General features: G+C 36.7%; 2 protein-coding genes across 3 annotated transcripts; one reads left to right on the forward strand and one right to left on the reverse strand.

The window, feature by feature from the left end:
* Window positions 1-11,331: 11,331 nt before the first annotated feature.
* Window positions 11,332-146,870, reverse strand: ADAM10 (ADAM metallopeptidase domain 10). 2 transcript variants are annotated; one of them, XM_090270668.1, is made up of 16 exons: window positions 146,552-146,870; window positions 116,579-116,729; window positions 93,002-93,120; window positions 91,487-91,645; window positions 67,792-67,892; window positions 53,845-53,994; window positions 51,320-51,412; window positions 49,524-49,707; window positions 42,395-42,558; window positions 38,610-38,793; window positions 33,671-33,821; window positions 30,920-31,103; window positions 29,229-29,337; window positions 28,536-28,756; window positions 15,333-15,459; window positions 11,332-13,611 (listed from the first exon to the last, which is right to left on the reverse strand). In XM_090270668.1, exons 1-16 carry the CDS (start codon window positions 146,604-146,606, stop codon window positions 13,517-13,519), a joined length of 2,247 nt encoding a protein of 748 aa, XP_090126794.1. In that variant the 5' UTR covers window positions 146,607-146,870; the 3' UTR covers window positions 11,332-13,516. The 2 variants fall into 2 exon arrangements, with proteins under 2 accessions (XP_090126794.1, XP_090126795.1); XM_090270669.1 differs by lacking the exon at window positions 91,487-91,645 and having other exon boundaries at window positions 146,552-146,869.
* Window positions 146,871-170,269: 23,399 nt separating this feature from the next.
* Window positions 170,270-235,783, forward strand: MINDY2 (MINDY lysine 48 deubiquitinase 2). Its single transcript, XM_090270667.1, has 9 exons — window positions 170,270-171,274; window positions 184,715-184,772; window positions 193,630-193,694; window positions 198,726-198,884; window positions 207,581-207,683; window positions 216,007-216,149; window positions 230,686-230,859; window positions 233,500-233,700; window positions 235,187-235,783. Exons 1-9 carry the CDS (start codon window positions 170,432-170,434, stop codon window positions 235,313-235,315), a joined length of 1,875 nt encoding a protein of 624 aa, XP_090126793.1. The 5' UTR covers window positions 170,270-170,431; the 3' UTR covers window positions 235,316-235,783.
* Window positions 235,784-243,796: the final 8,013 nt, after the last annotated feature.

Genomic DNA, 243,796 nt, shown 5'->3' on the forward strand with positions numbered 1-243,796 from the left:
TTGAAAAAGAAATCAATAAATGGAAATAAAAGCAAAAACCTCTTGATTTTAACTCAGCATTTCTATTTGACTCAGGAATCCATACGTACTCCCAACTTTCTTTCCTGAATATTTGTTTAAAACCTATGGTACTAGAATTTTGTGGGGAAACTTTAGAGAGAAATGTTGATCCGGAAGTTTCCTGCAGGAAAATACAATCTACAAAATGTTTAACTTCCACTTTCCACTATAAAACAAACGCCATAGATAATTTAGCTAAACGCTTGTCCACATGCATAAAGAACGAGGCCCCACATTTAATTTCTAATTCAAGCTTTCTGAATCCACTTCTGCCAGGAGTTACAATTTGTAATTTACACGCTCCACAGCTAAGCTGTGCTTTTCCCATTTGTGCAAACGTGGTGGGTACATTTTATATTCTATAAATACAAGTGCATATTAGATTAGGAAAGGAAATTTCTCCCCGGGGAAGAGGGGAGGAGGTTGTTCTGCCAAGAGGATTTAGAATCAGAGATGTTAAAAGTATGGTTATGTGTTATAATGAGACTAACTTTTGTGCTTATTTTGTGAAATTAGCTTCATTGCCTATTTACAAAACACAGTTTATTAAAACACAAATGTTTATTGAGCACTTACTATAACCGAGGAAGCAGAGATTAATAAAGCACAGTTACTGTAGAAGGACCAAGAGGGGAGAGGCAATCCTGGCAGAAGGAAGAACATATCCACTGGCACGACAGTATGAAAGTCAAGGAACTGCCCAGCAATTACATCATTTCTAAAAGCTTGTGACAGAAAGTCTGGACTAGAGCAAGACTTCTGTTAGAGCAAGTTTGTTAAAGCAAACTTCTATAGAAACTCTAAAACTCAGCTCAAGCGTATCTCCTTTGGGAAGTCTTGGCTCACATACATCTCCTCTGAGCTCATAGGTACCCTGTATTTATATATTTTACAGTGTGAATCCCTCTGCATTTTAATTGTTGGGCTCTATCTTCCCCTTAAACTATGAGATCCCCGAGGGCATGAACTGTGTTCCCTGGGGGCTGGGAGGACAAAACACTGTTAAGTTGGTAAGTGAAAAAAAACTGAAGTAGCCACTGAGAATAGATGGTTCTTTAAAGAGCTTGGTTTAGACTAGGCAGGATTACATTGCAGGGTGCTATGTGCTATGAGAGAAAGATGTGCAGAATGCCAGAGAGCAGGACCTAAGAGGGACACTTCACTCACATGGCAGGAGGTTCCATGTCCTAATTCTGAGTATATACTTGTCACGAAGGCTGGAAAAACTAAGGGCCTATCACAACTCCCAAACTGTTGGGCCAACATTCTTAAGAACAATAAACAAGAATAACATCCGCCAAAGTAGAAGCCAGCTCTTCAGTAAATGAACACAATGCTAAGCATAACTAGAAAAAAAGAAGTCATAAAAAAATACACAAAGAAATCTGAAGGCTAGGTTTATATATAATAAAATAAGGAGCAAATATTGGGTTGGCCAAAAAGTCCATTTAGTTTTTTCCATAAAAGACATTTTCATTTTCACCAATAACTTTACTGATTTGGATATTTTGAGTATGTCAACTGTCTCCCATATGGTGTAACTCTGATTGTTCTCAATTAATATCTCAATTTGATCGCTATCAACTTCAACTGGTCTACCTGACTGAGGAGCATCATCCAGTGAGAAATCTCCGGCATGAAATGTCGCAAACCACTTCTGACATGTTCGATCACACACAGCACCTTCTCCATATACTGCACAAATCCTTTCGTGCATTTCAGTTGCATATTTTCTTCCATCTTCAATGTTAAAATGTCTACATAAGAATTCACCAAGTTTGAGGGGTTTTTTAATTTTAATAATATATTTTATCAACTCAAGATGTCAACATGAAGTCAAAATCAACAATTATCAAAAAGATACTTTGTTATTTTTCTCATACTGGGTCTTAAAATCCAGTGTGTATTATATATTTACAGCTTATCACTACTTGGGTGCTAATTTTCCCTGGAAACACTTGATCTTTATTTATACTTTATAAAATTTTACAGTGGAAACATAGAATGCTTCCAAGAATGCTTAATCATTTTTCCAAAACTGAACATATCAGATTTTTCCATTTCCATTTAAATTATTTTAAAATTTTAAAGTTAAAGATTCAATTCTGTAATGGCCACATTTCAAATGCTCTGTAGCCAAGCTAGCCAGTAGTTACCACATTGGATAGTGCAAGTATAGAATGTGTCTATTGTAGGAAATTCTGTTGGACAAAGAAGATCCAGGGCAGTTCCGGGCACAGACTAAGAGATCAATAAATGTCGAATGAAGAAACTTCTGAACTATCTGCCCTGCCAGACTAGGTCTGATTTATCTCTTTCCTCAGGCCCAGTACCAGACTTAATAAACATGTCTAATATTTACTGCTCCTCACCCCAAACCAAAATTACCAACATTCCAGCTAAAATGTGACATGCAGAATGAAACAAAATGACTTAGATGCACTACACTTAAAAAAATTCTGATGGTGATGAAAAAGTATAAAAATCCATACTTCTCCCTTTCATTTCAGACAAAACTTGATGCACACCCAAGGAGCAAAAGAAAGTGAGAAAATTTTATCAATTAGAATTTCACCTCTGCCATCTTTTTTTTTTTAAATATGCTTAGTTGTCATTTCTTTTCCATTTGTTCCCCTCCACCCAGTGACCCCCCTCCCTCCAGTTGTCCCCCCACTTAGTCTATGCCCATTATTTGTGCATAGTTCTACTCAACATCCTCCTGTCTACTCCACTCCCTCCTATTATGCTTCTTAATTCCTGTACTATCTCCCTCCTTTTCCTCTCTTTCCCCTCCCTGCTGACCTCCTCCCATAATGTTCCCCATACCTATAATTCTTTTCCCACTCTCATTGCCTACTTAGTTTGCCTTTGTTTCAATTCCCTAGCTTCTGTTGTTGGTTGTTGTGGTAGTTTTCATTTTAATGTTCATAGTTTCGATCTTCTTTCTCCTAAACAAGTCCCTTTAACATCTCATATAACAGTGGTTTGGATCTGATGAACTCCTTCAGTTTTACTTTGTCCTGGAAGCACTTTCTCTGCCCTTCTATTCTGAATGACAGCTTCGCTGGATAGAGTAATTGTGGTTGTAGGTTTTTGCTTTTCATTAGTTTGAATATTTCTTGCCAGTCCCTTCTTGCCTGCAGAGTTTCGTTTGAGAAATCAGCTGACAGTCTTATTGGGACCCCTTTGTATGTAATTCTCTTCTCTTGCTGCTTTTAAGATTCTCTATCATTAATTTTTGACATTTTGATTATAAAGTGTCTTGGTGTGGTTCTCCCTGGGTCCAGTTTTTTTGGAATTCTCTGTGGTTCCTGGACCTGTAAGTCTATTTCCTTCCCCAAGTTCAGTAAGCTCTGCTTCATTATTTTTTCACAGAATTGTTCAATTTCTAGTTCTTCTTCTTCACCTCTGGCAACGCTATGATTCAAATGTTTGCCCACTTATAGCTGTCCGATAAGTTTCTGAGCCTCTCCTCATTTTCCTAACTTCTCATTTCCTCTTTCTGCAATGGTCGACTGTTTGTTCCTTCCCTATATTCTGATTTGTTGATTTGATCCCTGGTTTTCTTGCCCCCACCACTAGTTTCGTATGTATTTTCGTTCATTTCAGTAGGACTAGCCTTCATTCCTTCCCCGTCTTAAGATCTGCTGTTAGGTCTGTAAGCATTTTTATAACCAAAACTCTGAACTAAGCCTTAGAAAGATTTCCTATCTGCTGCTTCGTTAGGTTAGATATTTGCTGTCTGGTTAGATTAGATATTTGCTGTCTGGTCACCGGGATCTCTATCATGATCTGTGCCATCCTGACAGTTTTGTGTTTACCTTTGCTTCCTGGGCAGGGCTGTCACACCTCCTACACTATAGGGGGCAGAGCCCCGTGCACTCGTCACAGCCAGGCAACGCGTTTTCTGCGGGAGTGGGGGTCCAAGATGTATTCCTGCCGTTCACTCCGCTGAGAGACTGGGAGCCTCCTTCTCCGTCCCACCCCTTCCGGGCCTCACAGTCCTAAGCAATGGAGGTCTGCCTTTCCTGGCTTTGAAATTGCAAGCTGACGGGTCTGGTCTCCAGGCGGGGGTGCTCCCCAGGTGCTTCTTGCCTCCCTTTAAGTACGGGTGTCTGTGCTTACTGTGGTCCCGCCGCCTTCGCCGCAGCTGCCGCTGCCAACACAGCTTGACCTCTCTGCCCTGGCTTCGCCCCTCCTCCCTGTCCAGACAAGCAACACTTTTTTATAACTTCATATGTTGGACTTCTATGTAGCTTTATTTTCTGGAACTTCTAGTTATTTCTGATTTTGCAGTAGTTGTAGTCCTTCTTAGTTGTGGAGGGAGACAGAGCATGTCAGTCTAAGCCTCCCTCTTGGCCGGAAGTCCTGAGGGTTTTTTTTTTTCTTAATATCCGCTGGTATGACAGCTATCTCAATAGACTCTAACAAAATTGTTTCAAATGAAGTTAAAGACAACTAAGTCTTACTAGAGCCACCTTACAAAAAACAAACATTTTGGCCAACCCAATATAACCTTTAAACATTATTAAAAGCCCTATTTAACCTCTTTCATCAGGCAAATTTGGGCTCAAGCATGACTTTCCTGGGGAAGCATTCCTTGACTTGCCTAAGTCCCACCTCCTCCTTCAGTCCCATCCCTGCATGATCTGTCTGCATGGATCAACAAAGGCCTCCCCATCACAGCACTTATCGTGGTTGGAACTATACATGTATTCATGATTCTTTGATTAATATCTGTCTCACCTACCAGACATAAGCTTCCCAAGGGCAGGGACACTTCAGTTCACTGTTGTATTCCTATCATGTAGCAAAGGTGTTGGCACAGCCAAGTGTTTAAGAAATAACTGTCCAATGAATAACTGAAGTAACCAGTCTATACAAATCAGCACATGCACACCATAGGAGCGAAAGAATACCAAACATCCTATGATAAGATTTCAAGGGAGAAGGGAAAAAAAAAAAAGACAATTCACTTAATCAGAAGTGCCACTAATAGGGACTTAAGAAAAGTGAAAATTACAATTACAAAACTAAATAATAAAAAATTAACACAACATTCTGACTCCTTAATTTTATAAAGGTAGCCTTTTGTGCCCAAAAATGAAATATTTTTCTTATATATATATATATTTTTTCATTAGAATGAAACATAATGGCTTCATTTATTCAGTATTACCAAATAGCCTCTACTTTTCCAAAATGTTTTCTGAAACTTATGCAATGGAAGCGCTTTTTATATAAGACAACCTACACTATCAAATTATTCTAATTTCTTTACACTGAGAACAAGCATGTCTTTTTAAAGATACATTTCCACCTCTGGGCATCATTATCATTTCAACAAGAATAGACTCTAGTTTACAGTACTTAGCTGTTTAACATTTATTCTAATATGGAACATGCAGGTTAAATGTGGATAACCTGATCACCCTCTCCGACATGTTTTAGCAGAAAATAAACATTTTCTTTACATAGCTAGCAAGTCCCACAAAAAACCAGTGGAATAATCTAATGGCCTGCTTGCTAAGATTGCTGAAATAACTGATAGCTTCTAACATTCACCCTAGCAGTTAAAATCACTTAATCATTCATTGTAACTGGAGCAGAATATAATTAATTATGTTAGCTTGGCTGGTTCAAGTTTAATTCCACTAAAAAAATCATTATGAATATAGGCCATTACCATGAATTATTGCTAAAACAAAAACAGTAATGAATGTGTTTCTATATGAATTTCACATTTTTGAAAAACCTTTGTGGAAATTTTCTAATATAAACACAGGAGAGAAAATAGTACAACGAATCCCCCAGTATTCATCATCCAGCTTTAATAATTATCAATTCATGTCAATCTTGTTTCGACTATATTCCCCACACTACCCAACCCCAATTCCTTAATTTTTAAAATATATTTTATTAATTATACTCCTAGTTCTCCCAATTTTCCTCCCCTTTTCCCCCTCCACCCAGCAGCCCCATTACCTCCAGTAATCCTCCTCCCCTTAGTTCATGTTCATGGGTCATGCATGTTAAGTTCTTCAGCTTCTCCATTTCCTGTACTGTTCTTAACATAGCCCTGCCTATTCTATACTTACCAATTTGTTCTTCTTAATGCCTGCATCTTTTCCCCCATCTTCCTCCTTCCCCGTCCCGACTGATAACCATCTAAATGATCTCCACATCTATGATTCTATTTCTGTTCTGCTTGTTTGCTTAGTTTGTTTATACTCAATTGTTGATAGTTGTAAATTTATTGCCATTTTAATGTTCATAGTTTCTATCTTTTTCTTAAATAACTCCCTTTAACATTTCATATAATAATGGCTTGGTGATGATGAACTCCTTTAGCATTACCTTGTCTGGGAAGCACTTCCATCAGCCCTTCCATTCTAAATGATAGCTTTGCTGTGTAGAGCAATCTTGGATGTAGGTCCCTGCTTTTCATTTTGAATACTTCTTGCCAGTCCCTTCCAACCTGCAGTTTCTTTTGAGAAATCAGCCAACAGTCTACGGGAACTCCTTTGTAGGTAACTAACTGCTTTTCTCTTGCTGCTTTTCAGATTCTCTCTTTATCTTTAACCTTTGGCATTTTAATTATGTTGTCCCGAAGTAAGCTTCCTTGCATCCATGTTATTTGGGACTCTCTATTTCCTTTACCAAATTAGGAAAGTTTTCTTTTATTACTTTTTCAAACAAGTTTTCAATTTCTTGTTCTTTCTCTTCTCCTTCTGGCACCTGTATGATTCAAATGTTGGTACGTTTGAAGTTGTCCCCCAGCCTCCTTACCCTATTTGCATTTTTCTGAATTATTTTTTCTTTTTGATGTTCTGATTGTTTTCTTCTTTCTTATGTCCCAAACCATTAATTTGATTCTCAGCTTCATTCACTCCACTGTTGATTCCCTGTAAATTTTTCTTTATTTCACTTCGTATAGCCTTCATTTCTGCCTCTGTCTTTTCCTTGAGCATCCTAAAAACCAGAGTTTTGAACTCTGCATCTGATGGATTGCTTATCTGTTTCATTTACTCCTTTCTCTGGAGTTTTGTCTCATTTGGGCCATACTTGTCTCCTCATTTTGGCAGTCTCCTTGTGTTTGTTTCTATGTATTATGTAGCGCTGCTTTTACTCCTTGTCTTAGTAAAATGGCCTAATATAGGTGGAGCCTTAGGTAATTACCTGGGTGGGGCAACCCGTGTGAACCAGGTTGTTGGAGTCTCAATTATGAAGCCACCACTCTGTGGCTCTGTGTGGGGCAGGGCTCAGAAAAGGAACAATGGCCTCTGCCTGACTTCTGGAGTTTTGTCCAGGAGGAAGCTGTCCCCCAGTACTCATTTGCCACACTTCAGTTTCTCCCCATGTGCCACTGGTGCCCTCCAAGCTGCCACGCCAGGGCTGGAGCCCAGAGAGAGTGAGCTGCTTAAGTTCTAAGTCCATTGCAGGCCCTTTAAGAGGAGATGCCTGAGAATCCCACAGTTTCGTCCACCACCCAAACCCCCACTGGTTCTTTCAGCCAGAAGTTACAGGGACTTATCTTCCTGGCACTGGAACCCTGAGCTAGGTGACCTGGTGTGAGACCAGGATCCCTGTTTCTGAGATCTCTGATTTTTATCCACCACACATCAGTGTGGGACCACCCCTTTCCACATCTCTGTCCGTCCTACCTGTCCGAATGTGATCTCTTTAATTCCTCGGTTGTCAGACTTCTATACAGTTCAATTTGCTGACAGTTCTGGGTGATAACTGTTTTTGTAGTTTAGTTGTAATTTTTGCTGTGGTTGTACAAGGAGGCGAGCCATGTTTACCTACGCCTCCCTCTTGACTGGAAGTTCTCTCTCCAATTCCTCATTTTTAAACAAATCCCAAATACTGTATCATTTCAAACATTTTAATTTGCATCTGTAAAAGGTCTACTTTAAAAAATATAAACACTATACCATCATCACACTGAAAAAATAATTGTAAAACACCTTAAAATCATCAAACGTCTAGTTAGTTTTCCTATTTCCACGATGGTCTCATTTTTTTGCTTGTTCAAATCAGGACCCAAATAAGTCCATAAATTGTTTTGGTAGATACATCTCTTAAGTCTCTTTGAATCTTATTCTTTTTCTTTGCAATTCCATTATCCTGTAGTTTTCCAGTCTGGATTTTGCTGTTTAAATCCCTCATTTAATGTGTTTCTTCATTTCCTGTATCTCTAGTAAAGAGGTGGTTAGATTCAGAGGCTTGGTCAGAATCAGATTTGACTTTTGGCAGGACTTCCTCCTAAGTGGCATGTGTATGTCCATTAGGAGGCACAAAACATTTAGCTGCGATCTCTTTTTGATGTTAGCAGTCACTGGTGATCATTGTCTAGATCCATTAATCTTTGGAGGGTAAAATGGTGATAGTCTAACATTCTTCAACTTACCAGCTAGAATATTTCTTTAAGAGCATACTCCAAAATAACTGTGATTTTATAAACTATCATTATTAACTCATGAGAGTAAAATATGAGCTTCAATCTCTTGTAGATACTATCCTTACTCATGCTAAAATTATCTCAGTTTTGGCCAGTGGGAACTTCTTCAAGATGGCTCCTAAATCTTTCTGACAGACCTCTAACAGCCTCCTTGCTTTCTGGGATGACAGTGTTTTCTAGGTTCCTCTTGGGCATTTCTTTCCCTAGGTCTAGAACTAGCCATTTATCCAAGAGTGTCCTAATAAAGCTAATTAAGTCAATTAAGGAGAAGCCTTCTACTTCTGTTTCTAATAAATTCATGTGGTTGCACACCTGTAAATTTTTAAGCATGGAGCTCTCAGATTTAAAAGAAAATTTTTCTCTATATATTACACATGCTAAAAATAGTGGAAATATTCTTACATAGAATGGAAGGAGTATAACTTGATACATCCATCTGCAAGACAAGGTCACAATTTTTATTAATGATCTTTTAAAAACTTTTAACCTGTTCTCATGTTTCCACTGCTTTTTTAGAATTTGGCATCACTTGGGTCTGTCTGCCAAGTCAGATACTATTCTATCTGCTTTCCAGTTCCAACATTTTGTTCTTATCTTTTCTCAAATATTCCTTGTGCTTGTTGGATTATGCTCTTTTCTTTCCACAATCACTGTGATCTTAGCAGAGATTTTAGGAAAGAACAGAAGCTAATAATAAACATTTTGCTCAACCCTCTGTTTTTACCTACCATCTTGTTTTTTATAGGAGAACAGAGACTCTGAAGAGCTTATCAATTATAAAATATATAAATTTCTATTGAAAAGTGCATACATGTATATAAGACACACAAGCAATATAACAATATAGAACACAAGGGCTCCCCTGTATCCTAATAATACAGAGAGTGGGATACAGAAATAATAATGGCAAAAATTAAACTGGTAATAAATGGAAAAAGAGATTCAAATGGAAGTTGTTTTTAATCAAGAACATAAAACCAGAAATGGTGAATATGAGCTCTGTGGGGCAAACCGATCATCTGTTTTGTTACTTAGAAGTCACAAATGCTTTTCAGAAAACTATAATTTCTTACAATTTTAGTGATTTTTCTACAGATGAACTGTCTCTGGTAGCTACTTAAAACTACACCCAACTTACTCTCTAGTTTTGTAAGACCATGACCCTTTAAATCTTGATAATGAACATTTCCTCTTATACTCCTGAAGATGGGATGTCCAGTTTTATAATCCATTTACTAGTGACTTTCCATTAAAGAGATTACACAGAAAACATATATACATAACACATAGACACAGACAACAGCGTGGTGACAGCCAGAGGGCAAGGGGGGTGGGAGGTTAGGAGGAGGGGGGTGAGGTGTGTAAAATAGAGCTGGAAAGAGGCCTTGTTTGGGGTGATGGGCACATAATGCAGTGTGCAGATGAGGTTTTATTGAGTTGTACCCTTGAAACCTGTAGTTTTACAAATCAATTCACCCCAATAAAGTCAATATAAAAAAAGAAAAAAGAAATAATGAGAAATTTAAAGCCTTCTCGAGCACAAGCACCCAAAATTGCACAGCTGCCAAAGACATTAAGTCCTCTTCGGAGAAGTAATAATCATTGGGTCTTGAAATGTACGGACCATAGGAACAGATGTAAGGACTTAAGGAGTAGTTTGTTCAACTTGGAGAAATTTTCAGTTTTCATGAATCTGTGAATATAACAAAAATAAAGTACCCATGCACAAAGTATTGAAGACAACTCAGAAAACAAAAGTGATCAGATAAAGTTGTCTTTTCCCTTAAAGAAGTCCTCCAATCTGTATGATATTGCCTGGTACTATGAAAATCAGCAAGTCTAAAAACTGTAATAATTTATTTCACTGCTGATTTTGAGTTGTTAATGAAATTTAGAAACTGGAAAATATTTTAAACAAAATCTAAGCATTCAATTTTAAGTAAAAAGTAACAAATTTTCAACCATCTGAATTAATCAATATTAATGGTCTCATGAACAAAATTAAACATTATACATTGTAATGTTTCTAAATAAAAGTAACTAAAAAGTATGGCATGTTTACACATTTAACAAACACTACTTATTTACAGCTGGCTTCAATTTTAAAAAAAGAAAGAGAATTAGGGGAGATTATATTCTAGGCAGGGCACCATTCTGGACTTATAATTCTTCTTCTAGATAAGACTTAAATGTCAAATCTCTTTTTATTTGCTATGAATTTGATAATGCAGGAAAATGAGGCTTATATTTTAAAATGTACTTATTAAAGTAGACTTTTAAAATAAATGAGGCACTTAGCATTCAAAACTTCGCAAAACAGGTATGTAGTAGGTCCCCGAATAACTTTCATTCAACATACAGCTATAACTTTGATGAGATGGTGTAGAAATTAGAGTCTTGTTTTTATCAATTAGCCTACGGTAAAACTGGTTGCATTATACATTGTTTCACTTAAAGTCACAGAATTATGAACCAGGTTAAGTGAGGACCTACTGTCAGTAAGGCCAGTTTCCAAAGTGTCAGCTCTTCCACCAAGACAAACACTTTTAAACACATTGACTAGTGATTGGGAATAATGTAAAGTAGTTGAGATAAGTGTTTTTAAAATGTTCAATGTGTATATATAGATATCCAATCATAATTTTTTTACATGGATTCCTAACTAGGAATAAAGATATCTACACTTGTATGGAAAGAGACAACCCTCTTTCTACTTAACAATCTCTTTCATTTAGGAAGGAAAAGTTGCCTTGTGGGAAGCTTCTTTTGTTAGTTCTCAGAGTTCAAAGAGAATGAAACCTTTAAAGTGATTTCATCAAGTCTATTTATTAATGCATTTCAAGTTTCAAAAAACCTTACATCTTTGCACAATACTTAATTTTTCGTAATTTTTAGTAAAAATTTCCAAAGTGAACAAAAAGATACTGTATAAAACACAGTGGACATTAAACTGACAGTAGTATTAGATTTCATTTGTCTTGATCCTTTTGTTTTACCACATCTTGATTTGCCATGGATAGTTCAGTGCACGTATCTCTTTTCAGAAAACATTTAACTTAGACTCAAAATAAAATAGGGCAGTGTGTACCTGCCAAAACCTTACCACAGGATAACATTACAAGCAAGGAGGAAAAAGAAAAAGAAAAAAAAAGTACATGTTCCAAAGTCTACCACACTCAAAAAGTTACTAAGAACTCTTGCAGAGTAAAAGTCACCATTTTAGAAATGCAAACCCACTTTCAACCTTTGCACAGTCCAAAAAACAAAGGCATTTAAATGATTTAAAAGCAATTACATACATATCTACCTACTTGTTTGTTTAGAATTATTTATAGTCTATCTGGGGTTTCATGTACAAAATTTGTCTCTAAATCATGTACAAAAAGCTGCATTTTGAAAAAAGTCACCACATACTGTACAAGTTTACAAGGAAGAGATCCCATTATTTTCTCTAGCATTTTTGGCCTTGCTGGCTTGCGTCACATTATGAGAATGATTGTGTAAACCTTATACTCTTAAGAAAAAAAAAAAGGAAAAAAGAAGTCAAAACACAAATTTTTTCAACTTTCCCTAAATTTGCCTCCTATATGAAGCCAGGAAAATCATAGCCGTTGAATCTAATTTAAGTAATGTAGCTGGAAAACAGAAGCAATAAACATGTCACAAGCTTAAAATATTCTTGTAATGCCCCTTTCCATTCCTGCATAGCAATAAGCCTATTAATACATTAAATGTTTTTGCTTTCTTTCTTTAAAAAGCCAATTATTTACATCTCTTTAAAAAATAATTTGGAATGGGACATTGTGCTGTTTCACCTCCATTGTTCTTAAAATATTTTAGGGAAAAAAATGTCCAAAGGCCTACCTATAATTTTAACTACTAGTTGAGCAAATCACTCTTCTTTAGTGGTTACCAATCACCAGTGATGATATGCTAAAAAAAAGTTCAAATATTTTGATAAAATAAAGACACAGCTTTTCTTCTCCATATCAGACAAAAAAAAAAAAAAAACATAATTAGCATACTTTAGATATATGGAAAATACAAAATAAGAGGTTACAAATAAAAAGAATCATTTCATTGACATAATTTCTACTGACGCATGAATAAAATGTCACCTATCGATTTAAAAATGGAATTGAATTAGAAAGTTTAAAATAAGTAAGCAGAAATCAGACACTTACATCAAGAACTCTGAAGTAGTATGCTGCATATGTCCAGTTTGCACAACACTTAACTGTGTTCTTCAGCATAGTCACTCATGTGCTCTTAGCAGCCATTTGATAAAGACAAAATGAACATAGAACCAACTCCATCTCATAAAAAAGGTAAATTGATTCTCATTTCAAAACTGCCTGTGTAAAGCATTACAGAATCCTGGACCATTGAATACCACCATTCTCTGTTATCCTGAGTATGTCAATTAAACAGTAATTTTTCATTAAGAGCGGAAAAATTTTATAATACAAACATCCATATTGCAATTTCTGTTTACAATTGCACACAGAAGTACAGTGTACGTAAGAAATACATGTCTGCATATAACAAGGTATGTACATTGGCAAGTGATGTCTCCAATGTTGAGGTGGTCGAGCCTCCTAGCCTTGACTGGCAGTTGAAAAAAATATATATATACTTCAATTTGTGATAAAAGTTTATAGAGAGCCAAGTTTGCCTGCAAGTAAAGAAAATGCAGCAACGAAGAACAGGGAACACAGGGCACATAATAATATTCTAAGACTTTGTGCCATTAGGTTAAAAATATCTGTCCATAAGAAAATTGGGTTTCTTTTCCACCCCCCACCCCCAAATTTGAATTTTCAGGCTTTAAAATTTAAGTAATTCCACCTGGTCTGAGGACATGATCTCTTGCCATTTTTTTCTTCAACTCTTATTTGTGAGGGTTTAGTTTGGGGATGATTTAATAGGTGTCTCTTTGGAGTGAAGTTTTCCCATTGTAGGCACTAGGAAGAACCAAGGCAAAAGCTGCAGTTAACGTCTCATGTGTCCCATCTGATAACTCTCCCGTGGCCTCTGGCGCTGGGGTTGCTGAATGGGCTGTGGAGGTCTCCTCCTCTTTAAAGTGCCTGTGAGTCACAAACAAAAGATTTACCCTGAGCTTTATAACCTCTAAAAACAAAGCTGCCATATCAATAAGAGAGGTTCTAGATTGGTACTGTCCAACAGAAATATAAGTCATATGTCATTTTAAATTTTCAGTAGCCATAATGGAAAAAAGTAAAAAATAAAATAATGTTAATATTTTTTATTTCACTTTATCCAATATAGCCCAAATATTATCATTTCAAGATGTGATAAAATAAATTAATGAAATATTTCATTTGTTTTTGTATACTAAATCGTCAAAGTCTGATACATATTTTATATTTAGAACATATCTCAATTGAGACCAGACACTCTCAAGTGTTCAACAACCACAATTTATTAGACTAACATGGATTCTGAGGACAAGATCCATGACAAAGAAATTAGTGTCTTTGAGCAAACAGTTTAATCACTTGGCAACTAAAATGCCTTGTCTATAAAACAGGGATAATAACTAACTCACATAGCCTATTGTGAGGGTGATATGATAATTCATGTAAAAGTATTGAACGCAATTTGTGAGGGTTCAATAAGTGGTGGCTAAGGACTTTTTTTTTTAAGTCTTAAAGGTGGAATTTGCTTAAAGTGAAATCAAGTAGAAGAACTGTTTCATTGAAAGAGACCGTAATTGGTAACACATCTAAAAAGTGTCATGGGGCCCTTGGAAATCCCTAAGAAATGAACATAAATTCCAGAGGGGTAAACATTGTAAATTTATGAAAAGCAATGACATAAAAATCAAATTTCCTCTGATTCCCACAATACTCTCCCAGCATGAATACTGAGCTCTCTTGCCTCAGGACAGGTAAATAAAAGGGAAACAACTGAGGGAAAGTGGAGAAAACTGTAAGAAACCCTCAGTTTTAACCTGCTTTCTATGGGGTAGTAAATGTGGCCTGAGGCAAGAGGCTTCAGGAGAAGTCTGGGAGGTAAAAGAAGGCACTGCTGTCTCCTCTCCTCTGCCACTGCCTTGGGACAATGTCTGCCCCAAACCTACAAGTGAACCCAGTGCTGGTCCAGGAGTCCTGAGGGTGGCACAGAAGCCACAAATATTCTGGGGAAGGTGAGGGAGAAATAGATGGGGACTAAATAATCTGGAGGAGTCGCTCCTTACCCCTTTTCTCCTGTAAATCCCTGGAGCGCATCTGAATCCTCCTAACGCTGTGTGTCCCCAAGAGGTAAAAGGTGAAGACCAAACCTTAGAAGTTGTTTTCAGAGATGAAGACTAAAAGCCTGCACCTTAAGACTCTACCAGGGACTGTATTTCCCTGTAAGCATCATCCCTAGGAAAAATAAGCTTATGTACCAGAAAATATCTGATGAGCATGGACATTAAAAACAATAACAGAAGCACTGGTCCATTAGAATAAAAAGACCAATTATTTAAAACAAAAATTAAAGATTTTACAATATGAAAACAAGAAAGTAAGTATCAAGCAAAAATAAAACTTTCTAGGTCAAAAAGTTTTTAGACACTCAGGATATATTAGCATTAAATTGGTAACCATTAGCTAGATGGACTGATTTAAAAAAAAAAAAAAAAAAAAAAAAACACTTAAAAATCAATTAATTCTTCCAGTAATCCCATTCTCAAGGAGAAAATACTATAAAATCAGTTACTAAAGACTCATTTACAATTCATTTCTACCTGCTGAATGAATTCTGTGTTATAAAAATACATACCTTGCTCAAATTGTCTTACCTGGAAGAGGTTTAGGAGGAGGCAACTTTGGATTACTACTTGGAGTGTGAACACTGCATATCTTAATAAATCCAGCCATTAACATGATCAGCGCAATTCCCATAAGCAATACTGCCCACCAATTATCCTAGAAATAAACAAGATTTTTCTACTGAAAATACTACAAATTATTTTAGAATATTTTATATTATATAAAATACAGAATAGAATATATTACACTTTAGTTTTTAAAGAACATTTGGTTGGGAGTTGTACAGATATCATATGTAAGCACATACATATTAAGTATAAAAAGTATAAAGGAGAAAACAAAAATTACCCATTCTTCACTTCCTAGAGGAAACCACTCAATCTTATTTTCCTTTCAGTCTCTTTTTTATATAATTATGCCATGCACACGGATAAACACAAAACTAGGGTCATCCTGCATATTTATAATGTATTTTCCCATGTTATTAAATATTTCATAATTTAAATATTTCCCTTTTGGCCTATTACTCATACAGACTATGTTTTGTTTGCTTTTAAACCCTCCATTGACTTGAAGGTATATTATTGGGTCAGCCAAAAAGTCCACATGATTTTTTTCTGTAAAATAAAAGACACATTTTTCATTTTCACAAAAACATTATTGATTTGAATACTCTGAGTATGTCATCTATCTCCCACATGGTATAACGTTGATTGTTCTCAAATAATGTCTCGATTTCATTGCTATCAACCTCAACTGGTCTACCTGACCATAGAGCATCATCCAGAGAGAAATCTCTGGCACAAAATTTCACAAACCACTTTTAACATGTTTGATAAGTCACAGCACCTTCTCCATGCACTGCACAAATTTTTGTGTGTGTTTCAGTTGCAGTTTTTACCTTTCTTGAAATAATAAAACATGACAAAAATGTTGCATATTTTCTTCCATCTTTAATATTAAAATAGCTACACAAAAATTCACCAATTTTGATGTTTTTTAAAAAAATGCACGCTGATATGACAGCTGTCACATACAATCTAACAAAACTGTTTCAAATGAAGTTAAAGACAAGTTAAGTGCTACTACAGAAAAATCCAAATGAACATTTTGGCCAACTCAATACCTTAAATTCTACCACTGAAATTTATACTCTATTTTCTCTACTCATTAAAGACTAAAATTCTACCTTTTGTTGAGGCCCCTTTTCCTGTTATTCTCCTTCATTTGCCATTTGAGACCCAGACTACTGTTGTAAAATTATTTTTATACATCTTAATTTTTATTATCTTATACATATGTCATAGTATCTATTATATACATTCATAATGTATTTAAAGATTTATGGTCTTTTTAATATGAAAAGTGAAATGATATGCAAGTTCTAGAAGCAGGCAAATTTTACCCAATCTAAGAAGGGACTAAAAATTTTACTTCTAAATTAAATCAGGTTAAACAAATCAATTAGGTAAACAAACAAAAAAAAAAACTTTCAAAAATTTGTATAATTTTATAGAAAAATTACTGTTGCTATTCTTAATATGTCTATTTTGCAATTCAAAATATTCAAATTTTATTACAGCATGTACAAAACAGTCACTAGTTTAAAACTATGAACCTTCACATTGGCTTAATGCAGATTGTTATAATACATATATAGCTACTGCTAATTAATGAAAAATCTAATTTAAGATTTTCTACCATCTGGGGCCTTATAACAATAGTCTACAACTTCTATACTGTTTCTTTTTTTTTAATCCAGCAGTGACAATGTAATTAAAGTAACAGAAACTAATAAAAAATCCATGTTGTAGCAAAATACCCCTGTGCACTTTTCCATATGTGCATAAAGCCTTTCCTATATATACATATTGTTAATTTAATTTTAAAGGGATCTCAAACTTATAAAGAAGTTACAAGTATAATACAAAGAACTTTTTAAAAACTGGAACCAACTGAGAGTACTTGCTAGCATAATGCCGTTACACCTGAACATTTTAGCACATGGTTTCTGTACCATTAGGGTGTTTTTCTAGATAACCACAACACAATCATCAATCAAGAAATGAGCACTGATACATTACTACCATTTAATCCTTAGACCCCACTCAAGTTTTGCCATTTGTCCCAATGCCATCCAATTTAGAATTATGTGTTATATTTACCTGTCACGTTTCTTTAGTCTCCTGAAATATGGAAAACTGTCAGCCTTTCCTTGGTTTATATAACCTTTGGAAGACTAGCGGCCAATTATTTTTTATCAAAATGTCCCTCAATTTGGATTTCTCAGATGTTTCCTTACCATTATTATTCAGCTCATATATCGTTGGTAAGCATATCACAGAAGTGACACTGTGTCCTTCTCATTGCATCTATTAGGTGACACAGGATTTTTATCTCATTATTAGTGATGTTATCTTGATCACTTGATTAAGGTGTTATCTGCCAAACTTTATCATAAAGATACTCTTTTTTTTTGTAGTCAATGAATATTTTGTAGGAACATACTTTGGGACTATGGAAATATCCTGTTCTTCATCAAACTTTTAATTTATTCATTTATTTATTTATTCCCTCATGGTTTCCTATTTTACTCAATGGGTTATAATACACTACTATCATTATTTTGTCCTTTGGACATGCCCCACAATTCTTTGAGCACTTTACTTTCTGACACAAAGTATAAGTTCTAGGTTCATCTTGTTCTTCCCCTGACACAGCCATTTCTCCATGGAGTCCTGGTTCTTTTTAGAACTGCCCTCCTGCGCAGACACCCTCCTCACAGCATTTATACTCTGACATCCCAAGCCAGCTGCCCCTGAACGGGGCACCTTTCTCACCCTGCTTGTGCTTTAAAATTTAAAAGCTCATAGTGGGCTTCTTCCCTTTCCATCCCTGCCCCACTCAGGTCAGGCTCCAAAACCCTGCTTTGTGCCACTATAGCTCTTCTACCACCCAAGCATGAATGCCTACCTGGCATGGTCTCACCTAATGGCTTAAGAAATAAACTGTTCAAGAAGAGAGTAAGGCCTAATGCAATTCAGCCTTATTGCTGAAAGATGTGCTTTTTAAGAGAACCTACAAATCTATAATTTTTATGTGAAATCTATTCTTAAGTGCTGGCAACTCATCCAAATTTTCTAAAAACAATATATAGACCATACAAGACATGTTTACCCAGCTGAATCTGGCTTGGAAACCATACATTTACAATCTACTTTTCAGAGGCATTTCTTGTATCATCCTACTGAGATTGCCAGATAGCTTTCTAAAATTTCCTTTGGGTTTCTAAAGAAAATGATTTTCAGAGAACAGTTCTCCCTGTGAGTCTTTAGGATAATATTCCCATTCCCTTATTGTATAAATTTTCTATAGTCTCCTGTTGTTGTTGTTTTTTAATTCATCCTCAAATAATAAACCCATTATTTATCAAAAGGCAAGATATAAGGCCTGTCCTCAGTCTGTCAAGTGCTGGTTGACTTCTCTCTTCATTTCTGCCTACTGTCACATGAAGAACTATAAGCACAGCTTCTGTCCTGTTCCTGGCATCCAGACCTTTTAAATATGGCATTTGAAGCGGGATTTTCTTCTACCTCCACTGTCTGGATTTCTGACACTCTGACCTAGCCAAATACATAAAGAACCTACATCACCAGCTTTTACTACTGTATGTGCTCTTCCGTCTCTATACCGGGGATTCTCAACCTTGGTTGCACATTAGAATCACCTGGAAAGTTTTTAAAACTCATATACTTAGACCAAACCCCAGACCTAAATGGGGCAGGGATGAGATCCTAACATCAGTAATTATGTTAAAGCTGCCCAGATGACTTTATTATGCATCCCAAACTGAGAGCTACTGGTCTTTACCAAGGGTCAAAAGCTTTTTTTTATAAAGGGCCAAATAAATATTTTAGGCTTTGTAAGCCATATGGTCTCAGTCACAACTACTCATTTCTGTCACTGTAGTGCAAAAGTAGTCATAAGTAATAGGCAAACAATGAGTAGGGCTGTATATTGCAGTCAGTCCTCCTTATCCACGGGTTTCCCATCTTGGATTCAATCAACTGCAGGTTGAAAACAGTACTATTTTCAATCCACAGATGCAGGGGGCCAACTATATGTGTCCTTCTTTGCCATTTTAAATAAGGAACTTGAGCATCCACAAATTTTGGTACTGTGGGGGGGGGGGGGGGGTCCTGGAACCAATTCCCCATGCATACTGAGGGATGACTGTATTTACAAAAACAGGGAGCATACCAGATTTGACATAGTTTGTCAACCCCTGTTATATATCCACATACAGTATACTCATAGAATGGATACCATTCAACACTCGCTCCTTAGTCCTCTCTATCTTACCACTTGCCTGAGAGTTTCAGGGGAAGCCAAGAGCATCTGACTGGCTGTAGAAAGAGGAGTCCTATAACTGGGAAGAGCTGCTCAGGTAATCAGCACTCACACGGTAAAAAGGAATGGTTTCTGTCTCTGAGTAGATCTAAGAATTATTTCGTGTACTTATTAAAATACAAGATTCTCGGGCCACAACCCTGTAGATTACGATTCAGTTGTTTTGGTTGGTGGAGGGTCTGACCAACTACATTTTAAACAAGCACACCACTAATTAGGATGCAGATCAGTGCTTCATACTCAGTGTAGACATAGTGGCACTGTGGTAAGAGACCATTCTGAGCAACGCAAGAAGTTGAGTGTCCCCAGTCCTCATTCATCAAATGCTAGTAGAACGACTCAGTTACTCTGACATCTACTGTACATTTCCAAACACCCTTTGGGAGGCAGTATGATCTCTAATGTGATCTAATCCATAGGCATAAAGGGTCAAGGGTCTTCTTACTACTTTCAGGCTGATGGCTATTTCTGTTATGGGAGATGCACTTCTATTCCTAATGTCCATTATATTCTCTAACACATTTCCTTCCTTCTAGTCTTCCCTGCTCAAAACCATCTTCCACCTGGTCATCAGTATTACAACTACCTAAAAAGCAGAATTGACTCTGTCACTCCTCTACCTAAAACCCTTCTTCATAATCTTCCCACCAAAGATCTCCAAAATAGACCAGGAAGTGGGAGAAAAGGAAAAAAAGAACTTGAGCACACAATAAGGTGCTTCAAAGTATATATATGATTCCACTTATTTTTTTTTTTTTAAATATACATTCTTACAATAGTATGAACAGTTTCTGAAGACTATACACAAGACATGCATCTTGAGGAGACTGGGCTCCAAAGTAAAAAGAAGCCATACTTTTTAATATATTATTTTGTCAATTAAAAAAAGCAGACAATCACACTTTTCTAAAGGAAAAAAGAAAATTTTTAATTAAAAAAATTTCAGACTATCAGAGGACTTCGGCCAAGATGGAGGCCTAGACAGACACACTGCGTCTCCCTCCACAACTAAGAAGGAATACAACTACACAAAACTAGAGAAGTTCCAGAAAATCAAGCTTCGTGGAAATCCAACACACAAAGATCTAAAGAAGAAATGCTCATCCAGACAGGTAGGAGGGGAGGAGCTGGGGCAGAGAGGACATGGTGTGGTGGTGGCAGGAGTGGCGGCAGCACGAGGTCAGTGGAAAGCGCAGCCACATGTTTTAAAAAGTAGGGAAGGACACCTGGGGAGTACTCCCAGCACCAGCACCAGAACCTGACCAGACCAGACCAGGCAGCTCATGGTCCCAGCGCCAGGGAAAATAAAGCCTCATTGCTTTTGACTGTGCAAACCAGTGGAGGTTGGGGCAGAGGAAGAAACTGCCAGTCTCTCAGCAGAGTCCGCTTGTTTAAAGGACCCTCACAGTCCTAGAACGTCCACAGATCCACCCACTATGGGAACGACGACCAGGGCAACACCTAGAGAGGTGCCAGGCCCATAGAGAAGTGGGAGAAGTGCCTGGAAAAGAAGCGAGTACTGAGCAAACAGCATTGTTCCCTCTCAGCCCCTCCCTCACACACAGTGCCACAACGTGGTGAAACGGGTCGCCCTGCACTGACGAATACCTAAGGCCCCGCCCCTTACAACATAACAGGAGCAACAGCTCCACATAAGACACAGAGGCAAACACAGGAGCCCCTCAAGATGAGGAGATAGAGAAGTATGGCCCAAAAAGGGAAACCTATCGAGGTTCCAATGGGAGAACTAAGTGATGAGGAGATATCCAACCAAACAGACAAGGAGATAGCCAACCTAACAGACGCAGAGTCAAAACACTGGTGATAAAGATGCTCACAGGCTTGACAGATATGCTTAAGTATGGCAAACGCATAAGGGAAGAAGTGAAGGCTATGCTAAAGGAAATGAGGGAAAAATCCACACAAAACCAATGGTGAAGGGAATGAAACTGGGGTTTAAATCAATGATTTGGAATATAAGCAAGAAAAAAACAGTCAACCAGTACAGAATGAGGAAACAAGAATTGAAAAAAATAAGGAGAGGCTTAGGAACCTCTGGGACAATTGTAAACATGCCAACATCCAAACCATAGGGGTGCCAGAAGAAGAAAAGGAAGAGCAAGAAATTGAAAACTTATGTGAGAAAATAATGGAGGAAAACTCCCCAAATTTGGTGAAGGAAATAGACATACAAGTCCAAGAAGCACAGAGAGTTCCAAACAAGCTAGACTGGAAAAGGACCACACCAAGACACAACATGACTAAAATGCCAAAGGTTAAAGATAAAGATAGAATCTTAAAAGCAGCAAGAAAAAAGCAGAGAGTTTCCTACAAAGGTGTGCCTATAAGACTATCAACTAATTTCTCAAAAACTTTGCAGGCAAGAAGAGACCGGCCAGAAGTATTCAATGTGATAGGAGGCAAGGACCTACAACCAAGATTACTCTATCCAGCAAAGTTATCATTTAGAATGGAAGGGCAGATGAATGCTTCCCAGACAAGGTAAAGCTAAAGGAGCTCATCATCACCAAGCCATTATTATATGAAATGTCAAAGGGACTTACTTAAGAAAAAGATCGTCAAAATTATGAACATTAAAATGACAACAGATATAATATATAATATTTCACCTATCACTGCATTTTACATCACATTAATATTTATTAATTTCAAACCATTGTTATATTTTAGGAATAAACTTATATTAAGGTGCAATAAACTCTCATTTGCATATAAAAAAATGACAACAAACTCACAACTATCAACAACTGATTCTAAAAAATAAAAACAAAATCCAAGTAAGCAAACCAGAATAGGAACAGAATCATAGGCATGGGCATCATCTGTAGGGTTGTCAGCTGGGACAGGGAAGGGGGAGAAATGGAGAAATGGTGCGGGGATTAAGAAGCATAATCAGTTGGTACAAAACAGACAGGGGTAAGTTAAGAATAATATAGGAAAGAGTGAAGTGAAAGAACTTATATGCACGACCCATGGACATGAACTGGGGGGGCGGGGGGATTGCTGGAGGGAAGAGGGGTACTGGGCAGAGGGGAGCAAAGGGGAAAAAATTGGAACTACTGTAACAACATAATCAATAAAATGTACTTAAAAAAAAAAAAATATATATATATATATATATACACACACACACATAGTCAGTTATATGGCCAAAAGAACACAAAGTAGAAAAAAGTAAAAATGACAAAAAAAAAAGGGCAAAACTTACTAGTCTAATTTGTTATGTACTAATTACAAGTTTTTTATTTTAACAATCTAAACAATGAAAAAGAGACCTATAGGATAATAAAATGGTAAAACAGGTTATCACAAAAAAACTGTGAGGGAAAAGGAGCAAGACAAGTACTCAAGTCTCTTCAGACATAAAATAATCTACTGTTTTTAAAGATCCCCAGAAAAAGTCAACTATATGATCCTTTCAGTGAATGTTCCAGTGTTTAACTTTCCCTCTCAGCAAATGCACTCTAGACTTCCCATGGATCACAAAACCATGTGGGGCTCAGTTCCTTATGGTGGTGATATTGATTATGCCACCCTGCAAGGACAGAGATCTTCCTTTCTATCCTTCAGAATATACTATAGTCTGGACCAGGACTAAATGTTCTTCTATTCTTCAACACCTCATGTGCCACCCCTTACACCAATCTGCCAAGCGTACAGAAACTAGGTACTAACTGTTTAGTTAAGTTCTGCCTGGAATAGCATGATAAAATACCACTAAGAGAAACTTAAAAACACTATAGCCTCAAAGTGAATACATATGCACAATTTTTGTTCTTTTCCATATAAATAATAGCATTTAAGAAATCTGCTTTATTCATCTAACAAATGTATACTGAGTCCTTACCATATGCTAAGTTCTGAGACATTATTACATCTTTGTTGTTCAAGTTTCATTAAGTGACAGCTATGTGGCCTATTCCCTTAGGCAATGAAGGCCTTTAGAGAACCACAGACATCTTCCATTTTCAACATATTAGAATGACAAAGCAGAAATTTTCTGTTACAGGTCTTTTAGAAAGAAATCATTACATAGCACAGATTGAAAAAAATGGTTCCCAAACTTGAGCATGCACCATCACCTACTGACTTAGTGGGTCCAGGGTGGGGCCTGATAACTTGCATCTCTATTAAGTTCCCAGTTGATGCTGATGCTGCTTGTAAGGGGACTATCTAAACTTTGGATCCACTGCTCTAGGTCAGGAGTTGACAAACATTTCCTATAAAAGGCCAGATAAATATTTTAGGCTTTGTGGGGCCATACAGTCTCCGTTGCAACTACTCAAAGTGCAAAAGCAGCCATAGACAATATGTAAGCAAATGGGTGTGGCAACGTTCCAATAAACCAGTATTTGTGGACACTGAAATCTAAATTTCATATATTTTCAAAAGCATGTCATTTTGATAATATCTTTCGATATTTTTTTATAGCTACTTAAAATGTGAAACCATTCTTACTTGTGAGCCATACAAAAACAGGCAATGGGCTGAACTTGGCTCATAAGCCATAGATTGCCAGCTCCTGTTCTAGATAAATGGTTGGCTCTCAAGCCTGGCTCCTCATCAGAAATACGTAAGCCCCATCCCAAGCAATTCTGAATTTAATGCGCCTAAGCCTTGAGGTAATTCTCACATATAACCAGGAATGAGGACTATTGCTCTTAATGCCTCCTCCCCCAAGTGACCTCTAAGGATATTTAGGGTTTAATAAGACTTGAATGTAGAAAGATTTCTGGAGTCAATTAAGTTTCAAAATAAAGTTAAAAAGGGTTTTTTATTGCAGGTTTTCCATAATATTCTCACAAATCTCTAAGAAAGGACTATAGTAGGTGATGTTTTCCAGATTTATTTGACCACTAAACCCACGGAACTAGTATTCTATGAGACATTTGGAAAATATTGCTCTAAATCTTTCATAAAGAATACCAGAGCCCTGGCCAGGTGGCTCAGTGGCTGGAACTCCGACCCATATGCCAAAATGTTGCAGGTTCAATTCCTGGTCAGGATGCGTACAGAGGCAACTCAATGACCCGAAAGATGTTTCTCTCTCATATTGATGTCTGTCTCTCTCTCTCTTCCCCTGCCCTTCCTCTCTCTTAAATCAATAAACATATCCTCAGGTGAGGGTTAAAAAGAATAGCAGATACTTAAAACCTAAGTTCATAAAATGACAGCAAAATATGAAAGCAGAAATTAATTGAAAAATGAGAAATACAGTTGGTTATAATCCAAACAAAAAGTTTAAAAGTCCAACTCCTGTAAACCTGAACAAATTAAAAATTCAGAAAGCCTCAAAATAACAGGCAATTATTTTAAAAGAGAGGGAAAAATACAATAATAAATTTGAAAAAAAAATCAAGGTCAAAGATGGTTTCTACAATGTCAAACCTAATAAAAAAATGTAGAAAATCTAAACACCTAACTCTGGAAGAAACTGAAAAGGAATTACCAATGTTCTCAGACTCCCATTTAAAGAAAAGGAGATAATGACACCAGGTCTTAATAGATTTACTGGTGAATGCCCTCAAACTTTTCAAGAGCTTGATAACTCCTTGAAAGATGCGACGGATTTTAGGATTATCTACTGGCCAGACAGACACATATAGGCACTCAACAAATATAGTAAATATATATTTGAAAAGTATGGTCAAAATATTGCCAAAAAAAACTTTACTCCAGAAAAGAAAGTAAAAGTCTTGATCACTTCATTACCATGGTACCAGCAGTGGTAACTCATGCTATTAAGCATTAAACTGCTAAGGTTCTTCCTCTTTACCCTACACGTGAAGAAAAAATACAATGGCATACAACAAAAAGGAGACAAAAAGTTACGGCGGGACCACTGAAAAGGAAAGTCAGTGAAACTAGTCTGTCATTTCTTTTATAGCTTCTTACACCACAGCATCCTAATAACCTATATTACTAACTAAAAGAACACTTTCCTGACATGATAAAAGACCAAAACGTGAGCTATTAATGTAGCAAAATAAACTCTACTATGCAAGTGAACTCTGCAGGTAACACAAACAAGACAAATAACTTATGGAGACTGGATGTTTGTTATCATATTGTTTATGTCCATAAATGCAACAACAGTGGTATTTTCAGGCGCTGTGAACCATACTACCCAAAAGAGTGGCATGTGAATATCAACAAGGATATAAAATAAAAGTATTCTACACCCGAGGCAAACTTATATAAACCTAAAAGTGCCTGATTAATGAATTCCAAAGCACGAGAAAAGACTTCATATTGCTAATTCACTGTAAGAAGCATTTCACTAAATCCTCAAATCTAAAGTATGAAAAAGGTTTTAAAAATACTTTATATAAAGATCATTTCTATTAAATATTTTAATAGGAATAAATAAGTTTTTGAACTTATAATTAAATTGAGTCAAGATTACATATAATGAAAAAAAGTGAAAGAAAAATACTATTTTTAGACGATATGATCATCTATCTAGAAAACCTAAAATACCTGCTACAACATATACTCAGTAGAACATAATTCAGAGATCCCCATTATCAGATTTCTTTTTGGAACACATTGACCTCTACAGTAGACAAGTATACCAGATCTCACCTTATTCTTAATGAGATAATCTGAAAAAAGAAAAAAAAGAACTGGATCTGAGTTGAAATAGGAAAGAAAAGGGCCAAGAAAGGTAAGCTACATAAAGTCATAGAACTGACAAAGGCCAGAAGGATGACCTGAATCCTTGTGTAATTCCTAAGCCTGTACTCGTTCCACTTTACCAGTGTCACAAGGCTCCTTCAGTTTAACAGATATTTTATCAAACACCTATTATCCACCAATCACAGCAGACAAAAATAGTAACATATCATGTTCTAAAGAGACATACGCTAATTGCCCCATTATTTGGTTTAAACCTTCGTCTCCTAAATCCAACTTCAATAATCCTTCCACTACGTAGTCATTACACATCTAAAAACCACATATTCTAACACTCAAACTATTATTCTTCCTTTATATAATAAATGTGCTTAACCCTTTGAGAGCCAATGTCACTGTGAGCAACACTGACAAATTTTCACTAAAGTGCCAGCGTCACTCCCAGTGACTCTTTTTTCGATGGCTATAAATGTAAATAACAATGGAATAATTCGTATTTTATGTTTTGTTCTCTTTTTTGTACCTCAGGTTATATATTGATATAACTTTTTCTCATGTTGATCCAAATTTCAAATTTTTTGCTTGTTCAAACACTGACATATTAATTCTGTTATAATTTTTACTTATATTTTAAACGATCCTTTTAATTTCATTTCTCTTTGCAATAATCGTCAAAACTCTATGCAGTGTGCATGATAAGGAAGCTTTTGCTAATGGCCATTTTCACTGCTTCACAGTATAGTGTTAGTATTTTGTTTATAAACTGCTTTTCACTGTTAATATCTATTGATATATGTCTCTAGTGTGAATGCTGTTTGTGTTCTTTTTTTGGTACATTATGAAGTTTTCTTTTTTCAAAAATTTAAGCAATATTGGGCATACCTCTTGCTTATTATCCATGTTGCTATGTGTTTTTCCAAATTATAATCATAGGTTTTATATTATGCCATATATTACACTTCAAAAGCCATATTGAAGGAAAGAATTTATTTTTTCTAAAATAACTTATAATAATTTTAATGCAATAAATTTTTTGCTAAGTTGTGTCAAAGAACACTGCTTACAAAAAAGAGTGTATTTACTTTGTCATGAAATTTCAGCAAATTATTACGAATAATAATGTTTTTATAGACATTTTTCGTAAACTATGCATTTCTCACACAAATTTTAGCAATCACACATGGCACTCAAATGGTTAATGTTGCAGATAATTTCAAAATTTTTATTATACAAGTTTATTCTAAGAGTATCAAAGAGTGACAATCCACACAAATGACTTTATATGCTTCTGAGGTATCCTCAGTCCTGAACACAGGAAAAAAGGTGAGAAAAAATTGGAGAAACAGGTAAAAGGGAAGAGCTAAATTCTAAGTCAATTGCCAAAGCAAACTCATTCAGTTCAGGTATAGAACATTCTCAATTACTTCACTTGCAAGCTTCCTAGTTATATATTTTAATGTAATCACTTAGAAACATGAATATTTAAGTGAGTTAAGGTAGCCATTCTCAACAATCTTCTAAGAAAATATCAGGTAATTTAACATCTGAACAACTTGGAGGAATGTGGACTAAAAATAATACAGTTCAGTGGATTTATGTTGGAATGAATATCCATAATCGTTAACAAATCTGATCTAACCCTGTTCAACATTCCTATCACCAACAAGATGAAGACCCAGAAATTATACTGAAACATCAGAAAAAACCTGCAGAAAATCACCAATTTCTCTTTCATCTCTCCTGTTCAGCAAAGCAGAACCCGCAGCTGGCTATCTGTCATATTGAGACAAGGGAGAAGTATAAAAAGCAAGCAGGGCTTTCTAAATCAACTCTAGGAAAAACTTCCATGAAAATGCCCTATTCATGGGTTCCAAAGGAGGAAGTAACCCATTCAGGACATGAACTAGGGAACAGAGTAAAACAGAATGACTCTCATCATCTACCAACCAATCTATGAACTATACACCTGCAGAGATTCTGATCTCTTTAAAAGAAAATAATACCTAGGAATATCTGAACTTTAAAAATCACTCTTGAAATAAAGTATTTCCAGTATAAAAAGAAAAGAAGTGTTTTTCTCATAACACTAGTAACCTCTGGCCAAATAAAATTATGATCAAAACATTTTAAGATCAAGTTTCTTTATAAATAAAAACTATACTTACCACAATCCATTCAGCAATGTTTTCATAGAGCTCTGGACTAAAAATTGCTTTTTTGAGCCTAGCTAAAGGACCATCAGCATCTACTAATCTGCACCGCATGAAAACATCACAGTAGCCTCTGAAATCATTGCAAGGGGATCCAGGTTGCAAGGTGATGGTTCGACCCATGAAATGCTTGCTCCACTGCACAGACCCTGTGCTGGCACAAGTTGATAGGTCCACTGGAAAAGAAGTGCCAAATATAAATTGAAGATCAGATTTTCCAGTGGGCTAGTTGGGGAATGAGGGAGATAAGGAAGAAACTGCCTAAAATCATTATCATGACATGTATAGACTTTCATTAGTTAGGTTAGGTAACAGCACTGGTAATTCACCTGAAATGTTACAATATAAGTAAACAACCAGCAACTCTTGATTTAGTGCCTACAATGGCTTTAAAATCTTCTAACAGTATTTATATTAATTACTGCCATAAAGCTGGAATGTTTTTGTCTCATTTATCATTTTAAAAATACTGTAGTGATCTAACAGTAAAAACACAACGCTATGCTACATTTAAAATTGCTCTCAAGAGGATCCATTTTGCTGGAAATTATCTGTGCAAGTGTATATCCAAGTTTAACAACTAAAATATAGGAGAAAGTAAGGTTTTGAAACAAATTTTATACTCTTCTTGTATTTTAAAAGCCTTACTCTTCTTCATACAGCAGACGTGGCATAATTCCTTATCATCTTTGCTATCAGAACTGGCACAGGTACACTCCTCCAAGCCATATTTGTCACAGATAGAACCTGCACATTGCTGAAAGAGAAACAGAAGATCAATTATTTAATCCCTATATAGTCAAGTCTGTTGTTTGTTCACAGTAATAGGCACATATAAGCCTCCAATGCTAAAATAAGTAGAAATACAAGCTGGGGAAAAAAGCACAGATTAGTATCAGAAATGGATCATTATAAACTCATTTGGAAAAGTCTAAGTACAAATAGGATAGTAAATCTTTTAAGGAAATGGCAACTTAAAATCTTTACAAAGTAAAAACAGAGAGTAGACGAGCATCAATTTTATGTTAGTTATTATGGCTCCTTTATAAAAAGAGAAAAATGAGGTTTTCCTCATGTAGAAGAAAGTGATCATTTAGCCAAGAAAGCTTCAAAGGCTTCACATTCCTTTATTTAGGCTATTAAAAAGATATTAATTAATAAAAGTTAAAAACAGTACAAAGTCACATGACTAGCTGTATAACTATTTTTCTCTAGAGAATATCAAGTACACAGTGGAAAGATAAAAGGTAAGTCAGTAACTAATCGAATGCCACAGCAATATAATACATTATGGCTTTATGGGAAAATAAGAATATTATTGAAACAGGGACTGAGATTAATTACTTCATGCAACTTAAAGTGTCAACAACTATTCTGAAAAAGGTTTTATAAAACTAAATTAAAAACACAGTATTCCCTCACTTATAATGGGTATTACGTTCTAGACACCCCCACCCCTGCAATCAGTGAAAATCTGCGAAGTAGGAACCTTACATTTATTTTAGTATTTATATATATTTTCCCCCTGGCTGGTTTGGCTCAGTGGATTGAGCGTCGGCCTGCGAGCTAAGTGTCGCTGGTTCGATCTTCCAGTCAGGGCACATCAGAGAAGGAAAACTCTGACTCCAAAAAACCTCCGCTGCCTTGCGGCATACCTCTTCAGGGGAAAAGCTAAGGGTGTAAACCCCGACAGAAAATCCGGAGCCGGAGTCCCTAAGGCGGTTTGACGTTGTAGTCAACACCGGCAACTCCTGCGGCGCACCTGAAGCCAAGCTGTATTGACTCCGTCTTTCCCTTGGACCCTTCAGCTGCGAAGAGAGGGGGGGTCTGCTGCATGGGCAACAGCAGACCCTCCATATCACCCTGCCCAGGCTCTGTAGCTTCAGCTTCACTGGAGAGGACACTTCAGCGTCATCGCAAGATGTCGATTCAACACAGGAGGAGACAGATACCGTGTCACTCCCGAGTCGGACTGCACAGCCATTCTCGGCGGTGCAGATAGACTCTTAAGAAGCTACACCATCATCTCTCGAGACGGACGGCTGCCGACGATATATATTTTAAGGCTTTATAAACCCTTCCCACACACCTATAAACTGTTCCTACTCTCTTATTAACCTTTCCCACTCCCTTATTAACCTTTTCCACACTTTTATAAACACTACTTATGTTCTTAAACATATGCTATACTCTTAAACCTACGTAACTTTAAGAACATAGTGAAAAATCCGCGATAAATAATTACATATAATATTTTTTAAAACCCCGTGATACAGTGAGGCTGCGATAAGTGAACCGCGATATTGAGAGGGACTACTGTATATAAATCAAATGCTTACCCCATTAATGCATACTTGTGTATGCCTATTACAGTCTGTAAAGTTTGGTTTAGGGTCAGATGCTGGGCAGAGCGCTGTAATGCCATTACATATTCCTTCTTTTGCACAGTCTGAATCATCCCGACACTTTTCAGTTTTTGACTTGAATGCACACTGTGCTGTACAACAGGGACCTTGGCTTGGACTAGAAAAAACATTAAATGAGTCAGGAAAACCACTAGGATATTTCATAGATAGATAGATAGATAGATAGATAGATAGATAGATATGTAGATATAGATCGATATAGATAGATGGTTAGATGTGGTCCTAATTTTTAAATAAATCTCATCTTTTAAATGGTATAATACTGACATACAACTTCAAATATTGGAATAAGAAGCTACTAAGTTTCAACATTCTAATAAGGATAGAAAAATGATTTTTCATAAGCAAGGCATTCTTACTATTTTGCCTTTAGTGAAAGGCTATAATAGAAAATGGATATAGTACAAGGCAAACTGTCAGTGCTTTTCAGTTACATCATCTATTAGTCAATTTATCAATTTTTCTAACATGTATATGCTAAAATCAAACTAGGATAGACAGACCAACCATTTAAAAAGTATTGCGACTTCCGGCCAAGATGGAGGCTTAGACGGACACGCTAGGTCTCCCTCTACAACTAGAGAGGAATACAACTATTCAAAACAAAGGATAACTAGAAATTCCAGAAAATAAAACTACACGGAAGCCCAACATATGAAGTTATAAACCAGCGGTGCCATTTGGGCAGGTAAGAGTTAAAGAGGGCAGCGCTGTTTGCGGTCGCACCTGGGACAGCGGCGGGGCGGCGAAAAATCCCGGCTGCAGTCAAGCCCCTGGCAGTGCGCGACCCCAGCGCACGGGAGAGCAGCCACCGCATCGCCTTGAACAGTGAGGCCCAGGGGGGTGGGAGGACGGATCCCGGTCTCCTAGCTGAATAACTGTGTGAATCCATCTTGGACCCCCGCCCCCAAAGAAAGCACCACAGCGCTGCGAAATAGGTCGCGGACAGGCGCCGGTCGCTGAATTGTGAGGCGTACACAGGCACTGCCCCCTACAGCCGGCCCAAGAAAACAAAACGCATCTGTCAAAATGAGGCAGACAACTATAGAAATCCCGGTGGCACAGCTCGCCAGGCAACAGATAGAGAACCTGACAGACGAACAGATAAGAAACCTGTCAGAGGCTCAGTTCTGGGCCATTGTTAACAGGTGGCTTACAGAATTCACAAAAGAGCAGGAAAAAGATAAGAAAGAAGCGAAAAACATTCATAACGAAAGGAACAAAACCGCATACGAAACAGATGGTGAGGAAAAAAAATCCAGAGTTCATTTCAACAAACTGGAATATGGAGAAGGAACAAGCAGTCAACCAATGCAGAGAAAGGAAATGGGAAGCAACAATCAGAGGATCAGAAACCTCTGGGACAGCTATAAAAGGCCCAACATAAGAATCATTGGTTTGCCAGAGAGTGAGGAAGATGAACTAGAACTTGAAAAATTGAGTGAAAATATAATAAAGGAGAACTTCCCAGACTTGGGGAAGGGAATAGACTTGCAGGTCCAGGAAGCAAGGAGAGTTCCCAAGAGACTGGACCCAGGGAGAACCGCTCCAAGACACATTATAATCAAAATGTCAAAAATTAAAGATAAAGAGAGAATCTTAAAAGCAGCAAGAGAGAAGAAAAGAATTATGTACAAAGGGGTCCCAATTAGACTATCAGCTGACTTCTCAAGGGAGACCCTACAGGCAAGAAGGGACTGGCAAGAAATATTCAAAGTAATGAAAATCCAAAACCTACAACCACGAATACTCTATCCAGCGAAATTGTCATTCAGAATAGGACAGAGAAAGTGTTTCCAGGACAAAATAAAACTGAAAGAGTTCATTAGATCCAAACCACTGTTATATGAGATGTTAAAGGGACTGGTTTAAAAAACAGAAGCTAGGGAGATGAAACAAAGGCAAACTAAACAGGCAACGAGAGTGGAAAAGGAACTGTGGGTACGGGAAGCATATTGGGGGGAGGTCAACAGGGAGGGGGAGTGGGGAGAGGGAGGGAGATGATATAGGAATTGGGGATCATGGTAGGAGGGAATGGAATAGACGGAGAGAGGTTGGGAGGAACTGTATGCACAACTAATGGACATAATCTAAAAGGGGGGGACAACTGGAGGGAGGGGGGCCACCGGGTGGAGGGGAGCAGAGGGAAGGGAAATTGGCACAAATGTAATATTTTAATCAATAAAACACATTAAATCTGAAAAAAAAATAAAAAAAAATAAAAAGTATTGCATTAACAATATTCTATTGTTTATATCAATTACTATCAAAGTAATTTGACAAGTAAAATAATTATATGATATTAAGTTATAAGTGTATGAAATTTGTATTATTTAAATATTTAAAATTAAGATTCTAAAAATATAGACAAGTCATATTTTTAAAGTTAAGAATTAAATAAAATGTTTTTCACTGAGCATTCTTTGCATGTCTTTTTTAATACCCACCAAATTACAATTACAAGTAGTTTAATCTGCCAACAGCAGTGCACTAACCAATGCTATGAAGTAGAAATAAAATATATTGGGGGGAAAAAAATAAAACAAAACAACAAATAAAGATGGTTTCAAAACCATATGCATCTCTTAATTTGTTTTTACTTTGTCTTAACTGCCTTCAAGTGACTTTATAGGAACATAAACACGACTGGAGTTATCAAGGTACCTGCACTGTTTCCCAGGTTTGAGCTTGCATTTTCTCCCTTCTGGCTGGTTTGCGTCATAGCAGCACTCATCTTTACACTGGTCGCTATAGCCACAATCACATTCTTCACCCTGCTCTACCATCCCATTTCCGCAGATAGGTTGGCCAGATTCTGAGGATAAACAAGGCAGAGTAAGCACTGTATGAACCCATTAATTTCATTTAAAATTCACAAAGTCTTTGGAGATTCATGCAAAAGGAGAAAGGGAAACTTTGATGAATAAGAAAGGTAGAACAATTTAGAAATCTAGAAATTAGAAGACCTAATTCCAACATTGGCTCAGTCACTAATTTAGCAATGTGGTGTGGGCAATTTACTTCCATTTTTCGGGGTCTCAGTTCCCTCACCTGTATAGTGAAGGGATTTGACCTGATGATCTCCTCCTCTAAGGTCCATTCTAGAAGTGATAACATTCTACTTAGGCCACGCCACATTGAGCTTTACTGAACAATGACAACACTGTTTATATTACACAAATACAAATTAAGTTAGTGATTTGTCAACCAGAAAATATTAAACCTTTTTTTGGTAAACGAAAGATGTCAAACCTATATAGAAGTAGTAATACAGCAAGTACAATGACCTCCACGTACCAATCACTCAGCTTTAACAATTATCAACAACATACTGTAAACAACTCCACCTAATATATTCCTTTGTTCTTATAAATAATCCAGAATGAATCTTAGAAGCTTTTTGCTTTTTAAAAATCTAACCATATACTACTATCACATCTGACAAAATTAACCATATGCTTAATAGCATCTAATTGTCAAACCATGTTCAGTTTTACTCAACTATATTTTTACAACTAGTTTATCTGAACAAAGTTCTACAAAGGGTTCCCCCAAACCCTCTTTCCATGATTGCTTTCAGTTGATGTGTCTTAAGTTCTTTTAATATATAGCAGATTCAGTCCTCTCTTTTTATGTTTATTTACATGCTTTATTTGTTAAAGAGTTGGTCATTCTGTCCTGTGGAATTTCCCACATTCTATTATATTTGGCTGATTGTATCTTAGTCCATAAGTAATTTTTTTTAAGTTAAATTAGTTTTGCTCCTTAGCTAGACCAAGCTCCTTAAGGGAAGAACCAGGTATCGTTTACATTTTTTGTATTCCCACAGAGCCTATCAGTACGGGGTCAAGTCTTGGTTCATTAAGGTTAGGCTGCCTGGCCTAAGCATAGTGAATAATTTTAGAGAAAATTTTAGGCTCTCTTTTAAAGTTCTTTGATTTTATCAATGAAGTTTAAAATTAGAACAAGAATGCTACTCTTTGTAAGATCATAAAATCACAGAACTTCAACATCTGCAGGGAAATTATAAAAATCAAATGTCTTCATTTTATAGAAAAGAAAACTTTCAGAGAGTTGTGACTTGCAGGAAACCATATGCCACAGTACAGGTACAAGACTAAATGCAGGTGTCCTCAATCTAAAATCTGGTGATCTTTTCCTATACCAAATCAATCTGGAAAACAGTTGTAGTACAGGCTTCAATAAATAGAAGGGAATACATCGCAAATGTTAACTCAACACAAGGGATATCTTAATCAAAAATATTCTAGAAAGTCTAGCTCTATATTCAGAAAGTTCATTCTTATCTTTAACCACATCAAATATTAAGGATAATCTTAGCAATAATCAAAGTTCTATCTTTCTTTCATTTTATACCATCTCTTCTGTTTTATAAAACTAGATGTATACACACATACATACGTAACTAAATAATGATTTTTCTAAAGCCTAGTAATAATCTATGTGACATGTAATTAAGGAGAAAAGGGAAAATAATAACGTCAGAAAATCTTTATGGAATATTAACTACACATTAATTTACATCTTATATAGGACTATTACATCAATCAATTCATTGCTACAGCTTAAACACAGAAAAAGTGCTGTTTAAATGCAAAAATAGGTACATACTTCATTATAAAAACAAATTTCCTTACCATAATACCTACAAAGCAATATGCTCATTTTAAAAGTCACCTTCAACCAGAAATTTTATTTGTGAAAATACAGTTTACAAATGAAGAAATCATGCAGCATTAAGAAGCTTTAGAGAAACTACATTGATAATAAAAACAAAAATGACATCAGTGTAATTTTAATCTATACTTTTAAAAGAAAAATATGGCTTCAAAAGAGAAAGCCAGTCAATGAAAGTAAAAATAGATAATTTGAACCTTATCAAAATTTAACTTTTGCTCTGGAAAAGACTCTGTGAAAAAGAATTTTTTAAAAAAGGAAGAAAAAACAAGCTACAGACTGGGAGAAAATATTTGCAGATCAGTATCTGACAAATACCTAGTATCTAAACCATATAATGAACCCTCAAAACTCAACAGAAAAATATATATAATTAGAAATGGCCAAATACACACATGAAAAGATGTTCAACATCATTCATTAGCTATCAGAAAATTATCAATTAAAATCACAATGAGATATCACTATATGCTTATTAGAATGGATAAAATAAAAATGCTAAAAATGTCCAAAGTGGGCAAGGATGCTGAAAAGTTAGATCACTCATACTACTGCTGATGGGAATGTAAAATAGTACAATCACTCTAGAAAGTTTGTCAGTTTTCACATAAATAAAAACAAATAATCACTATATGACCCACCAATTGGATTTGAGGGCATTTATCCCAGAAAAATAAAAACTTATATTCACATAAAAAACCTGTATATGAATGTTTCTAGCTGCTTTATTCATAATAGTCAAAAAAATGAAAATAGCCCAGATGTGCTTTAACAAGTAGATGGTTAAACAAACTGTGGTATAAACATTTCACAAAATACTACTTAGCAATAAAATGAAAGAAACTATTGATACAGGCAACAATTTGGATGAATCTCCAGAGAATTATGCTAATGAAAAAGCCAGTACCCAAAGGTTACATATGATGTATGATTCCAATTATGTAACATTTCTGGAGTAACAAAACTTTAGAAATGCGGAACAGTTTCCTGGGGAAAGTGAGGGAACAGTAGGAGAGAGGTGAGTGTGGTTATTAAAGAAAACACTGAAGGTTCCTTGTGGTGATAGAACTGTTCTGTATCTTGACTGTTGTGCTGGATACTTATACCTACCAACTCACGTGACCAAACTGTAGAACTGAGAACAAGAAAAACTGGGGAAATCTGTATAAGATCTGTGGATTGTACCAGTGTCAATATCCTGGTTATGATATTCTACAGTTTTGCAAGATAGTTACCACTGGGTGAAGGGTACATAGAATCTGTTATTTCTGCATGTGAATCTAAATTATAAAATTACAGTTAAAAACAGAAGGTCATAATCTCCTGTCAATTATACCTCAATTTTTAAAATCCAGCTTAAAATAAAAAGGCTATGCTTCTCTGCAGATCTTCCTCCATTCTTTCTCCTTTGCTGTCATATGTTTAAACCCATTTTTGAGTGGAATTTATGTGCAAGGTGAGCAGCCTCAATTTTGCGTTCAAGTAGCTTATAATTTTGTGAAATAGAACAAGAACCCCCCCCAAAAAACATAATACGAGCTAGATTATTTAGAATATTAAGTGTCATGAGAGAGACATAACAGATGAATAAATAAATGTGTCATATCCATACGGTGGAACATTATCCAGACATAAAAAAGTCTGGCAATCCGACACATGCTACAACTTGAATACTGAAAGTATTATGCTAAGTGAAATAAGGCAGAATCACACAAGTACAAATACTGTATAATCCCACTTATATGAGGTACCTAGAACAGGCAAATTTGTAGAGGCAGAAAATAGATGAGAGGTTATCAGGGACTGAGGAGAGGAAAAACAGGAGTTATTATTTAATGATTACAGAATTTCTATTTGGATTGATAAAAAAGTGTGGAAATGGATAGTGGTAATGGTTGAACAACACTATGAATATACTTAATGCCACTGAACTATACACTTAAAATTAGTTTAAATACATATTTTATATTATATATACCTTACTACAATATGGGAAAAAAGAATTTCATAGCAGGTTAATTCATATTAGCCTAAAACCAAAAAAGCCAGGTGCTAATCAGTAAGACAGTGGATGAGCAAACTGTGGTGCTTTGCAATACCACTCAGCAATAACATGAAAGAAAATACTAATGATAAATCTCAAAATATTGTGCTGAGTAAAAGCAGCTGTCCACAAAAGGGTACAAAGTGTATGATTCCATTTATAAGAAGTAAAACAAGCAAAATTTATCTACGGCAAAATAAATCTGAGTAGTGGTTACTGCTCTCTCTTTTTTTAAAGATTTTATTTATTTTTAGAGAGAGGGGAATGGAGGGAGAAAGAGAGGGAGAGAAACATCATCGATTACGGTAAACGCCTCTCACATGCGCTCCAACCAGAGATTGAGCCCCGCAACCCAGGCATGTGCCCTGGACAGGAATCAAACTGGTGACCTTTTGCTTTGCGGGATGACGCCCAACCAATGGAGCCACACTGGTCAGGACAGAATAGTGGTTACTTTTATGTGTGTTCTGGGAGCAGAGATTGATTGGGAAGGGAAGTGAAAGAACTTTCTGGGTGAGAGAAATGTTTTATATCTTGACAGGTTGAACAGGGAAATGCATTTGTCAAAGCTCATCAAATTGTGGACTTAGGATTTATGCATTTCATTTATGTAAAAAAAAATCGCAAACAAAAATTATCTCTAATAATATATATGCTGAATTGTTTAAAGGTAAAGTATACTGACATAATCCACTTTAAATTGCAACAAAAATATGGACTAAGGGATGGATAGATTAATATGTAATAAAGCAAATACAGCAAAGTGTTAACAGTCAAAATATAGGTGAACATCTATGCACACTGTACAATTCTTTCAAGTTTGAAAATATTCATAATAAAATATTGGGAAAATATACATACCAACAAAACAGTTGTTTCTCTTCTTCTCAAGAACTTGGCTTATGTTTCTAATGCTACAGAGTGAGAATTTATTGTTGTTAAGTTTGTCCCCAGATGTGGCTCTTGCATACATGATGTAATTACCGTTTTCTTTCTGTCCTAAATTCTTAGATTCTCCTGGAGTGCACTCTGTTCCAGAATCATGCTGTCAAACAGAATATAGACTTACATAAACAGGGAAATAAAATAAGGTTTTCAGGTCATTTGAGTAAATGTAATTTTCTCATCAGAAGAACAATAGAAGTCTGGTGAACTCTCCTTTATAAAAGATCTTACTACTGTTTTAGATTGTGTGATAGAAAAAAAATCTGCTCTTTTAAGGCTGCTGTCTTAGAAGGGAAGGAAAAATCAGTAAAGTTCTAACTACAATTTATAGCTTTGTAAGTAGGGAGTAGAATGGAGGACAACTATCATAAAACTGTATTAAAAATAAGTTCACTTACTTTTAAAAGTAGTAACAGGAATATAAACTACTCACAACTACTAAATATTCTTTAAAATACATTTTAAATTACATGTTATTACAATTCAGAGAAGACAGAGGTGGGAAAAAACAGGCAACAAAAGTGAACAATATGGAGCTAAGTACATACAGGATAGACATCTAGAGTGTTGAGAACTTACTATTATATAAGAAAAGATAAGTAAATGCTGAATAGGGATAGAAACAAAATGCTCTGTTTTTAAATGAAAATAAAGAAAAGCCAAGAGGCGAAACCAAAACACTGCTTTGTGGAATAAAAGAAAAGATATACGTATGTACATCCATGTGAGAGATACATCAATTGGCTGCCTCTCCCACATGCTGCAACTGGGGATCAAACCGCAACCCAGGTCTGAACCCTGTCCAGGAATTGAACCTGCAACTCTTTGGTGCATGGTATGATGCTCTAACCAACTGAGCCACCCAGCCAAAAACTATTTTGAAATGATAGCAGAGCATTCCATGATACCTTCCTAGCATGGGGACAGTAAGCTGTTTAAAATTGTTTGTTATCGTAAATAAAATGGCAATGGGTACCTTTTTATTTTATTGTTGAAATGTACACATCTTTGACAGATTCTGCATTTATTTCTTTTAGCTGGATTACCAGAGATAGAGTCAGTCAATAAAAAGGTCAAACATTTTAAGGGTCTTGATACACACTACCAAACTGCCTGACAAAAGGGTCATATTAATTTACAATATATAACAGCATGGATCAAGATTTCAACAGGTAGAGATGGGCTTCCTGGCAGAAGGAAAGTTTTAAAGAACTGTTATTACTTAATTTGATGAAAGGTGAGATAAAACTGAAAATAAACTTGACATAAATTATGGAAAACTCTAAATGCTAAGTTAAGAAAATTGTATCAGTAGGTATTAGAAGTAAGTTTTAAATGGAAGTGACATGATCAGAATGATCATAACTATACTTAGACAAAGATTAATCTGGTAAGAGTGGGCACATATTAGAATTTTCATATTGAGACACAGAATCTGTCTCACGTATGATTACAACTTCCCACAACAAAGCTTATAAAGTGGTTAACAGTAGGTGTGCAATAAATATTGGAGATAGCATAAGCAAATATAAGGGATAGTGTGAACCACTCAGAGTAAAGTAACATTGACATAATATACAGATTTATAACAGGAGAGGTAAAGACAGATTTCAGATACAGATGGCAAGGAAGACAGGCTCAGGAGTTTATGGTTCTAGCTGATCTTACTATTAAATTACTTAATAAATACTTACTAAGTACTTACCATGTATATGAATGATAGCACGAATAATATGCACAAAGGAATGGGGTGTGTTTAAGCATGGTAGAACCATTAAAACTAGTCTGGTATTGAGAGAGGGTGTGTGGTAAAAGGGCTGTAACCAATACAGGCTACAAGGGCTATCGTGGAGATAGCAAGACCAACCCCTACAAGGATTTATGGCTTAGAACCAACAGGAGGCCAGCTCATCTAACAGATGACTAATTTCACCTTGCAGTAAACCCTCAGCCTCATTATATGCTCACTGTAATATACTAGCATACTAAATGACCCCCCCCCACCAAGGAAATAGAAAGCCCATATAAGGTCATAATATGGTCAATGGTGCTCTTCCAGGAAGTCTCTACCCCTTTTCCTGGAAAAATCATGAATGTTCCTCCCCGTATTGAATGCCCTACCCCCTGATTAAATGAGCCTCAGTAAAGGAAAAGTAAATCCCACTAGGGCAGGGCTGCTCTGTCTATGGAGTAGCAGCAGCCTCTGTCTGTTCCACTACTAAGCTCTCACTTGAAGCTCTGCTAGCTCACATTCCTTTCCTGCTGGAAGCCCAGAACCCCAGTGGGTCACAGACTTTCAGATCCCTGAACCTCCGGAAAGCCCATATCAGTATGACAGGAAAAGATAGCACGACAGACAAAAAAATGTGAACCAATTTATCCATTAAATAATACGTAATATAACATTAATGTACTAAAAACACCTCTCCAGCAACTGAGCAGGGGACAGATTAGACAGGGAGTGAAGAGAACAGGCTAGATTCTCTACTCCAAGTGTGGTCCACAGACAGCAGCAACAGGGAGTTCCTTAGAAATGTGGAAACTTGTGCCCCACCAAAAACTCACTGAACCTGGATTTGTATTCCAGGTCCTCCATAATTTATGCACATTAAGCTGTGAGAGGACCTAGACTAAAAGATAAAGAATAGTTAGGAGGGTGCTACAATCAATTCCATTGGTGAGGGTTGGAAACAAAGGAACAGGGAGACATGAGAGGACATTTAACTGTCCTGAAAAATGCAAATTAACTGTGAACAACAGTTCTCTGCTCATCTCTAAAATTTCAATTATTCTTTTAACAACAAGTCATAAAAGCAGTCAAGAGGTAGTGAGATTAAATACATTTAAAATGCTTCCTCCAAGAGTACTAATAATAATCTATCAATTTCTGCTTGAGACTTAGAAGAGTAAGGACTTGCAATTTAGTGAGATGGCATTTAATATTTTTCAAACCGGGGAAAACAGAGAAGTACATGTGAGGATTTTAAACTATACTATATATTTTTCTAAACTCATAAAAATTCCCATTTTTACAAATCATAAGGTATAAGTAAAATAAACTTACATATAGTAAACAACAAAGAAAAATATACAACAGAAATGTTATTCCCAAAGCCTAGAATATTCACTAGTTGGCTGTATACAAAAAAGTTTGGTGACCCCCTGTTCTGGATGATGGGTATATGATAGTTGTACTATTTTTCTCTACTTTTATGTATGTTAATTTTTTTTTGTACTAAAAGATTTTAAAATATCAAGTTCATTCACAATAAAGACAAACTAGTGAGCCATAACAATGCTTTAACAGAATTCAGCAAAACTACTACTCCACAATTTGCTAACATTCAAGATGGACTTTAAATAATAAAAAGTGATTCTCATTCAACGACTATTTCAATAAACCATGTGCCAGGTACTGTTCTAGGGCCAAGAGATATAGAAACGAATGGAACAGACAAAATCCCTTGCCTTCATAGAATTCTGGCATTGTTAGGTTGATTTTTCTTACTTTAATCACAAACATTCTATTTTACTCCCTTTCGATATGGTCAAATACACAACTATGTTCTGACATATAAAAACTAAACAGTCATACATACTTGTTTGTTTTCATTGTAAACAAACAAAAACTCAGTGACATAAAAGGTAGGTTAATAACTTTTATTATTTTATTTAAAATCTAGTAATTAGGCAGTACTTACTGGAGACCCAAAATTATGTCCAACTTCATGAGCAAAAGTAATGTGAGAGACTTTGGGGGGTACATGAGACCCATAGTTCTGAACAGTAATAATTCCAGTGTTTAAGGACTTCTTCTTACCATCTGAATAGAGCTTACTTTTTTCACATATTCCTCCAGAGCTTCCTAATTCAGAACAAAAGATGGCTAAATTAGTATCTATTTCCCCTCAAAATAACTTTCTAATATGTGCAATATTAAGACATTTTATATTTTGAGTCCAAAATACAATTGGTACCCACATATATCAAACACTTAAAAGTTTCTTTGGTCCAAGATTAGGAAATCATTTCAAATAAGTTTTAATGAAGGAATTCCCAGGATGGAGTACAAAGCCCCTATAAAATGTTCCTGTTCATAATTAAAATGTCCCCCAATTGTTGCTCCCATTAATTTAGCAAAACAAATATTTACATTTCTGTTAAATTTGAATGTATCAGTATTTATACGAATAAAAGCCCATACCTTTAATCTTTTAAACATAAAACTTTAAGTTAATGAAAGTTGAGTAAAATATTCTCAAGTAGATTATGAGAAAGTCACTTCTACAAATAAAGGCAGTGATGCACAGGAGTATCTATGTGATTAATTATCCTGAGAGGCAACATACAATGTATTTTTTTTAAAGAAAAGAATTAGTGATTGCCGGGGGCTGGGGTTGTGGGTTGGCAGAAATAGGAAGAGGTTGGTAGAAGGTACAAACTTTCACTTACAAGATGTATAAGTTTTCATAATGTGTAAGAACAGCAAATCATCACAATGTACACTTCAAATATCTTACAATTTTATTTGTCAATTATACCTCAATAAAGCTGAAAAAAATAATAATGTTAAAAGGGTAAAAAACAAAGGGAGGCTTGAAGAAAGGAGAACATGTGAAGGAAGGGAGAGAAAATGTGGCATAATGTTAACTATCAGATATTCATTGTACTATGTTTGCAACTTTTTGGCACGTTTGAAATTTTTTTCAAAATAAAACAAAAAATTGAATTATGATTTTCTAATGTGTCTTGAATTTTAAAAGAAAACATGCACCTTTACTTATACATATTAAATCATTTTACAGTTCTTGAATAGTTCCTGAACTTCAGAGCTTAATACCAAAATGAAAGTGCTTTCACATCTTAAGGCAGTTAACATAAGAAATCAGAAAAAGAACAACATGAAAATTAGAAACTGGCTGACCAATCCATGTCTTTATTTACATTGTACTGAGAAAATCATAGTTTTCTTAATAACTCTATTAAAGACTTAGTGAGTTCTTTAGTTCATATTCACATTTAAAAGGTTTCTCTATTTGATTTTTTGTTAAAATACAATCAAATGGATTAGCATATTCTGATAACTGGTCAAATTATTTCAAATTAGCTTTCTCATTAAATCATTTTTTTAACCTAATACTTACAATCCCTGATAAAGCATATAATAAAAAGCAATTAAAAATAGATCTGCAAGAATAGCATGATACTACAATTGCTGTCTTGTTCCTTTTAAAATTACAAAGTATATGGCAACAAAACATAAATTTGAATTACCATTAAGTTACAAATTAGGAAGCTGAAATGATAATGTGCTTCACAAAAAAAATAAAATGAAGAGCCATATGCAGAGTTTTAACCAGCAAAGGATTGAGAACCTTTATGATATTTAAAACTTACTACCTTTTATTCAAGAAACTGAATGAAAAGGAAACAGCCAATAACTTATGAATATTTTATGTGTTTTTTTAAGGTACCTCTACTTTTAAGAGGTGAGTTCTAAGGACTATATCACTATTTCTAGAAAGTAGAAAAGATAGGAATAAGCACTCTGTATTTGATAATAATAGTCTACAAATTACAGTTTTGAACAAATAGTAAATTAGTATCTTGCCTTAGTGAAGATCTGTCATATGCAAATTGGTCCAATGTACTGTCAAACTTGAATTAAGTATAGAAGATTCCACAGTGCAAATTTATCAGTTAAAAGAAAAGTAAATAGCATATATTAGAAACTCTGATAATATACTTTCCTGTATTTTTAAGATCTATCTAGTGTCAGAGAAGTACATACATAAATTTGAGTGTACTTTTCTGAAATAAAGCCTTGGTAATTCATATCATATTTAGTGCCTTAAACAACTGCTTTTGATCTTAATGACTATTACTCATAGGAAAGGTTAGTATTTTGTTACAGGCCAATAGCATATGTTGGAATAACTCAATTATACAGGAAGAGATAAAATACTATATCTAATATTGTAAGTTATGGTTTATTTTTTTAATACTATAGTTTTGATATGCCAGAAACTTGAAGTGCAGAGATATTATATAGACCTATTACTAAACCATAAATGAAGTTCAACAATTGCTTTATCTTAAAAATTTAAGATTTTACTATATATGTCTTGATTGAAAAATACAATTGTAAACAACAATGAGTAAAATGCTTTAAAAATTCAAGTCAAAGCAATTACTCATAGATGAATGACTCAATGACCAACAAAGAAGTATAATAATAGTTTTCTTATCTATAGGATAGCCTGAGAGCTGAAGTCAGTATCAATCATAAACTTTAAAATAGACTCCCTCCCCGCAAATTAGAAAAATTACAAAGATAACATAATACCTTGACGGAGTCCAAAAGTACAGCTTTGATGTGAGCAGATCTAAGTACCTAAAACTTACTAGTAGTATGCTGACCACACAGTATTGATCTGAGTTGTAATTCTGAACCAGAGAGTAGTACCACTCCAAGATAGATGAAGAAATATCTAAGAGCATTTTTTTGTCTTTTCATGTCTGGGGGGACAGTACTCACATGTAATGAGTAGGAACCAGAGATGTTAAACATCTTGCTGGTGACAATCCAGAACTGAAAGAAACGCCAATATTAAGTGTTCTGTTGCAACATGGTAATGATGTAATCCTCTCAACCTCGTAATTAGTTTTAAACAACAGGTTAAGAATTCAATTGGGCTGTGGGTTATCTCATGTTGAGCTCTGTAGGCCCTCAAATACTAATATGTAAAATCAAACTAAAGTTTCTAAAATAAGAAAAACAGAAGAGACTATTTCTACCAAGTGAAATGCCTCAAAAAATGTTCTTCACAAACGGTCAGAGTAATACTGAATGGTTCAGGATTAACTATGGAGAGAAATTCCAGATCTAGTTATTCAGTGACCTGGCTGAAGTAAGTCTACACTCTTTAGGTTAACTAGTAACATCAAGATGAATAATATATGAGCAGAATGTACCTTAAAAAATAAATAAATAAATGGCCACTCAAAAGGCATGTTAGAAGAGTACAGCAAATGAAGCAGAACAAGGGAAATCTTTAATATGAAGAATTTACCCTGTTAAGGAACCAATGTTTCAGGCTCTAAATTAAATAAGAGGCTACCTGCTTAACAAAAAACTTTCCTTATATAAAGTTCACAGTAATCTTTCCAGATTCATATTCAAGACTGACTTTGTCTTGGAGACCAGACTCCCTTTCTTGGGCTCTCTTCAAGGCCCAGTATAATTTTAAATGGGAGCCTCCAAGTCAGCCCAGTTTGTTAGCTGTTTCTACTTATTACAGAGTTAAGGCACAAGGTGCTCTCTTCCTCATTAAGAAAATCCAAGAGAGCACCTAACTACAATATGAAATTAAATACAAACATACAAATAGTGTAAAAAAGGCCTAAAGACAAGAAACTTACTATTCAAATGTTTCAACCTTCATTGTTTTCCCCAGCTTAACTGAGTTGGTGAAGAGGACAACAGCTAATAATTTGTGTAACTGTTCTGTGAAAATTAACACAGTATCACAACAAAATCCTTTCCACTACCATATATTTGAATAGTGAAATATCTACAGAATTAAATAAAATTAGGCAAATACAACAGAATCGACATTAAGTAGGCCAAATAAAAATTTTTACAAAGATTAAGAAACAGTAACAGATCACAAATTGAACAGATCAGTGGGAAATGCTACTTAAAAAACACACACACACACACAAGATAACAGCAAGGATCACTAAGATATATAGGCAGAAACATGAGGTCTCACAGGAAGGGGAAAGATAGAACATATTAAGGTGACAAATAAACAAACTGAACCAAAATGATTTACCTAAATTTATAGAGGCAGACGGGCCAAGAACCCAGTCTCATAGCTCCCAATCTAATGCTCTCCCCACTATGCTAAGTTACCCATAATGATATTAAATATTATAGTGTATTACTATTTTATAACTGCTCTCTCCTAAGAAGGAAATGGATTCCAACAATATAAAACCTCTACTAATATGCAGGAAACATTTCAACTTATTAGAAATGTCTTAGAAAGAGAAAACTAGAATGTTACAGTATATAATGCCTAGTAAAATAACCATCAAATTCACTAAGCCTGGAGTCAGAAGGTCCAGATTCTAGGTTCTGTGTGATACTGGGTTGGTCAGTCTCTGAACTCAAGTTTTCTCATCTGTAGAATGGAGGAAATAACACCTATACCTCATGTGGGTATTGAAATAATAAGACCAAATATAAAGATATAAAAATAGATATAGGTAAATAGACAGATAGATTAGAAATGGATATATGATGGTTTGTTTGTTTGTTTTGCTTAATCCCTTTACCTTCTCTCATCCAGCCTCCCAAAATCCCTTCTCTCTGACAGTTGTCAGTCTGTTCCATGTCTCCATGTCTCTGTTTCTATTTTGTTCGTCAGTTTATTTTGTTCAGTAGATTCCACAAATAAGTGAGATCATATGTTATTTGTCTTTCTTTGACTGGCTTATTTCACTTAGCATTATAATCTCCAGGTCCATCCATGCTGTTAAAAAAAAGGTAAGATCTCCTTTTTTACAGCCAAGTAGTATTCCATTGTATAAATGTACCACAGCTTTTTAATCCACTCATCTACTGATGGACACCTAGGCTGTTTCCAGATGTTGGCTGTTGTAATAATGCTGCAATCAACACAGGGGTGAATATATTCTTTTAAATTAGTGTTTCAGGTTTCTTTGGACATATTCCCAAAAGTGAAATCACTGGGTCATAAAAAATAAAAAATAAAATGTAAGTCAAATATAAAACTCAGTTCAAGTAGTCTGAGGGCAAAGGGAAATGAAGAAGAAAGCTGTCAATGTTATGGCAAGGCAGGTGCCCTACATGTATAAAAGAAAAAAAATGTCAGGTCCAAGGAACAAAGATTCTTTCTCTCTTTCCCATTCTGGTCTCCATTCTCTGTCCTTATCTAGCCCTCCCCAGAAGCTCTTAAAGAAGGATTCTAAAAGTTGAAATTGAGGGTTAACAACAGATTAAAGGAAGAGGGCATCAGATGGAAAAACCCAATGACAAAATTACAGGTAATGTGTTCCACCATTTTCAGTCCAGAACTCTGCCTACTGCTGCCTCAGTAAAATGAGCAGTATCACAAATGATGACCTAAATGCCAAAGCTCCTTCAGGAGCATTATGTTCTTAATGAACAAGTCTGGAGTTTAAAATGCAAAATGGCAGGCAAGTTTTTAGTTTGAGGTCATCCAATCACTTGCCCAGAGACATTTTGTGAGCAAGCTTCTTTGGAAACAAAAATATTAATATGGAATTGTCAAACTTTAGTGTGCATCAGTAACACCTGGAGCGCTTCTTCAAACAAAGAATACTGGGGTCCACACCCAGAGTTTCTGATTTAGTAGACCTGCGTGAGGTCCGTGAATTTACATTTCTAACATGTTCCCAAATGATGCTAATGCTGCTAGTCCATGGAGATACTTTGAAAACCAATATACTAACAATAATAATGTACAAATAAAAATCAAATGAATCCCTGAGTTTTTGCAGTACTTACTAATGAATAAGGAGAAGTAATCATAAGATTTGCGATAAAATCATCTAACTAACTATTCAGAAGAGGAAAAGAAATTTCAGAATATAAAAGTTATAAAATGTGAAACATAGGATAGAATGAGATGTACAATCTGCTGACAATGCAACAAAACCAGCATAGATTATCATAAAGGAAAATTGTCCAAATATATTAACTATGGTAGATGCAGCCCATGACATAAGCTTGTACCTTAATGACATCATAAAATTGAGTATATTTTAAAATGTGGAAAAAAACAAAAGCAGCTTTGGAAATTATAAAAAGGATATTCATTGCTGGCTTAAAAAATTAAGAGTAAGAAATATAAAAGCAAAAATACAGTACAAAAGCTGTTCAAATATGCATAACAAATCAAAGAATAAACTAATTAAGAATAGGAATAGAAAAAAGCCTGTCTTACCCTGGATAAAGCAGAAGTTGATTCGTTTAAAAAGATGAAAATGACGCATCAGAGAATTGCTGTATATACAGCTCAGAAGATGAGACTAGTGACCAAACTATATATGGAAAAATTCATATTCAGCATCTGTGATTCTTTTGACTCATCTTACAGTTAATAAATTTGTATTTCCCTCAACTAGGCTACTGAACTTATTAAACTGTAAATCAGAGGCACTAACCCCCACTCTAACGGGAAGGGGATTAGACTATCCCAGCTTTCTCCATGACAGTAGCTTTCATGGCCCCAGCAGAGCTCTGGCCCAGGTGGTGAGGTCAGTGGAGTTGTGCTGGGGCCTCCTACTTGTATCTTCACGTTTGTTAAAATAATGACTAGAAAAAAATAACAGAAAAGGCAGGCATTCTTCTTTATCTGTTGCTCCTGACCAGGGTTACTCTCCTTTCTATTTCACTCTAGAACAGAAGAACATAGTTTTCCCCTCCTGACTCTGAAACTTTCTTTTAAACATGTTTTTAGGATAACATTAACTTGTTAAAAATTAGTATTTTGCTTTTGATTTCAGAAATGAGTACAACTTTTTCCCACACAATTACTTATTTCAGCTACTGACTGTACCAAGTGTCAGGATATCTCCCTAATGGTACTCTTTGCAAAATAAAAAGCTGTTTCATTTATTTTTCCATTTATATCATGCTAATAAATCTCGCCTCACTCAACTTGTGTAAATTAAGATATTGTACAGGCACCACTTTCTCCTATACTTTGTAAAATTCAGTCTGCCTTGAAAATTGTTTTTTGTTTCAAGTATTAAGTCAAGACATGGTTAAACTACCTGAAGGTGCTCCAACCCAGGCCAGACCAAGAACGCCATCATCAAAATCTCGGTCTGTGAAGACATAGGCCAAACAGTAGTCATCATGATTCTGTTCAGAATTCAATTCCAGAAACTTCTCCACACCAATATTTGGAAAACGGAAGGGATTTGTGGGGTCCTTCTCATCAGCAGTTGTATTGATCTAAAATCCAAAACAATGATTTAAATAAGCAATCAATGTTAGAGCCTTAGCCTAAGTCTCTGTCCACCTCCTGAATCTGTCTGAAAAATAGATTTGGGGCCCCAAGAAAATCAGGCCTCAAGGCTTTTACGGTTGTTGCCACTGCCCCAAATTCCTGAGTTGATTAAAGAAGCCAAAAAGAAAGAAAAAAGAAAGGCAAGATAGAACATGTTACATTTTGAGCAAGTATTTACCAGAGTTCTGAACACTGGACACTGGGGATAGAAGAACAAGTTCTCTCAAAACTTCCAGTAAATTAAGCTCAGTTTCTCAAATTTAATCATCTGAGGAAGTCTCTTTTAGCGTTAATCTCCCTATATGTGGTGACAAGTGTAAGAACATAAAACCCTGTATTTCAGTTAATTACTAGAATATAAAACAAATCTTGAAGCCAAGACTGTCAATTCAGCAGACAAATCCTTTTCTTGGTTCTCCCTGCAAGTTCAAATTTTTTTCCCCTGAATGCAGGAAAAAAAATAAAAAAATCTGCCTATTTGTTCAGGTGGTCCCTACTTTTCACTACTATGCATTTTACTGTTCTGCCTATTACTAAACAGCAATACTTGTATCAGTTATTACTATTACTTGCTCATTTAAAGGTTTATATTGCTCTCAAAGTACATGAAAGTAATTATGACTAGTTCTTATATTTCTATAAATCACATTTCACTTTAAAATAACCCAATTTAATATTTAATACTATTTCTAAAAGGACCATCTTCAGCTATGTTAATTAAATATATTACATGAATATATTAAAATTAAAGTCAATCATATTGCAAGAAATGTAAGAGCACACATAAAAGAAACCCTATGGCAAATATTTTTGTAAATTTTTTTAAACTCAGGTTGTTTATCTAGTTTATAAATCCAGATTTTAAAAGCAATGCACATTGAAAGAATTCATACGTAGAAAAAAATTTTAAACAATTAGCCTACTTTGTTAGAACTGGCTCTGGATCAGCATCTTTGTAATCTCAGTTGAAGTTAATGCAAAAAAAGGTTTTATGGTCAAATATGTTTATAAAAACATGCATTTCTTTCCTGAAGGACTTCTCAAAACCTGAGATATGTTAGTGTGCACTGAATTTTCAAGAAGATAGTATACAGAATGAAGTATTTCTTCATCTTCCAATTTTCTGTAACCACTGGATCTATCCTTCCCTTTGCTGGAACACAATGAAATACACTGCACAAGGCAAATCTCAGGAAACTGGGGAATAATATCAAGGGAAAGAAATGTCAAGTACTCTTATCTGTAGTTATTGAGAGATGGGCTTTCTAACTGGAATGTTAATCAGATAGATAGAAAATATTACTGCCATACCTATTTTGCAGCTCAGATTAAAGTCCAATAGACTTCATTCTTAAATCATAAACCCAGGTATTCCCTCTGTGTGCATATATATGTATATGTATATAAAAGCCAAGAGTAAAGATAAACTGCATCAGTAAATACAATTTAAACTATTTAATGTACAAAAATGAAGTAAAAAAGCAAGTATTTTCCTTTTTGTAAATATGGTCCTTATTTTTCTCTTCTGTAATGTTCTCAACTATTAAAACTCCTTACTCTTATGCGTTTCACCATGAAACTGATGTTACGGATTCCAGAGAAGTCTGTGGTCTGATAAATTGTATCAATCGCTTTAACATGACTGGATATCTAAGGATTTAAAAAAAGAAAAACATTTTAGATACAATGTGAAAATGTGAAAAGGATTGAACTTCTACCTCCCAAATTAGGAATTGTTCATGTTCCACCACATTCAAAATTTAAAATGTGTATACCATATACCAGATGAAAGAATCAAACAGATTAGTAAACTGGAGCTAAAAAGGGAAGATTCTGTGCTTTTTCCAGACTCTTCTCTGGTCCAAAGCAAACATGCACTCTTGCTTCAACCATGTAAAAACTTTGTTTCCTCAATCCATCCTACAATATGTCATCATTATGCCTTTTTACATGCTGTTTCCTTATGCCTACGGTATTCGTCCTTCAGCCTCAGCTCAGCTCAAACACCTCAGAAGTCCCATGATAATATCAGGACACTCAGTCATTCTCTGACTTCGGTCTTTCTATTGCTGCACTAGTACACATTCTGAAGTTTTGCTGACCACTTATTATATACTAGGCACTGTTTTAGATGCTGTAGCTATAATGGTGAACAAGACAGAAAAGGTCCCTATAAATTTACAGAGATTTATTTGGGGGGAGTACTAAAAACATAAATAAGATGTTTAGATTTTGCTAAGTTTTAGGAAAAGAGTCATACGGTTATAGAAAACAAAATGACCCTTTTTACTTAGATGACTAACAATTAAATTCTCTGGCTTCTAAACCCCCTGTATACAATCTTCCCATCTTCATTCACAAAAAGCACTTGCTACCATTAACGTGAAAAGATATATCTATGTATATGTACACACATATATGTATATACATATATAAACTATTTTCAAAGAAATTATATAAACATTAAGATGGTCAAGTAGAAGCATTGTAATAATAATTTCAAAAGTAGCCCAGGTTGCCCAACATTGATAAAGTCATAACAGTGCTGATAGGATCCATTAAAAATTCATGCCGTCTAACCTCAGTTTGGTGGTTCAACCATTTCCCCACAGATGATTACACTTCATATTTTACTGAGTTCATTTTGACTTCCCATCTTTACCTGTTTATATTTTCCTCAAAAGGGTATTTTTTTTTTTCCTTTAAAGGATAACTTTTCTTTATTCCTGACCCTAGTCCTTACTGGATCTTCAAGAACATATTTTCACATCAATCTTTCTTTCACTTGTACATATTTTACATTGATTGCTTCTCTACTGGATCATTTTCCTCTTCCAACCAACTTCTCAGGTAATCCTTATCCTTATCTCCTTTTCACTCCAAAATATGTCATATTATTGTAAGCCACCATATTCTATTTTTTCACATTTCTTAAAACTCTCACTGCTTCTGCCAACCCACTCCTTACTGTTTGCAATGTTTTCACCCAAACACCTCTATTGAGAGCTTGCCTAAAGCTCATCAACAATCTTCTAGTAACCAGAAATCAACTACCTCTTGTACTCATTCTATCTTTTCCAGCATTACTGAGGTATAATTGATAAATAAAACTGTAAGATATTTAAAGTACACATTAGGATGATTTGATATATGTATACATTGTGAAGGATTCTTGCCATCTAACACACATAATCATTCTCTTTGATGTCTCTGTAAAATGACACTGTTGACTATGCATTTTGTTTTGAACCTTTGTTTCTTCCTTGGCTAGTTATTTAATCCTACCTCTTTAACTATGTTTTAGCCCATAGCTTCTCTTCCTCACCCTATTCACTATATATAGACATTACCATCCAGTTTCTTCCCTTTTGATTTCATTCTCTCCCCTTCATTCTCTCTCCTTATTTTTAACTACCTCTTTTATACCCATAAATTCCATGCAGAAAGCTCAAATCTCCCCCAAGTTCCAGTTCTACATTTTCGATATCCTAAGGGAACAACCACCTGGCTTTTAAACATGTCAAAAATTAAGCTCATCACCACTACCAAAATGAGTTAACCATTATACTAGTGGCATATCCATCCTCTCAGTCTCAAATCCTTAGAGTCAAATGCATTCAAAAACTCTCACTGGATACCTTCAACATGAAGAACATACTGAAGGGTACAGCCAGAAATTTTATACTTTAATAAGGGCTGAGAAGACATAAATGCAAATTAATAATATAACTTAGAAAGTGCTTAGTAAAATGGGTACATAGAACAAAAATTAAATACTTCTTGAAGTTATTCCTCTATCCTTCCCTCTTTTAAAACCACAAATGAAAATTCAATTCTCTTTTCAAAGCTAAGCTCCAGTGTAATCTCTTTCACAAAATGATTTTCTTAAAATGACACTAAAATATCCTAACCGGTCTTTTTCAGCTATCTGTGTACTTATCTTACATATTCTATCACACCACAATTGAAAATATTTACTCTTTCTATTTCCAAAATGAGGTATGTGCTAACTTTAATTCTTAGAGGAAAATATTTCTATAATGATATAAGACCCCCTAAAATAGTAAGAAAATTATAAATACCTGGGCAATCACAGCTTCTCGTGTTCCATAATATTTAAAGAACAGATGATCAGTCTGAATATAAAGCTGACAAGTATTTTTTTCAGCTACAGTTGTACGTTTTTTCCTCAAGAGTTCTGGACCATTAAGAGCATGTTCTTCTTTAGGTGTCTATGTCAAAAAGAGTCATTTCTAATCATTAGCATGTTTCACTACTATAATATTATACTTAAGAATAAATGTTGTAAATAATTTCATATTCTGCTATAATATTAACACCACAGGCATTTCCCCATGCCATAAAAAATTCTTCATAAACTTCACATTCAGTCTCACAACATCTACTGCATAGATGATTTATAATTTGTTCAAGCGAGTCTTTTACTTTTAAACATTTTCAAAACATACCTTTTAATACACCATGATTTGAATATAAAGCAAGTCTTATATGTGTTTATAATACCTTTATATCTTCTTCCACCTCACCTCTATAAACCCAATCTACCACCTAGCCCTGTCAAACGTGTCTCCGGAATACCTAAGGAACCTGCCTCATACCTCTGGTTCCATCACATTAGCCCATGCTACCATCACTTATTATCTAAAGTTACTGCAATAAGAACAATATAATCTAGCCATATCCACTACTGACCTTTAATCTATTCTCTATACTGCAATCTTTTAAAATTGCAAACTTGAAAATATTCCCCACCTGCATATATTTCAATAACTTCTATTGCTCTAAGGATAAAGCCTTAAATCCTTTTTGTGCCAACAAATCAGCACTGCAGGCTCTATTTACTGTCCAGTTTCTTCCCATTCCATACTACTTCACAGAGAAGACCCTACTACATTACCCAACTCTAGCACTCTATGTATAACTACGCAGGACTTCTTTCCAATCCTCCAACAAAGTCTCTCCTGCCACAGTCTTTATACAAGCTGACGTTACCTCTCCTGATCTAAATAACTTCCTCATTCAGACTTAGCAAAAGTCAATTCATCCATTATACCATCTCATAGAACCATGTACCTACATCCTTACAGAGTAACCGTACAGTTTACTGTGTGGTTATTTGATTAATTTCTGTCCCCAACCCAACACCTATTACTTCAACCACTAAAACATGAGTTCAAGAAAGAAGACACTATATTCATGTTTGCTTTTCACTATGTTGCTATCATCTAACACAGACTGGGCAAGAATTAGCACTGCAATTGAATCCAAGCACTTAAACATTTGTTAACATCTAGAAGCACCATTTTAGCCCTGACCAGTGTGGCGCAATTGGTTGTACCTCATTTGGCAAAGTGAAAGGTTCCTGCCAGTTCAATTCCCGATCAGGGCACATGCCTGGGTTGTGAGTTTGGTCCTCTATCAGGGCATGCACAAGAGGCAATCAATAGATGTTTCTCTCATATTGATGTTTCTCTCCCTTTTTCTCCCTTCCTTCCCCTCTTTCAAAAAATAAATAAATACTTTAAATTAAATAAAAGCACCGTTTTAAAGAAACTTTGATGACACAGCAATAGAGAATTTGGATTAAAATTTGTCACAATTCCAAATTTACACTTTGAATCTCCCTTGACAACTTCATGTCTGACTTTCTCTTAAGTATTGTCTTCATTTTACTGTTACCTATTTACACTGAGTACATCATTCTACATTGGCAGTTACTGTTTCAAAACGTTCCACTGTCTTCTGGTTTCAACTGTTTCCAATGAGAAATGAGCTGTCATTTTTACTGTTGCTCAGTTGAAGTTTACTGGACTTTTTATTGGTGCTTTTAAGAGTTTATCCTTCGGTGTTTAGATTTTTATAATAATGTGCTAGGGTCTTATTTTCATAATAAAGTATTTATCCTGCTTTAATTACAGGGCTTACTGAATTTGTTGATTGATATTATTATGATATTTGGAAAATTCTCTGCCATTATTGTCCCTATTTCATTCTCAACTTTTCTCTTTCTATCTATTATGCACATTAGAATTTTTTTAATGTATCACCTATATCTCTTATGCTGTTTTCTGTATTCTCTATCCTTCTGTTTATTGACTCGATTCTTTTCTTATGACATGCCATTTAGATCTAAATCCATCAAATTCTTAATTTCTATTCTATTTTTGCAAGTCTAGAATTTCCACTGGGTTCTTTTGTCCATATTTAATTTTCTGCTGAAATTTTAATTATCTTCTAAATAAATTTTTCACTTTTTCCTTTTTACTGAATTTATTGTGGGGACACTGGTTAACAAAATTATACAGGTTTCAGGTGCACACATCATCCATACACTGTACTGTGTGTTCTCCACCCCAAGTCCAGTCTCCTTATATCACTATTTATTACACCATACCCTCCTCCACTTTCCCCCATCCCTCTGCCCCTGGCAATGAGCACACTGTTGTCTGTATCCACATTTTTTTTTCCTTTTTTGCTAAATCCCACCACTACTCCCTGCCAAATACCTTCCACCCTGACAGCTGTCAGTCAGCCTGCTCTCTATCTGCCTGCCTCTATTTTGCTTGTTAGTTCATTCTGTTTATTAGGTTCCACATGCAAGTGAAATCATATGATATTAGTTTTACTCTGATTGGCTTATTTCACTTGGCATAATGCTGCCCAGGTCCATCCATGCTGTCCCAAAGAGTAAGATTTCCTTCTCTTTTACAGTCAAGTACTATTCCATTGTGTAAATGCAACACAGCATTTTATTCACTCATCTACTGATCAAAATCTTGGCTATTGTAAATGATGCCACAATGCATAAACTCAAATTAGAGTGTTTGGGCTATCTTCAGGTAAATTCCCAGAAGTGATATCACTGGGTCATAAAGGCAGTTTCATTTTTAATCTTTGGGGTAGCTTCATACTGCTTTCCACCGTGGCTGCACCAATCTGCATTCCCACCACCAGTGCAAAAGGGTTCCCCTTTCTCCACATCCTCACCAGTACTTGTTTGTTTATTGATGATAGCCATTCTGACAGGTGTGAAGTGATATCTCATTGTTTTAATTTGCTTTTCTCTGACAATCAGTGACATCTATTCTTCTATTGGCCATCTCTATGTTCTCTTTGTAATAGTTCTATTCAGGTCATCCATTTTTTAAAAAAGATTGTATTTATTTATTTTTAGAGAGAAGTGAAGGAAAGGAGACAGAGAGGGAGAGAATCATCAATGTGTGGTTGCCTCTCGCACACCCCCAACCAATGACCTGGCCCGCAACCCAGGCATGTGCCCTGACCAGGAATCAAACTGGCAACCCTTTGTTTCGCAATCCAGCACTAAATCCACTGAGCCACACCAGCCAAGACCCTTTGCCCATTTTTTGATTAGATTGTTTTGTCTTCCTGGTGTTGAGTTGCATAAGTTCTTTATCTCAGATATTGGAAATCAACCCTTATCAGATCTAAAAATTGATGAATGTTCTTCCACTCAGTGTATTATCTTTTCATTTTGTTGATGGTTTCTTTTGCTGTACAAAAACTTTTCAGTTTGATGTAGTCCCATTGTTTATTTTTTAGTTTGTTTTCTTTGTTCAAGCAGATATATCAGAAAAAGATATTGCTATGAGAAATGTCCAAGATGTTACTGCCTATTCTTCTACAATTTTTATAATTTGGGGTCTAACATTTAAGTCTTTAATCTATTTTGAGTTTCTTGTATATGATGTAAGAAGGTGGTCGTTTCTTTTTTTTTTGCATGTATCTGTCCAATAGTTCCAACACCATTTATTGAATAGACTACCTGTACTTGCTTTTATGTTTTTGCCTCCTTTGTCAAATATTAATTGACTATAAAGGTGTGGATTTATTTCTGGGTTCTCTATTCTGTTCCATTGATCTATACATCTTCTTATATGCCAGTACCATGCTGTTTTGATTACTATGGCACTGTAATATAATTAATATAAAGCTGATTCTTCCAACTTTGTTCTTCTTTCTCAAGACTGCCTTTGCTACTCAGGGTCTTTTCTGGTTCCGTATAAATTTTTGGAATATTTGTTCTAGTTGTGTAAAATACTCCATTAGTATCTTGATAGGAATTGCATTGACTTTATAGACAGCCTTGAGTATAACATGAACATTTTAATGATGTTAATTCTTCCTATCCATGAACACAGTACATGCTCCCACTTTTTGGATCTTCTAAATATTTTTCTTCAGTGTCTTATAATTTTCTGAGTATAGATCTTTTACATCCTTGGTTAAATTTATTCCTAGGTATTTTATTCTTTTTGAAGAGATTATGAATAGGATTGTTTCCTTAGTTTCCCTTTCTGATAGTTCATTATTGGTGTATAAAAATGCAAATGATTTCTGGATATTTACTTTATATCCTGCTACTTTACTGAATTCATTGATCAAGTCTAGCAGTTTTTGATCGAATCATTAGGGGTTCTCTATATACAGTATCATATCATCTGCAAATGACAACAGTTTTACTCCTTTCTTTCCAATTTGCATGCCTTTTATTTCTTCTTCTTGTCTGATTGTTTGGCTAGAACTTCCAGTACTATGTTGAATATGAGTGGTAAAAGTGGCCCTGGTTATGGTTCAATTGGTTGGAGCATCATTCCATATACCAAAATGGTTTGATTCCCAGTCAGGGCACATACCTGGGTTGAGGGTTCAATTCCTGGTTGAGGCGTATATGGGAGGCACCAATCAATGTTTCTCTCTCACATCAATGTCTGTCTCTGTCTCTATCTCTATCTCTCTCTCTCTCCATCTCTATCTCTCTCTCTCTCTCCCCAAAATCAATAAACATATCCTCAGGTGAGGATTAAAAAAAAAAAAAAAAGTGATGAAAGCAGACATCCCTGTGAAATACTTCAGTTTTTGCCCACTGAGTATGATAATGGCTGTGAGACTGTTACATATAGCCTTTATCACATTGAGGTATGTTCCTTCTATTCCCACTTTGCTGAGTTTTTATCATAAATTAGTGCCAGATGTTATCAAATGCTTTTTTTGCATGTACTGATATAATCATGTGATTTTATCCTTCACTTTGTTTATGTAGTATATCACATTTATTGATTTGCAGATACTGTATCAACTTTGCATCCCCAGAATAAATCCCACTTGATCATGGTGTAAAATCTTTTTAATGTATTGCTGCATCCAGTTTGCTAATATTTTGTTGAAAATTATACCACCTATGTTCATCAGGGATGTTTGCCTATAATTTTCTTTCTTTGTAGTATCTTTATCTGGTTTTGGAATTAAGATACTGCTGGCCTCATAAAATGAGCTTGGGAGTATTCCCTCCTCTTGAATTTTTTGGTATAATTTGAGAAGAATAGGGGTTAGTTCTTCTTTGAGTGTTTGGTAAAATTCACCTGTGAACATACCATGCCCAGGACTTCTGTTTGTTGTGAGATTTTTTATTCTGCTTCAATTTCTCTAGGTGTAATCTGTCTATTGGGATTCTCTGATTCTTCTTGATTCAGTTTTAGAAGATTGTATGTTTCTAGAAATTTATCCATTTCTTTCAGATTGCCCAATTTGTTGGCATGTAGCTATTCGTAAGTTTATTACAATCCTTTGTATTTCTTTGGTGTCAGTTGTGACATCTTTCATTTCTGATTTTATTTATTTAGGTTCTCTCTCTTTTTTTCTTGCTGAGTCTGGTTAAAGGTCTGTCAATTTTGTTTATCTTTTCAAAGAACCAGCTCTTAGTTTCATTGATCTTTTGTAATTTTTTTTACTCCATTTCATTTATTTATGCTCTGATCTGTATTATTTCCTTCCCTGTACTACTTTGGGCTGTTGTTGTTTTTCAAGTTCCTTTAAGAGTGTAGATAGATTGTTCGAGATTTTTCTTGTTTCTTCAGGTAGGCCTGTAATACTATTAATTTCCTTCTTAGGACTGCTTTCACTGTGCCCCACAAATTTTGGGTGGTTGTGTTCTCATTCTCATTTATCTCACAGTAACTTTTGATTTCTTCCTTGATCTCATTGTTAACCCATTCATTGATTAGTAACACGTTATTTAGCCTCCATGTGTTTGTGTGTTTTTCAGGTGGTTTTAATCCCTTGTGACTGATTTCTAGTTTCATACCATTATGATCAGAGAAGATCCTTGATATGATTTCAATCTTGTTAAATTTATTGAAACTTGTTTTGTGTCCTAACAATTGGTCGCTATCCTAGAAAATATTCCATGTGCACTTGAAAAGAATGTATATTTCCCTGCTTTGGGGTAAATTGCTCTAAAGATAATCAGTTAAACCCATCTGATCTAGTGTGTTAAGGCCACCATTTTCTTGTTTATTTTCTGTCTGGAAGATCTATCCATTGATGTCACTGGGTGTTAAAATCCCCTACTGTGGCCCTGGCTGGTGTGGCTCAGTTGGTTGAAGAATCATCCCATGCACCAAAGGAGTGGGGGGTTCGATTCCCAGTCGGGGCACATGCCTGGGTTGCAGATTCAATCCCTGACAGGGGCGTATACGAGAGGCAACCAATCGACATTTTTCTCATACATTGATGTTTTTCTAAAACCAATAAATAATTTTTTAAATCCCCTATTATTACTGTATTACTGTCGATGTCTCCCTTTATAGCCATTAAGATTTGCTTTACATATTCATGTGCTCCTATGTTGTATGCATAAATGTTTATAAGGTTTATATCCTCTTGTTGGATTTCTCCCTTTATAATTACAATAGGGTTCTTCTTTGTTTCTTACTGAATTCTTTGTTTCAAAGTCTCTTAGTCAGATACAAGTATTGCTACCCAAGTTTCTTTTCCTTTTCATTTGCATGAAATATCTTTTTCCATCTTTTCTAAATAAACTTTTTAAATGAGAAAAAAAGTCCTTTATAATTACTATGTAATGAGAAGCCAGCAGTTATTCTTATATTTGTCCCCCTATATATAAATGTATATTCTTTTCTCTGGTGCTTTTATTTATGGTTTTCTCATTTTCAATGGCTTCCAATAATTTGATTATAAATGCCAAGGTATGGTTTGGTTATTTTGGGGCTTGTTTTTTTTTGTCTGTGTGTGTTTGTTCTACCTAGGTAACATTGAGCTTCTTTGGCAATTAAATTTTTTCTTCATGTTGAAAAATTTGAGACATTAATACTTGAAATATTTTTCTGAATTCTCTGCCCCCAAAGTCCAATAATTTTCTCTCTCTAGTAGATCTAGATAGCTTCTATTGTTTTATTGTCCGTTATATTCATGTTTACCCACATTGTTTTCTGCAGTCATTAATGCGCTCTTAAGCCTATCGATTAAATATTTCAATTCAGAAAACGTAGTTTTCAGTTCTATAAGTTACATTTAGTTCTTTTTTTTAAAGTATATTTTATTGATTATATTGTTACAATAGTTCCAATTTCTTTCACCTTTGCTCCCCTCTGCCCAGTACCCCGCCTCCCTCCAGCAATCCCACCCACCTTAGTTCATGTCTATGGGTCATGCATATAAGTTCTTTGGCTTCACCCTTTCCTATATTATTCTTAACTTCCCCGTCTGTTTTGTATCAACCGATTATGCTTCTTAGTCCCTGCACCATTTCCCCATTTCTCCCCATTCCCCCTCCCAGCTGATAACCCTCCAAATGATCCCCATACCTATGATTCTGTTCCTATTTTGATTTGCTTAGTTGGATTTTGTTTTTATTTTTTAGATTCAGTTGTTGATAGTTGGGAGTTTGTTGTCATTTTAGTGTTCACAGTTTTGATCTTCTTTTTCTTAAGTAAGTCCCTTTGACATTTCAAATAATAATGGCTTGGTGATGATGAACTCTTTTAGCTTTACCTTGTCTGGGAAGCACTTCATCTGCCCTTCCATTCCAAGTGATAACTTTGCTGGACAGAGCAATCTTGGCTGTAGGTCCTTGTCTCCCATCACATTGAATACCTCTTGCCAGCCCTTTCTTGCCTGCAAAGTATCCTCTGAGAAATCAGCTGATAGTCTAACAGGCACCCCCTTGCAGGCAACTCTCCGCTTCTCTCTTGCTGCTTTTAGGGTTCTCTCTTTATCTTTCACCTTTGGCCTTCTGATTATGATGTGTCTTGGTGTGGTCCCCTTTGGATCCAGCTTGCCTGGGACCCTCCATGCTTCCTAGACTTGTATGTCCACTCCCTTTGCAAAATTTGCGAAGTTTTCCTCCATTATTTCTTTACATTAAGTTCCCAATTTCTTGCTCTTCCTCTTCTTCTGGCACCCCTATGATTCGGATGCTGGCACGTTTAGAGTTGTCACAGAGGTTCCCAAGCCTCTCCTCATTTTTTCCAATTCCTATCTCCTCACTCTGCACTGGTTGACTTTTTTTCTTCCTTATATTCCAAATCATCAACTTGAACCCCAGTTTTCTTCCCTTCATCACTGGTTTTGTGTAGCTTTTCCTTCGTTTCACTTAGCATAGCCTTCACTTCTTCTCTTATGCTTTTGCCATACTCAAGCATATCTGTCAAGCCTGTGAGCATCTTTATCACCAGTGTCTGGAATTCTGAGTCTGTTAGGTTGGCTATCTCCTCGTCACTCAATCTCCCACTGAAACCCTGATCTGCTCCCTCCTTTGAGCCATACTTCTCTGTCTCCCCATCCTGACAGGCTCCTGTGTTTGTTTGCCTCTGGGTCCCAGGCAGACTTGTCGCTCCTGTTACATTGTAAAGGGCAGAGCCTTAGGGATTCATCATTACAGGGAGACCTGTTTCACCACATTGTGGCGCTGTATGTGGGGGAGGGGTCCGAGAGGGAACAATGCCTCTTACCCAGCACTTGCCCCTTTTCCAGGCACTTCTCCCACTTTTGTATGGGACTGGTGCCTCTCTAGCTGTTGCCCTGGCTATTGTTCCCAGAGTGGATGGTTCTGTGGACGTTCTAGGACCGTGGGGGCTCTTTAAACAAGCGGACTCTGCTGAGAGACCGGCAGTTTCTGCCTCCGCCCTAACCTCCACTGGTTTGCACAGTCAGAAGCAATGAGGCTTTACATTCCCTGGTGCTGGGACTGTGAGCTGCATGGTCTGGTGAGGAGCTGGGAACGCTCCCCAGGTGTCCATCTTGACTTTTGAAAATGTTTAACTGTGCTTTCCTCTGGCCTGCCGCTGCCACCACTGCTGTCACCACCACACCGCGTACTCTCCGCCCCAGCTCTGCCCCTCCTACCTGTCTGGATGAGTATTTCTTCTTTATATCTTTGTTTGCTGGACTTCCATGCAGTTTGACTTTCTGGAACTTCTGGCTGTTTTTAGTTCTGAGGTAGCTGTATTCCTTCTTAGTTGTAGAGGGAGATGCAGCGTGTCTGTGCCTCCATCTTGGCCAGAAGTTAGTTCTTTCTTATAATTTCTATTCTTTCCTGGGTTTTTTGGTTTTTTTTTTTTTCATGTTTTTCTGTTAGTCTTTGGACATATTTATAATAGCTGTTTTAAAGTCCTTATGTGCTAATAATGCCTGTAATTTATGGTTCTGTTTCTGTCTGGTGGTTTTTCTCCTGATTATGGATCTCATTCTTTAACTTATCATTTAATAATGTTTTGTGAATGCTGAACATTGTGAATGTCATATTATTGAGCATCTGTATTCTGTGTACTTTTTTATCAAGTATTATTGAACATTGTTCTGACAGGCAGCTAATTTACCCGAAATTCACCTTGATCTTTTTGAAGTTTGGCTTTTCAGCTTAAGGTCTCTTGTAGCCTTTAACTCCAGGATGAAGTTAAACTACTCCTAACATGGCTTGGGATCACTACCAAAAGTACTTTCTAATAGTACATTGATTCCACAGTAGTTTTACTCTCCTTGGTAGTTTCCTCACAGAATTTCACTCTGTGCATATATAGCTTAGTATTCATCAAAGAGTCAAGGAAACCCTTGTGCAGATGTCTGGAGCTTTTTCTCAGCGCAGCTATCTACTCTCAAACTCTGCCTCCTTAAACTGTACCTGCTTCTTCAAATCAGTAAGATTATTGTGCACTTCTTGCTCTTCTTGAGATCCCCTTCTTTGTGCAATACCTGAAATTTTGCCTCCAGTCAAAAAGTCATGGAAATCACAGAGATATTTATTTCTCCTCTCTCAAGAATCACATCCTGCATTGCCTGTTTCCAATGTTGGATAACAATTGCTTCATATATTTTGTTTTCTAGTTGATTTCTGCAAGAAAGATAACTGGATACCAGTTACTCAATCACAGCTGGAAAGGGAACTACCTACTTGATAGAGAGATCTGATTAAGATCACTGGGGAGAAGCAGGAGGGGCCATAGGAGTTTGCTGAGGCAATGGAAGGCAGTCCAGGATGGGATTGGCTGAGAAGCTGAATGCCTCCAGAGCCAATGAAAATAAAAAGAGGGCTGGCTCTTTGGCTCATGACCTTTTCTGGCTCCTGAGCTGGCTCTCTCTCGGGCTCTGGCTTGATCTCTCTGGCTCCTGGACTGGCTGGCTCTTGCTCTCAAGCTTCCTCTCAGGCTCTTCTTCCTTGAGGACACCTGGATAACGGTGCTGCAGCTGCCTGCATTTTCAAATGGACAGTATTTTGTATGGGAAGGAACTCCGGACACAGCCTAGGATTGGGCTGGCCTGGCAGAGGGTGACAGGTTTGTTCTTTAGGTGTTCTAGAGGGAACAGGTTCTAAGGCAGAAGTCTGCCATTCTTCTGGAATTGTGTAGTTTTTGTGTATTATGTTGTTTTAGTTTGTAAACTAACCTTATAGAAACTAACAGGAGAAAAGCTAGGAGAACTCAGGTGTTAAGAGTTTAGCCTTAACTGATAGGCTTAAGTAATTAAAGCTGCGACTTGATAGGCTTAAGTGACTGCTTTTGAATAAAGACTCTTCTCCTTTATCACCAAACCTTTGCTTCTGGACTTTTGTCTAGGACAGTGGCGACAGGCAGCAGGACTCCAACTTGCTGTTCAGTAACATACTTACTTTTTCTACTAAGAGTTTCAAAGTTTTCATTTTAGACATTTAATACTTCAATTCATCTGGAGTTTTGTTTTAAATATGGTAAGAAATAGAGATTCAATTTCATCCTTTTCCAAATGGAAAATGGCTCCATTTATTCAATCATCTCTATTTTTCTTAACCAATTTGAGATTCTAACGCTACCATATAACAAAGTTTCATATATGTATGGGTCTCTTTCTGAACACTCAATATTACTCCTCTGGTTAATTTGTTTATTCCCACACTAATATCACACTCACAATAACTATAACACATTTTTGATATCTTCTAAAGCAAATCCCTCTTTCCTGCTCATCACCTTTATTTTTATTTTTTTACAGTGTATAATTTTTATATTTAGAATTAGCCATCTGGACTCAGTTTAGACAATCCCAATTTTGTCTATAACATCCAAAGTATCACAGTCAGGAGCAAGTTGAACATATGCTATCTTCTCTCGATCAGGCCTGATCACAGAGCTTCTCCACAGCTTGATGGATCTGGTCCTTTTGGCCTTGACATCCACAATGATGAACACAAGTGTATTGCTGTCTTCTATCTTCTTCAGGGCTGACTCAGTAGCCAGGGGGAACTTGGTGATGATGGCATAGTGGTCAAACCATGTTTCTCCTGGGGCACTATTCAGAGGATATTTAGACTGCCTTGGGAGCTGCAGTGTCTTCAGCCATCAGAAGGTGCATGAATTACAGATCTTCTTTTTGTGTGTATGACTATGGAAGCCTTTGGCACTGTTTTCTTTGCCTTCAAAGTCTTTACTTTGGCTTCAGCTTTGGGAGGTCAGGGGCTTTCTTCTTCGCCTTTGACGCCATCTTCTATGAAAAGGCTTGCTCATCACCTTTAGATAGGCCCTACTTCTTCCTAATCTTTACTTTTCTGTATAACATTTTAGACCCAACTAAGTGCTGTGAATAACTCTTTTGTAATCTGTACTGAAATTATACTGAATCTATAAATCAATATGGAAAACACTGGTATTTTTATATTATTTTCCATTAACAAGGTATGTCTCTCTGTTTATTCAAAATTAATCTTCTTGCCCTAGCCGGGTGGTTCAGTTGGTTGGAGTGTCTTCCTGTACACCAAAAAGGTTGCAGGTCTCATCCACGGTCAGGGCACATTACCTAGGCTGAGGGTTTGATCCCTGGTCGAGGGGCATATGGAAGGCAACCAATCAATGTTTTTTTCTCACATCTCTCTCTCTCTCTCTCAAATCAATAAGCATATCCTCAATGAGGATTTTTTAAAATAATAAAATTAATCTTCTTTAATATATCTTAGAGTTTTATAATTTTCCTTAAATCTTTTATAATTCTTGTTACATTTATTCTTCAATACATGATATTCTTGATACTATAACTAATGATGTCTTCTCTGTTGTCACATTTCTGGTAGCCTACTGCTGGATATAAAGAAATGTGACCTGTTTTTGTATGTTAATGTTATATCTAGCCACTGGTAAACTCTCCTATATCTAACAGTCTGTAGTCTTGTCCTCTCTACATTGCTGATACCTTAGTACAAACCACTATCGCTTCTCTACTGAATAATTGCAATAACTTCTGATTAGTCTCTCAGTCTCTAATCTTACATCCCACCCGAGTTAAAAATTATCTACTAGTCTTACTAACTCTCTGGCCTCTGTATAGAGGCATACCTCAGAGATATTACAGATTCAGTTCTAGACCATCATCAATAAAGCAAGTATGGCAATAAAGCAAGTCATAATTTTTTTGCTGGTGGGGGTCCTGCCTTCAATAGGTTTAAAAAACAAAAACAAAAAACAAAAAACCTATGAACTGCAATAAAACAAGGTACTCCTGTATACTGTTTCTCCTATCTTTCCATCTATTCCTGGCCAACCTAAGTCTTACTTATTCTTTTAGTTTATCATTATTGTCCTTAATTACTTCCCAAGTAAGGTTAACAATTCCTCCTATGTATAAAGCATCACCCTATGCTTAATCTTCTTCTATCCCTCTCCCTCAGTTGTTTCTCTGTGTCTCCAATGAAACTATAAATTTTTAGAGGATAACCCCCTGTCATAATCTCTACATATTCCTGGAACCTACCAGTCTCTGACATATGGCAGAAGATCAATACATAGTTGTTCAATGGATGCAAGAAAAAAATCTTACTTATAGTTGAAAGACCCAACTGAAATAGAAATGTTTGTACCATGTTGCAGATGCAATACACAAATCTGCATTTATAACTCAGATAGCTCAAAAAATACTATTGTATCCTACAATTTTTTAGAAAGAATGTCTAAACTACATGATAAATGTTTTACTATAAAATTTTTTTTTCCATTTTAAATTTGTGTTTTAAGTAACTATAAACCTACACCTATGACAGGAAAAAGGAAGTCAAAAAATAAAAGAACAATAGTCAAATGGTAAAAAGTCTTATAATTAAGTATCAATAGCACTGGAATTATTATTAGGGTGTCTAACGATCCCAGTTTGCTTCAAGACATATGACTTTCAGCATTAAACTGTAAAGTCCCAGACAAACAAGGGGAAGTTGTCCAGTCTAATTTTTATAATAATACAAATACTTAAATTTATAGAAACACAAATTCAGACTGAATGTTTTTTACATTGTATGATAAAACATGTTAAGACTGGTATGTTTTGGACATGTAATGTTTATTGAGTAACACAGATTTGTATTCAAATCTCAGCACATCTTTATTATAGGCAAGTTAACTGGCCTCTGAGCATTAAAATATATCAGTATTTCTCCACAGTGCTGTAAATCTTTCAGAAGTTCTAGAACATGCTTTTTTTTTAATTTTTTTTTAAATTTTAGGGAGGTGGAGGGGAGAGAGAAACATTGATTTGTTGTTCTACTTATTTATGCACTCATTGGTTGTCTCTTGTACGTGCCCTGACTAAAGATTGAACCTGCAACCTTGGTACATCAGACAACACTCTAACCAACTGAGCTACCTGGTCTGGTTAAAACATACATTTTTAATACCAAAACACATGCCCAAGTTCATTTCCATCTCTTAAATGCAAGCCAGTATTAAAACCCTTACCTGTGTTACTTCCTCTACACCAGTCATCTGATACTTCCTCATCCTTTCAAATACTGAATGATCTGCACAGCCCCCCTGTGGACCATATTTATGGGGATAGTCTAAAATACAAAGAAAAAATATCATCACTGTCACATCTGTAATTATCTTATAAATGAAAATTTAACTGTCACAAGTAATATAGGAAAGGAATTATGCTGGCATTCTAATTCTCAAACGTGGTAGGTTCCTAAATTCTCCCCCAGTAAAACATCACTGGCCTCAAAATCTTTATCATATAAATTATTTGTGAATTCTAAAAAAGAACAATACTCATTATTTATTCTGAGTTTAACTTTCCCAACCTTTCCCACTTTGGACTTACAGAACAACTTAATACTGCAATTTACTTCATTTTGTAATTTATAACTTTCCCTTCAAACACATTAAATTCCTGTACTGCAAAGTACAAAGCCACCTCAATCTGAACTAGTTAGTCTAATATGTTATATTTGGCTTGAATTACTTCAATGAATACCAACTGGCATCAGAAAATTGACCTAGCAACATGCTTCATGGTAAAGTAAAAGCAGACAGTTTAAATTTATTCAATATATAATTCAAGCAAATGCTTTATAAATCAAAAACTATTTTACCACCATTTTTCTTCCTTTATAATTAAACAATGATTAATTTATCCTCAACTGAACTGGTTCTATTTTCAGATAACTGTTCAATTTAGTTTAGTAATTTAAAAGTTTACTCCACTCTCCAAAAGTTCAATACTTCTCCATTGTTAAGGTCTTCCTTAGTTCATGAACATATTTTATAATTCATCTAGTAACCATAATTATGAGAACTGTCAAAATAAAATGCCAAGACATGGGTGAGAGAAGAAGCACTGAAAAATCCTCAAGTAGCTTAGAGGTGTAATCCACAGAATTATAATTATGAACACTGCAGGTACTTTCTTAATAAAAATCTAGAGCCTAAAGTGGACACTAGTAACCTATCACATTGAAAATACAAATTAAATACTACAATACAAATCTAAACTGGCAGGTATCATAGAAGGTGGGAGTTATGGACAATCTACCTACACTGATATAGCAGCTCTGAATTAAACTTTAAATTAGTTTTTATCAGGGGTCAAGATTGCAACAGCTGTAAAATTCTAATCAATACGTGTGAAAGAAATGACAGACTTAAAATATACCATTTTACAGCTCCACATATATTAGTTAATGTAGGCAAGGATCATAAATGGGTGCAACAACCACTGACTGAAAGTTATATAACAGGATATTCACAGTCTCTGAAAGTATCACCCCACAAATTGCTTAATAATTATAAAGAAAAAAGGGAGCTTCAGATCAAAGCAATATAGTGATCACCACTTCATTTAGCAAGTAATCAAATTAAACATTATCTCTAGTAGGACAACTTAATATTATGTGCCTCCTGTTGTGTTAAGAAACACAGCTTCACATATGCTACTATTCTTGCCAAAATAGGTTCACTGAATCTAATCACAAACAAACAATCAGAAACACTGAGAACGTGGGACATTCTATAAACCGCTGACCCATACATGCGAAAGAAAGGCAATGCAATTGTAAAACAGAAAAAGTTGAGAATTGGGAGGGCGGGGGTGGGGGGGGTGGGGGGGGTGGAGGGTCCTGGAAGCTAAGATACTACAAGAGACACGATAAACAAATGCAAAAAAAATTTTTAGAACTGGAGAAATTTTATTATAGACTGTATAGTAAATGCTATTATTAAATTAATGTTCATTTTTTAGGGGTAAAACGCTATTATAGTTATTTAGAAAAATGTATTCTTAGGAGATATGTGCTTAAGTATTTAGTAGTGATTTTTTTCATGATGTCTGCAGCCTACTTTCAAGTGGTTCTCCCAAAAAGTGTTGAGGGAGGTGTAACATGTTAAAAAATCGTAAACCTGGGAGAAGGATGTATGTATGTATTCCTTGTACAATTACTTCAACATTTTTTAACTTTGAAATTTTCAAAATTAAATCAGACCTTAAAGATTGCAGTATCAGTGGAACAAGCTCAAATGACTTTGAAATGGAAAGGTAACAAAGGAAGTGATGAACAAGAAAAAAACTAATACATTTATTACTTTATCAATTCAAAAACTTGCTTTAGCAAAGTGAAAATACAGTACCATCTAACATATATTTAATAAGAATCTACCACAAAGGCTACAAAGTCTTACAGTGTAGTATGCCAAGGTTTTCAATTCTCAACATTTAGTAGATTTGGGGTACTATCACCACAATGCCTTCTTCTGCTACTCTAATTTCAACCTGAAAATGTCCCAAGGAGTCCTGTCCAGATTCTTAATGGAACCTGGCTTGCCTGGACCACCAACTAAAATTCGTCCCTGTCAGGAACACAATGTAAAGGCATACTCATAGACAAGTGTACATATATATTTAAGTTCTTTATTCAGTTCATGAACTTTAGAGCTCTTGGGTTTTCCTACTTGCTTTAATTATCATTCAAAGTCAAGTTCATAGTTTAATATTATTTATACATCCATTATTTTGTGGTATTTACCCAATATTGAGATAGTCCAGTATCTAACAACTAAAAATGTGGCCTGATTCTTTGGCTAGTTTTCCCTAAATTGTGGATAAGAAAATATTTTATCTATTTCTTACAAGATAACAAGGTATATTAGAAAGAATCCTTCTGCTGACTCTGGCAGCAATGAAGCAGATAAGTAAAAACTGTTCTCAGAGTACAAAATATACAAAATATTTTGCCATAGAAAATGGAAAATACTAATATATTTAAAAGCTTATTTTAATTTTTGTTCCAATGTAATAAGCAACTAACTTATGATTCAATTAGTATGTTATGTTCTCTTTGTCCTTTATGGATCAGTTTGTGCTGCCTAAATTTAGATTATTTATTAAGATAATAGTTAAGTTAATAATCTATTTTACCATTTACCTTCAGCTAATTTAAGTTCAATGAAATAAATGTGTATTTAACAACATGTGATGGAATCCTTAAAGAGCTGAAATAGACATCTCCCAACACATTTTTAAAAAGAGCTATTTTAAACTACAGTTCAAATTTATCACAAAGCTTCATAAAAATGTCTAAATAACACCTCCATACCCAAACTGCTGTCTCTCCCACCTGAACATGAGTACAAAAACAAGAGCATGGACACCAATGACGACCCCTTCCAAATAAAAAAAACTATTTAACTTAGTCTTTCAAAGGAAAAGCCCTACGATTTTAAATTATTACAGCCTGTTTTCAAATGACTTTCCCTAAATGTCTACCATACCCACATGCCTCACCCCATCTCAGATGCCTCACTCACCACATCTCACATGCCTCACCACTACCAAATATATATATATATTTTAAAGCATATGGGGCTAGGAAATAATCTGTTTACCAAAATATATAACCCTCCTCAAAACCCCAGTTTATCAATCATGTAACCAGTAAAAAAAGGAGGAAGAGGAGAGGGTGGAGGAAGAGGAGGAGGGAGGAGGAGAAGGGAGGAGGAGGAAGGAAGAAGGTAAGGGGAGGAGGGGGAAAGGGGAGGGGGAGCAGGACGGGGAGGAGGAAGGAGAGGGAGGGGGAGGAGGAGAAGGTGGAGGAGGAGAGGGAAGAGAAAGAGGGGGAAGAGGAGGAGGGGATGAGAAGGAGGGGGAGGGGGAGGAGGAGGAAGAGAAGAAGAAGTTTCTAAATGTTCAGAGATTTTATTTGGAAAAAACGATTTTACTCCTGGCACTGTTTGACAGCCACTGACCAAAAAGGTTCTTCATTATCCTGAGTGCTAATGCAGATTAAATTTCCCAGCCTCCTATCCAGGCTAAGTGTGACATAACCTAGTTCTAGTTGAAGAAATGTGAACAGAAGAGAAGTGAACCAGCCAAGGTCTTACCTGCTCTGAAAGGCTGGTAGGAGACAACTGGAAACATTATATACAGTATAGTACAAAATAAAGTAGCCTGAATTCCTACTAATTGAAGAAAAGCTGCCTGGTAAGGAATACTCACATTAAACTGTTACATCACCAGAAATGAGCTTTTGGCACATTTTGTCACTGAATTTGGGGGCTGTTTGGTACTGCAGTTAGCATTACCTTAATACATGGTGAAAACTTTTATCAAGAACAGAACTTATTCTATATCTGCTTTCCACTAGCTATTTGGCAAATTTTTTATCACACACAATAGCAAGATAAACTTGGTCTAACTTGTCAGAAATTCTTGAGTGTTCATATTTGTTATAGTTTCCTAAATGTTTTCATTTATAACTAGTTTTCACACATTCTAAGATAAAACTTTTGCCAAAAATATCAGTTATATAGTTAAGCTGAAGATGGATACAAGTACAGTAATTAACTCCAATTTTAAACTAAAAATAGAAGCTTGCAGACTCTACAATATCCAGATTAAATATATTGTATGCTTCAAGAAATAAATGCTATTATCATTTTTAACGTTTTTCAAAAAAGGATTTACTCAATTCAAGATTTTCATTTTCAGAAAGCAAAAAGCTGTGAGATTCATTAGCAATCTAGTTTAAGTCCACCATATAAGAGTTGATATACCTGATTTTATTCAAATCTGAGCAATGGCAAAGCTCATAATCTGATCATGACAGAAATCAGGATTTACCTTTATTCAAAGCACATTATATTTTGAATCTGCTCCTACACAGGCACAAAAGACCTGCTGTAGGGGACCGTTCTGTGTGGTTTCAAGAATTGTAGCCCAGAAGCCCCAAGCCGGGCTCCTGCTGGCAGCCTCGTCAGACTTGACCGGAACACAGGAACACCAGGAAGCCAGAGGCAGAAAGACTGAAGGCCACTCAGAAGGGTCCCACGGGAATTGAATTTAAAGAATGCGTATTATGCTTTAGAGCTTGCTCTGTTTTTCTTATCTCTTAGTTAACTATAAACAGTGTATAGCTAAAAATGTATGAAGCCTTGCACCTGATGTCAGCATGGCGTCAGGATGTTTAGCAGACCCTGACTGTTCTTTACATTGATATCTGTAATCAGTAGCTGTCAACTGTAACCCAAGTGTCTGATAGCTTATGGATGATTCATAAGTCTTGACCTTGTATCTCCCGAATACCCTCCTCAATAAAACGGACCAGGAGAAAGCATTCAGCACTCTTTCCACTAGAGATTTGCCACCTCTCATCCCTCCAGACAAAATACAGTGTCCTGGGTAAATTTATTCTCTTTGCCATGATCCTGAAACCTCTGCAGGACAGGGAGTTTCCAACCGAGCCAGGGCATTGGAAGCAGGACAGCCTTAACCTGCTACCAAGTATTTCTGAGAGAATTTTATAGCTTTCAAACCCTGTACACAGCATTTAACTGAACCTCTTACTAAATTAAAGAACAGAATAAAAATATCCCTGTCTTAAACAACTGTAACTTCATTTCCTTTAATGTAATAAGGGAAGTCAAAGAAGAGTATACATGTCTGATTTATATATCATCAGCAATCCCTATTATATAGTATGCCAATAAAATATACTTTACAGATATTAATAATAAACACACTGATACTCTGTGTCATCAATACATTGGCACTGATGCTGGGGATTTGAACATGACAGGAAGGAAATTTTTCTTCTCTACCCTTCTAGGTTCTTCTGGCTGACATAAGAATTAAATTGACATGAGTCAGATTAACAGAAGAAAATTTAATTTAATTTTGTACATACAAGAACTCCCTAAGAATATGAGGCCCAAAGGGCAGCAAGGTAACTGAAGATTATATGACATTCTGAGCTAAGAAGAGAGGGGGAGGGGCCTGGAACCTCAAAGGGTAAGGAGACATTCACAGAGAGGGAAAAGAACAAATATTTGCCATGCCATACAGAGACCAAGGGACACAGAGAACAATGTGAACAAACAGGCCTTGCCCTGACTGGTGTGGCTCAGTTGGTTGCGTGGCAACCCACAAAGCGATGGGTCACCAGTTCGACTTCAGGCCAAGGGCACACGCCTGGGTTGCAGGGTCAGAGGCAACTGATATGTGTTTCTCTCTCACCTCAATGTTTCTCTCCCTTTCTTTCTCCCTCCCTTCCCCTCTCTCTAAAAATAAATAAATAAAATCTTTTTAAAAAAAATAAAAACAGGCCTTGCTTAGTTTTCTGCAATCCACCTAACCTTATTCAAACTCTCTGTAGTTATCTCTGGTGATAGCTCCCTTTCCTGGAATAAAACCCCTATTTAACTTCTTTTAAGCACTTACGGGGGAAGTCAAAAGAAAATTTTCTTAAATTTTTGTTTCTTAAAAATAATCAGCCTAAAATAATCCAAAGAGATGCAGTTGGAGTGACAAATTTTACTCCACTACAAACATTAAGATTAAGGTAATAAAACAAGTAATACTTAATGGGTATCTATCTACTTCATAAGATGAATAAAGTTGATATACAGTAGTCCCTCCCTATATCGCAGTTCACTTATCACGGCTTCACTGTATCGCAGAATTTTTTAAAATATTATATTTAATTATTTATCGCGGATTTTTCGCTATATTGCGGGATTTTGCGGTACTGTATACATATGTTGTTAAAGTTACGTAGGTTTAAAAGTGTAGAATATGTTTAAGAACATAAGTAGTGTTTATAAAAAGTGTGGAAAAGATTAATAAGGGAGTGGGAAGGGTTAATAAGGGACTGAGAATGGTTTATAAGTGTGTGGAAAGAGTTTACAAAGCCTTAAATATATATAAAAATACTAAAATAAATGTAAGGTTCCTACTTCGCGGATTTTCACCTATCGCGGGGGCATCTAGAATGTAATACCCGTGATAAATGAGGGAATACTGTATTTATATACACAAAAGTATACAGCTATACATGCTACATATAACTAATATAAGTATATATAACTGATACATACACAACGTTTGGATTTCTTTCTACCACTCCACACAATCAGAGGGCAAACAAGTACTAGTGTAATATAACACTGCCTACAGGCTAGTATCAGCAGGAATTTAAAGGAAGCCAGCAGAAACTTAAGAACAGAACCACAACCTAGTAGGCCATCACTCCCCGAGGCAAAAAGATGGCCTAGATTCAATAATAAGATTCCCTGCTCCTTTCCCACCCCAATAGGTTGCATTTGGCTAAAATCAATAAGACAGTACCTGTGTTTCAGGAAAACACCTCTTCTGATCCATATTCTGGCTCTTATAAAGAGAATCCTTCTGTAGTACTTTTCACCTCCATCAGGAGGACTCCCTCAGAAACAAAGAGGGAACCCCAGAACGCTTCCTGTTCTTAAGAGACATTCCCATGCTCCTCACTTCACTATACACTTGCAGCTATTTACCACTGTCTGCCTTGGGACTATTAGGACTACTCTCATTGTGACTGGCTTTCAGAGGCATGAGACTATACCAACTTATTATATAGGTGTTTGCTGTCCCCCAAGTCACTACTTCCCTCTGTTTTCTTATTTTTAGCTCCTAACTCATTGTCACTCTGACACTATCCTATCATATTTCTTAGTGATTACAGCATTCACACTGATGATCCTTCCAATACACTCATATCACCTTTTCTCTGACAGTCTTTTCCTACATCAATTTCTCACTTATATGGCTGCACCTTTGAACTAATAACTGAAACCCCTTCATAATCTCAACTTCTAAATCATACTTCCTTTCCACCACTTTTCTTTTTAGAATATTCTCTCTACACACCAACTGTTACAGAGCAGGGCCCCAAAATTCCTCAGCACCTGCCGATTGGGGTGGGGGAAGGGACTCAGTGGAGCACAGCCACTTTTCCTAAGAGATGCTTTTGCATATCTATGGCTAGTAGCTAGGGTCTTAGTTATGCAAATTGCTTTGATTCTTCCAAGGCACCAAGGAGATGGGAGGGACTTTGGCAACAGAATGATGATGAAAGAGATTACTGGCTGTGCAAAGTTGTGTGAATGGTCAGAACTGGTTATCACGCCCACTGCGTCACAGGCTGCAGTCAGAGATTTAAAAATAAGGTAGCAGCCATTTATAGGACAGAACCATGTGGCTTTGAAAGGCAGGGAGAGAGAACCGTGTGGTTTTGAAAGGGTACAGAGCCATGCAGTCTGAAAGAAAGAAAGGGAGGCCATGCAGCCTAGGCTAGTAAGAAAGGGCCTGCTGCTGCTGTTGCTTTAATTGTGCCAACTTCCGAAGACACCAAAGCCTGGACTTTTGAACTTTTGAAACTCGGGACATACTGAGAGGACTCTCTTGGGATTTGTGCCTTTACTGGACTTCATCATGACCCAGTGCAATGCAGCACACACTTTTCTGGACTATTATATGGAGACTGATGACATCGTACCGCAGATCCTGAAGGAGACAGCTGACAGATAAGGAATGGGGAACTTCTGGGCATGATTTTGGTTTATAGCCTTTTGAGACGCAAGGGAAGTGCTGGGTCCCATGGGAGAACAGGATTCTGAGCAGGAGCGCTCACAGCCCTACCCAGGTTGGAATATTGTAAATAAAGACTGGTTTTCCTCAACACTAGTTGTTGGGTTTTACACCATGGTGCCACGCAAAAAGAACCCCCTTTTCACTTGGTAACACAACAATCTTCCAACACCACTAAAACCCTTCAATCTATCAATGCTACCATCTTGTTCACTGTCCATCACTGGATGTTCTCTTTCTTCTTATTATTCACCTTAAATCCCATAGTAAATTATTATTATAATTTTCCCATTGCATTTGCCTTAAAATCCCTTCACACCCACATCCCAACTCTCAACCAAAACGTATTTAAATTCAACTCTCTGCCTATACAACTACAGCTGAATGAGGCTAGAGAAAAACTGTTAACTATGACTACTCTCACTCAAAAATCATAATCTCTAACCTCAAGGAGCTCATTAATGCCACCTGGCAATAGTACTATATTTTTCAGAGTCTATTCTCAATCCTATTTACCTAATTAACCACTAGCAATCCTCACATTGCCACATTAGTGGAGGCTGTAAAATTGACCATGCAAGCTAACACTATGCAAAGTGATCTCAGTAATCAATGGAGAAAATTAAAATTGCTCCATGACCTTTAAATTTTATCAAAAGACTAAAATTCTCTTATATTATTTTTAAATATACAGGGAAATGGAAAATAATAAAACTATATAGTTCAATGTAATTTAAGATGTTAGAACCATCAAGAACTTGAATATTTAAAAAGTGTTTTATTTCTTTGTAAATTGTTATTTTATATATCATAAATTAAAAGACACATATACCTTTTGAAAGCCTGATATTTAGGATTCAAATATTTCCAAAGCAACAAAGGAGTACTTATATATGCATCAAATTCTGTCAGCACAAAATTCTCCCAATTAAAAACAGAAAAGAACATGTATAAAATTTTTCCTATATACTTTAAAAACTCTAAAAGAGTCTATTTTCCTTGGTCACCACATTAACTGTGAAAATGAAAAATGACATTTTCCCTCTAAAAATACTTAAAATATAATCCACATTTCTAGAAAAACCCTTTGTTCAACTAATGAATAAGCCCTCATTGAGCCTCTAAATCATAGGATGCACTGTAGTTCCCCTGAAAAGGCCAAACAGCATATTCTTTCACAAAGAATGAGTCATGGGTGTAGAATAGTCAGCCTATTTACAACAAAGACCAGCTTTAAAGCTACTGCCTTTCTTCCAGTTCCTTTGCATGCCAACCTCTTGCTTTTGTTTTGTTGTAGGAGATGCAAATATAAATAATACTTATATTGTGATACTGGCCTCAAGCAGGAAATAGCTCTAGTTAACTCTCAATTATCAACTCCAGGAAGGGGGAACATTTACAGTTCAGATTCTCTGCCCAACAGAACCATGTATAAAACACACATCTCACTCCATATTAACTAGAGTAGACCTGCATCCTCACTATTCCCAGCAAGGCATCTCCCTCTCTGTGACTGGCAGGTTAAGAATTTGATTCCAAAGTCCAAGGCCTTGCTTATGAGATGAGTCTCTAACAGTCAATTCTTGGTGTAATCACTCCAATAATATGCTATGAGTCACCATATCCAATAAAATAATCTAACTTTTACTATATTAATTGAATTTAAAAGACTGTCTCTACAAATAATGCACACACAAAAAAAAACTGTTTTGTTAATACAGTGATCCTTCACTTATCGCGGATATTACGTTCCAGACCCCCTGTGATAGGTGAAAATCCACGAAGTAGAAACCTTACATTTATTTTAGTATTTACTGTACAGTACCACAAAATCCAGCAATATAGCGAAAAATCCACGATGAATAATTAAATATAATATTTTTTAAAATTCCGCGATAAGTGAACTGCGATATAGATAGGGACTACTGTATCCAGAGGGTAGACGGATCGGGTTCTTGCCCATGAACGTGTCATTTACTCCCCAAATTGCCAAAAATCAGTAATGATTCACTGAAGGACAGTAAAAGAAAGTAGTTTTGTTTTTGTTTGTATGTTTGTTTTAGGAGAAACGATGAGTCTGAAAGTGTTAAAAACAAGACAACAAGTCCAAAATTGAGTTACTTATGCTAGCCCGATGTTACCATATCGAGACCTGACTTAATGGCAGTTTAAGCTTCTCCCAGAACCAGTCTTAAACAAGTCAATCAGGAATCACCTGGTCAGCATAGTGAGGTAATCTGCTTAACAGACCACTGCCATCCCCTAAAGGAAAGTGACTTGCCACAACCAATCACTCTTTGCTAGTGTAACTTTCTTGTTCCTAGTTCCTTTCTGTCTACAAGTGTTTCATTTTGAAACAACTATGCGGAGCTCCTTTCTATCTACTGGATGAGACTGCTGCCTAATGTATGAACTGTTGGGTAAGGCTCTTACGAGTTTAAAAATTTGCTCAGTTGGATTTTGTTTTTTAACAGGGGTAGGAGAATGGGTAGAACGGACCCTCATTATCTTCCTGCTTCGAATTCCAGCAGAAAGGAGTCTCTTTCTCCCTAGTACCCCTTTGCCATCCTCCTTGCCAAGTCTGTTTGGGAAGGATGAAGAGAGAACCTAAGAAGAAGGGCATAGTATGCCTGCCATGGGAAGGAGAAGTTGTTGGCAAGAAGTATTCAAAGTGATGAAAAGCAAGGGCTTATAACCCAGATTACTCTATCCAGCAAAGCTAACGTTTGGAATGGAAGGGCAGATGAAGTGCTTCCCAGACAAGGTGAAGCTAAAGAAGTCCATCATCACCAAGCCATCATTATATGAAATGTCAAAGGGACTTAAGAAAAAGAAGATCAAAACTATGAACACTAAAATGACAACAAACTCACAACTATCAACAACTGAACCTAAAAAATAAAACAAAATCCAAGTAAGCAAACCAGAATAGGAACAGAATCACAGGTATGGGGACCATTTGGAGGGTTATCATCTGGGAGGGGGAAGGGGGAGAAATGGGGAAATGGTGCAGGGACTAAGAAGCATAATTGGTTGGTACAAAATAGACAGGGGGAAGTTAAGAATAATATAGGAAAGGGTCGTCGTCGGCAGCCGTCCGTCTCGAGAGACGATGGTGTAGCTTCTTAAGAGTCTATCTGCACCGCCGAGAATGGCTGTGCAGTCCGACTCGGGAGTGACACGGTATCTGTCTCCTCCCGTGTTGAATCGACATCTTGCGATGTCGCTGGAGTGTCCTCTCCAGTGAAGCTGAAGCTACAGAGCCTGGGCAGGGTGATATGGAGGGTCTGCTGTTGCCCATGCAGCAGACCCCCCCTCTCTTCGCAGCTGAAGGATCCAAGGGAAAGACGGAGTCAATACAGCTTGGCTTCAGGTGCGCCGCAGGAGTTGCCGGTGTTGACTACAACGTCAAACCACCTTAGGGACTCCGGCTCCGGATTTTCTGTCGGGGTTTACTCCCTTAGCCTTTCCCCTGAAGAGGTATGCCGCAAGGCAGCGGAGGTTTTTTGGAGTCAGAGTTTTCCTTCTCTGATGTGCCCTGACTGGAAGATCGAACCAGCGACACTTAGCTCGCAGGCCGACGCTCAATCCACTGAGCCAAACCAGCCAGGGCTACACCTGCAAATAGCATAATGAATAAAATATAGTTTTAAAAAAGTCTTGCACAGATTAGGCACTGAAATAATGTTAATTATTCAATCAATCGATCGTTAAACCTGCATTGTGAAAACTGTAATGAAACTTGTAACACACTGATTCACAGTGACCATTATTTCCATTTATCCAATTTGAAACTACAGTATTCCCTCACTTATCAAGGGTATTACATTCTAGACCCCCCTGTGACAGGTGAAAATCCGTGAAGTAGAAACCTTACATTTATTTTAGTATTTATATATATATATTAAGGCTTTATAAACCCTTCCCACACACTTACAAATCTTTCCCAGTCCCTTATTAACCTTTCCTACTCCCTTAACTTTTCCCACACTTTTATAAACACTCATGTTCTTAAACATATTCTACAGTCTTAAACCTATGTAACTTTAACAACATACGTATACAGTACTGCAAAATAACGAGATATAGCGAAAAATCCGCGATAATTAAATATAATATTTTTAAAAATCCTGCGATGCAGTGAGGCCGCGATAAGTGAACCGCAATATAGAGAGGGACTACTGTATATATACCTACACACAGAAAATGGGTGATTCCTGGCCAAAGAAGATATTAGTTTACTTTGTTTTCTGAAGTTCTCAGCTGATGCAGCCAACATGAAATACTGTTGCAGCCAGAGTAATATTAAGCTATATTTCTCATATCATCACAAATTCTTATCTCCAGCAGTCAAAAGTCTACCCCCAATCTTCAAAGTTCAAGTCAAATGCCAACTCCCTTAGAAAGTCTTCCTAAATATCTCTAAGACTCCCTCAGTGTGTACCACCCTCAGTGTTTTGATGACATTTAGGTTACAGCACCATCACAGTCTTATGTTGACTGAGAAGACCCCTGAAGGGTTTTTTAAAGACTTAATCCTTGCTGTATATTCACAAATCAATAAACACTTGTTGAATTTAATTTTTCAGTCAGCAGCTGATTTCCATGCCTCTTTTCAACAGTTATCCATTAACCAAAGACTTATAAACTTCTGACTCCAATAATCTTTTAGCCTTCATTCTACCTACAATAACTAGGACCTGTCTCCTATTTTAAATTGTTTCTACAGGAAAGTGTGTTCTAAATTCCTAACTACTTTACAAACTTACTATAAAACAGGGCATGCTCAAAATTAGTGCCTGTGTGCACATAAATTTCCTAATTGTATGTCAATGGAATTCTCAATTGCCTTAATTTGTTTACAAAACAAATAATGGGAGGGCAAAACTATTATTTACCAAACATCACTAATACAAGAATAAATGACACAGAGCATACACCCTAAAAGAGTATACAACTTGCTAGGTATTCACTCTCCCTGTAATCATCCACAGTTCATTAAATATTGGTGGAATTTAATTTACTCATCCAACAGCTGGTGTCCTTCCGTGTCTCCTCTCAAAGGTCCATTATATCAGCAATGCTCTGTAAACTGTTGGATTAAAACATAGGGAGGCCTCACCAATACATAAACAGCAGTAAAGAGGGGACACTCAGAACTGAGGGGTTTTAGAAGATACACCTGAATTGATTTTGAAGGATGAGTATGGGTTTAGGGGGACAGAACCTACATAGAACATTCTTTCTGTTCTTTTGCTTCCACAAGGCTCATCTTCAACTTCCAAAATGCCCCTTCACTAGAGCTTAGGTATTAGACCAAGACATTAAAAGTCCTTAGTATGTTTTCATCCCCTTGCCTATTTCCAAAATTTATCTTCTTTAATCAATCAATAGTTATGAATTAATGAAAACTTTATGGGAATTTTGTTTGTATTAACACAAAACTGGGTACAGTCCAAATGTCCATCAATAGGGGGAATGCAAAAACAGATTATTATCCATACAATGGAATATCACTCATCAATAAAGGACTAGACTATTAATTCACAGAATTACATAAATAAATCTCAAAACAATTGTGCTAAATTAAAGAAGCCAGCATTTTTTTAAAGAATACATACTGTATAATTAATTGCATTTACATAAAATTCTAGAAAATGCAAACTAACCTGGAGATTAGTGACTGAGCAAAGAAGGGTTGGAAAGGAGAAAAGGAGTACAATGAGCAGGAAGAAGCTTTGGGGGATGACAGATACACACACTGTCTTGATTATGGTGATAGTTTCACAGCTGTATACACATAAAAAATTATCAAATTGTATATTTACATATGAGCAGTTCACTGTGACAATTCTTTCTCAATAAAGCTGTTGTAACAAAAATACCAACTAGAGACAATCAAACACAATGATTAAATCGTTTTATTCTTAAGGGGACTTTTCTGTAGAGCACCTAAAGAAATATGCCTAAAGATTGTATTTCAGATATTACTGTTCTTTATCATATCTTCTTTTTATTTTTAAATCATTTTTTACTTTTCAATTACAGTTGGCATTCAATAGCACATTAGTTTCAGGTGTACACCCAGCAATTATACATTATATAACTTACTAAGTGATCGTTGTGATAAATCTCGTACCCATCTGACACCATACATTGTTATTCTAATATTATTGACTACAGTCCCTATGCTGTTACTATTCTGTAACTACCAAGTTGTATTTCCCAATCCATTCACCTTTTTCACCCATCCCATCTGGCAATTATCAAAATGTTTTCCTGTCCTGGCTGGTGTGGCTCAGTGGGCTAAGCACCAGCCCACGAAACAAAGGGTCACTGATTTAATTCCCTGTCAGTACATATGCCTGAGTAGTGGGCCGGGTGCCCCAGTTGGGGGCATGCAAGAGGCATCCACACATTGATTTTCTCTCCCTCCCTCTCTCCCTCTCTCTATTCTCCTCTAATAAATATCTTTAAAAAAATGTTTTCTGAATCTATGAGTCTGTTCCTCTTCTGCTTGTTCATTTATTTTGTTTTTTTAGTCAACTAGATATGTATTTACTGCCATTTTATTGTTCATATTTTTTATCTTTTTTTTCTTCTTTTTCTTAAAGAAGACCCTTTAACCTTTCATGACAGTGATTTGGTGGTGATGAACTCGTTTAGTTTTTTCTTCTCTGGGAAACTCTTTATATGTCCTTTGATTCCAAAAGACAGCTTTGCTGGATAGAGTAATCTGGTTGTTGGTCCTTGTTTTTCATCACGGACTATTTCTTGCCAATCCTTCTGGCCTGTTAAGTTTCTGTTGAGAAATTAGCAGACAGGTTTTTGGGTGCTCCCTTATAGGTAACTAACTGCTTTTTCTTGCTGCTTTTAAGATTTTTTATCTTTTACCTTTGGCATTTTAATTATAATGTGTCTTTTGGTAGGCCTCTTTGGGTTCATCTTGTTTTTGGATTCTCTGCACTTCCTGGACTTATATGTCTATTTCCTTCACCAAGTTAGAAATATTTTCTGTCAATATATTTTCAAATAGGTTTTCAATTTCTTGCTCTCTCTCTTCTCCTTCTGGCACCACTATGATGTGAATGTCCCAGAGGCTTCTTACACCATCCTCATTGTTTTAGATTCATTTTTCTTTTTGCTGCTCTGAGTGGATATTTTTTGCTTCTTTATAATCCAAATTGCTAATTTGATTCTCGTCTTCATCTATACTACTGTTGATTTCCTGTAAATTATTCTTCATTTTGATTTGTGTCCTTCATTTCTGACTGGTCCTTTTTTATGCTGTTGAATTTCTTACTAAGATCATTGAGCATCCTTATAATCAGCGTTTTGAACTCTGTCTAGTAGATTGCTTGTCCCCATTTTGTTTTAGTTCTTTTTCTACAGTTTTATTCCATTCTTTCGTTTGAAACATGTTTCTTTGTTTCTTCTTTTTGGCAGCCTCCCTGTGTTTGTTTCTATGTATTAGGAAGAGCTGCTACATCTCCCAAGTTTGGTAGCATGGCCTAATGTAGTAGGTGCCCTATAGGGTCCACTGGCACAGCCTCTCCATTCACCCAAATTGGGCACTCCAGGTATGCCCCCCTTATGGGCTGCGTACACAATCTTGTTGTAGTTGAGGCTTGTCACTGGCACATCAATGGGAGGGATTTAACCCCACGCCAATCAACTGCAAAGACAGGCTGCAACCACCATGGAGGATAAGCATGCAGGGGGCCCACCCATGGAGCAGGACTTATTAAAGCAGGGCTTGGTGCCCACTGAGTCCACCCATTGAGGGTGTCCTTTTAGAGGTGGTTAGGGGGGTAGTTCAACATGGTCTGAAGCTGTCCACTGTGTGTACTGGTTCTGAGGCCTCCCACAAGGTACAGTCGAAGGTCAGCCACACCTGTGTTCTGCCCAGGGCACCCAGCATGAGATACAAGGCAATGTGAAGATGGTTGTTACTTGTGCTGGGCTTGGAGGTGCCAGTAAAGTCAAGCTGGGAACCAAGGCTGATTGCTTACAGAAATTACCTATCTAATCTCCAAATTTACATTTCTATAATCCATGAGATACCACAATACCTCTTTAGAAGCAGCTCTTTGGAGTTCCCAAGTCCTGGACCATCGTCCTTTGACTTTAACCTGCCTTTAAATTAGTCTTTGCTAGCTTAGAATATAAGCAAAAAAGCGCTGTAGCGAAAGCCAGGAGACACAGATCTTTATGATGACCATATGTTACACAAGTTTTTTAACATTCTTCAGGATTCAGATTCCATCATCTTCAAACTTAGGGTTTTGAAGTAATTCTAGTGTTTTTTTGCAATACTAAAATTATAGATTTCACTACATCAATCTGCTGGTTCATTAAAAACAACTCAGTGTTCCATAAAGTTTGCTAACTAAATATGATGAAAGAAACAATTCTCCCTCCTAAAAAAATGCCCTTATTTGCTGACTAGGTCTGATGAAGAAACAATGTCCCCCAAAAGAAACTTGGTATTTTTAAAATGCATATGGGTTGTGAAGTCTTAATTTAAAACTTTCCAAATCATTCTTCTTACTAAAAAATCAAATGCCTACAAAGTTTTTTCCAAACCCTCAAACATCTGACATGACAGTAGATGAAAACTATATTTAAAACTGCATCTTTAATGCAAAATCCAGAGTTGGGGAGAAAAAATAATCTTCCTTCTTCTATCCTTCTAAATTTTTTTGGTTGGACTAATAATCAAATTAATATGAGAGAGATTAGCAGGAGTGCCCTGCTAAGTCAAGCTCTCTGGGCTTTTCTATACCACACACATGATAATAAATTGAAATAAAAAGAATAAACCCAAATACTATTATTCTGCAGCTTCATATATTTACTCAAAATATTTTTTTTTATTCAGAGATGAAATATTTCTATATAAGTACAGCACGGAAAAATTACTGAGACCTTTGCCCTCTGAGAGAAGTAGTACACTAAAGGGTGTAAGGACACACTATCTACAACTAAGGAGTCCAAGCAATCATATGTCAGTCATCCCTAAAAAAGCTGTCCTAAAATTAATTTAGTTAATGTTCCCTATGAATAAGATTAACAGCATAGTTTATGGGGCAATGTTTTTCTCAGTTTCTTTAAATAAATTATGCCAAGGAGCAGAACATTAAGTGGTATTCTTACCTTGTCATTACAGTTCACACTTTTATGTCCAAGGAGAGAGTGCTTTTTACTACCTACATACAGAATTGAACAAGTGGGAATTTTAAGCTAATAACTATGTAGTTATCACCACAGTATCTAACTGGGTATGAAGTGCTTAGAGAAGTTATTAAATACTGTCACTGAAAATTGTCTCTGTTTTCTAGTACAGCCTTAGAAGCCATTCCCTAAGGTTTTCCAGAATAGCAATACCCTTTTCCCATGATGGTTTCACACATTTATGCCTCCAGTTGCAAAAGCAGTATTAAGAGGAGGGTAGCCTAATTCTCATCAGATTTCCTAACCAAGGTTGGTGTGCTCTGCCTCTTTTGAAAATAGCATATATAGAGACACCAAATACACTCAAACATACATACAGTCATCTGAACAATTATGCACTGCTTTAGTTGTGAAAATAAATTATTGGCAACTTAAGGAAATTATATGAAAACAATAACATATGAGGTCTGTCTAGAAAGCATCCATCCATGTAATATGAAAAATAGACATTTACTGAAGACACACAATACAAGAAACACTGTACACAGGACAATGACACCTCAGTCCCCTTCATATTAGGCACCATGGGACCTCACACAGTTCTCCCAATTGCCATCAACTGCCCCATCATATTTTCCTGGATCTCATCAACAATCTGACATCTCTTCCCTTTCAAAGGAGATTTTAGTTTTGGGAAAAGCCAGAAGTCGCAGGGTGCCAAATCTGGGCTGTAGGGGGCTGAGTAACCTGGGTGATTTGATGTTTAGCAAAAAACTCCACATGGGAGGTGATGCATGAACAAGTGAGTTGTGGTGATAAAGCTGCCAATCACCAGCTGCCCATTGCTGCAGCCTCTGAATCATCTGAATAGCTTTCATGGAGGAATGTTCAAGCTTAACGCAAAATTTGATGCAGCTTCACTGCTCTACTCACTCAGTCATTTTGAATGTGACAGCCACATGGTACACATCCTCACCCAACAGCATCTACCACCGCCACTGACTAGTACAGTGAAGTCATCATTGTTCACACATGCACATTCCAGTCCACTCTCCTTGGCTGCCAGATTACATCCATGTCACGTAAACCATTCTCATTATATTAACTACGGCCGGACTTTTTCCGGATAGACCTGGTATATTAAAGAGACAACCTCTACCTTTGAATTAGTTGTAAAATAAAACACCCACTGCTAAATATATTGAAAAAATTTGGCTTAAACAGCAATAGATACAAATGTGTGATTCTAAGGAGGCTTACACATTTCAGAAAAGCCCTATAAATCTTTGGAAAGATGGCAATGTGAATTTATAGCTTTCTATCATAAGTGAAGCATAAGAGCACATGTTAAAAACATGAGAACTACAATCAAATGACATCACTGTTCTAAGCCTCAGTTTTCTCATGTATAAAGCAGGGACAATATGTGTGCCTATACCGCATAGGGTTATTGTGAAGATTAAATTTAAAAACTCAAGTAAAGAACTTTATCTAGTGCCAAGTACACATAAAATAGTAATAACTACTCTTATTACTACTATTACTAATAGAACTTAGATATTATACACAGAGAGGTTGAAGAGCCAACTAAAAGTAACTTTATCTCTCTATCCTCTAGAAGAGGGGAAGGCAAACTACACAGCCTGCTGGACAACTGAGTCCTTTTCTTTAGCGTGCAAGTTAAGGACAGCTTTTAGATTCTTAACTGACTGAAAAAATTAAAGAAATATTTTTTGTCATGTAAAAATTATATGGAATTTTAATTTAAGTATATATAACTAAAATTTTATTGGACCACAACACTCGTTTATTTACATATTTTCTATAGCTGTTTTCACATTACAAAGGCAGAAATGAGTAGTTGCAATTGAGCTCATGTGGCCCCAAAGCCAAAAATATTGACTATCTATCTTGCCCTTTACAAGAAAGGTTTGCCAGCCATTGGTCTAGAATCCAGAAGATAGCAACTATTTAGAAACTAAAAGGTTAATGCATTGGGTGGTTTTTTTTTTAACCATGGGTAGCCTAATCAATTTTCAGATAGTTTCTCAAAAGTAATTGTCTTCATTTATAAGCATTAAACTCTGTTTAAAGCAATTTCTTCCCATACTCTCGCCCTCATATTGTTAATTTCCATTTACCAGAAAATCACTCTAAACATTACTATTTTTAAGCTCTAATACCACAACTGGTATATAATAAAAAGAATGTGAAATGGCCTCCTTACCTTGAATATGTATTTACCTGGACAATAAAAATTAAGAGCTGAAATCAATGGTAAAGTTAAATGCCAAAAGGAATAGAAAACTAAGTCACACCCAATGTCACTGATGTTCCATGCTAACTCATTATCTTTGGGAGGACAAATGGTTGACATAAAGGAAAACATCTGAAAGACTGTAAGATGCAAAGTGGACAAATGCAATTATATGATGAGGAAGAAATAAACATGGGAAAGAAGAGCAGAATATGCTTCAACTACTATACATACAAGAAGATGAGAGGCAAGAAACAAGAGAGATAAGATTCAATAAAAGAAATCATAAAAGGCAGAACAGACATAGTGAAGGGCACTATGGATAGTGTACAGCAAAGGCAGAAGTTTGATTACAATATTATGGGAAGATAAAGGTAAGTTTGAAATCTCTCAAATTACCTCTTCTTCTCCTTCCTTTCCCAAAAGGTCTATTTAATTTTGAGAAAACATTCTAGGAAAAATGTTTCAACCTTACATTAAGTATCTGTGAATGACCTGCTTCAGACATAAATGATATTTGGAATGTTAAAGGAGCAAAGGGAATAGAAACTGCAGCTGGAGAACTGACATACACTGAATAGAGAAGGTAAATCTTCAAAAAGATTAAATCACTAAGAAAACCACAAAGTAACATACAAATCAAATAGATGCTAATTCTATTGTCAGCAAGAAAGGAGGCAAAGGAATTCATATTCCAACTTGTGAAAGAGGACTATAGCTTACATATAGAGGAGAGTCTGAAATACCAAGAAGAGAAGTTGGAAAAAATCAGGATGAATAAAAATGTGGGCAAGTAGCATTAATGAATTTATGATTTAGCAAGTAGCCAAAATCATAAATATACCCCATTTAGAATAATTATGCTATTTTCTGTAGTAATAGAGCATTAGAAAAACAAGCATTTAGACAGACTATCAGAACTGATGGAGCAAAAAGTTTAAATGGTTAAGGTTTTCCAGAACATTACTAGGGATGAGAATATTATTATTGACAATAAATTTCTGGCTGTGGAAAGGAAAGTGAAGCAAGGAGGAAACTACCAAGTTTTAAAAAATAGGCAAAAATTGAGAGACTAGTCTAATCACTCTTAAAAAACAAAATATGAGCTATGGCTTGTGTGGCTCAGTGGACTGAGCGCTGGCCTGTGAACCAAAAGGTCACCAATTCAGTTCCCAATCAGGGCACATGCCTAGGTTGCAGGCCAGGTCCCCAGTAGGGGTGTGCAAGAGGCAACAGATCAATGTTTCTTTTGAGCACTGATATTTCTCTTCATCTCTCCCTCTTTCTCTCTCTCCCTTCCCTCCTCTCCAGGAAGTAAAAAAATAAAATCTTTTATAAAAATAAAGACAAAAATAGAATAAAATATGATAATTGAAGAGGCATATAATTAGAGGAATGAATTTCTGTGGTATTTCATTAAAGTGTTCTTATGATGACTGGACTTACAGACAATGGTAGAAATTAAAAGATAAAGTCTAAATACATTTTCTACTCTTAAAACACAGAAAAATAATTCTCTCAACAAATTGCCATCATGTAAGACCATGGTAGAGAACAAAATCCGTAATGATAGACTTCTGGCCAAGATGGAGGCCTAAACTGACATGCTCTGTCTCCCTCCACAACTAAGAAGGAATACAACTACCGCAAAACCAAAAATAACCAGAAGTTCCAGAAAATAAAGCCACGTGAAGTCCAACGTATGAAGTTATAAAGAAGTAGTGCTCGTCTGGACGGGTAGGAGGGGGGGCAAGGGCGGAGAGGTCAAGCTGTGCTGGCGGCGGCAGGACCGCGGTAAGCACAGACACCCATATTTAAAAAGAGGCAAGAAACACCTGGGGAGCACACCCGGCTACAAACCAGACCCGTCAGCTCGCGATTCCAACGCCGGGGAAGGCAGACCCCCATTGCCTTGGACTGTGAGGGCTGGAGGGGGTGGGGACGCGGGAGGAGGCTCCTGGTCTCTCAGCGGAGAAAGAACAGCAGGAATCCATCTTGGAACCCCACCCCCACACAAAACGCCATAGCATGGTGAGAAGGGTCCTCCGCTAGAGACTAGTGCACAGGGCTCCGCCCCCTGTAGCATAGGAGGTATGACAGCAACACCCAGAAAGCAAAACTAAACACAAAACGGTAAGGATGGCACAGATCATGATAAGAGATCCCGATGACTCAGCTGACCGGAGAGCAAATATATGATCTAACTGACCAGCAGATAGGAAATCTTTCTGAGGCACAGTTCAGAGCTCTGGTTATATAAATGCTTACAGACCTAACATCAGATCATAAACAAAAGGGGAAGAAATGAAGGCTAGTCCTGCTGAAATGAATAAAAACACATACGAAACCAGTGGTGAGGGGAAAGAAGACCAGGGATCAAATCAATAAATCGGAACATAGGTAAGGAACAGTCAACCAGTGCAGAAAGAGGAAACAAAAAGTGAGGGAAATGAGGAGAGGCTCAGAAACCTATGGGACAGCATAAGCGGGCCAACATCCGAATCATAGGGTTGCCAGAAGGTGATGAAAAAGAACTAGAAATTGAAAAATTCTGTGAAAAAATAACAAAGCAGAACTTCCCTAACTTGGGGAAGGAAATAGACTTACAGGTCCAGGACACAGAGAGTTCCAGATAAACTGGACCCAGGAGAACCATGCCAAGACACATTATAATCAAAACGTCAAAAACTAAGGATAAAGAGAGAATCTTAAAAGCAGCAAGAGAGAAGAAGAGAATTACCTACAAAGGGGTCCCAATAAGAATATCAGCTGATTTCTCAAAAGAAACTCTGCAGGCAAGAAATATTCAAAGTAATGAAAATCAAAAACCTACGGCCACGATTACTCTACCCAGCAAAGCTGTCATTCAGAATAGAAGGGCAGAGAAAATGCTTCCAAGACAAAGTAAAACTGAAGGAGTTCATCAGATCCAAACCACTGTTAATGAAATGTTAAAGGGACTTGTTTAGGAGAAAGAGGATCAAAACTATGAACATTAAAATGAAAACTGTATCACAACAACCAACAACAGAAGCTAAGGAATCGAAACAAAGGCAAACTAAGTAGGCAATGAGAATGGGAAAAGAATTATAGGTATGGGGAACATTATGGGGGGAGGTCAGTGGGGAAGGAGAAAGGGGGAAAGGGAGGGAGATGGTACAGGAGTTAAGAAGCACAGTAGGAAGGAGTGGAGCAGATAGGAAGATGTTGAGAAGAACTATATGCACAACCAATGGGCATGGACTAAGTAGGGAGACAACTGGAGGGAGGGGGGTCACTGGGTAGAGAGGAACAAAGGGAAAAGAAATTGGGACAACTGTAACAGCATAATCAATAAAGCATATTAAAAAAAAAATCCACAATGATAAATCTGGAGTCTTAACAAACTAAAGTCATTATTTTAAAATTCCAAAAAGAAATACTCAAAGGACTTAGAAATTAGAAAAATATCTAAAATATCCACATTGATATTTACATTCAAAGATAATAATACTTCAGTAGGACACACACAGGCATTATAGCATTAAACAACTAGCTCATATCACAATAGAGGATTTCCAGCTCAATCACAGTTGGTTAACTTATAGTTCAAATAGAATTGGTTGTATCATGTCAACAAAGTAGGACCAGCATGGATTGATAAGGAAATTGTTTTACTGTACTATAGATCTATTATTCATTAAATTGAGACTTTGGTTGTGAAAATATTTTCTAGTATGATTAATACAGCTCAGGAAAGAAAAAAGTTCAGGCTTCATTTGTCTCCACATAGTTTTAACTTTTTATATGTCTTTTTGCAAAAGGGTGCTTGATAAAAGTTTAGTACTTACTAATATCATCTTCATGATAAATGACAGAGTGAAAAGGCAGAATTCTGTCTTTAATATATCTCTCTGCTGGCTCAACATAAAATGTGCCACCATGAGTCTGGATGAATCCTTCAAATCTCCCATCAATAACAGACCCATGGCTAAAACTTCCTTCTTCACCTATTAATGAAAGCAATAAACTCTTGAAAATTTAATTTGCATGTGCATGTTAAATTCATTTTTCTTCGAAGAGCTATTCTTATATACATTTTTAAGAACCTAAATATAAGTTTACTGAGAAAGTTAATTTTAATATAAAATATATCAACCTGAATTTGAGATGTAAACAGCAACTAGTATGTAGTTAAAATATATACAATTATTAGTAAAACAATGAAATAGCACATCTGTCTTGTTGACAATCACATTCCCAGCATGTAGCAGAGCCTGGTATATATGCAGTAGTTAATAAATAATTGTTAAATTAACTTAAACTTAGAAAGAGGCTAACAGACCCACTGATGAAATAAACTTTCAAAATAAAGATATTAAAGTTTCTTTTGAAATTCTGCTCTAATTGCTATAAGAAAAAGTTCCTTTCCAACCTGACATATTCTTCATGAGCCTATGGCTTCCTTAACACCTTTAGATTTTATAAATATTAATACATTTTTAAAATAAGAGTATCAAAATTTGAAAAGAAATCTGTACAAGGTATACCAATATACTTTTTATGATACTGGACAAAGATCTGGAATATTGTCCCATCAATTATTCTCCTCTAAAAAAAAAAAATTATGCTTCTCTTGTGAAAGAACTTAACAGAAAAAAAAGGTATTTCTGGTTCTTAATACAGTCACAAAGAAAAGCTAAGCATTAAACATCAAACAATTTAAAGGAAGAAGAAAGGGGCTTTAAAAGTTAAATTTACTTAAACTGTTCTCATTAAAACAAAAATCGGGCTTCCCACAATTTCTAAGTTATAGATTAAAAGTAATTGGTTAACTTCCAACTAATCATGGACTGAAGCTAAGAGCCCAAGACACTGTTATTTTAAATTACATGGCTTTTATCTGCAAACTCAGTCTTATACTTTCTTGACCATTGCCTAGCAAAAAAAGGGAAAAACTAAGAGTTGCTTGCCCGGAAAGATAAATAACAAAAAAATAATAGAAAACTATAGTCCAACATTAAAAACACAGCAAGGTTACTGTTAATTTATTCCTCGGATCATCAAAAAATATAGAAGTAATTAAATTTTTTTTTTTAAATCTAAGTTTGGAGCTATTGACAGAGCCAAAAATTCATACCTTTCTGAAGCCAGACACTGCATAATTCAACATTAAACAAACATGTAAAGATAGATCTAAGGATTACTTCACTCTTCAAAGACTATTATACACTTCATGCCCTTCGTGACAGATTCAAATCTCCTCAGACTTTATTCCATCTTTTTTGAAATATTTGTCTATGCTTCAACATGTATATTTCCATGTGTAGAAAAATATTACAGGGTTCTTTTAAGATTCAACTTACCATAAATATGTCCAGTGTAAATATGAGAGGTATCATAATCAAGTACTTTATTTGATGTTTCTACTTTAAATTCATCACTAAAAAGGGAAGTGTCCCTCTTCATTCGTAGGTTGAAATGTCTGTAAAATGGGGTGGGAAAAGGAAAAATGAAATTTAAAGAATCCAAATTTAAACAATTATTTTTTTAGTAAAAAAAGTCTACAAAATGTAGATTGTTTCACACAATATGTCTATTTGGGAAATATACTGACCAACATTTTCTTATAAATATCCTGCTCTAAAATTCAGTCTGGTAGCTGTGACACAATTCTAAATTATATACAATTAAATAGTAACTGTCTAGAATATATTTAAAAATAAATGTCAATGGCTTGATTCCTACATGGTAAAACGAGGTCATTACAACAGCAACTACTTTGCTTGGAGATTAAAAAAAAACAAGCTTCTGGTCCCAATTACTATTACCACTACCTGTCTTCCCTCTCTAGTAATTCTGCAGCTTTGACCTTTCCCCCTACTTTTTACAGTTCAAATAATATGATATATAGGAAAATGGCATCTATATTAGGTACTTAATATCACAGAGATACATGCTCTTTCATTTACACACAGCCACAAAACATTTCAATCCTTTATTTTTCCCCAGAGGCTTCTAACTCTTTTAATTATCTTTGGACCTTTCTCAGTTCAATTTGGGAACCCTAAAACACCATGATATTAACTGAAATCATACTCCTTCTGATGCTATAAAGGAGAGGGAAAGACCAAAACGTTGAAGTGAAATTACATAAAGAATCTAGAAATCTAATCTTAAACCTAAAACTTACTAGTCCAAGACTCCTATCTGTGATTTGAAGACAATACATTTTATGTTATAGAATGGTTTTTAGCATTAGAGATTATAATGTACGTAAAGTTATTAATACAGAATCTGGCATATAGGAGATATACAATAAATGGTACCAAATTAGCTATCATTACTAAACTCTTAAAAGTATATCAAGTCTCTTATAATTTCTATAAACATCTCAACATAACACAATCTCTATCACTGAACCTGACCCAGTTTTCAACTGGCCAACCTCCAAATGTTAACAGGATGTGGAGAACTGGAATTCTCACACATTGCTGGTAGAAATACAAAATGGTACAATCACTCTGGAAAACTGGCAGTTTTTTATAAAGTCAAATATACAAAAATCCTATGACTCATGATCCCACTCCAAAAGAAATGAAAACATAAAACATATGTCCAAACAAACAATTGAACACATATGTCCATAGCGGCTTTATTCATAATAGCCCAAAACTGCAAATAACCTAAATGTCTATCAATGAGTAAAGAGATAAAAAAGATCAATGGCAAACTACCAGCAATTAAAAAAACATCATAGTGAACCTAGCTGCTGTGGCTCAGTGGATTGAGTGTCGCCCTGCGAACCAAATGTCCTGGTTCGATTCCCAGTCAGGGCACATAACTAGGTTGCACATCAGGTCCCCAGTTGGGGGCGCGAGTGAGAGGCAACCATACAGCGATATTTCTCTCCCTCTCTTTATCCTTTCCCTTCTCTCTAAAAATAAATAAATAAATAAACAAACAAACAAAATAAATAATTTTTTAAAAAAATCATGGTACTGTGCTTTTGTGAAGATACTGAATACAAAGGCAGATACAAAGTATAATTCCAAATATATGTAATTCTAGAATAGGCAAAACTTCTCTATAGTGACAGAAAGCATATAGTCCTTGCCTAGTTGAGAGACTACGAACAAAGGGGTATGAAGGAAGAAACTTACTGCTACAATGTAAACATTCTATATACTGAATTGAATGGTGGTTACAAAAGTATGTACTTTTGTCAAACTATACACTTGAAATGAGTGTATTTTATTTCATGTAAATTATACTTCAATAAAGTTGATTTTAACAAAAAAACAAACAAACTGATTTTCAAGTGAATAGGGGTCAACAGGGCATACTCACTAGTTTCAGAACATGTCTATTTCACCTTTTCCCTATTTTCATGTCAATCTTGGCACCCTTTCATTTTGAGGCTGTGCTCATATTCTCCTTGCCCAAAACCCTCACCAATGTGTTGTGACAAGGACTCTAGGCTAGGAAAGGCATCCTCAGCAAGGAATCAAGAAAGTTAAACATATCTTCTAAATGGAAACTTCACAAATTTTAAAATAATCTATCCTAAACAAACAAGAATCTTACCTGAGTTCTTGTTGTATATTCTGTCTTTTCATAAAATTACTTCTGCCAACTATAGGAAGTTCTTGATCATATATACACAAGTGTAAATACAGACATTATTTTTTAAAGGATCACAGTATTCTAAAAAATCATTAATTTATCATTATATATACTTTTAATTTACTAAACAAATATTACCTCTAAAAAAGAATCTCTGTTAAAGAGACTAAACAATAATTGTCCAAGGACTTAATATATTTATCATTCAGGATGTATTATTCTGCAAAATTATTGTACCGTAAAATCATTATAAGCAAGAGCATTAGTATTCTATATGGCAAAAATAAGGAGGGCAGAATGCAAGGGAAGTTTCAGAAAGACATTTAAGTTTAATATAAGAACAATCTATGCTATATTCCCTTCCCTCTCCAAAATAGTTTTACATCACTTAAAGTGTCAAAGCAATTTCCTTAGAGGGAAATTATAACAGAATTTAAGAATACTTGAGGTAGGCCCTTTCAACTCTTATACTGATTTCATAAGAAAATTGTTTCATATATATATAGAACATTATGCTTAGTATTGACTTAAGTTGGATTAAAACCATACATAAAATCAGTTCTCAATGATCCATGCAGAGTCAAGTAGCAATAAAGATAATTTTTTAAAAAATTTAATCATACCCTCAAAATTAAAGTTTTTATTAATTACCGTATTTTTCGATCCATAAGACATACTTTTTTTCCCCAAAAGTTGGGGGGAAATGTCTGTGCATCTTATGGGGCGAACATTACGTCACAGACCATGATGTGTATTACCTGACCTGTCAGCGGTGGCAACAGCTGTTAGAAGAGGAAGTGGTGGGCCCACGCGAACCCCCTGGGGATGCTTAAATGTCCCATTTTACTGCTTAATCTCAGGGCGTCTAGTCAGTATGAAGGTAGCGAAGAAAGTAATATCAGTGATTGTGAGCAACTGAGCTTCATAAATTCTGACACTAGCGTTGATGAGTTCTTGGGGTTCCCAGAAAACTAGAAGAGTACTTGAACCTTAAAGTCTCTCCTCATTTGTTAATGACAGTTATGATGGTTCTTAATACCACTGTTGACTGCTGTTCACTTTACACGGTTGAAATATTATTCTGTTATATTTTATTAAATCTTTTAGTACACCATTTGGTTCAGGATATTTTTTTTCTTGTTTTCCTCCTCTAAACCTAGGTGCATCTATCTTACGGTCAAGTGAGTGTGAAAAATATGGTATATCAAGATTAATTTGCAACTAAAACATACAAAACAGATGAGGGAATAAAAATGGGGTGAGCATGGAAGGCAGGTAAATGGTAGAAAGAAGCCAGACTAAATGAAAGTCTGTCACAATCTATAAAAACAGATAAGAAACACTTCAAATGAATAATCAGAAACTGGACCTAATTTATTCTATTAACTAAGCCACTAGATTCCAATTCCCTAATTTTGATCCTACTACCATCAGTTTGATAGATCATATCTTCATACTATTTTAATATTTATATAAATTATAATTTCTTTGCAATATTGCAATTGGATAACATATTATAAAATAACAAAAATTAGCTGACTAACCACATTCTGCCTTCCCAGTTTCTCAACAAGCCCTAAATTAAAAAATATATAAAACATAACCTGATTCTGTAATTGTTTAAATTTTTGGCTCAAAGGTCAGGAAAAGTGCAGTGAACACTGTGAAAAGTTTGGTGGTTCCTCAAAAAGTTAAACATAGGGATTACCATAGAATCCACTAGGTCTATACCCAAAGAAACTGAAGTCAGGGACAGATACTTGTACACAAATATTTATAGCAGTATTATTCACAATAGCTAATAGATGGAAACAACCCAAATGTCCACAACACGTGGATTTTTTTTTTTTTAAGTAGTAAACACATACATTATTCAGCCTTAAAAAGGAACAAAATTGATACATGCTGCAACACAGATGAACTTAAAAACATCACACCAAGTAAGTCTAACACAAAAGGACAAATATTGTAAGATTCCACTTCTATGAGGTGCTTAGAATAGGCAAATTCATAAATATGGAAAGCAGAATAGAGATTACCAAGGACTGGTGGAAGGGTAGAATGGGGAGTTACTGTTTAATGGGAGTTTCTGTTTGGGATGATAAAAACGCTCTGAAAATAGATAGTGAAGATAATTGCAGAACACTGTAAACGTACTTAACATCACTGAATTATACATTTTAATAGGGTTAAAAATAGTAAGTTACAAGTTATTTTCCCACAACAGAAATAAACAAATAAATTTTTAAATCACTATATTCCAAAAGCTGGAGTATAAAATAAAATTATGTAGTTAGAGATACCTTTCTTAGAGGTAAAAGTTAAGAGAGATTTGGTTAAGATAGCAGTATGTTTTATGATGAGAATGATGAAGTTACATAACAGTCTTCTAAAAGTTCTATAGGTTTATGACTTCTAGCATTTTTATATCTAATACTGCATTTTATCCTCACATAACACTGCAAAAAAGGCATGATGCATATTTTTATCACAGGGTTATAACCCAAGGTCACAAGACTAGAATTAGAACTAGAATCCCAGTATTCCATTGCTGCATATTATTCTTTCTACCTTACTGCAATACCTACCGGCTGCTGTGGCTCAGCGCAATAACCACCTGACAGGGAACCAAAAACCCGCCGGTTCAATTCCCGACAAGGGTGAATGCTGGGCTCACAACTGTGGTCCACCTTTGGGTCTCACAAAGGGGTACTTGCCTCCCTTTCTTTTGAGCCCTGGCTGGTTTGGCTCAGTGGATTGAGGATCGGCCTGCGAGCTAAGTGTCGCTGGTTCGATCTTCCAGTCAGGGCACATCAGAGAAGGAAAACTCTGACTCCAAAAAACCTCCGCTGCCTTGCAGCATACCTCTTCAGGGGAAAGGCTAAGGGAGTAAACCCCGACAGAAAATCCGGAGCCGGAGTCCCTAAGGCGGTTTGACGTTGTAGTCAACACCGGCAACTCCTGCGGCGCACCTGAAGCCAAGCTGTATCGACTCCGTCTTTCCCTTGGACCCTTCAGCTGCGAAGAGAGGGGGAGTCTGCTGCATGGGCAACAGCAGACCCTCCATATCACCCTGCCCAGGCTCTGTAGCTTCAGCTTCACTGGAGAGGACACTCCAGCGTCATCGTAAGATGTCGATTCAACACGGGAGGAGACAGATACCGTGTCACTCCCGAGTCGGACTGCACAGCCATTCTCGGCGGTGCAGATAGACTCTTAAGAAGCTACACCATCGTCTCTCGAGACGGACGGCTGCCGACGACGACTGTAATACCTGCCTCTCAAGAATATAATAAAAAAGCCAAGCTAGTATACGCGGAGTTTTTTAACAGTCTTAATGTAATATTGTGTCCACCAACAAGTCACCTTTTAAAATCTAAACAAATCCAAATAAGATATAGAAATGAAATTTTAACTTTATTTGACTTTCACTGAAAATTGTACTTTGTAACACCATCATAAGAAATCCCCTTTAATTATTAATGCTTTAGCCTCTTTCAAGACTAAGGCTAAACTCTGTCCCCCTTTACTGTTTCTTTCAGCAAGTTTCATTTTTTTATTATCATAATATAATACAGTGTCATTAAACTTAAGATTTCCTTTGAGACAATAAGATGCTCTATATAAAGAACACTATTTTCACTGGGAATGTTTTTCTACCCATAGATTTAATCACCATATTGATTCTATGGATCAATAGTATTTTATCTTTTATCTTGATTATAGTAGTTCTATTAAATTTTTTTGGCTTTCATCCATGGCATTGTAGTAAAGTTATAAAGAATGGAGTGAAATTATAAGACAGAAAATTCAGTTAACAAATGACAGCAATTTAAAAAAACAGACCAGATTCCAATTTTTCAGCCTTAGTGATGTGAAGATGCAGTTGTACCAGGTAGCGAAAAAAGCTGCTTTCCTTTCTCAAGCTTTAGAAAAGCTCTCTACATCTAAAGCAAACAAATAATACAGGTACCAGAACCACCTCTGATAAAGAACAAAATAAGGTGTGTTAAGGTATAATTCTATAAGTTTCTGGAAGGTCATGTACCCTCTACACCTTTATAAAAGAGGGACTTTTCTATAGATTACAACAGGTAGAACAGGAAAATAGAGAGTAAAAAGTTACCTTTTCCTAAATGATTGCTATTTTGGCTAAAGATAGTGTGGCTTTGATTCTCAGAAGAAAATACAGCAATAGATTAAGGGTGCATACCTAAAACTGAATTCATATTAAGACCAAAAGCCTCAACTAATGAAGTACCTTGGTAACAAAGGGAAGAACCCTGAGAGCAAAAACCATGCTCTGTGTCAGTGTAATCCAGCAGTCCCAGAAACCAAGGCTGTCTTCATAAACAGCTCTATCATGTCTCAGTGGAGCAGGTCTATGGTAGGTCTGAGTTAGTGACTCCTAAGGAAAAAAACTGAACTTAATAGAGTAGCCCTAAAGTCTCTAGATGTTCTTTTTTCCTTCACCTTCCTCTTAAAGACACTATAGAGAAATTCGCATCCAAATTATTTTTTAAGATAAGTTGCCAATATTAACATCAAATATCACTGAGTCAAATACCGAGTTTACCTCCACTAGTACACTTTTTGAAACAGAAAGTCTTTTCAAATTATCTCAAAGAAGCCCATATTAAAAGGGGGCAGGGTGTAGAACAGGTTGGTAGAAGGGGAAAGGACAGTCAGTCCATGGGTACCCCAATGGACAGTACCTGAGATACCCTCCACAGAAATTCTGGTGCTCAACAGTTTAAAAAACATTAGTTCCAGGCTTAACTAATGACCCTGAAGTAGACAAATTACCTCAAATAAGCAAAAATAAACAAAAATCCTCAAGGGTCCCGGAAGAAAATAAAACTGAAACTAAAACTTAAGCTAAAATGAGTAACTCTATCCTGTGTAAGAAGACAAGTAGATCATCAGTGTGAATCTTTCCCCTATAAAGTAGAGCAAAGGGGAAGAATCTACAATAAGGGCATGAAAACAGAACACATAATTACAAATATTATCCATGATTACAGAATAAGTAGCTCTATCTTATTGGGAAGGGGAAAAAAAGGTTTCTGTAAATACTTTCTGACCTTATGTAACTAAACAATTGGCAAGCAAAACTACTATATATAAAACACTGAAACAATGATGAGACTTAAGAGTAGAGTGAGATTTTAATTATTCAGATATTTAATGTAAATTAAATGTATAATATCATAAAGATCACCTAAATTTTCTAATTTCACAAATCTGGGAAGGCTGACCTACCAACATCACATGAATAAAATCGGAGCTTAAATCTAAACCAAAGTCTTCATTAGCCAACCAATGATCTTTCCATTTCCACCACACCAAGCTACAGTCCAGTCATTAGAGAGCTCTAAGAGAACAAAATTCAGGACATCTTCTTAGTGAAAGACAAAAGCAAAAGACTGACTTTAAAAGCATAGTCAATGGTACTCTATGTAAAAGAAGAATGTGCAATCAAAGAAGTTAAACTGGTCATGTACATCCAAAGAAAGTAATCAGAACCATGAACTTGGCGGTATGCTATTTCTTCATTCCGTAAATGTTTACTAAGCACTTCCTAGCACAAGCACAGGGATACAGGCATGAGCAACACAATTCACAGAATACACTGTAGCTTACACATGATTAGCGAGCAGAAAAGGGAGGAAGAATGAGAGGAAAGAAGGAAGATGGTCTCATAGCGATGAATGCTACGATGAAAAACAAAGCAGGATAAAGGAGGGAGGAAGGATGCTATTTTACAAAGCATGGTTGGAAAGATTCTCTGAATAGAAGACATTTGAACAGACTTGAATGCAGTGAAGGAGCAAGAGCTTGTTGTGGAAAGGAAGTGGGGAAGAGTTTCAGGCAGAGAGGACTACAAGTGCAAAAGGCATACATTGCGTGTTGGACAAAAATCACTGGGGCTACAGTGGCATACAGAAGAGGGAGGACAGAGGAGATAAGATAGAAGAATACAGTCGGGCACACAGAAAGGACTCTAAAACCTTGCTCAATTAATGAAGATGTGCCTGGGCAACTAGCAGGTTATTCTTTATATGGCAAACTCTCTCTAAAACATCTGTATGATTATATCCCTTCAAACTACAATATTCCTTATTCCCCTTTGGTGGGGAAGGAGAAATGAAAAGGGAACTTGCCCTTCTGCCATACATTTTCATCATTTTTGATGTCTCCTTTTTAAAAATAAAACCTATCATCTCTTCCCTACACTCCTCATTATTCCACTCCCATCTACATTTCCTTGCCCCTACGTCTTTTCCACATCCAAGGAGGTCTGAGGATACCTCCTCCTCCAAGCTCTACTCCCAGGGCCCGCCCATCCAACTGTGGCTAACCAAGTAGCTCTGCTCTCCTTCCCTGTGGATAAGTAGCTATTATATTCACATCTCATCCTCAGTCTCCTTCAACTAAAAATAAAATCTCTGAAGAAGCTGAGGTACTGTTGCTCTGCTATAGGAAAGTGTTTGATAGTTTTTTGATTGGTCTTGTAATAATCTCAACTTCCAGAAGAAAAAGAACACAATGATGGGAACTTCTACTCTAGATTTAATGCTGACAAACTCTAGGTAGTTATGGTTGATAATGAAGTGACAAGAACATAGGAGAAGAAACCACCATCATCATCCTATCACTTTATAGTTTATTAAAACAAGGAAAAAATAAATAAAGAGCAATGGTTTTAGTAAAGCATATTCTTAAATGTCCACAGAAATCAGAGTTAAATAAAATCTCCTACTTGGGGACTTTAAACACATACAAGTAAAGGTGAATGACCAGGTCTCAAAACCATCATTCAGAATTAAGTTGGATAAAGTGGCCCCTAAAGTCTCAATATAAACTATGTGAAAGGCTTACTGAGTTTGACAGGTGAGAGTAAACCATCTGTCAAACTGAAAAATAAAAAAATTTTGGAACTAAAACAAAACAGTTTTGAATGTAAACTGCAACTGAAAAACAAAAACTTTTAAAATAATTTTTAAAGTTTTAAAGTCAGTTTTAAAAAAAGATTATGAGTCATGTATTGGCCAGAACAACTTTACTATGTACTTCACACATTTAAGGAAAAATTAATCAAGTAATACTCAAAAGATAACTGGGTCCTTGCAATAAATCACCACAGAATTAGTAGAGGTGTTTCCTCAAAGATATTAGCCCAATATGCTCTCATAACCAAAATATATTGGCTATTATAATGAATCATTAGAAATTCAAACAAAAAAAAAGTTATTTCTTTACCCTTATACAATATACAAGCAACGTGTCCAAATCGGGATTACTCTGTGTAATTAAATCCAGCAAGATTTAAATCCAGCAAAATCAAACAGAACTAGAGAAATTCAAGGAAGGGCAGCATGGACTAGGAATATCGCTAATGTTCGGTATAACAAGAGCAACAAGCAGCAATTGACCACTACCGCCCCTGAAACACTTTTCTCTTGGCTTCTAGTATACTATGTTCCCAGCTTTTCTTCTACTTTTCTTAACACTCTTAAGTCTTTGCATCCTCTCCTACACCTAAACCCTTAAATGTTGGCATTTAGCAGAGCTCTCTCCTAGGCCCTCTCCACAAACTTCATTCATGTAATATGTCCAAAACTAAACTCCTAACTTACTTTCAAACTTACAGCTGTTCTAGCATTCCCTATCTCAACAGACAGTCCCATTAGCCTCTCAGTTGCGGAAACCAGTAAACAGTCATACCTGACTCCTTCTCTTGATACCTCACTGTATGTCACCTAAATCCAATAAATTCTACCTTCAAAATATTTTTCAAATCTATTCACTCTCTTTCATCACCTCTATTGCCATCTCAATCCAGGCTACCACTTCCATGAGGACCAGTACAACAGCCTCCTAAATAATGTCATGCACTTAAGTCTTCATTCACAGCCAGACTAAACATTTTAAAAGATCATTAAAAACCTTCCACGGCTAGTAAAAACTTGTCACCATGACTTACACCATCAAAGATCTGGCTCCTGCTTACCTGCACAGCCTCGTTTTAAATCTTTTTCCCTCACATTTTAAGCACCAGGCAATTCCATGAGCGTGCCACTTCTCATCTCAGTATCTTTGCACATGCTGTTTCCTCTGCCTGGAACACCTTTCTTCCTCTTCTCACTGCCTAACCAACTCCCTCAATCATTCTTCCAGGATCAGTTTAAATGACATCTCCTTCGTGTGGCCTTCCCTAACCTCCAGAAAAGATGGCATCCCGCTGTGTTCCCAAAGGAATCTTCTAAACATTCCTTTCTTAACATTTATCAACAGTTCTCATTGCTAATCCAATACCTGTCTTTCTCATGAGTCCATAAACTCCACCAACAGCAAGGACCTGTCTTGTTCAGCTATTATATTCCTAGTGACTACCAAATTGCCTAAAATACATTAGATGCTTAATAAATATATAAAGCAATAAAATGGTTGAAATAAATTAAAACATGAAATTGGACTTAGTAAATTATGGTATGTTAAAACTATAGAAACATCTCTTATAGCTCAAATAAACATAAACAAAAGGAGATCCACAATACATTTGTTCATTCCAACCAGAGATCAAAATTCCATTTAAATTAATTTGTGGTTTAGGGTGTTTTTGGTTTCTGTTTGTTTTTTACTTTTTCAATCCTCACTCAAGGACATACTCACTCATTTTACAGATAGGAAAGCAGACAGAGAAAAAGAGAAAAATCAATGTGAGACAGTAATATCAGTTGGCCACTCCCCTTCCCACACCCCAACTCCCACACACTGCCTGGGCCAGGGATCAAATCACAATCTAGTTATGTGCCCTGAACAGGAATCAAACCAAAACCTTTTTTACTTTGGAGTGTGGGATGACATTCCAACCAAATGAGCCACCCAGCCAGGGCTAGGGTTTCTTTAAAAAAAAAAAAAAGAAAGAAAGGGAAGGAAGGAAGAAAGAAAGAAAATGACTACTGCTGCATAGCACAACTACTTGTCCCATACCATAATATCTACGATTTTTGTAATACTAGACTTTGTGTTTATACTTGATTTGTTGGTTCAATATCATTCTTCCAGTAAAGACTGTTTTGGAACCTAACTAGTACAAAGTAATTATAATTTAAGATTTCAGAAAAAAGCACAAATTAACAACTTAATTTTAGCCCTCTGTACCAAATTCATCTGGCAACCCAAAGAAGTACAGAAAAGCTCTAATAAATTGTAGAAAAGGTTATGAGGACTTCCAGTCAAGATGGCAGCATAGGTAAACACAGCTCACCTCTTCGCACAACAACATAAAAATTATAACTAAATGCTAAAGGATAAAGAAAGAATCTTAAAAGTGGCAAGAGAAAAGGAGGGGTTCCTATAAGACTATCAGCTGATTTATCAAAAAAAACTTTGCAGGCAAGAAGGGACTGGCAAGACGTATTCAAAGTGATGAAAAGCAAGGACCTACAACCAAGATTACTCTATCCAGCAAAGCTATCATTTAGAATGGAAGGGCAGGTGAAGTGCTTCCCAGACAAGGTAAAACTAAAGGAGTTCATCATCATCACCAACCCATTATTATATGAAATGTTGAAGGGGCTTATTTAGGAAAAAGAAGATGAAAACTATGAACACTAAAATGACAACAAACTCACAACTATCAACAACAGAATTTAAAAAATAAAAACAAAAACAAAATAAGCAGACAACCAGAGTGGAAACAGAATCATAGGTATGGGGAGCATTTAGCAGGCTGTCAGCTGGGAAGGGGAAGGGGGAGAAAGGGGAAAATGGTGCAGGGATTAAGAAGCATAATAGGAGGGTGCAGAATAGACCGGGGGATGTGAAGAACAGTACAGGAAAGGGTGAAGCCAAAGAACTTATATGCACAACCCATGGACACAAACTAAGGGGAGTGTAATTCTGGAGGGAGGTGGGGTGGTGGGCAGAGGGGAGCAAAGGGAGAAGAAACTGGGACAACTGTAACAGCATAATCAACAAAATATACTTTAAAAAAATTATAACTAAACTACAGAACAACCATCATTCAGAACCACCAGAAATTAAGCTGAATAAAGGTCCTTCAAAAACAAAATTAAGAACAAACAATACTGTAACTGGTAGGAGGGGCAAAGGCAACGAATGGGCTGGTCACACACACGCCCCTGTGTGGCAGATAAAAAGCGGCAGGGATATCTGAGGAGGATAGGGTCTCAGTCCCACAACAGGCCCTCTAGCCCAGGGTTCCATTGCCAGGAAGATAAGTCTTCATAACTTCTGGCGACAAAAACAAGCAGGGATTGAGGCTTTAGAAGACACATTGCTAAAATCCCTGGAAGTTCCTCTTAAAAGGCCCATGCGCTTGAGTTACTCAGACCTACTCTCTGTGAGCTGCAGTGCAGGGGCAGCAGATTGAGAGGCACCAGAGACATACAAAAGGAACTGAACTGTCCAGTGTCAAGGGGAGAGCTGGGGGACTGCTTTCTCCCAGAGAGAAGTGCTAGCAGAGGCCACTGCTCCTTTTCCAAGCCCTACACCAGAACCACAGAGCCAGCGGGCGGGCTCCCTATCAGACTCCACCAACTTGGCTCACACTGTTCAACCTATCCTGATGATTCTGAGGCCCTGCCCCACCCAACTTGTGGGCTAACGCAAACTGTTTCCAGTAGCTTTTCCATACAAATGGCTTGTACTGGTCCATGCCTCAGATTTTCCTAAATTCTCTCAAGCAAGCAGTATCTGATTCAACAAGCCCCTTTCCTCTCACTAAGATACCCAAGGTCCAGCACTAGCAGCAGCCAGCCCTGGTTCACAGCCTGGCCTTGCTTGGGGTACCTCCAAGCCTAGCACAAGTAGCAACCATCTACAGACTGTTTTGTAGTTTATGTTGTATGACCCCTAATAAAACATAAGCAGTGGCTGACCTCGAAAGTGCCAATAGCAATCAAGGCTCAATTACAATAGGAGGGTGTTCCCAGTCCATACAGAGCATGCACCACAAGTACCCAGCTTGGCTAATAGGGAAGGCTATGCCACTGGGCCCTACAAAACACCTACTACATTAGATTATTCTACCAAGCTTGAGAGACATAGCAGCTCTACCTATTACATAAAAACATACACAGGGAGGCTGCCAAAACAAGTAGACAAAGAAACATGGCCCAAATGAAAGAACAGAACAAAACTCCATAAAAAGAACTAAACAAAATGGAGACAAGCAAGTTGCTAGATGCAGAGATCAAAACACTGGTTATAAGGATTCTCTATGAACTTTGGGGAAGAGCAGATGAACTCAGACAGAACTTGAACACCATAAAAAAGGACATGGAAACCATAAAAAAGAACCAGTTAGGAACGAAGGATACACTAACTGAAATGAAAAACAATTTACAGAACATCAACAGTAGAGTGGATGAAGTCAAGAATCAAATTAGAGATTTGTAATACCAGGAATCAAAAAACAAACAGTTAGAACAGCAATAAGAAAAGAGTCCCAAAAAATGAAGATAGTGTAAGGAGCATCTGAGACAAATTCAAGCATACCAACATTGACATCATGTGGGTGGCAGAAGGAGAAGAGAGAGCAAGAAATTGGAAATCTTTTTCAAAAAATAATGAAATAAAAGGGGGCCGGGTTGCTGCCTCCGAGGCGGCGGCGCTCACAGGCAGAGGAGAGCGGCTTGCCTGCAAACGTCGGCAGCCATTGAGAAAAATAATAATAATAATGAAAAAAACCTCTGTAACTTAGTAAAGGAAACAGACATGCAAGTCCAGGAAGCTCAGAGACTCCCAAACACAATGAGTTCAAAGAGGCCCATCCCATGACACACATCATTAAAATGCAAAAGGTTAAAGACAAAGAAAAGCACTTGGTTACCTACAGGGGAGTTCCCATAAGACTGTCAGGTGATTTCTCAAAAGAAACTTTGCAGGTTAGAAGGTTGTAGCAAGAAATATTCAAAGTCATGAAAAGCAAGGACCTACAACCAAGATTACTTTACCCTGCACAGCTATCGTTTAGAATCAAAGGACAGATAAAGAGCTTCCAAATAATAAAAACCTAAAGAAGAACATCACCAAGAAACCAGCATTATAAGAAATGCTACAGAATCTTCTTGAAGAAAATTAAAAATATGAACAAAATAGCAAAAGATACATATCTAGCAACCACTGAATCTAAAAACCAAAATAAACAAACAAGCAGAACAGAAACAGAATCACAGGCACAGAGAATATTTCTGATGATGGCCACATGGGAGAGGGTGGAGGTCTGAGGCAATAAAGGTAAAGGGATAAAAAGTACAAATTAGTAGTTTCAGAACAATCATAGGGATGTAAAGTACAGCCTAAGAAATAGAGCAGCCAAAGAACATCTATGCGTGACCCATGGACATGAACAACAGGGACAGGGTGGGGATTGTCTGAGGGAATGAGATGGGCTGGGTAGAGGAGGGCAAAGGAGTAAAAATTAGGACAACTATAGTAATAGCATAATCTATAAAATATAATTTAAAAAGAAAAGTTATGATACAATCAAGTGAGAAATCAACATTCAGAAGCTATTTCAAAAAGGACCTGTACATGTGATTACCAAAGAAATTTTATTTCTTTATCCTCACCCTAGGACATGTTCACTGATTTTAGAGAGGAAGGGAGAGAGACACGAAGGGGGAGAGAGAGAGACAGACAGACAGAGAGAGACAGAGAGAGAGAGAGAGAGAAAGAGAAAGAGAGAAAAATATCCTTTAGTTGCCTCCCATACGTGCCCTGACCAGGGATCCAACCTGCAACCTAGGTGTGAGGCCTACACACAGAAAATGGGTGGTTCCTACTGGTGCATGGTCAATGCTCCAACCAACTGAGCCACCTGGTCAGAAAACCAAAGAATTTTTTAACACATTTATCAGTTTAAAAATATCACACTAGTGCCCTGACTGGTATGGTTCAGTGGACTGAGTGCTGGCCTGTGAACCAAAGGGTCACCAGTTCAATTCCCAGTGAGAGCATATGCCTGGGTTGCAAGCCAGGTCCTCAGTTGGGGACGCACAAGAAACAACCACACATTGATATTTCTCTCCCTCTTTTTCTCACTCCCTTCTCCTCCCTCTAAAAATAAATAAATGAAATCTTAAAAAAAAAAAAAAAAAAAAGAATCTCACTACTATACAAGATTTCACTAATGTTTAATAGAACAATCCAAACAAGTATAAAACTGACAACACAGGGGAACAATTTTTAACAAAATTCCTGTTGAGTTCAATTTTTCAGCTGTTTTATACTTAAATAGGCATATTGACTTCAAAACTGCAGTTAGTTTTCTTCTATCACGTCAAATTTTCTCTACAGCTTATCTTAATGCGTGACCACTCTAGGCTGGATGAAGCCTGGATCGAGGGAAGGACTAGTGCTCTCCTATTGGCTGAGAGCAAACCTCCCTCGAGTGGGGAGGGGTGGGGGATGACCTTGGAGACCAGCGACAGGGTCATACTTATCTAGGCTATTCAGTTACACATGAGACAGTGTGGTGAGAGGTTGTGTGCCATTCTGTACAGTGAGTCGTATTCTGAAGTGTGGTCCAAGTTCTTGTCTGTATACAAAGAGTTAGCAGAATTTATTTTTTTATTTATATACGTACTTATTTCCTTTCCTTCAGATTATGTCTGCCTCTGCTATTTCTCATTGTAAGTCCCTAAACAATCCTGATTCGTTTTGTTATATCTGTGGCAGTTTTACCATTTCCAAAGGACAAACATCGGTGCATTTGTCAGGCAAGCCTGTTTTGCATATTTTAAAGTAAAACTTGGTGACCAAGATAAGTCTTGGGCCCCTCACAAGGTGTACAAGCAGTGTGTCAAGAGTTTACAGATGTGGACAAAGGGAACACGTGATAAATTGCCATTTGGTATACCTATGGTTTGGCGAGAGCCCAGAGATCATTCGAGTGACTCTTACTTTTATATAGTTAAAATGTCAGGATACAACAAGAAAAATAAATGTAAAATAGTTTCCTAGTCTACTATCAGCTATATGCCCAGTGCCTCATTCAGCTGAAATCCCAGTGCCAGTTTTCATTGAACTACCCTCTTTCGAAAAACAGGAGTATGGTGAAGAACTAAGTGACCTGAATGATGAAAATTTTGAAATTGAAGATGACTTAGTGCGTAAAGGATTTGATCAGCATGAGTTGAATGATTTGGCACAAGATATGGAACTATCCAAAAAGGCTTCAGAACTCCTAGCATCAAGACTGCACAAGAAGAACTTGCTTGAAAAAGGAGTGAAGGCATCCTACTTTCGATCAAGAGAAAGTGCATTTCTGCAGTACTTTCAAAGTGAAGGTGGCTTTGTGTATTGCCATAACATACATGGTTTAATGGAGGAATTGGGAATTCCAATCTGTAACACAACTGAATGGTGACTGTTCATTGATAGCTCAAAGCGGAGCTTCAAGTGTGTCCTCCTCCACAATGGCAATTTATTTGGTGCAGTCCCAATTGGCCATTCAGTTTGTTTTCATGAAGAATATGAAGACATAAAGAGAGTCACTGATCCGTTGCAATATCACAAGCACAACTGGATCATCTGTGTTGACCTTAAAAATGGTCTGCTTCCTTCTTGGTCAGCAACGCGGATACACCAAGTATCCCTGTTTTCTGTGTATGTGGGACAGCAGAGCTCGTGAGAAGCGCTGGGTGGGGTCCAATTGGCCTCCAAGATCTGACTTCAAACCTGGTGATCCAAATATTCTACAGGAGCCACTTGTTGACAGAAAGAACATTATATTCCCACCTCTGCACATAAAACCGGGTCTCATGAAGCAATTAGTTAAAGCTTTGCCAACTGAAGGAGACTGTTTCAAGTATCTCACTTTGGCATTTCCTACCCTGTTGTCTGAAGAGATAAAATACCTTAATATGTATATTTGGTAGCAGAACTTTATTACTTGTCCACAATTTGACTTACAGAAACAATATATAGCCTTTATATGAATAAAATAACTCTAGAAAAAAAACAGTATATTCAGGTAATTTTTTCTTTATTTTCCTTTGTATGTACATTTTGTATGATTTTTTGGGACAAAGGGAGGGTATCCTGCACCTTAAAAAGTTGACGTGAAAGAGAAAAACTGGGGTCATTTTTGGACTCAAATGCCAAAAGTTAATCAAAAACAAGTGTCAGATCTAACACAATGAAAATTATGTTCCCCAGTGTAATCTAAACCTATCCATTCAACAAAGTTACATAAAGAATTTTCAGATATAATGAAATGGAATAAATATTTAAATAACCTAGTCATATAAAATCCTTGCTACACTTTTAAGAAATAGCACAACTTACATGAAGGTTAATCACTTGGAAAACTGAAAAGAACAAGACAGGCTATGAATCCTAATTAAAAAGTGCTTATCTCACAAAAGACCCAACTGCAAATGCAACATTTTAGTATGAAATAGAACATAACTTATAGTTGAGGAAAATGATAGATGGGCTTTTCTACTAGACATATACCCAATTTTTGACATTTTCTGTCTAAGTCACCAACTCTAGAAACTCTGGCATTAAATATTCTACCAGATGCAGCCTTTTTGTTATTAACTTTTAGAGAAAATGATGCACCTAAAGAATTAAATATAGTCAGAAAAACACCCTTCAATTCCCTTTTCAAAATAAGGAGAAAGCTTGGTTTAAGTTTTTCTTAAAACTTATTCAATCTCTTCCACATAAAGCCTAGTTAATGATTAAAAACATGTAAAATAAAAATGATATTTTGTGTTAAAATCGTATTTAAGAAACTAATCTCAGAGCAATCATAAGCTCTTAATTTAGCTTCTTAAATACAAAATTAACATGAGCACAATTCACCTCCAATTCAGTAAGTAATTCAAGTAGCCAGTGTCCTTCCAGATTTTTTAAAAACACACTTCTGGCCTTTTAATTTCTGTGTGAAGAGGAATCAAGCAAAAATTTAAAAAACCACATCATAGAAATATCACAGCTGAAACAAAGAGCAGTGTGAAATATACTTAAACTAATAATATATGCTAACAAGCACTGTATCAGATATAAATTACATACAAAATAAATAGTAATTTCCTTTAGGAAATTTTGCTCATATTTGGTTGGGAATAATTTAAGTACCAAGTCAATATTTTTCAAGATTTTGTTCTACATCTGTAACAATAGCATTTTTGTACAAGTCAAATTTATTCTCCTGCTCTTCTTTATGAGCTGGCATCAATCTGTGCTCCCTGGACTCACCTCTGCTTCTCAAAGTAAGCTGGTCTGTCTACAGAGTTAACAGTGTCCTATGTTTCTTCTACCCCATTCATTATATGACAATATAAAGCCCAAGAAACTTCCAACTAACCCAACTCTAGATAGGATCCATCAAAGAAATATTTATGCCTTTGACAGATTACCTGGGCCACATTCTTGATAATAAATACTAGGGAAAAACGTACCTTAACTCTTCTGAGAAACTAACAATCTGTTTTCCCAATTTCAGAAATTGCTTCATTTTGATAAATTCTGCTATGTGAGATGTCTGAGTGATATGCCCTGAGGGAACTGCTTCTTCCTCTAGGCTCACTTAGCAATAAGTTTGTCAATTACAGTATTTATCAATTTTATTATAACTTTGTTTACACGCATATGTCCATTTTTCCCAGTGAACATGAGTTGTATACTAATTGAGACTCCAAAATAAGATGCTTGAATTTGGATCTATAAAATGTAGTTTAATTAAATAAATTTCTGATCATAGTACCTAAGATGACTACCCATTATACAGCTTAAGATTTCTTGGTTTCCAGGTCCTTTGCCTCAGCCAAAAGCAAGTTTTCCTTCATCTTTGAATATCTATAGCATTTTATCTATGAAGCACCATATCACATTTTCCTCCCACACAAGGTCATACGCACTGCTTGCTATTCTGATTAGATATATGTTTGATTTGTTTTTCTATCACCAACAGCCGAAACTATGTAACTTTTAACTAGCAATCAATATTTCCGGATGACTAAATAACATCATGCACTCACTTGCTCACTCTCTCTCTCATACATACATACATACATACACACACACACACACATACACACACACACACAGAGCTAATAAAAATCTAATGATGTAATAGGAATGTGGTATCCAAGCCAAAGGCAGCTAGAATATCAACTTTTCCTTTTGGCAATCACACTGTATTTGGAATAACATATTAAATTTATTTTGAGGTGGTCACTAAAACCTTAGGGAGATTTAATAATTGTGTATTATTCCATGGTATTAATAAAGAATGGATAATTTAAAAATATCTAAAGTTGCCCTGACTGGTGTGGCTCAGTTGGTTGGAACATCATCCAGCAAAATGAAAGGTCACTGGTTCAATTCCCAGTCACGGCACATAACTGAGTTGCTGTCACTAAAATTTTTATCAAGTAAATAAGACTCTGAATTGAATCTGTTTCTCTACTTCTAATCAAAGTAGGAGATTTTACAACATTTAACTTTTTTCTACGATGATCATTACTTTGTAATATGGAAAATAAGTTAAATAAAGTAATGCCTTTATTTACATACACAGAATACTTTGTTTCATGTTACTTCTGTTTATCTGATTTTTCATCCAGTAAAATATTTCTTAAGTATCTGTACTACAGTAACTGCATATAATGGACACATTAAATAAAAGCCAGGTTCTTGGCATATGAGAGATAAAAACACAGTTATAGAAAAATAAACAAGAAATACATGCATGGAAAGGAATAAAGAATGAATATAATGCCAGTTATAAGTACTTTAAAGATGTAGGTAAAGCTTCAAAAAAGTAGAAAATGAATTGTGCATTACATGATGATGATTAATTGGCCTTGGCCATATAGCTCAGTTGGTTAGAACATCGTCCCAATACACCAAGGTTGTGGGTTCAATCTCTTGTCAGAGAACATACAAGAAGCAACCAATGAATGCATAAATCACTGGAATAACAAATTAATGTCTGCCTCCCTCTCCCTCTCCCTACCTCTTTCTCTCCCTCTCTTCCCACAAATCAATAATTATTTTTTAAATGAGGAGAATTATTAGAAACAAATGACACAGGAAAAAAACTGTATATGCTTTAATCAGCAATCAGAAGATCATTCTGAGTGAAATAGACAATGTTGGGAAGTGGAGTAATTTTAGAATAGACTAGAATTAATTTACATAGAATCTTGAAAGCCAAGTCAAGAAACCTGGAGGACTTTCGGTCAAGATGGCCACACGGGTAAACACAGCTCACCTATCCACACAACCACATCAAAATTACAACTAAAATATAGAACAACCATCACTCAGAACTGTCATAAATCAAGTTGAATGGAAGTCAGACAACTACAGATTAAAGAAACTACATCCACCCAGACTGGACCCTCCCCCCAGAGCTGGTGGACTGGTGCCACATCTGAGACTCCATCAACCAGACTAACACAGTTTGACCTCCCTTGGAGGTCCCCAGAGATTCTGACCTATCCAACTTATAGGACCACCCAAGCTGATTTTCCGTGTGAATGGTTGGCCTGGTCTCATGCTTCACCACTTCCTAAATGCTCTCAAACAAGCAATAGCTAGCCTCAGTGAGCACCAGGCACTAACAGCCGCCAGCCTAGATTCATAGCTTGGCTTCACCTAGGAAATCTCTTAAAAGTAGCAGCCATTTATTGCTCAAGCAGGGTGGCTCCAGGAAAACACAGGTGGGGGCTGACCATGGCCAGCACCACCCAGGAAACCTCAGGGCCAGAATAACCAGTAGACAGCTACAGACCACATCGGAACACCACCACCCTGTCCCTGCACAACTGATCTTCCATGAAGGGCTCAGATTGGTGGTAAGTGGTCAAGCCAATCCTTGCAGCTGACTGGCCTGGGTAAATCCCTCCCATTGACCTGCCAGTAGCAACCAAGGCTCAACCAGAAGAGGAGGATGTACTCCGCCCACATGAAGGGCACACCTTGAGTACCCAGCTTGGGTGATACAGGAGGCTGTGCCACTGTAGCCTACAGGACACTTACTACATTAGGCCACACTACCTAGACACGGAGTCAAAGTAGCTCAACCTAAAACATAATAACAAACATAGGGAGGCTGCCAAAACAAGGACACAAAGAAACATGGCCCAAATGAAAGAACAGATCGAAACTCCAGAAAAAGAGCTAAATGATATGGAGAAAAGCAACCTATCAGATGTAGAGTTCAAAATACTGATTATAACGATGCTCAAGGAACTTAGTGAGGACCTTAGCAGCAAAAAAATGATCCAGTCAGAAATGAAGGACACACAAACTGAAAAAATTTAAGAACAATTCACAGGGAGACAACAGTAGAGTGGAGGAAGCCAAGAATCAAATCAATGATCGGGAACATAAGAAAACAGAAAACAATCAGAACAACAACAAGAAAAAAGAATCCAAAAAAATGAGGGTAGTATAAGCAGCCTCTGAGATAACTTCAGGTGTTCCAACATTCACATTATAGGGGTGCCTGAAGGAGAAGTGAAAGTGCAAGAAATGGGAAATCTATCTGAAAAAATGAAAGAAAACTTCCCTAATTTGGTGAAGGAAATAGATGTGCAAGTCCCTGAAACACAGACAGTTCCAAACAAGATGAATGCAAAGAGGCCCACTCCAAGACACATCATAATTAAAATGCCAAAGGTGAAAGATAAAGAGGGGATCTTAAAAGCAAAAAGAGGAAAGGAGTTAGTTCTCATGAGACTGTCAGCTGATTCCTCAAAAGAAACTTTGCAGGCTAGAAGGGATTGGTAAGAAATAATCAAAGTCATGAAAAGAAGGCACCTATAGCCAACATTGCTCTATTCAGCAGAGCTTCATTTAGAATCTAAGAGCAGAAAAAGAGCTTTCAGGACAAGAAAAAACTAAAGGAACTCACCAAACTATTATATGAAATGTTAAAGGGACCTATCTAAGAAAAAGATCAAAGCTATGAACAATAAAATGGCAATAAATACAAATCTACCAACAATTGAATCTAAAAAACAAACTATACAAACAAGAATAGGGACAGAATTCTGGATATGGAGAGTGTTTTGATGGTTGTCAGATGGCAGGTGTGTGGGGGAGAATGTGAAGAGGTGAGGGGCTTAAGAAGTACAAATAGGTAGGTACAGGATAGCCATACGGATGTAATGTACAGTATAGGAAATGGAGTAGCCAAAGAACTTATAAACATGACCCATGGACATGAACAATGGTGTGGGGAATTTCCTGAGGGAGTGGAGGGTGCTGGGTGGAAGGGGGCAATGGGGGAAAAATCAGGACAACTGTAATAACATAATTAATAAAATATAATTTAAAAAAGAAATCTGGCTAACCACTGAAGACTAGAGAAATAAGCTGGCATGAAAAAGGAAGCATTTAAGGAAGTTATCTCATAGCAGTACATAGGATAGCTTTAATGATAAACGAGTGAAAGCTGGGAAAACTATTAGGAGGTTAATAATAAATTAATTTACACCAGTAAAAAATGTACAAAATAAACATATTTACTAATTATAGCAGGCAAAGTAAGAGACTCTGACAAAGAATACTCAAAGATCTTGAATCTAAGTACTCCTAACAGACAGAAAGAAAAAAATATGGATCTTTCAGTCAGCTAGGTCTGGGCCAATTCTGTGCTGTGTAATTTTAAAGACATTAACTTATTTGAGCCTTAGTTTCCTTAGCTATAAAGCTATTTACTTTGTTTGGGTGTTGAGAGGATTAAATGAGAAATTGCATATAAAGAATCTATGCATCTGGAACACAACAAGCACTAAATAACTGTGACTTTTCCTCTCCCTGCTGGCTCCCTGTTCTTTATCCCATAACAATTCTGTCTTGAGAACTGAGCAGTACAGTAGGCAATCTATCTACAGGTTGTCATTTTAGAGCTGATAAAACTGAGTTCATGAGATATTAAATGACTTATTCAAGAGCATACAACCAGCTATTTTCACTACTGGTACCAGATGACAGATATATTGACCATAAAACACATAAAAAGTAGTGAAAAACTATAAACATAAAGTCTTCTTTAAAGACATATCCTCTAATAACACAATGTTTTTCAAAAACACAACAGAAGATCTAATTCATAAGCTTAAAAATATTTAAGTGACTGTTTCCTTAACAACATGAAAAGGGCAATCCATTTTAAAAGAAAACATTTTTTTCAAACATATACCAATGGCTGAATTTCCAACCTTCCGATTAGAGAAGGTAAATTAAGATTTCTTCTCTTAAATTAGATTGAATACAGGGGAACTTCAAACACAGTTGGCAATAAATTTACTCACCTTCCATGGGCATGGAAATTTAGACGTAAAAACTGCTCCTCATGTGAAACTGCTCTTTTGGCACGCTGGTGTTTTTGGTGTAATGAATCCACATCATAAGATAATCCTTCATAATGTCTAATGTATTTAGTTAAAGGATTTCCATACTGACCTATGAAAAATAAACACTCTGAATTAGTATCATCTTGAAGTTTCATTCTAGTTCTAATATGATTCCTTGATCACTCAAATATCTACAGGTGTGTATGAAATGACTGTCACTATTCCTATTATTTTACTTACACATACGTTTTTTTTTTAAACTTGTTGTAATGGGAATTTCAATCATACACAAAAGTCTGGATGTTAGCCATAGGTTTGTCTTAGATGTATACACATTTCTAAAAAATTTATTGTCAAGAAAATTTCAACCATAGTCAATTTTGGACGTTCAGCACAAGTTTGTTTGCCTTATGTCTTTTACCAACTTTGCTGATAAAAAAAACTGATAAAAACTATCAGGAACAAATGTTAACTTTTGTCACCCATTTCAGCATCAATTAAGATGATTATATTGGTTTTTCTTTTTAGTTTATTAGTATGGCAAATTGACTGATTTTCTAATGTTAAACCAATCCTGCATTACTGCAACAAGCCCCACTTGGTCTTGGTGTATTACCTTTTACAAGATTATTGAATTCTATTCCCTATAATTTTGTTTAGAATTTTTATCTATACTCAGGAGACATTGGTCTGTAGTTTTCTTGTGCTTACTGTCTTTGTCAGGTTTTAATATCAGTCAAAAATGAGTTGGGAAATATTACCTCTTCTTCAATTTTCTAGACAGATTTATGAAGAATTGGTATTATTTCCTTCTTAAATGTTTTGTAGAATTCACCAAGGAAGCCATCTTGGCCTGCAGTTTTCTTGGCCTGAAAAGGCTTTACCTACAATTTCTATTTTAATATAGATATGCTACATATGTGTAATGTGTAATATTAATAATTTCAATTTCAATATACATAGTTACTCAGGTTATCTACTTCCTGAGTGAGCTTTTGTAAGAATCTGTCCATTGCATCCAAGCTGTGGAGAGGATATGGCGGTTTATAACTTCCCTTACAATTTTTTTTTTATCTTCTGAACCTCTCGTTCCTGATATTGGTAATCTATATCTTCTCTTTCGTTCCTAATTAGGATAGTAGATATTTATGGATTTTATTGATCTTCCAAAAGGATCAACTTCCTTTTCCTTTGATTTTCCTTAAATATTTGTTTTCTATTTTGTTGATTTTTACTTTGATCTTTATTATTTCTTCTCTTCTGCCTACTTTGAATTTAGTTGCTCTTCTGTTTTTTTTTTTTTTTAAGTTTCATAAGGTGAGGCCACTGATTTAAGACCTTTCTTTGTTTCTAAGCCAGGATTTTGGTGCTGTAATTGTCCCCTTAATACTGCTTTAGCAGTATCCCACAGACTCTGTTGTGTTGCCACTTCACTCTGTTCAACATACTTTTTTTTTTTCTTTTTCAACACACTTTCTAATTTTCCTTTGATTTATTCTATGGTCCATGTGCTATTTAGAAGTTTGTTATTTAGTTTCCAAATATTGACAATTTTTTTGTTATCTTTGTTAATGACTTCCAATTTAATTCCACTACAGAGAACATACTTCTATGACATCAATTCTTTTAAATACATTGAGACTTATTTTATGACACAGAATACAATTTATCCTTACAAATGTTTCATATGCATCTGAAATTAATGTATTCCACTGTTAATGAATGAGTGTTCTAAAAATGTCAATCTGTTTACTTAGTAGAGAGTTCTAGAAATGTCAACCAGATTAAGCTAGTTGACAGTGTTGTTCAAGTCTTCTTTACCCTTACTGATTTTCTAACTACCTATTCTATTATTGAGAGAGAGGTACTGAAATCTTTGCCTATGATTATGACTCTATTTCTCCTTGCAGTTCTTTGCTTCACTGATTTTCATAGCTCTGTTATTACATGCATGAATGTTCATAATTACTAACTATGCCTCTTGGATTACTTTATTCTCTGTGATAGTCTATATTCTAAAATCCACTGTTATTAACATAGTAATTCCTCCTTTTTTTGTTTCTTTACTAACATGGTATATATGGCATATATCTTTTTCCATCCTTTTAACCTAATTGTGTCTTTATATTTAAAGTGAATTTGTTGTAGACAGCAAATAGCTGGAAATTTATTTTTTATCCAATCCAATAACCTCTGCCTTTTAATTGGGGTGCTTACATCATTTACATTTAAAAATATTTTATTTTTATTTATTCTTAGAGAGAGAGGAAGGGAGGGAGAAAGAGAGGAAGAGAAACATCAATGTGCAATTGATTGGTTGCCTCTCGCAGGTCCCCAACTGGGGGCCTGGCCTGCTTCCCAGGCATGTGCCCTGACTGGGAATTGAACTGGCGACCCTTTGGTTTGCAGGCCAGCGCTCAATCCACTGAGCCACACCAGTCAGGGCTTACATCATTTACATTTAAAGTGATTACAAATGTGGTTAGGTTTAAGTCTATCATCTTGCTATATATTTCTATTTGCCTCATCTGTTCTTTGTTTCCTTTCCTTCCTTTACACTATTTGTTGTAGTTGTTTTATGATTACACTTTATCTCTTCATTGGCTTATTTGCAAAACTTTGATTATTTTACTGGCTGCTTTAAGGCTTAGAGTATATACCTTTAACTTATCCCAGCCTACCTTCAAGTGATATTACAACACTTCAGGTAAAATATTAACAACTTAACATTAGTATATTTCAATATCTCTCCACCTGGCATTTAGGCTATTGGCATCATATGTTTTGTTTATATATATCTTATAAACCATATATTACATTGTTCTTGTTTGTTTAAACTGAGAATTATGTTCAGTTTAAAAAGAAAAAAAATCTTCTCTATCATTTCCACATCTCTTCATTCCTTTGTGTAGATCCTTATTTCCATCAGGTATGATAATCCTTGTACCTGGATGACTTCCTCTATATTTCTTCTGCTGGTGAAAAACTCTTCCAGCTTTCGTATGTCTGAAGATATTTTGTCTTCATTTTTGAAAGGTAGTTTCATTGGGCATAGAATTTCAAGTCGTTAAATCTGTATTTTTTTCCTTTGAATACTTTTAAAATGTTGATCAAATTTATATTTCTATTCCTTCTGAAAAGAAGTTTATCATCCTTATTTAAATCAGTGAACCTTTCATTTTTGACTGGGTCTGTTTTATGCTGTTGAGGTCCTCACTAAGTTCCTTGGGCATCCTTATAACCAGTGTTTTGAACTCTACACCTGATAGATTGCTTATCTCAATTTCATTTAGCTCTTTCTCTGGAGTTTTGATCTGTTCTTTCCACTGGACCATGTTGCTTTATCTCCTTGTTTTGGCAGCCTCCCTGTGCTTGTTTCTATTATTAAGTAGAGCTGCTATGGCTCCCTGTCTTGTAGCATGGCCTAATGTAGCAGGTGTCCTGTAAGGTCCTGCGGCACATCCTCCCCTCCACCCAAGCTGGATGCTTGAGGTGCACCCTTCATGGGAGCTGAGTACACCCTCATCTTGTATTTGGGTCTTGACTGCTGTTGGCTGGTCAATGGGAGGTATTTACCCAGGCCCGTCAGCTGCAAGGACTGGTTATGACCATTGACCAGCAACCTCCGCACTCTGTGGAGGAACAGCCCTGCAGGGGGAGGGTGATAGTGCTCAGACGTGGTCCGTAGCTGTCCACTAGGTGCGCAGGCTCTGAGGTTTCCTGGGTGGTGAAGGCCAGAGTCAGCCACCACCTGTTTTGCCCAGGGACACCCTGTCTGAGCTATAAAGCAATCTGAGATGGCTGCTATTTATGCTGGGCTTAGAGATTCCCTGAAGCCAAGCTGTCAATCTGGCTGGTTGCTGCTAGTGCTAGGTCTGGGGCCACTTAGCAAGAGGTACTAGTGGTGGGAGGCGGAAGGTGGGGGGGCTGGGGGCTCACTGAGATTAGCTGTTGCTTGTTTAGGAAGTTGTGAAGCATGAGCCAAGACCAGTCATTCACATGGAAAATCAGCTTAGGTGGCCCCTAAGTTGGGTGGGACCAAGTCCCTGGCAAATTCCAGGGCAGGGCAAACAATACTAGCCAGGTTGATGGAGTCTCCGACATGGCACCAGCCTTCCAGCTCTGTGACTCAAGGTGGGGGGGAGTTTCCGAAAAGGGACACTGGCCTCTGTCCACCTTTCTGTATGACTGTCTGAGAGAAAGTTGTCCCCCAGCTCTTGCCTTGATGCCAGACACTTCTGTTTCTCCCTGTATACCGCTGATGCTTTTCAAGCTGCTACTGGGTGCTGGAGCTCAGGGGGAGTGAGTTTGATTAAGTCTGTTTGTGGATTCTTTATGTGGAAGTGCTTGGGATTCCAGAAGTTTCTACCACCAACTCAGTCCCCACTGGTTTTTGCAGCCACAAGTTATAGGGACTTCTCTTCCTGGCACTGGAACCCTGGGCTGTGGGGCCAGCTGGGGCTGGGACTCTTCACTCCAGAGATATCCCTCCTGAATTTGTATCCAACACATGTGGATGTGGGATCAGCCAGTTCCGCATCTCTGCCACTCCTACCATTATGGATGGATGTAGTTTCTTCAATTCCATAGTTGTTGGACTTTCATTCATCTCGACTTCTGACTATAAGTGATTGGCAAGAAATATTCAAAGTCATGAAAAGCAAGGACCTATAGCCAAGATTGCTCTCTATCCAGCAAAGCAATCATTTAGAATCAAAGGGCAGATAAAGAGCTTCCCAGACAAGAAAAACTAAAGGAGTTCATCATCACTAAACCATTATTATATGAAATGTTAAAGGGACTTATCTAAGAAAAAAAAATCAAAACTATGAACAATAAAATGGCAATAAATATCTATCAACCATTGAATCTAAAAAACTAAGCAAACAAGAACAGAGACAGAATGATGGATACAGAGAGTGTTTTGATGGTTGCCAGATGGGAGAGAGGTGTGGGAGAATGGGTGAAGAGGTGCGGGGGGGATTGAGAAGTACAAGTAGGTAATTACAGAACAGTCATGGGGATATAACATACAGTATAGGAAATGGAGTAGCCAAAAAACCTATACAAATGACCCATGGACATAAACAATGATATGGGGGTTGCCTGAGGGTGTAGGGGGTGCTAGGTGGAAAGGGGCAAAGGGGGGAAAATTGCGACTACTAGCATAATCAATAAAATATAATTTTTTTTTTAAAAGATGCCTCACCACTTCCATAGGTTGACGGATAAAGTTTTCCTAGCTTCCTTTCCTTGGACTGGAAAACCTTTCAAGTCATTGAGCTGTCATGGGGATTCAATCACAGTTCCATATTGATATATGTTTAAGACCATGCCACATGCCAATACAACCATGAACATACTAATCTCCCCAGGGACCCACAAGCAGGCCTAAAAAAAACTCATAGGCCAATATGATTTTAGCTCCCACTATCCACTCTCTCTGGATTTGAATTTTTTCTTCTCTTCTTTTGTCTAGCTACTGTTTCCATATATGTACAGTAGTCCCTCACTGTATCACAGAATTTTTTAAAATATATTTAATTATTTATCGCGGATTTTTCGCTATATCGCAGGATATTGAGGTACTGTATACACACGTTGTTAAAGTTACATAGGTTTAAGAGTGTAGAATATGTTTAAGAACATAAGTAGTGTTTATAAACATGTGGAAAAGGTTAATAAGGGAGTGGGAAAGGTTAATAAGGGACTGGGGATGGTTTATAAGTGTGTGGGAAGGGTTTATAAAGCCTTAAAACATATATAAATACTAAAATAAATGTAAGGTTCCTACTTCGCAGATTTTCACCTATCGCAAGGAGGTCTAGAACGTAATACCCGCAATAAGTGAGGGATCACTGTATAGATAAAATAAGGGGGGAAGTCTGAGTAAGTGTAAACAGGCTTATTGCTAGAAATTCCAATATATTTTTAAAACATTTTGTTTATTTTTAGAGAGAAGAGAAGAGAGGGAGAGAGGGTGGGAAACACTGATGTGAGAAAGAAACATCAATCGGTTGCCTCTCGCTGCATCCTGACCAGGGACCAAAACCTCAACTCAGGCAAGTGCCCTGAGTGGGAATCAAACTGGTGACCCTTCGCATTGAGGGACGATGCCCAACCGAGTCACACCGGTCAGGGCTTCATTTTTTTTTCCTTAATCATAAAAGAGAGTAGAGTTTTGGAATTCTCAAAAAGGCTGTATGTGATCATGGCCCCATGACTGCAGAAAAGCGGATAAAACACAAAATAGTCCCTCAAACTATGACTAGAAGGGAAAAACATATACTGATCTTGAAGACAAGGAAAAAATCAGTTACCCACATTATACCCCAACAAAAACAACAGGACAGAGAAGAGCCACACAACCATAAGCATAACATTGTCCAAACATACTAGAACAAAAACTATGAAAGAAACAAAATAAGCAAAACATAAAACAAATCCAATTGAGAAGGAAACAGAAAGCATCTGGAAACAATCCTGAACAAACTGGAATCAGTCTTAGATGATATTAAGGAATTCCTACCATCAAGGGAAGAAAGACCTGTAGTATGGAAAATTAGCCACAGAATAAACAAAGGGTGTTCTGGAGCTAACCTAACCAAGCTTAAAGGAAATCTTCCAAAGAACTGAATTGATTCCAAGTAGCTTGTAAACCAAGAGAATTCGACAGTATTTAAAGGAGACAAAAAAATCCAACACACACAAAAAGTAAAAATCAGAATGATCTGCATCCAATTAAAAATTACCATGCAACCCTGACTGGTGTGGCTCAGTTAGTTCAATAATGTCCCACAAAGCGAAAGGACACTGGTTCAAGTCCCAGTCAGGGTACATGTCTGGGCTTCGGGTTGAGTCCCTAGTTTAGGCACACGTCAGAGGCAACTGTTCGATGTTTCTCTCTCACATCAACGTTTCCTTCCCTTTCTTTCTCCCTCCCTTTCCCTCCTTCTAAAAATAAATAAATAAAATCATTTAAAAAAATTACCATGCATATAAAAAAATCAGGAAAATATAAATATATTTTTCAACCGTAACTGAGGAAAAAAATCAGACATTAGAAACAGAAATTATAGAGATAATGAAATTAGCAAAAAAAGAGGTTAAAACAGCTATTATAAATATGTTCCATGTGCTGAGCATACATGAAAAAAAAACATGATGGAGGGGGGATGAAAGATATGACTATAAATCTACAGACTCAAGAACTCAAATCCTAAGCAGAATAAATATTAAAGAAAACCACACAGAGGCAAACCATAAACTAATAGCTGAAACCAACGGACAAAAAAACCTGATTATCAGTTGTGGACACGTTAGGATCAAAGGAGCTAAAGAAAAAGACACATTACAAACAGAGGGACAAAAGTATAAGTGGCAAAATAACTATTATAAAGTCAGAAGATAAAGACAGAAACATGTTTAAAGTACAAGAAAAAAATTCTCAACCCAAGATTCTATACCCAGTAAAAATACATTTCACAAATAAAGGGGGGAAAGGGTGAAATGAGCCATTTTTCAAACATCAAAGCTAACAATTCATTGCTAGATCTGCATTACAAGAAATGTTAAAGGAAGCTTTTTACATAGGATCGATGAAACCAGATGAAAAGAGGGCCAGAAATGATGAATATACAAGAAAAATAAGATGTCTTCTCTCACTTTTCAATCTCTTTAAAAGTTAAGTGACAAGGCCCTGACCAGTGTGTCTCAGTTGGCTGGGTGTCATCTCACAAAGCAAAAGGTCATCAGTTCAAGTCCCAGTCAGAGTACAACCCTGGGTTGCAGGTTCAGTCCCCAAATGAGGCACATATGAGAGGAAACCAATTGATGTTTCTCTCTCACATCGATGTTTTTCTCTTTCTCCCTCCCTTTCCCTCTCTAAAAACAAATAACAAATTTTAAAAAGTAAATAATCTAAAAGCAAGTCAGAAAGCCATTTCATTTTTTTTATAGAAAAATGAAAATATCTGCTGTCTAAAAGTCACTTTAAAAACAAAAATAAAGATGAGTTGAAGTAAAAGTGATGGGAAGTTATACTATCCAAAAACTAATTCAAAGAATGCTGGAGTAGGCTATAATATATTCAAAGTAAACTTCAAACCAAACCAAAAAAATTATGAGGGATAGGAGGAAAGAAGATGACATCCAAGTAGGTGGAAGTTGAGCCCACCTGCTCATGCCCCCAGCACAGATTTTCAGACAAGTGACCTGAAAAACCAACGGAATCTTAACTGATATGAATTTTTGAGGCTGAGGAGTACAGAGGAGGCCTTGCATCATCCAGTAAGAGATTTTATAAGCTGAAGGAGAGGTTACCCTGGGCAAGGTACCTACAGCAGAGGAGAGAGCAGAGAAGACGTAGCTTAGTAGCTCCCACTCCTCCTGGAGTGGGGACCCAGTCCTGCACAGGGAACCCCCAACCCTAACTGAAAGAGACTTGGTAGGATATACGGAGTCTGGGACACTCAGGTGGCACACACAGCAAGCAGCAGGTCCATAGCTGCAACACCAACTGGAAGAGTCCAAGAGAAAATTTCTAGCTCCTAAGACTGTCAGAAGAACTGGCAGGGTCCAGCCAGACGTGACCAAGACAGACGTTTTGCCTCTTGGGGAAATGGAGTGCGCGGAAAGTCAGGCAGTTGCTTGGAGCTGCAGTGTGAGTGCCACATAGGGACTTTTTTTAAAAGAGGTGAGCAGGGGCATGGCTGAGCAGGGAACCGAGATGCACGTGCAGCTGCCCTGCTAGCAAAAAGGCCAGATTCAAACCGTGGTTTGCACCCACTGAACCCAGAAAAGAAAAAGAAATAAAAGGCATCCAAGTTGGGAAGGAGGAAGTAAAACTATAATTATTTGCAGATGACATGATAGTGTACATAGAAAACCCTACAGACTCCACCAAAAAACTATTCGACCTAGTAAGTGAATTTGATGAAGCAGCAGGATACTAAGTCAATATTCAGAAACTGATGGCATTTTTGTGCACCAACAATGAACTACCAAAAAGAGAAACTAGGGAAAAAATCCCATTTACTATAGCAACAAGAAAAATAAAGTACCTAGGAATAAATTTATCCAAGGAAGTAAAAGACCTGTACTCAGAAAACTACAGAACACTGAAGAAAGAAATCGAGGAAGATACAAATAAATGGAAGCATATACTGTGTTCATGGATTGGAAGAATTAACATCATTAAAATGTCCATACTATCCAAAGCAATCAACAGATTCAACACAATCCCTACTAAAATACCAAGAGCATATTTCATTGATCTAGAACAAATACTCCAAAAATTTATATGAAACCAAAAAGACCCCGAACAGCCTCAGCCATCTTGAGAAGGAAGAATAAAGTTGGAGGGATCACAATACCCAATGTCAAACTATACAAGGACACTGTAATCAAAACAGTCTGGTACTGGCATAAGAACAGACATATATAGATCAATGGAACAGAACTGAGAGAGCCCAGAAATAAACCCATGTCTCTATGGTCAATTAATATTTGACAAAGGGGGCATGAGCATACAATGGAGTAAAAATCGTCTCTTCAATAAATGGCGCTGGAAGAACTGTACTGGTACATGCAAAAAAATGAAACTAGACCACCAACCTACACCATACACCAGAATAAACTCAAAATGAATAAAAGACTTAAATATAAGTCGTGACACCACAAAAGACCTAGCAGAAAACATAGGCAGTAAAATTTGAGATATCTCTCGTAGAAGTATTTTTGCCAATATATCTCCTAGGACAAGGAAAATAGGGGAAAAAATTAACAAATGGGACTACATCAAACTAAAAAGCTTCTGCACAGCTAAAGAAACCATCATCAAAATGAAAAGGGAACCAACTGTATAGGAGAACATACTTGTCAATGAAACCTCGGACAAGGGTCTGATCTCTAAAATATATAAGAACTCATATGACTCAACACAGAGAAGACAAAAAATCCAGTTTAAAAATGGGCAAAGGACCTGAACAGTCATTTCTTCAAGGAGGACACACAGATGGCCCATAGACATATGAAAAGATGCTCAACATCACTAGCCATCAGAGAGATGCAAATTAGAACCACAATGAGATATCTCCTCAGACATGCCGAAATGGCTATCTTTAATAAATCAACAAACTACAAGTGCTGACAAGGATGAGGAAAAAAGGGAACCCTAGTACACTGTTGGTGGGAATGCAGACTACTGCAGCCACTATGGAAAACACAAATTCAAAAGAATTCACACACCCTATGTTCATAGCAGCACTATTTATAATAGCCAAGTGCTGGAAACAGCCTAAGTGCCCATCAGTGGATGAGTGGATCAAAAAGCTGTGGTACATTTGCACAATAGAACAGTATGCAGCAGAAAGAAAGAAGGAACTCCTACCTTTTGCAACAGCACGGATGGAACTGGAGAATATTATGCTAAGAGAAATAAGCCAGTCAGTGAAAGACAAATACCATATGATCTCACTTATAAGAGGAATCTAATGAACAAAATAAGCTAATAGCAAAATAGAACCAGAGACATGGAAACATGGAACAGACTGACAGCAGCCAGAGGGGAAGTAAGAGGGTGACAAAGGTGGAAAGAAGGGGAAGGAACTAGGAACATGTATGAATGACTGTGGGAGTGGGGGTTGAGCTTGGTGGAAGAGGGCAAAGGGGGAAAAACTGAGACAACTGTAATAGAATTAACAATAAAAAATTATGAGGAGTAAAGACATTTCATAATTCATCAAAAGGACAATAATCCTAAATGTGTATCACATAAGAGAGTTCTGAAGTTTATGAAGATAAAGTTGACAAACGTAAGAGGCAAATCCATAATTATAGTGGGAAATCATAACAAACCTCACAGAACATGTACACAAGAAAATAAGGGTATAGAAAACTATCAAACAATTTGACCCAATTAACATTCATGAAACCTGCCACCCAATAACAAAATTTATTCTTTTTAAGGGCATATGGAGCATTCACCAAGATCCAGAGCATAATTCTAGGCCACGAAGCACGTGTCCGCAAATTTTTTTTCATTTTTTTTCCATGTTTTATTTTTTAATTCCAGTTTACATTCAATATTATTTTCTATTAGTTTCAGTTATACAGCATAGTGGTTAGACAATCATACTCTACAAAGTGAATCCCCCCCCCAATATGTCAAGTACCCAGCTAGCACCATATATTGACTATATTCCCTATGCTGTACTTTACACTGCCATTACTATTTTGTAAATACCAATCCTTAAATTTTTTTAATGTTTTTAATTTTTTTTAGTATTTTTATTTTTTTATGCTATTATAGTTGTCCCAAGTTTCCCCCTTTGCCCCACCCCCTCACTCCCATAGTCAATCCCTACACTGTTGTCCATGTCCATAGGTCATTCATTTATGTTCTTTGACTAATCCACTCACCTTTCAATCAGTGCCCCACTTCCTCCTCCCCTCTTACAGCTGCCATGTTTCTGTGTCTCTCATTCTGTTCTTCTCAATAACTTATTTTGTTCATTAAGAGTCAACTTATAGACTTTCGGCCAAGATGGAGGCTTAGACTGACAAGCTCCATCTCCCTCCACAACTAAAAAGGACTACAACTACCGCAAAACCAGAAATAACAAGAAGTTCCAAACAATAAAGCTACATGGAAGCCCAACATATGAAGTTATAAAGAAGTGGTGCTCATCAGGAAGGGTAGGAGGGGCGAAGCTGGGGTGGAGAGATCAAGCTGTGCTGGCGGCAGCAGCTGCAGCAATGGGCGGTGGGACGGCCGCAAGCACAGACGCCCGTATTTAAGGGGAGGAGAAAAGCACCTGGAGAGCACCTCTGGCTGCTGACCAAACCCATCAGCTCATGATTGCAACGCCAAGGAAGGCAAACCTCCATTGCCTGGGACTGTGAGGCCCAGAGGGCGTGGGGATGGAGGGGTAGGCTACCAGTCTCTCAGCAGAGTGAACGGCAGGAATCCATCTTGGACCCCCGCCCCCACACAAAGCGCCACAGTGTCGTGAGAAGGGTTGCCTGGTTGTGACGAGTGCACAGGGCTCTGCCCCCGACCGCATAGGAGGTGTGACAGCCCCACCCAAGAAGGAAAGGTAAAACAAAAACTGTCAGGATGGCAGGGATAATGATAGAGATCCCAATCACGCAACTGACCAGAAAGCAAATACATGAATTAACAGACGAACAGAGAGATAACCTTTCTGAGGCTCCGTTCAGAACTACAGTTATGACAGCTTACAGAAATAACAGCAGGACTTAATCAAGACGGGGAAGTAATGAAGACTAGTCCTGCTGAAATGAACGAAAACACATACGAAACAAGTGGTGAAGGAAGGGAAACCAGGGATCAAGTCAACAAATCAGAACATAGGGAAGGAACAAACAGTCAACCAGTGCAGAGAGAGGAAACAAAAAGTGAGGAAAATGAGGAGAAGCTCAGAAACCTCTGGGACAACTATAAGAGAGCAAACATCTGAATTACAAGGTTGCCAGAAGGTGAAGAACAACTAGAAATTGAAATATTATGTGAAAAAATAATGAAGCAGAACTTCCCTAACTTGGGGAAGGAAATAAGACTTACAGGTCCAGGACACAGAGAGTTCCAAATAAACTGGACCCAGGGAGAAACACACTAAGACACATTATAATCAAAATGTCAAAAATTAAAGATAAAGAGAGAATCTTAAAAGCAGCAAGAGAGAAGAGAATTATGTATAAAGGGGTCCCAATTAGACTATCAGCTGATTTCTCAAAGGAGACTCTACAGGCAAGAAGGGACTAGCAAGAAATATTCAAAGTAATGAAAATCAAAAACCTATGGCCACGATTACTCTATCCAGCAAAGCTGTCATTCAGAATAAAAGGGCAGAGAAAGTGCTTCCAGGACAAAGTAAAACTCAAGGAGTTCATTGGATCCAAACCACTGCTATATGAGATGTTAAAGGGACTTGTTTAGAAGGAGGATCAAAACTACGAACATTAAAATGAAAACTGTATCACAACAACCAACAACAGAAGCTAGGGAATCGAAACAAAGGCAAACTAAGTAGGCAACAAGAGTGGAAAAAGAATTATAGGTATGGGGAACATATAGAGGGGAGGTCAGCAGTGAGCAGGGAGGGGATAAGGGAGGGAGATGGTGCAGGAATTAAGAAGCACAGTAGGAGGGAGTGGGGTAGACAGGAAGATGTTGAGAAGAACTATATGCACAACCAATGGGCATAGACTAAGTGGGGGGGGAACATCTGGAGGGCGGGGGGGGTCACTGGGTGGAGGGGAGCAGAGGGAAAAGAAATTGGGACAACTCTAACAGCATAATCAATAAAACATTTTTTTTAAAGAGTCTACTTATAGGAGAGATCATACTTGTCTTTCACCAATTGGCTTTTTCACCTAGCATAATAGTCTCCTATTACAGCCATACTGTCACAAAAGGTATGAGTTCTTCCTTTTTTACTGCTGCATAGTATTCCATTGGGTAAAAGTACCATTTTTTTTTTTTTTTAATCTACTCATCTATTGATGGGCACTTAGGCTGTTTCCATCACTTGGTTATTGTACAGAGCACTACTATGAACATAAGGGTGCATAAGTTCTTTTGAATTGGTGTTTAAGGATTCTTTGTTTTTACTTAATCTTTATTGTTATTCTTGTCCATTACCCTTTATCCCCTTACACCCCCTCCCCCCAACAATCACAACACAGTTGTCCATGTCCATGAGTCCTTTTTCCTTTCTGTGGTGTTTCGGGATTCTTAGGGTATATTCCTAGCAGTGGAATCATTGGGTCAAAAGGCAGTTCCATTTTTAGTTTTCTGAGGAAATCCCATAGTGTTTTCCACAGTGGTTGCACCAGTCTGCATTCCCACCAACAGTGCACTAGGGTTCCCTTTTCTCCACATCCTCACCAGCAATTTTGTTTTGTTGATTTATTAATGACGGTCATTCTGACCAGTGTGAGGTGACATTTCATTGTGGTTTTAATTTGCATTTCTCTGATGGCTAGTGATGTTGAGAATCTTTCCATGGGCCATTTGTGTATCTTTTTAATCCCTTCACCTTTTTCATCCAGCCCACTGAACTCCTCTCCTCTGGTGACCAGTCTGTGTTCTGTTATCTATTTTGTTTGTTAATTTATTTTGGTTTTTGACTCCACATGTAAATGAAATCATGTAGTATCTTATTTTACTTAACATAATACACCTAGACCCACCTATGCAGTCAAATATGGTTATGGCAAGTAATATTCCATTGCATACATGTACAATCATTTTTATTGACTTGTCTATTAATGGGCACTTGGGTTGTTTGTGATCTTTGCTATTTTAAACAACACTGCATAAACATAGCAGTGAATATATTCTTTGGAATTAAGTGTTTTGGATTTCTTCAGATAAATTCCCAGAAGTGGAATTGTTGGGTCAAGGGAGTTTTAATTTTTTGAGGTAGCTTCATATAATTCTTTTTTTTTTTTTAACTTACTACACTAACTAGGACTGCCAAACTATGCTGATTAACAGTAAGTCAGGGCATTTTTACTTTGTTTATGACTTTCATTAAAATATCTTTAGTTTTTGATCATGTAATATATTCATAATATTATGTTGTTTCTTCTCATGCCTATTTTAGAAATCAAGTATTTTTAAATTCACATGAAAATCTGGCTAAAAGACATTTGGTTTTCTTTAAAAGCTTTACATCTTTAATGGAAAAATTAAAATCCATTACTACATATGCCTACTTTTTAAAATATATATATTCCATTTTTTTCAAAATATACACAGACTCAAAAAACTTACTGTTTAAGTATTAAACTATGTTTATAAATTGGATGTAATAATAACTATTTAGCACATTCTATCTGCCAGGCCAAGCATTCCACACTTTTTCATTTAATCAACCCAACAGACCTATATAAAGTAAGAACTATTAGCCCATTTTAAAGATAACTGAGGTTAGCTCAAGGTCACAAAGCAAATAGGAGGCAGTGCCAAGGAGATAAGTTTGATTTTGATGACTTTGTGATTTTTCTACAATAATTCTAGTACCCTCATCAAAGGCAAGATAAGTCATCATTCACATTTCTGATGTGATTACCAAAAAAAAAAAAACAAAAAAGAAAAAAATTATTAATACAGCACATGGCAGGGACATTTCAAAACCTAAACTGACATTTACCTAAGATGTAGAAAAACATGTAATGAAATATCACAGAATGTACTTTGAAGAAACCAAAAATATATAATGTATACCCTTGATTTCCAGAGCTAGTGATTGAAATTGGCAGTTTACTCTACAGGAACCCATGCCAATCTCCAAGGCTTGCACTGCATAGCTCAGTCAGACACCATAAAATTGCCTGTTCTCACATGCAGAGCCTGGACCTACTCAACTGAGATTTATTCTTATACTCTAGCAACCAGTCAAAAGCTCAAAAAATAGGGACAGAATGCAGCTCTATCACCAAATCTCACTGATGCAGTTAAATATTCACCCATCTCCTTAACTCTATCTAAACAGAGATTGGCCTCTGATCTACTCACCTTTGTATCTGATATCCTCTTGTTACAGATCTTTCTGATTCCCTAGCTCTAAGCTGCTTACTTGTCTACTCCAATTCCTAATTGCTTCTATAATACCAAAGTGGTCCAGACACAAATAGGAATCCAAGATTTTGTGTTTCCTGAAAATCAACATGCAAATCCCACAAAGGAAATGTGACCAGAATCCACAGATCTTTTTCCCATAAATACTAAAGCATTCTCCATTATGATCGCATTCAATTCTCATATTTCCCATACAATATTCTCTTACTTAAAGTAACATTCTACTACTTGACAATAATACTGGAACCTTTGCCACTTTTACCTTCCTCAAGATTAGCCATATGTCCTCAGAAGTCAGAAGTATATATCATAATTAACCCCCATAAATTGTGTGAAAAACACTAACACTGCTCTGCCTCTCCAATGTCACTTTTGTACCAGACACACAAAGTTAAAACAACTAGGAAGAAAATCTGCCTAATTGTCTGAAAAATGCATATTACTGACAGAACTTTAGCAAGCAAACATGTCTGCTCAGTTCAAAATTCAGGTCTCCAGTGATGCTTCTGATTAGAAGAGGCTCGTTCAGAACACCAGTTTAATGCCTGTGTCCTAGTTGCAAATGAGGGACATGGAATTCACAAGGCTGAAAATGTGTCAAACACAGAAAGGTTCAAAAGGCTCTGGGAAGTCAAAAACCATGATAAATAACTGCCCTCTTTGCTTCCACTCTTGCCCCCTATAGTCCATTTTTCACACAGTAGCCTGAGTAACATTTTAATATAGCAGTATGTCACTACTTGGCTCAAAACCTTCCAAAGTTTTCTCAACTGCCCAAAGTCCTAACCACAGCTTACAAGGCTGGACATGATCCTTAACAGGGGCGCATTCCCCCACTCCGCTCTCTTATCTTCTACCAGTCTCCCCTTATTCTGTACGCTGCACCCACATCAGTCTCCTTATCGTCCCTCTGCCTAGAGCATCTTCCCTCAAGCAGGGTTGGCTGCCACTTCGTTCAGATACCCAATTTCTTCAGAAGCTTACTCTGATCACCCTATCTAAAAGCATACTGTCCCAGTCAATATCCTGCTTCAATTTTCTTCACATTAATTATTACTGATATATATCCCTCCTCCACTAGAACATGTTTCATGAGAATAAGGATTTTGTTTTGTTCAATGATGTACCCTCAATATCCAGAACAGAATTAAACAGAAAACAGGTGTTCAATAAATGTTTGCTGTAAGAATTAATAAATCCACTCAATGTTTCATGAAAATCTCCATTTTCATTTGTACTTCTAAAGAAAGCAGTCTATACCTTGTTGTTAAGAGAGCCATAAATCAATTATCAGAAAACATGTAATCTGCTCTGACGAGTGTGACTCAGTGGGCTGGACAACAACCCGCAAACCGAGAGGTCACCAGTTCAATTCCTGGTCAGGGTACACGCCTGGGTTGTGGGCCAGATCTCTAGCTGGGGGCGTGCGAGAGGCAGCTGATCAATATTTCTCTCTCACATCAATGTCTCTCTCCTTTTCTCCCTCCCTACCCCTTTCTCTAAAAGTAAATAAATAAAATCTTTTAAAAAAAGAAAATATGTAATCTTATCATACTCACCTAGTAAGTATCAGAATTTCTAACAGGCCAAGCATTTGCAAAATGCAATTGGCTAAAAGAAAATTATTATAGATTTATTCACCAGATACAGTTTTTTAAATCTACTAATGCTATGAGTACATATATTTGTCTTTGCAATTATTCATGCAGCTTCATAACCATTTTCCATGACTTTCTAGACAGTTATAACTCTTATATTCCTGCTGTAATTAAGTTTTTCAATAACCATGTAAGTACATGGTCAACATATCTTAGCTTTATGTTACAACAGTTTAGCAAGCATTACATTTATTTATAAGTAGAATTAAACATCATGGGTTAGAATCCCACTTTTGCCACTTACTAGCTGAATCATCTTGGACAATTTACTTCTCTCTCTGTCCCTCAGTTTTTCCATCTTTAAGATAGGTGAAAGAGCAATACCTGTACCCAGTAATGTTGTTATATAGATTAAATAAATTAATACATATGAGGAGCTTAGAATAGTGCTCAGTAAATTATAGCTAAATTAATGAATATATTATCTCATTTAACCCTCATAACCATATAGCGCAAGTGTAATTAATTTTAAGATGAGGCACAGAGAGGTTAAGTGACCCACACAAGACCACAAAAATTCCTTCTAGTTCTAATATTCTGCAATTCTAAATTTACTCCAAAATGAAATGAGTTTTTTTAAGTTTCATATTAAAACCTAGTAAAGTTTACAAGTTTTATTGGGTATAATCAGAAAACCATGAAGATACTCCACATTTCCCCTTTTAGTCCAATTTTTACAGTGAACGACAACTGCTATGTGCTTTAAAAATAACATTTAAAAAATATATAGGAGCACGTAGTGGTTGAAAAAGTACCTTAGTTTTAATAGAGAAAATTCTAACTCATTCAACCTAACTAATTTTTAAATTCACAGGGCACATAATAATACTCAATACAAATACACTAACAAAAATGATAGTTTCGTTCCATTTTAAAGTTAACTAAATCAAAAGATTTAGAAGTATTTCCAGACACTTAGAACCTCCTAATTCTTATCTAATTTACAAAAAGTGAAAGTATTTAGTTCAGTAATCATCTACTTACTCAACACATATATAATGGCGCCTATTAAATGCTTGGTGCTGTTTTAGGTCCCAGGAATATAGTAGTGGACAAAACAAAGTTACTGACTTCATGAAGCATTATGCTAGAGGAGACACACAAAGTAACAAACAATAAAGAGTGTCCTTGCAGGTTAAGTGGACAGAATGTGCAAGGGAAGGAGTTAGTATTTTTATATAAGGTAATAGAAATACCTCACTAACATTTGAGCAAAGATTTAAAAGAGAGTACCTGATGCTACCGAACAGCACTCTTTAAAAATCATTATAGCCCTGGCTGGTGTGGCTCAGTGGATTGAGCACCAGCCTGTTAACCAAGGAGTCGCTGGTTCAATTCCCAGTTGGGGCACATGCCTGTGTTGTGGGCCAGGGCCCCCCAGTTGAGGGTGCACAAGAAGCAACCACACATTGATGTTTTTCTCCTTCTCTCTCCTTCCCTTCCCCTCTCTCTAAAAATAAAATCTTAAGAATAAAAGATAAAAAAATAAGAGACTTAAAAAAAATTATCATGATGGAAAATTTTATGTTATCTGCATTTTACCACCACTTCAGAAACAAATAAGGGGGAAGAACTGTACAGTCCCTAGGAGGATAAGTAGGGTAAGTGTACATGTATACCATGTAGGGCCACACAAGCTGCTGTAAAAGCTTTGGCTTTTCCTTAAAATAGTAAGCCACTAAATAGGGTTTTATTAATTTGTTTCTTTTGTTATCACGTATTGTGTTGAGGTACAATTCACATTACATAAAACTCACCATTTTAGCTATATTAATATATAAAATTTCCTAGTAGATGTTGTTGACCAAGTAGCTTTTGAATAGATCATACTGACTGCTATGTAAGAAGAGACAGGGAAATCAAGAGAACATGGAGAAGTTAGGATTTACAGTAATTAAGTGAAATGGATGTTGGCTTGTATCAATCGGGGTAGTAGTGGTGGAATCAGTGAGTAGTCAAAATCTGCATACTATAGGAAAAAAAATAAACAAGGGTATCAAGGAAATGCCTATGTGTAAAACTGGTAGAATACCAACAGGACTGTATCTATAAAATGAAGAAACAAGATAAATATTTTCAAAATTTTAGAAGAAAAACTGATGGAGAAAAGTAAAGCAATATTAAGAAAATCACCTACATGCAAGGGTGGAAAATGATCGGCAGGTGTAAAAAGTAGAAAAAAATGTAAGTCTCCTGAGAGAGCTTAGGAGTTCTCTCCCTTTTTCCAATTTGAGAACAGTACAGTTGTCCCTTGGCATCCACAGGGGATTGGTTCCAGGACCCCCGCAAATACCCAAATCCACAGATGTTAAGTTTCTTTTGTAAATGGCACAGTATTTGCATGTAACCTCTTATTGGGTGCATATAGGCTACAGAAAGGAATGCCTGCACATCACTTCATCTGCGTGGATTAAGCGTACCGCAGTGCCTGGCATGTGGCAAATTCAAGTTCTGATTTTGGGCCTGAAGAGATTTTTTCTTTCCTGAATATTTTTAATTTGTGGTTAGTTGAATTTGCAGATGCTAAACCTACAGATACACAGGGCCAACTGTATTTTTATTTTTATTCTTATTTCCTGTAACTTTTCAAAGTCATCATTTACTTCCTTAAAAGAAAATAATTTTTCCTGATTACAAGTGATTACTGTTGAAACATATACTTTACATATCATTACCATTCAGAGATTTAGTATCTATCCCCAACCTTTTAAAAAATGAATACATATATAAATTTACCTATGACAAAACTGAAATAATATTAGGCATAAATGTTCTATAAGGTGTTTCCCTTCCCTTAATTGTAAACATTTCCTGATTTTTTTTTTTTTTTTAAAGCCCTGGCTGTTGTGGCTCAGTGGATTGAGCACCAGCCTGCAAACCGGAAGGTCGTACATTCGATTCGCAGTCAGGGCACATGCCTGGGCTGCAGGTCAGGTCCTCAGCTGGGGGTGTGTGAGAGGCAACCAATTGATGTTTCTCTCACAGTGTTTCTCTCCGTCTCTTTTTCCTTCAGTTCCCCTCTCTTTAGAAATAAATAAAATCTTAAATAAAAATAAAAAATAAAAACACCTTGTCAAGAACTTAACTGACCAAAAGTTAAATGGCTCAAATACTATATGTTTCTAAGAGGCAGTAAAGCATTTAAGAGCATGAATTTGGAGTAGGCTGACTATATTCAAATATTGGCCTCCCTGAACCTGCTGCTCCCTTATTTATAAAATAAGTATAACAGAACCTATCCTATAGAGATGTTGTGAAGATCGAGTTAATAGACAAAATGTCCTAAGAGTAGCTGGTATATAAATTTCCCATAAATGCTATTTACGATTATTTCAATATTCCAAGGGTAAGTAGCATCTTACCACCCAGGAACACTTGCAAACATCTCATGAATCCAACACCTACCATCTTCTGTTCCAATCTAAATTAAAGAATGGGGCAAAAACATAGAATGAAAATTCCATTAACAACCAACAATCAGAGTAGAGCTTCCTGATGAAGGGTCAATGTCATCATCTTTGTGTGGGATACAAAATATTATATAACAGATAAGCTTAATTTGTTCCTGTGTCAAATAAAGTTGATTCTACAATCTTAAGAATGTGAGAAAAAAATCTGTAAAATCTGTTTGATACTACAGATCTTATTTACAGAAAAACTTAATTACAATAAATGAGAGGATGTGTAAGAATAAGCTAAGGCTGGCACATTTCTATTCCTCAGAAAAATTACTTGTAATCAAGTTGTCTTCAACAGACTTTTCACTTGCATTTTTAAGAGAGCACTTCCTAGAACTTGAGTCATCAGCTGTGCCTTAGGCATCACACTGTTGACCAATGCTTATTATATTTGATACATATTCACTATGATATTGAAGCACTGAATACCATTAACAAAACGGTTCTCTCGTAGGACAAAGGTAGGCTTCCAGGAACTATCATGTCCTATATTTCAGTAATCCTTAAATTAGTGCCTTTACTACACTCTTAGAAACATAACTTCTACAATGTAATGTAACTTTGACTTAAGCCACATATCCATTTCTTCACTAGAAACCATTTTCTACAAGTCAAATCATTTTCTACAAGAAAATATCTACACCTAACAGTTACAAGTAAAAGTTCAAGATAAGAAGGTGTGTCTATAATTATGCGCCTATTTCAACACACCCACTTTTCAAGATAAGCTAGACTTTAGGAATTAAAAATAAAGCTAACTGGATCAGAAGTGAAAATGAGCTGTTCTTTTTTAAATTATAAATTAAACCAGTCAGAGAGAACACAAAACATCAATGATTAAAAAACCTACTAAATGTATTAAATTTCTACCACTAACTTACAAAATACAACTTAAAAATCCAAAAATGGAAATGTGTACATAAATTAATTCCTATACTAATTTGAAATGCCTTTACACTATTTCAATGACGTGTAGGCACAAGTACAGACAGCAACCCATGTAAGGGATTGTGACTTTCAACTTACCTAAATAACACACATACACACACAAAATGGATCCAGCCACCACCCTACCTGACCCAGACCCTGTGTTTCATCCTAAACCCACTCTTATTACTTCATCCTCTTTTCTTTATTATATCTCAAACCATCTGCCTTTGCCTCATTCCAGGAAATCTGGATGGGCAAATAAAACAATTATGCAAAAGGCGTTATAGATGATAATAAGGTAAGGGGAGACAAAGTTATGAAAAAGACATGGAAGCTTTTGAGGACTTATGAGTTAAAATTTTGAAGAAAATAAATTGTAAAAGTTGAAACTGGGTAGAACTAATTGTGGAGATAGATTTGCAGAATAAGTTGCTGATTTGAGTACCTCAAAATATCTTTCCCCATAGAAACTAAAATCCTACTAATCCAAAGATATTCTGGGTTAACAAGCAACTGGTTTATTGGGTTTTTAAATAATCCTTATGGACTATTAGTCATCCAATCACTATTACAAATTAACAGAATCAAATTTCTTCCCTACTACAAACTGGATGATGAAGAGAAGAATGAGAAATGCTGGAAGATAAATGGTAAATGTTTCAGAACTGCAGTGTAGAGAACTAGGAGAGGAAGGCTTGAACAGGACAGGAATATGGGAAACATACAAAACTTGAGTAAAGACAGCAGCAAGCTATCATAAATAACAAAAAACAAAAAAGTATGAAGATTCAAATTTCCTCTAGAGCAGAGTTTCTCAACCTCAGCACTACTGACATTTTAGCCAGATATTTCTTTATTGTAGAGGGTCTGTCCTGTACATTGTAAGATGTTTGGTGACATCCCTGACCTCTACCTACTAGATGCCAGTAATACCCATCCAACTGTGACAACCAACACTGTCTCTAGATTACGTATGAATATTTTAGTGTCTGCTTTATGTACATGTTTTAACTACATGTTAATTTCTTAAGAACACAAAACTGCATAAATTCCATGATGTAAATTCATAATAATAGGCATTTTAAAAGACTGAAAGATCAGTATTAAAAGGTGATAAAATTGTATTGGTAAAAGAATAAATTTTCTTAAATTCTATTTTCTAATGTTTGCTAATGATGTTCTAGTACCTCAATTTCATAAAATATATTTTATCCACCTATATTTTGTAACTAATAAATTCCAAACACAAGTAGGCCTGGAAACACCAAAATTTTAATAATGTTTGTATAGCACTTTACAGTCTCTTTAGCATTTTTGCAAAGTTATCTCATTTAATTCTTAGGAACAGAGACAGGACCCTAGCCCAGTGGCTCTGTTGGTTTAAGTGTCATCCCGATGCACCAAGGTTGCAGATTCAATCCCCAGTCAGGGACATACAAGAAGCACTAATGAAAGCATAAATGGCTAGAAAACAAATCAATGTTTCTCTCTCTCCCTCCCCCTCTCTCTCCCTTTTTCTTTCTCTAAAATCAATAAAGTAAAAAAATATATTTTTAGACTTCCAGCCAAGATGGAGACAAGGAAGATGCAGCATGTCTCCCTCCACAACTAAGAAGGAATACAACTACCTCAAAACTAGAGACAACCAGAAGTTCCAGAAAATCAAGTTGCAATGGAAGTCCAACAAACAGCTATAAATAAGAAATACTCATCCAGACAGGTAGGAGGGGTGGAGCCGGGGCAAAGAAGACATGGTGTGGGGGTAACAGCAGTGGCAGCAGCAGTGGAAAGAGCAGTCACACATTAGAAAAGTAGGGAGGGACACCTGGGGAATGCTCCCGCTCTACACCAGACACTGCAGCTCATGGTTCCAACACCAGGAAAGATCAAGTATCATTACTTCTGACTGTGAAAACCAGTGGGGGTTGGAGCAGAGGAAGAAAGTGCTGGTCTCTCAGTAGAGTCTGCTTGTTTAAAGGGCCCACACAGTCCTATAACATCCACAGACCCACTCACTCTGGGAACAACAGCCAGGGTAACAACTAGAGAAGCACCAATCCCATATGGAAGTGGGAGAAGTGTCCGGAAAACGGACAAGTGCTGAGCAAGCAGCATTGTTTCCTCTCAGGCCTCTCCCACACACACAGTGCCACAACCTAAAGCTCTGTCTAACCCTACGTTGTAACAGGTGCAACAGCTCTAAGACACAGATACACTTGTAAAGTAAAAACATACGTATTTGTTAATATATCATTAAATGTAACTTCAAATTAACCAAACTTCTATCTCCCAAATATCTGGAGCAGTGCCTCACAAATGACTAGTCACAGCTTACTGAAGGGATGAGCAAAGTTTTAACCAATCCCCAACAAAAGTATTAGTGTGCAAGTAGGATGAAATCACAGACTCTGACACACATCCCAAGGTTATAGGTTGAAAATGTTAGATATTTTCAGCTTCAAAGATTGAGGTCCTAAAAGTTTTATAAAACCACAACTCCAATGCAACAGTGTTTAAGATCTAAATTCAACAACAGAATGAGCCCTCAATAAATTTTTTCCTCACATTAAACATTTGCCAAGTTTTACCAATCTTTCTTCCATGTCATTTGTTCTATCCTTATATATTTCTATTATCACTACCTAATCCAGGAGTCAATCACCAGTTCATCAAGCACCTAATTTATTCCTACTGTATCATACTCTACCTCACAGTTACTATGACCTACAATATGAATAGAGTCCTAGTTACACTAGCCCAGTTATCATTTCCCCTTATTTCCTGTCACAGAATCTCCATTCCAGGCATGTAAATCTACAAGCATCTTACTAGACCATAAGCTTGTCCCTTCTATCTCAAAAAGCTTTCCCCAACTGGCTGATGTCCCTTCAACTTAATAGACCCTAATTTCAACTGCAATTATAATACATACATAAAACTGTATTTTTATATCTTGGCATTTGTCTACACTGACAGTGATTTTTACTTTCCTTCTCACTCATGACTGTGCCTTCATGACTCCTACTAGCTGCAGACATACAATAAGTTTTGATGATTAAACAGCACGTTCTCACTGCACATATTCTCACATTGTTTAGTTGGAATTGTAGTTCAGAATGAATTCAGAATAAATTCACCCACTATCAAAGGGAATCTACATTCCTGAGAACTGTTTTCAGTACTGTACTGCTGTTTCCTGCAATCTAGCTAGGACAGAACTGTCCTCACTTGTACTAACACAAAGCCTTCACACTGCTGGATAGGAATCTAGCTGGTAGAACTACTACATTAAGTTTTTCCCCTTATCTTTAACATGGCTTCCTTTTCCTAGCATAAAAATTGATGCTAAACTATTCAAAACAAGCAGACTTCAATTTTTTAAGAGTTGCTTGGAAGAACCACTAACAATAATAAATCAATTCCTCCTAAGAAAAAAAAAAAAAAAAAAAAAAAACTGGGGCTCTTTACCCAAGCATGTCACATTGAGTCGCCTACGTGAAAACAGACCAAATGTAAATAAATTCCTACAATTTTGGTTTCTTCCTTGTGACTTAGGGCTCAGATTGGAAATTACTTTGTGTTTCTCTGTCCACAGCCTTTTATATCTACAATTTGTCCCCCCAATTAGTGGCCACATAGGCTCTCATCGAAATTTCATGTCAGCAATTTTGCCTGATGACTCCCCTCTCCCTGCACCCAAACCTTTCCAAACACACAAACTCCATTTCTGGTACTCCACATAGACTATATTTTAAGCTAGGCAATCATAAAAATATATCTTCAACTATGGCAAAATTTTCCTAACTTTTAGAATGTGATACAATTCAAAGACTAGAAATTTAACTTTATGCAAATCAACAAAGTCACAAAAACTGTAACACACAACAGGTACATAGTACAAATTAACAATAAAACACAGCATCCAGAGTCTCTGTCATCTACATTTTACATAATCTTTCCTTTAAATGCAGAGAATAATTTTTCTTAACTTAGAACTTACATTCCTGTAGAGAATATAGTATTACAACTGTACATTTTAGGGTATGCTGAATATCAATAATCTAATATATTAGATTCAGGTCACAGTACTTAAAGATTCAGAATTAGGAAATGATCTACTGGCAACCAAATGATTGCGTATTTTATTTGCTGTGTCTTGCTGGTTATTCATCAGTTTTTTCTCTCCACTCTGCCTCGCCTCGGTTTTAACTAGCAAAACAGTACATCATCATCCCAATTGTTCAGAACGCAGTACCAGGGCAACCTCAACACTAAACTCTATAAAGCCAAAACACACATTAAAAAAAATTATCTAAAGCTCATGTATTTCACTTTACAAGCAAGTGTATAAAGTATGATTATTTAGTTTTTCCATAGAAAATATGTTAGAAACAAAAAATTTTAAAAATGTTATTGTCCTGGTTGGTATGGCTCAGTGGATTGAGCACCAGACTGCAAACCTAAGGATCATCAGTAGAACTGGAGGCATATGCCTGGGTTACAGGCCAGGCCCCCAGTTGCAGGCGTGTGAAAGGCAACCCATCAATGCCTCTCTCACACAATGATGTTTCTCTCCCTCTCTTCCTCCTTTCCTAACTCTCAAGAAATAAATAAAACCTTTAAAAATAAAAATAAAAATAAATGAAGTGATATCCTCAAGCTTTGCAAGAGGCCCAGGACATCTAACCCAAAAGTTGGAAATACTATTAAAACCAGCTACAGCAATGAAAAGCACAATCACCTAGAATAAATTTAGAATGCCCATTCAATTTTTTCTGGAAAAATAAAAAATAAAAACTACAATAAAACACAGAATAATAACAGCTGTTCTTATACTAAGCCTCAATCATTTAAGATTAAATTCAGCCCATTTTAAGGACACAGTAAATGTGTGCATCTTAGAAAATCTTCCATCATAAAACAGTCACACCCTGGTCAGGTAGCTCACTTGGTACTCAGCTGGTTAGAGTGTGGACCAGGCACACCAACGTTGCGGGTTCAGTCTCAGGCCAGGGCACATACAAGAAGCAGTAAATAAATGCATAAGTCTCTTTCTCACTTCCTCTCTCTCTCTCTCTCTCTCTCTCTCTCCCCTCGTTCCCTCCCTCTGTCCTTAACAAATCAATCAATAAATAAAAAAATTTTAAAGGCTACCATTTTAAACCTGGTCCCAGACTTATTATATGAGAATCTTCTCATACCTGAACCTGTCAACTCCCAAAAAAGTTAGAAAAATGTGACTTATTGTTAAATTTATTGTTCAATTTCAATGTTCTTAATTTCAAAAGCAGAGTTTATATTTATAAGCCATTCTTTAAAAAAAAAGCCTAAGTCAGTTTTTATTTTATTGTTATGACCCTCAATCAACTTCCTGAGTCTCGACCCAGCAGAAAAAGAAATGACTATAACCACCATTCTTTAAGACCTTCAAATTGTTGGCATTATGAAAACGGGGTTTTAAATAATATCTAATAACCTAAAGCTAGATAAAAATTCTTATGTATGTCACAGTTTTTATTAACAAATTTTTAAGACTGAAAAAAATAATTACAAAAAACATGTATTAAAAGTTAGATAAGAGGTGGCAGTAAAAAAATTTTTTTGAAAGTTTGGAATCATCTATGCAAAATGAAGTTAAGGCAGAGATGTGAATAACATTTCCACAGGACCCATTTAAAGTGAGACGGCTAACTGGATTTTCAATATCCAGTTAAAAATATAAAGAGCCATAGCTCCTTGACGATAAAGACAAAATGTCTGTCTTTTATTAGTTTCATAGACTCTTCTTACTTGCTGGTAGAAGGGAACGAAATACTTTTAACACTTTGGGCCAAACTTTCAGAAAACTTATTTCTATAGAATGCTTGGTATAAAGCAAAGCATTTACACTACAATTCTAAACATTAAAAAAAATCATACTCTGAAGTTCATTTTATGTATAATTTCATCAAACCATAAACATTATGAGATTGAAATGTAAAAATACCTTTTGACCCCTCAAACACACCAATTAATTTATTAAAAAAGGAAAAATATCAACTATCCAGCATATTTGTGTTAAAAATAATCGCACATACATAAAAACTCTTTGGGCTATATTTAAAAAATAGGTTGAATAAATTTCTAATGTGGTTACAAATAAAGAAAAGCACTTTATGTATATCTTTGACGATGTGTCTACATAGACCCTTATTGAACTCTAGAAATCTTAGGCTATCTTCCTATAAATACAGCATAGGCTGGAACATGTACTAGAAATGGACAGCATTAGGAAAATTTAAATTTTATAATTCTAAACATTTTCTCTTCCAGCTTCCCCATCCAACATATTAAAAGCAAGAAAAAATTAATACAAAACAGTAATTGATAATTCAGAAGGGGGAAGCAACTAAAAGGGTTTATTAAGCACCTAAAAATGATTTACACTTTAAAGTTAAATCCATATTTCCACTACCAATTCTCCTAATCTACTTAAACATATTCATTCTCTCAAACATTAAATATAGAATCTCACTTGAATATATTCTGTTCTACACATCTCATCACTTAAACTTCTTACAAACTTTATAAAATAGCTACAATTACCAGTAATAGATGAAAATAATAGACTATATTGCCACAAAACTACAAATATCTTCATGTACCCAAAAGCTACAATCTTAATGCTAATTTTAAAATCAAATGTTTTTTTAAAAAGTTCTGTTTAAAGCAAGTATCTTAAAGTATGCAACAAGCCTTTTATCTACTGTTTAATGCAAAATGATACTTTATAAAAGACTCCAGAGTTCTGAACTTAGAAACTGTGTATTAAGGGTCTTAACCCACAAAGATTAGTCCGTTACTTTATTTTTTTTCTTCGACCATCAGACTACATGTTTCTTTTCTTACTGTTTCATTCTTTATACACAAAGGGACAGTTCATATACTACATCAGTAGTTTTAAAGTATCTCAGTGTTTGTCTTACCTAGAAATCAGTGTCTAACTCCTTACTATAATCACAAAAAGTTAAAACACAGAGAGAAGTTATCAACAAAGTTGTCAACCTCGAACTAAGACGACAGGACAAAAATATGCTGAGCTCTGCAATCATAAGTCAAAGTGACAAAAGAACAAGCAATATACTACATGAAATAGTCAGGTATTTTCTAAATTATCAAATTGGGTTATACCCATCCAAAGCATTTCTGAAAGTTTTTTCAATCCAATACTTTAAAAAGTGCATTAGGTTTTTTCAGTATACTTTGGGCAGGTCAAAAAGTTTACCTAAAATAAAGCACTTTACACCAACAAAATGATGCGGCTAGTCCTAGGATACAACAGAAACAAAAATCGTCTTCAAAACTCAAGCAATCAAGAAATTATAACTTTTCAGTAAATTTAACTCTACTTTGGGGGGTCGGGGGTAGCTTCTGTTTTGACAACTACCCCGAATATCTACTCCACCTGACAGTTTTAAGAAAACTCTTCTCAAGTTGGGTCACCCAGGGACTGTCGCTCTAAGAGACCCAACCAATCCAGCCTACAGATAAAAGGACATCCCGAAACGGTTTACCTTCTCCCCACTAAACCCCTTCCCCTGGGCAACAGATGTTCTCACGGAACATAAACACACCCTCCAGCGATCTCTATCCAAACACTCGCGCAGAGACAGGGCAGAGCCGAAGCCTTTCCGCTCAGACAAGCAAGAGACCACTGTTTCCCCTCCACCGGCGGACCCTCTGCAGACAGGATGGGTCTGGATCGCCGCCCCTGGTAAAGAACAATTCACCAGCCCGGCCGCTCAAATCGCGCAACTTCCCAAGAGCCTGCAAAGCGGTTCTGCTCCGCGGAGCAGTCTCCGGAATCCGCCACCGGGAAAGGCATGAAGGCGGAAGGATGAGGATGAGCCCCGCGATGCCTGCTGCCCCAGCACCCGCCGAACAGGCTGGAGGAATGGAGCCACTGGCCTGGGCTCACCGGCTCTCGCCTGGCGACCTGGATCTCTCGACTTGGCTTCTCTGGGAAGCGACCCCCACGTTCCCTGCCGCCGGGGCGGTAGGGGGCAGGGAAGGCCTCGCCGGAGGCTCTGAGCCTCCTCGGCCCGACACGGAAGGGAACGCGATCGGGGTACGAGGGACAATGGGGAGCGGGGAGCGCTGCGCGCCTGAGTGGCGCCGCCGGCCGGCGGGGCTGACTGACGCGCCCGCCGCACGGCACGACTGGGGTCTGCTCCGCAGGGCCGCCGCGCGGTCCGCGGGGGTCACGGCGCCCCCGGCGCTCTGGGTCGTGCCTCACCTCCCAGCCCCGCCGCCCAAGAGAGGAGCAGAATTAACACTCTCAGCAACACCATCTTCCGCTGCCGCCGCCTCCTCACGGGTTAATAGCAGCACATCGATCCGGAGGGAGAAGCTGAAGGGGCTTGGTCCAGAGCCTCCAAGGGAAGCTGGGACCTCCCCCGGCAGGAGAAACGGCGAAGGACCGCCCTCTCGCTCCACTTCAGGGGCCAGCAACGCTCCCAGCTCCTCCAAAACAGGGACCTCCCTCCCCTCCGTCCGTTTCCTTCCTCCCTTCCCCGCTTTCCTTGCCTCGCTCCTTTCCTCTTCTCAATCGCCCTCCCCCAAACCCGGGACCTCCGCCTCCTTCCTCACCACGTGATGCCAGAGCGCCCAACGGGCACGCTGAGCCGCACCCCTTCCTCCCACCCCTCCCCCTCCCCCAGGCGTCCCAGGGGCGCGCGCATGCGCGCGGAGTCCAGTTCCCGGGCTACTAGGCCCGCCGCCGCTTCCTGTCCGCCGGCGGGGCGCTGGGATTGGGTTTGGGAGGCGGGGTTCCCTCTGGTCCCGCCCCACCCTCCGGCGGGAGCGCGTCACCGCGGACAGTCCTACGCTAGTTCTTAAAGCTGCTGAGAATTGTGCGTAGGGGGAAAAATGGGAAAGTGGAGGATGTAAGGGGGCCGCTTTCCAATTCTTAACAGGAAAGGGAGATTTTTGTTTGTTTCTTTTTCGGCCGTTAGTGGTGCACGACAGCAAATAAGTAATCAAAAGCAAAGTACCAACAAGTAGTAATTATGCTGGCGACAGCCACCTGTGATCTGAACACAACTGTAAAGACCTTCAAGCATCGGAAAGAAAAGACATGCCTAAGGCATGTTTCTGTGGGCTCTTTACAAATGTGTGTCACAGACCTGGCCTTAGCCATCCTAAAACCCAGCAGCATAAACCGCAAAGGTCCTAAACCTCCAGATGCTCAAAATGTTCTCTTTGCCACTTTCTCTGTCCCGTCTCTGAACACGACGCTCAAATCTTCACCTCAACTTCCTAGCTGCTTTAAAGTTTGTATTTGGTTTCTTAGTAACTCAATTTGGTTCTTTAAACTTGTATTTCATAAACTACAGATTTAAGCAGAATACCTGAAAACATAAAACTTAAAAAATAAACTGGAAAAGCTCCTTGAAGTTGGTCCTGGCAATGTTTTTTAAAGGTTTTATTTATTTATTTTTAGTGAAAGGGGAAGATAGGGGTAAAGAAAGGGAGAGAAACATGGATCAGTTACACCCCCGGCCTTCCACCAGAGACCTGGCCTCCTGCCCTGAGTCTGACCAGTGACCCTTTGCTTTGCAGGAGCATGCCCAACCAACTGAGCCACACTGGTCAGGACAGTCGTAACAATTATTTTTTTTGGATATGACACCAAAAGCACAAACAATAAAAGAAAAAGAAAAAGTGGGACTACATCAAATCAAAAAGCTTCTGCACAGCGAAAGAAACAAGAAAATGAAAAGGCAACCTTTGAAATGAAGAAAAATATTTCCAAATCAGTTATATGATAAAGGATTAGTATCCAAAATACATATGAAGAATTCTTACAACTCAATAGCAAAAAAGCAAACAATCCAACTTAAAAATCTACAGAGAAACTGAATAGACATTTTCCCAAATATATCCAAATGACCAGCAAGTACATGAAAAGATGCTCAACACCACTGATCATCAGGGCAACACAGATCAAAGCCACAATGAGGTTAATCACCTCACTGTTGGAAGGGCTATGACCAACCAAGAAGACAAGTTTGGCAAGGACGTGGAGAAAAGGTGGTGAGAATGTACATTGGTATAGCCACCACAGAAAACAATACAGAGGTTCATCAAAAAATTAAAAATAGAACTATCATGTTTCAGCATCCCCAATTTTCAGTAGACAGTATATTGAAAGGAAATGAAGTCAGGATCTCCAAGAGATATCTGCACTCCCTTGTTCATTACAGCATTATTCACAATACCCATGGTATTGAACAACTGAAGTATTTCTCTATGGATGAATGAATGAAGATATTGTGATGTGTGCACGAGCGCTCACACACACACACACACACACGACTTTTATTCAGCTATGAGAAATTCTGCATTATTCTAAGTGAAAGAAGTCAGATAGAAAAAGACAAATACGATATGATCTCACTTATATGTGGGCTCTAAAAGAGCCGAACTCACAGAAACAGAGTACAATGTTGGTTAGCAGAGGCTGGGGAGTGGAGAAATGGGGAGATGTTGGTCAAAGGGTACAAACTTCCAGTTATAAAATAAGTAGGTTCTGGGGATCTAATGTACAGCATGGAGACTATAGTTAATACTACTGTATTACGTAATAGAAAGTTACTAAGAAAATATATCTTAAATGTTCTTACCATAAAACATAAATGCTAATCATATGAGATGGTGGAGGTGTTAACTAATCCTACTGTGGTAATGATTTTATAATATATAAGCATATCAAATAAGCACACTATAAACCTTAACCATATACATTGTATGTTGATTATATCTCAATAAATCTGAAAAAATTAAAATTAAGTGAATAAAAGTAAACAATTTAGTGGCATTTAGTAAATTCACAATGCTTTGCAACTGGCACCACTAGCTAGTTCCAAAATATATTATTATGGCAAACAAGAAAAAAACACTTGTAGTTCATGAACTAGAACTTTTTGATGACTTTTAATTAGACATTCTTCATCTATTTGGCATTCTGCTTGAAGGTTGAATTAGGGAATATAAATATTGATAGTATGGATATGAATAATATATTAGAAATTCTATATTTTTACTCTGAATATTTTTCAATTTATTACCACTAAGTCAAGAGTATGTTTCTTTAATTTTTAGTTTGAGAAATGAACTACTATAGTTTTGCCCCAACATTAGGGAGCTCAAAAATACAGTCAATTCTAAAATGATCATTAATAGCACCCATTCATAATAAAGTGTATGAAATTATTAAAGGATGGAAGAATCTTATGAACGGATTTTTCCTTTCTTAAAAGATCCAAACTTAGGGAATAGTTACATGCAAACATTACATTGCATATCACCTGTGCTTGTTACTATTCTCTTTTGGTGATACTGTCAACAAATGATGCTTTGATTTCATAACTATTAGACCACCTTGTGTCATGTTTAGTGTTGCAGAATATTTTTTATCATTAATTCCAGTGGTTAGAAGCAAATGGCACTTTCTCTTTAAATTCAACTGGAAAAATCCAAAATCATATTTTGCATTTACCAAGGTGATTACTGAAAATTATGTTTAAGGTTGCATTTATTTTAAAACATGAATACATTCCATACCAACATCATAATGAACGGTATTCCAATGTTACAAATTTGAATCACTATTCTGTTTGAAGTTTTAACTTACTATATTTTTGGTGTTTTGCAAATGTATGGTTAATTGATGAAATGAGGAAGTACAAGGTCTATATTTATACCATCATAGACTGCCTGGGTTTGACTTCCAGCTCTACCATTTATAAGCTGTGTGGATTTGGCCAAGTTATTTTACCTTTCTAATCTCAATATTTCTTTTATAAAATGAGAATAATAAAATATTTGTCTCAGAGTTGTTTTGGTAAATTAACATTTATAAAGTGATTTTAACAGTGACTGACAGATTATAATTGCTATGTAAGTGGTTGTTAAGCAAAAATATATAAATATCAGAGTCCTTCCATGAACACTTAAACATCCATTCAAAAGCAGTAATTAATAGCATTATTTCCTTAGCAACAATACACAGCTTTGATACTACAGTGTAATAAAAGTTATCCTCAAGTTTTTTGTTTTTATTTTTCTATCCTCACCCAAGGACATTTTCTCATTGCTTCTAGAGAGAGAAGACGGCAGAGAGAAACATTGGCTGGTTGCCTAATGGTACCCAGACCAGAATCGTAAATGCCAGACCAGGGATCAAACCTACAACCTAGGCATGTACCCTGACCGGGGTCCCCCACCCCCATCCCCTGTATCAGTCTGTGGCCTGTTAGGAACCAGGCTACATGGCAGGAAGTGCGTGAGGGGCAAGTTTCATCTGTATTTACAGCCACTCCCCATCACTTGCATTACCACCTGAGCTCCGCCTCCTGTCAGATCAGCAGTGGCATTAGATGCTCATAAAGTGCACAATAAATGTAATACACTTGAATCGTCCCAAAACCATCCCCTTCCCCGGTCCATGCAAAAATTGTCTTCCACAAAACCGGTCCCTGATGTCAAAAAAGGTAGGGGACCGCTCGTTAAGAGATGACATTTACCCTGACTGGTGTGGCTCAGTGGATTGAGTGCTAGCCTGCAAACCAAAGCGTTGCCCATTCGATTCCCAGTTAGGGCACATGCCTGGGTTGCGGGCCAGATCCCCAGTTGGGGGCACAGGAGAGGCAACCACACATTGATGTTTCTCTCAATCTTCTTTCTCTTTTACCCTCTCTCTAAAAAGTAAATAATTAATTAAATAAAATAAAATAAAGAGAGATGACACTCCAACCAACTGAGCCACACCAGCCAGGGCGATCCTGAAGTTTTAATAATGAGAAATTCAGGTGGTAAGCACATGGCTGTGTACAGTTTATTATACAAGTAATACTACAGAAAATGCTTGTTGCACAACTTGAAGCCAAGCTGGTAAATGTTTCAACAATCACATTTTAAATTTACCACTCCTAATAAACTAACTGCTTGCTGGCTCTCTCAATGTCATGCTAAACTCCACATGTTTAACTTCTTATCTCTGATAATGGCACCACCACTCTGCCAATAACCAAGGATGGAGAGCAGAATCATCTTAAACTCTTCTTAGGCTCTCCTTGTCTATTCACAGCCAATCATCAAGTATTGATACTTCCCTAAGATTATTTTTGTTGTGCCTCTAATCCTTCCCTTTCTACTACTGTCACTTTGATTTACAGAATTATTTCTTTTGTTTAGACTGCTACAGTCTCTCTCACTGTAGTCTCTCTGGTCCTGCTTTCAAACCTCACCTCAATCCACTGCAATTTGCTTTCATTCTCATCATTCCCAAGAAGTTACTCTTCCTGGGGCCATCAAAGACCTATTAGCCATCAACACCGAGTTACGCCTTCACTTCTTATCTAGTGAGATTTCTTGGTCAATTAACACTCTTTCCTCAAAATTCCATTCTCCAATGTTACCTAAGACCTTGCTCTCTCTTGATTTTCCTCCTTACTTTTTAAAAAATAATTTTTATCCACACCCAAGGACATGCTCATTTATTTATTTACTTACTTAGTTATTTTTATTTATTATTTTTTTTAAGAGAGAGAGATGGGGAAGGGAGGGAAAGAGAGAGCAGGGAAAGAAACATCAATGCGACAGAGAAACATGGATCTGCTTTCTCCCGTATATGCTCTGACTGGGGACTGAACTGGCAACCTAGGCATGTGCCCTGACTGGGAATAGAACTTGCAACCTTTTGGTCCATAGAAGGTTGCTCCAACCAACTGAGCCATACTGACCAGGGCTCCTCCTTAATTTTAACTGTGTTTCTTCCCTGGGGCTTTTTCTTCCCTTTATTCTTTAAATCTTGCTGTCCCGCAGGATTTTATCCTTGGCTTTTTTATCTTCTCATTCTTCACTTGCATGATTATTTTTCTACTACCCCCAAAAGTCTATGATTCATTAAGCTGCAAACTCCATGAAAACAAAGCCTGGCTCGGCCTTGTTCTGAATGCTACCCCATTGCCTAGCAGATAGTCAGCCCTTTTTCTGGACCTGTGCCCCAAGCTCCAGACCTGTACCCTAGTTGCATCATTTTACTAGCTGTGTGACCTTGGGGACATTAAAGCACCTGTGCCACAGTTTCCTAATATTATATATACAGTAAGGAAAATAGTAATACCTATCTCAGGTGGTGGCTGTGAAATTAAATACATTAATAGATGTAAAGCACTTAGAATACTGCATGGCACATAATAAACATTATAAAATGTTTGGTGCTGTTATCATTACATATCCAACGTTTACTACCTAACAGTTCCCTGAAGTTACACAGTCACACCAAATTCAACATGTCCCAAACTGAACAAACTCCAACATCAATCTACCCACACCATTTTTTTCTTCCTAAAGTTCCTATTTTGGTTAGTAGCAACACCACTCATGCACTTCCCTAAACTCCTGTTCCATCCCAGTAAGTCATCAAGTCATCTTTCATCTCCATTACATAAAATTCCCCCCACCTACCTCTACTGCCACAGCCTAACCTCTGGTCTCCTTGTCTTGCTATACACACTCCCTGACTCTTTGCCATCATTGCTGCCACAGTAACATTAAAAAAAATAATTTTATCTTCAGGATAAAATACAAGGCCTTCATGATCAGGTTGTTGCCTTCTTTGTCAGATTCATTTTTCATAACTCTCTTTCTTTATCTTCTAAAAGTAGTAAGGACAAAAATCAGAATAACAATAGTAGCGGACAGTTAGTAAGGAAATGGCAGTTTAAAGAACTTAAATAAGTTGCCCAAAGTCACAAAGCTGGTGTATGGCAGGGTCAACACTCAAAGTTGAATCTACCTCCAAAGCATGTGCTTTACTCACTACACTGTGCTGCTGTCCTACTGTGGCTGTCCTCCTAAACACATGTCACTTCCGCCTGACACCTTTGCACATTTTATTCCCCCCATGAGGAATACCTCTCCCATTGTGCCTATATATTCTACAAAACTGGGCTCAAACAATTCCTTCAGTAATTGTTAGAATTTTGCTTTATGTGTAAAAAGGGGATCACAGAAGAAAAGAACTTAGAAAATCAACTTTTAGGGAAAAGGGAAGAGTTAAAAATGGTATTTATAACCAGTCATTTAGAAGGCATGTAATAAATGTCAATTTCCTTTCAGATGTAAAGGAATAGCTATTGTTAAAGATATGGCTCAGGCTTCTTCTCCTCTGTTAAATCTTCACTAACTTCATTACCAGACAAAATTTAATATCTACCATTTACACACTTCTCATGTAGTTTTATCAAAGTGCATTGTATTTGTTTAACATCTTCCCTAATCCTTAAGAATAGGTATGAATCACATTATAGGGGTTTTCAAAATAGGGCCTCAGAGATTTAGCAAATATATATACAACAAATGTTTGTTGAATCTTAATGCTAGACTAAGATCCATTTCACTAATTTTTTCAAACACTGGGAGTGGGCCCTCACTGACTAACACCATGATTTCTTATGCAGGGTAGTCCACAAAAGAACTCAGCTGTCCAACGTTTTTTCTTTTCTCCTTTAAATGAAACTCCTGCTGCATCCTGTGGAACTAGTCTGCACTTGGGAACCCCAAAGTATCTTAAACTTTTCCCTTCCATCCTTTTGTCAGCCCTATTTCCTTTCTGCTTATACAGTGTGATTAGAAAACAAAAGACAACAGGCCCAAAATGGAGTCACTTATGTTAAAGCTCATGTCAACAAGCTGAGATTTAATTTAGTTTCAGCTCTCCTAGAAATGGAATCTAAAACCGGTCATTAGGAATTGCCCAGTCAACACTTGTTAGGGAATCTGCTTGATAGATTCATGCCATTCCCTAAAGGAAAGTAACTTTGTTATAACCAGCTTGCTTTTTTTGCCAAGTGTAACTTCCTTGTTCCTTCTCCCTTCTGCTTATAAAAAATCTTTCATTTTGTACAGCTCCTGGGAGCTCCTTTCTACCTCCTAGATTGGATGCTGCCTGATTTGAATTCATTTTTACTCAATAAACTCCTAAAATTTTTAATATGCCTCAGTCATCTTTTAATAAATATTACCTAGACTTTAAAACTCTGGTCACAGCCTGGTAGCTCATAAACCAAATTAGATTTGACTTGTAGTCAATTTTTTAAAATTTACGTCAATTTTTAATAATTAGGAGCTTTGTGTTAAAATCTAAATTCCAGATTTTCTGTGAAAATTGAAAGATTAAGCAGATTTAAGTTCTTGCAAAATATCAATTGGCTATAACTGAGTAGAGGCTGCCCTTCTTGGATGAGGCTGCTGGAATGTCAGCCTGAATTATCCTTACCAGTATTCAAGCTTGTTACCTCTGTTTTAAGAACTAGACCAAGCTCCAAATAGTCCTGAAGTGATTTCCTAGATCTCTGGGGCCCCACTAATCTCAATCACAGTTTAGTCCAAAACACCTATTATTTACGTCATCTGCAATTAATGTTACTTTATGGAAACTCTGGCATTATTATCTTGACATTGCAGAGGGCAGAGATAGAGAAGCTTTGGGGCAAACAGAAGGCACCCCAGAAAAACCTTACAGTGTGACAATAATAATTATTGGTCACTCATGCAACAAATATTTGTCCTACTCCTGCTTTAGAGATTTCCAGACTGCTAAGACAATATTTCTGATGTAGTACCAGGTACCATGATAGCACTTTACATACATGATCTCATTTATTCTTCTCAATAATACTGTGAAGTAGACATATCCCATTTTACAAATAAGGAAACAGTGGCAAACCAGGTTTCTAACCCAACTTTGTTTAACACTGAATCTTTTTTTTTTTTTTTTGGTTTAATTGTTCCAGTTAGTTTTATTTATGTAACATGTAAAAAATTAGGTAAGTCAAAAGAGAACTCACACCTATACCCCAATTCCAATCCAACACCACAGCATTCATTCCAGTCTTCCGCTTTTCATAGTGTACCTTTCCTCTCTGCTCCATTCCCTGTATAACCAAGGTCTTGACCACAGGTCATTCTCTTTTGTTTTGCCAACATTTAGGCCAAGTTCTTTCCAGCCTCCAACTGCCTTCTGCTTGAGAATGCTTGGTTGTTGTCTTTTTTTTTTAAGTATATTTTATTGATTATATTGTTACAATAGTTCCAATTTTTTCCCCTTTGCTCCCCTCCACCCAACACCCCCCTCCACCAGCAATCCCCCCCCCCCAAGTCCATGCCCATGGGTCGTACATACAAGCTCTCCCGCTTCACCCTTTCATATATTCTTCTTCTTCTTTTTTTAAATAAATAAATGATTAATTAATTATTTTAACAATAAAAAAATAACAATCCCTCCCTCTCATACTTAAGTCCCTTTATAATCTTATAAAGGACAATGGGCAAAGGTCTCATGCTCCTCTAGCTGCTTCAAGCTGGACATGGTCGTCGTCCTCCTACCTGCCCTTGGGTCCAGAAATCCCTAATAAGAGTGGGGGTGTGAAGGGGAGGGTGGCCTTCCCACATGGGGAAGGATCACGCAGACTCCAGGTCAGTTGGCTGTCCCCGGACAACAGCGTGCTTGGTTTAACAGGCTAGCATCCTTGTTGTGTTCTGGGGGTAACGGATTTAGCAACAGGGTTAAAAGACATCATTCAATCCAAACCACTAGATGACAAAAGGCAGGGATTAATTTTTCAATGTTCCACATTAGGGAAAAGAAGGGCTTCTTTGGAGGAAGGTGTGCCAGGCACATCTCACTTGTCCAAAACCCTTTTGCCCATTATACTTAGTTAGGGCTGAGGGAAATATTTTAGGTTTCCCCCCTCTCAGACCTCTGGGCCCTCTCTGTCCAAACCATTAGGATAGAAAAGAGAAACCAGTTTTAAAGTGAAGCCCACAGACCACCCCATACTTCACCAACCCAGCCACTTAGTTCAGCCAAACCATTGAGTCTCAGAAGGCAGCGCTGCAGACAGGATTAAGTGAGGCCTATATGTACAGACAATCACTCAGGTAATGAGATCATAGGCTTATGCCCTTTGAAAACAGAAAACACATGTTAATTTCTGTAACACAACCCACAAACAAGTCTCTAAATCTGTAAGACTGTCTTATTGGAAAGACATCCAGTTGCAAGGCATTTGACATAGTTTAACTTTCAAATGAAAACATATTTTAAATGAATCTTGTAGTCTTTTGAATTACTGGGTGAATTTATCTTTATTATCATTGCACGGTCCAGAATCTACTTCTTGGCTTTGAAGGTCCAGAAATTGGGACCTGAGTGCATCCTGAGTTGATCAGCCCAAAAGGACTAATTTGTAGGCACCAAACTATCAGGAGACATGTCTTGATCAAAATGTCACCTCATTATTTTACAAGTTAGATACTCATGTTAGCAAGTCAATGCATTCTCTTTTTTATCTTCAATACTTGAGAAGCTAAATTATAATTGAAAGTGGCGTAGGAAGCAAGCTATTGTGCAGAAAAAATTAATTGAAAATTTTACTGGGTAGTTCATACAACTGTTTAACTTATTATGCCATTCTATCAAGACCTTGCCACCCTATCAAGAATCTATCATGGGACCAGACTGATACCAAGCTATTCTTCTCTTCAGGTAACCTCCACCCTAGATGGTGATCAAAACACACTGTGACAAATCATTTTGTTTTGTAATCTTCTCTAGACTCCATGTAGACCACCAACTCCCTTTCTGTTATTATTCATTTTCTTCAGAAATAATATAATTGATTAAGCCACAATTTTTTAACATTTATCCAGACTCTGATTCAATTCCTAGGCCTTACTTTTGCATCTTTTGTTCCTGGAAAAAAAATACTGTTTTCTAAGGGAACTATAAAAAAAAAAAGCTGATCTGATTCATTTTACGCTGATTAATTCTCATCTTCTAGGAAGCTCTTCATAGTAGCCCTTATAAACTGTCTCAATTGTTATATTTCTATTTCACTTGTGATTGCTATGTCTTGTCTTTCTAACCAGATTGTAACCAATTGGAGGGCAGTAACAATAATAATAAACTTAAAGAGCTTTGCTATATGTTCCCATTTTATTCACAAAACCACATAATAAATAATTTATGTAAATATTTTTCTCTGCCTTCTCCCCCTGCCCCCCCCCAAAGATAACAACTGAAGTTAAGAGAATTAAATTGACCTTCCCATGCTTGTAAAATTAGTCAATGACAAGACCAGGTTCTGGTCCCAGATCTTACGGTCACCATTCACCACACCTTCTAATACAGTAGGCTCCTTCTGCGTGACCATGCTTAATATTCTCTTCTGTGCTCCAAAGCACCACATTTTAGAAACTCAATAATTAATTACAGAAGTTCATTATTGTAAGTATAAGCTAAATGAGTCATAACTCTTACTATTTGCATATTAACAATTACAGTCACACTTCTCAACAATGCAAGTGGTTATTTTCTGATATTATATTAGATGAGTGTTTCTCAATGTATGGCCAGTGAATTACCTGCATTAGAGTTGCTTAGGATGCTTGTCAGAACTGCCGGTTCCCGGGCTTTTCTCCAATTCCGTTGAACCAGAATTCCTGGAGATGGAGCCCAGAAACATGCATTTTAACAAGCTTCCCAGATGAGAGTTAATCACAGTGAAATGTGACAATCACTGTTCTAAATAAACATGAGTGAACATAAAAGACCAGCTTCTCTTGGAAAGTCAATATCAATATATAAAATAATAGAGAACAGGATATAATATCTTGATTCAAATATAACCCAATTGTAAGATATACCATTATTAATTTTAAAATAACTTTTGAATAGCACTAAATGTTTAAAAAGTTTAATTCTGAATCTAGAATAATTTAAATATTAATAAGGTAAACCTTAGTCCTGAGGAATTTCAATAATTATATTTTATATGGTGTGAAAACAGAAAAGTTTGAAGGTGAGAAATCAGACATGACTTGAGTGGACTTCAAAAGCTAATCTGGGATTAAGAGGAGAGAAAGGACATTTTAAATTAGGGAGATAAAATGAGCCAATGATTTGGATAGGTATAATTAGTTCAGCAAGTGAACAAAGAAAATCTTATAGAAAGAGGGTTATTATTACATTTTAGTAGTTGATAGAACTGGTTAAATAGAATGAGGACAAATTAAGGGAAGTTCTGAATGCCAGACCAATTCATATTTAATGGCTAAGGAGGTGCCTTTATATGTTTTTCAGCAGTAGATGGAAATAATGAAAGCACTGTGTTATCTGGCAATATAGGCAATGTACTCAAAGGGAAAGAAACTGTAGGGAAATCAGTGAGCAGGTTTACTCCAACATACTCAGTGACCTAGGACAGCACCAGAGAGTATGAAGAGCAAGATTTGGATAAAACATTGAAGAATCCAGTCCTGATTTGACTTGAACTTCTGGAAATGTATCTGAGGAACATAATTTTAAGTACATATATAAAGATTCAGTTACAAGACCATTGAATGTAACAAAGTTCATAGTAGTTAATGGAAACAATCTAAATGTCCAAGAAGCAGGAATTGGTTGTCATTAATGGAATATTATTAATTCACTAGGAATGTTTCAGATGAATATATATTAATACACAAAGATATTCACAATATATTGATAACTGAGAAAATGTGTTCAGAATGTCCCAATTTTTGTTTACAAAAATATCTATGTGTTTAGATGCCTAGAAAAGTTTTGGAAGAATATATGTACAGTCAAGTATCACTTGTGTTATCTCTAATACTTCATTCTACATAGTGTGATGAAGGGTGTTCTCTTTTTAATTTTCTTCTTTTTGCTTATTTATGTTTTCTAATTTTTCTAAAATGAATATATTTTGGTTTTGTATTAAGAAAGCAAATTATTTACATTAATCGTTTTAAATTAAAAAATAAGACATTGTCTATAAGGAAACTAAAACAAAACTACATGAACGTTTTAAGCCTAGGTGACAGAGACTGATATTTACATGGAAAAATGTGGGAAAGGTAAGAACAACAAAGCATTTTTAGATCAGGATGGGAAAATATAGTTTTATACATGACTTTGAACGTGGACACACACACACATACACACACACAACCCTCCAGAGAGTACATTGAAAAAAATAACATTGGGTATAGGAGGTAAATGTGGAATCCTTTTAATCTTTTTTTTTAATTAATTAATTAATTAATTTGTTTATTTATTTATTTGTAGAGAGAGGGGAAAGGAGAAAGAGAGGGAGAGAAACATCACTGTGTGGTTACCTCTCACTTGCGCCCCCAACTGGGGACCTGGCGTGCAACCTAGTCATGTGCCCTGACTGGGAATCGAACCAGCGGCACTTGGCTCACTGGCTGACGCTCAATCCACTGAGCCACAGCAGCCAGGGGCTTAATCTTGCTAAGGTTTATTTATCTGTCACAGAGAAGGGGAGGGGAGGCTTACCGCTAATGCTTGAATAGTAATTCTCAAACTTTTTCATGTATCAGAACAACCAGAGGTCTTACTGAAACAGAGACTTCTGTGATGCTAGGATCCACACAAGAGTTTCTGATTCTGTGGAATCTGGAGTGGGACTAGAGAATTTTCAGTTTTTACAAGTTCCCAGACCACACTTTGAGAACGACTGTACTAGAGTTGAGGGCTATGTGGCAAACTGGTGGGTTGGCAGGGCATAAGTATATTTGAAAGGAGAAGTTCTTAGGGAATGATATATACTTGCTCCAATAACAAAACATTAACCACTTGGTGAAAGACCAGGGAAGTAAGGATTCTGAGTTGAAGGTGATAAAAAATATTCCTTGAATTCATTCCTGGTACAGCCTATTTGGACCCATATTTAGGCCCCACTTTTAAACGACCACATAAGGCCTTGGCTGGTGTGGCTCAGTGGATTGAGCACTGGCCTGCAAACTGAAGGGCTGCTGGTTTGATTCCTGGCCAAGGCACATGCCTGGATTGTGGGCCAGGTCCCCAGTTGGGGGCGTGCAAGAGGCAACCAATCTTAGTTTCACTTGCACATTGATGTTCTCTTTCTCCCTTTTCCTCTCTCTAAAAATAAATAAATAAAATCTTTAAAAAAAAATAAAGGACTACATAAGTAAAATTGAGAGAACTGTTTTACAAATACTCTAGCATATTAGAGCTATAATAAAAGAAAACGACCATTCCCCTGCATTCTCTATCATGTATCTTTAATGCCACCAGGACAGACTAGCATCTGGTGAAGCAGCATGGAGTAGAAGCAGCACCTGGTAGAATATCATAGAATTGGATTTGTTTCTGAACAGGTGTGGGACTCCTCATGGGGGCGCTCAGAAATAATTAAATAGGGTATGTACTTTGCAGGAGGCTGGAGTTTCTGCACTAGCAGTTGAGGGCCAGAGCCAGGGCAATTTGACTTACATGAAACTCCTGAATTTAACTCAGAATTTTCTCATCATATCTCGAGTAGAAAGCTACAAAGTTCAAAGGTATATATGCCCAGTATCTTCTAAGAGCCAACTTTTAATTCAGCTAACAATAAAGAACACCAAATTGTTTTTAGAACCAGCAACAAAATAAAAGCAAGATGTTTGAATTATAACTCCTATAGGTTTAATCAGGGTAAGCTGAGAAACAGAAAACCATAGTCTGAGGAATAATTAGACTGTTGCTACACTCTAGTAGTGAGATAAAAAGCACTCATCAAGGGGGTGGCTGCAGACAAATGAAGTAGAAAAGGGATATATAATATCAGCAAGACTTGATAGATGACATAATATTGAATAAATAAATTAGAGTAGAAGTCAATTAGGCCAAAGATGGCAGCTATAACCCAACTAAGAAAAACAGAGAATTTTAAAAGAATAATCATTTTGAGAGTTAGAGATATATTTTTTTGCTTTCTTAAGACTGTGATTTTAGTGTCTGCCATGATGAAGTAACCACTGGAACTAAACCTAACCCAGTTAGCCTGTGATTTTAATTAGGGAAGTGTAGCTTAATCCTTCCTTTAATTATCTCACTTCGAAAGAATTTTCTTCATCTGAATTTTTATAACAATTATTGCTAGTACCACATATTTAGTATTATTAACTGACATATTCTCAAGAATCAATACATGTGAAAATGTCTTATTCCCAAAACAGATTTTGCCCCGCAAAGAGTAAAACCAATGTTTTACACTTGTATCCCCCATAACTTACTCTCTGGCACTATCAACAACTCTATACTGACAAAATATACTTTTTTATAGCATATGGTTCAGATACCCTTTGAAAAATAAAAATACATTAAAATTATGATCAATTTTCTAAGACATGAAAAGTCAGAATGCCATGAAACAATAAAAAGAAACTACAAAGAACTCTCAGAAATTAAATACAAAATAGCATCAATAATGCATTAAAAAGGACTGAAAGATAAAACTGAGAAAATCTCTTAGAAAGTAAAACAAAAAGATAAATAAAATTAAAGATAAGAATTATTAAAAAATAAAAATAGAAAATTTCCCAAACCTGAAGGACCTAAGTTTCTACATTGAGTGTGATTATTACCAAGTATCCAGCCCAATATATAAAGCATGATCCATCCAAAGATATATCAAATACTGAAATGTCAGGATACCAAGAATAAAGAGAAGATTAAATAAACTTCAGAGAAACAGGTTGCACACAAAGGTTTTGGAGTCTAATATTATCCAACTACACTACAATCACCTGGAAGCTAGAAGATAATTGATGAATGACTTCAAAATGATGAAAAGGCATTTCCAACATTGAATTTTATATCTAACCAAACTATAATATGTAAAGATAGACTAAAGATCTTTTTCAGACATATGTGATCTACAAAAATATGCTTCCTTCCCTGACCCGTGTGGCACACTTGGTTGGGCATCATTCCATAAAGCGAAGGGCTGTGGTTTGATTCCCTGTCAGGGCACATGTTTGGGTTGAATGTTTGGTCCCCAAGGAGCAGATGTGAAAGGCAACCGATTGATGTTTCTCTCCCTCTCTTTTTCCCTCCCTTCCCGTCTCTCTAAGAATAAATACATATAATCTTTAAAAAACAACAAAAATGTGTTTCCTGTGCACTTTTTCTCAAGAATTTAAGAATATATTCAGCCAAATTAAAGAAAGAAGACAGGAAATCCAAGAAAGTGAGGAATTAACATGTAAGAGAGGAGGAAGAAATTTCTAAAACAATAGTGGAGAGAAATCCTTGTATGGCAGCTGTGCAGCAGGCCTATAAACAAGTCTAAATCAGAGCAAGAGGTAACTGTTTCAGGAGGGATGTAGCCAAGATTAAAATGGGTCTGAGAGGTAACTTGTTATGGGTGACAATACTGGTAAGCCTGTGGCTGAGTTAGTGGTAGATGATACCCAACCAACTGAGCTACACCGGTCAGGGTTAAATATGTACTTTTTCACCGCTTTTCATTTTGATTTACATAATTACAGATAACATATAAAAAGAAAATTTGTTTCTATTTCTTTTAGTTCTAAATTCTTAAATCATGCATGTGAGCATTTGAAACATATACTAATAATATACCAGTAAAAACTACCAGAGTTACCAGGGCAAGTACAGGTTTATCTAAGTAGGGATTTTACAAAATGGTGAAAGGCCATTATATGAGACGTGTTCCATGGGTTTTGGCTCTACTATGGTTTCCGGTCTATAAATGATTCATTCATTCAATCTACTCATATTGCACAACTTTACAACTCTTCTTTTTATAATCAAGGCACCATGCTAAATTCTGAATTTCCTGAAATCTATAATATTCTCATTTGCACTTAATGGCCTTACATACTATAAAGTGCTTCATCCAGCAGCATATATCTTAATCTGTTTACATTTGCAACTGTTTTTCAGAGAAAATGCTAATTTTTTTTGTAGTGTTCCTAGCATATTTTAATTACAAGCACCTTCTTGAGAAAACTAACATTTTGACAGTTTCACTGTCTTTCCAGATTAGCATAATATATTTAAGAAAAAGAGCAAAAAGGAAAATGAAAATTAAACATGACAAGTTACTAATGGAAACTGAAGTAAAGATAAAAAGGGTAAAGTGATCGCTGGACATTTGTTTAGAAGAAAACAGATCAACTACAAATTTCACAAATCAAGTTTTTAGATTCAATACACTACAAAACCTTTTGAATGTAAAAAGTTGAAATCAAAAGGTCTATAAACTTTAGGCCTTAAATAGTACCAATTCTTTTCATCAAAGAAGGCCACAACAGTTAAGATTGTATTACTTGATTTTATTTTACAGTAGGTGGTGGACATAAAGCAATCCTCCTTATTGAAGTTGACAATGAACTTCACTCAGAACATTTTTAATAATGAATATTTTTTTAAAAAATTCTTACAAATTGTTCTGTAATCAAAATATACAATAGCTTGGAAAACAACATTTAGAAAACAAAAGCCAATGTTAATAGACATTAAAACAACTAGAACAGTACAAGTTTTTTATGGCTCAGACTTTATCGTTTTCTTTTAAGTATATTTTATTGATTATACTGTTACAGTTGATCCAATTTCATCTCCCTTTGCTCCCCTCCTCCCAGTAACCCCCTTCCATCCAGCAATCCCACCCCCCTTAGTTCATGTTCATGGGTTGTGCATGTAAGTTCTTTGGCTTCACCTTTTCCTATATTATTCTTAACATACCCCTGTCTGTTTTGTACCTACCAACTATGATTTTTAATCCCTGCACCATTTCCCCTTTCTCCTCTTTCCCCCTCCCAGCCGATAACCCTCCAAATGAACCCCATACCTATGATTCTGTTTCTAATCTAGTTGTTTGCTTACTTTGTTTTTGTTCTTATTTTTTAGATTCAGTTGTTGATAGTTGTTTGTTGTCATTTTAATGTTCATAGTTTTGATCTTCTTCTTTTTCTTAAGTCCCTTTAACATTTCATATAATAAGGGCTTGATGATGATGAACTCGTTTAGCTTTACCTTGTCTGGGAAGCGCTTTATCTGCCCTCCCATTTTAAATGATAGCTTTACTGGATAGAGTAGTCTTGTTTGTTGGTCCTTGCTTTTCATCACTTTGAATACAGTAGTCCCTCTCTATATCGCAGTTCACTTATCGGGGCCTCGCCGTATCACAGGATTTTAAAAAATATATTTAATTATTTATAGCGAATTTTTCACTATATCATGGGATTTGGCGGTACTGTATACGTATGTTGTTAAAGTTACATTGGTTTAAGAGTGTAGAATATGTTTAAGAACATAAGTAGTGTTTATAATCGTGTGGAAAAGGTAAATAAGGGAGTGGGAAAGGTTAATGAGGGACTGGGAACGGTTTATAAGTGTGTAGGAAGGGTTTATAAAGCCTTAAAATATATATAAATACTAAAATAAATATAAGGCTCCTACTTCGTGGATTTTCACCTATCGCAGGGGGTGTCTAGAATGTAATACCTGCGATAAGTGAGGAAATACTGTACTTCTTGCCAGTCCCTTCTTGCCTGCAAAGTTTCTTTTGAGAAATCAGCTGAAAAGTCATATAGGAACCCCTTTGTATGTAACCCTCTTCTTTTCTCTTGCTGCTTTTAAGATTCTATCTTTATCTTTAAACTTTGATATTTTAATCATGATGTGTCTTGGTGTGGTCCTCTTTGGATCTAGCTTGTTTGGGACTCTCTGTGCTTCCTGAACTTGTATGTCTATTTCCTTTGCCAATTTTGGGAAGTTTTCCTTTATTATTTTTTCACATGAGCTTTCAATTTCTAGCTCTTCCTCTTCTCCTTCTGGCACCCCTATGATTTGAATGTTGGTATGTTTACAGTTGTCCCAGAGGTTCCTAAGCCTCTCTTCATTTTTTTCAATTCTTGTTTATTCATTCTGTACTGGTTGACTGTTTATTTCTTCCTTATGTTCCAAATTGTTGATTTGAACCTCGGTTTCCTTCCTTCACCGTTGGTTTCATGTGGATTTTTCTTCACTTCACTTGGCATAGCTTTCACTTCTTCCCTTATGCGTTTACGGTACTCAGTCATGTCTGTCAAGTCTGTGAGCATCATTATCACCATTGTTTTGAACTCTGTGTCTCTTATGTTGGCTATCTCCTCGTTACTTAGTCCTCCCACTGGAACCTTGATCTGTTCCCTCTTTTGGGCCATACTTCTCTGTCTCCTCAACTTGACAGGCTCCTATGTGTCTTAGGTAGAGCTGTCATACCTGTTATCTTGTAAGAGACAGAGCCTTGGGTATTTGTCAGTGCAGGGCAACCCATTTCACCACCTTGTGGCACTGTATGTTGAAGAGGGGTCAGGGAGGGAACAATGCCACTTGCTCAGCACTCGTCCATTTCCCAGGCATTTTACCCACTTCCCATATGGGACTGGTGCCTCTCCAGCTGTTGTCCTGGCAGTGGTGCCCAGAAGGGGTAGGCTTGCAGACATTCTAGGACCATGGGGCCTTCTAAACCAGCAGACTCTGCTGAGAGACTGGCAGTTTCTTCCTCTGTCCCAGTCCCCACTGGTTTTCACAGTTAGAAACAAAGTGGCTTTATTTTTTCCAGCGCTGAAACTGTGAGCTGAGTGGTCTGACCTGGGGGTGGGACTGCTCCCCAGATGTCCCTCCCAACTTTTATAATGTGTGACTTCTTTTGTCACTGGCTGGTCTCAGCCACTGCCTCGATGCTGCCACTGCTGCTACACTGTGTCCTCTCAGCCCAGGCTCTGCCCCTCCTACCTGTCTGGATGAGTATTATTTCTTTATATTTTTGTTGGACTTCCATGTAGTTTGATTTTCTGATAGTTCTGGTTGCTTTTAGTTTTGAGGTAGATGTAATCATATTATGATTTTACAGTTTTCTTACTGCATCATCAATGACAGAAATCTATTTCTTCAGATGTTCCACTGCTCAGGATTTAAAGAAATATCTTTCCTTCCTGGTTTCATTTCACCTTCTGGATCCATCCAATATTCTCTAATATCAATTTGGACTTTCCTTTAAAGTCCCAAATGCTGACGTACCTCATTATCCCAATCTGAAGCATGTTATCATCTCTGCTGCTGCTGCTGTTGTTCTGTTTAGAAGATATTTCATGTTAGGGTGACCGTAGCCAGTATCCTTGCCTCCACAAGCATGTATTTTCATTTTCTTAGGTCACCCTTATCTAAAGATAATTTCTTACTGCGTAAGTAATCCACCATCATACAGCTCAGACTGGCCAGGTGTCACCTTTGTTAACTTCGTGTATATATACGAGCCCCTCTGTTCAAGGGGTGCGGATATTGGACCCCAAGTCCTCGCCCACCGCTGCCATAGGACAAGACTAAAGGCGGATGATATTGGCTCCCTAAGTCCTCGCCCACCACCGCAGGATAAGAGTGAAGGCAGATGATCCCTTGGACCCTGTGACTTCCCTGTTCTCACTTGCCATGAGAATTGTAAGGCAAATCCTGTTGTTCCCATCCTCACCTGCAGGAGCAAGATTAAACTGGTATGATTCCCCCTCCAACGCTTCACTGTCGTTTTTCAGTCTCTGCGAATTTAAAGTAAACCTAGCTGAAGTTGAACTCCTGTGCTAATACAAAATGACAGGGCTCTTGAAGTTTCACCAGTGTTTTGCTTCTTTACAGGTCTTGTAACCGAACAAGCTGGGGCCTGTTCATGTGGTGCCTTGGTGTATGACCCAACAATTAGTGTTGAGGAAAACAGGTATTTATTTACAATATTCCAACCTTGGAGGGGCTGGAAGCACTCCTGCTCAGAGCTCTGTTCTCCTCCGAGACCCAGCACTTCCCTTGCTCCCCGAAAGGCTATAAGCCAAAACCAAGCCCAATAGTTCCCTATGCGTTATCTGTGCTTAAGTTGGCTGAGCTAACAGTCCTCTAGTCCCTCTAGAAAGTACACTCATGGGTTTTAAAGTCACTATCCTCTCCCAGCAGCTCTCTCTTCAGCATCTGAGGTACATTGTCCTCAGCCTTCATATTATAGTCCAGAAAAGCATGTGCCGTGTTATACTGGATCATGATGAAGTCCAGGAAAGGCATAAATCCTAACAGAGTGTTGTCTCTGTATATCCCAAGTTCCAAGAGTCCAGATAGAGTTCAGGTCTGCAAGGCAGAGTCCTTGGTGACTTCGGAGTCAGTTGGAGCAGGCATGATCAAAGCAGCAGCATGTTTACTCTCCTACTAGCCCAGGCCCACATAGGCAAATCATCCCTATGAACTGCATAATTGCTCACTGTTACCCACATGGCTGCTATATCATGGCCCCTTCACCCTCATGGCTGCCTGCCCTTCTTCTAAATCCTGATCCAGAACTTCCTATGTGATTTCATCTCTGTTTCCTCTCACAATAAGCTACATTTACGTTTTCCCATATTGTTTACATACTTTCAGCTGCCATTTTTCAGTTGGGTCAAGAGTTCCCATCACAGGGGCTTCCCGGGAGGGCCTTCACCTTTCCTAGCTACCTCAAGAGTCAAGCAACATCCTGAAAGTCACATGCACCTTTTGCCTTGGGGCAGTATCACAGCTATTATGTAGCTACCAGCTTGCCCTAGATATGCAAAGTACCTTAAGCCTATCATCCACTTTCCCCATCCCCCAAACCATGGACTGTGAGGAACATTTGTTTCCAGCACCTCTTACTCCATACTGTTAGTTTTTCTGAAGTAACTTGCTTTTTCCCTCTTTAACTTTTTTTCAACTTCATTGTCATAATCACTGACAGAAGAGCTTAAAGAAACAACTTCCTTGGATTTAGGCATTGCTCCGCTCATGCTCACTCATGACTGATCAAAAAGCTCTAATTTGAACAATAGTATTTGTTGCTTAGGGGAATTACATTACTGAAAACAAAAATACAATACTCCTAAATTTTACATTCTGAATAAGCTTTCCATTACCTTTTCTAATTTTCCTCTCTTCCAAGAGTTTGATGAACACCATATTTTTGTCAATGTAAAAAGGAGGAAGAAGCGCCATCTTCTGCATTTTCAGGAAACCATACTTTCCAGGCAAGTATTACAAATATAGTAATAAGCCTTGGCTGAGTGGCTTAGTTGGTTAGATAACCCTCCCATATACCAAAAGATTGCCGTTTGAGCTGGTCAGAGCACATACCTGGATTGTGGGTTCCATCCCCTGTCAGGGTGATGGGGAGGCTCTTAGGCATAAGACCTGGGTTCTGGGAATTCAGGTCTAATTTAACAAGCCCCAATAAATCTGCTGCCCCCACAGTAACTGCTGACGCCAGTGACTGCCTATGTCCTTCAAAGGTATCTTTGCTAACAAGAATTTAGTAACTTCTCTGTTCTCAGAACCAAATCCCCCATTGGACCGTCTGTAGAGAGTCCCACCAACTTCCCCAGAGCCATCTGCAGAAGGTCCCGCCAACTCCCGCACCCCGTAAACCCCCCTTCATTGCTACTACTCAGGGCTGACACCACTTTGATCTCAGCGCGCCTGTCCGCAACTGGCCAAATAAATCTTATTAACTCATGGCCTGTTCTCCTATCATTTCTCCTCTTACTTTGCTGAACCTACTGTTTTGGTGCCAAAAGCTGGGAGAGTGAGAGGAGCAGTTAAGGAGACAGCACCTGCCTTCCTTTGCCTGACCTAAACTCATTGCCTATTCGCCTGTCATTTCTGCCCTCTGCCAAACCTGACAGAGGCAACCTATCCATGTTTCTCTCTCAGATCCATGCTTCTCTCTCTCTCTCTCTCTCTCTTCTTCTCTCTCTAAAATCAATAAAACCATATCCTCGGGTGAGGATTAAAAAAAATTAAAATATAGCAAGAAAAAAATACACTGGACAGTAAAATCAATGCCCTTTCTCTTATTCACCATGGCACCCCCAGTGCCAAGTACAGTATCCATCACTAATGGTACTGAAATGTGTTAAATGAGTGAATGTAACACTACTTTGCAATTTTGTCTATCATCTCTAACCACAAGATATACAAGGATTACATTCTATTAGGTATCAAGCACTTACATGTTTTACCATGAAGAGCTGTTTTGTCAATTTTTGCATCTCCAGATCCTAGAAAATATTGAAAGATTTTTTTAAAAGCCCTGGCTGGTGTGCCTCAGTGCTCTGAGCGCTGGCCTGTGAACTGAAAGGTTGCTAGTTTGATTCTTCATCAGGACACGTCCCTGGGTCGCGGGCCAGGTCCCCAGTTGGTGGCATGTGAGAGGCAACTGATCTGTTTCTCTTCCTTTCTCCCTCCATTTTCTTCTCTCTAAAAATTAGTAACGAAAATCTTAAAAATAAAAGGGAGGCCCTTGTCTGGAACAGGTTTAAAAAGGACCCAAATCCACTTTGTCACCAATGAAACTTCCAGCTTACTCTGTACTCTCTGATAATCTCATGGCCTTAGAAGGTATCAGTTCAAATTAGAAAAGTCACTTTTTCAGGAACAGGCTCTTCCTACTCAAGCAAACTGAGGCCAAGTTAACAAAACCGCAGAGACTTGGCTGATTCAAGAACACGCTAATTTATTATTATCGGCCAAAATTACCCACAACCACACGGACACCTCATGTAGGGCAAACGTTTTCACCCGTAGCTGCTGGGAACACAGTGCTTCTCAGCCAAAATGGAGGGAGACTGCAATGTGTGCAGTGTAGTAATCCAGACACCTCGAGTTGATCCCAGCCTTTTAAAACTCCGCAGTTCGTAAGAAATTCCTTCAATTTTCCACATAACAAGGTGGGGAAACAAATCTGAACCCTCCCAGAGCGAGCTCTTTTCCAAATACAACCACCGCCAACTCCTAGTCTCCACGCCCAAGGATGGGACACACAAGACCTAGCTCTCCAGGATCTCAGCCAACCAGTGAGCGGGCTGCCTTGCCTTTAAATAAGCGGGTTGTGGTCTAGCTGCCCCAGAGTTCAACTTCCGGTCACTTAGTGAGAGGATGTTTACCTCCCGGCCACGCCCGCCACGCCACGCCTCCCGAGCGCGCGCTCCGGCGGGGCCGCAAGGCTCGCCGTCATCCAGAGGCGCGCAGACACGCCCAGAGTTGGTTGACCGCGGGGCGGCTTGCGCGCGCGCGCGCGCGCGCGCGGGGGCGCAAGCTCCCGGTACCCTCCCCCGTGACGTGCCAAGCCGAGGCTGCGCTAGGGCGCTGTAGCTGCTAGTGTCGCTGTTATGGCGTCGGAGGTGCTGGCTGAGGACAACCCGCCGCGGTCTCTTTAGAGCAAGGGGCGGGCGGCTGGGTATGGAGAGCGGCCCCGAGAGCCTGCAGCCGCTAGAACACAGGCCAGCGCCAGGGACAGCTTCTCCGCAGGAAGGACGACAGGAGACCAGGCTCGCCGCTGGGGATGGTCCCGAAGTATGGGCGGCGGAAAGCAGCGGCGGGAATGGGCAGGGGGCGGCGGCCGCCGGAAGGAGTCTCGCGGACACGGTCTCTCCCACGAGCTCTCCGCAGGTTCCCGGACCGTGCAGCTCCCTCCGGGGTTCGGACTTGCAGGAGAGCGATTTGGAGAGTCCTGCTGCCCAGAAGGTGCCTCTGAGAGGGCAGCACAAGGTGACCGCTTCCCCGGAGACAGCCGAGGCCAGAGCGGGCCGTGGGTTGGGTCCTGCCGGAGACTCGGGCGCCCGGCCTGATCCCGCCGGCCCCTGCCGGCCGGAGTTGGCGGCCACGGGCTCCGAAGAGCCCAGCAGTGCTGGGGGCCTCAGCAGCAGTTGCAGCGACCCGAGCCCTCCCGGGGAATCGCTGAGCCTGGACTCCCTGGAGTCGTTCTCTAACCTGCATTCTTTCCCCAGTAGCTCCGAGTTCAATAGTGAGGAAGGAGCTGAAAGCAGGGTCCCTGAGGAGGAGGAGGAGGAGGAGGGCGGCGCGGCTGTGGTGCCCGGAGCCGTGCCTCTGTGCAGAGGGGAGGAGGAGGGCGGGGAGGCAGCTCAGGTACTCGCGGCCTCCAAGGAACGTTTCCCGGGACAATCTGTCTATCACATCAAGTGGATCCAGTGGAAGGAAGAGAACACACCCATCATCACCCAGAATGAGAACGGACCCTGCCCATTGCTGGCCATCCTCAATGTTTTGCTTCTGGCCTGGAAGGTACATTCTGCAGCTTCCGATTTCCTACCGCTTTGGGGGAGGAGGTAAACGGGGTAGGGGAGCTGCTGCACGTCAGCTGATGGCTTCCTCCTTTCTTTCCTCATTCATCAGTTCCTTTTTTTCTTGTTACATGAAATTCATTCTGGGACTCCCTTGTTGAAAGAATTGCTGGAAACCTCAGGTCTCTCTTGTAGTGTTTAACATTCAGTTGTGGGTGATGTACTTACAAAAAACTAGGACTGAGCATTGTAAACCCTACGATTATTTTTAAACTATAATTTTCTATGTTGTTTCTTCTTACTATCACGTATGCCAAAGAATGAATAATAGAGGAAAATGATTTTCAGAAGTTATCATCAATCCATGATGTTTAGTCTATTTTCCAACTAATGCTTATTCAGTTTGGGTGTGGGTACCTTAAGGAAATGGCGATAGGGAAGTTGTGGCCCCTTAGATAAATTCCATGTAAGGAAAAGGATTGGTCTGAGACCCAATACCCGTAACTTCTTAGTTTTCAAAGATTGTTTTCAATTTATGCATGATTTTTACTTGCCTCATTTCTTTGGCTCTTCTTAAGTAGTTTGGCATTATCACTGGTAACCATGCATCAGAATGTGTTAAGGAAGCTAAAATTGTATCAACTGAAATAAGAAAAGATACATTCAAGATAAAGGAGCATAAAGGGGAAGAGCCTTCAGAAGTAAGTACCTTGAGGACTCAGAGTGAGTTACCTATAAATGGAGCGTCTAATTTGAGGGGGCAATTTTAAGGTGCTGAGAAGATACATCTCATAGCATATTTTATTTTCAAATTGATAATTATGTCTATAGATAAAATGTTACCTAGCAAAAAATAACCTGGAGTATTCTGACCAGTTAGGGAGAAAAATCAAGTTAAGGAAACAGTATTATGTGCTTTTGTTTTCCTGTTACTGCAAAGGCTTGATGCAAAAGAAGTTTAAGAAACCTTACCCAAATCTAGTACATACTGGCACTCAAATGTTTTGAATTAAAACTGTGCCTTCTGAAAGAGCTGTCAGACTATTTGGGGTTGCAGCATTTACTTGAAATTATCAAAGGACAATGCAAAACAATATGCTGTAAATACTAGGAAACAGATTGAAATGCCTTAGGTGCCCCAAAAGGGGAGATTTTCCTTTGATCTGGCCTAGTCCCAGAGAACTTCATGGAATTTCTGGGACTTGAACCGCGCTTTTAAGGAAAAGTCAAACTTAAAATAACAAGGAAATGGAATTCCTGGGAGAGAGAATATAAACAAAAAGGGAAAAAATAGAATGGAGTGTGTGCACGCGTGTTGGATGACAGAAGTGATCAGTTCATATTAGAGAATAATAGAAAATAAAATTGAAATGGTAAAGAAGAGCCACTTGATGCCTGCCCTTGAATGTTAGACTAAGGAATTAGACTTGATCCTGTGGTCCAAAGTTCCCAGTCTCATTGAAGGAAGGTTATAACAGTTTCCCTTAGGCTTGTCTTTCTTCCTAATTTCTGTATAGTACTGCAGAAGTTCAGAGGAAGGAACAAGTACTATGGAATGTTTGGGGATAGATGAGCATTAAACTGATTCTTTGAAAGACATGACTTCAAGAGAATGATCAAATGTGTGTGGTACTAGAAATACCAAGATCAGTATATGTAAGTCTGCCCTCATGTTGTTCACTATTAGTGGGAAGACAGACATGTGAACAGTTATTATGGTGCAATGGTAGAAATTCTAAATGTGCTACGGAGTTACAGAAAAAATGGTAATTGGGGATGTGATGTGTCGAGAGAAAGCTTCAAAGAATTGATAACCTATGAAGTGGGTCTGAAGGATGAGTGAGAGAAGGCCTTCCAGGCAGAGGGAATAGTGTATTCAGAGATGCCGAAGCAGAAAAAGGTTTGTTTTACTTGGGGAATACAGTGGAGGAGGGAAAGAAAATGCAATAGCAGAAAATAAAATTAATAAATGGGGTTACACTGTTAATAAGCAAGCATGCTAATGAATTTGGAGATTACTTTATAAATCTATAGTTCTTAGCTTTCTTATCTCCGGGCTATTGCTGCACATGAAAGTTAATAATCAGTAATCATCGATGATTGGGACAAGGATTAAAAAATAATCAAGGTCAGATAGAGGAGTGTTTTTTTTTTAAGATTTATTTATTTATTTTTAGAGAGAGGGGAAGGGAGGGAGAAAGAGAGGGAGAGAAATATCAATCAGTTGCCTCCCGTACGTACCCCAACCAGGGACAGAACCTGCAACCCAGGCATGTGCCCTGCCCAGGAATCAAACCAGTAGCCTTTCATGCCCAACCAATTGAGCCACACTGGTCATGGCTAGAGGAGTGTCCTTAAATGAGCTGTAGGTTTTAGAGGTCACAACTATTTTCATAATACTAAGATGTTATTTGCCTTTTCACCCTCATTCTCTCAAAAGTGTCAGTGGAGCTTTCCACGCTGCAGGATCTGTGATGACATCATTGCTCTGACATTTAATGGAACATGTGCTTGTGTATTCTTGTGTTTAAAATTTTCTTCAGTTTTCAGTACAGAAAGTATTGATAAATGTAATCTACGTAGACAAAAGCTCTTTAGGGTCCTCAATAATTTTAGGACTGTAAAGGGTCCTGAGACCAAAAAGTTTGAGAAATGCTGTAGTACAGAGAAATAGTAAATATGCTATAAAGGTAGTTGTCAGATTTCAGAGGACCCATCACTAGGGGTATTTATCTTTATATATACCTGATAATAGGGAGCCATTATAAATTACTGGACAGAGGAATGACATGGTGAAAGTGGTCTTTTTGTTCGAAATTAAAGTAAAACTATAGTGAATGTTGTAGAAGAATTGATGAGGTTAGGTCTTGGATGGGGAATTCTGTGCCCTTTTCTTTGATGTCACGGCCTAAATGATGAATTGGTCACTACCTGGATATAGGAAATGAAAAAAATGACACCACTCTTTCTAATCAGTGCAATGGAGATTTTTTTGGGTCATTCAAAAGATAGAGGTGGTGTTTCATTAAAATTTTTTTAAATTTTAATTTAATTCACTTTTTATTCTCACCCAACAACATGCTTATTGATTTTCGAGAGAGGGAAAGGGAGGAAGAAAGAAAAGGAGAGAAACACCAATGTGAGAGAAAAACATTAATTGGTTGCCTCTTACACTTGTGTGCCCCAGCTGGGACCAAACCCACAACCTGGCATGTGCCCTACTTGGGAATCAAACTGGTGACCTTTCAATTTTCAGGACAACACCCAACTAACTGAACCACACCAACCAGAGCTAGAGATGGTGTTTTAGATGGGAAAGTTGATGTCAAAGTTTGATTGTGTCAGGTTGGAAATGTCTGATAGTGGAACATAAAAATATAAATGTTCAATATGCCTCTAGAAACATGGACTGGTATCAGGAAAGAGGTCAAAATTATAGAGAAAGATTGAGTTGGGGAAATATTACATAGATGTAAAGGTGGTAGCAATGAGAATAAATGAAAGTGGTGAGTAATATTTGTCAAATTTTTTCCACCCCAGTATACGTGAGGAACCACAAATTGACAGCATAAACATCTTCCCTATTCTCCCTCTATTTCCTCACTTCTTCCACCCCATTCTTTAGTAGATACAGAGAAAATAAGAATAAATATTAAACTTTGTAGGGAGAGGGGAATGCTAAGCATTCAAGGAGAGAGGGTGTAAAAGAAACCAGTATAAGCACAATCTGAGATGTGAATAAGAACTAGAAATTGAGGAATGTCATATAGTAGTCTGGGAGAGAAACTATAATAAAAAAGTGGTTAGTTATCATTGTCAAATGAGCAACATCAAGGAGCTGGTAGAGTAGGAAAGATTTTGCCAAAAAGGAAAGGAGTGAGGAAAAGGTCCCTGAAAAGTGAGAATACAGACGACTCAGAGTAGGTGGTAAAGTCCTCTTCAGAGGAAAGGAAAAACAATCTCATTTTCTGAAGCAGTGGAAGGAATGGGACAAGGCAGATATATACAAAGACAAGGTTACGTTAAGATAGAGAGGCAGACGGAAATTGAGGCCTCATTTTCCATTTTGGCAGAATAACAATTGACCTCATCAGTAATAACTATCAAACTTGTCAGTAACTAAGAAGGAAAGAGGTTATAAAGCTTGAGGGGTTGGTTTTGTGAGACAAGTACATTGTATTTTAAAGAAATTTTAATTTTATTGGATATTATATATATCTAGGAATTTGAGGCATAACTAGGAAGTAGTGAGTAGCGATGAATAAATTAGAGTATTTAAAAATTTTTTAGTATATCGATTTTGTTTTATTGATTTTTCCCTAGTAGTTCTCTTATACCTGGAAATAGGAGCAGGAAGAATAGCTGGTTAGGGTTATCAGGGGTTGGGCTTTTCAAGGGTTGATTCATAAGAGTCAGTGGAATTAGAGTTAAAAATAAAACAATTGATCATTTCTTTTGGGGGGATGAAGTAATGAGAAAATCAGTAAACTGAACATATTGGGAGAAAGTGAGTGATTCAAAGGAAGTATATGCCATGGTTCTGGGTGAGAGATGACAGTTAAAATAATCAAACAAGGTAAGTACTGAGTTGGAAATGTTGGAGGTTTAATTAAAAGTGTTGGCTTTGGACTGATGGAGAGTAGGTAGGTGATCATAATCTATAAAATAGTTGAGCTGTGATAATCCAGCAAATCAAGAAAGAAGGAAAGCTATTCATTAAATTAATTCAAACTCAAATTTCTAAGTCTTTTATTTTTCCAAAGGTTTTATTTATTTATTTATTTATAGAGAGAGGGGAAGGGAGGGAGAAAAAGAGGGAGAGAAACATCAATGTGCAGTTGCCTTTTGCGTGCCCCCAGCTGGGGACCTGGCCTGCAACCCAGGAATATGCCCTGACTGGGAATCTAGCTGGCAACCCTCTGGTTTACAGGCTGTCACTCAACCCACTGAGCAACACCAGCCAGGGCTCTAAGTCTTTTTAACTGACATCAGGTTGTTTACTCAAATTTATGTCTTGGAATACATTTTCAATTTGCTTTTTTTTTTTTTTTTTTTTGAGATTTTATTTATTTTTAGAGGGAGGGTAAGGGAAAGAGAAAGAAAGGGAATCAAACCAGCGACCTCTTGCTTGCAGGCTGACACTCAGTCCACTCACTGAGCCACACCAGCCAGGGCTCAGTTTGCTTCTTTACATTAGATTGTATTTGGTATTTTGACAGTTTTTCTTCAATCTTTCATTTTATTGATCAAAAACAGTGTCATTTGTAGGCATTTTTGAGGGTTCTGGCTCATTTAATTAGATTAATTAATCACTTACAAAAATCAACAAGTCAGAAGATACATAAAATATAAAATTTAGTTTCCGATGATATTGGCCTTAGGTTATAAATGTTGAAGCTGAGTGAAGTTCATTACACTTTTATTTTTCTACTTTTACATATGATTTAAAATTTACATTATGAAACATTTTTAAGTTTCTGCCTTAATATTTTTATGTTTACGAAAGTATTAATTTAATAATAGAAGGAGTCCCTGCTTTATCGTACTTGTGTTTTCTTATAGAAAGAATATTATAGGTTCTGGGAGCCACTGTACATTGCAATAGAGAACATGTACTATTGTAGTATCTAATTATTATGTAGCATTTTAGTAGAAAAGTGAATGTGCTATTCTGATTTTAGATGCTGGAATCACATCACCTCTCTTCCCTAGCTATTTTGGGTAGGAAATTCTTTTCTCCCTCTCTTTCTTTGCTTAGTAGAAGCTGAGACCATATCCTAGTCCAAATCAAGGGAGGAACACCAGGGTTCTGAAGGAAGATTTTATTTTAAACTGGTTTCTCCAGACATTAAACCTAGAAACTGTAAAATAAGAATTAGTACATTTGATTCTGTAAAAAAAAAAAAAAAAAGCTTAAGGTTAAAGGAAAAAAAGGACAACGAGACCCTCCCCTTCAACCTCCCAAAAAACCACCAGGAACTAAATCAAAACACAGACTACAGACAGAGAACTATTTTCCAAGTTTAGAGCTAATTTCTTAATTTACGAAGAGCTCTTATAAATTAGAAAGAAAAAGATGAGCAACACAATAGCAAAATAAGCAAAAGGCCATTAACAGAAAATTCACATGTTCATATCCTCTGTGTCATTGTCACCTGCAGAGTGAGGAACCATGAGGGTGTGCCTCTTGCCAAAAATGAGTTTTTGCTGTAATTTTTCCTCCTGGATGAGTGTTCTTTTCTCACACTTGGAATCGGAACCCATGGGCTGTTCAGTTATGAGGGGCCCGACTGCCCACAGCCCAAAACATAACTCTTAATACCAGAGTTTGGTGAAAAGGAATTGTTTATTTAAAGGTTATACAGATTTAGATGAATGGCGGATTTCTGCCGTTAAATCTTATTTTCTTTAAAATACCCACAGACACATAGTTCTGCCTCCCCCTGCCAAACCAGGCTAGTTTTAGAAAAGTCAGAGATACCGTTTCCCTACTTCCCAGATACAGTTCAGTTTTACCAGCAGCTCCCAATTATTTAATCCTGATTGGTGAGGTTTTGCCTGTGTCGCATTGCTCTCCAGCTCTTAATGCAGAACCATGTGGAGTTCCCAGCCTCCTTGAAAACCTCACGGAGTTCTCCCTTCCCTTTCAAAGCCGCATGGTTCTCTCTCCCCATTGCCTGCCGCCTCATTTTTAAGTCCCTGACTGTGGCCTGTGGTGCAGCGGGCAGGGTGACTAATTGCAGCCACTTACACAGGCCCTGTAAGCTTTTCGTCATTATTCTGTGGTCAAAGCCCCTCCCATCTCCTTGGGGACCCTGCTCAGGAACAACTTCGCAGACACCTCTTCTTCTGACTAGGTTTTATTTATTTATTTTTTTATTCCCTTGTGGGAACATTGCATTCACACAAATTTTCTCATTTTCCTAAGGTAGGCAGAAAGCACTTTTGAGGATTTCCAAATGTAATTATTACTTGTAAAATGGAAAAACAGTTGGTAAACCAAAGATTCCATTTTAGCCTCTGCCCTCTCTGTTTTTTGATATAGATCCTGTAAGAAGAGATGAAAAACTTCACATAGTGAAGGAATTTTGTTTATACAATAGATGGAAGTAACACTTCAGAGGCTTTTGTTTCCAGTCTCTCCTAAGAATTAGGATTGGTATAGTGTCGCTGGATTTGGGAGATAATGTAGATGAGGGCTGATGATAGTGTGAATACTGCCAGTGAGTGGTTGTCCTATTAGCGACGTGTTCATTCTCTCCTCTCCTCTTGGCTGTGGTGTCATCCTTCAGTGGCAGCTCTTCCCACTACCCATCCCACCTTGACTATGTTGAGTCCCAGGTGAAGGACATTTGTGAACAGGTGGTACCAGCAATCATAAGCTTTGAATAATAATGGTAAGTATTCAATTATTTTTATGTTTAGGTACTATGCTAAATATTTTATATGCATTATATGCATATTCTCTTTTAATTTTTAAACCACATTATGAAATCTTTTGTAGATATTGTTCCTATTTTATATATTGAGGTGCATAAAGTTTAAATAACTTGCCCATGGAAGATTATCAACCATTCCAGAACCTGAGCTCTTACTTGGGATGGTTGGTTGGAAAGTTCAAATTAAAGATAACAGTAAGCCTGTAAACAATCAGTCTAAGACAAAGCATGGTGAAAGACCCAGTGATAAAGTTAGAGAAGTAGAAATAGACTTCATCATTCCTTAGAACAAATCCTGGGGAATCTAGTACCAGCTATTCTTTATACAGACTCCTTCCATTTTTAGCCACCTAGGCTTTATCCCATTACTTCTGAATTATCTGACACTTCCAATTTCAGAGCCTTTCTTTGGGGCTGTGGTGAATGAGCTTGCCTTTCTCATCATAGTTTATTAAATATAGTCTTTGCCATGGCTCGGGTAGCTCAGTTGGTTGTAGCATCGTCCTGATATACCAAGGTTGTGGGTTCGATCTCCGGTCAGGGCACATACAAGAATCAACCAATGAATACATAAATAAGTGGAACAGCAAATTAGTGTTTCTCTCTTCCTCTCTCTATCTCTCAAAATAAATAAATAATCTATTTAAATACATGTTTTACATTTTCAATAATTAGTAACTACCTCTACTACTATCACCCTAGTTCAAGCCACCTTCATCTCTCACCTGTACTACTTCAGTAGCCTTCTGACTTGTCTCTTGCTTACCCTATTTCTGTCTTTTAAGCAATTAATGTAAAAGTTTCATTGTCAGCTTTTATTTGGTGGGGGGGGTGGTTGAGTTTTTAACATTGTAAACTTGCTGAGCTTAAATACAAGTCCAATGAATTTTCAGCTAAAGATGTCTTCTTTTATTAGTAATATTTTATTGGCAAATTTCACTGTAACATTCTTTATCACTCTGAAACCCTTTGAATTGCATATAAAATAGGCCATTCTAACATTTGTGAATATATCTGCAGTTTCTGATGGTTTTAAAGAAGTATCAATATTACTCTGAGGATAGGGTCTAAATTATGATACAGTTGATGGTGAAAATGTTTCAGATTGGCCTTTCTAATTGAGGTTGTACTATAATTACTTTAATAGTAAATGAATACTACATATAAGAAATTAGGATATAAAGCATGATGTATAATAGCTTATATTACGTAGTTTATTTGCTATAGCCAGAATTAAAGGCATGTTGACAGGATCCTTAAGTTTTTTAGTCCTTATTTTGGAAAAAGCTGCATTTCTTCCCTTTAATTTCCATTAATAATATTTTAATTTTTTCAAAAAATAATTTCATTATAATTTCAACTAAAATATTATGAATGATATATAATTCATTGCACATTCAAAAGTAGTAAAATTTGAACTAAGGAGAGGTTGCATTATTTAATTGGTCCATTTTAGCGTAAGTAATGTAGACTGCAACACAGGAATCAAATATTTCATGTACAAATTAAAAGTGGTTGTTTCTTGAGCTCCAACTCAACTTTCTGTTTGAATGCCAAACTGAACTTCACAGTTATGAAGCAAACATCTTTTTCTTCTACAAATTTATCTTCTCTTACCAAATTTCTTATATTTATTGCTTGTATGGATCTTGGTTTTTAAAGTCTTCTGAGTCTTAGAGTCAACTTCAATTATTCTTTCCACATTATCCTTCATTTTTCATTAATCACAAAGTTCTGTCAGTTCTTCATTTAGAATATATTTCAGATGGTTTTTACATAAGATTTTGTTGAAAAAATATTTTGCTGTTTTCAAAAGTCTGCAAATAGTGATACAATGGAAGGGATAATTAGCTTGGAAGTCTGGTCTCAATTCACAACACTGCCACTTCAGTCAAATTAACTTTTTAATGCCTTCATTTATTCTTTGAGTGAAAGTAATGCCTGCTTTATGGGATTATTGTGGATGAAGGGTAACATGAGAGTTGAATGGCAATTAATAAGTTCAATACATTGAGATTTTTTTCCCTAACTTTTGTAAGAGCAGAGACTGACAAATACTTAATTTTTCATCTCCTTAAGTATCTCTGAAACTTTAAAGAGGTGTTCGAATTCAAACGATGATTTTTTTTTTAAAGATTTTATTTATTTATTTTTAGAGAGAGGGGAAGGGAGGGAGAAAGAAAGAGAGAGAAGCACTGATGTGAGAAAGAAACATCGGTTGTCCCTAGCATGCCCCTGGACTGGGACTGGGACCCACCCGGGAATCTAACTGGCAACCTTCGCTTTGTGGGACAATCCCCAACCACCTCTGAGCCACACCGGACAGGGCTCAAACTATGTATTTGTTGAGTACTTATTAATTGGTATTCTAATGAACCTTTTATAATGTTCTTTGGTTGGTTATTTTCATTATTTACTATGACATGTATAAACTGCTTATCTCTTAGTTATTTCTGAGTCCCCTGCATTTTTTCCCCCTTCAGAATCTCAAAGTCATAGGTGTCAAAATCTCAGCATATCACTTTTTGGGGTGTTCTACATTTCATGTTTTAGGATTTTATTAACACTTTAATGCTTTTTTTTTTTTTTTTTATTAAAGAGAGAGAAACATTGCTTCACTGTTCCACCTATTTATCTTTTTTTGGTTGTCTCTTGCATGTCACTGACTGGAGATCAAACCTGCATCCTTGGGGTAGGGAGTCAGTCCTCTAACCAACTAAGCTAGCTGGCCAGAGCCTGTTCATATCTTAAAACAGAGGTTTTGTTGCATTTATTTTTGGTTTTGTTTGGATCTATTCTAAAATACACCACTTTCTAAATAACTGAGAATTACAAAATATTGGGCTAAATTAATGAGGTTTGTCTTATAATTGAATATTTGGAGTTGGACTAGCTATTTCCTTTTCTTAATTTAAGTATTTTTTCTGTGCTATTAATTGCTCAGGAAATCTAGTTAATAAGATAAAATCTTATTTAAAATAGGATAGGACATCATTTATTTTTCTAGAGAATAAAAGCTTCATTTTATTTGGACTCATTAATTTGGAACTATATGTAAATATGTTCTGAGAGGCTTTGCTCAAGTTTTTGGAAGACTATTTAAACTACTTAAGAGAGTACCTTCCAAGTACCCATGTGTACATTAAAGTAAAAAATACTCTCATTTACCCATAAACGTTATAGATTATTACTAAAAGAGGACCACCTGAGAACATAGGTCATAATTCATTCATTTTTAATAGTAAAATTTAAACTGTAGTGTTTCAGACAGAATGCCACAATTGTTAATTCTGTATTTTAGCTAGCTATCCCATAACCTGTTTTTCTCTTTAATAAAATCTAAAGAGACAAAGGAGTGAAAGTCTTAGGATCAGTAAAAAAACCTTTGCACTGGCTTTTAAGGTGATGGTGGTAGAGGAAAGCAAAAAGAGAAGCACGTTTTCAGGAATATCATTTTGTGATTCAAGAATTAAGCTCTGTTGATGGCTCCAAAGTATTAGTGAGAAGCAGACATTTTTCTTCACTATTTTACTCTTGTTTCCAGTGTAAATGAACGTCAGGATATTTTATTGCCTATGTTTCAGGAAATAAACATACCACTGAGTATGCTTGTGAATAAGTGAGTTAAAATATTCATGTATTTGTTGTCCCACTTCTAAAATCAGTATAGAGGTTGTCATTTCCTATTTCAAATATTTGAAGCAATACCTAGTAGGCAGTTATTGTTTGGAAATTCCAAGGCTAAACCCTGAAATTATCTTTTTGCAGAAATTTGTCTGTAAAATGTATTTCCCAAATGCATGTACTTATTAGTGCTTTTGTTTCTTAACTTGATAATTTTATATTAGGGTTACTACATTAACCAAGGCAGAGAATAAGCTTTGTTTATGGAATTTTCTGGTGAATATATTTCAGCAGTGAATATGTCGAGAAATTTAAAAAATATATAGGTCTTATTTTATTTAAGAAACATTGCTAGGTGTAATGGTCTTTCAGATTGGTCTGACAGTTGTTCATAATATAAACATTCAGAATGAAAATAAACTACTGGTTTACATATCAGACCTTCAAAAGAAATATTGAAGCACCTTGATAAAATATTATATAATAACAGTTAAAATCACCTAAAAGAGATCTATAAACTTGTCTTTTAAAGGACTAGCTAGTGAATATTTAAGTCTTTGTGGGCTAATATGGTCCCTATTGCAAAGATTTAATTCTGCTATTGTAGTGCAAAAGCAACCATACATACATAAATTAGGTTTCAATAAAAATTTATTTAGAAAAACAGGCAGGGACCATAATTGCCAATAAGTTTCAATTAAAAAATATAGCCCTGGCTGATGTGGCTTAGTGGGGTGAGTGCCAGCTGGTGAATCTAAAGGTTGTGGCTTCGATTCCTGGTCAGGGCATATACCTGTGTTGTGGGCCAGGTACCAAGTTGAGGGTGTGTGAGAAGCACTCAATTGATGTTTCTCCCACACATCGATGTTTCTCTCACTGTCTCTCTCCTCCCCTTCTCCTCTCTTTAAAAAGTAAAATTTATAAAAGACATATGTACCATATATGGGAACTCATAATCTTTTCTCAATTTTTTTGTATACCTAAAACTGCTAAAAACTTATTATAATTGTTTTTAAAAAACAGAAAATGAAAATAATTAGAATCGAGTAACGATCAAAATCTCCATGGAATCTCTTGGTTTTTACCAAGTGATAAATCCACTGGATGATTATATCATAAGCATTAATTATCGTATATGCTCTCAGAGTGTCTCACACTGTGCTGTGTTACAGGTATCTGTGTAAGACCTGTTTTATTCGTTGATTAAAACAAACAAGCAAAATATTGTGGCATGCTATTACTGCATTTGGTAACAAATACCCAGAGGACCTTTTTCAACACTTGGGGGAATTGTTGGAGAAATTGATAATTTAAATGATTTCCTTGGTTGAACAGAAAATAAGTCCTGAACAGTTTTAAATTATGCTGCTACTCTCCTGTCATTGATATATTAATTATTTTGTTTGAGATTCCATCCTACAGTATTTATTTTTTTCCTATGACTATGCCACAGATTATGCTTTTGAATAAATCAGTTAAAATACTTATAATCATTAGTTGTAATATGTGTGTAACTTATGACAGTACATTTGAAAAATTTATTTAGACTGATGTGTTGCAGCTGAATTAACTTTAGAAACTTAATCTCTTTTTAACTTTATTTATTGTGAAATACAATAAACACATAAAGCAGATGTTCAGTTTAACAAATTAAACATCAATAAAACTACCCTGTAAGTCAAGAAATAGAGCATTGCCAGCACCCCAGAAATGTCATACATGCTCCTTTCCAACTATCACTTCTCTTATCCCTAGGGCTAACCATAATCCACTTCCTTACTTTTCTTTGTAGTTTTATCAACAAGTATGCAGCTCTAAACTATATGGCCTAATTTTGCCTGTTTCAAAACTTTATAAGTGGAATCATATGGTCTAATTTCTTGTCTGTGACTAAATACTTTAATACTGAACTTGTTAGCCAACAATAAAGAAATGGACAAGGTAGACTGAAGTGATGGGACATTGAGCTGTGTTTAAGCCTATCTTTAGTAAAACTGCGTGGTGAGTCACCTGTCACAACATGTTTGGTGCTTCTTCCTGCCCTTTACCTGAATTTTCTGTTATGCGGGACACTATGTATTGCAGGTTTCTAATACCAATCGTGGTGGGTTGTGAAAGGCAGAGCACTAGGCTTTGAGAACAGATTTCTCAATGTCTCTGTGAGACCTTAGATATATCATTCTGTAAATTTTATTGTGATAGGATCAACTGTTATATTTTATAAAGATTCGTTATAAAGATTTTAATAATGGGAATGTTAATGTACATATACAAATAGTAGATACATATACACACACACATACTTGTATTTCTGACAGAAGAAACACTTGAATCACCATAAACATTTGATTTTATAGAAAAAATACTTTGTTTTGCAGGTGAAACTTCCACCGATGATGGAAATCATAACTGCTGAACAGCTGATGGAATATTTAGGTTAGTGTTGAAAAGTGGATAATTTTATATCTTTTAAAATAAAGTTTTCAAAGCTATTATGTTATCAAATCTCACCCTCCTGAAGTGCTATTATATAATCTACTCTAAAATTATAATTTTTAATCTCTTAATTAAAAATTTTTATCAGTATGTTACTGTTTTTGGATCATAAAGTCAGCTTTTGACCAGGATTAAAATTCTGTAATGTAAATAAGAAAACTGAGAACATATAGAAAACAACAAGGTATATATTAATTCCAGTAAATTACAGAATGAGAAGTGGCACAGAAACTCTGGAATTGCATGTAGAAAGTGTTTTTTAAAAAATGCTGATCAGACTTGAATTAAAGACCCAGGAGGTGACTTAGAGCAGTGCTACCCAAAGTATGATTCATGGACCTGTGCCAGTTTGTGAAACGTTAGCTACCAGGATGCAATGAGATAGGGGTTTGTACTAGAATGTAAACATTTACATTAGTGAGCACACTGTTTAGTTCATCTGAAACTTATTTTTTGGTTTTTGTTTTATTATTTATTCAGGCTTTATTTATGTATTTATTTTCCTTTATTTTTATTGTTGACACTATTGCAGATATCCTCATTTCCCCCTACCCTTACTCCCCTCCCCCTTCCCTCTGGCCTTCACCACTGTTATCTGCATCCATGGGTTTATACATATATGTTGTTTGGCTAATTCCTTCACCTTCTTTCCTCCAGTACCCACCTCCACAAAACATTTTCATACCAAAATTTTCTTGATGAACTAAGTAGTGTATTTAATTGCATTCTTATGTAAGCTTCTTATTTCGAAACAGACCATTAATACACAATTTGCAGTCCAGCTGCTTTGTGTAGAACTTGATATATAGAGCAGGAAGTTATATGTCATACTGAGATCTTTTACAATTTAGCATATAAAAGTTTTTATATTTATACTACTACCAAATAGGAAATTTTAATCCATATTTTCACAGTTTTTTAGTAATTCTACTTTTATTTTTAATTTGTCAGATGATTATTTTGTGCCATTCCAGATAATTAGATAAGTGGGTTTTTTTGTGAGATGTAGGCTTACTGAAATAATTGAGAGTTCAGCTTTTGGAAAACCCTTTTCTTTATGTAATTAATATTATTTAATTCTATTTACTGTCTAGGGAACCTCATATATATGGGTAGATTACTTTGAATACCTAGACATCTAGCAATAGAATTTCTGTCTAAACATCTTTTAGTCTAGCTTAGTGATTTTAGACTTTGTGATTTCTAAATTAGATTTCATGGGAAGGTGAAAATATATTTGGCCCTGGCCAGTATGGCTCAGTTGGTTGGAGTGTTGTCCCATGGACTTAAGGGTCATGTGTTCTATTCCTGGTCAAGGCACATACCCATGTTGCGGGTTTAATCCCCGGTGGAGGTGCGTGCAAGAAGAAAACCAATTGATATTTCTCTCTCATATCAATATTGCCTCCCCCCCCAATTTCTTTTTCCCCTTCCTTCCTCCTTATCCTCCCCCCGCCCCCCACACACAAAAGCAATAAAAAAATGTCCTTGGTGAAGATAAAAAATATAAATAAAAAAATAAAATTTGTTTGGTGCCTTTGAGGAACAGTCAGTATGATTGCCAAGGAATGTGTGTAGGGGAGGTAGTAGGAAATGATATTAGAGAAATAATGGGGTCAGATCATACAGGGCTCTAGAGGATATTATAGCAACTTTGACTTTTGCTGGGAATGAGTTGGGAAGCCGTCAGAGACTTTTGAACAGAGAACTGACATGATCTGACTTTGAGTTTATCTAGATTTTGCTGGCTGTGATGTTGAAAATAGAACTTAAGGGTTAAGGACAGAAGCAGGGAGATTGGGAAGCTGTTACAACTGCAAAAGATGGTGGTGGCTTCAAACCAGGTAGTAGAAGTACAGATTGTAAAATGTGGTCAGATTCTGGATAAAGAGCTGACTAAACTTGCTGGTCAGCTGAATATGGAGTGAGATTGAGTGTGGAGTCAAGGGTCACCCCATTGTTTTTGGCTTGAACAAGTGGAAGGATGGAGTTCACATCAACTGAAACAGGAAAAAATGAAAGAAAATATTTAGGGAGAAATATCAGGATTTTGGTTTTGAGATATTTATTGATAGATAAGTAGAGATAATCAGAAAAGTAGTTGGATATAAAAATATAGAGGTCAGAGGAAACATCTAGATCAGTGCATACAATGGAACTTTCTGTGGTGATAGAAATATTCTATATCTATGGTCTCCAATTTGGTAGCCACTAGCTGCTTGTGACTCTGAGCTCTTAAAATATCACTCTGACTGAGTTACTGAATATTTAATTTAATTTTAATTAATTTAAATTAGTATTGCAGTATGTTGATACTGGCTGGTGTATTAGTACAGATCTAACTTGTACTAATACAAGCAGAAAACATATATAGAGTGAGTTAGACTAAGATCATGAAGAGGATGCATGTAGGTAGAGGTGGAAAGAGATCAATAGACTGAGTTGGGGAATAAGGAAGAACAGGCATGCTCAGCCAAGAAGAAAAACAGGAGACTGATTTCATAGAATCCAAATGAAGAAGAGTTTCAATGAAGAGTGAGATATAAACTGAATCAAATGCTACAATAGTTCAAGCAGGAAGAAGACTTAAAAATTGACCATTGTTTGAGCCATCAAGAGTCCATTGGTAACATCAACAAGTGCATGGGATGAAAACCTGCCTGGAGCGACTATACAAGACGAAATTGTAAAGCTCATATGTAGTCAATAGGAATGTAATAAAGAGCTCATTTCGTCTCAGAAGGTATGCAGACAAAGGCAAGTAGAGGGCGGTAATAGCAGCGGGGAGGAGGTTTGGTATATTAAATTCATCTAAACATTAGTTAGCAAAGCCTGAGGAAGCAAGACATAGGGTACAAAATTTTAATAGAAAATAAAAAGAAAAATTGGTGAAGAAATATCTAGAGCTTGGGTAGCAAAAGAGGTTTAAAAGTTTTGGGTGAGGAGACTCAGTGACTAAGGGCAGCACGAAAGTAATATCCTAATGGGAGGTTGGGGAGAAGTGAGCAAGAGTGATATGAGAAGAGAGGTTCTGAGGAATTTGCCTCGCCAAAAGTAAACTTAATTCAGGGCCAGTCCTGCGAGGACAAGTTGTTTAATTTTCTAAACTATTTGAATTTTCTCCTCTTGAGATTACTCCAGTTCTCTGGAGAAACCAGAGATGCTTTTTTTTTTATGATTTTATTTATTTATTTTTAGAGAGAGGGGAAGGGAGAGAGAAAGAGAGGGAGAGACATCAATGTATGGTTGCCTCTCACATGCCTCCAGCTGGGGACCTGGCACGCAATCCAGGCATGTGCCCTGACTGAGAATTGAACTGGCGACCCCCTGGTTTGCAGGTGGGTACTCAATACACTGAGCCACACCAGCCAGGGCTAGTGATGCTTTTGAGTTAATAAGCAAACACTAGTACAAAGATTATAAGAGAAGCCATTAATTGCTTTCCTAGCACCTAGCCAAAGAACCGCAGGGCCTTGGGAATTTTGACTGGCAAAGGTTAGAGGAGGAGTGAATTTTAATTTGGAAATCTGTTACTAGAGTAGTAGAGCAGGGCCATCCGTGGACAAGGCTTGTTGGAGAGCTTTGGCATAAAGAAAGGAGCAACACAAGCTAGGAAACCTAGGAAGTGCTAGGTGGGGGAAGAAGTATAGGTGGAAGTCAGAAAATGGGTAGGAAGATAATGTAAAAAGCATAACATAAATTGGAATTTATATTGACTTTACTCATCTGACATAGTTTGTATGATAATTAGACTAACAGTATTAAAAAATAATGGTTGTTGGGATAGTGGTGTTGTCTGACTTTAGAAAAGATCATTTATTTTATCTTTTGACTATAAATACTATATAGGGAGGTCAATGTTGAGGCCTTTTCATTTTGCTCAGAGTTGACAGTGTCTCCTCTTTTCCACATGCCCACTCGGAATAAGCTTAACTACTGTTAAACCCTTTCTTCCATTTTTTTGCCTAATGAAACTTTCAGATTTTTTGTGTCTTGATTTCTTTTTGTCTGGATTATCACATTAGTAGCAAAGTCTTACAGATTCTTTCTTAAAAATACTTTCTGTTCTCTGTATACGGATATTTCACAACATGATTTATTGCAAACTTTCCTCTCGTCTCCAAAGTACCTTACATACCAGTGTTATCTCTTGAAAGCATCAATTTCATTCTATACTTGTCTACTTAAAAACATAAAGATCCCTTACTATCTTTCACAAGCAGCCATATTATAATATTTATGATTTTTTGTAATCTGATTGAGTTTACTTGTCTGGCCATATTTCCCACCACTCTGCAACATAATCTTATTTTTAAGTATATTTTATTGATTATGTTGTTACAGTAGTTCCAATTTTTTTCCCCTTTGCTCCTCTCTGCCCAATACCCCTCTTCCCTCCAGCAATTCCGCGCCCCTTAGTTCATGTCCATGGGTCGTGCATATAAGTTCTTTGGCTTCACCCTTTCCTATATTATTCTTAACATCCCCCGGTCTATTTTGTACCAAGCAATTATGCTTCTTAGTCCCTGCACCATTTCCCCATTTATCCCCCTACCTCCACCCAGCTGATAACCGTCCAAATGATCCCCATACCTATGATTCTGCTTCTCTTCTGGTTTGCTTAGTTGGATTTTGTTTTTTTTTATTTATTTATTTATTTATTTTTTAAATTTATTTATGTATTTGTTTGTTTTATTTATTTTATTTTATTTTTTTAGAGAGAGGGGAAAGGAGAAAGAGAGCGAGAGAAACATCACTGTGTGGTTGCCTCTCACTCGAGCCCCCATCTGGGGACCTGATGTGCAACCTAGTAATGTGCCCTGACTGGGAATCGAACCAGTGACACTTGGCTCACAGGCCGACGCTCAATCCACTGAGCTACAAGCAGCCAGGGCTGTTTTCATTTTTTAGATTCAGTTGTTGATAGTTGTGAGTTTGTTGTCCTTTTAGTGTTCATAGTTTTCATCTTCTTTTTCTTAAGTAAGTTCCTTTGACATTTCATATAATAATGGCTTGGTGATGATGGACTCCTTTAGCTTCACCTTGTCTGGGAAGCACTTCATCTGCCCTTCCGTTCCAAATGTTAGCTTTGCTGGATAGAGTAATCTTGGTTGTAGGTTGCCTTTGATCACATTGAATACTGCTTGCCAGTCTCTTCCTGCCTGCAAAGTGTCCTCTGAGAAATCAGCTGATAGTCCTATAGGCACCCCCCTGTAGGCAACTCTCTGCCTCTCTCTTGCTGCCCCCAGGACACTCTCTTTATCTTTGACCTTTGGCATCTCAGTCATGATGTATTCTTGTGTGATACCCTGTGGGTTCAGCTCGCCTGAGACCCTCCATGCTTCCCAGACCTGTATGTTCCATCTCCTTCACAAAATTTGGGAAGTTTCCCTCATTTTTTTCAATTCTTGCTTCCTCATTCTGCACTGTTTGACTATTTTTCTTCCTTATGTTCCAAATCATTGATTTGAACCCCAGTTTCCTTCCTTTCACCATTGGTTTTATGTGGCTTTTCCTTCATTTCATTCAGTAGCCTTCACTTCTTCCCTTATGCGTTTGCCGTACTTAAGCTTATCTGTCAACCTATGAGAACCTTTATCACCAGTGTTTTGAACTGTATGTTAGTTTGGCTACCACCTTGTCGCTTAGTTCTCCCACTGGAACCTTGATCCGTTCCCTCTTTGGGGTCATACTTCTCTGTCTCCACATCTTGACAGGTTCCTGGGTTTGTTTTCCTCTGTATCGTAGGCACAGCTGTTGCACCTGTTATGTTGTAAGGGGTGGAGCCTTAGGTGTTTGTCAGTACAGGCAGCCTGTTTCACCACGTTGTGGTGCTGTATGTGGGGGAGGGAACTAAGAGGGAACAGTGCTGCTTGCCCCTTTTCCAGGCACTTCTCCACTTCCCATATGGGACTGGCGCCCCTCTAGCTGCTGCTCTGGCCGTCGTTCCCAGAGTGGGTGGGTCTGAGGACATTCTAGGACCGTGGGGGCCCTTTAAACAAGTGGACTCTGCTGAGACTGGCAGTTTCTGCCTCCACCTCAACCCTCACTGGTCTGCATAGTCAGAAGCAATGAGGCTTGATTTTCCCCAGTGCTGGGACCGTGGGCTGCGAGGTCTGGTGAGCAGCTGGGAATGCTCCCCAGGTGTCCCTTCTGACTTTTTAAGACATGTGACTGTGCTTTCTGCCGGCCTGCTGCTGCCGCTGCCACCACTCCCCGTCCTCTCTGCCCCGGCTCCACCCCTCCTACCCGTCTGGATGAGTATTTCTTCTTTATATTTTTGTTTGCTGGAGTTCCATGCAGTTTGATTTTCTGGAACTTCTGGTTGTTTCTAGTTTTGAGGTAATTGTATTCCTTCTTAGTTGTGGAGGGAGACGCAGCATATCTGTCTACGCCTCCATCTTGGCCGGAAGTTGCAACATAATCTTATGTATAAACCTTCTTATAAGCTGTCCATATGACATGATGTTTCTTAACATGTGCTTTTTCCATTACTCTTTCTCCTCAAAAAATGCTTTTTCCCCTCATTGCCTTGTCAAGCTCTGCCCATTTTGCTGAATCCAAATTAGATACCACCCCCTCCAAAATGTATTTCTAAATGCTACATGCTTTATCAGTATCTCTTTTCAAAATTATTTGATACTTCAGGCATTTATTACATTTTAACTATATTATACTTTATCTTACTGTTTCCTTTATGTTCTTTACTCAACCAAAATATTTTTTAAGAGAACCATTCATTTCCTAATACTTGTTTTAACCCATTACCAAACACACAATAACAGACGCTCAATAAATATTGATTGAAATAATGTTGATTGATTTCAGATAATAAAGGTTAGATAAGCTAGATAAAACAGCACTCTTGAGAGAAGATGTATTTAGGTATCTGAAACTAAAAGATGTTCCCTTAAAAACTCAAATTCTGCCTTTTAATAAAAAAGGTTTTATTTATTTATTTTTAGAGAAAGGGGAATGGAGGGAGAAAGAGAAGGAAAGAAACATCGATGTGTGAGAAAAACATCTGTTGGTTGCCCTTTGCACACCCCACTACTGAGGACCTGGCCCTCAACCCAGGCATGTGCCCTGATGGGGAATTGAACCAGCAACCTGCCAGTTTGCTGGATGACACCTTACCTACTGAGCCTCACCAGTACAGTGCTCAAACTCTGCCTTTTAAAAATATCTGGTTTTTCTATAAACTGAAATATAGGATACAAGTACAGCAATTATGTTCTCAGTTATTGGAATAAATGACATATAGAATATACTCAAAGCACAGTTTTTAGTTAAATGTTGTATCTACACACACACACACATATTATATAAGGTGGCGCACACACAGATGTGCCATATGTAGTAAGGACTCAAAAGTATTTGTCAAATAGACCTGCTTATATATCTCTGAAAATGAATTAATTTAGTGCTTTGGGGTTCTTGTGGCCATGCAGAATAAAATCTTTACTAGTTAGATTTTGCTATCTTAAAGTTCTAATTAGAAGTACAAATAATAATATGTTAATGTTCATAGCAGATCTTTTAGTAGAGTTGGAAAGCTTAAGAGAATACTTGATGCAGTTTTCATAAGTTTATTTTGAATTAGGAAATAATGGCTGTATTATAAAGTTTCATCAACTTGTTAATGATTTGGGAGGCTGGGTAAGAAGTTTGTTTCATATGTAACTATTAATATCAAAATAAATTCCAGGTAAATTAAAGATGTAAACATTGAAAAAGACACATAAATTACATGAAGACAATATATATGAATGCTTGTATACTTTTAAGAGGTGAAGATCTTTCTAAATGTGATATCCAGCTCAGAAGCAGTAATAGAATAATTTGACCATATTAAAATTAAATATCTCTGTATCACACACACACACAAAATAGACAAGAAAGCATCACTATAAAGTCAGAAGCCAGTGTGGGGAAAAATATTTACCGCACATGTAACAGTAAATATTTTAATTCCTGTAATTGAAAAGAGGTTTTACAGTTCAGTAAAAGGAAATACTACTTGTTTAGGCCGAAATTCCAAGAAAAGGAGTATATATAGTTAATACATAATTAAAAAGGCAAAACATAGATAAAAAGACACTGCACATATTAGAATAGAGCTATATATATTTAAAAGGTGCCACAGTTGGTTAGAGCATTGTCCCGATAGGCCAAGGTTGTGGTTTCGATCCCCAGTCAGGGCACATTCAAGTATCAACCAATGAATGCGTAAATAAGTGGAACAGTAGATCAATATCTCTCTGTCTCTGTCTCTGTCTCTCTCTCTCTCTCTCTATCCTTCCTTTCTAAAATCAGTAAATTAAAATAAAACTGTCCACATATACTTAAAGTCATACATATATAAAAAAGGTGATACCAAATAAAAATACATATAAAAAGATACCAATTTTTTTAATGCAAAAAATTTTGTTTACTTCTCAGAATGGCAAACATTTAGAACATTGATAACACCCATTCTTGGAAAGGTAATGAAGTAATAGTTATGTTGTTAATAACAGTGAAACTTGGTACAACCTTTTAGAGCTGTATTGTAGTGATATGGAAAGATGCTTATATCTCTTGTAAAACGGAAGAGAAAGCTCAAAAGTGTTAGAATATGTACACTGAAAAATATATGTGAGGCTAGCAAACAGTTTATATCAATTTACTACTATTAGAATTGGGGAGGTTAATTTTATAGGTCACCTGTTGCTATAGTTTAGAGTTATTACTGTATTGGCAATCAGAAAAAAGTAATATTTTTAAAAGGTGAGTCACATTTTTTTTTTTTTTACAGGAGATTACATGCTTGATGCAAAGCCAAAAGAAATCTCAGAAATTCAACGTTTAAACTATGAACAGGTAATAGAAAAAATTTTTATTATAATAAAATAAGTAATTTTTAACTTAAGGATGTACTCATTAGCCTCTATCAGTGGCCAGTCTCTGTTTTATATGAATATACTCATATATGCTGTATAAAATAGAACATAGATACTATTCTACAGGCACATGTAGAGTGATAACCTGGTGTTGGCGGCAGTGGTGGTGTTTCCAAAATTGATTTTCAAGTGATTTTTGTCATTGATTCATCTTTCCTCATTTAAAAAAAAAATTATTTGTTTGTTTATTTATATTTTATAATTAAGTTATGTTTAGGAGAAAATTGGGTAAATGATGTCTAAGGTGGGTTGTTAGGATAATTAGGACCCTGCTGTTTCATATTTTCAGTGTGTCTATATTTCTTAGCATGTTCTTTATTCTATTCTGTAATTATAGGAGGGTTCACTAGGTTCAAAATTATTGGAGCTGGAAGAAAGCAAGCAGAGCTCCTTTTCTTCAGTATTCTTCCTTTGTTTGACAGTTAGAAGCCCAGAAGGAATTAGTTTCACAGTGGAAGAAGGAAATATCAGCCAAGGAAAAAATAGACATCATTGGAACCTTTATATTTACTTTTGAAGTTTTTTAATGTACTTTCAGAAGTATCAGATTGGCAAACAGGAAGCAAAATTCATTTCATTATCTCAGAATTTCTTGAATTTGGATGTTCAGATAATCTAGTTCTAAAAGAATCAAAAAGCTAACATGTTGCATTGCATCATTGTGTAAGGCAGGAAATCTGTAGCTAAAGCCAAATATGCTAAGTCATTTAAATCCTATGGAAATTTGTAGCTTAAAACAATGATTTCTAAATTTTTTTTGCAATATAAGCCTCTTTTGAAATGAAATCTTATGCTAAATTTCAATATATGAAACCAGTAAATGATATTTTATAAGTATAAAGTGATGTGGTTCAATTTATATTATCTGTATCAAATTCATATAATTTCTTACTAAAACCGGTGAGGCTACTTTAATACAAGAAATTGAAATCAGGAATTATGGATGATAGCTACAGTTTCCATTCAACCTCAGAATTCATTTTACTTCTCTTGTATAGTCTTGAGAAAATCTCAATTGATGAACATTTGCAAAATGATATCAGCATTTTGTTTGTTTCAAGTCCATTTTTCAGTCTCAGGATACACTTCCATTAAGGTGATGGACTCTTGGAAGAAGATTGGAAGTAAAGTTTTGTTTCAAAATGGAAACAAACTAACAGCTGCTTGCATTTCTTATAAACATGCAAAACAAAAAATATCCTGCATTTAAAATAAGCTCTAAAACTATAAGATATTTTGATTATATTATCATTAGCTTTGAGAGTAGTATATATCATGTTGATATGACTGAGTATAATAAGCTGGTGTTTAATGTTCAACAGGTACAATGCAATACTATTCTTTTTTGTATAATTTTATGTGATCAGAAATGTTCAAGTTGAAATTTTAGCAAGACCTATGCAGAGTCATAATCTTCCTAATTAAAACCTCTACCAGAAATTGTAATACAAAGAACGTATTTTTCCCAGTTTTGCTTAATGATGCATACCATGACAACATAGGAAAACATTGCAATTTTGTGTGTGTTTATGATAGGTTTTTATTTATTATTATTTTTATCCTTTTTATAGAATTTGTTGGAGTGATACTGGTTAACAAAATTACACAGGTTTCAGGTGCACAATTCCATAACGCGTCATCTGTACACTGTGTTCACTGACCCAAGCCAAGTCTCCATCCATCACCATTTATCCCCTTGGACCCATCTCCACCTACGCCCACCCCTCTCCCTGCCGACAGTCACCACACGGTTGTCCATGTCCATGAGTTTTTTGGTTTTTTTTTTTAGCACAATCCCTCCACCACCACCACATCCAGCTTTCCCCACCCCATAGCTCTCAGCCTGCTCTCTTATCTATGAGACTGTCCCTATATGACAGGTTTTTAAATGACTGCAAATATATTTTATATATAATTTTAAAAATATTTTGCTATGTTATAAGTACCTTTGGGAAAAATTCTAAGAAACAGTTTAACCAATGGCTTAAAGGAGCTAAGAGTAATTTTTGTGATGTAAGCAACCATTCCTAGGATCTATATCACTTGGATTTAGGAAAAAGATGACCAAATATTTACCTTTTTAAACTTTGTTTATAACTTTGTTTATTTTTATCACTGTTAATCTTTATAGAGATTATTAAATGCTATCAATTTATTTATTTTAATATTATATAATTATTTAAAATATAGAAGATATATAAAGGTGTGAGCATGAGCCCAGGAGCTATTCAAAATTATACTTCTTATAATAGAAATTGGGTGACTGGCCACCTTGAATTTTACAAACATAGAAGAAAAAATAAGTAGTAGTAGAACTATAATCCTGTAATTGCTCACTATTGTTACTATTTTTTCAGATACATCATTGCTGTGACTTTAGGTGAAGTTTTAAAACACTGAAGGGGAAAATGTGAACTGATTTTAAGGCTTCAACTTGATAAAATAGAGAAAATACAGTTTATCCTTGAACAATGCAGAGGTTAGGGGCACTAACATGCAGCACAAAATACATTTATAGTATTTACTGAAAAATATATGTACGTAAGTAGGTGTGTGTATTTCAATTCCGTGTTGCTGCTCAAGGGTGAACTATATTGTTTTGAGGGAACATAGTTACCAGGTAGAGACAAAACTGATGAAAGCCAAAGACTATATAATAATGTTATCCTGTTATAAAGTCCTCATTCATAAATTTTAAATATTTGAATGATTTCTGTTATAGTCTGTCCATTCTCTTAGAATGGAATTTTATCAATTATTTGGTAAAACAACTGTGTTCTTATGACCTAAATTTGCCTTTTTCAGATTTCAGAGAGAATCCTAAGTTTTAATATAAAAGGATTTATTCCATGTTCACCCTTTCTGCCATATAAACTATCCAATAGGCTTTAGTCTACTCCTATTTTATATCTTCAATATATATCACAGTGTCTGATTAACAGTAGGGATTTAATAAAATTTTATTAAATTATATATATTAGCTTTTATTTATTTCATCAAATATATCCTCTATAAGTATGTCCATATTTAATGTGTTAAAATTTAGAAAAACACGTTTTAAAATAGTCTTTATTACAGAGTTGTGTGACCATATTTATTGAGAAAACTGATGCTGGATAGAAAGATTCCTTAATTTGGCCAACAAGTCTTTGTGATCCAGCCTCTGTCTTTCTCAAACTTCATCTCCCACACTTTCCAGTTCATTTATTTTGTTCTAGCCATGCTGGTCTCCTTGCTGTTCCATGGGCACAGTATGGAACTCATTTCTGCATCAGCGTTTTTGCACTTGTGTCCACTTTGTCTGGAATGCTTTTTTCACAAAGCTTCCCAAGATTATGTATTTTGCTTGGTCACTGTTCAAGTGTCATTTTAAAAAGCGTTCACCCTCCTCTTTTTAAAGCGGTTTGAGTTCATAAAAATGTAATTAAAAGTACTGAATTCCCATATACCTCCTGTCCCCCCAACACACACACACAGCTTCCCCCACCATCAACATTAGAGTGATACATTAGTTATAATTGATGAACCTACTTTGACATATAATTAATACTCAAAGTCCGTAGTTTACATTAGGGTTCACTCTTGGAGTTACACATTCTCTGAGTTTGACAAATGTATCCACCACTATACAGATGACTTTCACTGCCTAAAAATCCTCTGTGCTCTGCCTACATATCCCTTCCTCCTCATAACCTCTGGGAACCAATGATTTTTCACTTTTCCATTGTTTTGTCTTTCTCATGTTGTCACTTGGGATCGTACAACATATTAGGCATTTCACATTGGCTTCTTTCACTTACTAATACTACACATTTAAATTTCCTCCATGTCTCCCTAGCTGTTGTGGCTCAGTGGACTGAATGCTGGCCTGTGAACCAAAAGGTCACCAGTTTGATTCTCAATCAGCCCACATACCTGGGTTGCAGGCCAGGTCCCCAGTTCTGGGTGTGTGGGAGACAGTCTGTCGATATTTCTCTCACACATAGATGTCTCTCCCCCTCTCTTTCTCTCCCATCCCCTCTCTCTAAAAGAAAACTAAAAAATTTCCTCCATGCCTTGATAGTTCATTTCTTTTTCTTTATTTTTGTGGTTAAAAAGAAAGTTTACTCTTAACCATTCTCAAACAATTCAGTAGTGTTAACTGTATTCATATTGTTTTGTAACAGATCTTTAAAACATTTCTATCTTGTAAAACTGAAACTATGCCCATCGAACAATTTCCCAGCTCACCCTCCAGGCCCTGCCAGCCATCATTCTACTTTCTGTTTCCATGATTTTCACTACTATGGATATTTCATATAAGTGGAATTATGCAGTATTTGTCCTTTTGTGGTGGAGTATTTTATTCAGCATTATGTCTGCAAGTTTCATCCATGTTGTACCATGTAATAGAATTTTATTTTTTTCAAGACTGGGTAATATTCCATTGTATGTATATACCACATTTTCTTTATTTATGTGTCAATAGACATGTAGGTTGTTTCTGCCTCTTGGCTATTTTGAATAATGCTGCAGTGAACATGGATGTACAATACTCTTCAAGATGCCACTTTCAGTTCTTTGGATATATACATACAAGTGGGAGGGGCCTTTCTCTTTGAATAGAAACTTTTGTCTTGGGCTTCCTGGTCTAAAATCGGTCCCTCACCCCTGTGACTCTGTACATCTTTATCCTTCTCAATTTGTCTTACCAGTACTTAACATTATATTATATATTTATATATTTGTCTCTCACAGTAGAATATTAGTTGCATGAGATCAGGAACTTTTTCTATTTTATTCACTATTATATATTTAGAACTCAAATTAGTGCCTGGCGTATAGTAGGTGCTTAATAAAAATCAAAGGGATGAATGAATTAGATAAAATGGAAAACTAAAAGTAAGTGTACTTGCATTTAAATATCTTTCTGGTTGTTGTTTAATTTTTCTTTACCCTTTTCTGTTTTCAGAATATGAGTGACGCTATGGCAATCTTGCACAAACTACAGACAGGCTTGGATGTCAACGTAAAATTCACTGGTGTTCGAGTGTTTGAATATACACCAGAATGCATAGTATTTGATCTTCTTGATATTCCTTTGTACCATGGGTGGTTAGTGGACCCTCAGGTAAGTACAGTATTTTAAATTATATAAACACAAATTTAGTAAAATGCTACTAATTTGGCACATTAATCTAGATTTATATTTTCTGATACTTATATTTTTGTTTTTGTTTTTACCTGGAATAAGCCAAATTGAGAGGTTATGGGAAGTGTACCCCAGAGTGTTAAACCTACCCAAACCCAAGACTTCTGGTTGTAACTTCAGGGAGTTAAGGATCAACTACAATGTTGAGTTCATATCCTCACAAATACTTTTTTTTTTTTAATTTTTTTTTTATTATAGTCATCCTGATAGGCGTAAAGTCATATCTCATTGTGGATTTGTTTGCATTTTTTTGATAACTAATGATGTTGAGCATTTTTTCATATGCTTATTGGCCATTTGTATATTTTCTTTGGAGAAATATCTGCAGATCCCTTCCCAATTTTAATTGGGCTTAATTTGTCTTTTTGTTATTGATTTGCAGGAGTTCTTTATATGAAGTCCGGGGACCCCCAAAAACCTAGATTTTATTTATGAAAGATTCTGTATTTATTCTTACATGTTTAAACTTCAGTCACCTTCAAAGTACTCTTCAGTCGATGCAGTACACCTATTGAGATGTTTTTTCCACTGCTCAAAACAGTTTTCGAACTCATAGATTTTTTTTAAAGTATATTTTATTGATTTTGTTGTTAGAGTAGTCCCATTTTTTGTTTTTTCCCTTTGCTCCCCTCCACCCAGTACCCCCTTCCCTCGAGCAATCCCACTCACCTTAGTTCATGTCCATCGGCCATGCATATAAGTTCTTCGGCTTCACCCTGTCCTATATTATTATTAACTTTCCCCTGTCTATTTGTACCAACCAATTATGATTCTTAACCCCTGTACCATTTCCCCATTTCTTCCCATTCCCCCTCCCAGCTGATAACCCTCTGAATGATCCCCATACCTATGACTCTGTTCCTATTCTGGTTTGCTTAATGGATTTTGTCTTTATTTTTTAAATTTAGTTGTTGATAGTTGTGAGTTTGTTGTCATTAACTTGGTGATTTTGATGCCTTTTAGTGCTTCTGCCATTTTTTGTTTCAACTCTTCCACGTGGGCAAATGTTTTCCCTTTGAAGACTTTTTTTCATTCGGGGAAACAAAAAAAGTCACTCAGGGCAAAATCAAGTGAATTAGGAGGGTGGGGCTCAGGACCTATGCTCTTTTTGGTCAAAAACTATGAACACTCAGTGTGGTATGAGCAGATGCACTTGTAAATCACCCATCATGAAATGGGCAAATGCATTGAGTCTTCAACAAATTCACTGAAGCTGAATGCAGCCTCTCACAACACCAGCTGTACACTGATACAGATGGGTTCCTAGAACACTCACCTAGTGTGGGAAGCCTGTACTACTAAGGGGTCCACCCTCCAGAAGATAATTCCGTTTTTTTGGCCCCCCCCTTGTATATCTACATATGTTTCTTCTCAGATATATGATTAGCAAATTTTTCTCCCATTCTGTTGGTTGACTTTTGACTTTATGGTATCTTTTAAAGAACAAAGGTTTTAATTTTGATGAAGTCCAATTTTTCTAATTTTTTTCTTTTGTTGCTTATGCTTTTGGCATCCTACCTAAGAAGACTACCTAACCCAAAGTCACAAGAGTTTACTCTTATATTTTCTTCTATAAATTTTATAGTTTTAGTTCTTAGGTTCATAGTTCTTATGATCCATCATGGGGCATATGCTTTGAGGAAGGGATCCAACTTTATTCTTTGCAATGGATAGTTGTCCTAGTACCATTTGTTGAAAAGATTATTCTTTCCCCTCATGAATTGTCTTGGCACGCAGAGTGATCTTTGTAAACCCTCTCCTTTATCCCTATTCCTTCCTTTCCTTGAAAGTCCCCCATAAAACCAAGACAAGATGCAAAATCCTTACTAGAGTTTTTTATGTTAATGCTACATGATCTAGACTTTATCTGTCCAAATTCACCTCATATTGATTCTCCCCCTGTTTTACTACCTCCAGCAATACTGCGTTTCTATTCTTCAGACATGTCAAGCTCATTCCTTTCTTAGTTTTGTACTAGCTGAATCCCCACTGTGGAACATTGTTTTCCTATCCCAAAACATTGTTCTCCCAGATTTTCATAATTCTAGTTCCTCATTACTCAGGTCTTAGGTTACATATCACCTTGTCAGAAAGATCTCCCTTTACCAACTTGTTGAAATTAGTCACCCTCCATTTCCCCAGTCATTTCTTTTCCCATGACCCTATTTGATTTTCTTTACCACTTATTTGGAATTATTATTTCTTTATTTGATTGACTGTCATTGCCCACTAGAATGTTTGTTTTACGAGGGCTGGGCTCTTATTTTTTATTATTTAGAAGAGTGCCTGATACGTAGTAGGTTCTCAATAAATATTGACTGATGGGATGAAGCATGCATGCAGGCATGCATTAACTACAGGGAAGGAGAGATCACAATAGCAAGGACTTGACAGTGGTATTTTTAAAATCCCTATCCATTGTTAATAGCAACTGGTATTCTAGGGAATGAAAGGATGGTTTACAATAGGTAGGGTATCTATATTTTTATTGATACTCTGTCTCTGAGAATATCACTGAAAAGTCCAAACATGCCCAACATTTTACACAGCCAAGGTGAGCCATGTTGGGCCCTGGAAGATGACAATGCCATGTAGCTTAGATTCTTGAGAATGAGCTGATGGCCTGAGGAATTTAAGACTAAGTTCTTAAAAATTGGATTTAGATCATTCCTCTAACAACAGTGGAAATGATGTATTCAGTGTGCTGAAAGAAGACAAATGCTAAACTATAATCCTATTCCCAGAAAAATTATCTTGTGAAGAATGGGAAAAAATGAAGTCAATTTATAGGTTAATCAAGTCAAGATAGTTTCCTGCCAGTAGACCATCATTAGTGGAAATTCTAAACAAAGATTTTGAGAAGAAGGAAAGTAATCCCAGATAAAAGAAAGTGAATGGAGAGAAAATAACATGATAAATATATGAATAAACATAAATATTGACTGCATCAAATAATATATTTTGGGGTTTAAATAAAGAATATTAGCATATGCAAAAACAACATACGTTGGGAGGAAAGTAAAGTATACTGAGAGTCTCTAATTGTTCATGAAGAGGGTAGTGACTTCTGACTTTTATATGGTAGGAGCAGATGTTACAGTTTCTGTAACTTCTTTGTCCAATAAAGTAGCCAAGTTGGGGCTATTTAAATTTAAATTTAATTAAAAATTTAGTTCCTGAGTTGCACTAGAAACATTTCAGTTGCTCAGTAGCCAGTGAATATCTTACTGGGCAACACAGATTTGGAATATTTCCATTACAGAATGTGCTATTGGATAATGCTCTTTTAGAGTAACCATGAAAAGAATAGAAAATATATTGGGTAGCTTCTAGCTTAGTAGAAGGTGGGGGGGGGATTAATCCAAAAGAAGGAAGAAAGGAGAGGTAAAGGAATGTTGAATTGATGGGAAAGAGCGAATGGTAGATTTAATAAATCCAAATATGAATAATTATAGTAAGTGTAAATAGAACTGAATGTTCTAGTTAAAAGACAGTGATTCTGTGGATGAATTAAGGGGGGTGTGTGTGTGTGGTCTGTCCAGAAAGTATCCAGCAATATAATATAAAAAATAGAGATATTTATTGAAGAAGATACAAGAAACACTGTACACAGGACAATGACGCCTCAGTCTCCTTCAAAGCAGGCACCTTGGGACCTCACACAGTTCTCCCAATCACCATCAGCTGCCCTGTCTGTTTTTTCCGAATGTCATTGAAGATCTGAAATCTCTTCCCTTTCACAGGTGATTTTAGTTATGGGAAAAGCTATAAGTTGCAGGGTGCCAAATCTGGGTTGTAGGGGGGCTGAGTCACCTGGGTAATCTGATGTTTTGCAAAAAAACTGTAACTGAGATGTGATATGTGAGCAGGCACATTGTTGTGATGAAGCAACCAGTCACCAGTTGCCCACAGCTGTGGCCTTCTGAGTCATCTAAATAGTTTCCGTGGAGGAATGTTCAAGTTTAACGCAAATTTTGATGCAGATTTATTTCTTATGGCTCATTTTGAATGTGACGGCCACACAACACATGCTCACTCAGTGGTGTCTACCATCCCCACTGACTAACAGTGACATCGTCATTGTTCACTCATGTGCATTCCAGTCCACTCTCCTTGGCTGCCAGGTTACAAGCAATGTCACGTAAACCATGCTTGTTATGTTAACAATGGTTGGACTTTTTCCAGACAGACTATATATATATGTATATATTTACCATTTATTAGAGACATATAAGACAGTATGAAGTTAAACAGAAAGATTGCAAGTAAAAAGAGGAAAACAAATAGATCCATACAATTGCTAATCAAAAGAAACTGGTAAACGTAGAGTAATATCAGAAAGAATAGACTTAAACTTTAAGTTACAAAAAACATTGCTAGTGATAGATTGTTTAATTTGCTACAAAGATATAATCATTTAAAACTTGTATGTGCCTGGAGACACCTGGAAAATAACTCTGGTTGACTGTTTATTCCTTGGACCAGTGGCAACTGTTGCAATGAGTAAAGGTCAGTTTTTGACACTGAAAAATAAAATTTGTATGCATTGGATGTCATAACCTCAAAGTACATAAAGCAACATTCAATAAAATTGTAAGAAAAAATAGGTTATCATATTGGAAGACTTTAATACACCTTTGTAATTGTTAGAAGCAGAAAAGAAAACAACGTACATACAGCTTTCTTAAAAATCTAATAAACTTCTTAATTTTTGAATAATTTCAGAAACAGGAAATTTGCAAAGATTACAGAAAATTCCCATATACTCTTTACCTAGTTTTCCCTAATCTTACGTAATCATGGTACATGTGTCAAAACTTAGACTTTTCATGTTAGTATATTACTATTAAATCTATTATAATATGTCACATTTTACCAGTTATTACACTAATTTTTTTGCAGCTGACTGGCTTGAGTAAATCCCTTCCATTGACCTGCCAACATTCACCAAGGCTCAATTACAAAAAGAGGGTATACTCAGCCCACAGAAAGGGCACACCTTGAGTACCCAGCTTGGATGACAGGGGAGGCTGTGCCACTGGACCCTGCAGGACACCTACTACATTAGGCCATGCTACCAAGACAGGGAATCTTGGCAGCTCTGCCTAGCACACAGAAGTGTAAACAGAGGTAGGCTGCCAAGATAAGGAGACAGAAACATGGCCCAAGTGAAAAAACAGATCAAAACTTCAGAAAAAGAACTAAACAAAATGGAGATAAGCGACCTATCAGATGTAGTTCAAAAACACTGGTTATAAAGATGTTCAAGGAACTTAGGACCTCAGTAGCATAAAAAAGAACCAGTCAGAAATGATGAATACACTAATTGAAATAAAGAATAATTTACAGGGAGACAACTTTAGAGTGGATGAAGCCGAGAATCAAATCAATGATTTGGAACAGAAGGAAGCAAAAAACAACCAATCACAGAACAAGAAGAAAGAAAAGAACCCCTCCCTCCCCAGTCAAAACAAGGATAAGCAACCTGTGGGATAACTTCAAGAGTTCCAACATTTTCGTGATAGGGGTGCCAGAAGGAGACGAGAAAGAGTGAGAAACTGGAAATCTATTTGAAAGAATAATGAAAGAAGACTTCCCTAATTCAGTGAAGAAAATAGACATGCAAGTCCAGGAAGCACAGAGAGTCCCAAACATGATAGATGCAAAGATGGCCACTCCAAGACATCAAAATTAAAACACTAAAGGTTAAAGACAAAGAGAGGATCTAAAAAGCAGTTAGTTACCTAGAGGGGAGTTCCCATAAGACTTTCAGCTGATTTCTCAAAAGAAACCTTGCAGGCGAGAAGGGATTGGCAAGAAATATTCAAAGTCTTGAAAAGCAGGGACTTACCACCAAGATTACTCTATCCAGCAAAGCTATTATTTAGAATGGAAGGGCAGACAAAGAGCTTCCCATACGAGAAAAAAACTGAAGGAGTTCATAATTACCAAACCATTATATGAAATGTTAAAGGGACTTACTTAAGAAAAGATCAAAACTGTGAACAATAAAATGGCAATAAATACATATCCATCAACAATTGAATCTAAAAAATATTGAGCAAATAAGAAAAGAGACTGAATCATGATATGGAGAATGTTTTGATGGTTGCCAGATGAGAAAGGGGTTTGAAGGAATGAGTGAAGAGGTGAGGGGATTAGTAGTACAAATAGGTAATCACAGAATAGCCACGGGGATGTAAAGTACAGAATAGGAAATGGAGTAGCCAAAGAACTTCCACTGATGACCCATGGACATGAACAATGGTGGGGGGATTGCTTGAGGGTGTTGGGGGTGCTGGGTGGAAGGGGACAAAGGGAGAAAAATAGGAACAAATGTAGTAGCCTTATCAATAAAATATAATTTAAAAATAAAATAAAGTTATAGTAATAAAGAGGAAAAATAAATATATCGCAGTGTATTCAGAACAGTGAAAAAGAATAGCTGCATACCACTACATACAACTACCTAGCGTATTATATATTTGATTATTTGTTTGTCTTTGTTCCAGAATACAAACTTTATGAAAGCATAGACCATCCGTTTTGTTCAATGCTGCATCTGCAGTTTGTCTAATAGCTCCTGGGATAGAGTAGTGTATAAAAGGCACCCAAATGAATTAATTTAATGAAATATTAAAAAAGAGATTTAGCTTATGAAAACTTGAAATTTTGTACTTTTCATTTTTAGTCTGTGGAAATACAATTGATTTTTGTATATTCATCTTGTATTATTTTAGTTGTATTTTTGTGGATTCCTTAGGATTGAAAATTTAGATTCTTTGAAAGACAGTGAAGTTGACTCACTAAAGAAAATTGCTCCGAACAGTTAGAAAGTGTTAAGAAAAATAATAAAAAATGTAAAGAAATTATGTTCTCAAATTGATTCTTAATGGTTTAAGTTTTTATTCTTTTATTTATTGATTTGAGAGAGAGAAACATGAATTTTTTCTTCCACTTATTCATGCATTCATTAGTTGATTCTTGTTTGTGCCCTGACCAAGTATCGAACCTGCAACCTGTAGAATTTGGATGATGCTCAAACCAACTGAGCTATCCAGCCAGAGCTAAGTTTTTAATTTAAAATGATCCAAAGCTGGAAGTCATGTTCTTTTATGTGGTTTACATAGACCCATAGTCATGAGATCCTCTTTAAAACAAAAGGCCTTATTTGGCTCTGCATCAAAAGATTGACAAGTGAAACCCTAGCTGGGTAGTTCAGTTGGTTAAAGCATTGTTTCAATATGCCAGGGTTGAGGGTTCGATCCCCAGTCAGGGCACATACAAGAAGCAACCAATGAATACATCCATAAGTGGAACACTAAAGTATTTCCTCTCTCTCCCTTCCTCTATCTCTAAAAAGCAATTTTTTTTTAAAAAGATTGACTAGTGAATACATTCATGTCTTTTTAATTAATATGAAATATTTGATGTATGTATATATCATTTTCCACAATTCACTGATTTGACTTTTTCAATTTATTGATCTCCTCAACCAACCATCAGTCCTGCTTCCATTGTTAAGAGGCTTTTACCATCTTAGGATTTGCAGGAACAAAGAAAATAAATTATAGCTTAGGGCAGAGCAGTTCTCCAACTTTGCTCTCCAGCAGTGGAATAAAATTTAGACAACTGAGAAGGAGCTTGAGCCTGGAATTCTTTTAAAGCTTCTTAACAAGCTCCACAGTTAGGGAACTGCTGTTCAGAGTATTATTACTTGTACAGATATATGTCAAGATTTGTCATATTCAAAGTGTAAGTATTCAAGAAGATCATTTGGATGTGGAAAGAAAACATTGGCCCTTTTGTTTTTTTATAGCATTGTATTAATTTGTACTTGTTTTATTATGCATATATTATATTAATATAGTAGTACATGTAAATAGTTTATGAATATATTTTAGGGATGGAGGGCAATCAAAATACATTGTTTATACAGTAGAAAACTGTTTCTCTTCAATAATCAAAGCCAAGTATAATGCAGTGAGAATAGAGATGCCCAATTTTATTTTCCTATAGCTTATAACATTGAATTTTCTTTTCTAGTGTACCTCCAATGACAAAGATAAAAGAAGAATCACTAGGCAAATACTGTCTCTGATTAATATACATTCACTTTTCTTCAAGAAAATAAAATTAGTTGTGTCTACTCATATTTCCACCATACTTGGCTAGGAAGTAAATCATGAATAAAATGGAAAAAATTTAATCTCATATATTAACATCTTTAAATTTGCTTTGCTTTAAATGCAAAACATTTGTATTTTAGTAAAAAACCTTAGATTTTTCTTATTTTTCCTCCTGAAATACTTTAGTTTTTATTTTAATCACTTAAATGCATCTATCTTAACAACCTTAAGAAATAAAGTTGCACGTCATAATCTCATTTACTTATTTTTACATAATTGAAATACAACTGAATAATATTTTTATAATATGTTATAGCTGTAAGCAAAATTGGAAACAGTTGGGTGTTAATTTTAGTGTTGATTGTTTTTCATAAGTAATATTTGTAAATTTAGTATTATATTAGAATAAAACCCTAAAGAGTGATACAGATTTGTTATTGTTTTTAATCTTAATCATGATTAATGAGACAGTCATTTGTTTTTTAGGTTGATGACATTGTAAAAGCTGTTGGTAACTGCAGCTACAACCAACTAGTGGAGAAGATCATCTCTTGTAAGCAGTCAGACAATAGTGAGCTGGTTAGTGAAGGTGGGTGAGTGCCGCTATTACCTGACTTATTCTTGGCAAAATAACTTGTCTGGATAATTTAATGTCTTGTAAATGTCTTAAATAAGACTTCTCACAAACACAAATGTTGCTACTTATAGGAATTAAGAGAAATAATTACTCATAAAGGTGCCGATGAAAGGTTTTTTTCTAGAATCCTCTTCACTTGACTTGTAAAATGAGGCCTGGATTTTAATATAAGTCTTTGGAATCTAGCTAGCTTTCATATGGTCACTTACCCGAGGGTAACTGATAATTACTCTTTTTGAAAATGATTATTATTTAGGAGTACTATGTGAACTTTATAATTCATCCTGAACACACCAGTTGACTGAGATGACTATCGGTACTCAGGTGTTTGTTTTAGTAGAGCTCTGCCTTATGTTTCAGTGCAATATCAATAGTATAGGAAAGCTCCATTCTGGATCAAAGTATACCCTTGATCACTCAGCTTTCCTAATCCTTAGCTAATTAAAATTGTTAAATTCGTCAGCATGAGAGCAAAAATACATATTTTTTCAGCTGTATTCCAGCTGAAGGGAAGAGCAGATTTGAAACCAGAACGCTATCAAGAGTCACAGCATTTGGATATACCTTCCCCACCACCCACTTCACTTTTTCATAAATATGCTCCAGTACTGAGGCTGTTATTCTCTATGTGAAAGGTAAACAAAAGGAAGAAAAATCATGAAAAGCAGGGAGTGAGCTTTATTATTTTTAGACACACAATTCTTTTACATGTGGTATATTATTATAATGTATATATTACAATTACTACATTTTTAAAAATTAAAACTAAGTGATTACAAGAATATATGAGAACATATAAAAGAAAACATGTACATGAATCCCATACTCAATTGATTAATCAGAACTCAACTAATTATATTACTTCATTATCATTAGATTTAGCATGTTTATGCCACAGGCAAGTAGCAAGAAAATACACTGTATTTTAGTTGAGGTTTTTTCTCATCTTCTACTTGCAATAAACACATAGATAAATCTGAAGGGATACGATCATTGGTTTGCATGACAGCTCTTTCACTACAATCAAAGGCAGCAAAGTTTAAATTTTAGAGGGGAGAAGCAACAAACGCTGTTAAAAATATTTTCTCTCAATTAACAAAATTTTACTCACTAGAACTTATTCAGTCTTTCATTACTATACATATATTCCTAAAATGCAGGCTATATAGAAAATTTCCATCTGTTGATTCCTACTTTCACAGTAACTTCTAATATGCTATTCAGTAGTAATTGAGGGAACACTAGGGTTCAAAAAATGTTAACATATGGAATGATAACCAAGAAGTGGTATTTGGGTGAATAGATTTACAGGATAAGAAGTTATAGGAAACACTTTAACAGCATTTTTCCCAAGTGAGGCTGTAATGTAACAAGGTGTAGGACTTAAGTAATACACTAATTAACAAATGCACAACAACAATAACAAACCTCAGTCCATTTTTCACTTTTTTTTCAGTCTGATGTTGGAACTATTATTATTATTATTATTATTATTATTATTATTATTATTTCTCTGACATTGACTCCCAGGATAATGAAAAGTAGTAGCTAATTTATATAGTATTTATAATTTGAGAAGAACATCTTGGTAAAAGCAAGGAAGGGATTATCTTTTTTAGTGGTCTAGGATTTTGGAGTAATATATACCAAAATTGATTAATTCCTTGATATGTATACATTTTGTAATGATGAAATTCTGCATATCAGATTTCCAGGTCAAGGAATAATTATATGGAGAATTCACTACAATTTAAAAGCTAAACTAGTTTTTGTTTATAAGAAACTACAAATGTGTAGTCTGTTTGAAATAATTATTTAACCCCAAATGGTTACTTATATAAGATATCCTATAGGAAAGAAGAGGCCACATTGGACATTTTTTACTTATAATGTAGCATCTAGCTTCCCTCCATCATTTTCTTCACCATATTTTCTTGGGTATAATGTTCAACTGAAGTCGTAGTCTGCTTTTTTATTGTTTGTCCTACAGCTGTAACTTTCCTTTTGAATCAATAAGATATCCAAAAGGCAGTTATTTCTAATTCTTCTTTATTGAAATGTATTTAGCTTTGGTCTTAGATGATAACTATTTTTTTAATTCAAATATTTCATCTTTATAAGGTGCAGAATACCAGAAATACTTTTACTCTCATTCTTTCTGATAAAAACAAATGTTATTTAGCTGACAGTCAAATAGGATTAAATATACTTTCAACTTCCTTCAGATGACATTCATTTTCTTTGGATGGCAACACTTTTAAAATAAAAGCACAAAACTTTTACAATACAGAGTAAGTATTATTTGCTAGCTTTTCTGGGTGTTAATACTTTTTTGAATCTAGTCATAATGATGGGTTGTGGCAAGGCAGCAAAAAACAACAGCAACAAAATAGCACCGTACAAGCTGCCAGACTTCACCAGAGTTGGTCATTTAATTCCAGATGTTCTCTCAGGATCAATTTCTTCTTTAACAGTTGTTTCCAGGTAAAATATATATATATGCTTAAAGAAATAATGTCAAAATATTCATTAATTCAAATATTTATTGAGCCCTTATTGTATCTATACATACTGAATATTATAGTTTGAATTCATATAATTTCAGTTAAATAATACTGATTTCTTTGTCTTCATTTTGAAAAGTCTCAAACCCATAAAAACATTGGAATATATATGTCTGTGTGTGCGTGTATATGCTTTACCTAAATTCGCTAGTTGTTACATATTGAATTTTTGCTTTATTTCTATATTTTCACACACATATGTTTTTTTCCTAACTGATGTGAAAATTAATGGCAAATATCATGGCACTTTAACCATTAATACTTCAACATTTGTCTCCTAAGAACAAAGAATTCTCCTATATAATCACCTTAAAGTTATCTCAAGAAATTTATCATTGATACAATACTCTTATCTGATATACTGTTCATATTCAGAATTCCACAGTTGTCCCAATAATGCCTCTTACAGCTTTTAAATGTTTCAATGTAGGCTTCAATCAAGGGTCACCTAATTGTCATATCAGTTTAGTTTCTTGAAATCTAAAACAGATCCCTAACCTTTTTTCTTTCTGTTTTTCTTTTTGTTCTTTTGTAACGATAACTTTTTTTAATAGACTAAGCCACTGGTTTTGTATGGTAGTCCTCAATTTGGATTCATGCGACTGTTTTTTTTTTTTGGTGGAAAACTACAGAGGTGATGTTGTGTCTTCCCCAGTGCATCAAATCAGGTGGCACAGGATGTCTGATTATTTCATTATTGGTAATGTTCACAGTGATCAAGGTGGTATCTGCCAGATTTTGAAACTGTGAATATCCTGTTTCCTAATAATCTTTCACCCAGTAGAGTCAGTATTTGTTAATTCTTGCTGAATCAGCTATTAATATGGTGGTTATGATATTGCTGTTATTCCTTTAATTTATTAATAGGCATTCTATAAAAAATGGTTTCCCTCCTCTTCCTTCCCCCATTTAAAATTTTCTTTATTAATGTAGATTAATGGATAGTTTCTTATTCAGCATGATATAGATTCATTATCATCATTATTATTTTCAAGGCTTAGAATTATCCCAAATATGACCAATTAGATGGTCTCAAGCTGGATCCAATTTTCTTTTGACAAGTCTTCATCGTTTCTTGAGTACTTCCCTATTTTCTAGCACAATAAGAAGTTCAGGGCTCCCTACTGCTTCCCTGGAATCAAATCATATTAGCCCCTATCATTTGTCATATTAAAAGAAATTTTTTTGCCCTGTCCTCTTGAGGAAAAATATTAATATACTGTGTTTGATTTTTGAAACTTGACAGTGAATTAATTAAAAAGAGAATCACATCATTTGTTTAAAGCTGTCACAGTGACAAAGTTCAATTTTGACTGAGTTTAAATGTGAACACAAGTCTCAGGCCAGACCACTAGCCAACATTTTTAAATAATCCAAATTTTCTTTTATCTTATTACCTCTTTTTGTTCCTTTTTGTTTAATTTTAGTGTCCCTCGTTCTAACTTCACATCCTCTTAAGGCACTTAGTACTTTTGTCTTCTCTAATAACTTTTTATTAATAAAGGAAAATAATTTGATAAACTAAGTATTGAATTTTTGAAACTAAGAGATATTTTCAAACACACTGATGTCAGGAAAATAATTTTTAACTTAAATTTATTTTTAATAATATTGTATTACCATTTTATTAAGTGTCACCTTTAGTGTCATTAATAATGCTGTCTGTAACAATAAAATTGAAATATAATCTAAATGTTGCAAATAAGCCATTTGTCATTTGAAGCAATGCAGATAAACTGCTGTGTAACACTTAGAATTGTTTACCAAAATCTGTTTAATTTAATTATGAAAAATTGAAACTAGATTAGACTTTTGAGTGTTTCACTAAAATCACAGGAGTGTCACTGTTTAAGAGTTGGTAGAAAAATTAGAAACATTGATCTCTATAGGTCTAAATTACTGTGCTTTATGTTTTGGGAAGAAATACAATTCAGTTTGCATTTGTAATAATAAGCTACATTTTTTTAACAATACAAATAATTCTCCTGGGTTCCAGTCTTTTCCTTCCTTCCTTCCTTCCTTCCTTCCTTCCTTCTTTTTTTGATTTATTTATTTATCTATTTATTTATAGAGAGAGGGAAAGAGAAGGAGAAAAACATCAATGTGTAGTTGCCTCTTGTGCGCCCCCAACTGGGGACTTGGGCCGCAACCCAGGCATGTGCCCTGACTGGGAATTGAACCAGCTACCCCTTTGGTCACAGGCCGGTGCTCAGTCCATTGAGCCATACCAGCCAGGGCTCCACTCTTTATTTTTCCATAAGTAGTTTTGTCCTCGAAAAAGTCACTTACTTTCTCTGAGCCTGTGTTCTCTTCTATAGAAAGAAGCTGAGAAAGACTTTTCTAGTGTTGAATATTTAAATTTCACACACATGAAAGTGATGCTGAGCTATGTCTCCATTGAAAATTTTCTTTCTTTTTTCTATTAATCTTGGAGAAAGAGAGAGACAGAGAGGAACATCGATTTGTTGTTCTACTCATTTATCCATTCATTGGTTGCTTCTTGTGTGTGCCCTGATTGGGAATCAAACCTGCAACTTTGGAATATCGGACACTGCTCACCAACTGAGCTACTCAGCCAGAGCAAATATTTGTGTTTTCTAGAAAGGATTTGTAGAGAGGACATTGCGTCAGTGAAGTGTTGGAGGGGCATTTAGAAACATCTTTGTGAAGGATGCATTTAGTAGTAACACAGCAGTGGTACTTCTCAGCACAGGCATTATGCTTAGTTTTAAGATGCTGTATAATAGTAAGTGCTTTAGTATATAACCCACACATTCTACTTAGTAACTTAGTATCTAGCAAAGTAATAATAGTAATTGATGGGGACGACCTTATTTCTAAATTTGTAAACCCCAGAATTTGCAAATGGCTATAAATTTCCTTTGGCTGTGGCCTTCTGTATAACGTTTTGCACTTCCCCTCCTACTTTAACTAATTCTTTGGAATAGTGTGATATACTGGTAACTTGTACAGTCACTCTGTAGCTTGAAGTGGTGTGGCTTGACACTAAAGGTGAGGGATGGAGAGTGAGTGGGATACCTATACTCTCCAGCTGCCTCTGGCCCTGCCAAATTTATCTTCAATTTCTTGATGACGTGTCAGTTTCTTTTCTTTTTTTTTAAATATATTTTCTATTGTTAGCTTTTATTATTACTATTTTTTAGATTGTATTTATTTATTTTCAGAGTGAGGGTAAGGGAAGGAGAAAGAGAGGGAAACATCAGTGTGTGGTTGCCTCTCACGCGCCCCCAACTGGGGACCTGGCGTGCAACCCAGGCATGTGTCCTGGCTGGGAATCGAACCAGCTACACTTGGTTCGCAGGCCGACACTCAATTCACTGAGCCACAGCAGCCAGGGCCCAGTTTCTTAACACAGGTTCAATTTTACTCCCTATAATTTGCACCTCTCTGCTTACTTAGAAATCTTTTTAGAACACTCTTTTCCCCCTATTATTTCTGAGACATTTCTTCTTTATTAAAAAGAGGAAACAAAAGGAGGAAGAGAAAAAGATGGGAAGAAGAGAAATACAGGCTTTTAAAATATTTATGAAGTTGATTCTTGTTCCCAGTAGTAATGTTCTTATAACAGTGATTTTCAACCTTCTTCATTTCATGTAACACATAAACTAATTACTAAAATTTTGTGGCACACCAAAAAATATTTTTTGCTGATCTGACATACAAAAAAATAGGTATAAGTTTGATTCACTCACACCAGATGGTTATTGTTGTGTTGGCTATTGTCATTTTTTTATTTGACAATCTAATGGAAAAGATATCAGTGCCCCTAACTAAATAGTCAGGCATTGCATGTTTTAAAATTTTTTACAGCACACCAGTTGAAAATCACTATTCTATAAAGTTGCTATGAAAACTAAATTAGTGAGTACTAAACCCGTGCTCCTACGGGAAACACAGGGTTAGGTTCCCTGTGAACCTCCAGTCACATGATTTTCATCAACTGATAAACACATAACCTTGTTTTATATGCATTTCTGTTTAGAGACACCTCATTTAATATATATACAGTTGATTCAGTAGCGTTAAACTCACGGCCAACAGCACTGTAACTCGCCTGAACAAAGTTGCAAAAAATATGTATTTTCTCCATAGTCACATCACAGACTTCATGCATTTAGGAACACTAAGAAGCGCTCCAAATCACCCCCCAAAAAGCACCAAAATGGGAAGAATGTGGGATTCAATTGACTGTGAAAAGGATATTTGTTTACAGGATGAGAGCTGAAAGAAGGCAGAGTTTTGCATTGTTTGACCTCAGTGGGGAATGTTCGCATTTGGTGACTCAGTTTTTTTGCAGCTTTGCACATATCCAGGAGTGACCCTGAAAGCACAGCAAGTATTGGTTTTGGAGTTATAAATACATTTTAGCTGGTAGGCAAATTTGACAAATAACAAGAATCAACTATACATATATCTTTTAAATTAAACACCATAAACATCTTTATATTTCATTTTGAAAACAAAAGAGGTCATTTCTATTTCCGAACTATATATATGTAATACACATATATACATACACAAGGGGGAACCCCCCAAAACAATTTATTTATTAAAAATTGTATATTTATTCTTAATGTTAAAACTTCAGTCACCTTCAAAGTACTTTCTTTTCATTTGATGCAATACACCTATCAAGACGTTTTTTCCACTGCTCAAAAGTTTTGATCTCAATTTTGATGCCGTTTTTTGTTTGTGCAGTTTTTTTTTGTTTGTTTTACCTCTTCCACATTGCCAAAATGTTTACTTTTGAGGACTTTTTTCATCTGGGGAAACAGAAAAAAAAAATTGCTCAGGGCAAATCAGGTGAATTGGAGGGTGGGACATGGGGTCATGCTGTTTTTGGTCAAAAACTGCTGAACACTCAGCGCTCTGTGGGCAGGTGTGCTTGTAAATCCACCATCATAAAGTGACCATATGCATTGAAAGAGTCTTCAAAAAAAAAAATCACTGAAGCCTAACACAGCCTCTCACAACAACACCATCTGGTACACTGATACAGATGGGTTCCTAGAACACTCATGTAGTATGGAAAGCCTGTACTGCAAGGGGCCCGCCTTCCAGAAGATAATTCCATTTTGGGGGGGGCCCGTCCTCCCCCACCCCCATATAGTAGTGTATGTTGGAGGAGATTAGGATAAAAATGGCTTTAGTTATCCACTGTTTTCTGTTCAATTTTACACCTACCTTTAGTTTAAAGGCAAGAATTGAGCAGTTTGTGAATTGATAATTATCTGGGACCTTTGTTAAAATCTTAAGCAACTCAGTTTAAGACCAGTTTTAATTTCTAAACACCTATCATTGGGGAAGTAGCTGTTGACGGACATCTCTCACTCCTACACATTTTTTAAATTGCTAACTCTTGCCTTATTTGTTTTAGCGGGTTTTAGTTTTATTGTGTCTATGTGTTTTGTTGCAAGCTGCCTGAAATCCTTTTTGAAAGTAGGTAAAGTATATGTAAATATTTTGACTGATAAAAATAATTTCATAACTGTTTCTTTAGGATGGGAGTGTCTGTAGACACATCTTCCAAAATAAAAAGTAGAATCTCTCATTTGGGGCCAGAATGTTGTTATAGTAGGAGAGAAGTCTTCTGACTGGCCTTTATTCATACTTGGAACACAATGTAAATAGAAAAACTTTTTAAATTTTAAAATTATTCTTCCGTCTAATACTATGCATTGGTTCCATAGGCTTTGTAGCTGAGCAGTTTCTAAATAACACAGCCACTCAACTGACATACCATGGATTATGTGAACTAACCTCAACGGTTCAGGAAGGAGAACTTTGTGTGTTCTTTCGGAATAATCATTTTAGCACCATGACCAAATACAAGGTATGATATAGAAATAGCTATTTAATTGTTATGTGAAATTAAAAGAACGTATTTATTTCCTTTTTTATGAAGAAAATAACAGATAAACCTTAAAGGTAGAACTAGGATGACTGTTAATGGTAGATGTTTATATTTGAGGGCTAACGGAATTTAGAAGAAAGAATCAAGATTTGTTTTCATGAGAGTGTTTGCTATTATTGGAGGTATCAGTGTGACTTTAAAGTCATATCATGACATTTAATCTTACTGATTCATCCCTTTTGTTATCTCTTTATCCATCCTGTTCATTTTTATAGCTGTCACCTAATTCAGGAGTTTATCAACTTACACCGAGACTTTTGTTGTCGAATACTGCTCTGATCGTGTCAATAATATAGCAAAAATGTTCAGTAGAACCTAGAGGTACTAGTTCAGTGTCTAAAGGATAACAGTGCAAAGTATTTTCTTCTGTACCCCTATGCCAATACCACCTCAGGCATAATGGTCTGTCTACTCATTGATAATCCTTCATCTCCATACACACTTTATGCTTTTACATTTCTGCACCTTACTGCCATTTATTATTCCTTAATCCCTATTTAAAAAGCTCTTACTCCTTTTTGCCTATCCAAATTTCACCTTAAGAAACATTTCGAATACCAACTCTTCAGTAAAGTTACTACTTTTCTTCTTAAACCAGTGGTTCTCAACCCAGACTGCATGTTAGAACTACCTGAGGAGCTTTTAAAAAAATACCAACGCATAACGCTGGCTGGTGTGGCTCAGTTGGTAGGAGTGTCATCCTGTAACTGGAAGGTTGCAGGTTTGATTCCCAGTTAGGGCACATACCTAGGTTGCAGGTTCAATCCCCTGCCCAGGTGTGTACAATCCTTGGCCTGGGTGCATGAAGGAGACAACCAGTCGATGTTTTTCTCTCTCCCTTCCTCTCTCTCTAAAAGCAATGAAATAATGTCCTCAGGTGAGGATTAAAAAATAAACAAAAAAACAATGCACAGATTCCATCACCAATTAAAATAGGTAAGGATTAAAAAATAAAAAAACAAAACAAAACAAAAACAATGCACAGAGTACATCACCAGCTAAAATCAGCATCCCTAGAGGTGTAACCTGAGCATCAATATTTTTTTAAATGCTCCCAGGTGGTTTTAATGCGAAGGTTAGGGTAAGGCTGAGGATCATTACTCTGCCCACCCTGCTTTAGCTATTATGGGTCATATCATCCTTACTTTACCTTGTTGATGATTGATTACCAGTTTTCTTTGTAGATGTGTCTTTATTTTTCTAAATGAAAATAAGGTTATTGATGTTGGGAATCAGGTCTTCATATTTCCTTCAGCATTTTAATCAGTGAATTGCACAAAGTAGTGTAAAATAATGATCTGTTTGATTACATAAGAATACGCTAGGACTTCTGGCCATGATGGAGGCTTAGACTGACACGCTCTGTCTCCCTCCAGAACTAAGTAGGAATACAACTACTTCAAAACCAAAAATAACCAGAAATTCCAGAAAATAAAACTACATGGAAGCCCAACGTATGAAGTTATAAACCAGCGGTGCTCGTCTGGATGGGTAGGAGGGGCGAAATCGGAATTGGAATGGAAAGGTCGGGCTGTGCTGTCCACGGTAGCAGCGGGGATAGCGGTGGGACTGCGAGAAACTCCAGGGGAGCAATCCCGGCTGCAGTCGAGACCCGGCAGCTCGCGATTCCAATGCTGGGGAAGGCAGAAGCCCCCCATTGCCTTGGACTGTGAGGCCGTGGGGAGGTAGTCTTCCGGTCTCTCAGCGGAGAGTAACGGCAGAAATCCATCTTGGACCCCCGCCCCCACACAAAGCGCCACAGAACAGTGAAAAAGGTCGCTGGTCGCTGGGTAGTGATGAGTGCACGGGGCTCCACCCCCTACAGCCCACCCAGAAAGCAAAGGTAAACAGAAAACTGTCAGGATGAAACAGACCATGATTGAAATCCCGGTGACGCAGCTCACCAGGCAGCAGCTGAGGGACCTAACCGATGAACAAATAAGAAATCTTTTTGAGGCTAAGTTCAGAGCTGTAGTCATAAGGTGGCTTACAGAATTAACAAAAGTTTTGGAACAAGATGGGGAAGGAATGAAAGCTAGTCATACTGAAACAAACGAAAACACATACAAGACAAGTGGTGAGGAAATAAAAACCAGAGATCAAATCAACAAACTGGAACATAGAAAAGGAACAAAGTCAACCAGTGCAGAAAGAGGAAACAAAAAGGAAGGAACATGAGTAAAGGCTCAGAAACCTCTGGGACAGCTATAAGCGAACGAACATTCGAATTATAGGATTGCCAGAGGGCAAAGAAGAAGAACTAGAAATAGAAAAGTTATGTGAAAAAACAATGAAGCAGAACTTCCCTAACTTGGGGAAGGAAATAGACTTACAGGTCCAGGAAGCACAGAGAGTTCCAGATAAACTGGACCCAGGGAGAACCACTCCAAGACACATTAGAATCAAATTGTCAAAAATTAAAGAATCTTAAAAGCAAGAGAGTAAGAAAAGAATTATGTACAAAGGGGTCCCAATTAGACTATCAGCTGATTTCTCAGAGGAGACCCTGCAGGCAAGAAGGGACTGGCAAGAAATATTCAAAGTAATGAAAATTAAAAACCTACAGTCACAAATACTCTATCCAGTGAAACTGTCATTCAGAATAGACGGGCAGAGAAAGTGCTTCCAGGACAAAGTAAAACTGAAGGAGTTCATCAGATCCAAACCACTATTATATGAGATGTTAAAGGGACTGGTTTAGAAGAAGGAAGATCAAAACTATGAACATTAAAATGAAAACTGCATCACAAGAACCAACAACAGAAGCTAGGGAATCGAAACAAAGGCAGATTAGGCAACGAGAGTGGACAAAGAATTATAGGTATGGGAAGCATATTGGGAGGTCAGCAGGGAGGGGGAAGGGGGAAAGGGAGGGAGATGGTACAGGAATTAAGAAGCATAGTAGGAGGGAATGGAATAGACAGGAAGAGGTTGAGAAGAACTATATGCACAACCAATGGACATGGACTAAAGGGGGGACAACTGGAGGGAGGGGGGGGGTCACTGGGTGGAGGGGAGCAGAGGGAAAAGAAATTGGGACAACTGTAATAGTATAATCAATAAAACATTTTTTTCAAAAAAGAATACTCTAAAGCCCTACCTCTCTTACTCCTGGATTAGTTATAGAAAACGTTTGTATTGCTCTCACATTTGAGCTAGGTATGTGCTAGGTGTGGGCCCAGAGTCATCCATACTCCTCAGAAATCTGAGGTAAAAAACATCAGAATTGGAATTACAACTACATAGTAAATACCGCTTAGTCATCTTGCTTTACCTGATCTTTTCAGGTCTACACTTCATTCATTTCACAAGTCACTATTGAGCATAATTATGTCTGGGCACTCAGCTAGAGTCCTAGGCCTGCAGGTTAAGCAAGGTAGGTATGGTTGCTGCCATTTAAGGACGTCCTGCTTTGACTTGGGGCAGATGTTAAATAATTGCACAAATAGTTCTTATTTCTGTTGAGATACACTCTGGAAAGGGTACATACAGCATTGCTGAGTGCTTTTAGTAGGACTTAGAACCTGACTGAGGATGTCAGGAAAGATTTCTTTGAGAAGTAACATTTAAACTGAGGCCTGAACTTTTGTTGATTTTACTCATGTGCTGTCATGGAGAGTTTAGATATGGTTTTCTCATCTCAGCCATAGTTTGGATTTGGTAACTCTTAATAAAAGAGGTTAGTTTTAGCTAGAAAGATAAAATGAGACCTGAAAAAGAGTTTTCTAGGAGTTTAATTAGTTAGCTGAATGAATGAATGAATGTATAAAAGGTTAATGAAGCAACATGTGTTCAGAGGTCCTGAAGAGTGAAAGAACTTAACTCCGTATGGAATTGAAAGAATGCCTGTGTGGCTGAAGCACAGAAAATAAGAGGCTTGAAATGAAGACTACAAAGATAGGCAGATACCCGATCTTGTTGCATTTTGAGTTCAGAAAAGAAATAGACCTTGGTTTCTTGACTGCTTAATGGTTCTTTTCATTCTCTCTTTTGGGCTCAGCAGGAACAGATAGTTCAATGGGAAACTGAGGTCTCTGGCTGTCATTGGTGATTGTTATACCACCTCCCCAAAATGAGCTCTAGATGTTCCCTTTTCTGTCAAGGCATATCCTGGACCAGGAATCCTTTACTAGTCCGCAGGTTTTCCCAGGCTTCCTGTGCAGCTGGGGCGGGGTGCCCCTTCAGGAACACTTTCTATCATATGTCTGTTTCTGGCCTAACTGTGCCTTTCTGTGAGATAATGATAGCTCAGAGAATGTGTGCATTCTGCTGTTTCTGTCTGCTTCTATTGGGTTGGCCAAAAAGTTTGTTTGTTTTCCACAAGATGGCTCTAGTTGTGCTTGGTTGTCTTTAACTTCATTTGAAACAATTTAGTTAGATTGTGTTGTGACAGCTGTCATATCAGTGTGCATTTTTTTAAAAAAATCAAAATTGGTGAATTTTTGTGTAGCCATTTTAATACTGAAGATGGAAGAAAATATGCAATGTTTTTGGCACATTATGCTTCATTATTTCAAGAAAGGTAAAAATGCAGCTGAAACGCAGAAAAAGATTTGTGCAGTGTATGGAGCAGGTGCTGTGACTGATCAAATGTGTCAAAAGTGGTTTGCAAAGTTTTGTGCTAGAGATTTTTTGCTGGGCAATGCTCTGTGGTCGGGTAGACCAGTCGAAGTTTATAACAATCAGATTAAGACATTAATTGAGAACAATCAATGTTCTGTCACACAGGAGATAGCCAATATATTCAGAATACCCAGATCAGTAAAATTATTGGTGAAAATGAAAAACGAGTCTTTTATTTTACAGAAAAAAACTTACGGACTTTTTGACCAACTCAGTAAGTTTTTCTCAGTAAACCTATTCTATAGTTAGTGTATTATCATTGGGGTGTGTCTCCTTGACCAGTGTATGACATAAAGGTACTTTGGACTTTGAGGCAAGAGTGAATGGAGATTTAGTCAGGAGAATATTGCAGGAGGCCAAGTAAGATGTTATAGTGACTTGGACTAGGATGGTAAAGAAATACAGAGTAGATAGATTCCATAGACATTGAGGAGATACAAGCAGCCAGCTTTGGTGATTAGGATGTGAAAAACAAGAAAGAATGATTTGTGGGTTCTGAGCATGAACAGTTGGATGAATGGTGATGCTCTTTATTGAAACAGAGACTACTGGAAGATAAGAAAGGTAGGAGTCAGCCTTGGAACCATTATAGCTGCATCTGAGGCATGACTTCAAGTAGAAATGTTGGGAAAGTTGTTCAAGACAGGAATGATTTTTGTGTATATATAGTAATTTAGCAATATGATGAGATTTACCACAAAAATATGGAAGGAAAGAAAAAAGAAGGCCTAGAACAGAGATTTGAGGAGTGGAAATATTTAAGGATCAACTAGAGGAGGATGAACTAGCAAAGGAAACTGAGAAAGAAAAGAATAAAAGGAAAATCTAAAGAATATAATATCAATTCCAAGAGGGCTACAGAGTAGGTAGCCACAAACTGGACTTACAGCTAAATTATAGAGCAATCAACCTGAATAACCAACTGAAGGCTAGCTGAACTGAGACATTATAACCGAAGATTTATAGAAAAGGCCACATGAAAACGGGTAAGAAGGGTGGAAACATGGAAAGGGCTAGGCCCCACACCCAGGTAGAGGCTGAAAAACTACCTCCCCCCAAGAGTGTGGGATCTCAACCCCATGTAGGGATCCCCAACCCAGAGCAACAGGAATGGGAAGAGGAGCCCGCATGGCATCTGGTAGGGAAAATCAGTGGGGATTCAGTCTGCCTGGGAAACTCAGATGTCACCTTCAGGGAGGCGAGCACTCCTATTGTTATAGCACCAGCCTGGGGAGTGCACTGCCTGGTCCCTGACAAAGCCATTCTGCTATACTCAGGTCCTGCGGAGGGGGCTGCAGGCTGCACCCAGCAGTGACTTTTGGGGTCTTTTTTCTGGGGAGGCTTCCGGCGGAGACTCAGTGACTGAACTGTATGGCTTTCAAAAGAGAGCTAGTCTTTCATACCTTGAGCACACAGGTGGCTATCCACGCCCCTCACCTGTCAAATCACTCAGCCAGCCTCATTCTGTTGAGATGAGTCACATAGGAGGACCAGAGCGCTGCAGAGAGCTGGGATTTTTGGAGCATATCTCATGGCGAGGCTTTTGTTGAGGACCAGACAGGTGGGTGGGGCTATGTGGATACATTGCAGGGGGGCCACTCCTATCTCCCCCTGTGAGCTCACCCTGCACTACCCCAGGATGGGGAAGAAGTCCCTGCCGCCCATCCTATGGGATCGCAGGCACCACTCCTAAAGGGAGACTGTTTGGAGCAGGCTTGACAAGTCTCAGATACCCTTGGGCTCAGTTCCGCCGCTGGGAAGGAAGAGGGGCTAAGAGCTGGGACATTCAAATTGTGAGTCCCTCAGAGTCTGTGGTCTGGGACCGGGACAAAGTGCTTAGCCCCGTTCTGTGGGCTGGGCTGGTGTCACCCCCCAATGGGGAGACTTTTGATTTGTCCTGAGCCCAGTGGGTCTGCCCTGTTGAGCTTGCTCTTGCAGAGGTGGCGGCTGACCGAACACAACCTGAACCTGCGGGGCGACCATCCAGGGGGAACTAGAATTGGAGACTTGATGACAGAGACAGAGACTGGTTTGGCTCTGGAGTAAGGGCCACTTTCCCCTCACTGACTCACTGAATGCCTGGCCACATGACCCCCAAACAGGGGGCCCACTAGCCGTGTCCTCCTGGCTCCAGTTGCTCCATCTCACCAGGCTGGCAACCTATAGAAGGGTCTGTAGGTTGTGGCCAGCCTAGGTCCACTCTATAGCCTTTCTTTGGAAGATTCGGGAGGAAGCGCAGGCAACCTCAAGGGAAGGCGGAGTTGGAGACGGATGGAGGCAGACCTCAGGGAGCCTTGGACCTTTTACAGTTCTGCTGACCCTTATACATAGATGCACCCCTCCCTTGCACACCCAGACCCTGTAGACGCAGCCACAAACAGTGAACAGTGTGGTAGCTCCAACAGGTAACCCGAGGCCAGTTACACACAATGTCTGACATCATGTTACCTGAACCTTACCCAAGTGGACCCAGAACCAACACAACCAGTAGTGGGCTTCACAACACACTAGAGCTCAACCCAAGTGGCACATAAGCGGCACACCCAAAGGTGGATTCCAACAGGCACCAGACCCTGCTGAAAACAACTCTGCCTCGGAGCAGCCCCTGGCCAGTGTCTCATACAGGGTAATTGAAGTTTACCATTATAGTCAGCCAGCCTGAAGGGTTAACTCCACTCAAAAAAGGGCCAACAACATTCAAGGCTGAACTACAATGGGAGGGTGCACATAACCCATAAGAAACATTTTTGGAGCACAGAACTCAGATGAGCTTGAAGATTGTGCCACTGAGCCCAACAAGACACCTTCATCACAGAGCCATCATAACAAGCATGGGAGTCATAACAGATATGACTAACACAGAGAGACAAATGGGGAGGCAAAGAAGTATGACCCAAATGTAAAAACAAGAGAAATCCCCAGAAAAAGAATTATATGAAATGGAAGCAACCAAGAGACCAGATGCAGAGTTTAAGATAATGTGTATAAGGATACTTCAGGACCTTAGGGGAAGAATAGATGATCTTAGTGAGAACTTAAAGACATAGCATTAAAAAGGACATAGAAATCTTTTTTTTTTTCAAGTCAGAAATGAAGGATACACTAGAAGGAATCAATAGTAGGTTAGATAAAGCACAGGGTCAAATCAGTGATTTAGAGGACAAGATAACAGTAAGCACCCAAGCAGAGCATCAAAAAGAAAAGAGTCCCTAGCTGGTGTGGCTCAGTTGGAGTGTCGTCCTGTAAACCGAAAGGTGGGTTTGATTCCTGGTCAGAGCACATGGCTAGGTTGCAGGTTTGGTCCCTGGTTGGGGTGTGCAAGAGGCAACCAATCAGTGTTTCTTATATCAATGCGTTTCTCCCTTTGTTTCCCTTTATCTTCTACTGCTCTCTCTAAAATTAGTGGGCATGTCCTTGGGTGCGGCTTAACATGAGAGAAAGAAAATTTTTTTAAATAAGGAAAATTAAGGGACCTGTGGTACAACATCAAGGGTGACAACATCCACATCATAGGGGTACCAGCAGGAAAGAAAGTCAGCAAGGGGTAGAGAACCTATTTGAAGAAATAGTGGCTGAAAAGTTCCCTAACCTGGTGAAGGAAAAATCACAAAATTTCAGGAAACACAGAGTCCCAGTCAACATAAACAAAAAGAAGCCCACACTAAGACACATCATAATTAAAATATCAAAGGTTAAAGACAAAGAGAGAGAAAGAGCAGGGGGGAGACAGTTACCTACAAGGCAGCTCCCATAAGGCTGTCAGCTGATGATCTCAACAAAAACTGGAAGCCAGAAGGGACTGGTAAGAAGTATACAAAATGATGAAAAGCGTGGACCTACAACCAAGACTATGCTATTCAGCAAAGCTATCATTGAAAATTTAAAATTGAAGGTGAAGTAAAGAGTTTCTTAGACAAAAAAAAAACCTTAATGAGTTCGTTACCATCAAGCCAGTATTGCAAGAATGTTAAAGGGCTGCTTTAAGAGGAGAAGAAATAGAGGACCACAAGTATAAAGAATAAAATGGCAATATATAAGTACCTATCAATAATAACTTTAAATGTAAATGGATTAAATGTTCCAATCAAAAGACATAGGGTAGCTGAATGAATAAGAAAACATGATCCATACATGAGGTCTGTCAGGAAAAAGTCCAGCCATTGTTAATATGACGGGAATGGTTTGCATGACATCAGTGTAACCTGGCAGCCAAGGAGAGTGGACTGGAATGCGCATGCGTGAATAATGACTTCACTGTAATAGTCATTGGGGATGGTAGATGCCGTTGAATGAGCATGTGTTCTGTGTGGCTGTCACATTCAAAATGAGCGAGTACAGCAATGAGTCTGCATCAGGTTTTGCATTAAGTTTGAACATAGCTCCATGGGAACTATTCAGATGATTCAGAAGGCTTTTGGGGACGATGCAATGAGTGCAGCGTAAATAAAAGTGTGGCACTAACACTTCAAAGATGGGCGAGAGTCTGTTGAAAGTGATCCACATTCTGGAAGGCCTGCAACAAGCAGGACACCTGAGAATGTTGAATGTGTACAGGCTGCAGTCAACACAGATCAGCAACAGCTGATAGTGCGAGAACTATAAGCTGATCTGGGGATTCCAAAAACTGAGGTTTTAACGCAGGATCTTGCCATGAAATGTGTCATGGCAAAATTCACCCCTCCTACCAGTCTCAGTGTAGTTTCTTCTTTAATTATATAGTTGTAGGACTTTCGTGCAGCTTGATTTCTGACAGTTCTGAATGATGGTTTTTCTATAGTTTAGTTGTCATTTTGATGTGATTGTGTGAGGAGGCAAGCCGTGTTTATCTTTGCCACCCTCTTGACCAAAAAGTCCAACAATTTTGACATACTGTTTTTCTCTTTTTGCTTATACTTCAGTATGCATCTCTAAACATTTTGCTTTCAAATAATCACAGTACCATTGTTGCTTCTAACAAAATTAACTATAATTTTTAATGTCATCTAATACCCAGTCCATAATAAGATTTCCCATTTCTCTCCATGTGGTTTATGGTTAGTTTGTTCAAATCAGGATCTAATCAGGGACAATGCATTACATTAGGTGAAGTAACTCCATTTTAATATGATGCAAATCTTGTGTTTTCCAGGGATCTTACGAGGCTTTCGGCTGTTTATGCACCATTACAATCCTCTCCATCCTATAGCCTTCATTCTCTTTGAACTGTAATTCCAGTTCTAAGGGTCTTTAAATAAGACACTGCTTTATTTCTGGCTGAGTACCCAATGTTTAGAAGAGTCAGAGACACTTTGCCTTCTCATTGATCCAGGGACTGATTAACTGGATTTACAATAGAATTTATAACACTAAGTGGTGTCTGTAACTAGGGACCTATAATAATAATAAACTGACAGTCAGTCATAAATATCTACAAATTTATTATTTTATTGTTGGGGCTTATTTTTAACTAGAATTTGCAGAAAGGATCTTTATGCTTTCTTGTACCCATATCATATGCCTTTATCATCTCAGGACCAAGACCAACAAGGAAGATGTCCATGTTGGCAGCACAAAAAGGATTACAGTAGTCCCTCTCTATATCGCGGCCTCACTGTATTGTGGGATTTTAAAAAATATTATATTATTTATCGTGGATTGTTCGCTATATTGTGAGATTTTGCAGTACTGTATACATATGTTGTTAAAGTTATGTAGGTTTAAGAGTGTAGAATAAATGTAAGGTTCCTACCTCGCACGGGGAGGGGGGTGGTCTAGAACGTAATACCTACGATAAGTGAGGGAATACTATACTTAGGGAAAGTCATTTCCAGCTTCTTTTATTGGTTGTATCAGTTTTCTTAGGAATTTACTAAACTGTAACTTGTGTGTAAAAACCTTCGTCATCTGAAGTCTTTTGGAACTTTAAAGATGTATGAGCTGTGAATTTTTATTTGACCAAAGGGGAGGTATATGTCTGCTACAGCATTCTCCAGTACTATACTTTTGTTCTAACTCCTATCTCTAGACATTGGGTAGACATTAGGTTAGACTTTTTGGTGACTCTCTGTACAACAAAGCCTTGGAGAGTATAGATATTTCTAAAACTTATATCTGGACAAAGTTTTCCCCATTTATTAACTTTACTATTCCATCTCCATAGACTTTCTGTTAGGACTTCTGCCATTGCAGAATCACAGTGGATATGTTAATCAAATTGACACACACACACACACACACACACCACCACCACCACCACCACCCCCCACCCCCCCACTCCGTATAATGTCTGTGAGTCAACCTCACATTTTCCAGCTATCTACCATAATATGACCTATGGTTTTGATTGCAGTTTTTCATCACATTTTTCTGACCACAGGTACTTTGACTTCCTGTTGTTGAAAAGTCCTCTTATCATTCCTAGCTTTGTGCCTTTTATCATTCCTAGCTTTGTGATTTACCATTCCTAAACTTTGGACAAGTACATTCTGCTGTTTCCTCCATTACTAGAAAGAATCAAGTCCAGCTCCTGTTGGTTATTAGTTATAATAGCACTCCCCTTGAATTTTTGATTAAACTATTCATCTCTCATCTGTCCATTGGCAGCAAATACATATACCCCCAATTTCTGCTCTCATTTATGTTACCTTGCTCCATATACTTCCACCTAATCTTTTTTTTTTTTAAGATTTTTTAAATTTATTTTTAGAGAGAGGGGAAGGGAGGGAGAAAGAGGGAGAGAAACATTGACGTATGAGTGAAACATCTATCGGTTACCTCTCGCACACCCCCAACTGGTCCACGACCATGTGTCCTGACTGGCCACCTCTTGCTTTGTGGGACAGTATTCAATCAATTGATCCATGCTGGCCAGTGCTTAATTTAGTTATTTTTAAAAGGTGATTGATGCATCAAATATGTCACTTTTTTTTTTTTTAATTGGGGCAGGGGGTAGAGAAATGTGGAAACAGAATAAGGAAAGTGATAAATTCCATAGTACAGGCAGAGAAATTGATCTTTTTCTCTTAAATAGGAGACAGGAGAAGGAGAAAGATAGAGAAATTGAGGTAAATAGGTGATAATCATGAATCTAATGTCTTATATTTATTAAGTACTATGTGCCTTGTATTGTGCTAAGCACTTTATATTCATTATCTCATTTAATTTTCACAGCTGTGACTATTACTCCTTTATCACTTCACAGCTGAGAAAACAGGTTTAAAGGCCCTAAGTTACTTGCCCAAGACCATTCAGCTTGTAAGCAGCGCCAATCTGACTTCAAGTTCACATTCTCAACAGCTCTGCCTCTCTGGGTAGACCTATTTGTGGGTAAAATTTATGTTTGTTAGGTAGGAATAAAGTTCATCTTCTAATTTATAAAATACACTAGAAATTTTCAGATCTGTCTGCATATCACTTCATAAGAAAAGAAAACTGAAATTCAAAAATAGTAAGTAATTTGAATCCAAGCCAGTTAACCAAAAATGTTCAGGTAGTGCTTTCCTCTGTATTTTAAAGGCTGGAATTACTTATTTTTTTATTACATTTGCCAAGTTTTATTTTATCAATTTACAAATTGTAATGATATTGTCATTATGTTATTCATACTCAATATGAAACTATCAAGATATTACCAGTTTTCTTTTGTTATTCAATTGCCTATTTAAAAAAATTATTAAAATTACGTCGTTTTTGTCATTTTTATATAATTTATACATTTTATATGTGAATAATTTAAGAATTTAATACATGCATCCTGTCTTAGTTATTTTTTAATGAAGTTAGTATTTTAGAGGCTAGTGAATGAGATTAGAAGAAAGAGTCAGGGCTTAGAAAAGAAAGCTTTGACTAGATAGTGTAGCAAAAGTGATGGGGTATGAAAGCAAAAGTACAGTATTCCGTATTCTTGATAGTAATTTAACTATGACTCTCAGGAAAAGGGGGCCAGAGGTGTTCAGTACTAAACGAATAAACAGTTTGCTATTCTATACTGCAATTATGTAAAAAACTATTGAGTAATAATCAGCATTGTTGATGGTGGACAAATTAAAGACCTTATTGATAAATGTCAAGAAAGAGGAAGACATTGAGGCTGATGGTCTTTGAGAAGACACATCAGTTATACCAGGAATGGGATACCTTTTTAGAGAAAACATATAAATATTCATATGCTCTGGATGATAATAGTTTTATTAGAAACCATCCTAGAAATTACCCATCCTAAAGGATTATTTGGAGAAAAATTATTGGTAAGATTATGGTTCCTCCCCTAGCACACAGCCCATCTAATATATGATTTACATAAAATAAATTATAAAGCCTAGATATCATATAATGGTATGTTGAAATGTATTGTGATAAGTATAAACAGAAGGGTCAGATTTATTCAATAGAAAACTGGCTGGAAAGGCCTCTTTTTTTTTTTTTCTTATATTATCCTAGGATGAGGTAGACTCTAACTGGGTATTAAAAATATGTTACAACAGACAGTGAGGATCATGGCTGTGGCCCTCAAGGAGCTTGAAATATATTGAGAGATGATTAAGTAAGCAGACAACTTCAATTCAATGTATAAAGTGCTATTACCAGACTAAGGTGAGATTATTACTTTCTATGATATGAATCTTCAAGCACTTAGCATAGTGCTGAGCATATGATAGGCATTCGAGTATTTGATAAATTGAAACATACCTGATTTTGTAAAAAAACATTAACCCAGATTTAATTTTTGCTTAAAACAATGTCTTTAAACTTTATATCGAAATATTTTTCCTTATGAATACTTTCCATGTTGCTATAATAATTTCAATGACTATATAAATTAATCAGTACCTACAGCTAACTCTTGAATGTAAATGGTAGTAGACATTAGGAAAGAAAGACTTTGTACTTTAGGAAGAGCCGTGTCCCACAGTGAACCCATAATAAATGCTCAAAAATAATTACTTACTTTTTAAAGCTTCAGAATTAATTCAATAATTTCTCTACCTACACCATCAAACTCTTTAAAGGAATTTCTTATTCTTAATTATTAAGATTAATTGTGATGATAGGAGAGAATGTGAAAGTTATGATTTTTGTGCAGTAATAAACACTGTATTAACCAGTGGGAACTCTGAGCAAGTAAATGAAAGTCACATCCTTGGCAAATCTGAAGAAAAATGGCTTACAATTCTTGTGTGATACATGAGGGACACTTTACACATGATTGGAGTTAGAACTAAAGCATATGAAAAATTAAGAGGCCAATGCTAAATTCTTTGGTAATGACTTAAGGCCAGAAATATAGAGATCAGAACATATAGTCTGGAGAATAAGGCAGGAAAACAATCATGGTATAGTGTGATTCAGTGCTACAACAGAAATAAGTACAAAGTACTGTTGGTATATGAAGGAGGAGTAGCTAATGGTACAGAGAAAGGAAAAATTGGTGTTAATTCGATAAGTCATATAGGCTTACGACTACAGGCAATGTGATATTATTTTATTTTGACTTATTTGTTACCTGAGATATATTCTTAGGAACTTATATAGTACTTTTCTATTTTGTGAAATGAGATTATAAACCCCCAAAGGCTGTTTATAAGTCATTTAATTGTTGAGCATGCCAATAGCACCTCAAATTATAGTATAATTCCTCATTATACTGTGGTGTACCAATTATAAACTATATTCAAAGCCAGGTAGGTTTAATGCAGTGAGCAAATAAGATATCCACTCGGTCTGCTATTAATTATGTTTTGCAGATTTAGTTAGTAGGAATAATTAATATGCTTTAAACATATAGGTTATAAAATTTCTCTTAAATATTAGTTTTAATTTAATAATCTTTTTTCTTTTGTTTTTTTTTATTAAGGGTCTATTGTATTTGCTGGTAACAGACCAGGGGTTTCTTACTGAAGAAAAAGTTGTTTGGGAAAGCCTACACAATGTTGATGGTGATGGAAATTTCTGTGACTCAGAATTTCATCTGCGGCCTCCTTCAGATCCTGAAACTGTATACAGAGGACAGCAAGATCAGATAGATCAGGTAAATTTGTTTTGGCTTCTTTATATTGTTTAAAATGCTCATTCCTTTCAAATGTGAATTTAGTTATCCAAAACTAAAGATTTATTCATTAATATACTTGTGAAATTTTCCTGACACTTGCTAAATAGGTAAGTGGTCGTTCTGTATGTACATTAGCTATACACTCTGGTTCAGAAGACCAGATCATATAGAACTGTGAAGATCACGGTAAAGAGTTTGAATTTTATTACAATTGTAGTAGAGAAGATACTCCAAGTATGTTACACGGAAGTGACATGATCTACTTCACCATTAAAAAAATTTTTTTTTCAGTTATTTTTAGAGAGAGGGGAGGGGAGGGAGAAGAGAAGGAGAAAAACATCAATCAGTTGCCTCTTGCACACCCCCAACCGGGGACCTGGCCAGCAAGCCAGGCAAGTTGCCATGACCAGGAATTGAATCAGTGACCCTTCGGCTGTGGGACAACGGCCAGCTCACTGAGCCACACCAGTAAGAGCTACTTCACCATGCTAGGTGGCCCTCATTGTGTGGCTCAGATGGTTGGAGTGTGGGGCACATGCACAAGGTGGCAGATCAATGTTTCTCTCTCTCTCCCCCTCCCCCTTTTCCCTCTGGGATCAGTGGACATGTCCTTGGGTGAGAATAAATAAATAAATAAATAAATAAATAAATAAAGGAGAGAGAGAAAGAGAGAGAGAGAGAGAGAGAGAGAGAGAGAGAGAAAGAGAGAGAAAGAGAGAGAGAGAGAGAGAGAAAGAGAAAGAAAGAAAGCACTGCTAGTTGGAGGCTACAGAGGTAGGACACAGGTATAGAGATTAGTAGGCCAAGCAAGAGGTGACGATGGTTAGTCTTGGGTAGTAGAGAGAAAGAGATGAGTGCATATTTGGGATATATTTTGGCTAATCAGATCATGTAGAAAAGAGGGAGTCTTGAAGATAGCATGCACTGGGTAAAATGTAGGTGAGTATTCTACACCTTAGAGTCCAAGTTAAGGAAGAGTAGATTAGTGAGTAGAATTCCCATTTAAAACTGCAACAGATAAGATTTTGGCCTGCAATAGGTAAGCAGGCTTTCCACCACAATGTGTTTATTACTAGAAGTATAACAGTGATGTAACTTCTCCAACTGAGCCTGAAATATGGTTATGTTAAATGGTTAACACATATTTTGCTAATAACAATTTAAGTGCATAGAGACTGGGTTCATTTAGCCAATATTCATTGAGCAGTATATTCCTGGCACTGTAACTAGGTCCTGGGGACACAAAGATAAATCATTCAATTTTGCCTTCAAAGATTCTGCAGTCTTGCCTCAAAGATTCTGCAGTCTAGCAGGGAAGGCAGTTATTTGACCAACTAATACTATACATTGTGTCATGATGGCAATTTGAATAGCAAACTTTGAATGCACAAAAGTATACTTGATTCAAACAATGTCAATATTTCTGGGACTTTTGGCTTTCCTTTGACCATCATAATAATAAACATAACCCTTTTCTTTCAGAAGCTGTATACGGGCATTGTTTTTTAAATATTACTTAAGAGAAATGTGCACAATTTTTCAATTTCATTATATGTACAAAATATTGGAGCAGAGAGAATGAATGTAAAGCAGTAGATTGCCACAAGTGGTACAGTTGTAAGGTATTGAGACTTTACACACACACACACACACACACACACACACACACAAATGCAGTAGCAAGGAAGGAGTGGATTTAAGACCATGGGACTTGGCAAAGAGCAGAGTTTCAAGAATTGAGGAAAAAATTGAAGGATAAATTCTTGCTACTAGTAAGATGGTCAAGCTAAATAGTACAAGTACTTCACTGGCAACATATCCTATGTAGTTTTAAATTTTTTTATTTTGAGGAGATGCACAGAGTAGTCAAGTTTCATTCAGCACTAATTCTTAACGAAAGTGTGTGTTAAGCTAGGTAATATAACCTTTGACCAAAGATACATCACTTTTTCTCGCGAGAAATAATCTGCATGTGTATATGCGAGGGAAAGGTAATGGTTAAGTAACTGAACATGACTGTATGGTGGACAACTCTGTTGACTTTAAAAATCATTTTGTGGAAGAGTATTTAATAAATATGATAATTTTGGGAAATTCTTATGATATTTTTTAAACAAGACTTGTCACATTAAATGGAAAAGAAAACAAGATTATGATAATTTTAGGGGTTGAGAGATGTGTTTGAGTTTGTATAAAAATGTAGAAAAACTGGGTGGATATATATTAATTATTAATAGTAGTTATCTCTGTGTAATAATATGGTAATTCTAACTTTCTTATTTATAGTTTCATATTTTGTCCTAATTTTCTACAGACTTTTTTTGTTTTTTGTTTTGGTAAATAGGGGAAAGTTTTTTAAAGCTTTTGTGAATGTTTTATATACTATTTCTAGAAAGAATTTCAAATGAATTCCAAAAATATTTAGGATAATTGCAGCATCACTGAAATAAGTTTATATTCCCAAACAAACACTTAGATAACTTTGGTTTTTACATTTAACCTCTGGTATGTTTTTTAAAAGCTATTCTCATAGTTTTCTAGATATAATCTCTATATTTACACTTACTAGTTCTTGGGTAAAGTCTCATAGCTAAAGATGGTTATAATTTAATTTCTTAGGACTACCTTATAGCATTATCTCTTCAACAAGAACAACAGAACCAAGAGGTCAATTGGGAACAAATACCTGAAGGAATCAGTGATTTGGAACTAGCAAAGAAACTCCAAGAGGAAGAGGATAGACGGGCTTCTCAATATTATCAGGAACAGGAACAAGCAGCCGCTGCTGCCGCTTCTGCTTCCACTTCTACACAGGCTCAGGTAAAACCAGTGTTCTTATTCTTAAATGTAATGATCACTTTAACCATAAAAGCATTCATGCTGAGATACAGATTTTTAAATTAGGTATTCAATTGACTCTTCAATTATGTTAGCATTTTAGCAGCCATTAGATTTTATAACATTATCCTATTTTTGTGATTATTTTAATATTTATATTTTCTCATTTAGTGAAGTTATTTTTCCTAAGGTTCTGATGACAAGATTTTTCAAACTTATTTTTTTAAGTTATTAAATAGCTGCAAAGAATATAAATCAATTGAAAATCTTTTCTGTCAGTTAGAGGATAGTATGAGGTACTAATGGAAAGAATGTAGACTTCAGAACCAGATAGCTGTGGATTTGCATTTCCTGTAACACCTTGGGCAAAGCCCTCTGCCTCTTATCCTCACTTGCCCTGTCTGTAAAATAGGTAATACTTAACTCTTAGGTTGTGATTAAAAATAGCTAAACTCAGTGTCTGACATGTACTAAGTATTCTACAAGGATTAGCAATTTCCCACTTTTTTCTTTTTCCAGTTGAATGTTTTAAGCACTGAAAATGTGACTGCTATGTGGGTTTCTATATGTTAAATCTAATTGCATTAAATTAAAAAAAAAAATCCCCTTCTTATGTTTAACTGTACCTTGCCAGAATTGGGCCTTTGATTTGTGTGTATAAGAAAGCAAGATGCCCTTTAAGGACTGACGAAGATTAAATGTAGAGGTCTCCAGTAAAATACATACCTGTTTCTAGTTCAAATATTGACTACCGCAAGCTTAAAAGTTAAGACCTACCATTTATGATTAACTTTTCATTTAAAAATGTCTCTTGTTTCATCGAATACATTTATTCCACACTCTCAGTTTTCAGGACTTTTGTTCTCCTTTTAAAATCTGCCTATTATGGTATTTACTGTGGCCTTGGCAAACTATTGTAGTTTACCAAATGGTGTCACTTTCATTAACCTTTTCCAAACTGCAGCATAAATATTTCTTGAATTTGAGGCTTCCAGCAGTATAATCTTGATATATTTTTTAAAATAATTTATTTATTTGTTTGTTTGTTTATTTATTTATTTGTAGAGAGAGGGGAAAGGAGAAAGAGAGGGAGAGAAACATCACTGTGTGGATGCCTCTCACTCACGCCCCCAACTGGGAACCTCACGTGCAACCTAGTCATGTGCCCTGACTGGGAATCGAACCAGCGACACTTGGCTCACAGGCTGACGCTCAATTCACTGAGCCATAGCAGCCAGGGCCAGGATATTATTTATTGTTAGAAATTCTATTTACTTAGTCTAATGGATACATTCATTATATCTAACAAGAATGGTAGAGGCAATTACTTAGATATGATGTAACATAAGTCTGCACACCTATAGCTTCTTTTTCTATTGAGAAGTCCTTTCACTCTTGTGGTTTTTCTGTCTAGATAACTATCAGTACCTTAGAAAAGGTAATCTCTTCCTGTTTATTTTTCCTAAAGCAAAGCCAGCCGGCACAAGCCTCTCCATCAAGTGGAAGACAATCTGGAAGTAGTGAACGTAAACGAAAGGAACCTCGAGAAAAAGATAAAGACAAAGAAAAGGAAAAAAATAGCTGTGTTATTTTGTAATAAGAGTTAGATTCTATTGGAATCATCTATGTCTTGAGAAACAAAACCACGGGAGGAAAGGAAGAAAAAACGATAAATACCGTCTGTGCCTGATTTCCCAATGTATTTTGTTCATGTTTTTCAGGGGAAAAGTTGTTACTTAGCTACAATCAGACTTTTTTAAGTCACACAGTATACTCTTTATGAGCTGGAGTTTCATGTTACAAGTTGGAAATGCTGTGTGTTGTCATTCATGAAAAATACTGCACTTGTAGCCAAATAAGCAAATCACAGCAAATTTTGTGTCATAATGACATTCATAACTCTTATCAGTTAGTAAGCTATTCTATCTTCTGTTCTAACAATGAATGGAGGTAATTGATTTTGTCTGATTCCTTCCTGAAAGCTAAATATTAGCACAATAGTTTCCAAAATTAATTTTTACAATGTTAATTATGAGCTAATAATCCACAAGAAACCAGGGGTTTAATATAGGGATTTAAAAAGGAAAAAAAAAAAGAAAAAATAACAGGAATAAATAACTCTTAATTGTATATCAGACTAGTTCAGCCCTTGAACAGCTTTACCTTTCTTTAGGAATGTACATTTTAGATATTATCCTAAGAACTGATAATGGAACTTGGATTTAATTAGATAGAAAAAGTAAAGATTTGTATTTCTTTTCTAGTAGCAAAAATTTACATAACACTAATCTTATATCTTATTAAAATCAGATATTATGACTTTGTAGTGTTGTAAAATTTTGAGAAATTTTGAAATCTTTAACATAGGTAACTTGGACCACAGTTACTATTTCCTGATATTGTAATAAGAGAGAGTAAGAAGGAAACCACAATGGATGCTAGGCTTTGTAAATGTGGGGATGTAGAAAAGCAAATGGTTCAATGTCTACCTTTTTCTAGAATTACCTTGAACCTTAAAATTTAAATCATGTGTATTTGCTAGAAAATTAAGTATACTCACTAAAACCAACAATAAAAAGCACATTTCTGAAAGGAAGTTAGAGATAATCTCTGAGTCTAGTGAAAAAAGCATTTATAAAAATCTGTTGAGGAATTTATATAAAAGCAATCAGATTTTTTAACTTATGGGAACCAAATAAAATTATAACATCCTGTGATGTTTGTAGGATTCAGAAAGAATATTGAAATTTATCACAAGGCAACACATATATTCCTGTATTCCTAGATATAGTTTGGAAAGCTATACTTAATAGTTCTTTTTATATGCTTTATATTTAAAAGTTTGTTTTAGTCATTTTTGAAACGGCTATTGCTGCTGCAAGTAGTTATGTGATTTACATTCTAAGCCTCAGTAAATTTGTTTAAGAACATCAGTCTAACCTGAGCATCCACTTGGAGAATGTTTTTTGTGATCTGGGATGACAATAGACTACAAAAAATGTGGTCTAGATTGCTTAAGGTATGTCCTTAACATTCTCTGTGATACAAGACAAGTTATAGGATTAGTATACATGTAAAAAGTAAAGTCTTATTTATGGAAGGAATTATTCTAAGGGGAAAATCCAGGGTCAAGCTGTATCCTTTGTTTTATGTATCACATGTCTGTTTGTTATACCATTTGTTATTTCTTCAGATTTCCTATGCTAGCATGATAATCATCAGAGAACCTATTTGGGGTATAAAGTATTTGGTGAGTCTCTTGATAACAACATAGACTACATGTACATTAGTAAAACAATCAAATGTACTACAGAATTCTCTGTTGGCGCAAACAAGTTGACCTTAGTCCAGGTTTATTCTTGGTATCACTCTGGTTGAAGGAAGAAACTAAAACCTCAGGGTTTGTTTTTCCCAGAACAGAAAGTAGTGATAGTGCATTATATGTTAATAAGAAAAAACAATAAATCCTGGGAAAGTTTACAAAGCATATTTGAGGCATATTTTCCCATAACTATATACTTATCTATTTATTGCCCTTGAAAAATATATGCGTAGAAGTTATTCTGTTATTTGCTACTGTTGTCTTAATTTGTTCCAAAGATAATACTGCCAATCTCCATTCCCTCGAGAAGAAAAAAGCTCACTCAGAAGCAGCAGTGCTATCAGATAAGTAGATGTCAGTGTATACTTAAAAGAAGTAACTAAAAAATGTAACGTGTTTGTTAATTTAACTTTTTTCTATGTTGTATTTCCAAGTCAGATTTTCTTACATTCCTGGAATGTTTGATATACCAAGAGTAATAATGATAAAATGTTTGCTTTGATTACTGTGGGGAAAAAATTAAATGTTCAATTCTATTAAAACAAACAAACTTCTCAGACATACTGGTTTCCCATCCTTGAAGGTTATAAAGAATTTAGAGCCATTGTGTCTTTATTTTCTTACATTTTGCTCAAGGCAACAAATTATATTCAGACATTTCATTGCTGGTTTGGGTACATTGAAATTTGGTATATCAAAGTCTTACCTTCACGGTATTTTGTAATAGTTGAAAATTGTTACATGTATATTGCTAGCAGCAGTTAGAACTCAAACATGTTTGTTTTTACCATTCATTGGTTAGATTAGGAGCACATTTGCATCAGCCAGTTACCATTACAGCTAGTAAGAGGGGCACAGGAATGAATGATACGATCACTACACTTCTGTGTACTTTCAAAACCTATTCCATAAGGTTAACGGCCAGTCTTTATTAACAATATGAATTTTCTTCATATTTAATACCATTGAATCAATAATGCTATGATTCACAATAGGTTATCAACATTTAAAAGTACTTACTGTGTATTTCTGAAGCAAGGGTCCAAGGAACCTGGGAATTTTCCTCAAATTTAAGAGCCAACATTTTAAGAATACACAGACTAAGCAGTTTGAGGCGGCTAAAATTGGCAGTGGCCGCTTCCTATAATACGCTGTCCATTGTGCTTAGGTAAAGTAACTGTGATGTTCCAAGTGTCAGGTTAGATCTAAGTTTAGGATTATGAATTGAAATATATTTTGTTTTATTATCTCACATTTCTAGTATTTGATTACTTATCCCTTATTATGTTTTGAATTTTTCTTCATACTTCTTTATCTTAGTTTAATTAAGCAAATTAGAATCAGAGATTAGTCGACTGAACCCAACATTAACCATTTTGTACTTGCTCAAAAACTAATTTTATTTTTAATGAGTCACCACTTCAGCTCCCTAAGAGACAGAACATCTTGAAAGAAAAGGATTAGAAGTCAAATAGATATTTAAGGAAAGAATTATTGTGGTCCCTATATTAACCGAGGCATATGAAGCAGAAAAATCAAGGGAAGAATTTCCAAAACTGTCCTCAAACAATCTCATTTATTAAAAAAAAAAGTTTTAGAAGGCAAAAAACAAACTTGCCTATTCAATATGCCAGTTATTTTAAATATGATGGAAAGCTATGGGCTTTATCTATCATACATTTCTTGAGCATATAACCTAAACTAATTGTAAAGTTAAGTTTGGTAAGGCATTAAGATGGAGGCATTAAGATAGTTCTATCATATTGTAACAAATTGAAAATGTGGAATTATGAATCATTTGTCTAAAAACCTGGCTTTTATCTTGCCATGGTAAACTTTCTGTGCCTCATACTCTAAATATGTAAACGGGGCTTACTTTTTTAGTGCTTTGCACTACTGAATAAAGGACATAGCATAAGCACAAAGTATTACCTAAATAATCATAAATATTACACATTTGTTCTTGAATGCAGATTTTTTTTTTCCCCCGGTGACTATTTCTTAGGCTAGTTTTTAAATGCTGTTATAATTTATAGAATTATCTTGTCTTTCAGTATGGTATCATCTCTTCCCAAAATGTATTTTAGAGTTCTCTTGTGTTCTGTGGACTGTGGGGTCAAAATCAAGAGTATTTGGGGAGGAAAAAATAGCATTAAAATTATATTTTCCCCAATATCTTTCATGTATTTAAATACTTAGATTCTCTGCCTTTTCCTCCATGGAACAAAGTACAATGGTATCAGGTTATTAGTAATATATATATAAACTTTATTGTATGGATGGAATACATTTAGATCTCTAAACCGCTTTCATTTTTAGGGCTATTTACTTGTTTTTTAGTATAAAATGTTATTTAATGTGCATTTAAATTTTTTTACAAAGTGACTAAAAATGGTGAAGGAACTCATCAGAATCAGAGTTCTTAGGTTCTCTGGTAATTTAGTGTCTTTTTTTTAACTGATGTCAAACACCTCAAGCTTTTGGGAAAACATGAAGAATTGAGATGATTATTCTCGGGTAATGCTATAAAACACACTAAAATTTAAAATAGAAAGCTTCCTGAACAAAATAAATGGCAAAGTAGAGATAATGGAGTCTGACTGACAACTTGCTGGACCCTGATGAATTTAACTTTGAAGGTCTATCTGAATTTTAATTCATGCATATATTTGACTTAATCATCATGTTTCCGCTTTAAGAAATTAGAGTTTAATAAATCAATACTCATATTTTTATGTGAAGGATTCTAGTGTCTGATTTCACTTCTATCTCAAAAACATTAAACTCAGAACAGGGTAAAAGTCTTCAGCTACTGCCTCAAGTTCAGCTTTGTGCTATTGTTCTGAGAAAGGAAGAAATTTAGACTTGTCTGCCTGTAACAGATGCTTTTTAGGGCATAGTACTGGCTCAGATAAGGTGTTGAAATACCATGGCAGAGATACAAAACCTAAGCTTTAAACCACAATAGATTAAAGAACAAAGAAATTATTTTTCTAGAAAAATCTCTACTTCATCAGACATCAATTCTAAGAATTCCTCCAAATCATGTAACAATTTGTCACAAGTAACTAAAAACTTACATCTGTCCTCACTGTAATACCCTGGTTTGAGAGGTAGAGAATGCCTCCTAGATAGAAAATGCAGAAAGAAAAAATTTTCTAAAGGTGATTTGTGGCTTCTTTGGCTTTAGTAGGTACAGCTTTAAATAGGTAATTAAGAAACTAAATTGCTCATTTAAATTCCCAGTCAGTGATCTGTCCAAATGAACAATATAACTAAAATACCGTGCTGAGCAGTTCTAACCAATGGGATGTATTTTAAGACTCAGATTGTCTTTTAATCTTTGAAGAGATGTCCTGTGTGTCACAATTTTGTCAGTTTTTGTTGTTCCTTTTTATATCTTGTGTGAAATAGTCATTTTTTCCAGAGTATATATAGTATATCTAAGCTTTACAGATTTTAAAGATGAGGATTTGAAGAGCTTCCAGTGGTTTTTGTTAAAATGCTTTATCTTTCTCAATAAAATAACTACTGGTTTCACAGTTCTGCACATCATAAGTAAGAGAGTATGATAGAAGATTGATGTATGATTGCTACACAACAGTCAACGAAAGGGATAATCTTCCCTGTGAAACTTCAGAGAAACCCTGAAAGTCATTTCCTAAAGTTAGTGCATGTGAGTCTTTCTCCTTGAATTGTGTAGAATAATCGAATTGTGGCACATATTTGGGAGAATAGCAAGTGAAATAGTATAAAGACTGTAGAGAAAAGGATCTTAAAATATAGCAAAAAGAAACAAGTTTTCTTCCTTTACTTTACTGTCAAGACTATTTGGGTCAGAAGTTGCTATGACAGTTTAGAGATCTCTATGCCAGGCCAAGATTGGCCCATTGAAACAATGTTCTTGAAGAGTTTGAACATCTAGTGTATGAGTGCCTGTTTTCTCTCCTGTCTTTTACTATCTTAATGCCCTTCCCACTTCTCAAATAATTTATTTGTTTTGCTTTATGACCAGCTTTAATTTCAGTTTAAGAATAATAACAACCCTATAGCTGATAGGAAAGAGCATTGAAATACGTTTCCTTCAATAAAGATCTTAAAGCATCTACCCAACTTAGGGCTGAACTGAATTTCTATGAAAGTTACTGTCTTAAATACTCATTACGCTAAAACTATTTAATTCTGAAAACTATGTCAAGTTTCAAAAATTTCACTTTTGGAGGATATTTCTTAAAGACATTGAACAGAGATGGGAAAGTATAAAGTATTTGACAGAATTATTCAGTGTTCAACCTTTAATTTCATGTTTGTTACTGTACCACAAAGATGGTGTCATTCTCAGATTAAAATGTTGGATTTCTTGTTAATATACTTAGAACTGTAGCCAGTGATAACACTTAGTATTTTTTATTATAGATTATATTTTATTTGAATAAACTTTGATATTTAGACCAAACAGCTTTCTGCTATATATATGCATCTCATTAAGCTACTTCTAACAAATATGAGTTGGGGAAATGGGGAGTTGACATACTGATTGAAATTTATGTAGGTTTAACTCTTAGAATACTTGGATCACCTTTTTAAAAAAAAAGATTTTATTCATTTTTAGAGAAAGGGGAAAGGAAGGGTAAAGAGAGGGAGAGAAACATCAGTGTGTGGTTGCCTCTCAAGCGCCCCCAGCCGGGGACCTGGCCCGCATCCCAGGCATGTGCCCTGACTGGGAGTTGAACCCATGACCCTTTGGCTCGCAGGCTGGCGCTGAATCCACTGAGCCACACCAGCCAGGGCTGGACCAACTCTTAATAAAGACAGGTGCCCCCCCCACCCCAGGCAGTGACAGAAACAACTCTATACCATATAGTTAATTACCTGATCCCAATGTTAATTCGTTTGTTATATCTGATACTTCTACCCTCTTGGAGACTTAAGTTAGAAAGAGCTGAGGATGGATCAATTTCTGTTTACACCAAGCCAATCATAGGGTAAAGACACTGTACAACGATTTAATGGCCAAATCAGCTAATGTCTGATTTTTCTCTACGAAAGCTTTTGTAGACTCCCCAACCCTCTAAGCAGAACTATTCATTCCACATAGTGTTTTGTTGAGGTCCCCTCACTGTAGCACTCAAGCTAGACTGTGAGCCTTTTAAGGACACGGGTTATATCTTTTTTCTTTTCTTTTTTTAAGTATATTTTATCGATTGTGCTGTTACAGTTTTTCCAATTTCTTTTCCCTGTGCTCCCCTCTGCCCAGTAGCCCCCTCCTTCTAGCAATCCCACCCCTTTTAGTTCATATCCATGGGTCCTGCGTATAAATTATTTGGCTTCACCCTTTTCTATATTATTTTAACTTCCCCCTGTCTATTTTGTACCAGCCAATTATGTTTTAGTCCCTGCACCATTTCCCCATTTCTCCCCCTTCCCCCTCCCAGCTGATAACCTCCAAATGATCCCCATACTTATGGTTGTGTTCTTATTCTGGTTGTTCGCTTAGTTTGTTTTTGTTTTTATTTTTTTAGGTTCTGCTGTTGATAGTTGTGAATTTGTTGTCATTTTAATGTTCATAGTTTTGACCCTCTTTTTCTTAAATCCCTTTAACATTTCATGTAATAAGGGCTTGGTGACGATGAAATCCTTTAGCTTTACCTTTTCTGGGAAGCACTTTATCTGCCCTTCCATTCTAAATGATAGCTTTGCTGGATAGAGTAATCTTGGTTTTAGGCCCTTGCTTTTCATCACCTTGAATACTTCTTGCCAGTCCCTTCTTGCCTGCAAAGTTTCTTTTGAGAAATCAGCTGGTAGTCATATAAGGACCCCTCTGTAGGTAAGTTTCTTCTCTTCTCCTGCTGCTTTTAAGGTTTTCTCTTTATCTTTAACCTTTGACATTTTAATGATGATGTGTCTTGGTGTGGTCCTCTTTGGGTCTAGCTTGTTTGGGACTGTGTTTCCTGGACTTGTACATCTATTTCGATCTCCAAATTTGGGAAGTTTTCTTTCATTATGTCTTATAAGTTTTCAATTTCATGCTCTTCCTCTTATCCTTCTGGCACCCCTATGATTCGGATATTGGCATGTTTAAAGTTGTCCCAGAGGTTCCTATGCCTCTCATTTTTTTCAATTTTTGTTTCTTCATTCTGTACTGGTTTACTGTTTATTTCTTCCTTATGTTGCAAATCATTGATTTGAAACCTGGTTTCCTTCCCTTCACCATTGGTTTCATGCGGATTTCCCTTCATTTCACTTAGCATAGCCTTACTTCTTCCCTTCTGCGTTTGCCATGGTCAAGCATATCTATAAAGTTTGAGCATCTTTATCACGAGTGTTTTGAACTGTGCATTTGTTAGGTTGTCTATCTTCTCATCACTTAGTTCTCCCATTGGAACCTTGATATGTTCCCTCTTTTGGGCCATACTTCTCTCTCTCCTCAACTTGACAGGCTCCTGTGTTTGCCTCTGTGTCTTAGGTAGAGCTGTTGCACCTGTTACGTTGTAAGGGGCAGAGCCTCAGGTATTCGTCAGTATGGGGCAACCGATCTCACCATGTTGTGGTGCTTTATGTGTGGAGGGGACTAAGAGGTAACAATACCGCTTGCTCAGCACTCGCCCCTTTTCCAGGCACTTCCACTTCCATATGGGACTGGCGCCTCTCTAGCTGTTGCTCTGGCCATCATTCCCAGAGTGGGTGGGTCTGCAGGACGTTCTAGGACTGTGAGGGCCTCTAAACAAGCAGACTCCACTGAGAGACTGGCAGTTT

This window comes from Furipterus horrens, unplaced genomic scaffold, assembly GCF_987537825.1.
Source record: "Furipterus horrens unplaced genomic scaffold, mFurHor1.1.pri manual_scaffold_3, whole genome shotgun sequence".
In the NCBI taxonomy this organism is placed as follows: domain Eukaryota; kingdom Metazoa; phylum Chordata; class Mammalia; order Chiroptera; family Furipteridae; genus Furipterus; species Furipterus horrens.

Excerpts from the sequence above, each read along its gene's own strand:
- ADAM10 (XM_090270668.1), bottom strand. The coding sequence starts at position 146,606 with ATGGTGTTGCTGAGAGTGTTAATTCTGCTCCTCTCTTGGGCGGCGGGG. Across the intron at positions 91,646-93,001 it reads TTACACTGGACATATTTATG|GTGAAGAAGGAAGTTTTAGC; the intron begins GTAAGTTGAATC and ends TTTCATTAATAG. Across the intron at positions 33,822-38,609 it reads GAGAAACAACTGTTTTGTTG|AATCTGGCCAACCTATCTGC; the intron begins GTATGTATATTT and ends GTTTATCCTCAG.
- MINDY2 (XM_090270667.1), top strand. The coding sequence starts at position 170,432 with ATGGAGAGCGGCCCCGAGAGCCTGCAGCCGCTAGAACACAGGCCAGCG. Across the intron at positions 207,684-216,006 it reads TAGTGAGCTGGTTAGTGAAG|GCTTTGTAGCTGAGCAGTTT; the intron begins GTGGGTGAGTGC and ends TTGGTTCCATAG. Across the intron at positions 216,150-230,685 it reads GCACCATGACCAAATACAAG|GGTCTATTGTATTTGCTGGT; the intron begins GTATGATATAGA and ends TTTTTTATTAAG.